Source organism: Vitis vinifera, chromosome 15 (genome assembly GCF_030704535.1).
Source record: "Vitis vinifera cultivar Pinot Noir 40024 chromosome 15, ASM3070453v1".
In the NCBI taxonomy this organism is placed as follows: Eukaryota; Viridiplantae; Streptophyta; class Magnoliopsida; order Vitales; family Vitaceae; genus Vitis; species Vitis vinifera.
In genome coordinates, this window is record NC_081819.1 from 18,722,331 (window position 1) to 18,940,357 (window position 218,027).

The window sequence follows — 218,027 nt, forward strand, 5'->3', positions numbered from 1 at the left end:
ATCATTATATTTTATTTCTTTTCTATGTGATCTTACCTTTTTAGTAGAAGATTAGTTATCACTATTTCCTTTAATTTTAGGTTTTTATTTAAATAAAAGTGGTCTTTTTGAAAGTAATTTAGGAGATGTTTGGAAACTATTCTTAAAACAACAATTTTCAAACTTAAAAAATACTTATAATAAATTTTTTTATTGAAAATGGTATTTTAAAAATTTGTTTTGAAAATAAGGTTTAATAAGGAAAATGCTTTGAGAACTTTTTTTATTATATATTAATGTAACTATTTTAGTATAATTTTATTCTTAAAAATTAGTTTTAAAAATTATTTTAAATAAACATTCTTTAAAAAACTATTCTAAAAAATATTGTCAAAGGGATAATCACGGATAATTATGATCTTAAGTGATTTAAGATTATATTAAGGTGGTGTTTGTTTTTATATTGAACAAAAAAAATCAAAATATTGAATTTTTTTTATTCAATTAAAAGTAGTATATTAATATCAATTAATATAATTAAAATAAATTTGTTATTAATATTTAGTTTATATAAATGGATTACTTTTACTTGAATAAAAAAATTAAAGATTTAAATTTTTTCCATTGACCCAAAAAACAAAGACGACCTAGTTCTTTGAGTCCACTGCCCTCGGAAGTAGGAAATATTTGAGTCCTTTGGAATGGTGGATGGAAAATAATTGTGTAAGGTCTTTTGCCCAATCACAAAAGTCTTGGCTTTCACAATCATCACCTTATCAAAATGGTTTACAATTCAGCCACTGCGCATTCAATCACGATTATTGCCATTGGATAATTGGCCTAGGGCTATACGAAAGGGCCCTTCTTTCCTTTTCCTCACACCTCTCACATCTTGGAGTTAAGTGAAGAAAAGAAGTGTGATGTAGACGGATTGAGAGATCATGCATGCTTTTAGGGTTGAAGAAAAGGCAATAGGGTTTAGCAATTAATACAAATATCATATCTAGAAATAATAAAAAAGAAGCATGAAAATATCGATACACACCATATATATATATATATATATATATATATCGGTAATTAGATTTTACTAAAAATATTATTGTTTATTTTAAAAAAAATATTGATGAGATGAAAATTTATTTAAAATTTATTAAAATATTTGAAAAAGTTTTAAATGATAAAAAAAAAAAAACAAATATTAAAGTTAAAATTATTTTTAAGTATAATTGATGTATATATAATTAAGGATAATATTTATCAATTTTTTTGAAAAAAAATATCTCAAATTCTTTTAATATATTTATATTTATTTATTTTAAAAATTAAAATTTATTTTTATTAAATATGTTTTATTATATTTTAAATAAAAAATTAAAGTCTTTTTAAGATTTATATAAAATATTTTATTTGAAATTTAATTTCTAAAATTTTATTACTTGTGGTAACAACTTTTTGAAGAATAATTTATTTAAATAATTAAAATTAAAAAATTATATTAATAATTTATCTTATCAAATTAATTTTAATTTATAAAATATTATACCTTCATTATTATTTTTAATATATATATATATATATATATATATATATATTAGTAATTTTTTTGAATAAATTTGTATTTTTAATATTTTAAAATAAAAACATTCAAAATTAAAATGATAAATATAAAGAAATTAAAAAATGAAGTGATAGTTTAAAATATGATTAACGAGATAAATGATGATATATTTAATATTAAAACTATAATTTATTTAGTTCAAATGCATTCAACAATGTAAAATAAATGACGATGTATATATTATTTTTTTAATTTTTATATTTAATTATCATATAAATGATATAAAAAAAGACTTGTTAAGAAAATTATAAGAAGGGCTTTTATACTTTTATTAATCAATTAAATAAAATAATTAGAATTAATTAATTTTTTTTAATAATGTTTTTTTAAACATATTTATGTTTATGAACATTTATTAATAAAAGTGGATTTGTAGCGTAAAAATTTAGAATGAGTTGATCGGCGAAAAGGCCGATAAATGCTAATATTTCGAAGATATAATAATTCTCGTTTAATTTGTTTTTAGGAACTCAAACATAAAAAATAATTTTTTGAGCTCATTAATTCTCTATAAAGTAGTACTATATACTTATGCAATAAAAAGTTTTCAAAATATTCTTTATTTTCAATTATTATTCAAAATATTTTACAAAAAAATAACTCGTTCTAAAAATTAACCTTTTCATAACAAATTCTTAAAAAAAAAAAAAGTTTTCTATCAATGGTAAACATGTTTTCTAAATTATAAAATAATTTCTTTATTTTAAAGAATAAAAAAGTGTTTGCAATTTTTTTGTTAAATCATTAAAAAATCTTGAAATATCTTTACACGGTCACGTATCATATAAAAACAATTTTACAATATAGAATTTCATGAAAAATGTGGCATGATTCATTAAAGTAAAATGTTATACGCACAAAGCATTAGATATATTATACTTTGACAGTTGACAAATATAAATTTTATCATAATGATAAAGTGTCTCTTCTTATACCTCTAATCAATCCTTTGATGTTTCATTGTTAGAATAGTTCAATCTCATTATAAAATAATGAAAGGTATAAGACTATAAATATCTTTATAAACAGTTGTAAAAGATAAATAAATAAACTTACAATTAAGTTGGAAAATGACATTTATCTTTATCATTGAGGCACATTAATATATGGAGTCAAAGCTTAAGTTTTGCAACAACAACAATAATAATGAAAGCTTGCAAAACCCATATATAAATGTGATATAACATAAATATGACTAAATTTTGATTGGAATAGTATGTTCTTGTAGGAATGACAACAGGGCAAGTTTAGGATAAGTTGCTCCATCTCAACCTCACATCGTTTATTTAAAATAATTATTATCCCCATTCTATTAAAAAAATTAAATGGGTTAAGTCAAAACGACATGGGTATATGAATTTCCATACTCGTCTCATCTTGTCTTATTTAACTTTTTGTCATAATATTTTAATTTTTTTTAATTACATTAAAATAAATATATTTTATAAATAATTAAAATATTATAATTTTTATAACTTATCTTATTGAAAAGTATTTCATTATTATTATTATTATTATTATATATTAAAAATATGAAAATAAAAATTAAATTAATTTAATTTTATATATAATTGGAACGAGGTAGAGAGGGATAAGACAATATCCAAACCTGTTTTAAACCCATCTCGGGTTTTAAAAAAAATATCAAACTCATTCCATTATGGATAGGGCAGGACGAGTACTCGAAAAAACCCCTCATCCCAATATGCTATGCTTTCTGCAATGTAAACCCAAACTTCTCACTCATGTCTATATCTTTAGGTATCATCGCATCTCCAAGCTCCTAACAAAAGGAACAAAGAAGAGAAGCCAACATCAAATGAATTGTTAACTTAAGTTCTAAGTCAATTTTAGTCCAATAACTTCAACCAATTTCATTATTGGAGTAATTGTTTAAGCAAAAAAGCAGGAAATAATACATAGCTGGTGGGGAAGTTACTAGGGATTGAGGAATAGACGGAGGAAGAAAGAGAGAAATTAAGAGAAGATGAAATCACTCTCTGATTATTAGAAGTCATCTTTTCCTTAAAGCTAATTAGAAGCACACTAGTTCAACTAAATGATTAGGAAATTCAATGTCCCATGGATCACACTGTGCATTGAGATTCATATTCTAGGGACATATAAACAGGTAACAAAATTAGATCATTCCATATTATTTTCCAAACTACTTGACACATGCCATCTCAATTGCCTTGAATTCAGTCATTAAACTTACAATTAATTGTTATCATCGATACAAAAAAAATTGCAAGAAGTCATCTTTTGAACTCCAAAAGTCGGTCCTAACTTTATGAAGTTGGACGGTTTGAAATGCAAAGTTACATGGAATGAAATAGACTTCCCATGGCCCCTAAATTGGAAATCAGTGATTAGTAACTGTCAAGAGAGATTGAGATACGTACCCATTGTGAGATTCAAACGAATCATAGAGAGAAAAAGAAAGGAAAATCTAGGGTTTTTTTTATTATGACCCTACTTAGAAAATAGTTACAACATAAATAGAGTTTAAATAGGTTTACAATTAAAGAAAATAAAGAAAGATAATAATTCTAATATAGTAATAAATAACTCTAACAAATAAATAACACTAAACATCCCCCCACAAACTCACAATGTACCTGGAAGAAGCATTAAGAGTTCACCACCGAAAATTGAAAGCACAAAAGCGGGTGGTAAACAAGTCTGCAATCTGTAAAGAAGAAGGAACAGAAGGCAAGGTAAGAATATCGTGTTGAAGGTGATGGCGAGTAAAATAACAATCAATCTTAACATGTTTCCTCCTTTCATGAAAGACAGACTTGTATGCAATTTGAACAATACTCTTGTTGTCACAATAAACAGGAGTGAGACAAGAAAATGAAACACCCATATATATCAACAAATAACTAACACAACCAAACTATATCTAATTAGTGGTAGATGTCATAGAACGATGTTCCAACTTTTATGGAATATTAAGAAATGATAGACTATTACTTGCTCTTAAAAGAAATAAAAGAATCAACATCATAATATGCACGTAGCTCCAAAAGAGGAAGTGGACAGAAGTAAAAGACATTGAAATAAAATGCCTTGGAGATGTCGTAGAATACACGTAGCTTAATGAATTATAACAAGATAAGCAACAAATTGACTAATAATGTGAACAACATAAGTAATGTTCAAATGTGTGATTGTGAGATAGACCAAGCTACCAACAATGGCACAATGTAAAGTAGGGTCTAGTTAGAGGGTACCACCAAAAAAAAAAAAATATACCGAACATTAACCTTAAAAAGGTTATCAACAATCTTAGTATCAGTAAGGCGAACATGATCAAGAATGTCAACTATGTACTTAGACTACCAAAGAATAAAACTTTTCGGAGAACAAGCTACCTTAATACCTAAAAAGTGTCATGGAGACCTCAAAACTTTCATTTCAAAATGAAAAGCTAATTAGGAATACCTAAATATCTTTATTTCCATCCCTAGACTTCCATGGTACATGTATAACTAACGTAAGGTCCTCTAGATCTATATACAATGAAAGCAATAGTATTTAAAAACTTAGACATATAGATAAGAAGGTCATATTGGTGATCTGAATGTTCACAAATAAACTCCAATTGAAAAAAATGCATCGTAGATCTTGAAAACCAAACAGTCTTCCACCCAATAGCTCTCTTTCTTGGATCTTGGCATGAGAAGACATTGAATCCTTTCTAAAAATGGTGGAGCCTAGGGTTCCTCTTTAGAGTCTGAAAGATTGAAGATCTCCTAAAACCCTAACCTATAAGGGGGTTTATATAATTTTCTCTATAAGCTTAAGTGACTTAAGCCCATTTTAGGCTTTGGTCACTTAATTTAGCCTACTTAACTCCTAATTAATTAATTAGCTCTATTGGGCTCTAATAAATTAATTAGTCCAATTCAAAAAGACCATTCATAATTAGTTTGTGTGCAACCTTATATTTTTACTAAAATGCCCTTATGCATACATATGAATAAAGAACCCAAATACCCCCTTAATAAAAATGTCACTAAGGAATATGAGCTTGATCAAGAATTACTATGACCCATAAAAAAATATTGGCTAATCTAATTCTCAAGTTGACTTGATATCTCACTATAGTAGGTAAACTGCACTATAATATCTTACGAATTAGTGTCTACGATATAAATTTGAGTTTATGACCTATTATATATCCACCGTATACAGACTCCCCATGAATTAGTGTCTACAATCTAATGAAGTAGATTTTATTAACGTCTCAAGATTACCTCTACAATCCTTGAGTCTCATATCCTTATATTATGTAATTAATCGACATAGTCTAGCTTTCTAAGAGTATATGTCAAATTCCAGTAAAACAATTATTATAACCATAGATTTCCAATCATATGTGATTAGGACCATCCAAGGGGACACACGGTCTCAAACCCATGAGATATCATAAATTAAAAGTTCCATTAAAATCTACCTTGTTATGACGGCCCACCCCTCCTTGCAAGCGTCATCCTCGTAAGACAGATTCTCCTCTCTAGTTTAAAGATTGAGATGGAGACACCATCCTACAAAGGGAAATTAACTTGTAATCAAATAAATTATGTCAGAGCAGCATAAAGAAGCATATTGAAGGGACTATGTAATCATTACTTTTCCAAGATACAAAGTTTTGAGTAAATAAAAACTGGCTTTAAGGAGCCGAAAACTTGTACATACCTAAGGAAATGGCTACATCTTAGTAGTATATCCAAAAAAAAAAAAAGCAAAAAGAAAAAGACAACAATGGATATATGCCTTATTATCTATTTTCTGAAACTTGCTCAGTATTTGGTTCTACTAGGTCCTCATCTGAAAATTTTGGGGAACTATAAAATGAGTATAACTGAGTGAATGATCATATAATGCAGGTTTTAGGATGGTCAATCTAAGATAGAAAAAAGTATTTCATCATGCATGTAACACTCAATGTAAATAATATATAGTATAACAATCAAGTAGGCATACAACATCGAACACCCCGATGTATAATCAATCAAACATATGCATAATCCACGATTACGGTACCATTCCAACTCTTGGCACATCCAAATATCATGAAATATAATTGCCACCATTGTCTCTTTCTTTACCGGCGTATATCACATATGTGTCTACAAACGTCATATATCTCATATAACACGGTGTCATATAGACACAATGCCCCTACATCTCTTGGCACACTTTCCATACAAACTGTTCCAGTGCCCCTTAGTCTCTTAGCACAAAAGATTACTAGGTTAATCGGCTACTGTGTGTCCCTCCATCTCTACAATACAATATAAGTCCAAGGCATATTACAACCACATGCATAGTAATAATATAAAGTACAATAACGATAGTGCCAGTGATTTTTAGTGAATAGTACGTACTAGGTAATCTCTCAAGAAAGATTGAAAGGGCTTAAAACTCAGCCTCTTTAGATAGAGCTTCCCTAAACCATATCCATCCATTCATAATCATAGAACCATCTTAAATATATATATATATATATATATATATATATATATATATCAATGATACAGGGAACACATTTAATATAAACACAACATTTGACCAACATATTTTCAAAGCATATCTCATGATATTTCAAAAATAATGAATACATATATCACACTTGAAACATAAGATATATAATTTTAAAACCATATAAAATCATGTATTATAAGATCACTCATCTTTTAGATTGGAATTATTGCACTACATCCATTACGATGACTTAAAGATCCAACTTTTAGAATAACACCACTATAGGAGTTTTTTCATACTTCTTTCCTTTCCTTTCTTAGTAGGTGAATGCCCTATTTATAGGAACCCAAAGTAGGTGAAACACATAGGAGACTCGTCGCTAGATGTCGATCAAAGGGTAGTGATTAGTGTTTCACTTATTACATGGAGACGACACATGGCACATGCTTAATCCTTGCAGGTACTTGATAGGTACAACAACTTGCTGGAGATGACATGTGGCATGTGTTTAATCCTTGTAGCTGCTTGGTAGGTGCAGCAACTTGTTGGAAACAACATGTGACGTGTGCTTAATCCATGCAATTGCTTAGTAAGTGCAACAACTTTTTGGAAATGACATGTGGCACATGCTTAATCCTTGCAGCTACTTGGTAGGTGTAGCAGCTTGCTAGAGATAACACGTGGCACATGTTTAATCCTTGCAACTGCTTGGCAAGAACAACAACTTGTTGAGTCACCATGTCATACTAGTATCAAGCGATGAAGGTGGCTTAGTGTCCTCTAGGTTGCATGCATTTCCACACCTCGTACTTGGTTGCATATGTTGGACACCTCATGTTTGGTTGCATGCCTTGGACACCTCATGTTTGGTTGCATGCCTTGGACACCTCATGTTTGGTTGCATGCCTTGGACACCTCATGCTTGGTTACATGCTTAGACACCTCATGCTTGGTTACATGTTTGGATACCTCGTGCTTGGTTGTATGTCTAGACACCTCATGCTTGGTTGCATGCTTGAACACCTTGTACTTGGTTGCATGCCTAGACACCTTGTGCTTGGTTGGATGCCTTGGATACCTCTTGCTTGATTGCATGCTCTTTGACACCTCATATTTGATTGCATGCCTTGGACACCTCCTGCTTGATTGCATCCTCTTTGACACCTCATACTTGATTGCATGCTTATTGACGCTTAATGCTTGGTTGCATGCCTTGGAGACCTCATCCTTGGTTGCATGCATTAATGTGATACCTTAAGCTTAGTAAAGGATAGATAAGAGGGTGATTCTCTTACTTGCTTAGTAAGAAGGTGGCTAAAAGGAACTTTAGAAGTATTAATATTAAAAACTAGGGATGTTACACTTGCTCTAATACATATATACGAATAAGATTTAAAACAATCAGAGAAAAAAAAATTAAGACATCTTATTATGACCACTTAAAAAATACATAGAACACAAATAAAGTTTAAATAAGTTTAATTACAATTAAAAAATTAAAAAAAAACAAAAAAACAAATCAATTTACCCTTACTTTTAAAAAGAAAGATAATAGTTCTAACATAATAAATAAATATTTCTAACACCCACCAAAACCAAATGAATTACATCACTACAGCTCCACTCATTCCCATTTTCCTTGGTAATTTGAAGGAGGGCATCTGGTAATTGCAACCGTTGATTGATATTACTAAAAACATAACTTTTCATGGTTTGCATCTTGCCATGTGGGTCAATTTATAATCTAAAGGCAGAGAAATAATCTACAATCAGCCCTTCAGCTATCTTTGCCACTAAAATTACTTTTTTAGCGGCATCTCATTAAAAGGTGAAAAAAAAGGTATGTTTGTATGACTTTCATAGATTGATTCACGATGCGGGAAATGAAATATGCAAAATAAATACAAATTCCTACGTGAAATAAGGTATTTGAGTAACCACGATGAAGATGATAACCAAGCATTCGTGTTCGACAACTATACAAATCATCCATGCAAAAAAAAAAAAAACTTGAAAACGGTTGTGTTAACATGAACATGACCTTATTCCAAATCCTAAAGAATATTTTTCAGTTACACATTAAACCAATGGGAACACGACACAAAAAATTATTTAGCTATATATAAAGAGAGGTTCTAGAACTAGGCAAAAAAACACAATGCACCAACAATTGGAGTTATCCGTGGGAATCGACAAAACTTCGAGTTCCTGTTATAAATAAAATAATAATAATAATAATAATAATAAACAATCTAAGCTTTGGTGATGCTAGAGAAGAATATTTGCAATAGCTACCCTCTCTTCTTAAATTGAATCTCATTTCCCAAATCCAAATGAACCAAATCCCTAACCAATAATACATTATTCTCTTAATCCACCCTCATACCTTAAACCCTAACCCTCCATTGTGGCTCATATATGTCTTCAATCCAGAAACTCTAATTCTGCATCTAGGAATCTTCAACGATTCTGAAAACCCTATTTTTATCGGTAAAGAAAGCCATGGATGAAACTCCTTAAGCTCAAGTTGCGTGCGGACAAGATACTCTGAATATGCTCAACTTCATTACAAAGTTTGTCTTCAATCAAGGCAAATGCCTCTAATTCTGGTAGGTCTTACGCGATTGCGCTTTTAACAAACAATAAATTCAAAAAACTCAACAGGGGGTTTTGATTCATACTTCAACAGTAAGAAAGAAGAGATTGATTACATCATGAATTGTCAAATTCGTCCCTTGTGGCTGCACTACTTCTAGAATATGCAAGGTCTTATATATTTTCGTCGTGGAAAACAATGATAGGGATCTAGTCGTTGAGAAATAAGTGACAAGCTTGGTCTCCAGTCTCTTCGCCAACACCATTGGTACATCCAGAGCACATGTGCAACCTTAGGAGAAGGTCTTTATGAGGGATTTAATGTTGAGACGATGGAATATAAGAATATTAGTTTCACTGTTTGGGATGTTGGTGGTCAGGATAAGGTATTTATTTCCTTTCCTTTGTTTCTTTTTCCTTATTTAAATCGTCATATGCCTATTGGTTACTTATCTTGAGGACCACATATGTGATATTCCAACATCATTTTGTTTCCATGATTCATGGATTCTAGCTTTAACATAGATATGTTGGAATTTTTATGTGTGGACTTACATAATCAATTTGATAATATCATAAATCAGTGTTAACTTAATTTTTGCATTGTGGTCCATAATGGGACTGGACACATATTGTTGCTTGATTTTTTATGGGCTCACCCTAATTCACTTGACTAGCCCATTAAGTCAAGTGGTCCAAATAAAGTGTGTAATGTGTAATATATATATGAATTTATATATATATATATATATATATATGTGTGTGTGTGTGTGTGTGTGTGTGTGTGTGTGTGTGCGCGCATTTGGAGAGTTTCCTCTTTTCTTCTCTTGGAGAGCACTGCACGCACACACACTTGCACTTTGGACTGAATTCTTGGGAAGCAAGGGAAGAGCTCATTGATCCCTAATTCTCGCACCATCACGCACCTGGAGCAGCTTATTGGATATCAGAGGAGGAAGAAATGGCTTCCTATGACATAAACCAAGGTAACCAGTTGAATTTTTGCTATTAAATGCATGCTTAAATGTTAACATGTGATCCTATGTTATTTCAATTCTCTTCAATTGGTATCAGAGCTAGCACAGATGACACTTGAGCTGCAATTTTGGTTTAAAATTTGGTTTCTCGTTTTCTTATTATGGAAGCCATTTTTTGGGGGTTTTTTTTTTGTTTGGTGTTAATTCTTGGTTTTCAAGCCCAATTGAGGTTGGAGACTTGTAGAGAATATTGTTTGGAGCAAAACCCATCGATTTTTGTGATTTTTGGAGCTCATTTGATGATATTTCGAAAATTAGGGCTTGTTTGGTTCTTGCTATTATGCGTTTTTTGTGCATTTTTTTTGGGTTTGGATTGAAGGATTGATGTTTGAGGATGGAAATCTAAGTGTTTTTTTCGAAAAAAATGCGCAAAATTTTGGGCGGAATTTTTTTTTTTCTTCTCCATAACCAAGCCGTGTTCAGCTGGAGGAGAAGATGAACAGGGCCTTGCTGACGTCATTAAAAAAAAAAAAAAAATTTTGTTTTTTTGTTTTTTTGTTTTGTTTGCCTTGGTATTCTTGGATTGATTATGCATATGTTAGAATTATTATGCATTTGTTAAAATTGACTTTATTGGGACAATTATTATAATTATTGTTTTTTTTTATGGTATAATTTTTATTTTATAACAATAATGTTGTCCAAGGTCAATTTTGTTAACTATTTAAATTTATTGTGGCAATAAATAACACTTGTGTGATTGCCTATCGCAATTCCAAGTGTGTCAAGTTGCGCAAATTAAATATTTCAGTTTATCATGACAATAGTGAACATATATGTGGTTGGCTATCGTGACCCTATATGTGTCAAATTGTCTTTGCTGAGATAATTTAACTCCCACATTTAGTTGCTTTATTATTGTGATTACTAAGATCCATACGGGTATTGTAATTATCCTATCGATGATAATAATACTTGGTAGGATGCTTAGATTGGTGAAGGAAATTAATTGTATATTATGAACCGTACTAATTTTCTTTGCCCTTTCGGTAATAAAATTAGTACATCTTGATTGTAATATTTAATTAGTTGTCCTTACCGCCGTGGAATTTTCAAAATTCCAAGCTATTGCTAAATTGAGAAATTATGGAAACTAGCAAATGCATGATATTGTAATAACATGCATATTGTTGAATTTTGCTATTTTCCAACTACCAGCAATCTTGGTATTTCTCTACAATTGTCTGCCATCAAACCTCTTACTGGAAATAATTTTGAAGACTGGTTTGAGTCTTTCAACGTGCACATGACTCTGTAAAATCTGAACTTGGCTTTGAATGTTGATGAGCCAAGTAAGCCCACTGATGTGAGCTCTGCAGATGAAAGATTATTTTATGAAAGATGGGAGCACTCCAACAGGAGTTGTTTGATGGTGATGAAATATACTATGGATAAATCTATCAAAGAATGCGTGCCAAAGACGGAAAGGGCCAAAAACATATTGGAATATGTGAAGGCCAATTATACCAAGATTGATAAGGCAGAAATGGCAACTCATTTGAAGCTTCTCACAACTACTGTATATGATAGAGTCAGTGGGGTTAGAGATCATATCATCAAGCTAAAGCACTACTTCAACAAGGCAAATGAGATGAAAGTGGAGTTGGGTGAAAATTTTCTGAAATGGTTGATACTTGAGTCTCTTCCTGTTTCCTTTGATGCAGTGAAGTTGACTTACAATGCCTTGAAGGAAGAATGGACTCTAGAGGAGTTGATGTCCATTGTAGTGTAACATGAAGTCTCACTGAAGAAAAATGAGACTCACTCCCTTACTCTTGTAACTGATAAAGTCAATAATATGAAGAAAAAACCTCCACACAAGAATTTTGGAGGCTTTAAGCAGTTCAAGAAGAAAGGGAATTCAAATCAAGGTACCTCCAATGCATCTGCTTCTTCTAATGCTGCAAAGAGTGAGAAATTCAAGGGGAAGTGCAACTTTTGCCACAATATTGGCCACAAGCAAGCTGATTGCTTCAAATTTAAAAATTGGCTAGAGAAGAAAAAGAAAGGTGAAATTATGGTTGTGGTTAATTTGAATGCAAACATGATTGAGACAAATATTGTTGATGTTCATGCCAATTCTTGGTGGTTAGATACTGGTGCCACTATTCATGTCACTAATTCTTTACAGGAGATGACAAACAAAAGGAGGCCGTCAAAGCATGAAGAATGTGTGTATATGGGTGACGGAAGCAAAGTGAAAGTGGAATTTTTTTGGCATGATAAAGCTAAAGTTGATCATAGAAAGTTTTTTGTTGTTACATAATGTGGCTTTCATACCCTCACTTCGAAGGAATCTGATTTCTGTATCTTCTTTGGATAGACATGGTTATTCTTTTCACTTTAGAGGTGGAAAAGTGGATAGTTTTTGCAACTCAGTCTTAATTGGCAATGGTGTTTTGTTTGGAAATCTTTATAGTCTCAGTTTGCATCATGGTTCATTATGTGATTCATCTTCTGTTAATTCTGTTGTTGGTTGCAAGCGTGCTAGAATGAATTTGAGTTCTTCCATGTTGTGGCACAAACGCCTAGGTCATATTTCTAGGCAAAGATTAGAGATATTGGTTAAAGATGGTGTGCTTTCTAATATTGATTTCTTAGACTTCGAAACTTGTGTTGTTTGCTTAAAGGGGAAGATGACAACAAAGACCAGAAATGAGAAGATTGATAGGTGTGGAAATATTTTAGACTTGATCCACACATATATATGTGGTCCTTTGACACCAATTGCTTTAGGGGGTTATAAATATTTCATCACTTTTATTGATGATTTCTCTAGATTTGGTTATGTTGAACTAATCCATGAGAAATCTGACTCCCTGAATGTGTTTAAAGCCTTTAAGGCTAAGGTGGAGTTGCAATTGGGAAAGCCTATTAAAGCTGTGAAGTCTGATAGAGGTGGTGAGTATTATGGGAGATATGATGAGACTGGACGAAATCCTGGACCATTTGCTAAGTTTCTGTTGGAATGCAGCATTGATGCGAGATATACAATGCCAGACACTCCTCAACAGAATGGGGTTGCAGAAAAGAGGAATCGCACATTGTTAGATATGGTGAGGTGCATGTTGTCTAATTCCTCTTTACCAGAATTTTTGTGGGGTGAAGCCTTAAGGACTGTGGCATATATTTTGAATCAAGTGCCCAGTAAGTCTATGCCTAAGACACCTTATGAGCTATGGTCAGGAAAGAAACCCAACCTTCACCATTTCCATGTTTGGGGATGTAAGACTGAGGTTAGGCCCTATAACCCACAGTTAAAGAAACTTGATCCTAAAACCATTAGTGGTTTCTTTGTTGGCTATTGCATTGGATCAAGGGGTTCCAGATTTTATTGTTCATCTCATACCACCAGGATCATTGAGTCAGACAGGGCTGTATATTTTGAGGATGAAGTTAATGCTGATCCAAATTTTATGCCTCGTGAGATACATTTTGGAGAAGAGCATGTTGTGATTCCTTTTCCTACATCTCATGTTCCAAATGTGGATATTCCTATTGTCCAACAGCCAGCCACTAATCAAGGAGAGCATGGTGATCAAGTGGAATCTGGCCTTCTTGTAGATGATACTGTTGTTAATGAGATTCCTTTGAGAAGATCACAGAGGGTTCGTAGGCCGGCTATTTCAGATGATTATATGGTTTATTTGCAGGAGCATGAGTATGATGGTTATGATGCTTTTGATCCAGTCACTTACCAAGAAGCAATTCATTGTCCTCAATTCACTTCTTGGAAAGAAGCCATGGATGATGAAATGAATTTTATGTATATGAATGGTGTTTGAGACTTGGTTGAATTGCCACATGGTTGTAAACCAGTTGGGTGTAAGTGGGTCTTTAAGACCAAACATGATTCTAGAGGGAAAATAGAGAGATATAAAGTTAGACTTGTGGTTAAAGGTTATAGTCAAAGATAAGGAATTGATTTCAAAGAAACCTTCTCACCTGTGTCAACCAAGGACTCTTTTAGAGTGATTATGGCCATAGTAGCTCATTTTGATTTGGAGCTACATCAGATGGATGTCAAGACAGCTTTCTTGAATGGTGATTTGGATGAGGAGGTGTATATGGAGCAACCTACTGGTTTTGCAAAAGTTGGAAAGGAAGATTTAGTTTGCAAGCTCAATAATTCCATTTATGGTCATAAACAGGCTTCGAGGCAGTGGTATCTGAAGTTTGATAGGATTATCACCCAAAAAGGCTTTAAAGAGAATACAGTTGATAGATGCATATATTTGAGGGTCAGTGGGAGTAGTTACATATTTCTTGTTTTATATGTTGATGATATACTACTCGCATCAAATGATTCTGACTTGTTGATTGAGACAAAGCACATGTTGTCAACCCATTTTGACATGAAGGATCTTGGTGAGGCTTCTTATGTTTTGGGCATAAAGATTCTTCGTGATAGGGCTAATGGAGTGCTTAAATTGTCTCAAAGAGCCTATATTGAAAAGATATTGAAGAGGTTCAACATGCACAACTGTAAATCTACTAAAGCGCCAATTGTGAAGGGTGATAAGTTTTCAAAGGCTCAGTGTCCTCAAAATGATGATGAGAGAGAGGAAATGAGGACCATTCCTTATTCATCTATGGTTGGCAGCCTTATGTATGCTCAAGTATGTACACGCCTTGATATTGCTTTTGTTGTGGGCATGTTGGGAAGGTACTTGAGCAATCCTGGGAGTCAACATTGGAAAGCAGCTAAGAAGGTCCTTAGGTATTTGCAAGGAACTAAGGACTTAATGTTGACATATCAGTGCACCAGCTTACTTGATGTAGTTAGGTTTTGTGATGCTGATTTTGCTGGCTGCATAGATGATAAGAAATCCACTACGGGCTATATTTTTATGCTGGCAAGAGGAGCTGTATCTTGGAAAAGTGTCAAGCAGACACTTACAACATCCTCAACTATGGAGGCAGAGTATGTGGCATGTTATGAGGCTTGTTGTCATGCTATGTGGATGCGGAATTTTATTTCAACTTTGGGAGTTGTTGACTTAATTTCTAGACCGCTGAAATTATTTTGTGATAATTTCGCAGCTGTTGCTTTCTCAAAGAACACTAAGAGTATTTCTCGCTCCAAACATATTGATGTAAAGTTCTATTTTGTTAAGGAAAAAGTGGCAGAGTCTCTTATTGATATTGAACACATGTCCACAAAAAGTATGTTGGCAGATCCATTAACAAAAGGCTTACCCATAATTGCATTTCAGGAACATGTATCTCAAATGGGGTTGTTGGAAGCCTAGGTTGTATTAAGTTAGTGGGAGCCATTTTTTGGTATTGTAATACTATGTTTTTGTTGGAAGGATTGTTATTATTGTACATTTCTCTATGAATCAAGCAATGAAACATATATGATTGCTTTTGATTATTTGTTTTTGATGAGATTCTATGGGACATTAATTTATGATTATGTATATGTTGTGATGTTTGATTATGTAGTCCAAGTGGGAGAATTGTTGAAATTTTTATGTGTGGACTTACATAATCAATTTAATAATATCATAAATTAGTGTTAATTTAATTTTTGCATTGTGGTCCATAATGGGACTGGACACATATTGTTGCTTGATTTTTTATGGGCTCACCCTAACTCACTTGATTAGCCCATTAAGTCAAGTGATCCAAATAAAGTGTGTAATGTGTAATATATATATATATATATATATATATATATATATATATATATATATATATATATATATATATATAGAGAGAGAGAGAGAGAGAGAGAGAGAGAGAGATGTGTGTGCATTTGGAGAGTCTCATCTTTTCTTCTCTTGGAGAGCACTGCACGCACACACACTTGCACTTTGGACTGAATTCTTGGGAAGCAAGGGAAGAGCTCATTGATCCCTAGTTCTCGCACCATCACGCACTTGGAGCAGCTTATTGGATATCAGAGGAGGAAGAAATGGCTTCCCATGGCATAAACCAAGGTAACCGGTTGAATTTTTGCTATTAAATGCATGCTTAAATGTTAACATGTGATCCTATGCTATTTCAATTCTCTTCAAGATAACCATAGCAAAAAATTGGATTTGGCAAGTATTTATTGAGGTAATTTTGAAATCTTACGAAAACATGGACAACAATATGGAGAAACTTTAAGTTTGAATTTAGCACTTGTTGAACATTATAAGAAGAATTCTTTTTGTTATAGAATTTTTTAGAACAATTTAGGAATCATTGATTCACATGGGACAATAGTGGTTTTTTTGTTTACTTGATGGCAGAATTATTAAGAATTTCGAAGATTACCAAAAGTTTATTGTGATTTAGATGGAATTGGATTGTCAATGTGTTTTTTATTTATCAATATGCATTTTGGAACATACATTATTTTTTTGTGTATATCCTCGTATGGAAGAGACAGGGAGCTGTCTTGGTAGTTAAGTTGGGGAATTCAGTTCTTAGCAGATGCACCTTATTGCTTTCTTTCATCTTTACCTTCATATTTTAACTAGTCATTTTTATTGAAAAATCAGTTGGTGGCTTTAAAGTATTTACTCTTGTTTTTTTACATTGTTGATTGATATTTTTGTCATGCATGTAGAAGAAAATTGATAAGATCCCCGTACCTCTCGGGGCGGGGCGGGGTCGGGTGCTGGCCCATGCCGCCGGGACCATCAGTAGCATCTTCCAATTCTGGAACAACTTCAGAATCTCGACGGCCTCCGTCAACACATCGGAGTACTTGATGTTGGTACAGTGGTTGTCGTCGTCCCGAACCACGCGGCTCGGGTGCAAGATCGCCAGCATGAGGACGGTGCCGGTGGACATGAAGCACATGAACCCAATGTAAGTATCATCATTCACGGACGCAACCTCGCTCCGATTGTAGTTCAGAATGAAGGGGATGAGCCCGCCGATGAGGCCCCCCATATTGAAGATGCTCTAGAAAAGCGATATGTATGAACCCTTCCTCCCCGGTGGGGGGTACGACGTCATGATAGCTCCCTGCCCCACCCAGAGCAGTCCTGCTCCGATTCCGAGGATGACGCTAGCGACAATGGCGAAGCCCTGGTGCTGATAGTGGTTGTAGTAAATGAAAGAGCCGACGCAGAGGACGTAGGTTGAGCAACTGACTCTTCATCTTCCCCAAACCTCATTTCTCTTCTTACCCACTAGATTAGATCAAGTTAGAATCAGATTCAAACCCAGAGTCTCTATGTATGTTGGTAATTATAATTTCGGGGCGGGGTGGGGTGGGTAACTACAAACCCATACCCTCCCCGTACCCGATTTGGGTTTCACAAAACTATCCCATACCTGTCCCATACCCAATTAATTTATTCCATACCCGTCCCAATAGGGGCGGGGCGGGGCGGATGACCTGATTGACCCGTGAAATTGACATTCCTATGTAGGGCTTTCTATAATGTAAGTCCAAACTTCTCACTCATGTCCATATCTTCTGGTTTCATACCATCTAAATAAGATCAAAGATTTTAGTGGTTGGATTTAATTACTACTAAATTGGTTTTTACAATAGTGGCTTATTAGTTTAATAAAATTTAGGCTTGACAAAAGATGAGTCTTACACATCAAACAGGCGGTATGCAATTCAAAAGGTGATATGTGGTGAAATTTGGAAGGTTACAAAATTAAGTCTTGCAAAATGAAATCAAATCAAATAATTAGAGTCAAAAGAGAATTAAAAATAAATGTTTTCTTATTGAAATTTTTCGTACACACAGAAAACAAATCTTCTAATTGATGTCAAAAGAGAATTAGAAATAAATATTCTTTTGTTGATAAATTTTCTAAATGAGATAGGCCAATTTCTAAATTAAGGAAACAAATTCTTTGAATTAAGCAATCAAATCTTGTGGGGATTCCAAATTCAATTTCCTAACTTCACCTATAAATAATGGTGACTTCTTTCAATGAGAAGGATTGGACAAAAAGGTTCACATAGGAAAAAAAAAAGCTTCACAAGACATCCCTACAAGTTTGAGAAATCATGGAAGTACTACATGCGCATTCTTCGTCATTTAACAAATTTATTTAGGAACAAGTCACTCCATGCCCTCGATTGATTTTCAACTTCAAGAAAAAACTTTCACTGTAGTCCTTTGAATTGTAATCAAAGTGACTAAATTAAAGAAAAACTGTTATTTTATAAAAAAATATTACCACAAATATTATACCATGCAATTATTATAATACAATTTTTTTGTTCATGTATTTTTCCTATAGTTTTTCTTATTTTGTAAAACTTCCTAAATTTTGTGCATTAAAATATTTGTCAAGCCTGGTGAGACATCTATGTCTCTCATCTCTTTTGCTAAAACAAATATTTGATCAGTACTAAGATGATGGCAACCAAAAAGATTCAAGTTGCATATGTCCACAAGGATTGACACACAACACCTCTACGAGCCTCATAACTCATAGCAAAGTAGAAACAACCATTGCATGTTCAATAAAGCAAGCAAATGAACACACTCATTTATTAAAATTACCAATGGGAACACACAACAATTAGTAACCACTCATCACCTTCGCCTATTTAGAGGCAAAGGGCCAAAGTCCTCGTAGTAGGGAAAAATGTCTTCAACACTAAGGGACTTTGGAGATAAGTTTCCCTACTATGTTGTTGGTGTCAATTTCAACATCGACTCACATTCTGAATCACCGATTGAGAAGTTAAAGGAGGATAACTCCTCAAAATATTCTAACTCCTTCATTTCTTTCTTCTCGATGATTATGCCGGTAATGAAAAAAAAAACAAAAAAAACATTAAATTCATAGAAGAATAATTAGTTGAGATGACTCAAGTGTTAGGAACCCCAAATTACTCCATTCTCATGCCTCGGATTGGGTAAAGTGCATGCAAATCTATCCTAGGCTCTCTAAATCTATCGCAACAGATAAACAGATATTAAAAAACAATAAGAATACCATAGAAAACATAGATCTAGAGACTAAAGCCACATACCTTTGATTTGAATGTTCCCGGATCAATTCCAATTGATGTAAATAACCCTAAAGTCATAATAGATCTCGTAAACACCATGATCTTTTGCCCGATGACTCTTCCTTATGTCTAAGCACTGAAATGGTGGAGATCTCAAGGGTAAAGGCTAGGGTTCTCTCTGAGAATGACAAGACATTGAAACTCTAACCTTAAAGGGGTATTTATAAGCTTCCTACTAGGCTTAAGTGACTTAAGCCCACTATGGGCTTAGGTCACTTAATTTAGCCCAAAAAGGTTGCTAATTGATTAATTAACCATATAAGGCCCTAATTAATCAATTAGCCTAGTCCAAAGATGACACTCACTTATCCCTATGCAACCTTACATAATTACTAAAATGCTCTTATGCACAAAAGTGAACTAATAAAACATTCAACCCTCATAAACCGTGTCATCAAGGAATATGAGCTCAAAACGGAGACCACTAGGACTCATAGGAGTATTGGCTCCTCATAATCAAATTTTAGAATTGACTCAACATCCCACTATAGAAAGTCAATTACACTCCAGTACCCTATGTAAATTACAACGAGACACCAAGTGCTCAGGTCCGTGACCTGGTGTCCATAATCTAACAAGGTAGTACTATCACCTATCAAGATTACCTCTTAAGGTTGAGAGTCCATGCAGTTTAATAACTTGGTGAATCATAACAATTGATAGTCTTATGTCATGATTTACCATAGGTCCTGTCCAATATGCATGACATAAACTAATATACTCACCATAGGAAGCTCATCCTTACAGCCAAGACAAGTCATCCCTTTAATTAGGAGGTGGTGCACTATAGTCTCAACTGGATTGCCCCAATCCATGAACCAACTATGGACAACTTATCTACTAATAGAGAACTCATGACTTGTATTTTTTTATGCAACTCCTAATGCACCCAAGTCATGTACAATGTAAGAGACATGGGCTAAATACTCAAATCAATGTCAATATACCAAGGGAATAGCAATCTAACTTTGTTACATCATGTCTTGCTTTTTGGGGCTCAATCCGAACATCATGTCACTGCCAAACTCACAAGACCATGAATGAGAAATATCTACAAATAGTCTCCCTTATGAACAAAGTTAAAGTATATTTAGGAGCAAAATAGAGTTGATTTGAGTAAAAGACTCACTCACCCTCTAAATGCATCTTAAGGTGATGCACCACATGCATCTAATTCAATACAAGTTGGGAGGCAAACCATAAAATCTACCTTAATGGTGTCACTATCTATGTAATAACTTTAAAACATGTCAACTAATACTCTCAAAGCGTGGTATGATGGACATCACAAAGTACACTATGTACTCTAAACCTCACACCTAGAGGATTGATAACTTACATATGTTTGTGGGTTATCAAACTCCAAAGTTTCATTTATTTGATGGAAATGAAAATCCAAAGCAACACATTACCCACTTCATTGAAACATAAATCGATGCAAGAAAAAAAAGTGACTTCTTGGTTAAACAATTTGTTTGGTCCATCCAAGAGAATGTTTTTTATTGGTACACAAACCTTACGCCTGTGTACATTGACAATTGAGACCAAATGAAGCATGAATTCTTCAATTGCTTCTATAGTACCTAATGAACTATAAGTGTGATGAAGCTTATGAATACTAAGTAATGAAAAGATGAGTCACTTGTTGACTACATCAACCACTAACATTCTTTAAGCTTATAAGGATAAATTATTTAAGGTGTCAAGAGTAGAGATTTGTATACAAGGTATACCCTAGTGGCTTTTATATATCCTTTAAGGCATGAAACTCTACACCTTTGAAGAGTTGGCTACACAAGCACGTGATATAGAACTTGGTATAAAAAACAAATGCAAGTGAAAACATGTCTATTGAAGAAATTAAAGATAATACTATTGGGGGCAAAACCATCAGTGATAAGGATGAAGAGAGTGTGACATCAAATTTCACTACAATTATTTTCAAACCTCAACACTTTATTATGCTCTAAAAATAGAAAAAAGTTTATCCTTCAAGTAAGCAAAAGTAGACAAAATCTACTCATAAGTTGGAGTTCGGTTCATTCAAACAAGAAGTTTCTACAAATATTCAAATGACAAATAAGGTGAAGCCTATGGATATACTTTAACTATCCAATATAACAAAAGATTGAACAATAATGATGTTCTTTAAAGGATAAGCCTAAACTGCATATTGCCCTTAGTCTACCAAAACTTAAACTAAAGTAACAAAAAAAAAAGTCAAAATTATGTTAAAGAAAAAAAATCTTTGTTGGCAAACTTTTTAAACTAAAGGAACAAATTCCTTAAAATTAAAAAAAAATTAAAATAATTAAAAAATTAAAAATTTTAAAATTTTAAAAAATTTAATAAATAAAAAATAAAAGTCAAATTTGGAGATTTGGATTCTTCAACTTCTCCAAATCTTAGTGTCCTTCAGCATGAAGCATTCTAGAAAGGAAGAAGATACAACTCAAAAGGCAAATTCAAAATCAAGCTTCAAAAGATAGGATCAACCTCTAAACATTTTTCAACAAGTCCATGGAAGAGTGTCAAACACAATAGAAAAGTATCATTCATCCACCTTCAATACAAAGAAGAAAAAGTTGGATTCTTCAAAACACTCAAGGAAATTATTTATAAGCTTACTTGAGATCAAGTCATCATTGAATCTCGATTAAACTTTGCTCCATGAACACATGTATTCCACCCTTGGATTGAAATCAAATCTAATCTTGACAATTTTTTCAACAAGATTATGAAATAATATCAAACACAATACAAAAAAATGTCATTCATTGATCTTCAAGGCCAAAAATCAAGATCAAATCAAAGGATTTTTTTTTCTTCAAAATATTTAAGAAAGATCTTCACAAATTTGGTTGAGAAAAAGTCATCTTTGAATTTCAGTGAAACTTTATTTTGAGAACATGCATTTATTGCCCTTAGATTAAAATCAAAACAAGTGATGATCCTTAGAGCCTAAGCCTAAACTGTATATTGCTCCTAACCTGCATGAGCTTAAACTGTATATGGCATAAAAAAAAATCCACTAAGTTAAAAACCTAAAAATGTGACTTAGGCAAAAGTTAGGACATGCTCACAAGATTAAAATCTTTAGTCTTAGCAAAAGTTAGAGAAATTTTTAAAAAAATTACTTTGAATTACATTTGAATTAATCTCGTCTCTATGAAAGTTATGTGGCCAACTTAGGAAACTCCTTGAGTTTAGTCACCACCACCAAAAAAAAAATGATAAATAGGAGAAGAAATAGATAGATATTAAATATAGTTCCAATTTTAAGTAAATGTTAACAAGTTGGATACCTTTATACATCAAAGTCAAGTTCATTCATATGAGTGAAGACTTTAATACTTAAGTTGCATTAGGTGTTAAAAATATAATACTATTCTACGTCAAAGTTATGACTTTTCTATATGGATGTTAAATATAGTTCAAAATTTAATTAAGTGTTAAAAAGTTAAATACCATTATGCATCCAAGCCAAGTTAAGCTAAGACAATTCACATGGGCGAAGACTTTAGCACTTAAGCACCAAAAATACAACATCATTATGTGTTAAGGCAACAACTTATTTACATAAAGGTCAAACTTCATATATTCATTTTTTTGGATATTTAAGTTTGTTAAAAATTTCTATTATAACGTTAAAATTTGGAAGACCATAAAATTAAGTCTTGAAAAATAAAATATTATCAAACAATTAAAGTCAAAAAAGAATTAAGAAAAATATATGTTCTTTCCTAAACAAAGGTAATAAATCTTTCAATTAAAGTTAAAAGAGAATTAAAAATTAATATTTAATTTCTTGCTGGGAAATTTCCTAAATGAATGAGATGAGTTGCTAAAATTAAGGAACCAAATTTTTTGAAGTAACCAATCAAATCTTAGGAATTCCAAATTCAATTCCCTAACTTCACCTATAAATAACAATAACTTTTTTTAATAAAAAGATAAAAAATAAAAATAAAAATAAAAACCTTCATATAGGAAAAAAGGCTTCACAAAGAGAAAAAAGTTTCACAAAACATTCCTACAAGTCCAAAATATCGTAAAAGTATCACACGTATTCTTCGTCATTCAATAAATTCATTCGGAACAAGTTAATCTTCAATTCGAAGAAAACATTTTCATTGTTATCCTTCATATTGTGATCGAAGTGATTAAATAAGAGAAAAAATATTTTTTGTAAAGAATATTATCACACATATTGTACTCCAAAATTATTTTAATACAAATTTTTTATCCGTATATTTTTTTTTATAGTTTTGCTTATTTTGGAAGACTTTTCAAAATTTGTGCATGTGCGTAGACCATCTTCAAGCATGAATGCTCCCAACCAAAGGAGTGAATAAGAGAAGCCTACACCAAGTGTACCATTCGATGAGCTAATGACATTCCAGAACCTATGCTTCTTCAAGAACTAAATGGAATCAGCTCAAAATCTTGGCCTCTAGCATCAATGTCACGCTCTAAAATCCTTTCAGGCACAAACACATTTGGGTGTGACCATAAACTTGGATCTCGGCCAATAGCTTATCCATTTACCAGAATTTGTAGATTTTTTGGTGCTGTGAAGCAAATGTATCATATATATCACTTCAACATCAGCTTGGGCTTTCTAGGGAATTGTTAGTGGGGCTGGTGGGTGCAACTGAAAGGTCTCTTTAACTATGGATTGTAAGGAAGCTTTTGATGTCTGATTCTTGAACTATCCCACCCTTGCCTAGAATTTCTTGGACCTCCTTTTGAGCTTTGCCATTGTTTCCGGGTTGCGTATTAACTCAGCCATTGCCCACTTTACAGTGCTCCAAGTTGTGTTAGTTTCTGCAACAAATATGTCCTGATCATACAAACCAATTAATCTGTGAAGATGCACTTGTTTCATAATGTGAATGGAAAAAATGAGAGAACAAGTGAATGGAACCAGTTATATGTCCTGATCATATAACCTAAAAGACGTGTTTCTGATTCAGATATATCCTGTATCATAATGTGAATGGAGAGGTGAGAGAACTCTAATTTTAAAATGATCCAAGGGAATTTTGGCTGTGTTGTCTGCATATCTCTTAACATAGAACTGAATGCATATTGGCCACTCTATTGTAGCCACAAACTACTACCAGGGCAAGATCAATCGTCTAGAGTATTTATCTTTCCTTTCTTGCAAAAGTCAATTTCATATTATCTTGAAAAATGCTAACCGCATTATGCTTACAATTTTCTTTTGCTTCCAATTAGCCATCTATGATCCTTTCTCTTGCTTTCTCATATATATACTGCAGTTTTATTGTGATTTTCCTTTATTGTATTTGAAATTGATCTCTTAGTTTTATTCTTTCCTTTACTAATTTCCCTTCAAAAAGTGAAAAAGTTCTCTCTAGTTGACCAGAATCAACAATTTATGTGATTGACTTATTGGTAACTGCAAAAATTTCATTTAACGACACTATGCACCTAATGACAAAAATTTCGTGCAATGACACTATTTGCTTAACAACAAATTTCTTTTAACAACACCATTTGACTAAAATTCCCATATTCGTCTTAATGATATCAGCTAAAAGCTTTGAGTCGTCTAATTGACATTGGCTAAAATTCCCTAATTCATCTTAGTGACATCAGCTAAATGCCTTGAGTCATCTAAATGACATCAGCTAAAATTCCTTGATTCATCTTAATGACACATTGCCAAAATGCCTTGATGCGTCTAAATGATATCATTCAACTCAATGACAAACTTGCCTTAATGATAACGTTATGTCTCAATGAGAAAATTTAGTCTCAATTTCATCATTACACCTAAAACTCCATCATACTAAGTGTTACTCAAACCAAATGTCATCAAGCTAAGTGCCATCATGAATAAACATTTGTCTAGATAACATACCCATCAAAGCGAAGTATCATGCTATAAACCAAACAATCATAAATTACAACAACTATAAAAAAAATGATGAGTTTTGTGAACATAAAACATTCATTCAAAACAAAGTAAATCTAACATGTATGCAAAAAGTAATAACGCAAAAATATAAAAGGCAAACCCATATTCTAAATAATATGAACTTAAACAAGCTTTTCGCAGTAAGGGGCAAAGTCTCTTTATTAAATTTTTTGTTCTTTTCTCGCTCAAAAGATCTCTTAATGGCTCCTTTTAAACGAGAAAGTGGGGCAAACGAAGTGAGCACTTGAGTAACCATGATGAAGATGGCAACCAAGCATCTATGTTCGACAGCTACATGAACCATCCATGTAGAAAAGAACTTGAAGACGGTCATGTTAACACGAACATGGCCTCATCCCAAATCCTAGATAATATTTTTCAATTACATATTTAACCAATGGGAACATGACACGTAGAAAGCCGTTTAATTATATATAAGGGGAGGTTCTAGAACAGGGCTAAAAAACAGAGTGCACCAACACTACGTGCTACTTAATTACATGGAACCAAAAAATACAATTAAACCTTGATGGGAATAGCCCGTAGAGGCTGGGCCTTCTGTAATGTAAGCCCAAACTTCTCACTCATGTCCATATTTTCTGGTTTCATACCATCTTCAAGCTTCCAAGCATGGGAATAAAGAAGAGAGGCCAACATCAGGTGCACCATCCTATGAGCTAATGGCATTCCAGGACATATTCTTCTTCCAGCACCAAATGGAATCAACTCAAAATCTCGGCCTTTGACATCAATATCACACTCTAGAAACCTCTCAGGCATGAATGCATTTGGGTTGGGCCAAGTGCTTGGATCTCGACCAATTGCCCACGCATTAACTAGTACTTGTGAATTCTTTGGAATTGTGAAGCCACATATTTCTACGTCTGTTTCAGCTTTATGGGGAACTAGCAGTGGGGCTGGTGGGTGCAACCGAAAGGTTTCTTTAACTATGGATTGTAAGTAAGGGAACTTCGAGATGTCTGATTCTTGAACTATCCCTTCATTCCCAAGGACTCCTCGGATCTCCTTTTGAGCTTTTGCAATTTTTTCCGGGTTGCATAGTAACTCTGCCATTGCCCACTCTACTGTGCTTGAAGTCGTGTCAGTTCCCGCAACAAAGAGATCCTGATCATACAAAGCAATGTTAGAATTAAGGTTTCATTGATCATAATTTGCAATTTGCACTTACCAATGTTTTCTACATGAAATCTCAAGAAAAATGTGTGCAAGAAGAAACTCCAAGGAAGACTGACTTCTAATTCATTGCTTACTTAAATTTTCTAGGTCAATTCAGTTTAATAACTATAACAAATTTCATAAATGCATCAAATTGAATGTGACGTATGTGCATAAAGACAATTAAATGATTTCATTTCCATAGTCATCCGAAAACGCCCTTGTAAAATTTAACAGACAAAAGGAGTACTGATTACTAATAGTGAAGATGTAGTTACCCACCAGAAGCAAATGTTTTATATCACTGCAGCTCCACTCATTGTCATTTTCTTTTGTGAGATTGAGGAGGGCATCTAGTACATCCTTGCTTGCTGATGAAGTTTTTGATTGCAACCTTTGATTTATTATACCATCAAAAATATGAAATAATTTATTAAAATAAATTTTCATGTTCCACCGTATACCTTGTGGATCAATCAATCTAAAGGCCGGGAAATAATCTACAAAGTTGGGTCTTCCAACTCCTTCCATCACACCCCGGGCAATATTCTTGAACTCTTGTGAAAAATTAGAACCATGATGAGCCAAATTAATGGAGAAAATAGTGTTCGATAACAAATTAAGGCTTGCTGTGAAGACTGCTCCATTAATATCGACTGCACAACCCCTACTGCAACATTCTTCCACATGATCCAGCAGTTCCTGTACAATTTTTCTCCGAAGGCCTTGGCTGGCATCGAGCTGCTGCACCGAAAATATTTCCCTGGTGCATATCTTCCTAATCTTTCGCCAATGCACTGATGCTGGAACCCATACCACTGAAGACTCATGATGATTATGCGCTCTGACAGCATCCGGGACTGTTCGGCTGGAGAAAGCTTGATCATTTCTGTGTAGGACCTCTTTTGCAGTTTCTGAAGAGGAAATGACTATGGTAGCAATACTCCCAAGCTTGAGAGACATTACAGGACCATAAGTTTTGGAGAGATTTGCAAGTGATCGATGGGGTTTGTCCCCAAGTTTGAGGATGTTGCCGATGATTGGCAAAGGCCGGGGGCCTGGAGGGAGGCTGGCTGTACCAGGTTTCCGGCCAATCGGACTGAGTTTGAGGAGATGAATGCATGTCCACACAAAGGAAAGCAAAAGCAAAAATGTTATGTAATCCATTGTCTACTTCTTTTCACTCTTTTCCTCTCTTCTCTTGTTTATGAGACACGGGATTCTCCCTATCGTCTCTGGTATCTGTATGGAAACATGTGGACCATGAAATACTAATCAACAAAACAATGGTCTACTTTTTAATTTCTTATTTGGCTTTAGTGTTATTTTCATGAAAAATCAAGGACGGACCACAGCCAACTTAATAAACCCGTGAGTGATTCTGCTACGAAACAACACCAACCATGGAAAACAAAATAATGCTGCAAAACTAACATATAACACTGTTAAAAAAAATCACCATTCACAGACAAAGCCTTTTACCCATACAAATATACACTAAAGGAAAAATATTTATACAATAATCATGTACGCTTGTCTTTATGGGTCTTTACTAATCCTCAAAACTTCTCTTTATAAGTCATATAACCTTTTCTTGGCTTAATGAAGATGAGTTTTCATTCTTCACTTTAATTTTAAAAGTTAATAATCATTTTTAAACAAATTTTAAAATAGAAAACTAACACACCTACAAGCTATCAATTTCTCATTCTTGTTTATCAAACCAACAACATTTATGTTTTACATAGAAAAATCATATATATATATATATATATATATACCAATGTCATTAAAAATATTCTTTTTCTTCTTATTGTTATATATATATATATATATATATATATATATATATACCAAACATAATTTTGTTTTTATTTTTAAAATAAAAATAGAATTAGAATATACAAATTTAATTAAACAATTTTTAGTTTTCTACTTCTAGAAATAGTAAAAAGATCAAGATCGTACATTCCAATAATTTTTACTTATTTATAATCTTTGGTGAAAATAAAAATGAAATAAAGCCTGAAAGATTAGGATGTGATGTCAATATGATCAATACTTGAGTTGTAAGTTGGCATGGGGTTTAATTAAATAAATTATGGTATATAATTAATTAATGGGCTTGGTCTTGTCTTAACGGACGAAACCACTTAGAGGAAGTGTGAATAGGTAAGAATAACTTTCTAACATCGATCTCCCTCCTCGTTAGGATCCAATCAATGAAGTAGGCTACTGCTATATGAACCTGGATGCGATGTGAGGCAGTATAGAATGTACTACACTCAAAAATACCAAATTGTCAAGCTGGTTTGATCACATCAATCAATGGAATACATATGGGTAAGAGACAAGCCTCCTCATAAAAAGCATGAGCAATAGCCGCACACTCAACTCGTAAGAGGGTCAGGATATTAGAAACCATAGGAGGATCAATGCCTTAATATAGACACACATCCCCAAGTCAATTTTTGACAAATCTATCAAGAAGACACAACAAAGTCTAAACCATTTATCAAAACACTAAAATATACTCTAGGAATATACTAATAATGGATGTTATCATAGAACATCCAAGTGCAGTGATTAGGGTATATAGCCATTTGAATAGACATAATAGCCTTCCACCTCTAGTCATAGACAATGTAGGGAATACGAGTACCCAAACTTAGAAAAAATCATATAGCACACTTTGGCTCAACATGTCTCTCAAAGATTATATCATAGAATGCAATCCTATGTTTCATAAAATAGAAATAATGAATGGGAAGGTTATATTGTATAGGATTGATGAATAGGTGTCCTAACATGAGGAGACCTAGAATGAGAAGCAGCCTACTTCTAGACCCACCTCTACCACAAGTCATAGGAAAAATAAGAGAAAATTTTGGGAATAGAAATTAATCTAGGAAAGTGTGCGATCAAAAGTGTCCTAAACATTGAGCTTAGAGGCCCATTAAAGTCAAATATAAAGAGAAATTGCAAGAAAATCTTATGAAGGAAGAGCAACGAATGTTAGAAGAGAAAGGAGATAAAAATGGAGGCATATAGTGAATATCAAGTGTTGGTGCACTTTTAAAATTAAGGACATTCGAATATCTCATAAAGAGTGTGTAGACCCTTAATTTTATTCATATTTATATGATATAAGCTTATTTAGATGTAGTCTTTTGACTTACCATTTCTCTTGACTTTATTTTATTCCATTTTATAATTATTTTTATTTAACTTTTTCACTTTTATTCTCTATTCTTTCTCAGTTCTTCCTTACCTTGCTTTTCTTTCTCTCCACACATCACCATACGTGCACCATGATTACACTTCCATTAATTTCTAAAGAAACAAACAATTTCCTCCATTTGTTTTTTAGAAAGGAATGCGGGTATATCTAAGCCAAACTAGAAGTGGGACTTGTGTTGTTGAGTGATCATTGTACATTCAAATCTAACAATAAGATACTGGAGTCCTCCGCGTTAATTAATTTTCCAGATGATATATTGTTTGTCAACATAATGTTTGGGAAACACCCCAATTTGCCACTTAGTTGGCCAATCTCTACCATCCTACCAAACACATTTCTTTTTCTTTCCTTCACTCACTGTTTTACAAATCTACTTGCAGGGTAACTTTCAACAATGAAGGATGGACCACAGCCAAAAGAACGGATTGTACTATAGCGCATGGAAAACAATAATGCTGGAAACTATCTTTCCTTTTTCTCACTGTTTTTCAAATCTACTTGTTGGGTCGCTTTAAAAAAAATGAAGGATGGACCATAGGCGGAGCTAGAAAATGACCTGAGAGGGGCCAAAATATGAGAACATATTTCAGAGGGACATAAATGATTGAATTTACCTAGTGATGTAGTGGCAATGAAAGATATTTTTATTCTTTTCCTAGGTGGGACAAGCACCATGTGGCTCTGCTCCTGGATGAACCACAACCAAAAGAAAGGACAAACCGACATTGCTTGTACTGTAACACTTAGCATGGAAAACAATAATGCATGTTTTAAAAACTGATCAATCAAAGCCTGGTCCAGTTCGATTCACATGTTGAGCTGAAGCCAAGGAACCTACTGAACAGAGGTTGAGATGGACCAAAAATACCACATACCACAAATCTATAGTATGGGACCATTGATCGAAGATTCAAAGAAATGACTGTGCAACCACTAGATCTAGTGCTAGTTTTGTTATATAACAGTTGCATTATTAGCTAAATTTATCCTACTTATTTATGTAATAATAAATTTGAAAAAATAATATAAGCAAAATAACCTACTATCTTTTAAAACTATAAAATAATCTAATATTTAATATGTAAATAAAGTTAAATAATATTATATATATATATATAATATAAAATATGAAAATGTTAGCTGACTTATTTCATGAGCATTTTTGTTTCAGTCATCTAAAAAAATTAACTCTGTTATTGTTAAACTATGATTCCCTGCAATAAAAACACTACATTAAACCATGATTTCGATTACTCTGATGAGCATATTCCTCCTTAGTTCTTTCATCTATATTGTAGCACAAGACTATTACAACTTCTATCCACCCTTTTAGCTGTTTCTCATGCAAGTGACACAACAGAGAAAAAACAAAGGTCCCACCTATTGTACCTAAATCCTTCTTTATTTATATCATGATTTTATATATTTATACTACCGTTTAGTAATTATATTTTATCAAATATTTTGAAAACCTTGGGTGGGTATTAGGTAATAATAGGGTACATAAACAACATAGAAGTTGCATTCATTAAAACATAAAAATACAATCAAACTTTGATTGGAATAGCCCGTAGAGGCTGGACCTTGTGTAATGTCAACCCCAATTTCTCATTCATGTCCATATCTGCTGGTTTCATACCATCGTCAAGCTTCCAAGCATAGGAATGAAGAAGAGAGGCCAATATCAGGTGCACCATCCTATGAGCTAATGGCAGTCCAAGACATATTCTTCTTCCCGCACCAAATGGAATCAACTCAAAATCCCGGCCTTTGACATCAATATCACACCCCAAAAACCTCTCAGGTACGAATGCATTTGGGTTCGACCAAGTGCTTGGATCTCGACCGATAGCCCATACATTAACTAGTACTTGGGAATTCTTTGGAACTGTGAAGCCGCGTATTTCTACATCAGATTCAGCTTTATGGGGAGCTAGCAGTGGGCCTGGTGGGTGCAACCTAAAGGTCTCTTTGACTATGGCTTGAAAGTAAGGGAGCTTTGAGATGTCTGATTCTTGAACTATCCCATCCTTGCCAAGGACTTCTTGGAGCTCCCTTTGAGCTTTTGCCATTTTTTCCGGGTTGTGTAGTAGCTCTGCCATTGCCCACTCTATTGTGCCTGAAGTGGTGTCAGTTCCCGCAAGAAAGAGATCCTGATCACACAAAGCAGCGTTAGAATTAAGGTTCCATTGATCATCGTTTACAAATATGCAGTTACCAACGTTTCCTACACGAAATCTCAAGAAAAATTGTACAAGAAATAACTACAAGGAAGACTAACTTCTAATTGATTGTTTACTCAAGTGTTTAGGTCAATTTCAGTTTAATAACTTAACCAATTTCACAGTTAAAAGTTAAAAGGAAATGCAATTGCAGGTACATAATATAGATACTTCAGTGGAGAAGTTACCAAGGATTAGATAGAATGATTTATAAATTATTCCAAAAGTCACTAAAGCCATTCTTCATCAAAATTAGGTTGTAGTTCAGCTAAAAGATTGAGAAATTCAATCTTCTCGTGTGTGTATATATAGGTGTTACTATTGAATGAAATCCATATATGCAGGAGGCATTTAAATAAGGAACTTAAATTATTCCATAATATATATGAACTAGATTCTTCAATTCCAACGAAAGAGTAAATCATTACAAATAGTATCATAGTCAACCTCATTGGAGGAGTTTGTTTGGTCTTGCATAAATGTCTTAATTTTGTATAATAACTACAACATGGGAGGAAAGGTGTGGGTCTTATAGTTAAAAGATGACCATACAAATGTATTTTGAAGCAAAGATTGAGATTCAAGAAAGCCATGTCACTTTCTTGAATTCCATAAAATAGTTTTACATCTTTTATGAAGTAAGCTTATACTCTAAAATGCAATGTAATGAATGCAAAAGGTAGTTAATATGATATCTCAAATCAAAGAAAGGAAAAAGTTTTAATGCTATATATGTTTGGATTTTTTTTAATTTTGTGGACGCGTTTTAAAATCGTGAAAAAACAATTGTTATAAATAATATCAACCCCAAGGTAAAGTTTGTTTGGCTATATATGCAAGGGGTGTCTATTTCTTGGCACTATATATATCTTAACTTTGAATAATATCTTCATGGGAAGGAGCAGGGCTCTATCTACTGACACTATATATATGTCTTCACTTTGTATAATATCTACATGGAAGGAAGCAACGAATGTATGAGCTCTTTTTAACCTTGTAAAAAATAATATCTACTTAGCTTGTAGACTACGATATCTACTTGAGAGGTACTAGTACATCGTATCAAATGTATAGTGAAGCAAAGATTGAGATATGGTACTCACCATAAGCAAATGTATAATATCTCTGCAGCTCCACTCTTGGTTATTTTCTTCTGTGAGATTGAGGAAGGCATCTAGTACATCGTTGCTTGCTGATGAAGCTTTTGATTGCAACCTTTGATTGATTATACCTTCAAAAATATGAATCAATTTATCGAGATGAATCTTCATGTTTTGCTGTATACCTTGTGGGTCAATCAATTTAAAGGCCGGGAAATAATCTGCAAAATTGGGTCTTCCAGCGTCTTCCATCACACGCCATACAATATCCTTGAACTCTTGTGAAAAAGTAGAGGCGTGATGAACCAAATTAATGGAGAAAATGGTGTTTGATAACAAATTAAGGCTTGCTGTGAAGGTTGCTGCACCAATATCGACTGCACAACCCCTACCGCAACATTCTTCCGCATGGTCCAGCAGTTCCTGTACTATTTTTCTCCTAAGGCCTTGGCTGGCTTCAAGCCGCTGCACCGAAAACATTTCCCTGGTGCATATCTTCCTAATCTTTCGCCAATAAGCAGATGCCGGACTCCATACTACCGAAGATTCATGATGGTTATGGGCTTTGACGGCATCTAGAACTACTCGGCCAGAGAAGGCTTGATTATTTCTGTGTAGGACCTCTTTGGCAGTTTCAGAAGAGGAAATGACTATGGTGGAAACACTCCCAAGCTTGAGAGACATTACAGGGCCATAAGTTTTGGAGAGATTTGTAAGAGATTGATGAGGTTTGTCCCCAAGTTTGAGGATGTTGCCGATGATTGGAAAGGGGCGGGGGCCTGGAGGGAGGCTGGCTGTACTGGGTTTCCGGCCAGTTGGACTGAGCTTGAGGAGATGAATGCAGGTCCACACAAAGGAAAGCAAAAGCAAAACTGTAATGTAATCCATCGGCTATCCCTTTCAATACTACTCTTCTATTCTTGATGCTCCGATTCTCCCCATCTTCTGTGGTATTTGTATAGAAACATGAGGACCATGAACTGCTTATCAACAAATTAATCACGGTTATTTTGGTATTTGTATCAAATGAATTTAGTTTTTTTTGCCAAATGCATAAATTAGGTTTTGAGGAGGCACTAAGAAATGGATGGCTTTTGGACATTAAAGTGTCCAAAAGTAGGTAAGAAATTAATAAATTATTGAAATCCAAGGGAAAAGTAGGTAAGAAATTATTGAAATCCAAGAGACTTGTAAAATTTGAATTCTAATATCCACACGTGATTTCCGTGTATCCTACTCGACCATGAGACTTGCATGACTTGGACTCAACCATCTAAATGGAAATTGTTTGAGATTTAATTAATAGTAAAATCCTATTTCTTTTTTTTTTATTGACAATACTAAAAATTTTATTCAACATAAAAAAAATTTGTATAAGACAAAATAAAGCTTTGACAAGAAGAACATTTTATTAACTTTCATATTAAGTTTTTAAAAAATCTTAAATAAATTAATTAAGCAGCCATAAAACCTTTTATTGAACTTTAAAAAAGGTTTTTCTCTTCTCATAAATCAAACCAAGACATAAACATTTTATGGAAAAACTTGGAAAAGTAGGTTGATATATTTGATTTGTGAACATAACAAAATTGAATACATAAAGATGAAAAGTTAAGGTTTATTTGGTTTTTCGAGAATAGTATTCAAAAACATTTTCAATCATTTGATATATAGTAATGTTATCGACTTTTTTTCTACATTTTTAAATATTTCGTAAAAATATTTTTGATATATAGTAATTTATTTTCAATCATTCTTCATATTTATATATTTATTTTTACACATGATTCCAAAAAGGCAAAAAATAAGGGAAAATATTTCTTTCAGAAATTAGAATATAAGTGAAAATACCCTCTTTTTAAAAAAAAATTACTAAATTAATGTAGTTTTTGAATTGTAGAGGGGACCAACCAATTCCTTTTCTGATAGGGTTTACCTTTTCAAGCCCTTTTGAATTGTATATTCATTTTTCCAAACATCTTTGTCTCGGCTCATTTATTTCATAAACATTTTTGTTTCAGTCGTCTGAAAATGTCTACTCTGTTATTGTTCCAAGTTCCTACAATCAAGACACTACATTAAACCATGATTTGGATGACCCCGATGACAATATTCATATTTAGTTCTTTCTTCTATATTGTAGAGCAAGACTACTAAAACTTCTATCCACCCTTTTAGCTGTTTCTGATTAAAGTGATACAACAGAGAAAAAAACAAATATTTTGAAAAACTTGGGTGGGTATTAGGTAATGATAGGGTAGATAAACAACATAGAAGTTACATTCATTACAACATAAAAATACAATCAAACTTTGATGGGAATAGCCCGTAGAGGCTGGGCCTTCTGTAATGTAAATCCCAACTTCTCATTCATGTCCATATCTTCTGGTTTCATACCATCGTCAAGCTTCCAAGCATAGGAATGAAGAAGAGAGGCCAATATCAGGTGCACCATCCTATGAGCTAATGGCAGTCCAAGACATATTCTTCTTCCAGCACCAAATGGAATCAACTCAAAATCTCGGCCTTTGACATCAATATCGCACCCCAGAAACCTCTCAGGCACGAATGCATTCGGGTTCGACCAAATGCTTGGATCACGACCGATAGCCCATGCATTAATTAGTACTTGGGAATTCTTTGGAACTGTGAAGCCGCATATTTCTACATCAGTTTCAGCTTTATGGGGAACTAGCAGTGGGGCTGGTGGGTGCAGCCTAAAGGTCTCTTTAACTATGCCTTGTAAGTAAGGGAGCTTTGAGATGTCTGATTCTTGAACTATCCCATCCTTGCCAAGGACTTCTTGGAGCTCCCTTTGAGCTTTTACCATTGTTTCCGGGTTGTGTAGTAGCTCTGCCATTGCCCACTCTATTGTGTCTGAAGTGGTGTCAGTTCCCGCAACAAAGAGATCCTGATTATACAAAGCAGAGTTAGAATTTAGGTTTCATTGATCATAGTTGGCAAATATGCAGTTACCAATGTTTTCTACATGAATGGAAAAGAAAAACTGTACAAGAAATAACTCCAAGGAAGACTAACTTCTAATTGATTGTTTACTTAAGTTTTTAAGTTAATTTCAGTTTTATAACTTAACCAATTTCACAGTTAAAAGTTAAAAGGAAACGCAATTGCAGGTACATAATATAGATACTTCAGTGGAGAAGTCACCAAGGATCAGATATAATGATTTATAAATTATTCCAAAAGTCACTGAAGTCATTCTTCATCAAAATTAGGCTGTAGTTCAGCTAAAATATTGAGAAATTCAATCTTCTCGTGTATATATATAGGTGTTACTATTGAATGAAATCCATATATTCAGGAGGCATTTAAATAAGGAACTTAAATTACTCCATAATATATATGAACTAGAAGTGATATCAAAAAAATAGAATTCAGAAAATAGTTTAACATCTTTTATAAAGTAGGGTTATACTCTAAAATGTAATGCACAGAATGAAAATGATAGTTAATGTGATATCCCACATCGGAAAAAAGAAAAAGTTTCTAACATTGTATATATGGTTTCTCTTAATCTTATAGATGTATTTTAAAGCCGTGAAGAAATAAATTTATTACAAATAGTATGAGCTAGTCGATCTCCAATCCCAATGAGGGGAGTTTGTTTGACCTTACAAAAGATATCATTTGTTTCACCTACAAGGGATCTTAACTTTGTATAATGCCTACATGGGAGGGTGCTATATGTGTGTGGACTTGCTTGTAGATGACAATATCTACTTGGGAGGAAGGAAGTTGGTCCTTATAGAAAGATGATTAATACTAATATATAGTGAAGCAAGGATTGCGATAAGGCACTCACCATAAGCAAATGTATAATATCATTGCAGCTCCACTCTTGGTTATTTTCTTTTGTGAGATTGAGGAAGGCATCTAGTACATCGTTGCTTGCTGATGAAGCTTTTGATTGTACCCTTTGAGTGATTAGACCATCAAAAATATCAATTAATTTACCAAAATGAACCTTCATGTTCCGCTGTATACATTGTGGGTCAATCAATCTGAAGGCCGGGAAATAATCTGCAAAGTTGGGTTTTCCAGCTTCTTCCATCACACCCCATACAATATCCTTGAACTCTTGTGAAAAAGTAGAATCATGATGAGCCAAATTAGTGGAGAAAATAGTGTTCGATAACAAATTAAGGCTTGCTGTGAAGGTTGCTGCACCAATATCGACTGCACAACCCCTACCGCAACATTCTTCCACATGGTCCAGCAGTTCCTGTACAATTTTTTTCCGAAGGCCTTGGCTGGCATTGAGCCGCTGCACCGAAAACATTTCCCTGGTGCATATCTTCCTAATCTTTCGCCAATAAGCAGATGTCGGACTCCATATCACTGAAGATTCATGATGGTTATGGGCTTTGACAGCACCCAGGACTTCTCGGCCGGAGAAGGCTTGATCATTTCTGTGTAGGACCTCTTTGGCGGTTTCGGGAGAGGAAACGACTATGGTGGAAATACTCCCAAGCTTGAGAGACATTACAGGGCCATAAGTCTTGGAGAGATTTGTAAGAGATTGATGGGGTTTGTCCCCAAGTTTGAGGATGTTGCCGATGATTGGAAAGGGGCGGGGGCCTGGAGGGAGGCTGGCTGTACTGGGTTTCCGGCCAATTGGACTGAGCTTGAGGAGATGAATGCATGTCCACACAAAGGAAAGCAAAAGCAAAACTGTTATGTAATCCATGGCGATCCCTTTCTATACTACTCTTCTATTCTTGATGCTCCCTTTCTCCCTATCTTCTGTGGTATTTGTATAGAAACAACACGACCATGAACTGCTTATCAACAAAATCATGGTTATTTTGGTTTCTGCGTCAAAAATATTCAAACTTGAAAAAGAGAGACTTGTAAAATTTGAATTCTAATATTCATACTTGATTTCCAACCATAAGACTTGTAAGACTTGTACACGACCATCTTGAAAATGTGAATCTCAATAATGGACTACACCTAGAGGGGGTTGAATAGGTGTTGTAGAACAATTTAAAAATTCTCCCAACAAATATTACCTAACCTTAGACTATCTTAATGTCAAGAAACTTTTCTTCCAACAACTTTTCAACAAAACATAACATCCACAAGCAAAAATATATGCAACAACACTCTCCCAACAATTTATCAATGTAAAACACATGCAAATGCTTCAACACTCCTCAAAAATAAATCAAAATGTAGAGTGAGAGAAAGAGACAATGAACACCAGATTTTTAACGTGGAAAACCTCCGAAGAGATCAAAAACCACGGGCCTATCATCGATTGAAAAACTCCACTATGAAGAATAAAAACTAAGTACAAGGTTTTACCTAGGGTCAACCAATCCTTCCCGAACTACTTGACTAGTACCTTCATTTTCAGTTTCTCCCTTCTTCTTTCGGAGCACACTTGGAGTCCGCACCAAGCTCAATCCCGGCCTCTTCTTGAATCCACACAAGAAGAAAATGGGTATGTACCCAAACCCAAATAGAATGAGAGATTGAGATGTGAATAAAGGAATGAATCAACCCATTTATTGCTCAAGAAAACCCATTAAAAACTTGTTTGGAAAACATTAAAAGAAGTGGATTTTCTTTGCAATCAAAAACCCCAAATTAGGAAAACAAAATGAGAAAATAAAGAACACAAGGAGTGTGGCTGCTCTCTCCACGTTTTCTGCAACCACAACTCACAAAAATGAGAGAAGATTGCTTTTTAAAGTGTAAAAAAAAACCCTTAATCTAATGGCTGAGATTTGATCAAAAATGAATTAGTTGGATTGATCCACCCTTGCACCTGGATCGATCCAGAAACAAGGGAATGAAAGTTTTGCACCAAAAACCATTTCTCCCAACTTTCTAACACATTTAAAGATTAAAAACCAGGTTGATTCACATCCAATCACCACACACTCGGCTACATACCTTGGTCTCTTAGCAAAGTTTTAGTCTTCAAAGTCAAGTAGTCCGAATAGGAATTTGAAAGCCGAGTTAAGGGATACTTAGGAATTTTGTTCGGAATTGCCAACCTAGCTAAACACTCACACATCTAAATGGAAATTGTTTGAGATTTTATTAGCAGTAACATTCTATTTTTTCTTTATTGACAATACTAAAAATTTTATTCAACGAGAAAAATCTCTTGTATGAGGCAAAATAAAGCTACGACAAAAGTAACATTTTATTAACTTTCATATTAAGTTTTTTTAAAATCTTAAATAAATTAATTAAGTAAACATAAAACCTTTTATTGAACTTTTAAAAAGAAAGTTTTTCTCTTCTTATAAATCAAACCAAGACGTAAGCATTCTATTTGAAAAAGTAGGTTGAAATATTTGATTTGAGAACATAACAAAATTGAAAACATAAAAATGGAAAATTAAGGTTTATTTGGTTTTTTGAGAATAGTATTCAAAAACATTTTTATTGAACTTTCAATGTTCTAAGTTTGAGAACTTGTAATGTTATCAACTTTTTTTCTACAATATTTTTAAATATTTTTTAAAAATAAATTTAGTTTCCATCATTCCTTATATTTATATATTTATTTTTTCAAAAGATTCCAACAAGACAAAAAATATGGGATCATATTTCTTTCAGAAATTAGAAAATAAGTGAAAATACCCTCTCTTTTTTTCAGAAATTACTAAATTAATGTAGTTTTTGAATTGTAAAAGGGACCAACCAATCCCTTTTCTGATTCGGTTTGCCTTATCAAGCCCTTTTGACTTTAAACCGGTGGTAACCGATGAACCGTCCAGTCTGTCGAAGTAGCCCATAGGGTAAATTTGTCAAAGCATTGTATGGGCCATAAATTATGCCTCACTTATTTCCCAGCTTTTATATTCGTTTTTCCAAACATCTTTGTCTCATCTCACTTATTTCATGAATATTTTTGTTTCAATCGTTAAAAACGTTAGCTCTGTTATTGTTCCTACAATAAAGACACTACATTAAACCATGATTTCAATTAATCATTCGATGACTCCGATGAGTATATTCCTCTTTAGTTCTTTCTTCTATATTGTAGATCGAGACTACTAAAAATTCCATCCACCCTTTTAGCTGTTTCTGAGGCAAGTGACACAACAAAGTAAAATCAAATATTTTGAAAACCTTGGGTGGGTTTTAGGTGATGATAGGGTAGCTAGATAAACAACATAGAAGTTACATACATGAAAACCTAAAAATACAATCAAACTTTGATGGGAATAGCCCATAGAGGCTGGGCCTTCTGTAACAGGGTTCAAAATCTCGGTCAATACCGGTACGACTCGACTGAGTCATATCCGCCTCGATCATGGCTAGTACCGGACCAATACCCGAGTTGGATATTTTGTTAGCTTGTGAACAAACTCAGTGGAGTAGAAATAGTGGAGAAGATGAGAGGATCAAAACCCATGAAAATGAAAAATGCAGATTACAGAGAGTTAGAACACTCCATCTTGGAGTCGCCGGCGAGGTCGAAGAAGCACGCTTGCTTGTTCGGATCCCCCAAGTTCCCACCGGAGATGAAACTGAGCGACATGAGGAGAAGGTAGAGTCGTCAGACTCTGGCACCGCTGTTGTCGACGAAGAACGATGGTGAGGTGGCTGATGGAAGTGGGAGAAGAGAGAAAGTTGGCCTACAGAGGAGCTGCCTGAGACTTGTGAGTTTAGAGGAGAAAGGGATGGGTGTTTGACTGCCAGTTGAGGGTTATGGATAAAGATGAGGATTTGAATTTTAAATAGTATGTATTTGTTTTTTTTAAGTACATAATGAATATTTGATGGGGATTTGGACTTTAAATAATTTGATGAAAATTATAATGATAAAAAATGAATAATGAATAATGAATATTAGACTTATATCAAATAAATAGGAAATGAATATTTATATAAAAATTAAAATTAATGAATATATTTTATAAAAAAAAATTATATTTATTTTTTTAAAGATGAATCATGGTTTTATTTTTTTAATAATTAAAAATATATTTTTAAAAAATCAAAATATTTAATTTAAATAATTTTTTATAAAAAAAATTACTTTTTATTATTTTCATCTTCAATAAGAAACATTTATTATCAAGTGATTAAATTAAAATATTTTTAGAGATTTCTAATAGTATTATAAATCATCCCAAAATATGCTTTTATTATAATTTGAATAATTTGAATATAATAGAAGTTTATTTTATTAATTTTTTACTCTACTTATTTGTATTTAACTTTTTAAAAATTTTTAAAATTATTTTGAGCTCTTAAATTAGAATTTTTTGCGTATCACCCAATATCGATTTGAGATATCGAGACCGATGTGCCTCAGGACTTCCCAAGTCAATGACCGATACTGCGACTTTAAACTATGCCTGAGACTTGTGGGTTTAGAGGAGAAAGAGATGGGTGTTTGACTGCCAGTTGAGGGTTATGGGTATAGATGAGGATTTGAATTTTAAATAGTATGTATTTGTTTTTTTTTAAGTACATAATGAGTATTTGGTGGGGATTTGGATTTTAAATAATTTGATGAAAATTATAATGATAAAAAATGAATAATGAATATTAGACTTATATCAAATAAATAGGAAATGAATATTTATATAAAAATTAAAATTAATGAATATATTTTATAAAAAAAATTATATTTATTTTTTTAAAGATGAATCATGGTTTTATTTTTTTAATAATTAAAAATATTTTTTTTAAATCAAAATATTTAATTTAAATAATTTTTTATAATAAAAAATTACTTTTTATTATTTTCATCTTCAATAAGAAACATTTATTATCAAGTGATTAAATTAAAATATTTTTAGAGATTTTTAATATTATTATAAATCATCCAAAAATATGCTTTTATTATAATTTGAATAATTTGAATATAATAGAAGTTTATTTTATTAATTTTTTACTCTACTTATTTGTATTTAACTTTTTAAAAATTTTTAAAATTATTTTGAGCTCTTAAATTAGAATTTTTTGCGTATCACTCGATACCGATAAGAGATACCGAGACCGATGTGCCTCAAGACCTCCCGAGTCAATGACCAATACCGTAACTTTAAACTATGTTCTGTAATGTAAACCCCAACTTCTCATTCATGTCCATATTTTCTGGTTTCATACCATCGTCAAGCTTCCAAGTATAGGAATGAAGAAGAGAGACCAATATCAGGTGCACCATCCTATGAGCTAATGGCAATCCAAGACATATTCTTCTTCCAGCACCAAATGGAATCAACTCAAAATCTCGGCCTTTGACATCAATGTCACACCCTAAAAACCTCTCAAGCACGAATGCATTCGGGTTCAACCAAATGCTTGGATCACGACCAATAGCCCATGCATTAATTAGTACTTGGGAATTCTTTGGAACTGTGAAGCCGCATATTTCTACATCAGTTTCAGCTTTAACAAGAACTAGCAGTGGGGCTGGTGGGTGCAGCCTAAAGGTCTCTTTAACTATGCCTTGTAAGTAAGGGAGCTTTTATGTCATGCCCCAAGACCCACTCCAAGGGCGTGACGGTCATTTCACACTTCAAACTCGAAGGCTTACAGTGTAACCTAACCCAAACAATTATCTTGTAATCGGAAGTTACCAATTACCAAATACCTGTTCAGAGTAGCGGAACAAAATCTAAAATCCTCAAAATTCAATTTCAAAACTAAAACATCCACTATCCAAAATCCATTGTCCAAATATTTGCAAACTTAAACAATTCAAGTACTATAACAAATTTCAAAATCTCCAAAACTCAACTTTGATCTAACATAAAATTTGAAGGATCAATATCCAAATAACTTCCAAATACCAAAAGATCCAAATGAACATAACTAACAGTTGAACAAAATCCAACATAAAATCGTAAGTCAAATCCTAATGATGACCATTCCTCAGCCTAGCCATCACTCCTCACCCAAACTAAGGGTACCTGAAAAGTAGTCAACAAATGGGAATGAGCTCACAGCCCAATAAGGAACATTAATGCAGTCCATGGATTAAATATTTCAAACTCACTTGCAAAATAGGAGATATTGTAATCAATCATTTTCATAAAGCTGAGTAAATTTTTATTTTTATTTTTTTTGCCAATACATTCAAAATTTCTAAATGTATGCATTTATTTCTGATTCAAACAATTTCATATCAAATTCAATCAAAACATTCCAATAATTTATTTACTCTGGTCATCAAACATCAAAGGGTGCCCAATTAGGTGGGACTTTTCAAATGGGTGGTTAGCCTCAAATTGTTCCTTTAAGGTGGATGGAACCAAACACTACTAGTACTAGTAACCTCTAATCGAAACCCCTAGAGGCTGAGGTTCAAATCAATTACATTTCCCACCAAGAAATGTAAAGGCCAACTATTATATCCCATTGACAAGGGCCAAAAATCAACTATAATATCCCGTTGACAAGGGCCAAATAAACCAGATTCAAATATTTATTTCATTTATTCAAATTTACAACATATAATATCTCCACATTTATTTGTCAAAAACATAATATAAAATTCTAACATACTTTTCATGCAAAATAGGTTTGATCCATGCATAAAACGGAATATAACTCAAACGTTTTCAAATAATGTATATATATATATATATATATATATATATATATATATAAAATTGTTTCAAAAAAGAATTTAACAACTGCATTAATTTCCCTTACCTCAAAAGAAGTCCTCAAAAACTTTGGAGAGAAAATAATCCTGAAAATCTACTCTTCACCTAACAAAATATGAGAGGAATAACTATTACTATTTATCTATAATTTAACTAATCTATTCCTTATTGAAATAAATTAATAAATTCCCAATTTGTTTCTAATAACACAAAGCCCTGCCATTATTAAATAATACAGTACTCAGTACTCAAGTACTCATCAAAGTCTAACAATACGGAGTCCTACTACTATTAAATATTACATACCCAAGTATCCATCAAAGCCTAATAATAGAATATGTGAAAATCCACCAACTAGAGTTCAACCATGAAATCCTTACAAAAAAAAGTGGATGCATAGTTCCCACACGCATGCGACCAGTGCACACACGTTTTTTTTTTTGTTAAAAAAAACTTAAGATCTCCCAAATTCCAACAATAAATCAAAACCTTAAATTTTCACTATTTGATATTAAAATGAATTAAAAAAATAAACTAACCCTAATCTAGATTTGGGGTTTTCCAAAAAAATATATCTAATGTGCTCGAAATTAACTAATGAATCTAAAATAATAATCTAGGGGTTAGAATCTTACCTATAGAGGTTTGTTCTTCAAACCTTGAAATCTGACCTCAACTTCACGTTCTCTGGAAACTCTCTGCAAACAGGAACGCGATTCAGAAAAGAACAGGAAGAAGAGAAATTTTCTATTTATACCTAGGGTATTATTAGTAAAATTACCTTTTCACCCCTCTTCCATTTTATTAAATTAATTAATTAATTAATCTAATATCATTATTATGAATTTCCTAAATTACCCTTTAAAAAAAAAACTTGGGCATTACATTTTAGATGTCTAATTCTTGAACTATCCCATCCTTGCCAAGGACTTCTTGGAGCTCCCTTTGAGCTTTTACCATTGTTTCCGGGTTGTGTAGTAGCTCTGCCAGTGCCCACTCTATTATGTCTGAAGTGGTGTCAGTTCCCGCAACAAAGAGATCCTGATCATACAAAGCAGAGTTAGAATTTAGGTTTCATTGATCATAGTTGGCAAATATGCAGTTACCAATGTTTTCTACATGAATGGAAAAGAAAAATTGTACAAGAAATAACTCCAAGGAAGACTAACTTCTAATTGATTGTTTACTTAAGTTTTTAAGTTAATTTCAGTTTTATAACTTAACCAATTTCACAGTTAAAAGTTAAAAGGAAACGCAATTGCAGGTACATAATATAGATACTTCAATGGAGAAGTCACCAAGGATCAGATATAATGATTTATAAATTGTTCCAAAAGTCACTGAAGTCATTCTTCATCAAAATTAGGCTGTAGTTCAGCTAAAATATTGAGAAATTCAATCTTCTTGTGTATATATATATATATATATATATATATATATATATAGGGGTTTAATTAAATAAATTATAGTATATAATTAATTAATAGGTTTGGTCTGGTCTTAACTGACGAAACCACTTAGAGGAAGTGTGAATAGGTAAGAACAACTTTCTAACATCAAGAAAGAACCTCCCGATATCGATCTCCCCTCCTCGTTAAGATCCAATGAAAGAAGTAGCCTACTGCTTTCTAAACCTGGATGCGATGTGAGGCAGTATAGAATGTACTACACTCAAAAATACCAAATAGTCAAGTTGGTTTGATCACATCAATCAAGAGAATATAAATGGGTAAGAGACAAGCTTCCTCATAAAGAGCATGAGCAATAGCCACACACTCAGCTCGTAAGAGAGTCAGAATATTAGAAACCATAGGAGGATCAATGCCTTAATATGGACACACATCCCCAAGTTAATTTTGACAAATCTATACAGAAGATGCAACAAAGTCTAAACCATATATCAAAACACTAAAATATACTCTAGGAATATACAAATAATAGATGTTATCATAGAACATTCAAGTGCAGTGATTAGGGTATATAGCCATTTGAATAGACATAATAGTTGTTAGACAACAACCAGATATAGTTTGTTTTATTTGTATCTATCTTATTGTTGTAACTATCATCCTTTAATCATGTAAGTAGTTAGCTGATTTTATGCTATTTCAAACTCTATAATTCAGCTATATAAAGCTGCTCTTGTATTCATTATTAACACAGCAATATAATACAAACATTCATTCTCATATTATCTTTACATGGTATCAGAGCCCTCATTCTAATTTTCTGATCAATCATGACTTCTTCTCAAATGATTCCTTCAAATTCAATCTCTTCTTCTGCTCATCATACCTTCTCTGTCAAGCTTACTCCAAGAAATTATCTTGCTTGGAAAACTCAATTTAATCCTCTTCTTAATTACCAAAATCTAACTGGGTTTGTTGATGGTTCAACTGTTGCTCCATCGAAAACAATTAAAGATTTTTCTACTCCTCCTACTGAGATTTCAAATCCAGAATATGAAACATGGTATAAAAAGGATCAGATGTTTCATTCTTGGATCCTTTCTTCTCTTTCAGAAGAGATATTTCCTTATGTTATTAGGTTATCTTCATCTTATGAAGTATGGCAGGCTCTCTCTCAAGCTTTTGGTTCAGTTTCTCAAAACCGACAGCTGCAATTGCACATTGAACTCCAAGAATTGAAGAAAAACGATCTCTTTATCTCAACATATTTGTAGCGTGCTAAAGCTCTAGCTTATGAGCTAAATGCGGCAAGTCGTCCTCTTACCCCAGCAGAATTTAATGCAATAATTTATCACAATATTGGCAGTGACTATCATGCCATTATCGCTGCCTTAAATCTTCGTTCTAAACCAGTGTCATTTCATGAACTCCATGGTCAACTTATTGCTCATGAAATTTTACTTAAAGAGTTCTACTGATCTTCCTCAAGCAAACATGGTGACTTGTTAGTCTAATTCTGCTCCATTGCTTCCCACTCCATCTCAGAATAATAATCACAAGAAATCTTCGAATTGGAATGGAAATCGACCCCGTGGTCCTTGCCAAATCTGTGGCTATAGAAACCATACTACTGATCATTGTTGTCGTCGATATTCTCGTTACAACTCTCACAACCAAAATGCAACTCCTCATGTTAATTACTCTTCAGCTGGTCATTCTCAAAATAATTGTGCAAGTTCTCAAGTTCCTGTTGCCAACTACACTCATGGAGGTTCCAATATGCCTTGGCATCCTGACACAGCAGCGAACTATCACATCATCCCTGATTTAGCCAATCTCAACATTACTCATGACTATAACGGACATGACCGGCTCCATGTTGGTAATGGACAAGGTTTGCAAATACCTCATACTAGTATCACATCCCTTCCTTCATCTTCTGGTTCTCTCTCTTTAAAAAATGTTCTCTATGTTCCTTAAATTGTCAAAAACTTACTTTCAGTTCAAAAATTTGCCACTGATAATTCCTGCTTCTTTGAATTTTGGCCCTCTTATTTTCTTGTCAAGGATCAGGTGTCCAAGAAAATCCTCCTGCAGGGCCCAAGTGAAGATGGAGTGTACACTTTTTGCCCTAATGTCAAGCAAGCATTTACAACTAAAGCACCAACTATGGACCAATGGCATGCTGCTTTGGGACATCCTCAACGGCATATCGTGTCTAGTTTAATCAAGCAATTTCATTTACCTTGTTCCAGTAATTCTAGTTCTCTTTGTTCTTCTTGCATTTTGGGCAAACATGCTAGACTATCTTTAGGATCAGTTCAACATAAAAGCACTGCTTCCTTTCAACTTATTTACTCTGATGTTTGGGGCCCTGCTCCTTTGTTGTCCAGTCTTGGCCATCGCTATGCTCTTATTTTCGTTGATGATTATTCCTGTTACACATGGGTTTATTTGATTAAAAATAAAAGTGATGTTTATTATGTCTTTCTTCAATTTGAGCAATTCATTCATCGTCAATTTAATCAGAAAATTTTGGCATTCCATTCGGATTGGGGAGGGGAATATCGAAAACTAAACACCTATTTTAAACAAGTTGGCACTGTTCACGGACTTGCATGTCCTCATACTCATGAACAAAACGGTGTCGCAGAATGAAAAATTCACCATCTTGTTGATACTAGTCTTGCACTTCTTGCTCATGCTAATTTACCACTATGATATTGGAATTATTGATTACTACTCAAAAAGTACTTTTTTATAGCTTGAAACTAACTATTTTAAATACTTTTAAGTAGTAGTTAATACATTTTAACTCAATTGGCACAATAAGGAACCTAGCAAGGGTTACTAATAAGTTTTTGGCAAGTTTTGGTGTTTTTGGTAGCTTTATGATCATTAAAACAAGCCAAAAATGAGGGAGAATTGGGTGAAATCCATGGCAATGCAAATTAAAGTTCAAATACATGAAGAATCCAAGCTTTGGAGCATTTCATAGCTCTTTGCCAAGCCAATCAGAGATGCAAGGAAGAAAACCAGAGAAAGAGATCCAACAACAAGCAATTTCGCATAGTTGTGCGAAATTTCGCACACCATGCGAAACCACTTGAAGCAGCCAAAGAAATTTCGCACACCATGCCAAATTTCTCATGGTATGCGAAATCTTCCTGTGCACCAACTCCGTTAGATTTTTATCTTCAGATATTTTGTGTAACCAACTTAGATATTTTCTTTAATATCTTTTTATATATCTTTTAGGTAGCTTATATATAAGGAGAGAGAGACAGTGGAAAGAGTATGGATGTTTTTCATTAAACACTTGTAAAATTCCCGTAGTAAGAAATATACAGAGCTTTTGCTCTGCCTTTCCTTCTCATTTTTGTTTTCATTTTTCTTTCTAGCCAAACAACCACTGAGGATGATTTCTCAGGGGATGAGTGGCTAGGTTTTACGTTTCTTGGAGTGATGGAAGCTAGGTGAAGGACCTGAATGCAAAGGCGGGAGTTGTCCTTGCTTTAAATGAAAGTAGTTGTTAACCATTAATGGTTTTTATTTTAAGGTTTAGCTTTAAATCCCTTAAAATCACCTTAAATGCCCAATACTTGGTAAGCTTTTCGGATTCCATGGATGCTTATTGCTAGATCCATGGATGTCTATCAGTTATCATTTACGAGCCATTGGAAGGCGGTTCAAGAGGAGAATATTTAGTGTTTGAAGCCATTAATGGGAAGCAACTATCAATTTCCATGAACCCTTGGATCAAATCTTAATTGCTAAATATAAAACCGGTTCGGGAGATAACCATCCTTTATGTTATTGTCCCCAATGCGAGGAAAAGATCTGGAATCTCCCCCTTTGTCTAAGGAACCCGATCCTAGTGACCTAAAGCTCCAAGAGACCTTTTCTTTATAGTTAACTTCACTTATTGTTTTTGCTTAACTTAAAATCAATCTTTGCAACCACAATTCCATTTTCTTTAAAAGCTAATTTTCATAAGAAAAAACACCATTTTATTTCCTTCATTTAAGTCAACTGTACGATGAAAACCCATCCCTATGAACGATCCTAGAGCCATTATACTATGTTAGCTATGCTACCCTAGTGTGATGTGATTTAGGTTTTATAAATTTTGTTGATAACACCCGTCTGAGCTAGAATCAAATGGCATGACTGTAATGGGGACGAATCAATTATGCATTTGAAATGAGCTGTTCTTCTATTAATAATTTGCCCACTCCGGTTCTTAATCATTCTTCCTCATACTTTGTTTTATTTCACAAATATCCTGATTATTCTACTCAAAATCCTTTTGGGTGCATTATTTTTCCTCTATTACGTCCATATAATAACCATAAGTTTGCATTTCGGAGCACTCCTTGTGTCTATCTTGGTCTAAGTCTCTCTCACTCGGGTAGTTGCTGTCTTAATTTATCAAATGATGGGGTCTATATTGCTAGGCATGTTGTTTTTAATCCTAGCCTCTTTTTGTATCGTTCTCATATTGTAGCATCTCAAGCTCCAAAGGACTCTTCAAATTTCCCGTGGCTTCACATTAAAAGTGTACCTCCATCATCCAAGGGTTCTGTTGGAAATTCAGGTCAAACCTCTACTCCCTCTAATATTCCTTTATTTTCTACCACTGATCAATCTTTAAATAATTCCTTATTGTCAGCTCAGTCCCCACCTTTGACCACGCCACTCTCCTCTCACTCTCCTATCCCACAACAATAACCTTCATTAGATTCAACCGTTGATCCTCCATTATCTCTTAATGTTGATCTCAACTATTATCCAGCTCAACTAAATGTTGCGTCTTCTACCTCAACCTCTCCTCCTCGAATTCACCCCATGCAGCTTCGTTCTTCCACCATGCAAAAACGACATGCTTGTCTTTCCACCAAAGCTAAAAATTACCTTATCACAGAACCACAAACCTTCACTCAAGCCAAACCATATGTTGAATGGCATGATGCAATGCAAAGTGAAATTAATGCCTTGTTTTAGAATCACACATGGGTTCTTGTTCCTCAACCTCCAACTGCCAATATCATTGGCAGTAAATGGGTTTATCGAATTAAAAGGAAAGCTAATGGGGAGATAGATCGATTTAAGGCTCGGCTCGTTGCGAAAGGTTACTCACAGCAGCCTGGTATTGACTACACTGATACCTTTAGTCCTGTGGTTAAAGCTACTACAATTCAGACTATTTTATCAATTGTTACTTCTTCACATTGGCCAATCCACCAACTTGATATCTCAAATGCGTTTTTACATGGTTTTATTGATTCAGATATTTATATGGAGCAACCCATTGGCTTTAAAGACTCTTCACATCCAGACTATGTGTGTAAGTTGTCTAAGTTGTTGTATAGTCTCAAACAGGCCCCTCGGGCTTGGTTTCACAGACTCACTTCCTTTCTGTAGGACCTTGGTTTTCAAGCTTTAAAGGTTGATTCTTCTTTGTTTATTCTTCATCAAGGTGCTCTTAAATTCTATGTTCTAATTTATGTGGATGATATCCTCCTTACTTGCTTTGATTCTACAAAACTGGATTGGTTTTTAAGTAAGATCAGATCAACCTTTCCAGTTCGAGACCTTGGATCCCTTCATTTCTTCTTGGGTATTGAGGCATAATTTTCGGCTGATGGTCTTCTCATCACCCAACGAAAGTACATTACTGATCTACTGGCCAATTCTAACATGTCTTACTATAAGCTTTGTCATACACCTATGTCGACCAACCCTCCGCTTTCCAAACTCTTTGGTGATCCTTTATCAAATGCAGAGCAATATCGCCAAGTGGTTGGATCCTTGTACTACATTACTCTGACCAAACTTGATATCTCATTCTCGGTCAATAAATTATCTCAATTTATGCATCAACCCACTCAAGAACATTGGACAGCAGTTAAGAGGCTATTGCGTTATCTTAAGGCTACTGTTGGTTTCGGTTTGTTCTTCTCCAAGCATTCCATTCTTGATTTGCAATGCTTCACTAACAATGATTGGGGTGGTTGCCCCGATGATTGTCGATCAACAAATGGTTATGCAGTCTATCTGGGCAAAAATCTTATTTCATGGACTTCGAAGAAATAGCCAACCATTGCCCCATCTTCCACCGAGAGTGAATATCGTGTTCTTGCTAACTCTACTGCTGAAATTATGTGGCTTCGATCACTTCTCTCTAAACTTGGCTTCTCTTCCTCAAATCCTGCTACATTATGGTGCAATAATGTGGGAGCTATTTATCTATGTTCGAATCCTGTCTCTCATGCCCGAACAAAACATATTGAACTTGACTATCATTTCATTCAAGAACAAGTCCAACAATGCAACATTCAGGTTCGTTTTATTTCTTCAGATGACCAGATTGTTGATATTCTTACCAAACCACTTGGTCAGTGTCTACTTGTTAAGCACCGAGACAAGCTTCGGCTTTGTTCTTCTCCGCCTTCAACTTGACAAGGAGTGTAAGAGCAACAACCAGATATATTTTGTTTTATTTGTGTCTATCTTATTGTTGCAACTATCATCCTTTAATCATGTAAGTAGTTAGCTGATTTTATGCTATTTCAAACTCTGTAATTCAGCTATATAAAGATGCTCTTGTATTCATTATTAACACAGCAATATAATACAAACATTCATTCTCATATTATCTTTACAATAGCCTTCCACCTCCAGTCATAGGAAATGTAGGGAATATGAGTACCCAAACTTAGAAAAAAATCATATAGCACACTTTGCCTCAACATGTCTCTCAAAGAATCTATCATAGAATGCAGTCCTATGTTTCATAAAGTAGAAATAATGAATGGGAAGGTTATATTGTATAGGATTGATGAATAGGTGTCCTAACATGAGGAGACCTAGAATGAGAAGCAGTCAACTTCTAGACCCACCTCTACCATAGGTCATAGGAAAAATAAGAGAAAATTTTGGAAATAGAAATTAATCTAGGAAAGTGTAAGATCAAAAGTGTCCTAAACATTGAGCTTCGAGGCCCATTAAAGTCAATTATAAAGAGAAATTGCAAGAAAATCTTATGAGGGAAGAGCAACGAATGTTAGAAGAGAAAGGAGATAAAAATGGACACATATAGTGAATATCAAGTGTTGGTGCACTTTTAAAATTAAGGACATTTGAACATCTCATAAAGAGTGTGTAAACCCTTAATTTTGTTCTGATTAATATGATATAGGCTTATTTAGATGTAGTCTTTTGACTTACCATTTCTCTCGACTTTATTTTATTCCATTTTATAATTATTTTTATTTATCTTTTTCACTTTTATTCTCTATTCTTTCTCAGTTCTTCCTTACCTTACTTTTTATTCTCTCCACACATCACCATACATGCACCATGATTACACTTCCATTAATTTCAAAAGAAACAAACAATTTCCTCCATTTGTTTTTTAGAAAGGAATGTGGGTATATCTAAGCCAAACTAGAAGTGGGACTTGTGTTGTTGAGTGATCATTGTACATTCAAATCTAACAGTAAGATACTGGAGTCCTCCGCGTTAATTAATTTTCCAGATGATATATTGTTGTCAACATAATGTTTGGGAAACACCCCAATTTGCCACTTAGTTGGCCAATCTCTACCATCCTACCAAACACATTTCTTTTTCTTTCCTTCACTCACTGTTTTACTAATCTACTTGCAGGGTTACTTTCAACAATGAAGGATGGACCACAGCCAAAAGAACGGACATACCTCTTATTAACCTTACACTGATTGTACTATAACACATGGAAAACAATAATGCTGGAAACTATCTTTCCTTTTTCTCACTGTTTTTCAAATCTACTTGTTTGGTCGCTTTAAAAAAAATGAAGGATGGACCATAGGCGGAGCTAGAAAATGACCTGAGAGGGGCCAAAATATGAGAACATGTTTCAGAGGGACATAAATGATTGAATTTACCTAGTGATGTAGCGGCAATGAAAGATATTTTTATTCTTTTCCTAGGAGGCCGGGCACTTGCCCCTCCTGAGCACCATGTGGCTCTGCTCCTGGATGAACCACAACCAAAAGAAAGGACAAACCTCCATTGCTTGTACTGTAACACTCAGCATGGAAAACAAAAATGCATGTTTTAAAAACTGATCAATCAAAGCCTGGTCCAGTTCGATTCACATGTTGAGCCGAAGCCAAGGAACCCACTGAATAGAGGTTGAGATGTGCCAAAAATACCACATACCACAAATCTATAGTATGGGACCATTGATCGAAGATTCGAAGAAATGATAGTGCAACCACTAGATCTAGTGCTAGTTTTGTTATATAACAGTTGCATTTTAGCTAAATTTATCCTACTTATTTATGTAATAGTAAATTTGAAAAAATAATATAAGCAAAATAACCTACTATCTTTTAAAACTATAAAATTATCTAATATTTAATATGTAAATGAAGCTAAATAATATCATTTTCTTACAAATATTAATATATATATATATATATATATAGATATGAAATATCAAATATGAAAATGTTAGCTGACTTATTTCATGAGCATTTTTTGTTTCACTTGTCTAAAAATGTTAGCTCTGTTTTTTTTTTTTAATCTTAAACATTACAACTTCTATCCACCCTTTTAGCCGTTTCTGATGCAAGACTATAAACAAAGGTCCCACCTATTGTACCTAAATCCTTCTTTAGTTATATCATGATTTTATATATTTATACTACCGTTTACTAACTCAATTTTATCAAATATTTTGAAAACCTTGCGTGGGTATTAGGTAATGATAGGGTACATAAACAACATAGAAGTTACATTCATTAAAACATAAAAATACAATCAAACTTTGATTGGAATAGTCCGTAGAGGCTGGACCTTGTGTAATGTCAACCCCAATTTATCATTCATGTCCATCAGGGTTCAAAATCTCAATCGATACCGGTACGACTCGGCCGAGTCGTATCCGCCTCAACCATGACCGATACTAGACCGATACCCGAGTTGGATATTTTGTTGAACAAACTCGGTTGAATTGAAAGAGTGAATCCCATGGAAACGTTGAGACAACTCCAAGATCATGTTGAGACTAAGCTATTTGGGTTATTGGTAATAGAAAAAAAGGTAATATTGGAGTAGAAATGGTGGAGAAGATGAGAGGATCAAAACCCACGAAAATGAAAAATACAGATTACAGAGATGGATTGCATCTTGTAGTCGTCGGTAGGATCCCCCAAGTTCTTGCCGGAGATGGAACTGAGCAACATGAGGAGGAGGCAGAGTCGCCGGACTCCAGCACCGCTGTTATCGACGGAGAACGATGGTGAGGTGGCCGATGGAAGTGGGAGAAGAGAGAAAGTGGGCCTGTGGAAGAGCTGGTTGTGGGGACTGGGGAGAAATGGGTGTTTGACCGGTCAATGGTGGTTATGAGTATTTAACATATGTGGATTTGGGTTTTTTTTTTATAAATAGGTGAGGATTTAGGTTTTAAATAATATGTATTTGTTTTTTAAGTAAATAACGAGTATTTGGTGGGAATTTGAGTTTTAAATAACTTGATGAAAATTATAATGATAAAAAATTAATAATGAATATTAGACTTATATCAAATAAATAGGAAATAAATATTTATATAAAAATTAAAATTAATGAATATATTTTATAAGAAAAATTATATTTATTTTTTTAAAGATGAATCATGGTTTTATTTTTTTAATAGTTAAAAATATTTTTTTTAAAATTCAAAATATTTAATTTAAACAATTTTTTATAAAAAAAATTACTTTTTATTATTTTCATCTTCAACAAGAAATATTATCAAGTGATTAAATTAAAATATTTTTGGAGATTTTTAATATTATTTTAAATCATCCCAAAAGTATGCTTTTATTATAATTTGAATAATTTTAATATAACAGAAGTTTATTTATTAATTTTTCACTCTACTTATTTGTATTTAATTTTTTAAATAATTTTTATAATTTTTTAAAATTATTTTAAGCTCTTAAATTAGAATTTTTTGCATATCACCCGATACCGATCCGAGATACCGAGACAGATGTGCCTCAAGACCTCCCGAGTCAATAACCGATACCGCGACTTTGAACTATGATGTCCATATCTGCTGGTTTCATACCATCGTCAAGCTTCCAAGCATAGGAATGAAGAAGAGAGGCCAATATCAGGTGCACCATCCTATGAGCTAATGGCAGTCCAAGACATATTCTTCTTCCTGCACCAAATGGAATCAACTCAAAATCTCGGCGTTTGACATCAATATCAAACCCCAAAAACCTCTCAGGCACGAATGCATTTGGGTTCAACCAAGTGCTTGGATCTCGACCGATAGCCCATACATTAACTAGTACTTGGGAATTCTTTGGAACTGTGAAGCCGCATATTTCTACATCAGTTTCAGCTTTATGGGGAAGTAGCAGTGGGCCGGGTGGGTGCAACCTAAAGGTCTCTTTAACTATGGCTTGTAAGTAATGGAGCTTTGAGATGTCTGATTCTTGAACTATCCCTTCATTCCCAAGGACTCCTCGGATCTCCTTTTGAGCTTTTGCCATTTTTTCCGGGTTGCATAGTAACTCTGCCATTGCCCACTCTAGTGTGCTTGAAATCGTGTCAGTTCCCGCAATGAAGAGATCTTGATCATACAAAGCAATGTTAGAATTAAGGTTTCATTGACCATAATTTGCAATTTGCACTTACCAATGTTTTCTACATGAAAGCTCAAGAAAAATATGTGCAAGAAGAAACTCCAAGGAAGACTGACGTTCTAATTCATTGTTTACTTAAATAACTATAACAAAATTCATAAATGCATCAAATTGAATGTCACATATATGTATAAAGACGAAGATTTTTTAGCCAAATGTATGCATTTTCCTCCACGCTATCTGGTTACTATAATTGGGTTTGAGGAGTTTCGAAGAAATGAATGAATTTTTGGACATTTAAATAAAGATTAATAAGGTAAAAGATAGAGAGAAGAAACCATGGGAAAACATAAGTTCAACAAGGAATTTGATTGTCAAATGTTTTATTGAATTTGATTGATTAAGAGTGTGTTTAAGAGCATTTTTATTGTTTTTAATTGAATTAATTTTTTAAAACCTTTTTTACGAGAGATAAGGCAATACCTGAACCCGTTCTAAATTTGTCTTGGGTTTAGAAAAAAAAATGTCAAACTCATTTCTAACTTGTTTATTTAAATTCCAAACTCATTCCATTATATGTAGGGTAGGATGCGTACTCGAAAAAACCCTTCATCCCAATATGCTAGGCTTTTTGCAATGTAAGCCCAAACTTCTCACTCATGTCTATATCTTCTGGTGTCATAGCATCTTCAAGCTCCTAATAAAAGGAACGAAGAAGAGAAGCCAACATCAAATTAATTATTAACTTAAGTTCTAAGTCAATTTCAGTCCAATAACTTCAATCAATTTCATTATTGGAGTAACTGTTTAAGCAAAAAAGCAGGAAATAATATATAGTTGGTGGGGAAGTTACTAGGGATTGAGGAATAGACGGAGGAAGAAAGAGAGAAATTAAGAGAAGATGAAATCACTCTCAATGATGATTAGAAGTCATTTTTTCCTTAAAGCTAATTAGAAGCACACTAGTTCAACTAAATGATCAAGAAACTCAAAGTCCCATGGATCCCACTGTGCATTGAGATTCATATTCTGGGGACATATAAACAGGTAACAAAATTAGATCATTCCATATTCTTTTCCAAACTACTTAACGCATGCCATCTCAATCCCCTTGAATTTTTCAGTCATTAAACTTACAATTAATTGTTATCATCAATACAAAAAAAATGCAAGAAGTCATCTTTTGAACTCCAAAATTTGGTTCTAACTTTATGAAGTTGGACAGTTTGAAATGCAAAGTTACATGGAATGGAATAGACTTCCCATGGTCCCTAAATTGAAAATGAGTGATTAGTAATTGTCAAGAGAAATTGAGATACGAACCCATTGTGAGATTCAAACAAATCATAGAGAGAAAAAGAAAGGAAAATCTAGGATTTTTTATTATGACCCCACTTAAAAAATTGCTACAACACAAATAAAGTTCAAATAGGTTTACAATTAAACAAAATAAAGAAAGATAATAATTCTAATATAGTAACAAATAACTCTGATAAATAAAAAACATTAAGCATCCCCCCGCAAACTCACAATGTAACTGCAAGAAGCATTAGGAGTTCACCACCCAAAAACTGAAACCACGAAAGTGAGTGCAGCTTGATAAACAAGTCTGCAATCTGTAAAGAAAAAGAAACAAAAGGCAAAGAAAGAATGTCATGCTGAAGGTGATGATGAGTAAGGTAACAATCAATCTCAAAATGTTTTCTCCTTTCATGAAAGGCAAACTTGTATACAATATGAACAACACTCTTGTTGTCACAATATACAAGAGTGAGACAAGAAAAGGAAACACTCATATATATCAAGTGACTAGCATAACCAAACTATATCTAATTGGTGGTAGATGTCATAGAACGATACTCAGCTTTTGTGGAAGATCGAGAAATGATAGATTGTTACTTGATCTTCAAACAAATAAGAGAATCAACATCATAATATGCACATAGCTCCAAGGAGGAAGTGGACGGAAGTAAAAGACATTGAAATAAAATGTCTTGGAAATGTCATAGAATAAAAAAAGAACAATAGCTTAATGAATTATAATAGGAAAAGTAACAAATTGACTAATAATGTAAACAATATAAATAATGTTCAAACGTGTGATTGTAAGATATACCAAGCTACCAACAATGGCACAATAAAAAATAGGGTCTAGTGGGAGGGCACCACCAAAAGAAAAATACCGAACATTAACCTTAAGAGGGTTATCAACAATCTTAGTATCAGTAAGGCAAGCAGGATCAAGAATATCAACTATGTACTTGAAATACGAAAGAAAATAACCTTTTGGAGAATAAGCTACCTCTATACCTAAAAAGTGTCGTAGAGACCTCAAACCTTTCATTTTTAAATGAAAAGCTTATTAGGAATACCTAAATATCTTCATTTCCATCCCTAGACTGTTATGGTGCATGTATAACTATCTTAAGGTCCTCTAGATCTATAAACAACAAAAGCGATAGTATTTAAAAACTTAGATCTAGAGATAAGAAGATGATACATGTGATCTGAATATTCACAAATCAAATCTAATTGAAAAAGATGCATCATAGATCTCGAAAACCAAATAGTCTTCCACCCAATGACTCTCTTTCCTAGATCTTGGCACGAGATGATGTTGAATCCTTTCTAAAGAGGGTGGAGCCTAGGGTTCTTTTTTGGAGTCTGAAATATTGAAGATCATCTAAAGTCAAAACCCATAAGGGGGTTTATATAAGTTTCTCCTTGAGCTTAAGTGACTTAAGCTCATCTTAGGTTTTGATCACTTAATTTAGTCTAATTAATTAATTAGCTCTATTGAGTTCTAATTAATTAATTAGTCTAATTCAAAAAGACCATTCATTAGCTTGTGTGCAACCTTGTATTTTTACTAAAATGCCTTTATGCATACATATGAATGAAGAACCTAAATACCCCCTAAATAAAAGTGCCACCGAGGAATATGAGCTTAAGCGGGAATCACTATGACCCATAAAAAAATACTGACTAATTCAATTTTCAAGTTTTCTTAACATCTCACTATAGTGGGTAAATTGCACTCTAGTATCCTATGATATTAAAACAAGATATAAACTCGAGTTTGTGACCTATTATCTACCGTATACAAACTCCCCATGAATTAGTGTCTACAATCTAACAAGGTAAATGTTATTAATGCCTCAAGATTACCTTTACAATCCTTGAGTCTCAAACTCTTTTACTGTGTAATCAACTGACATAGTCTAGCTTTCTAAGAACATAGGTCAAATTCCAATAAAACAATTATTATAACCATAGATTTCCTAATCATATTTAATTAGGATCATCCAAGGGGACACACATTGTCAAACCCATGACATATCATAAATTAAAAGTTCCATTAAAATCAACTTTGTTGTGACGGCCCACCCCTTGTAGGCCACATCCTCATAAGACAGTTTCTCCTCTCTAATTTAAAGACTGAGATGGAAACACCATCCTACGAAGGAAAATTAACTTATGATCAAATAGTTTGTGTCAGAGCAGCACAAGGAAGCATATTAAAGGAACTATGTAGTCATTACTCTTCCAAGATACAAAGTTTTGAGCACATAAAAGATGGCCTTAAGGACCCGAAAACTTGCACATACCTAAGGAAATGGCTACATGTCAGTAACCTATTCAAAAAGAAGTACAAAGAAAAGGGCAACAATGGTTATATGCCTCGTTATCCATTCTTTCAAACTTGCTCAGTATCTAGTTCAACTAGGTTCTCATCTAAAAATTTTGGGGAACTATAGGATGAGTATAACTCAATGAATGATCATATAATACAGGTTTTAAGATGGTCAATCCAAGATAGAAAAAGGTGTTTCATCATGCATGTAACACTCAATGTAAATAATATATAGTATAACAATCAAGTAGGCATACAATATCGGACAACCCGATGTATAATCAATCAAACACATGCATAATTGATGGCTACAGTGTCACTCTAACTCTTGGTGCATCCTAATATCATGTAATATAACTGCTACCATTACCCTTTCCTCAATCAACATATATCACGTATGAGTTTACAGACGTTATATATCTCATATAACATGGTGTCATATAAACACAATACCCCTACATTTCTTAGCACTCTTCTCATTTAAACTGCTCTAATGCCCCTAAGGAAATGGCTACATGTCAGTAACCTATTCAAAAAGAAGTACAAAGAAAAGGGCAACAATGGTTATATTCCTCGTTATCCATTCTTTCAAACTTGCTCAGTATCTAGTTCAACTAGGTTCTCATCTAAAAATTTTGGGGAACTATAGGATGAGTATAACTCAATGAATGATCATATAATACAGGTTTTAAGATGGTCAATCCAAGATAGAAAAAGGTGTTTCATCATGCATGTAACACTCAATGTAAATAATATATAGTATAACAATCAAGTAGGCATACAATATCGGACAACCCGATGTATAATCAATCAAACACATGCATAATTGATGGCTACAGTGTCACTCTAACTCTTGGTGCATCCTAATATCATGTAATATAACTGCTACCATTACCCTTTCCTCAATCAACATATATCACGTATGAGTTTACAGACGTTATATATCTCATATAACATGGTGTCATATAAACACAATACCCCTACATTTCTTAGCACTCTTCTCATTTAAACTGCTCTAATGCCCCTTCATATCTCAACACAAAAGATTACTAAGTCAATTGGCTACTATGTGCCCATCCATCTCTATGGCACGATATAAGTCTGGGGCGTATCATATCCATAGCAATATTATAAAGTACAATAATGATAGTGTCAGTGATTTTCAGTGAATAGTATGTACTAGGTAAGCTCTTAGGAAAGACTAGAGGGGTTACCATGGTCCCGCGTAAAACCCAACCTCCTTAGACAGAGTTTCCCTAAACCATACCCATCTCTTCATGATCACAAAACCATCTTAACTATTTATATACAAACATACATACATGCATATATATCAAGGATACAAGGAACACATATTTAATATAAACATAACATTTGACCAACACATTTTCAAAACATATCTCATGATATTTTAAAAATAATGAATACATATATAACACTTGAAACATGAGATATATAATTCTAAAACCATATAAAATCTTGCATTATAAGATCACTCACCTTTTATATTGGAATTATTGCATTACATCTATTACAATGACTCAAAGATCCAACCTTTAGAATAACACTACCATAAGAGCTTTTTCTTACTTCTTTCCTTTCCTTTCTTGGTAGGTGAATGTCCTATTTATAAGAACCCTAAGCAGGTGAAACACATAGGTGACTCATCACTAGGTGTCAATCAAAAGGAAATGATTAGTGTCTTCCTTATTACATGTAGATGACATGTGGCACATGCTTAATCCTTGCAGCTGCTTGGAAAGTGCAACAACTTATTGGAAATGACACGTGGCACGTGCTTAATCCTTGCAGCTACTTAGCAAGTATAGTAGCTTGTTGGACACGACATGTGGCATGTACTTAATCCTTGCAAATGCAACAGCTTGCTGAGACACCATGCGTACTAGTGTTAAGTGATAAAGACAACTAAGTGTCCTCTAGGTTGCACATATTTCAATACCTCATACTTGGTTGCATGTGTTGAACACCTCATACTTGGTTGCATGCCTTGGACACCTCGTGCTTGGTTGCATTCCTAGACACCTTGTGCTTGATTGTATGCTCTTTGACACCTCATACTTGATTGCATGCTTATTAATACTTCATGCTTGGTTGCATGCCTTGGACACCTCATCCTTGGTTGCATGCATTGTGATACCTTAAGCTTAGTAAGAGATAGGTAAGAGGGTGATGTTCTTGCTTGCTTAGTAAGAAGGTGGTTAAGAAGAACTTCAAAAGTATTAATATTAAAAACTAGGGATGTTAAACTTGCTTTAATACTATATATATATATATATATATATATATATATATATAAGATTTAAAAGAATCATAAAGAGAAAAAAAAATTAAAAAATTAAAAATTAAGACATCTTATTATGACCACTGGTGCATCTAAAGCACATGTGCAACCTCGAGAGAAGGTCTCTATGACGGATTTAATGTTGAGATGATGGAATATAAGAACATTAGCTTCGCTATTTGGGATGTTAGTGGTCAGGACAAGGTTTTTATTTTCTTTCCTTTGTTTCTTTTTCCTTCTTTAAATTGGCATATGCCTATTGGTTACTTATCTTGAGGACCACATATTTGATGTTCCAACATCAATTTGTTTTTGTGATTCATGGATTCTAACTTTAACATAGATAACTATAGCAAAAAATTGGATTTGGCAAGTGCTTATTGAGGTAATTTTGAAATCTTACGAAAATAGGAGCAATAATATGGAGAAACTTTAAGTTTGAATTTAGCACTTGTTGAACATTATAAGAAGAATTCTTTTTGTTATAGAATTTTTTAGAACAATTTAGGAATTATTGATTCACATGGACAATAGTGGTTTTTTTCTTTACTTGATGGTAGAATTATTAAGAATTTCGAAGATTACCAAAAGTTTATTATGATTTAGATGGAATTAGATTGCCATTGTGTTTTTTGTTCATCAATATGCATTGAACATACATTATTTTTTGTGTATATCCTCATATGGAAGAGACAAGGAGCTATCTTGGTAGTTAAGTTGGGGAATTCAGTTCTTAGCATATGCACCTTATTACTTTCTTTCATGTTTACCTTCTTATTTTAACTAGTCATTTTTATTGAAAAATCAGTTGGTGGATTTAAAGTATTTACTCTTGTTTTTTTACATTGTTGATTGATATTTTTATCATGCATGTAGAAGAAAATTGATAACAAAACAATAGTTCCTTAGAGGATTCCAATGATAATTTATGCTAATATTACCATTATCCTAAATAGTTTTATGATGATACCAGCATATAGGATGCCAATAGGTTCTGAACCATCATGTTGTAGCAATATCTTAGAAATGCAATTTTTGGTCAATATTGTTGGGCTTTGTGGAGCCTAGTTTTGTTTGATCCAGTTTGACGACCCAACCCGAATAATATTGCATGGTTTTTTAATGGGAGATTTATTGAGGCCTATTGGGCCCGTTTAGCCCATTGTGGAACCACCTTTTGTAATTAGGGTTTTTTATATGGTGGGGTTGTCGTGTTACATATATAGAGAGAATATTGTAACCGCTAGGTTGTACTCTGTATTCTTCTCTGATAATAGTGATATCCCTACAACTCCGTGGACGTAGGCAAATTGTCGAACCACGTAAATACTATCTTGTGCGTGTGATTGTTTTACTTTGGCGTGTGTTTTCTCTAATTTTTTGTTTCTCACAGGTTGGGAATTCGGTTTAATTCCCTACAACTGGTATCAGAGCCTAAGGTTAGCTTTGAGTGGGAGCAATGGCAGAGGAAGCAGGAAAGGCGTCTGGAATAGAAAAGTTTGATAGCACAGACTTTGCGTATTGGAGGATGCAGATTGAAGATTATCTCTATGGGAGGAAATTGCATTTGCCTCTTTTGGGGACAAAACCTGATAGTATGAAGGCTGAGGAATGGGCACTTCTTGACAGACGGGTTCTAGGAGTTATTAGGTTAACTCTGTCTAGGTCTGTTGCACATAATGTTGTAAAGGAGAAGACCACAGTAGATTTGATGAAGGCTTTGTCCGGTATGTATCAAAAGTCGTCCGCAAACAATAAGGTGCATCTGATGAAGAAATTGTTCAATTTGAAGATGGTAGAGAATGCATCAGTAGCACAACATCTGAATGAATTTAATATAATCACAAATCAATTGTCGTCTGTAGAAATTGATTTTGATGATGAGATTCGTGCTCTGATCGTCTTGGCTTCTTTGCCAAATAGTTGGGAGGCAATGAGGATGGTAGTAAGCAATTCGACGGGAAAGGAAAAGCTCAAGTACAATGATATACGAGATTTAATTATGGCTGAGGAGATTCGCCGAATAGATGCAGGTGAAACCTCAGGATCTGGTTCTACCCTAAACCTTGAGACAATAGGCAAAGGTAATGACAGAAATTCAAATTAGGGTAGATCAAATTCCAGAAATTCTAATCGGAACAGAAGCAAATCTAGATCAGGCCAACAAGTACAATGCTAGAATTGTGGGAAAACAGGTCACTTTAAAAGGCAATACAAAATCCCTAAGAATAAGAATGAAAATGATTATTCTAATACTGTAACAGAAGAGGTATAGGATGCATTACTTCTTGCAGTAGACAATCCACTGGATGATTGGGTTTTGGATTCAGGATTTTCATACCACTCCACATCGAGAAATCATACAGAATTATGTTGTAGGTGATTTTGGTAAGGTGTATTTGGCTGATGGTTCAGCCTTGGATGTTGTGGGTCTGGGAGACGTCCGGATATCGTTGCCTAATGGGTCTGTTTGGTTACTGGAGAAGGTTTGACATATTCCTGACCTGAGGAGGAATCTGATTTCTATTGGACAACTTGATGATGAAGGACATGCAATACTATTTGTTGGTGGTACTTGGAAGGTTACAAAGGGAGCTAGGGTATTGGCTCATGGAAAGAAGACTGGCACTTTGTATATGACCTCATGTCCAAGAGACACAATTGCAGTTGCTGATGCAAGTACTGATACAAGCCTATGGCACCGCAAACTTGGTCACATGAGTGAGAAAAAGATGAAGATGTTGCTATCAAAAGGAAAACTACCAGAATTGAAGTCCATTGATTTTGACATGAGTGAAAGTTGCATCTTAGGAAAGCAAAAAAAGGTGAGCTTCTTGAAAACTGGCAGGACACCGAAGGCTGAAAAATTGGAACTAGTACACACTGATTTGTGGGGGCCTTCTCCGGTTGCATCCCTAGGAGGTTCAAGGTACTACATCACTTTTATTGATGACTCAAGTAGAAAGGTATGGGTTTATTTTATGAAAAATAAATCTGATGTATTTGAAACTTTTAAGAAGTGGAAGGCCATGGTTGAGACAGAAACAGGTTTGAAAGTAAAATGTTTGAGGTCAGATAATGGAGAAGAGTACATAGATGGAAGGTTCAGTGAGTATTGTGTTGCACAGGGAATTAGGATGGAGAAGACCATTCCTGGGACACCACAGCAGAATAGTGTGGTTGAGCGCATGAACAGAACTCTCAATGAGCGTGCTAGAAGTATGAGGTTGCATGCTGGACTACCAAAAACTTTTTGGGCTGATGCTGTTAGTACTACAGCTTACCTGATAAACCGAGGACCATCAATTCCCATGGAGTTTAGACTTCCTGAGGAGGTTTGGAGCGGTAAAGAGGTGAAGTTTTCACATTTAAAAGTTTTTGGTTGTGTATCTTATGTTCATATTGATTCTGATGCTCGTAGTAAACTTGATGCAAAGTCAAAAATATGTTTTTTCATTGGCTATGGTGATGAGAAATTTGGCTATAGGTTTTGGGATGAACAAAACAGGAAAATCATCAGAAGTAGAAATGTGATATTTAATGAACAGGTTATGTACAAGGACAGGTCAACTGTAGTGTCAGATGTTACAGAGATAGATCAAAAGAAATCCAAGTTTGTCACTTAGATGAATTGACTGAAAGTACTGTCCAAAAAGGAGGTGAAGAAGATAAAGAGAATGTAAATTCACAAGTAGATTTGAGTACACCTGTAGCTGAAGTTCGCAGATCTTCCAGGAACATTAGACCTCCACAGCTTTATTCACCTGTTTTAAATTATCTCCTGTTGACTGATGGTGGTGAGCCAGAGTGTTATGATGAAGCCTTGCAAGATGAGAATTCAAGCAAGTGGGAGTTAGCCATGAAGGATGAGATGGATTCCCTGTTGGGGAATCAGACATGGGAACTGACTGAATTGCCAGTAGGAAAGAAGGCTTTACACAACAAGTGGGTATACAGAATAAAGAATGAGCATGATGGTAGCAAACGTTACAAGGCCAGATTAGTTGTTAAAGGGTTTCAGCAGAAGGAGGGCATTGACTACACAGAGATATTTTCTCCAATTGTGAAGATATCAACAATTAGACTTGTACTTGAAATGGTGGCTGCAGAAAACTTACATCTTGAGCAGTTAGATGTGAAGACAGCATTCCTTCATGGTGACTTGGAGGAAGACCTTTACATGATTCAGCCAGAAGAGTTCATTGTTCAGGGACAAGAGAATCTAGTTTGCAAATTGAGAAAGAGCTTGTATGGCCTTAAACAAGCTCCTAGACAGTGGTACAAGAAGTTTGACAATTTTATTCATAGAATTGGGTTCAAGAGATGTGAAGCTTATCACTGTTGCTATGTTAAGTCCTTTGACAATTCTTACATCATATTACCGTTGTATGTGGATGATATGCTTATTGCAGGGTCTGACATTGAGAAGATTAATAATCTGAAGAAGCAATTGTCCAAACAGTTTGCAATGAAGGATTTGGGAGCTGCAAAGCAAATCCTTGGTATGAGAATCATTAAAGACAAGGCTAATGGTACATTGAAGCTTTCACAGTTAGAGTATGTGAAGAAAGTTCTCAGCAGGTTCAACATGAATGAAGCTAAACCAGTGAGCACACCCTTGGGTAGTCATTTCAAACTAAGCAAAGAATAGTCACCGAAGACAGAAGAAGAAAGGGACCATATGAGCAAGGTGCCCTATGCCTCAGCTATTGGCAGCTTAATGTATGCTATGGTGTGTACAAGGCCAGACATTGCACATGCAGTGGGAGTTGTGAGAAGATTCATGAGTAGGCCTGGAAAGCAGCATTAGGAGGTAGTCAAGTGGATTTTAAGATATCTGAAGGGCTCATTAGATACATGTCTTTACTTCACAAGTGCAAGTTTGAAACTGCAGGGTTATGTAAATGTTGATTTTGCTGGTAATATTGATAGTAGAAAGAGTACTACTGGGTTTGTTTTTACTCTAAGTGGTACAGCTATATCATGGACTTCAAATCTACAGAAGATTGTTACTTTGTCTATTACAGAAGCTGAGTATGTTGTAGCAACTGAAGCTGGAAAGGAGATGATTTGGCTACATGGTTTCTTAGATGAATTGGGTAAGAAGCAGGAGATGGGCATTCTACACAGTGACAGTCAGAGTGCAATTTTTCTTGCCAAAAATTCAGCTTTTCATTCAAAGTCGAAACATATACAAACAAAATACCACTTTATCTGTTACCTTGTTGAGGATAAACTGGTAATACTTGAGAAGATTTGTGGATCTAAGAACCCAACAGACATGTTGACTAAGGGTGTCACTATTGAGAAGTTGAAGTTGTGCGCAGCTTCAATTGGTCTTCTAGCTTGAGGACAGGAGGATGAGTTGTAGGGATGAGGGATTGTTTCTTGGAGGATAGCGGTTTGATGTTGGTGATTGGACTAGTCTCCAAATGGGAGATTTGTTGGGCTTTGTGGAGCCTAGTTTTGTTTGATCCGGTTTGACGACCCGACCCGAATAATATTGCATGGCTTTTTAATGGGAGATTTATTGAGGCATGTTGGGCCCGTTTAGCCCATTGTGGAACCACCTTTTGTAATTAGGGTTTTTTATATGGTGGGGTTGCCGTGTTATATATAGAGAGAGAATATTGTAGCCGCTAGGTTGTACTCTGTATTCTTCCCTGATAATAGTGATATCCCTGCAACTCTGTGGACGTAGACAAATTGTCGAACCACATAAATACTGTCTTGTGCGTGTGATTTTTTTACTTTGGCGTGTGTTTTCTCTAATATTTTGTTTCTAATGGGTTGGGAATTTAGTTTAATTCCCTACAAGTATAGGTGTTCTTCTTCCACTCATGAAGTCTGAAGCACCCTATAACCTAAAGGACGTGTTTCTCATTCAGATATATCCTGTATTACAATGTGAATGGAAAGGTGAGTGAACTCTAATTTTAAAACGATCCAAGGGCATTCTGGCTCTGTGTTGTCTACATATCTCTTAACATAGGACTGAATGTATATTGGCCACTCTATTGTAGCCACAAACTACTACTAGGGCACGATCAATCATCTAGAGTATTTATCTTTCCTTCCTCGTAAAAGTCAATTTCATATTATCTTGAAAAATACTAACCGCATTATGCTTACAATTTTCTTTTGCTTCTAATTAGCCATCTATGATCCTTCCTCTTGCTTTCTCATATATATACTATAGTTTTATTGTGATTTTCCTTTATTATATTTGAAATTGATCTCTTAGTTTTATTCTTCCCTTTACTGATTTCCCTACAGAAAATGAAAAAGTTCTCTCCAGCTGACCAAAACCAACCATTTATATGACTGACTTATTGGTAATAGCAAAAATTTCATTTAATGAAACTATGCACCTAATGAGAAAATTTTCATTTAACGACACTATTCGTCTAACAGCAAATTTTATCTAATGACACTACGTGCCTAACAACAAAAATTTCATCTAATGACATTATTCGCTTAATAGAAAATTTCATCTAACAACCCCATTTGACTAAAATTCCCTTATTCGTCTTAATGACATCAATTAAAAGCTTTGAGTCATCTATTTGACATTGGCTAAAATTCCCTGATTCATCTAAATGACATCAGCTAAATGCCTTGAGTCATCTAAATGACATTAGCTAAAATTCCTTGATTCATCTTAATGACATCAGCTAAGAGCCTTGATTCATCTAAATGACATCGAAAAAATGCCTTGATGCGTCTAAATGATACCATTAAGCTAAATGACAAACTTACCTTAATGATAACATTATGTCTCAATGACAACATTTAGTCTCAATTACATCATTACACCAAAAACTCCATCATAACACCTAAAACTCCATCATACTAAGTATTATTCAAATCAAATGTCATTAAGCTAGGTGCTCTCATGAATAAACATTTGTCTAGATAACATACCCATCAGAGCGAAGTATCATGCTATAAACCAAACAATCATAAATTACAACAACTATAAAAAATGACAAGTTTTTTTAACATAAAACATTCATTCAAAACAAAGTAAATCTAATTAACATGTAAGCAAAAAGTAATGACGCAAAAATATAAAAGGCAAACCCACATTCTAAACAATATGAACTTAAACAAGTTTTTCGCAGTAGAGGGCAAAGTCTCTTTATTAATTTTTTTTGTTCTTTTCTTGCTCAAAAGATCTCTTAACGGCTCCTTTTAAATGAGAAAATGAGGCAAACGAAGTGGACACTTGAGTAACCATGATGAAGATGGCAACCAAGCATCTATGTTAGGCAGCTACACAAACCATCCATGTAGAAAAGAACTTGAAGACGGTCATGTTAACGCGAACACAGCCTCATCCCAAATCCTAGAGAATATTTTTCAATTACACATTAAACCAGTGGGAACATGACATGTAGAAATCCATTTAATTATATATTAGGGGAGGTTCTAGAACATGGCTAAAAAACACAGTGCACCAACACTACGTGCTACTTAATTACATGGAGCCAAAAGATACAATTAAACGTTGATGGGAATAGCCCGTAGAGGCTGGGCCTTCTGTAATGTAAGCCCAAACTTCTCACTCATGTCCATATTTTCTGGTTTCATACCATCTTCAAGCTTCCAAGCATGGGAATAAAGAAGATAGGTCAACATCAGGTGCACCATCCTATGAGCTAATGGCATGCCAGGACATATTCTTCTTCTAGCACCAAATGGAATCAACTCAAAATCTCGGCCTTTGACATTAATATCACACTCTAGAAACCTCTCAGGCATGAATGCATTTGGGTTGGGCCAAGTGCTTGGTAACCGATGAATCGGCCGGTCTGTCGAAGTAGCCCATAGGGTAAATTTTTCAAAGCATTGTATGGGCCATAAATTATGCCTCACTTATTTCCCAACTTTTATATTCGTTTTTCCAAACATCTTTGTCTCAGCTCACTTATTTCATGAATATTTTTGTTTCAGTCGTCTAAAAATGTCAACTCTATTATTGTTCCTAGTTCCTACAATAAAGACACTACATTAAACCATGATTTCGATGACTCCGATGAGTATATTCCTCTTTAGTTCTTTCTTCTATATTATAGAGCAAGACTACTAAAACTTTTATCCACCCTTTTAGTTGTTTCTGATGCAAGTGACACAACAAAGAAAAAACAAATATTTTGAAAACCTTGGGTGGGTATTAGGTGATGATAGGGTAGCTAGATAAACAACATAGAAGTTACATACATCAAAACCTAAAAATACAATCAAACTTCGATGGGAATAGCCCGTAGAGGCTGGGCCTTCTGTAATGTAAATCCCAACTTCTCATTCATGTCCATATCTTCTGGTTTCATACCATCGTCAAGCTTCCAAGCATAGGAATGAAGAAGAGAGACCAATATCAGGTGCACCATCCTATGAGCTAATGGCAGTGCAAGACATATTCTTCTTCCAGCACCAAATGGAATTAACTCAAAATCCCGGCCTTTGACATCAATATCACACCCCAGAAACCTCTCAGGCATGAATGCATTCGGGTTCGACCAAACGCTTGGATCACAACCGATATCCCATGCATTAATTAGTACTTGGGAATTCTTTGGAACTGTGAAGCCGCATATTTTTACATCAGTTTCAGCTTTATAGGGAACTAGCAGTGGGGCTAGTGGGTGCAACCTAAAGGTCTCTTTAACTATGGCTTGTAAGTAAGGGAGCTTTGAGATGTCTGATTCTTGAACTATCCCATCCTTGCCAAGGACTTCTTGGAGCTCCCTTTGAGCTTTTACCATTTTTTCCGGGTTGTGTAGTAGTTCTGCCATTGCCCACTCTATTGTGTCTGAAGTGGTGTCAGTTCCCGCAAGAAAGAGATCCTGATCATACAAAGCAGTGCTAGAATTAAGGTTTCATTGATCATCGTTTACAAATATGCAGTTATAAATGTTTTCTACATGAAAGATCAAGAAAAATTATACAAGAAATAACTACAAGGAAGACTAACTTCTAATTGATTGTTTACTTAAGTTTTTAGGTTAATTTCAGTTTAATAACTTAACCAATTTCACAATTAAAAGTTGAAAGGAAATGCAATTGCAGGTACATAATATAGACACTTCAGTGGAGAACTTACCAAGGATCAGATATAATGAGTGACAAATTATTCCAAAAATCGATCATTGAAGTCATTCTTCATGAGATTAAACTATAGTTCAGCTAAAAGATTGAGAATTAAATCCTCTTCTGTGTATATATAGCTATTACTCATGATGAATGAAATCCATGTATACATATATTCAGGAGGCATTTAAGTAAGGAATTTAAATTACTCCCGAATATATATGAACTAGAAGTGATATCAAAGAAATAGAATTCCAAAAAATGGTTTAATATCTTTTATGAAGTAGGTTTATACTCTAAAATGTAATTTCCATGATAAAAATGACAGTTAAATGATATCCCATATCGGAGAGACAAAAAAGTTTTTAATGTTATATATATATATATTGTTTTTTTAATCTTATAGGTGCAATTTAGAGTCATGAAGAAGTTGATCCATTAAAAATGATATTAGAGTCGATCTCCTATTAAAATAATTATGGACTCAACATATATTAATAATTGTTTATGATTAAGTTACCTATATATATTCAATTTATATTTATTAAGTATGCGTCACCTTGTGTGTAGAGCTCAAAATCACATGTGTCTTACATAATGGGCCTAAGATACATATAGCCCAACAACCCAATGGGTATGGTCCCTAAACAAGGGTCTCCAAAAAGCTCGCGGCCCGCTTTAGGCGCGGCCCGGCCCGACGGGCTAAAGCCCGGCCCAAGCCCGTTTATGGGCAGGCCGGGCCGCGGGCCTAAATTTAGGCCCGGAGGGCCGGCCTGGCCCGTAGGCCCGCCCCTTTAAAAAAAAAACTACAAAAATAAAAAGTATTAAAAAAAATATTCATTTCAAAATTTTATTCATTGAATGTATAATTACATTTGAAAATGTGGGAAAAGTTTACATCACTACAAAATAAATACATCCCAACTAGGTTGACACCTATTTATTTGTCAATCATCTGTATTTTTCAATCACAAAAAATAAAAATAAAAATATAATATACATTTAGTCATTATTTTCTGATGGTGATGGCGAACTATCATGCATCCATGAAGATCTTGATAATTTTAAAGATTCCATATCGGCAAGCATCTCTGTTTCTTGAATGGAATCGAACATCCTTTTATCTGCTATTTCCCAATCTTTCACACATATCCCTACTTTAATAACATCTGGCGCTAAGTTGCATCGTTTTTTACTAACTACCCTTCCACCTGCACTAAAAGCAGCTTCTGATGCAACTGTACTCACAGGAACTGTTAGTACATCACGAGAAATTATAGAAAGCACAAGATATTTGTGTTGATGTGATTTCCACCATATTAAAATATCAAAATCTTCTTGATCTTCAAATGAAATTATATCAGTATTAAGATATTTATCTAAATCAGATGTATTATTTGGAGAACTATTTGTTGTCTTTTTTCGACTTTTCAACATTTCTAGAGCTCCTTTATAAAAAGATGAGGAGTTTGTAGATGTAGGTGGTAATTTAATACTATTAATATCATTACCATATTTTTCTTTATAATAGTTATATAAATTATATAATAATGAATTTATTTCATTTTTAATTTCTTCAATTTTTATTTGGTCATTAAAATAAATAATTGTTAACCATTCATCCAAAGCTTCAAATTTCAATCTAGGGTCCACAATTAAAGCAATATAAAAAATTAAAGGTATTTCTCCCCAATATTTTTTAAATTTTTCTATCATTGCAAATATTGTATCATTAAATATTTCAAAACTTAAATATTTTTGAAGTACAATAAAAATATTAGTTATTTGCATAATAACTCAATTTGAAGTTGGATAATATACACCACAAAAAATGTTTGTTGAAGTATCAAAAATTTCAAAAAGATCTCTTAAAAGATCCGCAATATGCCAATCATAATCATTTAATGCATAAATATCTGTTTCACAATCATTGTTAATTAATTGTATTTCATATAATTCGATTACTTTTCTATATTTTGTAATATTTTGTAAAAGTTTATATGTGGAATTCCATCTAATGGCCATATCAAAATTTATATTTTTTCTTTTCATATTTAACATTTTGCAACAATCAAAAAATAATTAATGTTTTGCTTGAGAACTATTAATACTATATGCAATGCCTCTAATTTTTTCCAATGTACTATCAACATTTTTTAATCCATCCTTTACAATTAAATTTAAAATATGTGCACAAAAACGCATATGAAATATTTTAGCATGATCTTCTTTTACTTGCCAATATCGTTTTAGTCTATGTATTGCTGCATCATAATTAGCAGCATTATCTAATGTTATTGTCAATATTTTATCACGAATGCCTAAATCTATAATTTCATCATTTATTAAAGATGTTATATTTTTACCACTATGTGGAGCATTTATTAATTTAAATGAAATTATTCTTTTATTTAATTTTCATTCATTATCAATGTAGTGAGCAGTTATACATAAAAAAAACCAGTGTGAGTTAAAGATGTCCAAATATCAGATGTTAAACAAATATTTCCTTCAAAATTTGCAAAAAAAAATTTAAAATTTCTTTTTGTGTATAAAAATTTTTCATAATATCTCTTTTAACTGTATTTTCAGACCAACCTTTAAATTGAGGATTAATACCTCGTTGAATTGTTCCTGCAAAATCATGAGTTTCCATCATGTTGAAAGGTTGTTTTGCTCTTATTATATAATCAATCATTTCTTCACGACAGTTAGATTCATCATAAGAAAATGTTTTTAAATTTCCACTTTCATTTTTACCTAATTGCATATAATTTCTAATATCTACATTATTTTTAGTTTTACAATTTTCATGATGTCTTTTTAAATGACTTGTGCCTGCATTTGAGCCACCAGTAAGAAATTTATTACAAATTTTACATTTTGCTTTTATTTCTTTTTTATTATTTTCTAAAATTATTTCTATTCTATCAAAAAAAATTCATATATTTGAAGTAAATTTTTTGTTTGATGATATTTCGTCACATGGACTAGATGAAGAAGCACTTGTCATATTATAATTATTGATCAAATATTATGCCAAAAATAATAAAGTAATAAATATAAAAAAAAAATGTAACAAAAAAATAAAGTAGTAGGGGTGAAGTATGTTACTCAATTAGAGAACCGATGCAGAAATTCCTAGCAAATTTGAACTCTTGGAGCCACCAATGTTTGTTTTGCACCACCAACAATATTGTATAATTTGAGGGAAAAATAAAAGAATTTGAAATATTGTAGAATGTGAGAGAAATAGAGAGAATTTGATGAAAAAATGAAAAGGAAGAAAATGTATTTATAGGAAGGTTAAAAAAAAAAAAAAATTAGCCATGTGACCGTTGGAGGCTTAGCTCCAACGGTCACATGACTCACATGGGCTAGAGCCTTTAATATTTTTTAAAAAAATAATATACTTTATTTATATATATATATATATATAACTCAATTAATAAGCATAAAAGGAATGTAGTTTAGTTGGTTAGAACCTTGAAATTTAAGCATGAGGAGAGGGGTTCGAATCCCCCCCTCTCCCTTCCCTTTTTTGAAAGCCATTTTGGCTTATTTCAAAAAGTCCGCTAGCCCGGGCCGCGGGCCTAGCATTTTAGCATGGCTCGGCCCTTTGACCAATCAACGGGCCCATAGGCCCGGCCCGATCTGGGCCGCGGGCCTCCTATTTACGGCCCGGCCTGCCCATTGGAGACCCCTATCCCTAAGACATAGAGGAAGTTAATAAAAGGGAAAAAGAAACTAAGGTTTGGTGTCTTTTAGTTTTTTTTTTTTTTTAAATACAAAAAAAAACAATTCTCTCTCCTACCTCCTATCATAAGAGATAAAATAGAAAGGTGGTTTCCTCCTCTATTGCCTTAGAAGAATCATATTTCTTCAAGATCAACAATGGATTCAAGTTTGTCTACATTCTCTAATTTAATCGACATGTTTTCCTTTTTATTTAACATGAGATTTCTCATTTTGGGTTGATAAAATATTTGGTAATCTTTAAAAATTGTTCTACAACATCTCCAATCTCAATTGTGGAGTTTGATTGGCCCGCAAGGGATATACTTTGTTTGGCCCGGATGTCTTGACTTTGTATATTATTTGCATGGAAGGGTGCTATATACGTGAGGACGATTTACTTATAAATGGCAATATCTAGTTGGGAGGGAGGGAGTGGGTCCTTGTAGAAAGATGATTATACTAATATAATATATGGTGAAGCAAGGAATCAGGACCTCTCGGCCGGAGAAGGCTTGATCATTTCTGTGTAGGACCTCTTTGGCGGTTTCGGGAGAGGAAATGACTATGGTGGAAATACTCCCAAGCTTGAGAGACATTACAGGGCCATAAGTCTTGGAGAGATTTGTAAGAGATTGATGGGGTTTGTCACCAAGCATGAGGATGTCTCCACCACTATCTGTTTTCTATAATTAGGTTTGACGTGGCATTGACAAATGCTTGACTTTTGACATTAAGATTTGAAGAAATTCTCGGAGGTTTTATCAGCAATAACATTCTATTTTTTGCTTTAACGGGATAATTTTTTAAAAATATTTTCATATTAAATTAAAAAATAATAATAATAATAAAATTAAGCAATACTAAGCTTAAGAAAAGAGATTTTCTCTCTTCATAAATCAAATCAAACAAGGCATAGGTATTCTATGGAAAAAGAACATGATAAAATTGGAAACATAGAAGTGGAAAATAATGATTTATTGGAAAATGTTTTCGAAAAAAATTCTCAAAAAAAAAAAAAATTGATAATAATTTTTAAACATAATTTTTTGAAATTTTTTAAAACAAAATATGTTTGAAAACTCTTAACACTTTCAATTTGTTTCAATGTTTTCAAATATTTCTTAAAAATAACTTTTAATAAAAAATTATTTAAAAATTTATAAATAGTGTTTTCAACTTACTTTTTTTATGTTTTCAAATATTTTTTAAAAATAGGTTTTATTTATAATATTTTGTTTTCAAACATTTTTTTATATTTATATATTTTATTTTTTAAAAAAATGAAAATACCTGTTATCAGAAATTACTAAATGTATTTTTTGAATTGTAGACCGGACTGACCAATCCCTTCAAAGTAGCCCAAAGGGTTAATTGGCCAAAGCATTGCATGGGCCATTACTCATGCCTCACCCCCCACTCAGCCACCAGCCCACCATCAAAAGGGCTTTCAAAGTGCACTTCTCACTCAGCCACCAGCCCATCATCAAAAGGGCATTCAAAGTGCACTTCGAAGTCTAACAAGTCTTTGGGTACATTTGGCAGTAATTTAAAAAAAAAAATTAATTTTTTTAATACTTGAAAGAAAAAAAAAAAATTAAGTGTTAAAAATACTAAAAACACTTACTAGAATCAATCCTCCTCATATTGTGTTGGAAAATATCTTTAAAAATGATTTTTGAAAATAGTTTTTAAAATTTGTTTTTAAAATATTTTAAACAATAAAAGTTTATTTGGAAACCTAAAAATATCTTTTAATTTTTTTTTATATTTTAAAATAATTTTAATATGTAATATTTTATTTTTAATCATTTTCTATATTTTTATAATCATTTTTTAAAATATTCTTTAAAAAATAAATAAAAACAATTAAAAATATTTAAAAAATATTCTCTAAAAACATTCTCAAAATTAGTTTTTTGCTTTCTAATTGTCAACCATGTTTCCTTTGTGGAATCAACAAAGATCCCAACAATTTGTTTTAAGATAAATCAGTAAAATTCTCTTGCTACATACTTGCGAAGTTGGAAAGACTCGAAATCTATTTATAAAAATCAAGGTAGCCAAAAGAAAGGCAACTTCTAAAGAAACTTTATGGTGATTTTACCTATACAAATAAACATAGACTATAAAGAATAACATTTAATCAATAATAATTCTCAAAAGAAAAGGCTAAGGATCTCTTAGATCACATTTCTTTATACTCTCTTTAGTTTGCATGTCATCTTACCTTTTTAGTAGTGCTGCAAGTAGCAGGTTGATCTGAATCAATCTGATGTTAAAGTAAGTACTCGAATCAGGCTTTGATTAGGTTTTTTCAACCCAAGTTTAATTTGGGTTGGATTCAGACTAATATCTAGGTAATTAGAATTTAACCCAAATTTGATTTAGTATTTTTATAATATATATTATCTTGTATAATAATATTCATTTTTTTATATTTTTAAGAAAAAAAAAATCAAATTTTATTATATTATTTACTTTTTTTCATTTTTTTAGAAAAATATATAAATTTATTTTTATTTTTTTATTGCTACCTTAAAATTTTGTACTATTTACTATTTAAACTTTCATATAAATATAGAAAAAAATTTAAAAATATTATATATGGATTTTGAATTATGATCAACTCAAGTCTTACTCGGTCAACCCAAACTTAGAGAAATAAGATTGGGTTAAACTTGAATTAAGTACCTTTGGATAGAAGTCGGGTTGGGTTGAGTTCAGATTTATGATTTCTTAATTTGAATTCGGTTCAAATTAATCATCAACCCAACCAACTCATCAAAATTGTCATTCTACTTTTAGTTTAATGAAGTTTGGTTTTCCTTTTTTACTTTTATTTTAAAAAATTTTATTTTTTAAATAAAAATATTATTTATTTAAATTAATTTAAAGCATCTTGGGAGTTGTTTTTACAAATAGATAATTTTTTGTTCAATATAGAAAAGGGTTTTCTAATTTAAAATATATATATATATAAAGTTTATTCTACAAAGTAGATTGTTTTTTATAATAATTTCAAGGTATTTTTTATATGATATTCTAATAATATTAGAATTATAAATATGAAGAATAATTTGATTATGTTTGGTTTCCAAAAAAAATGGAGGGAAAATATAAGGAAAAGAAAATAGAAATGAAAAATAAAATGAAATGATAATAAAAAATGGATTTAATGTCAATAAATTATTTTTATATGATATTTCAAACTCATATTACTTATTTTAACTCTTGGACATAAAGATTAAATTGTTTAAAAAATGTATAAATTTCTAACTTGTTTTAATTATACTTGATTTTCTATTGTATTTTTCATATTACAATCAAATATGAAATTTTTTTTTTTTTTTTTATCTTGATACTTTCTAGGAACTAAACATAACCTTTTAAATTTTTTTTCCATCCAACATAAAAGCAAGGGTTTTCAAGAAAAAAATTGTTTTTAAAAAACAACTTATAACTATTTCTAACACCATCCTATAAAACTATTTTTTGGAAAATAGTTTTAAAAATAACAACTTCCTTCTTTTATTAAATTGCTTTTTCCCTTTATAAGGTCCTTAATTTGTACACACAATGAATGTTTCTAGAATAATTGAACTTAAAAAAGTAATTGAATCATAATTTATCGCTAAGAAAGGTGATTTAAAGTGCATTTGATAACAATTCTATAAATCATTTTTAACTTTTTTTTAACACTTGAAAACAAATTTTAAATATTAAAAATATTAAAAACATTTCATAAAATCACTACCAAATAGACTCTTAATTATAGTCGGACCATAATATCAACATGACACAATAAATATATATTTTTATATTATTAAATTTAAAATAATTATAAGAAATCATATATATATATATATTTAATTAAAAACCTAAAAGGAAAATAATAAATTAATATTTTTAATTTTATTGATAAATAAAGTGTAATGTTTATTCGAAAGTGAAATAAAATTTTACTAATTATTAGGGTCCAATAAATTATATTGAAAAAGATGCAGGCGTTTAATAATGTTGAAAAGATCCATGCAGTTTTGAGGTGATCTCCAAGATCCTATATCTTTAAATATGCAGTAATAAAATGAAAAATAGGTGGATATATAGAAAAATTAAATGGATGCATTTAACGACCTTGTTTATTAAAAAAATTGGTATTTATGAAAGATGTTATAAAATAAATATAAAAATTAAAAGAAAGAAAATAGGATGGGAGAATAATTTAGTTGTCGGGCTTTCTTTATTAACTCATAAACCCTTATTTATAAGTTAAAGGTAATATCATTATGGTAATAATATAAACATGCTAATAATGTTGTTATTCACAAACAACTATAAATATTTATTATTATACTCCGTTTTTATGACCATCATTCTTAATATGTCTTATTAAAACCTAGACTAGTAAAGAAAAATAGTACCATATTTATTTTAGACTATTACGTCTCGTTAAAAACCTAATGAGATAAAACTTAGATGAAGGGGAAAAAGAGTAGTGTAGTGTAGTGACATCCTCGTTAATTTGTTTTCCCTCATGTTGGCATGTTTATACTTTCTTTAGTAGCTCAATATCAAATTTTTTAAGTTAGTGCATTCCAAAGTTTTTTAAGTATTGTTGTTGGTAATGTCTTTGTGAATAGAACAATTAAGTTCTTGCTTGACCTTACTTGTTGAACACTGATTTAACAACTCTTCTAGAGCTTATAAGTATAAACGAGCTTGAGCAATATATGCTAAGTTTCATCACCCTTAATGCACCATTCTTTAATCCATGCAATGAATGCAACATTATCTTCATGTAACAATGTCGGATTATCTTTAATGGAATATATTTTATATGATTATTGAATATGTTGGATAACAAATCTCAACCACACATATATTCCACTCGCTTCATAAATTGCGAGTACTTTTGAATGATTTGAAGAACTAGCTACCATTCTCCACTTCAATAGAATCCATTTAGGAAGGTGACAACTTTGTATGCAAACCAATAGCAAACACTTACTCATTTCTCTTTGAATTCAATTTCTTCGAGTTGGTGTAGAATTATATTTTTCTACTAAATTCATAAAAAATGATATATATGATCTTGTATAATTTTCTAAATACATCAATGTATCGATTACACTGAGGTATGGTATTTATACACCAAACAATTTTTCATTATCTTCTTTAATATGAAACACGTCCTTATTCACTTCAAGTGGACGAACAACCATAGGTGATTTAATGGATGTGATTTATCCATATAGAAGAGTTTCAAGACTTTATATATATTGACTAATGGACTAACAATTCTTTTAGAAAGTGGTTAATTTATTGGCTAAGACAAAATTTTGTTTTTCTAAATCTTTGTTTTCAATTTTCATTTTCCGATAGTCAACTATTCTTGTAAGCTCTTTAAGAATTCTAACAAGATTCAAATCATCCATATAAACTATAACAATTGCCTAATTCATACAAGAATTTTTGTAGCTTATTGAATATATGTTATGATATTTCGAATTAATTGCTTAGGTATATAAACTCCTTTAAGGATTTTCATATATATTTGTAAATCCATATAAATATACAATAATAATATCTATGAGACACATATAAAGTCCTTCTAAGACTAATAAATTAATGAAATATTTAAATATAATTGCATTTATCACAAGAGAGTATGTTTCCTTATAGTCAATACTCGATCTTTACAAGAAACCTTAAGCTATGAGTTACACTTTGTATTACATGATTTTATTTTTCTCACTATGTTTTCTTACAAATATGTATTTATATCTAACAAGCTTGATGACTTCATGGGTTTGGATTACATATCCAAATACTTTTCGTTTCTTCAATGAATCTAATTATGTTTGGATAGTTTATTTCCATTTTGATCAATCTTTCTTATGTCGACAACCTTTCATAGTGTGTGGTATAGGGTTAATATTATCATTTCTTATGATGTCAATGGTTACTAGGAAAAAACTATGTTATCCTTGATAAAGGTATTTTCAATTCCATTTGTTGACATTTTATCCTTGATAAGGGTTTGTTGGCTGTAAACTCTTTAACAAGTTTGCTAGTGGATAGATTAACATAAATTTAATCTCAATTAAGAAACAATTAAACCCAACTTGATTTCAAATCCAAGATATTCAATGTAGGCTCAATCCAATCCCATTTTTCTAAAGTTACCCATAATGTTTTTTGAAACTTTATTTTATGTATTTGTCATAGAATTTAAATAATAAATGAGACAAAATTTTAATATAATAAAAAAAATAAAAATAAATATGTATATTTTTATAGAAAATGAAAAGTATATAATTATAATTTGATATTTTTATTAAAAATATAAAAAATAAATAAAATGAATATTATTATACAAAATAATATAAGTTATATAAATAATAAATTGTAAAGGATTTTTTCTTTTTTATTAATTCCTATGGATTGGATTTCTTGAATGAGGTATTTAATTTTGGGAATGAATCCAACAATTATTAATTCCACCTTCTAGTTTTATGAAGATAACAAATCTTTTTATTGAAGGATTAGAAAAAAAAAAGATTCAAATTGTCTGTAGAAATAATTTGGAAGATTCAAAAAAATAAAAAAATAGTGGTATTTTCTAGCAACAATTAATTTACTTAATGATTTAAATCAAATTGGTTTTTACTTTGTTTTTTTTTTACTTTTAAGTCATATCATTAAATTATTTTATCAAATATAATTAATTTATTTAATGACTTAAATTAAATTATTAAGTTGCTTTAAGTTATTGAGTTGGTTTACAAGACACCCACTAAGTTGGGTCAACACTTAAGACTATATTTTAAAAATTATTTATATTTTTATTATTAAAAAATATATGTTTTATTTTCTATTTTTAAAAATAAAAATAATAATGTCATCTATATAAAATTTGATCATTCTTATATAAAGATTACGAACTTATCTTATGTTTTTAAAAATTAATTTAAAAAATTTTAATTATAAAATAATAAATATTTTTTAATGCCTTATTTTTTAAAAATAATTTGCAAATATTAAGGAATTATTATTAGTTTCTATTTTAAAAAAATCACAAACAAGGGATGCATAAAAAAGTTGTCACTTTTTCTAAGATAATTTTTTTAAATAAAAATTAATAAATAAATTTTGTTTAGTTTTATCTAAAATCTTAAACCAAGTTGTTTTAAATTTGAAAAACAAACAAATGACGTCCTAATGGTAAGCACAAAAGTCCATCTTATGGTCCCCACATCCACCTAGGCACAAGCTCTTCTCTGGCAAAGTGCTATTCGGTTGCGTCTATATTTATTGTGCAATCATAACAATTATATTAAAAACAATCATAACCATAAACACCCGACTTTAAGCTAAAAAACTGTTATTCACAAAATTACATTTTAAAGTAGTAAAGACACACATCAAACAAATAAAAAGTCATTAGATATCGAAATTCAAGTATGACTTTTTTTTTTTTTTGAAAGAGGTTGTTAAAAAAGGCCATTTAAGCACACTTTATTGTAGGAACGACTGAAACGTTCATCATTAGCTTGAAGGAAGTTAGTTGAAAAAGACATCATTGGTTGTGTTCCAACCAAGGATGAAAATATCGGTAATTACGGATATATCGGTACTTCGATTTTACGGATATATTGGATATATCAAAGATATATCGGCGGATATTCTGGAAAAAAATATCGATAGGCTTAAAATTGTTAAAAACTTATGGAAATGCAAGGAAAATCTCATAATAATATAATTAGAAGTGTAATAGACATTTTAAAGTTGTTTTATTGAAAAATTTGATATACATATGATATAATTTGCGATATTAGATGTAATTATATCATGTCGATCTATAAGAAATGTTAATTTCGTAGTTGTTCTCATTATAAAGTCACATAAAATACTTCATTTCATTAAATATCAATAATTTGTACACATTATATTGCAATGTCCTTTTAGTATCAAAATGAGGATCGATGTGGTTCAATGGGATTGATAGATGAAGGAACCCCAGCTTGCTGTTGTAGACAATATTGGTACCAACTCAATGAGCCTCGATAATATTGGTTATAAATTCTAACATGTCATGCATATATCTCTTGAGTCCTGCCTACTGCCTCTACATGGATAGGATACTCAAAGTTCACCCATATGTTAACGCCGAATCCTTCTTCCATCTGATATTGAACTTGGTATGGTATTTGTCTGGAAGGGGAATAACGCGACATACCATACTCTTCATCTGTTGAACTTGAAGGTTGACCATAACTCATCACATGAGGAGGGTAGACGTTAGCCTCATTCGAGGAGTCACTAAATTGAGTCCCTATACTCATAGATTCAAAACTCCCTAAAAGTAACTCCTCGTTATATGATTCCATCATTCGTTCTCTTCCTCTATAAGGCTTCCCAATAGCTCCTATGCCTGGACTAGCTCTTCTAGAGCCATGGTCTTCATCCTGTGTGCAGTGTGTGAAATCATTTTCATAAGTAAATTGGCTGATTGGATATTGACTATGTTGACGCTCATCAATATCTCCTCCCCCATTACCACCTCCATCATCAGTTTCACCTCTTGAACCATCGTAACCAGAAGCAGAAGTACCTGTAGCACTAGGTCTACTACTATGGCCAACACTTGTGGAGTCAATCTCTTGGTGGGAATGCAATGCCGCATGAAATGAATCATCAGTATCTTTACTAAAACTTTCAAAGTGAACTTCTTCGGACAACACACGTTCAACATTAACTCCAAATTCTCGAGCATGAGCGGCAATTCGTGGATCAGGATTTCCAACTTCGTCATCCAAGTGTATAGGCCTAACCCACTGGAACAACTGATTATCTTCTTCTTCACCCAACTCGGTTGACATGTCAAGAAGATCAAGGTAATTTTTTTCAGCAACTCGATCATTTTCTACCTCCATATCGCGTAACTTTAGCTTCATATTATATTAACAAAAAACTAATTGCTCCAATCGAGGGTAAGTCAAACGATTTCGTTGCTTTGTGTGGATGAGAGCAAACGTGCTCCAATTTCTCTCACATGCAGAAGATGACGCAGTTTGTGAGAGAACTTTGATGGCTAAATTTCTCAATGTAGGTGTTTGATTTCCATACATAAACCACCATTCATCTACAACGAATTTGATAATCATATAAATACTTATGTGGTGAATTTACAATAATGATAATCAATTTTTTCCTATAAAGACTCATCGGGCACCATGGTTGACCTTGCTGCAATTGTCGCTCGATCATCTAATCCTCTTTTTGCATCTTGAAAAAGTACAAGCTATGTATTCAACATTTAATTTGTTAGTAAACGTTCAAATAAATTGATGAATGAAATTATTGTTTTATTAACAAAAATAACAATTTTTTATTCACCTCATTTCCAAATTGACCAAGCGATTTAGTAGTTGGATCTAATTTTGCAAAAACATCATGAACAGCTTGAAATAGTTCCGGATCACCACCAACTCTACACCTATATTGAAATCTTGGATTCAAGAAGTATGCTACAATAAAATTTAATAGAGTTAGTATTTTTTTTTTAAAGAAACTTAAATACAAAGTAAAAACTTATAAAGATATATAGTACTTAAGTACCTGCTGCATGAAGTAGATGTTTTAGTGTTTTCTCCCAACGATCTTGTATTATTTTGAACATCCAATCTCCAGCTCCTTGACGAATAAGGTTCTCTTTCATCACGTGTATAAGCTCGTACACAAATGGCATTGTGGGAATAACTTCAGAATCCACAAGTCGAAGCACCACGTATAATGGCTCATATAATGAAACTATATTTATCAATCTGTCCCAATACGTATGGTCAAACAATAATTGCTCCAATTCTCATCCAAGTTTTGTTCGACTAAGTTTGTGTTGTGCCCATTCATCACTCATAAACAATTTTTTCAAATTAACCCTTTTTTTGAGAAGACTGTCAAGAGCAATATAATTGGTAGCAAACCTTGTAGCTCCTGGTCGAACAATGTCTTCACCACAATACTTTCTCATTTGTGCTAGTAACCAACCATGATTGTAAATAAAGTTAGTTATCTTACAAGCATTGTTTATCATCTCGATAACACTAGGTCTTTTACCGATGTCTTCAAAGATTAAGTCGATGCAGTGCGCCGCACACGGAGTCCAATATAAGTTATACTTCTTCATCAATTGTTTCCTTGCTTTCATGAATGCCGACCCATTATCTGTGACAATTTGGACCACATTTTCCTTACCGACTTCTTTGATAATAGTCTTCAAAAGCTCATATATATACTTGTGGTCTTTGATATAGTTCGATGCATCGACTGACTTAAGGAACACCATGGTCCCTTTAGAATAAACCATGAAATTAATAATACTTAATTTCGTGGGCTCTGTCCATCCATCTGACATTATTGTGCACCCATATGTCTTCCATTTTTCTCTTTGTTGGTTCACATAAGCTTCCATTTCTTTGTACTTCATTTCCAAGTATTTGTTCTTTATTTCATATGGAGATGGAGGTTCGATTCCCATTCCTACACTTCATATGTAAAACATGTCACAAAATACTATACTTACTAAAAGTATAACACAATATAACATTTGATAAATTAGTAATTACCTGCTTGTTGTGCACCAATAATCATATTCTTGAAGTGATGAGACTTTGCTTTTGCGGGTGCGACACTCTCATAAATGAAGAATTTGCTGATTAAGCGTCCCATCGTTTCTTTAATTGCACCACCCTTGAAAGTATCTTTGATATTTTTTTGTCTTGTTGCAGAAGACTTGTAAAGCGAAGGGGCAATAGGGGGTGAATGATGCGAATGTCGCATACTTTGTGATTTTCGCATCGTCGACAGTATACCAGTAGAAGACTCTTCCGATTTGCGTTTGCTTCCTACAATATTCTCATGTTGTTCACGTTCCCAATTAGATGCTTTCGAGGCACGAACTGCAGATTGATATGCATCCCGCTCATCTGGGTACATATCTGTCGGATACATATACACATCTTCATCCTCAGCATCTTCATCATCATCATCTTTGTTTACCAAATGTGTATGATGAGTCCTCATCGTGCCACGTAATTGACTACGAATGTCTTCAATATCAGCATTTTTCTTTGCTTTTGCTTTTTGTTTGTCATGCACCAACAATCGTATCTCTTCTTTCACTTCGGGCGGCACTCTTGGACACTTTTTGGTGTTGTTATGCGGGTCCTTATACGTCAAATGAGACTTGAATTGCGTGATGCCTCCACTTTTCATTACCAACCCATAGAAATGACAAATTGTTCCATTTCGGTTACCCTCAATTGGTAAACAATACTTTCAAGCCGGATCTCGCCCTGGCATGGCAGAACCACCTTCACTAGCCATGCTAAATCTATTGCAAGAAAAATGCATTTAAATTTAAATCTATGTTAATTAAACTAATTAAATAATTTAGCTAAGTTAATGTTTTAAATGTAAATTTAATTCTATTCTATGATAAATTTACTAAATATAGACATTAATCATAATTGAATATGAAAATAAATAGTGATAATAAAAAAAATTGAGCATATTTAATATTCCATATGTAGTAGTTCATGTTAATTTAACTAATTAAATAATTTAGCTAAGTTAATTTTTTAAATCTAAATGTAATTCTATGATAAATTTACTAAATATTGAAATTAATCATAATTGAATATGAAAATAAATCGCGATAATAAAAAAAATTGAGCATATTTAATATTCCATATATAGTAGTTCATGTTAATTAAATTAATTACATAATTTACCATGTTAATTAAATTAATTAAATAATTTAGCTAAGTTAACTAGTTTAATGTAATTCTAAATGTGAATCTAAATCACAAATAATCATCTAAAATAAATATATCAATTTATAATTAAATAATCAAATTAACCTAAATTAATTCAATAAAAATATACAAATTAATTACAATTGAATGTAAACATACTAATTAATTAAAAATACATGAATTAATTATTGCAAACAAAATTAATTACAATTTCAAACAAACATACCTTAAAATGATTGAATAATTGAGCAACCTTAGAAAAAATTGGAGTAATAAGAGAGCAAATGAAGAATCAAAGCAAAAATGGATGAAATTGATGCAAAATGGGTTATTTATAGACGAAATTTGGGCCAAAATAGCCGTTGGAACCTTAAGTTGCCGTTGAAATTTAATTTTGGTCGTTGGATCACAGTTTGGAAGCAATCTGGCCGTTGGATCTCTTTGTTAACGTTGGGATTCAAATATGGCCGTCGGATTACAATTTGAAAGCCATCTGGCCGTTTGGTTCTCTTTGTTAACGTTGGGATTCAAATCTGGCCGTCAGATCAACACGGGCGTGATCTGGGTTGTCAGATCACGTTGGACAGAGAGGGGCGATTTTTCGCTAAAAATTGCCAAAAAATCGACGATATATCGCCGATAAATCGGCAATAAAAGGGCTTCCCAGGCAACTTTTTGAATAAATCGGCGATTTATCACCAATTGCCGATATATCGCTGATTTTTGGCAAAAAATCGCCCCTCCGACATATCTCCACGAAAAGTCGTTTCACTCGTCTCCGATACGCGATATATCGGCGATATTTCGCGACATTTTCTTCCTTGGTTCCAACACTTTTATAAGCGATTTTTTGTTCTTAGAAAACAAAATATTTTTAAAAACATTTTTTTATTATTTTAGTTATTTTTATTTGTGTTTTTGAGGATTTTAAAAAAAATATATATAAATATAAAAAATAATTAAAAATAAAATAATATAGATACAAAAAAATATTTTAAAAACATATTTAAAAATATAAAAAGTATGTTAATAACATTTCAAATTGTCAAACAAACAACAGGTTAATAATCATTTAAGTTCTCGCATAGATTTTTAATTTATATACAAAATATATTAATTTTTTTTTTCTAAAACAAATTTCTAAAAAAACCTTCCGAACAAAACCAAGCCTCCCACTTTAGCCGGCATTTGTACTAAGATAAGTAAAGACAAGAAATAACCACAGCACCACAGCAACAGCACAGTACAAAGGATTCCTTATTTACCTTTCTTCAATCACAGTACATGGAATTCTCCACCCATTATGCGCATTTAATGATTTACACTCATCAATCTGACCGATATAAATGTGGATATATTAGCCAAGGGGTCCGACCCCACAAAGACAAAGGTAAATTCTGGCTCGATGCCTGTGCAACGACGTCGTTTTACTTTTATTACATACGCCTATACGAGGATATCCGGAGGAGCTGTGTTCTTGGGTTGTGACAAAACGACGTCGTTTTCTGGTTCTGAAGGGAGAATCGTTCGATGCGAAAGAGGGACGACGTCGTTTTGAAGTCTTGCTGGTTGGTTCAAAATCATTTCCCCTACTTCCCATCAAACCTAACTGATAGTCATTGTGACGTTGTACGGGAAATAGCAAAACCGAACCTGGAGATAGCGTTTGCTGTCTCGTTTTTTGACTGGGCAACCTCATAGACCCCCCCCTATTTGTTGCTGTCTCTCGCGCTCGATTCGCCTTCTATCTCTCTGTCTCTCTCTCCAACGACTCCACCATCGGATCCAATTCCCGCAGGTAATATTATCGCCTCCTCCTTTCTGCGCATTAATGGCGATTTCAATCTGATCCGTCCATTTCTCTCATCACTCTTCTGCCTCAATCGTACCCTGATTTTATGTTTTATCCGTTTGGATTGTTTTTAAAATTTAATTTTATTGATTGATTTGAGGCAATGGTTCATCGTTCAAGTAATTTTCCTGAGCTAGATCTGTAATTTTATTGCTCTTTTTAATTAATTCATCTTTTATAACTCTGGATCTGCTTCAGATCAAATTCCTAATCCTTTCTTTGTTTGAATTTTGTGTTTTACATTTGCTTGGATTCTACACGGCTTACTTGAGTGGGCATTTTGCATTTTTTTTTTTCCGGATGTGAAACCTAATTAGATTTGATGAATTCTATTTTCCTCCCCCGCATTTTTATTGGCAATCTAGGAGAGTGTAAATATGGATTTTTTTAATCTTGTTTAAATGGCATTTGAATGAGAAGTCACTGATTTTGATGAATGTGTCAACTTTGTAATGGATAGAGATTAATGTATTATTTATTGCATGTGGTCACTGGTGTTTTTGAATTGATTTTGTTTATTCTAATATTTTTAGGTGGCGTGTAAATAGTCCGAATGAGGGTATACTAGGTCAAAGAAAGCAATACTATAATGGAAGAAGAAGAAGCACAAGAGGTGAGGAAAGTCTCTGGAGGAGGTGGTCTTGTAGAGGTAAGGGTAGGAACATCTGATCAAGAAAATATTAATATTAGCATTAGTGATCAAGCTGAGAGCCAAAATATAGAAGTCTTGGAAGGGGTTAGTTCCTTGCCTTCGGTTGTGGATGAAGATCAGTTTGAACAAGTATGTTTAGGAGACCAAGAGAAGAACACCCGGGAAGAAAATCAGGGTTTTGTGGATTGTAACCGATCTTCAAATTCGGGAAGTATGAGAAATTCAAATAGTGAGATTGAGGATGATTTTGCATCTGCCCATGGGAAACTTGAGGCGGAGGTTGATTCCCCAGTTGATAAGCAACATGAACGACATTATTCGAGTCCGGGTCCTGAGAGATATGAGTCATTTCATGCTATGCGACAAACATTCTCTTCAACTAGTCTTGATTTTGCCCCCGGTTATTTTGGGGATGTTGGGTACTCTCCTGTTGGTTCGCCTCGAAAGCCTAGGCCCAAACCTGTAATGCCGAATGTGTCCCCAGAGCTATTGCATCTAGTGGATTCTGCTATCATGGGGAAGCCTGAAAGCTTAGACAAATTGAAGAATATCGTCAATGGTGCAGAGGTTTTTGGAAATGGCGAAGAAACAGAGAGCATTGCTTTATTAGTAGTTGATTCGCTACTTGCCACAATGGGTGGTGTTGAATCATTTGAAGATGACGGGCTTCACAATCCTCCCAGTGTAATGCTGAACTCCAGAGCTGCTATCGTGGCTGGTGAGCTTATTCCATGGCTTCCATGGGAAAGTGACAGTGAGAGTATCATGTCACCTAGGACAAGGATGGTTAGAGGATTGCTCGCTATACTGCAGGCTTGCACTAGGAACAGAGCAATGTGTTCTATGGCTGGTCTGTTAGGAGTTCTTTTGGGGTCAGCTGAGAGAATTTTTACGGAGGAAGTTGATTCATCTGAGCCGATGAAATGGGATGGAACTCCTTTGTGCTATTGCATCCAATATTTGGCTGGACATTCGCTTAGTGTGATTGATTTGCGCAAGTGGTTTCAAGTAATCAGGAGCACACTTACCACTGTATGGGCAACCCCATTAATGCTTGCAATGGAGAAGGCAATGGTTGGGAAAGAGTCGAGGGGTCCATCATGTACATTTGAGTTTGATGGAGAAAGCTCTGGATTGCTGGGTCCTGGAGAGAGCCGTTGGCCATTCACTAGCGGATATGCATTCGCGACATGGATATATGTCGAATCATTTGCAGACACACTAAATGCAGCAACAGCAGCTGCTGCAATAGCGGTTGCTGCTGCAGCCAAGTCAGGGAAATCATCGGCCATGTCTGCTGCAGCTGCTGCCAGTGCACTTGCTGGTGAGGGAACAGCGCACATGCCTCGGTTGTTCAGTTTCTTATCTGCTGATAACCAGGGGGTGGAGGCATACTTCCATGCTCAGTTTTTGGTGGTTGAAAGTGGTAGTGGAAGGGGAAAGAAGGCTTCCTTGCATTTTACTCATGCATTCAAGCCACAATGCTGGTATTTTATTGGTCTGGAGCATACCTGCAAGCATGGGTTACTTGGGAAAGCAGAGAGTGAGCTGAGATTGTATATTGATGGAGCCTTGTATGAAACTCGGCCTTTTGAGTTTCCTCGGATCTCAAGGCCACTTGCATTTTGCTGCATCGGGACAAACCCTCCTCCTACGATGGCTGGTTTACAGAGACGTCGTCGTCAATGCCCTTTGTTTGCTGAAATGGGGCCTGTTTATATCTTTAAGGAACCGATTGGACCAGAGAAGATGGCACGTTTGGCATCTAGGGGAGGGGATATTTTACCTTCTTTCGGTAATGGTGCAGGTTTACCTTGGCTAGCAACAAATGATCATTTGCAAAGCATGGCAGAAGAAAGTTCACTTCTGGATGCAGAGATTGCAGGATGCATTCACCTACTCTATCATCCCAATTTGCTTAGTGGGCGTTTCTGTCCTGATGCTTCCCCTTCTGGCTCTGCAGGTGTCTCAGTCATCTCCTGCATTTTCTAACAGTACTTAGATTAGAATCATATTGAATTTGGAATTCTTCCCTTTTTCAAATAACATTTTTTAATGTTTTAGGTATACTCAGAAGACCTGCAGAGGTTCTTGGGCAAGTACATGTTGCTACAAGAATGCGCCCGACGGAGGCTCTGTGGGCCTTGTCATATGGAGGGCCCATGTCTTTACTGCCACTGGCAGTATGCAATGTGCATAAAGATACCTTGGAACCTCAACAAGGGAGTCCTCCTTTGTCTGCTGCAACAGCTGCTCTTGCTGCTCCAATATTTAGAATTATATCTGTGGCTATTCAACACCCTAGAAACAATGAAGAATTGTGTTGTACAAGAGGGCCTGAGATTTTGGCACGAATCTTAGACTATCTTTTACAAACATTGTCCTCGCTTGAAATTGGAAAGCGTGAGGGAGTAGGAGATGAGGAACTCGTTGCAGCAATTGTGTCTCTTTGTCAGTCTCAGAAAAGTAACCATACTCTGAAAGTGAAGCTTTTTAGCATGCTTCTATTGGATCTGAAAATTTGGAGCTTATGCAACTATGGACTGCAAAAGAAGCTTCTATCCTCACTTGCAGATATGGTTTTTACAGAGTCATTAGTCATGCGGGATGCTAATGCCATCCAGATGCTTCTTGATGGCTGCAGGAGATGCTACTGGACCATTCGTGAAAAGGATTCTGTGAGTACATTTTCTCTAGATGAGGCAACACGTCCTGTTGGAGAAGTGAATGCTTTGGTTGATGAACTCTTAGTGGTAATCGAACTCCTAGTTCTAGCAGCAGCTCCGTCATTGGCTGTGGAAGATGTTCGCCGATTACTTCGGTTCATGGTTGACTGCCCACAGCCCAATCAGGTAAAATACTTAATAAATTTATCTTTGCTATACATTATTAATTATAGATAACTGCATGCTAATTTATCACATGAATGATTTTAAGTTGAGCATGTGCAGACTAGCATTTTTTTTGTTATTATTAAAATGGTCTTTTTTATATGTAAACTTTTATCTTTTAATGGAATCATTTCTTTGGGATGGTACGCATGAACATTCATTCATAGGTGCTTTTAGATATTTGCTTATATCGTCATAAGAATATATTTCTCACTGCCTTAATTTTCTGAAGATTTTAAAAAATATTTTTAATTCCTTCCTCGTTTAAATGAGTCTCAAGGGCTTCAACAGCTTGATGCAAGATCTTTAGATATTATAGACTATTGAAGTTTATAGAATAAGATATAAAGCTAAAGATGGCCGAAAAGAAGAAAAAATACAAAAAAATCCTTGGCAATTGCACTAAGGTTCTTGGTTGATCACACACAGGTTTTCTTAAATAGTCCCACTTAGGAACAAAACAGTCACACCCTCAAAGGAAGCATAACCAATGTCAAACACTTTTATTAAAATTTTGATTCCCTATTTTAAATACTACATATGTGTTTATAAATTCTTATGACTATTCAAATAGGATGATTTTACTAATTTTTTTTTACAAGAATAGAAAAGATATAGGATAAAAATATTATTTAGAAACCAAAAAGAATAGAAACTTTCCTAACATGTCAAGAGGACTAAAAGAAATGAAAACTTGACAAAAGCAAACCACTAACTAAAATAGAAACTTAATAAAGTAAAATATAAATTTAACAAACCACTCAAGTTATCCTAAACTGTCTATTGAAGTTTCCAAGAGGAACTTAAATCATCATCAGGGTCCTAAATTAAAGCTTAAACATTGGAACTGACCTTTCCCCTTCCTGCGCAAGTCTTTAAAGGATGTTTCTAATGTTATTTCTTGCCACTCTTATATCTTTCTCTTCTTGAAAATTGTACAAGTCTAGCTAGTGCCCAATCATGAGTTATTAACAAGCATTATTCTTGCTGAATTATATTATATAGTTTGAGCTCAAGAGTTTAGGGCTCCCTAGTTCCTTATTAGGAAATAATTATATATTAATTTAATCCTTACACTTAGGCTTTGTTTGAATCGTAAAATGTGAGTGGAAAGGAAATAAAAAATAAAGAAAAATGAAGAAATAAGGGTTTGCATGGGAATGTTTTTGAAAATGGTTCCTAAAAAGTAGTTTTTGAAAATAGTTCTCAAAAAGGCATATGATAATGTCAATTGATATTGAGAAGGTGTATGATCATGTCAATTGGGACTTTTTACTTGCGGTTTTGGAAAAAATGGGTTTTGGCCAGAGGTGGATTAGTTGGTGCATTTCTTCTCCAAGTTTCTCGGTGATAGTGAATGGTACCATTTTGGGGTTTTTACAAAACTCTAGGGGATTAAGGTAGGGGGATCCACTTTCTCCATATTTGTTTGTGCTTGCTATGGAGGCGCTTAGCTGTCTCCTTAGAAGGGCAAGGGAGGGCGACTTTTTAATTGGTTTAAAAGTGAATGGTAGAGGTGGAGAGGGTTTGGAGGTTACTCATTTGTTGTTTGCAGATGATATTTTGGTGTTTTGTGAGGCCTCTCATACCCAATTGACTTGCTTAAGTTAGTTGTTTATGTGGTGTGAAGTTATTTCGGGTTTGAAAATTAATTTAACCAAGAGCGAGCTCATTTCGGTTGGGAGATTAGAGGACTTAAAGGAGTTGGCTCTTGTAATAGGCTGTAAAGTGGGAGTGCTACCGACCATTTATATGGGGCTCCCGCTAGGCGCCCCTCATAATTTGTTGGTGGCTTGGGATGTGGTGGAAGAAAGATTTTATAAAATATTGACATGTGGAAAAGACAATATATTTCCAAAGGGGGGAGACTAACGTTGATTAGAAATACGTTATCTAATTTGCCAATCTACTTTTTATCTCTTTTCTGGATGTCGAGGATTGTGTGGTTAATGTTGGAAAAAATTCAAAAGGACTTCCTCTAGGGGGGTGGGACCTTAGAAAGTGAGTCTTATCTAGTGAAGTGGGTTATCGTTTGCTTTGACAGAAGGAAGGGGGGCTTGGGCGTTAGGCACCTTCACTCACTTAACAAGGCCCTCCTTTGGAAAGTGGAATTGATGTTTTGCTTCAGAAAGGGAGGCCTTTTGGAGACAAATCATTTGTGGTAAATATGGGGAAGTGCAAAGGGGTTGGTGCTCTAAGAAAGCGAGAGACAACTATGGCGTTGGGTTATGGTAGGCCATAAGGAAGTTGTAGGATTTAGTTAGTTATAGATTGTCCTTTTCGGTGGGCAATGGGAAAAGGATAAAGTTTTGGAAAGATAAATGATGAGTCGTTAAATGTTTCTTTTCCCTCCTTATTTGCTCTAACTAGCTCTAAAAAAGCTCAAGTGGCGAAGTTGTGGTAACATTCTATTGAGGGGGGTGTTTAGAATCCTAACTTCCTAAGGCCTCTTAATGATTGGGAAATTGTTATTTTTTTTTTTTTTGATAAGTAAACAAGATTGCATTAAAAAAGGCTAGACGCCACAAAGCATACAGGGAGTATACAAGATGGATACAGCCTCAAAAAAGAAAAGGACCAGAAAGAACTACCTCCCCTCAAGTGGAAGCTATCCACTCCAAAAAGCCTATAAGGGAGAAAGCCTCCTCACCTAAATACACTTTGGCCCAATTCCATAAATTACAAACAAAAGAATTCTTTAACCTCTGAACATTCACCACACCCCCCCTAAAGGCTAACCTATTTCTCTCCTTCCAAACCGTCCAAAAAATACACAACGGAATGGATTTCCATATCCGTTTCCTTTTCTTCCCAACAAAAGAGCCCCTCCAGGAGGTTAAAGCCTCCTTAACCGTTTCTGGGAAAACCCACTTAATATCTAACAACCCAAAAATAATATCCCAAAGTGCTCTAGCCACTATACAATGTAAAAGAATATGATTTACATTCTCTTCTGCACAACCACACAAAAAACAACAGTTTGGAAGTTGCACCCCTCTTATCTGAAGCTTATCCAGAGTGAGCACCTTCCCCCAAGTAGCCTCCCAAGCAAAGAAACTGACTTTCGTTGGAACCCTATCCACCCATATTCCCCTTGCGGGAAACAAGGAGACATTAGATTTATCCAACAATCTGTAGGCTTCTTTGACCCTGAAAGAACCATTCCTTGCCTCCATTTGATTGAGTCATCCTCCAGGGAAGGCCTATGGCCCCTCAAAGTACGGAGCAAATCACCAGCCATATCCAGCTCCCAATCATTGAAATCCCTCTCAAAAATCAGATTCCAATCTCCTTGACCCGAATGATGGTCCCACATCTCCTCAATCGAAGCATCTCTATGCACGGCAAGGACAAAGAGATGGTTGAAACATTGGGACAAAGGAGTATCAGTGCACCATCTGTCTTTCCAAAATTTGATTTTAGAGCCCTTCCCAACCAGAAAAGACAAATTTTCCCAGCACCAATCAGATTCTTTCATAATCTCCTTCCAGACCCTAACTCCAGCCGCCCCACTAACCTTCTTAGCCCTCCACCCATAATCCTCTTGCCCGTATTTGGTAGAGATCACTTGTTTCCAAAGGTTATCCCTTTCACATGCAAACCTCCAAATCCACTTGCCCAACAAGGCTCTATTCAGAGTGGCTATTCTCCTTAATCCTAGCCCTCCATTGCGTTTTTCTGTACAGACCACATCCCATTTTACTAGATGAATTTTACCTCCCAAATTTCCACCCCCCCAAAGGAAATCTCTTTGGATTTTCTCCACTCTTCTAGCAACGGACTTAGGCATACGGAAGATAGACATTTGGTAGATTGGCATACTGGCCAGGGCACTTTTTATGAGAGTGATCCGCCCCCCTTTGGAGATGTACTGTCTTTTCCAAAGCGCAAGTCTCCTCCTGATCCTCTCTTCCACTCCATCCCACATAGAAGAAGCCCTATTTGGTACCCCTAGAGGGAGACCCAAATAATGGGAGGGCAAGGACCCCACCCTACACCCTAACTCAGCAGCTAACTCCTGAATCTCCTCCACTTCTCCAATTGGGATTATTTCGCTTTTGGCTAGATTCATACGAAGACCCGAGGCTGCTTCAAACCAAAAGAGAATCCAGCTAAGATGAGAGACTTGATCTTTGTTTGCCTCACAAAACACAATCGTGTCATCAATAAAAAACAAGTGGGAAATATGCAATGAGGTACTACTACCATCCCGAATGTTGCATCCTGAAAGATACCCCCCCTCCACTGCTCTCCTGATGAGGACGTCCAAAATCTCCATTCCCATAACAAAAAGGTAAGGGGATAGAGGATCTCCTTGACGAAGCCCTCTAGAGCTAGGGAAAAACCCAGCTGGCACTCCATTAACAAGAATAGAGAATTTAGCAGAAGATACACAGCTCCACATCCATCCCACCCACTTGTTCCCAAAGCCCATTTTTTGGAGGACCTTCATTAAATAGTTCCAATTAATGCTATCATAGGCTTTTTCTATGTCCAATTTGCAGATAAGGCCCTTTTCTTTTCTTTTCTGCCACGAATCTATCACCTCATTAGCAATTAGAGACGCGTCCAGAATTTGTCTCCCCATTACAAAGGCATTTTGCGCACTAGAAACCACCTTACCAATCACCCTTTTGAGCCTGTTAGCTAAGACTTTAGCCAAAAGTTTATATAGGCCCCCTAACAGACTGATGGGTCTAAAGTCTCCCAAATCCTCCGCCCCACTTTTCTTAGGAATCAACACCAGAAAAGTATTATTGAGGCTCCTAACAAAGGTACTATGCTCGTGAAATTCCTTAAACATCTCCATGATCTCCTCTGCGTTTTGCCAAAATGCAACAGAAAAACCATCCGGGCCAGGGGCTTTGTCCCCATTCATCTCCATCAACGCCGAGTGAATCTCATTTTCTACAAATGGGACTTCTATACACTCTGCATCTTGCTGGCTGATACACCCCATCTGAATATTACCAATATCTGCCTGCCAAGCCATGTCTTCAGTAAGCAACTGCTGAAACGAGTTCACAATGCCTTCTTTCACCTCCTGTTCCTCTACCAGCCACTCCCCATTAACCTTAATACTGCCCATAGCGTTGTTTCTTCGATGCGCACTTGCCATTCTATGAAAAAACCCCGTATTTTTATCCCCCTCCCTTAGCCAAATCTCTCTAGAATGCTGTCTCCAATGGGCTTCCTCCAACAGGACCCATTTCTTAAAGGATTCCTTGGCTGCCTTTTTTAACTCAGCCTCCTCCACAGTCAAAATTCTTTCACTTTCCACCCGATCCCAAAAGACAACTTGTTCTAGGGCTGTGGCTTTATTGGTTTCCAACCTCCCAAAAACCTCTTTATTCCACACTTTCAACCTTTTCTTAATTTCCTTCATTTTAGTAGCCAATCTGTAGCTAGCGCTGCCTCTGACATCAATCCCCTGCCACCATGCTCTCACAACATCTTGAAACCCCTCAACCTTCAGCCACATATTTTCGAATCTAAACGGTGTTGGACCTCTTCTAATTCCGCCCCCCTCTAAGACGATTGGGAAGTGATCTGAGATTGGCCGAGACAATCTGATCTGAGTGGCACCATTAAACATCTCTAGCCAGGTAGAAGAAACTAAAAATCTGTCTAGTCTCGCCCATACCTGATTGTTGAGCCCCCCATTCCAGGTGAATTCTCCCCCCTGAAGAGGCATATCCACCAACTCTAACTCGTCCACAGTCTCTGCAAATCTCCTCATGGCTGAGGTGATTCTTCTATGACTACTCCTTTCTTGTTGGGACAGGGTAATGTTGAAGTCCCCACCAAGACACCAGGGATCGTCCCAAAGCCCTCTTAACGCCCCCAATTCCTCCCACATACCCTCCCTTTCCATTTTAGTAAAGGGCCCATACACTCCCGTGAAAACCCAAGTAGCCCCATTTTCCATAATCTTGAATCTACAAGACAAAGTAAAATGACCCTCCTCCCACTCCAAGACATCCAAAACCCTCTTATCCCAACATATCAGAATGCCACCCGCAGCCCCTTCCGCATTTAGAGCTCTCCAATCTAAAAATCTCCCAGTGCCCAGGCTTCTCACTATACCCTCCGACATCTCCTGAATCTTGGTCTCCTGAATACACATTAGATCCACCCTTTGGCTCCTTATATAGTTCTTAATAATTTTCCTCTTAGAGCTATCATTAGCTCCCCTCACATTCCAACTTATAATCTTCAGCTTCATTGGACAACTATCAATTGGTTCCCTTTGTCCTGTGAGAGAGCTTTCTGCTTATTCCCCCCCTCATAATTGACAGAACATTCTAGCCTCTTCAGTTCCCTTTCAAACTTGGTCTTCTCCAATAATTCTTTACTGTGAATCTTTTCCCTTCTCTTCCTAATTTTAGTCAGGAAGCTCACTATCTCCTTTTCTATCCCCTCCGTAGAAAATCCCAGGACTTGGCTAAATTTCGCCAAGCTACACTCCTCCCATAATTCCCCTTTCACATTTTCCGAGGCTTGAATCCCTGAGGCACCAACACTCCCCTCATAGACTGTTAGCCAAGTTGATTTGTCCCCCCCTAATTCCTCCTCTAATTCCCCTGAACGATCGAAAGACTCCCTCTCCGGAGCCTGATCAAAATTAGAAGAGAGAAGAAGAGACGTCCCCATAGCTTGATTTCCTTTAGTATAGGAATGCAGGGCGTACCTCTTAGCTTCTTCTTGGAGCGCACAGTCAGTCGTGGAGAGACCATCAACTCTCTGTTCCCTCCTGCTCTCCTCTGGCACCCAGCACGTCAAAACGTCCTCTGGAAAGGGTCTTTTTCTAGAAAGTGAACAGCCCAATAAACCAGCCTTCTCCTGGACATCCTTAGGGCCCTCCCTTTCCAATCCGTCCATCACAGCAGAGGAGAGGCAGCCCATTCCAGAAGCCCAACAAGTAGACGATGGGCCTGCCTCTGGCACAACAGCCATCTTTAACTTATCCTTTAATTTTCGGCCCAAAGAACCATCTCTCTTAGCCAGCCCACCCCCCATCTCCTGTTCTGTCAGGCCCAAAGATGATCCATGTGAAGGCGGCCCATTCAAGAATCCATCCACGCAGGCCCACTCCCGAGACCTCGATCCATGGGTCTGGCTCTTGGACTCTAAGCCCGATCCATGGGAAAACAACTAAGACATGTTTTCAAAAAGAAAAGAAAAATGAAGAAATGAGGGTCTGTTTGGGAACTTTTTTGAAAATAAACAATAGTTTTTTAGAACAATTTTCATAAGAAGTTCACTGATGTTTTCTAGAACAAAAGTCTGTTTGGAAATTTGGAACGTTCTCAACTTGTTTTTGTATTTTTAAATATTTCTTAAAAATAGCTTTTATCTATAATATGTTATTTTCAATCATTCTCCATATTTGTACAATTATATTTTAAAACAATCCCCTATAAAACAAGTGAAAACGGCTAAAATATGTTATAAAAAAATAGTCTGTTTTAAAATCAATTCTTAAAAATCTGTTTTGGGAACAATTGATAACCAAGCGTGTTTTTATGTCTTTTTTGTTTTCAAAAATAAAAAACTGTTTTGAGAACAGACCCAAACACAATCTTAAGAGCTTAATTTTTTTTTTTCTCCAATCACTCCCTAATTCTTTTCCTCTTTGACATAGAGCGTGGAGAGTTTAGAAATCCATAAGGTTTTAAATAATCTTCATTATATCTCATTTCCTTTATATTTTTATATGATAAAGCATAGAAAGGAATTTGAGATTCCTCTCTCTTCTCCTTTCTTTTGTTTAGCTAAATCTAGGAATAAGGGTGCAATTTAGGAATAGGAGTGGTTGGCTGATTCTTCTTACTGCTGGAACAAACAACACTAATTGGCTGAAATTCTTCCCTTTTGCATAAGCTGTTTCCAAAGTAAATATGTTTTCCCAAATTGCTTACCACACAAAGAAACCAACTTTGTGGTAGACATTACCTCAAACCCTTCTATATGGAAACAAATATTACAATTCATATTCAAAATCTTATAGAATAATTTCTCAAATAATTTTCCATCTTTAGCATACTTCTAAGCTAAGTTATCCTCCTTTTCTTCATGCACAATTACATTTGAATACAAGTGAAAGAGGATTCTACTATTTCCAATTGCTAATCACAAACCCCCTGATGAACCTTAAGAGTCCAATGGCTACAACTACCTTCCACATACAAATAATCCGTCACCAGGGTACCTTTGTTTAAAGATGGCAAAAAAGTTTGGAAACAATAGTAAGTGTAAAGTCCTCACACCAAATATTATTCCAAAGCCTAGTTCCAAGGATAAAAAAACATTTCGCATTCAAATAGCTTTGGAAAGACTCGAGGGTATTGACTCTTCCCACCATAGAGCACCAAACACCCATCTTTATCCCCATGCTTCCCCATATGCCCTTCTGCCATAGCTTATTTCTACCCATAGCAAACCTCAAAGTCCACTTACCTAATGAAGCCTTGTTCAAAATTAGTAAATTCCAAATATTCAAACCTTTGTACTCCTTTATAGAGCATACAATTGTCCGTCTAAAAAATGCAAATTCCTCATAACTTTCCTAGTCCCTATAAAAATCTCTTCGAGTCTTTCCTAACCTTGGTTGAGTTGATATTGGCATGACAAAAAGTAGACATGAGATAAATGAGGAGGCTAGAAACAGTACTTTTAATGAGCACGAGTTGTCCTTCCTAGCGAGATTTCTTTTTCCATGAAGCACGTCCTTTTGTGAAGTCACTCCTCAACTGTTTTCCAAACTAATTTAGATATGAAAGATCCTGAAATTGTGAATTCAGTTCCCATTTCCAGCATTCTTTCATTTGTTTGCATATATCAACCTGAAGTTGAGTTCCTATGTCATTGAATGACCCAAAAAATGTGGGATACAAAATTCCAAGTGAGATGGTGAATATCTATTACCCTAACCTGGAATTAGAATTGTAGGGCCTGTTTGGTAATCGCTTTCGAAAGCATTTCTGAAAATCAGTTTTTGAAAACTATTCTTTGATGTTTTATAGAACAAAAGTTTGTATGAAAACCTAAAATGTTTTTAATCTATTTTTAATATTTTTATGTTTAGTGTTTTATTATTAATCATTCTATATGTTTGTATAATTATTTTTAAAAACAACCTTTAGAAAACAAGTGAAAATAACAGAAAACTATTAAAAGATATTATGTGAAAATACTTTAAGAATAAGAAACAAAAAACGGTTTTTAGTTGCCAAACATGTTTTTTTTTTATTTTTTTTTATTTTTATGGAAAACACAAAATTGTTCTCGAAAACAGTTACCAAACAAGCATGTAGTAACTAATAATTACCAACATACCCTTAAAACTTATTTTTAAAATAAATTTTTTTAATTATGTCCCAAATCCAATATCTTGAAGATCGCTTTTCTTTTCCCTTTATTTATTTATTTAATTCCTAGTTTTTTATATGTTGTCATTGAATAAACATTTGAAAATGATTATACATTTAAGAGTTTTTTTTTTAAATAAATATTTTCAAACTTAAAAGCCTTTTAATTATATTTGATGGCTCTAAATAGAGGTAGTTAAAAATTGTAGAGTTAATAAAAAAATTTCAAAATTTAATTGTTTTCTTCTCAAAAATGTGAAATATATTAAATAAAAACTTTTAAAAAATATTTTCTTCTTGAAAATGTGAAAATATTAAATCCCTTGTTCATTATTAAAAATTAATATGATTTAGTTTTATACTAACTAAACATAAAAGTAGCAATAGAACTAACTTTCTAATCAGATTCCTATGGTTTCCAAACATTAGAATGAGATCAATGGGTTCCTGGGGTACCAATTCTTGAAATTTATAACCCCAGGTATTCTATTTCCATTTCCTAGATTTAGTGGGCCTGTTTGCTAGGTGCTATTAATCTATTTGCTGTTTGCCTATTAAAAAAAGGAAATAATTCTGTTTCCTAGATTTTTCAAACCAAGTGGAGTATTGAAGTTTTTGAGAGAAGCTCACTACTATTGTGGAATTCTTCTTCGAGTTATCATCAAAGTTTGGAATCATGTATGACCCACTGCATCGACCACCCACTGATACTTTTATATGGAGTACCATCTATTTCAGTCTTATTTAATATGTTCACCTTTTGTTTTTTCTAAAAAAAAAGCCTTTCATATGTATGTAGAACTAGGTGTTTGACTTTCCTCAGAAATAGGAAGCTTTTAGAAGAGGAGAGGGGCTGGAGTTGTTTCACTTTGTCTTAAGGTTAGGGTTCTGGGGTTGTGGGCTTATTTTGTAATTCCTAAGGGGGCAGAAGGTGGTGGTTTCAGGAAGTGCAAGGAAGAGTGGAAGTGGCAGTAGTGGGTAGATTTGGTTTGTATTTACCCAAGGTTTTGATAAGCCTGGGGTCTCTATGTCTTTCTAGGCTTTTGGGGTGAAGTTTTTTGTATTGGTTTATGGTTTATTGTTTCTCTTTCCTTTTGCTTGTATTTGACTACTACTTGTATACTTCATGTGTACTTTGTGTGCCTTTTCCAAGCGTTTTTAATATATTTGCTATGTTTACCTATCAAAAAAAAAAAAATGTGTTTCTAGAACTAAGTCAAAACTTGGGGTTAAAATAGTAAACCTGTTTGTTCAGGGATGGAAGAAGACTTAACTAGTTGAAAGCCAATAATCCACTTTCTCAAATGCTTATCTTTGAAGTTGTTGGATAAAAGGTCAACATGGCCATGGTAGACTACCACTAAGAAGGATATTCAGAACATAATATCTATTCATCCTTGCATCACATTGCTAATTACCTAAATGGTTTGTCTTTTTAAAACAGCGATATGTTTGGAGATTACCAATTATTGTAGTAAAGAGTGAATACACTAAAGTGTATGTATATATGCATGTTTATTTTTTTTGATAAGTATGCATGTACGCGTTTATATTTGTAGCATGAGCCTTGTTTCTTCTTACTTATAAAAAAAAAATGAGCCTTGTTTCTTCTTAATCATTGTGTTTACATACCTTCTCATCTTGAAATTGGAGAATTCCTAGGCACTTATCTGAGGTCATTGCGGCATGAGTCTATATTCTTCTTAACCATTGTATTTATATACCTTCTCATTTTGAAATTGGAGAATTCCCTGGTACATACTCGAGGTCATTGTATATTGAGCCATAAGTTGGCTATTTTATTATGAGTTCTCTTCATCTGATATCTTCTTCCAGGTTGCCAGGGTGTTGCACCTCATATACAGGTTGGTGGTACAGCCAAATACATCTAGAGCTCACACATTTGCAGACGCATTTATATCAAGTGGTGGGATAGAAACACTTCTTGTCCTGCTGCAACGGGAAGTAAAAGCTGGCGACCGTAGTGTCCCAGAATCTCCAATCAAGAATGCTGAAAGTCCACCAGTTCAGGAATCTGAACTGGATAGTTTTTGCAGGGTTTCAGAAGTAAATCAGGGTGATAATGAAGCTTCTTTAGAGGAAAAGGAACGAGTATCATATGAAATTGATTGCGAACCTGAATCCATCAGTATTGGCGGAGGCAAACTTTTTGTTTCCACAGGCACTCATATTGAAAGGATGGCTTCTCTGTCTGAGAATCCTTTCCTAAAGAACCTGGGTGGTATAAGTTTTTCGATTAGTGCTGATAATGCAAGGAATAATGTCTACAATGTTGACAAGAGTGATGGGATTGTTGTTGGAATCATTGGCCTCTTAGGTGCTTTAGTGTCCTCAGGGCATTTGAAATTTGGTTCAAGTACTCCTGCAGATATGACAAGTAACATTGTGGTTAATGAGTTGCATGAGGGAGGTGGTACCATGTTCAATGATAAAGTTTCCCTTCTACTTTTTGCTTTGCAGAAGGCTTTTCAAGCAGCACCAAATAGGCTTATGACTAGCAATGTATACACAGCTTTATTGGGAGCATCGGTATGTGATACTATTGTTTCTTTTATCACATTTGTTACTGTTGCTTTATTTATCAATGACGTTGGTGGAATATACACATATTATATTGCAAACATTGTTTTCAAGGATTTTGGTGTGGTAAAATATATTTTTTCTGTTATTGGTTTTTTTTATTTTTTTGGTAAAGATAGGTGAAGAACTAATTCATTAAAAAGCAAGAGCACAACAAAGTATATCGGAAGTATACAAAAAGCGCCTAAGAAAACAATAAAAAAGAGCTAAGGAGCAACCAAGGCGGGATTACAAAAAATACCTCCCTCCCTTACTAAGTACCCAACCACTCAAAATCCAATCGAGATATTGAGTCATCACCTACATACATACATCTTTACGCAGAAGAGAAGATTACTAAGAAACATGTTTTTCAAACCTTGGATAGGCATTTCTTCATTCTGAATGACCTTTGATTTCTCTCTTTCCACAAAGTCCAAAATATGCAAAAAGGAGTGATTGTGCTAACCTTCTTCTGTTTTTTACCAATAAAAGAATCGTACCACCATAGCAAAGTCTCACTCACCATGGGCACTTGAACCCAAGAAATCTTGAACAAGGAAAATCACAATTGCCAAAGAACTCTTGCCTTGTGGCAGTAGAGAAGGATATGATCTATTGACTCCTCATCTGATTTACATAAGAAACATCTATTAACCAGTGCTTGCCTCATTTTCTATAGTTGATCAAGAGTTAAGACCTTTCTTCAACAAGCTTCTCATTTGAAGAAACTTGCCTTATAGAGCCCATGGATTCCACATGACCCTTGTTGGAAAAGAAGTTATGCTCCTCATCTCTAAGAGTGCATAAAGCGACTTCGCTGAGAATGTTTCTTTCCTTGAAACTATGTACATTACCCTATCCTCCTCTCCACTCACTGACATGCCTTGCAATTTAGCAAAAAAATGATGCATGTTTTCAAGCTTCTAAACATTAAGATTTCTAGTAAAGCAATGATTCCAACAACACCTGTCCCCTATCTGTTGTTACAAATCTGTCACCCAAGCCTCTTGTAATTAGGCTAAAACAAAAAGAGAAGGGAAGGAGACATACAAATACTCCTCCCCACACCACATGTCCTTTCAAAATGTCATCCTCCTCTCATTTCCCATGATTAAAGATGCTTTGCTATTGGAAGTATCCCAATTCTTCTTGATATCCTTCCGTAACCTAACCCATACCTTTTTCTCTCTTCAAGACCTCCATCCCCCTTCTTCCTCTCCATTTTTTACTTATCACTTGTCTCCAGAACACACCTCTTTTGGTTGCATACCGCCAACTCCATCTACACAACAATGCTTTATTCAGCAATGAGAGTCTTCTTACTCCCTTTTCTTCTCCATATAAAAGACCACTTCACTAATTGGAGCTTTCTTTCCAAAGGCCTGACTTCCCCCAAGAAATCCCTTTGAAGCTTCTTAAGCCTTAATTTAACTTTCCAGGGATAGAAAACAAAGACATGCAGTAGATGGGCACACTAGCAAAGGTATGTGAGTCAAAACAATCCTCCTCCTTTAGAAATTTATCGCCTTTTCCATAAAGAAATCCTCTAACAAAACCACTCTTCCACTAAGAAAACCTTTTAATTCTAATTTTTTTAAGATGATTTCAAATGATGGAACAAAGAAGTTTTTAGTGATACCAAAGTTTTAAAAGGCCTAAGGCACACTTAAGGTGCAAAAGTCTCCTATAGCTTAGGCATAAGGCGCAACACAAGGCACTTGCCTGAGTGAAGCGAAATGTGACCTAAGATACATATCAATTTTATATAATGTGATCCAAAATCTAATCTAATCAATAAAAAATTTACAATTCCAAAAATGTAAAAGAAGCATTCAACAAAAAAGTAATTAAATTATATAAATTTCAATATATAGTTAGAACTTTCAAGAATAAAATTGTTTAAAAAGAAAAAGTAAATTAGATGAGGTGCACCTCTCCAACAAGGCACATGCCTTGGCAAGCAAAGCGCCATAACTAGGGAGTGGTTGCACCTTGGGCCCTTTTAAAACTGAGTGGTTGCACTAGGGAATCTTCTTTTCTCCGTTTTTGGTGTGGCTTGGGCTCTCTCGTGTACAGTGAAGGAAACTCTTCTTGGGTGGCATGGAGCGTTTGTGGGGAAAACTCGTAAAAAGGCTTGACAAATGACCCCCTTATGTATATTTTGGTTTGTTTGGAAGGAAAGAAATTTGTTAGCTTTTGGGAATGAGGAGCTTTTGCTTCAAATACTGAAATATTCTTTTGTATGTAATCTTTGGTCTTGGGTTAGGGTGTCTATAGTTTTGAGCGCCCTTCTTCTCTTGTAAGTTTTTTAGATTTGTTAGGCTCTAAGTAAGGGAAGGTGGTGTGTTTCTCTCCTTTTCCCCTTGGAGTGCGACTTTGGCCGGTTTTTGTATACTCCTTGTATACTTTGAGGGCACTGTTTTTGGTGCTTCCTCTTCTCATTTAATATACATCCTTTTATCTATCAAAAAAAAAAAAAACTTCTGTGAAAGCAAGGAAATAAGATGATAGAGAATTCAAGTGGTTAGCTGAGATGGAGAGTAAATTATTGTAGGCAAAGATGGAGAATGATCAAGCTAGAGAATGGGGATAGAAAATTAAAAATTTTCATCTGTTGGCAAATGTTCATAGAAAAAGCAGTCATATCAAAAAGTTTCAGTTTTGATTTCGGGCCTCTATTTATCATAGAAGCTTATAGGCATATATGTCAATTCATTTGATATCAACAAATTGGAAGTTGGGTGTTTTCTTATTTGATGGGGATTAGGGAGGACTCCCATCTACTATAGATCTCCTCATTTTGGTTGTATTAAACCTAACCTTGATGAAGTCTCTCTTAGCAACCTAGTTATTTGAGCATTTGGGTCTCTTTAAATATTGCAAGGATCAATCGCTACTTTTCAAAATCACAAGGGAGCTTCAATTTAGACTTTTTCTAAGTTGGCTAACAATGGTTGCCCATTGAGATTGAGATGTTAGCACCATTTGATTGGAAGCCTTGGTGTGGGTTTTTTCAAACATCTTTATAGAAGGGTATTTTTCTATCTTTATTGCTTGTACCTCTATATAATTTATTTCTTCATTCTCTCATCTTGTGTTGGATGATTTTCTATGTTCTTTGTATACTTGGGTTTTGCCTCTGGTGTTTTTGAGTGGATTTTATTTTACTTATAAGAAAAGACTGAGGAATAGCTTGGCCCTCCATTGAAAGTGGTGGACCGTGGACGTGTCCTCATTGCATTTGGCGAATCTAAAACCGGTCAGAGATTTTGTTCTTCACCTACAACCAGGAATCTAATTGGGTGTATCATGAAGCCAATAAGTTAGCCAATTAGGGAACCTCCTCTCAAGTGGAGTTATTTGGGACTTATTGGCATCCTGGATAGATGGTGGTTGGAGGTTTTTGTTATAGATATTGGGAGGCGTTTCATTTTTCTCCTGTACTTTCTCTTCTTTATGAAGGAAACCTCTGCTGTCCTTGTACTTTTCTCATTGATGAAAAAACGGCAATGTTTTACTTATTAACAAGGTATGCAGGAGTTGCTCAGAAATTATGAGGTAAAACTCAACAAGGGGGACCTACACTGGGAGGATGGGTTTTCTTAAAATGCAATGGTTTCTGTTGAGAATTGAGGATCTGGATGAGGAGTGGTAAGAGAGGAGGTTTGGGCAGGAGCAGAGGGTGGTGGATGCCTTGAGAATTTAGCAGGGATGATGCTCTGGGTCCTAATATGGTGACAATGGCTTTCCTCTTAGATGGATGTGAGATGGTAAGGAAAGTTATTTGTTCCCTCAGAATGGAGTTTCTGAGAAGAGCTTGAATGCTGCTTCCATCACCCTGGTTCCTAAGAAAAGATGGATACAGAATATCAAGGACTCTAGTCCATTAGTTTAGTGGGTAGTGTGCATGTGGTGTTGGCTGAAATCCTGTTTAGGGATTGAAGAGTGTGGTGGGCAAGCTTGTTTTCAGAAACTCAAAAATGATTTTGGGGATGGAAGGCAGCTATTATATGCAGTGTATCTAGAAAAATTCATGCTGGATTCTAGATTGAAGAATGGCTTTCCAGGGGCTGTATGTAAGTTATATTTATAAAAGGCCTATGAACACATGCCATGGGGTCTATGTGCTATAGAAAACGGTGGGGTCTGGGAAGAGATGGAGGAGTTGGACATAAGTACGCTTTTCCTTGGTCAAATGGCCTCTCAGTCTTGTTCTGCTTGATAGCAATTAAATAGGTCTCTTTATTAGTGAGAGGGGGGCTTCATCAGGGGGATCCTTTTCGTTGTTTTATTAATCTTATTGATGAAAGTGTTTTGCAGGCTGGGTAGGGCTGTAGAGGGAGGCATGAGCCCTTTCATGGAGAGTCTGGGAGTGAGTTGAGATGTATCCTTCGTCTGAGGCCTTTCCAGATCTGAAAGAAAACCAAGAGTGTGGTTCTTGTTCTTAGGTGAGGGGTGGAGGTAGAGTAGTCAGATGCAGAATTCGGTCAAGACCTGGGTTGTATCCTCCCTCCTACCTTTGATAGTTGGATTATTATTGGGTGTGTCCTCCAAATCCAGAGGGGTTTGGCATGTTGCTATCATGATTAGGAAGACAATTATCTACAAAGTAGACTTTTAGGATGTTTTCATATCTTGGTTCCCCATGATGAAAACCAATATGAAAGTTTATTGGTTATGGCATGTAAATTAAAGGGAAAACATAGTCTGAAGCCTTTCAAGGGTAACATGGGAATAAAGTTTAATTGTAATATTTTACTTCCCTTTTACCAAACGAGTAGCATGGTATTAATTTAAAAATGCATTTGTTTCTTTCATCTATAAGCATTTTAAAGTAATGCAAGGGTGGTTTCTTCTTAAAAGTGAGTTCTAAGGCTGAAATCCCACTTGGGCGATCCTTGTTATGCTTGCCTAAAGTACCTCATATAATCGACTGTATCTTTAAAAGGGACAAACATCCTTGAAGATTCACAGTTGAGAGGAATACTGCCAACTCTAGCTAAGCCCTGCTGCTTCACATTGAATGTGAATTCTGAATTGTTTTCCCATTTCTTTTTCCTCTCTTATTGCAGATAAATGCTTCTTCAACAGATGATGGGCTGAATTTTTATGATTCTGGTCATCGCTTTGAGCATTTACAGCTTTTGTTGGTTCTTCTGCGTTCACTTCCTTATGCATCTAGAGCATTGCAAAGTCGAGCAATACAGGTATTATCTTCATGTTTTCGATTGCCCTGATTAAGGCCCTTTGTGGATTTGGTTTTTAGTTTCTGAACTGTTCCTTTCTATATGATTTCAGGATCTTCTGTTTTTGGCTTGCAGTCATCCAGAAAATAGAAGCAGTCTTACTAAAATGGAGGAGTGGCCTGAGTGGATTTTGGAGGTCCTGATTTCCAATTATGAGGTATATTCTCCATGCAATATGGGATGCTTCTCTTGTCATACTTCTTGTTTATTTGCAAAATGCAGGGAAAAACAGGACATATAATTTTATTAGGCTAGAGAAGTTCCATTTTGTACTATTGAAAAACTGTTCTAGCTTGTTTAAATGTATTTTGGGGTTCTTGTTTTCATATTCTAGTTGTATTGCTTGTTCCTGCAGATGGGTTCAAATAAAGATTCAACTTCTGCAAATTTTGGGGACATAGAAGACCTCATACACAATTTCCTGATTATCATTTTAGAGCACTCAATGCGGCAGAAGGACGGCTGGAAGGTTAATTTTCTTCTGTTTTATACACATTTTGGTCTGCCTCTCTCTTTCTCTCTCTCTCTCTCTCTCTCTCTCTCACACACACACACACACACACACTTACACTTAAAAATGCTTGTAGATTTGTTATTAAGTCTGGAAGACCTGGATATTTGTTTTGATTCCTGGTCCTTGATACTCCTCCGTGTGTGTTGATAATCTGTAAACCTATATGTGCTATAGGTGCTTGCATGATTCTTTTGATTCCTCTAGTAGGGTCTTTAAGGATCAAGCTTATCATCCGATTCTAGGCTGGTTTCACTTAAAGGAAATCCTATAATTATTTTGAAATATTGGAATTTTGTGGATAAACATGTCAGCAATATGAAATTCTAAAAACTTAAAAACTTGAATTTTCAAAAAATTCTCAAAATTACAAAAATTTCATTGGAAGTTGAATCTTGGTTGTGTGCATACATGTCTACACATATTTTTCTATTGCCTATGTTTTGGAGTTGATGGTTTTGTTAATAGCATGATATTAGTTGTGGGCAGCGAAGGAGAGCATGATATTAGTTGTGGGTGCTGAAGGAGAGCATGGTATTAGTTGTGGGTGCTGAAGGAGAGCATGGTATACATTGTAGGCTCAAATCCTAGTAACTTAGGGTCTATTTGAAAATGTTTTTGAAAACAATTCTCAAAAAACAGTCTATGAGAACAATTTTCAAAAACAATTCTTTGATTTTTTTGGAACAAAAGTATGTTCAAAACTTGAAATGGTCTGAACAGGTTTTTTATGTTTTCAAATATTTCTTAAAAATAATTTTTATCTGTAATGCTTTGTTTTTAATCATTCTTCATATTTGTACAATTAATTGCTAAAACAACTCTTAGAAAACTAGTGAACACAACAAGTTTTCAGGACAATTAAAATATGTTCTCAGAACTTGAAAGAAGTTCTCAAAAAACTGTTTTCTGTCGAAAAATTACGAAAAGTGTTAAGTTTAGAAAATAGATCCCAAATAAGCTCTCAAGTCTTAGGAAAATTGTTTTTCCAACAATTACAAGTCCTTTTAGTGAAGAATGTTTGTTTGTCTTTCAAATAGCTATATCCATTTCTGATTTATTGATAAGGTTAGGGGGTATTAAGTTTTCTGTATCGTAAATTTTTTATCTTGGTTTGTAGTCTTGTGATGTTTGATGCTATTAGTTTTGATAGATGGTTAACCTGGACTGGAAACTAGGTGGTTGTGAAGTTAGCAATCTGAGCAAATTGTGAACTTAGCTGATTAACATGAGCCACAATCAGATTTCTAGACTAGTTTCACTGCTCAAATGTAAGGTTTTTTAATGGCCATTAACCTATTTAGGTCTCCCTTTGGGGGGATCCCAAAGGCTAGTGTTTTTTGGGATTTGGTGGTAGATAAAATTTCACAGAGATTAGATGGTTAGAAAAAAGCTTTTCTATCTTTACGTGGATGAATTGCCTGAATCCAATCTTTCTTATATCACATTCCTAGTTATTTCTTTTCGTTGTGCAAAATTCCATTAGTAGTGGCAACAAAGATTGAAAAATTCTAAGAAATTTTTTATTGTCTAGGTAGGAGAGGGAAAGAGAGACCATCTGATTGGTTGGAACCTGGTGTGCAAGCCCAAGAAGAAAAGGGGTTTGGGTTAGGGGAAGATTTCTTTAAGGAATAGAGCACTCTTAGGGAACTGGCTTTAGAGGTTTTCTTAGGAAAGTGATGCACTTTTGCTTAAGTTATTTTTAAGCCTCTATGGAACTCATCCAAATGGTTGGGTCACAACATTTTAGTTAGGTGGTCATATCGATGCCCTTGGAAGACCATTGCCTAAGTTTTCCAGGATTTCTCATATCATATTTGTTTTGTGGTAGGGAATGGGCTAAGGATTTGCTTCTGAGTGGTCTTGTGGTGGGGAGATTAACCTCTATGCTCTCAATTCCAAATCTTTTAAGAGTTAGTGACAATTAGAAACTTCTCTATCTCATTTGTTCTTAGAACCTTCTTTCCTTTTTCTTGAAATCTTAGCTTTCATCATAATCTCACTAATGTGGAGATAGAGGATTTGGAAAGATCAATGTCTTCTCTTTATTGTGTGCACTTGATTTTGTCTGTCCCTGACAAGAGAGCTTGGTATTTATATTCTTTAGGTATATTTTCAGTAAAATCCTTCCTTTTGGCCCTGTTCAATTTACCAGCTCCTGTTCATTTCCCTCCAACAAAATTCATATGGCAATCTATAGCCCCACCTAAGGTTAAGGGCTTCGACTGACTAGTGTCCAACAAGAAGGTCGACACTAATGACTTGTTATAGGTAAGAAGACCTCACAAAGCCCTTGGACCTGACTGTTGCACTATGTGTATGATGAGTGGTGAGATGATGGATCATTTTTTTTTTTACACTGTTTGATGCTATGACACTTTGGCATAAATTATTCAACTTGGTCAAGCTGGATTGGGTTCTTCTTAGGAGCATATGCAACATGATGACCATTTCCTTCAAAGGCTTGGGGAGTACATGTGGAGGCAAAACTCTTTGGAAAATTGCTTGCCCCACTTTTGATTTGGATCATATGACGGGAGAGAAATGCAAGGATTTTCAAGGATAAGTGAGAATTATAGAGTTGATATGAGACTTAATTTACTTTTATTCCTCCTTTATTCCTCTTTGATATGAGACTTAATTTACATTTTAGGTCTCAACAACTTTATATTTGAAGGGTACTCTTAGTGTTATTTGGCTCAATTGGAACTTGGTGTGTAAATAAAGGTTTAAAACAATAAATCTTGGATCAAAGCTTCAACCTCCTTTGTAGATGCATTGATTTCTATGGAGAACAGAACTTTGCTTCTTTTGTGTAATTGTATGTGGTGTATAGAAGATGTCTTATACATGAGATCTTTTGATCAGAATTTGTATATTTGGAAATGATTTCTTATCTTTCTCATGTGCCTCTAACTTGGTATTAATTAATTTTTATTTTGGACCAAAAAAAAAAAAAACTTGCTGCTCATACAAAAGTAGTATAATGCTAAAATGTCCAATACATGTGTACAGCAGTAGTAAGAAAACTGCAAGAAAAAAAAAAAAAATTAAGAACAATTAAAATTTCAGGAAAGAGGAATAGGGGAAATTTTAAAAGAATAGGAGCTCTTTAATTTAGTTATGCGCACTTGCTTGGAGCCAATCTATTATCCAAGGCATATATCTGTACTTTTTCTATATCCTTCTACTTTGATGTTGCTTGGACATGCTATCATCTTCAATTTATAGTTTGATGAGTTTCATTTATATTGTTTGGTTATTACTTCCTTCTACAGGATATTGAAGCTACAATTCATTGTGCAGAATGGCTGTCCATGGTGGGGGGCTCTAGCACAGGAGACCAACGCATCAGGTACCACTATATATTTCTGGCAGTTGCTGTAAAGTTTCATTAATGTTTCTTTTGATATGTGCAATTTGTTATCGAGTATCATAGAGTTTGTTTCATGAGTGTCAGCAACATTAGTTAATTCAAAGTTTGATTTCTTTTTATGTTCTGTTCACCGATAGATACTGGTAAATCTCAACTAATAGTTGAATCGTATATCCCTCGTCTTTGTAAATTATTTGAATTTCTAGCTGTAGTATTCTCTGTACATTCTTCAAGTTGAGTTCTGTAGCTCACAACTTGTGTCCCCAGGAACTTGGATTATATGCCAGTACAGAATAAGTTATTGATGACATAGTGGTAAAGTAACTTGAAAATTTTCACGTTCTATTAAATTTCTAATGATACATCAGTTACAGGGTGCACTGAAATATGCTGCAATGTGATGCATTTGTACGATATTCGTTTTGTGATGTGGTTGACACACATTGTTAGCCTGACTATAAACTTTTTTCTTTTTTGAGGTAGAGGGAAATAATGTTCCTCAAGCATGTATTGCAAAAATTAGTCACACTTGTTGATAAAATCCAGTTGTTTTTACTAACATGAGATCCAAAACCATGGATCTTACTAGGCATACTCCCATTAACCTTCCCTTCATCTTTAATTTGACTCTGAAATGAGGTGGAATGGAAGCATGAAATCGATCAATTGAAGTTTAAATATGTAGTCTTATAATGCAGGCTCTAACAGTTTCATGATTCTCTGCATTTGGTAAAAAGGTAATGCTAAATATGTACTTGTATCACCTGAAACTGAGTTCCTTGAGATTGGTTGTTGTTGTTGTTGGCTTTTGTTTTTCTTTTTAAATTATCTGCTACTATTTATTTATCAATGTGTTGAGGCTATGAGCTATTGTTGACAGTTTAGTTCATCGACTACCTGAAAATAACAGGAAAAGTATATATGCACTAGAAGTATATACTATTTCTTTTTTAAATCTTAAACACACTAATTTATTGATATGAGTATGTTAGTACAAATGATGGATGAAGGATGAGAAATCTTCCTAACATTCACAAAAGCAAATGAAGAAGAAAAGGAAGAAAAAAAGAAAAAAGAAAAAAATACTTCTTGAAATATAATTAAAGGATGTAATAGTAACATGTTTAAGTCAAAGAAACTTTGAACAACTGTTGTGGGTGAAAAATTTCCCATGAAAGAAACCCACTGTTTGGCTTCTTTTTTTGTTAACTGATCTTCTATTTTGTTAACTAAGTGCCAAACCTAATAGAGAGCAATCCTTAAGGGCTTGTTTGGGAATGCTTTTGAAAATACTTGTCAAAAGACAGTTTTTAATAACAATTTTCAATTTTTTTTGATGTTTCTAGAATAAAAGTCTGTTTGGGCAACCTGTTTTCTATATTTCAAAGTATTTCTTAAAAATAACTTTTATTTGTAGTGCTTTGTTTTTCATTATTTTTCATATTTGTATAATTATTTTTTAAAATAGCTCCCTGAAGAACAAGTTAAAAGAATTGAAAACAATTAAAATATGCTCTAGAAAACACCCCGTTTCTAGTTCTTGAAAAACCATCTTTTGAAAAAAAATTACCAAAGTGTGGAAACTAGTTCTCAAACAGGCTTACTAGGAACATCTAAAATTTGGCAAAACCAACAATTCAAGTTACTAACAACATTCAAAATCAAAGTCACCCATGATACTTTCCTTCTCTCCTATTTAGACACTCAAAAAATCAGAATAACCAAACCCTCTTCCACCCATAAATTGGATAGGCTCAGAGTTGTATCTTGCAACAGGCCCTCCACAAGTGCAAAAAATTTTGGCGTAATGGCCACCAAGTTCTTTTCAACCATTTTTGAAAAGGCTCTCAACTTCGTACAATAACGATCTTTAATTATACCTCTAATCTCTAGTTGACCTAGGTTACCTAAGGCATACCAACAAAAAATTTAAGTTAACCCACTGAAAGTGAAATTTACACATTCAATAGAAATATATACTGATGTTATTTTATATGAGTTATTGTTAAGCTGATATATATTGTGGGTTCATATTCTAGCATGTTAAAACTTCTAGAAAAATTGGTAGCTTAACGTCATATTAGAGCTAGAGGTCTTGTTCAAGTCTTTCCTACTGTTTATCTTTGTAACCACTACTAATTTGGGCTCACGTGAGGGAGTGTTGGCCTAGTATGCATTGTAGACCCATATCCTAACTTGGTTGGAGGTGAAGAAGGGTGTTAGCTTAGTATAAATCATGGGTCCATATGCATTATGGGCCTATATGGTTTTAGGAAAGTTGGTACCTTAACGATATTCCTTGTGATACATTTAATGGTAGAAATGGAAATGAGATTTCATTTTGTTCTGTTTACATTTCTAGAATGGTGATTGTTCTTACCATTTTTTGTATCTGAACATGTTTGGTAATGATAATGAAACAAGTCATCCAAGTTAGAAAATTGGTGGTATCAATGATCCGATAGTGATGATCATACTAATGCTTTTGGAATTATTGATTTGAAAACTGTGAGAACAACAAGATCAGTGAGAAGCATTTGAAAATAGTTTCCATAGTAATTTACTGTAATGAATATGAATTATGAACAAATGTAATGAATATAAACTATGAACATAGGAATGTATTGATCAACTTTTGTTTACTGATGACACTAGGATTGTTTTTTATGCCAATCATGATCAGTTGAGATATTTGAGTTGAGTTTTTATGTGGCTTGAGGGGATATCATGCTTAAAAATTAATTTGGATAAAAGTGAGACAATTCCTATTAAGGGAGTTGCTATTGGATGATTTAGCCTTGCCGTTGGGTTTTAGAATTGGGCATTGGGCAGTTGCCCTCTACCTATTTGGGTCTCCCTTTGGAAGCCTCCCACAAATCTTTCAAGGTGTTGGATACAGTGGAGGAGAGAATTAGGAAGACAACAACAATGTGGAAATGATAATACCTTTCAAATGGAGGAAGAGTTACCCTGATCAAAAGCACTTGCTAAGGGTGTCATTGGGGAGACGAGAAGAGGATGCTCTAGTTATATCAGGTTTGGGGAGGTGAGTCTAAGGAACTTGCTTGAAAGAGTAGAGGCTTGTTACAAAAAGGAAGAAACAATGGTTTGTAATAAGGTGTGGAGAGAAAATGGAAGGGCTTTTAAGCTTGAGAGGCGTGCTAACGAAGTGGGGAGGCTTATTCTCTGCTCAGTTTGTGATGGGAAGGCAAAAAGATTTAACTTGTTTTTCCCTAAATCACCGAAGGGCTGGTCTACCCTGGCTAACAAGCTCCAATCTTTAGGGGTGAGGCTTTTGCCTTATTCTGAGGGACAGAGCTTTCCTACAATGAGGAGAACATTGGTGTTAGGTAATGAAGTGGATTGTTTGGGGAAAGGCTCCTCTGTTGATGTGGTTTCTAAGTCACAGAGGGTTGTAGGGGGTTAAGTGTGGATTCAGTTAACCAAGGAGAGGGTGAAGGCAATGGAAACTGTTTTGAAGTTCTACTTGGTGGGGAAGTGTGGGGAAGGCTCCAATTTTCACCCTTAGTTACCTGAGTTAAGGAGGTGGATTGATAGAAGTTGGGTAGTTAATGAAGGAGTGAAAGTTTCTTCTCTAGGGGGGGCCTTATGTTGCTTTGAATTTGAAGATGAAACAAATTTGGACGTTGTTCTTACAAGGGGTTCAAGGAAATTTAAAAATGTTTTCTTGGATCTGGTCTGATGGAATCCAAAAGTAGGATGTTTGAGGAGAGGAGGGGTGGTGAGGGAGGTGTGGGTGAGATTGGTAGGACTTCCTTTGCACTTATGGTGTTGGGAGTTGTTTAGGAAACTAGGGGACAACTATAGTGGTTTTTAGTTGTGGATGAAGACACAACCTTCCTTTGTGATAAGGAATGGGCAAGGGTGTTGGTGAGAATAGATGGAAGGAAGAAATGGAATTCAGTTCAAAACATGGTGGACCTTTCATGCTTCATAGTCCAACTTTGGTGGGAGGCCTCTTCATGGCTTTGGTAGGTGATCTAAGGTGAGAGATGCTTTAGTCGAGAGGTTAGGGATGAAGAGGGTGGGGAGACATGCATTGGTGATCGAAGTGGGCATGTTCTATTGCTTGGTCAAAGAGGTAAAGCAAATGGCACAGGGCAGGTGTCGAGTAGTGGAGGATTGAGTCAGGAGGGGACTCAGTCTCTCAAGAGGTGATGGGGGTTGTGGCAGAGAATTGTGCAGAGGGGAAGGGAGGTTTGATTGTTGTCGAAGCTTGTGGGGCTAAACTCAGGGTAGATGTGGGATGTGGAGCTTTGGAGGTTTTAGGCCACTTTTCTTATGGGCTTTCAGAATCCCAATTTAGCAGGCCTAAAGAGCCCTCTTTTTAGGCTTGTTCTGGAGCGGAATGTGGGTTTATTGGTAAAGGTCATTCTGGAATGGGTCTCTTTAGGGCTTAAAGATGATAGCTCAGTCTTGTGCTCTACTAGAGAAGTTAGGGTGATGTCTTTGTGTGCCTCACTCGCCGATGGAGCCCTTCTCGACAAAACTTCAAGGTTTCCAGATGTTGCAGACGATGGCCCCGTTGATGTTGGTGGGGTTCCTTTGCCTTCGTCCTCATCTCTTCGCCTCTTGCTAACTGACAGGGCCCTTGTGGAGAAAGCGACAAGATTTTCAGCAGAACATCTCACTAGTAAGTCTTCAGTTCTAGATGGTTCGATGGGAGGAAAGTCTTTTTCTTTGACTTTTTCTTTGTCTAATGATAAGGGTTGTTCTTTAGGGAGGATTGATAGTTTGATTTCTTGGAGGAAGAAAGACGGAGGTATTTTTGAAGACATTTACAAGCACTTACGTATGTTATCTAGCGATGACGTGGCTATGGAAGCCCCAGAGAACCGTCCCAAGGTTTTCAAGACTGCAACCCTTGAGTAGAGTGTTGAGGAGGGGGCTTCGGGTTTTGAGAACCCTAGTAGGGGCCTGTCGAAAGAAAAGAGCCTCTTTGATCTCTCCTATCAAAAATTCATCTCGTTTAGCAAGTTTATGGGTTTGCTAGTGGATGGGAATGGGTAGGAAATTACGTCCCTGTTGAGAAAATTGGAATCTAGAAAGCGGCCCAGAGTTTCGGTTGTGAAGAGGAGGCCCCCTTCCACATCTTATCTGGTTAAGGAGCTTCGAAATTTGGAGTGCTCGGTTAATTCTGCAATTCAAACAAAAAAGAGAAAAACCGGAGCAGTGGATGGGAGTTGGTTTGTAAGTGACCTTATAGGTTTAGTTGTTAGGGTTGTGTTTGGTGGGTGTAGCTTCTTAGTGTTAGTTTGTCTAGCAAGGAAAAACGGTGGTGTTTCAAGTTGCTGTCACCCAAATGTTGGTTATTTATGGTTTCTTTCCATTTGGGTGTTGGTTTGTTGCCTCTCTTTCCTTTGCTTGTATTTGGCTGCTACTTGTATACTCCATGTGTACTTTGTGCGCCTTTCCAAGCACTTTTAGTATATTTTCTTTGTTTACCTATTTTTTTTTAAAAATGTATGATGTTCTGTCATCTTTGGACTTTTTCCCTTAATTAATAATACCCATTCTGTTTGTTACTAATATATATATATATATATATATCCCTTCAATAAGCTATGCAAGAAAACCTACATATTGCTCAAATCTAATGAAAGGGATTCCTCTTTCTAAAATCAACCACAATATTTCATGGTGAGAAATTGCCTTTCTTGAGTTCTTTTTCTAATTTAAACATGATACTTTATTAGTTGTTTAGAAAAACTTGGGCAAATATTTTTCGTAGACGTTTGTTTATGGAAATATGTTTTACCATAGCTTTCTGTTATGTTGTTGTTTCTTTATCTTAATTTAAGAACTCTTAAGTAAAAGTTACTATAGACTTCATCTTGACATCATACACATCAATTGAGCATTGATTACCTAATTATTTTTATCTTCATATTCTGAAGACGTGAGGAATCATTGCCTATATTCAAAAGAAGGCTCATGGGTGGCTTGCTAGACTTTTCTGCCAGAGAACTGCAGGTTCAGGTAATTTTCTTTTGCTTAAAACTACAGTTTCCTTGTTTTTCAGAAACTTTGCATCAGTTTGTGTCAATATTTTTTATGGTTGATTAATAGTGAAGTGCATACACACCCTTTTGTGATGAATTTATGATATGAATCCCAAATTGTTTTCCCTTGTTGACCAGGGCGGGTTTTTTCCCCCTTTCAATCCCCTGAGGATCAGTTTTTAATTTTGATGTTAAATTGGAGCTTTCCTAACACCCCTTTTTTGTGCTAAAAGATTCTGGCAGTGCTAATTATTTTTGTTTGTTTATCAATTTATGTCTTATTCAATTCTCATAGAAATCAATCTTATGTTACATGTTTTTTTTTTACTATGAAGAAATTACCCAAGTTACTTGTGAATGCTGAATGCAGTACCTATCCATGCACTATTAATTTCTTCAAGCCAAAGTTCTGTCCCCTTTTTATTTTGTTTATTTAGTTTTGTAATTTCAGGATCTTTGAAATTCTTGGTTTTGTGAAACTTCTAGCCATTGCTGTTGATCTCTCTTTCTACCTTTTTAGTTGTTGTTGTGGTTTTTTCCCCCTTATACTCCTGTACTAGAGTTTCAACTAGAGGATTTTAGATCTTCATCCTGCAAGCAAGGAATAAAATGCCTATATTAGTTAGCATGACTAGGTTATGAAAGTATGATTAAGTTATGGACTGAACAATCACATGGAAGAAAAATGGAAATCTTGGATAAAAATATGAATGCTTATGTGGTTATGCCTATTAGAGATACAGATTAGAGAGATTGACATTTCAATAAATATTCAAAAACACACCTTCAAGCTTCAGCTGTACCTTGCCTTTCATGAACTTCATCATTCTCAGATACTACACTGATCATTGATGCTGCCACCAGCTGCTATAGCTATCACCACTGTGTATTCAGGCTTAAATGGGTCAATTACCCCCACCACTATCATCTTCTGGCTTGAAAGATCAGCAAAGTGTGTTTGCTTCAAAACTGCAACAGATCATCACCAAATGCACATCTGCTCATCACAGCTATAGGTTCCTACTACTGATTTCCTGTCTCCACTAAAGTTCCCAACCACCATCAACTTCTTCATTACCTGACTACCATTTTTCAGTAAATCCAACACAACTTCCATCCTGTGATCAATTGCCTTTCCCAACTAGAGTCTCCTTTCCTTGCAACCCTCATTCTCCCACCTCTACCAGTATGGACCAATAAATCCAACTCTATTACCTTCAGCATAATCCTCTCTTAAACCTGCATCTGCATGAAACCATCTCCTTCTCTCAAACCCCCATAAAATAGCCATTGCCTCACCACTGCCTACATTCCTTCATTCTCAGTTGCAAACCACCATCCAAGTCTCACTTCAGCTGGCCAAATGGCTATGTTCGCCCAGCAGAAGTTTCCATGTTCAATCCCCAAACCAATACTGTGGGATCCATCGTCACCAACTAGTATCAACTTCAGTAGCCTTGATGGTGGCTGTCATCCTTAGGAATGGTGTTATCTATGATGGCAGTTTTGACCTCTATTGTACCAATCAACACCTTCCTTTGCCAAGAAATGCTGGTTCCACTCACATTTTGAAAGCTTCTCATATAATTGTCATTGTTTCTTGTTGGATAAAAGGGAAAAACTGCAATAATGTCTACATCCAGATTTTCTTGTTCTACAGACTCAAGTTATTGCTGCAGCAGCTGCTGGTGTTGCAGCAGAGGGTTTGTCACCAAAAGATGCCAAGGCAGAGGCAGAGAATGCTGCTCAGCTCTCTGTGGCTTTGGTAGAGAATTCGATTGTGATTCTAATGCTCGTTGAAGATCATTTACGGCTGCAAAGCAAGCTATCTTGCACTTCACATTCTGTGGATGGTTCTGTATCACCACTGTCACTTGTTTCTCCTCTCAGTAACTACTCAAATTCATTCAAAACAATTGGTGAAGACTCTACAGAAGCTGTTGGCAACCGCAAATCATTATCTGGTGGCTCTGGAGGAGTCCCTCTTGATGTATGTATGCAGTTTTCTTAACACATAAATATTCACAAGCATATGCAATTCATTTTAGCTTTTATCTGGCCATATGGAGTGTTTGTTGTGTACTAGCAGTTTATTTATTTTTTGATAGGAAACGACAAAGAGATATATTGATACAAAAAAGAAATAGAAGAGAAGGATGAGGAATCCTCCCACCAGAGAAAAACTAAACTATACGAATACAAAAACAAGAAAATACAATGTAAAAACAAACAATCTCTCTAGATTAGACCAACCCATTGGAATTACACACTGTTATCCAATCAAGTTGTAACACATTAAGGGGAATCCCCTTAAAATCCTTGGAACAAAAAGCCCAAAGAGAAGCAAGGAAATGAATAGAATCTCAAAGATTCTCTGAATTCCTTGCTTTAATCTCAAATATCCTCGCATTTCTTTCCCGCCACACAACCCAAATTAAAGCAATGCACGCAGCTTGCCACAAAACTATCTCTCTCTTAGATAAACCAAAACCCTCATAATTGATGGACAACATGTCGGAAATGCTCTTGGGGGGAACCCAGTCCATCTTGGCCACTTGAAATAATCTGTGCCATAACCCCATTGTCAAAGAGCAATGTAGGAAAAGATGATTTTCTGATTCTCCATGCTTCATGAACAACTTACAAATGTCAGGACTAAGAGTTTTGTAAGGTCTTCTTAATTGTAGCAAGTCATTAGTATTTACCTTCTTGTGTACTAGCAGTTTATTAGGATGAAGTTTTTGTAGTTGTGCATACCTGAAATCTGTCTTGATCTCTGTTTTCAAAATAAGGTGCTCTTACTTGTTGGCATGCTGACCTGGCTAGTAAGGCTGAGCTTGGGACATCCATTAGTTTAGAGCATGGGACATCCATTAGTTTACATGTGGTTTTCATGTAGATATTTTAAGTATTACCATATTCATTGGGAAAGTTATTAGAAAGAGACTTCCTATGGGGGGGTGGAAACTTGGAAGGAAAGATTCATCTAGTAAAATGGGATGTGGTCTGCACAGAAAAACGCAATGGAGGGCTAGGATTAAGGAGAATAGCCACTCTGAATAGAGCTTTGTTGGGCAAGTGGACTTGGAGGTTTGCGTGTGAAAGGGATAACCTTTGGAAACAAGTGATTTCTACGAAATATGGGCAAGAGGAACATGGGTGGAGGGCTAAGAAGGTTAGTGGGGCGGCTGGAGTTGGGGTCTGGAAGGAGATTATGAAAGAATCTGAATGGTGCTGGGAAAATTTGGCTTTTCTAGTTGGGAAGGGTTCCAAAATTAAATTTTGGAAAGATAGCTGGTGCACTGATACTCCATTGTCCCAATGCTTCAACCATCTTTTTGTCCTTGCTGTGCATAGAGATGCTTCGATTGAGGAGATGTGGGACCATCATTCGGGCCAAGGAGATTGGAATCTTGTTTTTGTGAGGGATTTCAATGATTGGGAACTGGATATGGTTGGTGATTTGCTCCATACTCTGAGGGGTCATAGGCCTTCCTTGGAGGATGACTCAGTTAAATGGAGGCAAGGAAGAAATGGTCTCTTCAGGGTTAAAGAAGCTTATAGGATGTTGGATAAACCTAATGCCACAATGTTTCCCGCAAGGAGAATATGGGTGGATAGGGTACCAACTAAAGTTTGCTTTTTTGCTTGGGAGGCTACATGGGGGAAGGTGCTCACTCTGGATAGGCTTCAGATAAGAGGGGTGCAACTCCCAAATTGTTGTTTTTTGTGTGGTTGTGAAGAAGAGAATGTAAATCATATTCTTTTACACTGTATAGTGACTAGAGCTCTTTGAGATATTATTTTTGGGTTGTTAGATATTAAGTGGGTCCTCCCAGAAACGGTTAAGGAGGCTTTAACCTCCTGGAGGGGTTCTTTTGTTGGGAAGAAAAGGAAACAGTTATGGAAATCCATTCCGCTGTGTATTTTTTGGACGGTCTGGAAGGAGAGGAATAGGTTAGCCTTTAGGAGGGGTGTGGTGAATGTTCAGAGGTTAAAGAATTCTTTTGTTTGTAACTTATGGAATTGGGCCAAAGTGTATTTAGGTGAGGAGGCTTTCTCCCTTATAGGTTTCTTGGAGTGGATAGCTTCCACTTGAGGGGAGGTAGCTCTTTTTGGTCCTTTTTCTTTTTTGAGGCTGTAGCCATCTTGTATACTCCCTGTATGCTCTGTGGCGTTTAGCCTTTTTTAATGCATATCTTGTTTACTTATCAAAAAAAAAAATGTCAAAAATCTTCTTTGTGCCCTAAAAGTTTTGGCAAATGCATGATGACTTCCTCAAATACTTGAATGTTGGGGCATGAAAAATAATGTGTATATGATTATAGGTAGTAGTGTTCAATGGCTTATGCTCTACAACCTCCTCTGTCTTATATGGACTGGGAAATGCTAGAATATTTGAGGAGAGACAGAGCTCTCCTACATAAGGAATTATATTTGTTTCTTGACCTCTTTATTGGTCTCTGTAACTAAGGAGTTTGCTGCCACTCCTGTTGTTTTGATTTTGTTGGGGATCACATTGCTGTTTGCTAGGCTCCTTTGGGATAACTCCTTGGGGGTAGGGGGGAAGGAGAAGTGTCTAGCGATTAGGGGGTGTACAGAAAACTCTTAGATGTATGGTTTGGGAATACCACTCTTTAATTTTCCCTGGGGCATTTCATCTGGAGTATAGAAACAGATAAATTCATCAGTGGGAAGAGTGGTATCCCTCTCTATGCAGTTGACTCTAGGATTTGGAATATGGCTTGGAAACATTGAACCATAACCCCCATCTAGTTGTGGGATACAGATATACTCTTAATCAGAAACCCTAGACCTGAGAGAAATCTGAAATCTGATAGTGGAATACAGGAACTGCTTTTAATTGGAAACCTTGCACCAGTGATCAAAGCCACATCCATTTGCATTTGGCATTACAAAGTCACCCTCCTGACCACCCTCCATTGAGTTGCCTATTAAACACCCATCATTGTTGAACTTAAGCCACTTAATCAGTGTGCATGGGCAGGTGGGGGAAGAGAAAATTTTATCCCAATGACCTAAAGCTGACTTGGGTTTGAAAAGGTTATCTTTGGAGCTGGACTTGTAGATACTGGTGACGTATTTATGTAGGGAGGAGAAAAATCTGAGCCTAAAAGCAGGAATGGTTAGGATGATCCGGGAGCAAATGTGTTGGGAGAAAAATGTAGGGTGGTACTTAGGAAGAAGCTAATACCTGTGTGGATTAACTGGTCAATCAGTCTTTCTTTGGTTGGAGAGTTGGTGGTGATGGATGTCGGTCATCCTGGGCTGGGTTCATTTCTAATGAATGATATTTCTGAGGTTGGTCGACCCAATTTAAAGTCATAGATATTTTGTTTTGGCCACACGTTTCAGGGAGAAGGAAGAATTTTAGTGCTGTGCTTATTTGCATGGCTTTATGCTTTTAGTTGGAAGGGAGTGTTTTATGCTTGATATTTAATTAATGTCATGCAAATGCCTGTCATTGCTGTAGTTCATTTCATGTTTTTCCCAGTTTCTAACTTCATGTTCTGCCTGAGGACATTATTTTAACAATGGAGGTAGTTTTATTTGTCATATCTTACTCTATTTTCTTCTTATGATATTTTTTTCCCATGTGCATCCAGTTCTCCTTCCAACTTACACTATTTAAGATTTCAATCAGGTTCTTGCTTCAATGGCTGATGCAAACGGGCAAATTTCTGCATCAGTGATGGAGCGCCTTACTGCTGCTGCTGCAGCAGAACCTTATGAATCCGTTTCCTGTGCTTTTGTTTCATATGGGAGTTGTGCTATGGATTTAGCTGAGGGTTGGAAATATAGGAGCCGGTTGTGGTATGGAGTTGGGTCTTCAACAACAGCTGTCTTTGGTGGTGGTGGTAGTGGATGGGAATCTTGGAAGTCCACTTTAGAAAAAGATGCAAATGGGCACTGGATTGAACTTCCCTTAGTAAAGAAGTCAGTTACCATGCTCCAAGCATTATTGTTAGACGAGTCTGGACTTGGTGGTGGTCTTGGTATAGGAGGAGGATCAGGTACTGGAATGGGAGGAATGGCAGCACTTTACCAGTTGCTGGACAGTGACCAACCATTCTTATGCATGCTACGTATGGTGCTTGTTTCAATGAGGGAAGAGGATGATGGTGCAGATAGTATGCTTATGAGGAATGTAAGCTTTGAGGATAGAATGTCCGAGGGATTATATCGACAAGCAGGCAACATGATGTCTTTAGATAACAACGCTCGGATGTCAACTAGGAAACCACGATCGGCATTATTGTGGAGGTACTTGATATATTTACCAGAAATTTGATTGAGGCATTTCCTTTGCCTTAGTTTTCTTTAAAACTTAAGGTGGTGTTTAACTGTTTGAAGAGATTAAAACTGCTGCACAATAATTGAATATTCATGTTTTTTATATGTTAGTGGCAAATATGCATAAATTTCCAAAGATTAGTTTCTTCATGAGCTCAAAAGTATATATAGATGCTGTTGGACAACCTTGATCTGTATAATCATGAAGAAAACCTGAAGTATCTGCCATGAATCAGAAGCACAACCTTAACATATGGTCTCAAGTGCTACCTCCTCTTATTTGGGTGAATAATGGAAAATAAACAAAAAACAAGTTTTAAATACCAAGTCTTTGTTACCAGGTTAAACATCAATTTAACTCAAAAGTTTAAACTTTTAAGTAAGGAACCAACCATATATAAATGTAGGCTTATTGTTATAACAGTTCCATGGTATACAATCGGATGGTAGATTGATGTTAGCCCATCCTGTATATATTGACAATAATCTTTCTTGCACCTAATCTATCCCTGGCCTTGCCAATATCCATTTCTCAATTGAGTTACTCTTAGGTTATGAACTGTCCCACTCATAACAGTTTAAAGGACATCTACAAAATGACCCTGACCATCTCTGGCCTTGCTGATATGCATTTCTCAACTGAGTTACTCTCAGGTTTTGAACTGTCCCACTCATAACAGTTTAAAGGACATCTGCAAAATGACCCTAACCAGGGACAACATATTTTTTTAATCAAACTTCTTTTCTCCTCTTCTTATTTCTCTTGTTTGTCATTATTTTATATTTATTCTTTTATGGGTATTACTATTAAATATCTTTGCAGAGCGTTTCATTCTTTTCATTTTGTATTCTAGATTTAATCAGTCAACGGCCCAATTCTACCATATCCTGAAATTCATGTTGTTAAAAAGCATGGATTCATGCTGTGCATCTGATGGCGAAAACATTATATACTTTTTGTTATTAGTATTACTGCATTAGACATTCGTGGAATCTCATGAAGCTTTCCAGGGTAGGTGACATGACTTTGACACTTTTTTCCTCATTATCCAGCCAAAGTTGTATCTTCATTTCAAACTTGAGAGATGACTCAACACATCTCTAACATAGTTTTATTTCCTTCGATTTTCATGTTCTCCCTCTGAAGCATCCAACTTTCTTTAGCCTCATTTAGGTTTGATTATGTTTGTTCAAAATCATGTCAATTGGCAAAATATCATTTTAACATCTCCTACAACTACTAGAGGGTTTTTGCCAATGTAAACATTTTAATATATCTTTCATAGTTCCACAGAACCCCAAAATTTCATATCTCCACTAAAAATTCTCACAATTTTTTCTTAACATGTTGCGTAAAGTATGGCTAGTCCTACTCATCATTGTCTTCTTCTTCTTAATGTGCATTATTAGACAACCCTGAAAATGCATTTCTGTCACCTGCTCAGGCTTAGCCATGTCTTCTAATTTCCCTCATTGTGCAAAATTTAGTTAAGCAGTACAGATACATGTTTTTTTGATAGGTAAAAGAGAAAAGATATTAAAAGCACCTAAAAAGAGATGCACCGATGTACACGGCAGTACAAATGCTGGGCATATCTTGATCCCATAGTCTCTCTCTCTCTCTCTCTCTCTCTTTCTCTTTCTCTTTCTCTTTCTCTCTCTCTCAGACGCACGCACTAAAACAAAGTGTGTGGGCATATAGATTTGACTTGCACACTTCTTTCTCCCCACAGTTACTCAATTTCTGAATTCTACCACTAAGAATAATGCCTACGGCTTACTTCCGTACCTTTCATAAAGCATAACCTAAACATTAAATGATAATAATTGTTTTAAGTAGACCAGCAGCGTGTTCCATACAATATGTTTATTTTGGTGAGAGATTCTCATGTAGTATGAATAAAACAAATTTAGAAAATGGAAATAAAAATAGAAGAACTAATATCAGTTATACACATGAGATTCTCACGAAGTATGAATAAAACAATTTTTTTTTTTAAAAAAAAAGAACTAGAAGAACTAATATCAATTATGCACACACAGAGACAAGTGCACACACGTATTCATAATGGTATGCTTTTGTGTGTGTGGGTATCATTTATTAATTTATTTAAATGGAAGTTATACAGTTTCTAAAATGAATAGTAGCTATCTCTTGTAAAATAATTTTGATCAAATTGTACTTATATTGGCTAGTATTGATTCTTTGGTTGCAAATACAGTTTTGTGCTATATTTAGTATGGATACATTAAGCTAATTTGTAGTTAATGATGCACAGTGTTCTTTCACCTGTTCTAAACATGCCAATTTCAGAGTCCAAGAGACAAAGAGTGTTGGTTGCATCTTGCGTCCTTTACTCTGAGGTTAGTTTCAGATTTTGCTTGCCTGATATATAAATAATTTAACTTTGTTTCATGCTGTTTATTGATGCCATCTCTGTTGAACTCTGAATTTTTCTTGTGAAAATTGAATATTGCTCTCCTTTCACTTGCTCCATGGAAATGGTGCCACACTGCTGGTGTCACCCTTATTGGAGGTAATTGTTTATCTAAGTACATTATTATGACCTATCTGATGCAGGTGTGGCATGCAGTTAGCAGGGACAGAAAGCCACTTCGCAAACAGTACTTAGAAGCTATTTTACCGCCATTTGTTGCCATTTTGAGAAGGTGGCGGCCACTTCTGGCTGGAATTCATGAACTTGCTACTGCAGATGGTCTCAATCCTCTGATTGTCGATGACCGTGCATTGGCAGCAGATGCATTGCCTATAGAGGTTACTGGAATGAACTCTGCTTTTCGTTTTCCCCTTTTTGTTTGTTTGTTTGTTCCTTTTTTTGGAATTTTTTGGTCATTCATTTGCTTCTCTTTTAATTCATGGAACATGCCTCTGCATTTGTTTATTGCACACATGCTTGTGTCAAGCACAAGTTTATTGAAACCATGCATATATTGAGCTCAAATCATCTGTTCTATTTACTTACAATCATTTTTTTGCTTCATGGTTTTAGGCCTTCTAATTAAATTTCTTTCAGGCTGCTCTCGCCATGATCTCTTCAGACTGGGCTGCCGCTTTTGCGTCACCACCAGCTGCAATGGCATTAGCGATGATTGCTGCTGGGGCTGGTGGTGGGGAAACAACAGCACCTGCTAGAACGACATATCTTAGGCGTGACTCCTCAGTACTTGAGCGGAAAACAGTTAGGCTTCATACATTTTCAAGCTTTCAAAAGCCTTTGGAGCTACCTAGCAAATCGCCAGCCACTCCAAAGGACAAAGCTGCGGCAAAAGCTGCTGCCTTGGCTGCTGCTCGTGATCTTGAACGCAATGCAAAGATTGGTTCTGGGAGGGGTCTCAGTGCTGTAGCTATGGCAACATCTGCGCAAAGAAGGAACACAAGCGACATGGAACGTGTGAGGAGATGGAATGTTTCTGATGCGATGGGAACTGCCTGGATGGAATGCTTGCAGTCAGCTGATACAAGATCAGTATACGGAAAAGATTTCAATAATCTATCCTATAAATTTGTTGCAGTCCTTGTTGCAAGTTTTGCTTTAGCAAGAAACATGCAACGGTCAGAGGTACAATTAGTGCTTCTCTGGTGGTTTCAATTGCTTATTAAAGTATACCAGAATTATTGTGATTTTTCTAATTCTTTTACTTTTAGATTGACAGACGCACACAGGTTGTTGTAGTTTCTCGACATCATCTATGCTCTGGAATTCGTGCATGGCGGAAACTCATTCATAATTTGATTGAGATGAAGTGTCTTTTTGGGCCATTTGGGGACCATCTATGCAACCCTGACCGTGTATGTTGCGACATCATTTGCTTTGTAATGCTATGGCATCCTAATGTTGCTATGCTTGCCTGTAAAAAAATGGCATCCTAATTTTCCTAAATTCATGTTCACTCTTCAGCTTTTGAAGGTCTTACACCCTTGAGTTCCACTACTTGTAGGTTTTCTGGAAGCTAGATTTCATGGAAAGTTCTGCAAGGATGCGACAATGTTTAAGGAGGAATTACAAAGGGTCTGATCATTTTGGTGCTGCAGCTAATTTTGAAGATCATATGGATATGAAGCACGATAGGGAAAATGTCATAGATCCATCTAATGCTCCGATTCTTGCAGCAGAAGCAATCTCAATGGGAGGAATAAATGAAGAGGATGAGCAGGCAGATATTGATAATTTGGTAGAGAGTGAGGCAATTGATATGGAGCAGAATGGGAAGAATCAGCCAAAGTCATCTGGAATGGCTGAGCAGCCCCCGCAAGCATCAACAGAATATATAGATACTCCAATTGCTAATAACCAAGATGTGGTCCAAGGTCCATCAGCAGTTGCCCCTGGATATGTTCCAAGTGAACTTGATGAAAGAATTGTTCTTGAGCTTTCTTCATCAATGGTCCGACCATTGAGGGTTGTACGAGGAACCTTTCAAGTAAGTTTTATGTACCCAAACCATTACACCCATTCTTATTTTTTGGACCCAAACTCTGATAGGCTAAGCTTTGTTCTAGCTGGGAGTTTGGCCTTCAATCACCTGACCCAAACTCTGCAGGCCCTGCAAGAATACACTAGCATAACACCAGCAAAAACACTCCAAGGAGAAAGTTACTTTAGTCTTCAAGAAGAGAAGGATTAGGGTTTCTTTTTCTTTTGTTCTTTTGTTTGTGTGTGTGTGCCTCTTGCTTGAAGATGATGACTCTTTTATACCTCTTCTTAATCTCAGTTACTTCACCTGTAGGCAGGTTTAACTGCTTCCAGCTAGTCATGGAACCATTTTATTGATTCGAGGGAAATGGTTGTTTGTAAGTTCTAGAAGATGAGTCAATTTTGGGGTTCTTCTATTCCAGCTTACATGTGTGCTCAAGTATGGGTGTTCCTTGGACTGTTATGATTCTGTTGTCTAAATTTGCTTTGTTAGCTGTAGTCATGGCTGGGTTGTTTTGCCCAAGGCCTTTATCTTGAGTTCCTATCTATCTGGTTTCTGAGTTTCTCATGGTTTAGCCCTTAAATGTTCAGGCTTGGATCTGATGTAATGAAATTTTAGGGTTGTCACTTCATGTCTTGAAATAGACATGGGAGAGCAGAACTAAGGAAATATCTGATTTTCGGATCAAGGGCTTCCAATTTGAAATCTGAGTGCCAACATTTCCAATTATGTTATCAGTAATAGTTGGCCCTTTTGTATCATTAATTCGTCTCAATGAATTTGATTATCTTACAGTACTCATATTTATTTCAAGATACTGAACATGAGAACTAAAATCTTGTGTCAGATAACAACAAGACGAATCAATTTCATAGTTGATAACACTGAGTGCAATGGGGATGGGTTGGATTGCAGTTCAGAAATTAGAGATCAAGAAAAGGATAGAAGCTGGTTGATGTCTTCCCTTCATCAGATATTTAGCAGAAGGTGAGATATCAAGAGATGGTTTATCATGATAAATGTTAGTATTTATGTTCTCTTGTTAATGTTGGAGAAAATGCCAGAGAGGACATTATCAAATAGACCTGAAGCACACATACTACACCCTCAAGAAATAAATGTTAGTATTCATATAATTAGAATATACCTCCAATCAAAAAAATATAATTAGAATATACCTTACTCTCTGTCTTTTCAGTAATTAAATATAGATATTAATTATGAGGTTATAGATTTACCATGAATCTGTCTGTAAGGAAGGGCCCCTTTCTCAACAGTTTACACCACCAGCACATTGAGATGCTTAACCACCAGCCCTTTGTCTGTAACTTGAAGGGTATTGCCTGTTTGAATATTATACTTTCCTGATTCTGATTTATTCTGTTTTGTCTTTGATAATTCTTAACCTTCCTTACTGGTTTATTGTTTTTACAGATATCTCCTGAGAAGAAGCGCACTAGAATTATTTATGATTGACCGGTCAAACTTCTTCTTTGATTTTGGGGTATCTGTTTGAACTGTGCACTTGTCATTTCCTTTGCTTTGTGCTTATTTAAATGCAAACATGCTGATGGTTTCTATCCTCCCTCCAGAGCACTGAAGGAAGGAGAAATGCATATCGAGCTATAGTTCAAGCACGTCCTCTTCAATTGAGCAATATTTATCTAGCAACACAGGTTTGTACCTTGCCATGCCTTAGTTATTTGTTATTAATAGACAGCTTTTGAAGAATATATTCATCCAGGCTGGTTTATCTTAAAGCTGATGACAATAATATCAGCCCTTTTGATTTGTAATGGCACCTCAGAAACTCTTTTATCTATTTATGTACTTGTTTATTTGTTTTTATTCTGTAGAGACCTGAACAGCTTCTGAAGAGAACTCAGCTTATGGAGCGTTGGGCTAGGTGGGAGGTAAGAGAAACTGTCTCATGTATCAAATCTGTGATATTATATTTTCTAAAGCTCCTCTCTCTCTCACACAAGCCACAATTATGACCATTCTGCAGATTAGCAACTTTGAATATCTAATGCAACTCAATACACTGGCTGGACGTAGTTATAATGACATAACTCAGGTGATTTTTCTAGATAACTACCTGTCAATGTCTAACAATTCAATGCACTGGCTGAACTTCTTTGATCGATTTTGTTTTCCTTTTTCAGTATCCTGTTTTCCCATGGATTCTCTCTGATTACAGTTCAAAGTATTTGGATCTTGCTGACCCTTCTTCTTACCGAGATCTTTCAAAGGTTATGTAATTTAAAAATTTATCCTTTACCACCCATATACCCACTCTTTTTTTCTGACATTTTGGCCTTATACATCCTTGCAGCCTGTTGGTGCTTTGAATCCTGATCGGCTGACAAAATTCCAAGAGAGATACTCCAGCTTTGATGATCCTATCATTCCCAAGTTCCACTATGGTTCACATTACTCAAGTGCTGGAACAGTAGGTTTTCCATTAATTTATCTTTGGAAGTGTTTCCTGACAGGGGTCAGAGTCACACATTTTCTGTACTCATTTCATAAGTTTGGTTGGAGTTTGTAGTGTGTTCAAGTTTATGCACTTTTAGATGGCTTCCATGTTTCTGGTCATTATATTGCAAATCAAGTCTCTATTGTCCCCTAAGCATGTTTAAGCATTGGCACCCTAGAATCTCTATGTTCATTGGCTATGACATACCTAAATTTGACCATGTTTGATTTCTCAGTTTGATTTACATGAGGAAGAAGAATGCTGTCTGCTTGATTATAGTTGGGTGACTAATGGTCAAACCTGAAGGATAATGTAATTTCCAGCCTTTTTGTGTGACATATAAATGACACAACTGTCAAGCCAGAGGAGAAATATAATTGGATATCACACACTGGATATGCTCATGGAGCACAAATTCCAAACAAAATATACTAATAACTAGCTGAAATCATGACTCTCAAGAGTAATTCAAGAAAGATGAGATTTGAAATTTGCAAACCAAAGTCAAATTGACTGAAATTTAAGCAACTTGGGACATTCCAACCCAACCTATGGATTAGCATGGATTAATGGTTTTAGATCTTACATTCTTCCTGGGTTCAGAATTCTAAGCTGGCATTGGGTTATGGCCTTTAGTTTAGACATCAGGCAACCAGGTCCTATTGAACCCTGAACCAATTTATGCTGTTAGCATTAGATGCATACTTTTCATAGAATGTGAATATTATAGACAATTTTAATTGAGAGGTCCTAACCTAGTTGGTTTATCAGTTATTTGCTTCATATCATTATTATTTTTTTCTTTTATTTTGTAATTTGATTAATATAATTAATTTTTATTGTCTAATATGACAAGTTTTTTCAATTCTTTAATTGATATTTTCTTTTGTAAGGCATGCCCTAAAGGCACATTTGATGTGATCTATGTAGGAGCCAATCGACTAGCATAGTAATATCACTTGTGACTTGGATCGTTTGGTTAATTAGTGAAGTAGTGTGACTTGTGACTTGGATTGTTCAGTGAAAATCAGGGATGATTTTATGAAAGGAAAGAATAGTATTGAAAAACTTATTTTGATGCACTTTAATTGGGTCTTTTGAGGTTGGGCACAGGTATCAGTTATCCAATAGAGGTTATCCATCAGTGTGTATCATTCCCTCTTTCAATTCTAATATTTTAAGTTTCCTATCTCCATTTCCCTAAGGTCCCCATTGCCTAACACTCCTTGGCTAAAATAAAGCTTATTTGGCCACATTGAGTGAGGCCTTATGTGTGACAAGTATGTTGTTTTCAGGCTTTTGCACTCATATAAGTTTGCTTCATGCTGTGGCCAACATAAAGCTATTTTGGCCACATGGAGTGAGACCTTATGTGTGACAAGTATGTTATTTCATGCTTTTTGCAAACATACAAGTTTGCATGTGATTACTCATTAATGTAATTGATAACAGCTGGCAGTTTTTCAGACCTGCATAATAAATTAAATTTGCCAAATAGTTCATCTAGTGTTGCATTGGGCCCTGGAGGCATTTTTTACTGATGAATTTGAACTAAATGTCTGTCTTAAAACTATTTTATGTTAATATCTACTTTGTTAATTTTCCCAATTGAATACTTCCCCTTCTTATCTGTTGATGTTTATTATTTATATTCTATGTGTGTTTGAATTGAATATAATTTGGTGAATATCTTTTTACTAGGTAGAACTATATTAATTAAATGCTGAGACAGTGGTTTTGTATGATTGATGGTGCTTCTTCTACAGGTGTTGTATTATCTTACTAGAGTGGAACCATTTACTACTCTTTCAATTCAACTACAAGGTGGCAAATTTGATCATGCGGACAGGATGTTTTCAGATATTGGCTCTACTTGGAATGGAGTGCTTGAGGACATGAGTGATGTGAAAGAATTGGTATGTGTTTGTCTGAAATTTTACAGAAGCGCCATTTATTTGTTCATATGCCATATGGTTTGACTTTGAGCTCCTCAAGTGGTTGTCAGTGCTTTTGTCTCTTCTGATATTCTTTTATGTTAATTGCTGAATGTGGTTACTACATCTCCTTTTTTACAAGAGCTAATATATGCCTTTTCATAACCTCTTAGGTTCCTGAGCTGTTCTACCTCCCTGAGATCTTAACCAATGAAAATTCAATTGATTTTGGTACAACACAACTTGGGGGAAAGCTTGGTATGTACTTGTAATTAATTTTTACCAGTCATACCTAAATGATTAAGTTTCTTATCACTCTGAAGTTGAAAATTTTCTATTTTATTCAAATTTATCATTTCAGATTCTGTAAAACTTCCTCCTTGGGCTGAGAACCCAGTTGATTTTATTCATAAGCACCGGATGGCTCTTGAGAGTGAGCATGTCTCTGCACATTTGCATGAATGGATTGATCTCATATTTGGGTAAGTTTTATTATCTTTATTGGACAAAAATTAATTTTCACCTTCATTTCTATTCTTGTGTTTTCATTCTGTGATTTTCCTTCTTTTTGTTGCAACAATGATAGAAGTAAAAAATGATGGTCTTGCTTTAAATCAACTTTTTGTGGAACATTCAGGTACAAGCAGCGAGGAAAAGAGGCCATATTGGCAAATAATGTTTTCTTTTACATTACCTATGAAGGAACCGTTGATGTCGATAAAATAACAGACCCAGTAAGTTCCATGTCTGCACTTATAGTGTTTCTTCAATTTGGATATTTTGCTTACTTTTTCCCATAAATATCATTAAAAGGTACAACAGCGAGCTACACAAGATCAGATTGCTTACTTTGGACAAACCCCATCCCAACTTCTAACTACCCCTCACTTGAAGAAGATGCGGTTAGCAGATGTTCTTCATTTGCAGGTAACTCTTGATTCATCTTGACTGAACCCCTATATTTTGATGTTTGATGTGGCAGTGCATAGATGTGTATCTACATGAGTGTGCAGTTTCTTGTTTTCGTTGTGTAGATTTTGTGTGTAACTGCTAATTAAGCCATCCAGAAAGAAAAGGAAATTAAAAGTGAACTTGGAGTGCGATACAGGAATACAATAAAAATGAAAAATTAAAAATAAAAGTGAGAGTTCAAGGAATTGTAATAAGAAAATAGAATTAGTAGTAACCTTACAAGAAAACATTCTACTAGATGGGAGAAGATTGAGGCAAATTGTTCTATCTGAAAGAATAATTGATAATGAGAATTGATCTTAGAGGGCTCTGGTTTTTGGTGTTTCCTCTTTTCGTTTAATATACTTCTTTTACTTATCAAAAAAAAAAAATTGATAATGAGAATTGATCCATCAATATTGTGAGTACTCAATATGTAGGAGCTTTGGTTCCAAATTCTGTTAGCAGCTGTCCAAATAAGTCTGCATGTTTTGTTCAGTAAAACTAAGTAAAATAGATTGAGGCACCTCAGAGATTTCCCTAAACCATAAAGATAGGAATTTTAAAGGGTGATAATTGTGGCTGGATGGTAAAAAATGGGCAACAAACAGATTTTGAAAGTGCAGGAAGTAGGAGAAGATACGAAGATACCTTAGTTTGGAGAGAGGATAGGAAATGAAACTTCATTGTCAAGTTGTACCACAGTTCTTTGTGTGTTGATTCCAAATATGGGGCTCTCAATCTCCTCTAGATCTCGCTTTTTTCACTTGGGAAGCAATATGGGGGAAGATTTTAACTATAGACATGTTAATGAAGAGGGGGTGATCAATGGGTAATAGATCTAGTTCGCAAAAAGAGAGTGATGAGTCTGTTGACCACTTTCAAATTCACTATAAGAGGACAAAGGAGATATGGATCTTCCTCTTAGGAATCATTGGCTTGAAAGGAGTGTTTCCAGAGTCAATGAGAAATCTGCTCCTTGAATGGAAGTTTAAGGGAGTGGATAAGAAGAGGCACCATGTTTGGTGAAGGACTCCCTTAAGTCTGTTCCAGTGCATTTGGAAAGAGTGTAACCACCAAATCTTTTAAGGGTGAAGAGCTCTCAGAGCAGAGGTTAGAGGAGAACTTCATTACAGCCCTCTTGAATGGTCAAATGCTTTGTTAGAATTGGAAAACTTCATAATTGACTTTTTAAATAGTCTTAGCCGTGGGTAGATTAGCTTTTGAGGTTGTTTTTTGTGGATACCTGTTGGTGTCATTTGTTTGGTTTTTTTGCATCTACTACTTGTATATATAGGGCGCACTCCCCCTTTTCTTCGCACTCTTTTAATAGAATCCTCTGTTTACTTATCAAAAAAAAAAAAAAAAACTTCCAAATTTGTGAATTCTGATGTGTATAATATTGAGAATTGAGAAGCCCCTCAAAAGCACTTGAATTCGACATATTTCTTCTATTTTTTGGTGGAGGCCATAGAATGGACATCAGCTCCTAGAAAATGATGTTAGCAAAGAATCCAAAAGATGTGCTAGATTTCCAAAATGATTGTCCTAAAGCAATGAGAAAGATGATTGATGGGCAATCAAATCAGCTTAAATGGGGCTTTAGAACTTAAAAAATGGTGGTAACGCCTAAGGAGAACTTTGGTACCATGTGATACAGAAGATGAGAGCATAAAATAGATATTTTATTTAGGGCATTGCATAACATGCATACATTTGGGTCTGCAGACTGCATGTCTTTATAAGCATGAAACTATGTTGCATGGGTTTGGTTGCTGGTGTCAGGTTTGGGTATGTGTCTAGGTATCTAATCTTTCACGCCTACAAATTTTAGGATATGAGAACTCTGCTAAAAAGTTTCCTAGTAACAGATATGGACACTTGGATATGATATAATAAAAGGAGTGGGGCAAGGAAACTTTAATTAATAATCAATAAAAGAATAAATATTTTTGATAAGAACACTCCCTATTTCTTTTATTTATATATTTGATAAATTTTTTTTTTTTCTTATCCCTAATATTCTCACTCAAGTTCACTTTCTAGCAAACTGCCTTCTTCAAAAGTAATCATCTTTTAAGGAAGTTGAAATTTTTTAAAAACATAATAATAATAATAATAATATAAATCAAACAAACAACTATATCCAAAGGAAAATGGAAGTACCTGACAAGGATCTCATGCCCACATTCATGTCATGTTATGTTGACATAGGCATTCTGAATGAAGTTAAAGAGTCCAGGTATCATTGGCATAGACTATGCTATAATCTCCTTAATGCATACTGAAGTATGCTGGGTAAAGTTAAACAGTCCATGTATCATAGGCATAGACTATGCTATAATCTCCTTAACAAATACTAAGGCTATTATTATTACTATTTATAAGCAAAGAAATATGTATATGAAAAAGAATGATGTACATCACATTGCACAGGTTGTAAAAAACAGGCACATATTGACAAATCCAGTAAAGAAGGAAAAAAAAAAAAACCACATAGTCTTTCTCAACAAGATCCCAATCAATCTACAAAATCAATCAAAGTATTGAGCTTTCTTTTATATACATTCCAACCCTAGCTAGCAAATTACTTAAAAACAACCATTTCAGGTTATTCTCAGACTGCTTCTCTTCCAAATGTTCTTTGGTTTCTCTTCTAACACAAAGTCCAAAAAATCCATAGTGGAGCTGCTCACCAAACCTTCTATTGTTTTTTACCTACAAAAGGGTCGCGCTAGCTTATAAGAGTTTCTCTTACTGAGGAAAGAAGCATCCAATCTACACCAAACAAAGAGAACAACAATTGCCATAGAACCGTTGGTATGATGCTACAAAGAAGAAATGAAGAATGTGCTTGATTGATTCCCCTTTGATTTTACACAGATAGCATCTGTTCACCAGCGACCATGCTGAAGCTATTATATTTCATTTTAATATTATTTCAGTGATCTTGGTAATGGACTTATCCTTATTTTAAGTAAGGTATTATTCCAGTTTCAGTCCCAATGAAATAACACACTTTTCGCAAATGGATCTGCCTCTTGTCTGAGATCTATGATATTTATTGCTTTAACATATTCTCTTACTAAAGAAATACAATCAACAACACAGACAGATGGTAGACTATCGATAGAGGTTCCCTATATTGGAGAGTGGAAGGGGAAGTCTCTGTTTTCATAACATAAAGGATGGCATCCATACAGGTAGGGAGCAACATAAAACTTGGATGTGCAGAGAGCACTTGAAAGAGCATTGCGATTAAAAATGACTAGCATTAAATAAAATATCTAATTGATAGATTGAAGTATTAAAGGTGTTTCAATAATGTGAAATATATTGATGGCATGTACATAATTGCATTTTTATATACATGCATTTGTCCATTGTTCGTTTCAATAAAGTGTAGTACAAGAAGTTTAGATACTTGTAACTTAAATTTACTGTACTACTTGAAATCACAGCATTGTGATTTAACATATACCTATGGTTTTTGAAAAAAAGATGAGAGAGAGCGAGAGAGTGAGAGAGAGTGCCAGCGGTGAGAGTGTTAGTTGTGCGGAGAACCGGAGAAAACGGAAGATGAGCAGCTTTGGGGTGGAGTCGAAGGTCTTTGAGGTGGAAATGGTGGAGAGGGGAGGAAAATCCCAAGTAATCATAATGGAAAGTAAGAAAGGGGTGTCGTCATGGGTTCGTATGGGGTTGGCTAGTGTAGGGTCTTTCCTGGAAGGTCTGCATCAGTGCATTGAGGACGTGAAGGAAGGAAGATGGGAAAAGGGTTGGAAGGAGATGGGGAGAAGTTTCTCCTTGGTGTGCGAGGCTAATAGGGCGGGTTGTTTCCTGCGATTAGGGGTTGTCGATTCGGAGATGAAGAGATACAGCATATGTATCCTGAAGGGCAGAGGGGATAAGGGGGGTTGGTTGGCGATGGTGGAGGCTCTTCGTAAGCTGGATAATAGTTTTGATAAAAAGGAGCAACAACAAAAAGAGAGGGTATTGGGAAGATCGTTTGCGGATACGGTGAAGGGATCATGGAATAAGGGTTCTAACACCCTTCGAGTGGAGGTGAATTGGGAGGAAATAAATAGAAATCTTAGCAAATTGGAGCATTGTTTGATTGGTAGCTGGATCCCTAGCGATGCAAAAGGGGAGGACTTGGAAAGTTTGGGTTGGGAAATGGCAAAGTCCTGGGGGTTGAAAGGCAAGATGGGTTTGGCAAGCTTGGGAAAAGGACGGGCATTATTGGAGTTAGAGTTCGTGGAAGAAGCAAAGCGGGTCCTCATCTCTGGTAAAAGGGCGGTGGGAGGAGTTTAGTTGGACTTGACATGATGGAGCCCAAGGTCGGGGTGTTTGGAAGAAGGTGAGGCAAGAAAGGAAGTCTGGGTGATGATCTTGGGTCTCCCAATCTCGCTATGGGTCCTGTTTGTGCTGAGAAGGGGGGGGGGGGGGGGGGGGGGGGGATGCATGCGGTGGGTTCCTAGACATCGACCCACAGACGAAGAGTATGGAGGAACTATAGTGGGCTAGGATATTAGTAAAATCGGACGGTGAGAATCTCCCTTGTTCGCTGGAGATAGGGGTTGAGGAGGCGACCTATATCCTAACTTTATGGTGGGAGGCGATGCCATCGCTAAGGCAAGAAGCGGGGAGGAAGCGCGGGTTGTGGAGTCGTCCAAGTGGGGAGATCAGGGGTGATGCGGATGCATGTGCCGGGTCACGAGTGGAAGAGATGGCGTGTGCGGGGTTCGAGGAGCAGCGCCAGTCAGTGGATGGGACTGGACGACTGGCGCAGGAAGTGGGCTCCGATGCGATGGGCTTCCAAGCTCAAGTGGGTCTGCTGCTACGACCCTGCCCGAATGCTGGGCCATCGGCATCAGGCTTGGCTTTGAATTGGGCTGATGGGCTTTCTCTACCCTTAGAGGGTGAAGCCTCAAAGGGTGTTATGTTTGGGCCGTCGCATCCCAGGAGCTCAGGGTGGGCTGCAGGTTCTGGGCTGGCCTCTTCTTATAAGGAGAAGGCTATCCCGTCTCAGGCCCATCACATTGATAGTGGGCTCCTTTTAAAAGCCTGCCCCCCTGTTATCATCGGCCATAGCAAGGGTGGCAACCTGGAGTTAGAGTTCGTCAGACTCAGAGAGGAGGAAATTGGGAGAAGGCAGCAGCCAGACTTACACCACTCAATGGCAGATAGGGTGCTAGAGGAAGAAGCCGCGAGGTATGGGTTGGTTATGAATTTGGGGGGTTTGAGGGCACAAGGGTCTTCCTCTTCTAACTTCTTTTATTTTGGTCGAACTCCGGAGAGGGAGTTTTACGACTATTCTGGGGCGCGAAGGGAGGACATTCAGGAAGGAAGTGGGTTACGAAGATCAAATGCAGAAGAGCACGTCGGGAAAGGGGATGGCTGTTGGGACTTGGTAGAGGTCAACAGTGTCGATCCCTTGGAAAGAAATTCGGGGTGGACTTTAGGCCAGACTGAAGCCCAAGAGGGAAGGAAGGAAAAGCAACTTGATTGGGAGGAGAATAGTCTGGTTAAGTTCAGCCATTTTCCGGGCTTCTCAACCGAAGGGTTGGAGAAGGAAATTTTGAGTTTCTTGGGCAAAATCAGGAAAAGGAGGGAGAAGATACACAGTAAAGGCCTGCTAGAGAATTCAAGATTTGAAAGGGAGCTTAAGAGGGTGGAGTGTTCTATTAATTATGAGGGGGATATCAAGAAGAAAGGCCCTACTCAGGGTAGAGGGAACCAGAGTGCAGTTGCCCAATGAATTTAAAAATATTGAGTTGGAATGTGAGGGGAGTGAATGATAGGTCCAAAAGGAAAGTAATTAAGTCCGTTGTCAGAAAACAAAAGGTGGATTTGTTCTGTATTCAAGAGACAAAGATGCAAGTTATGACTGAAGGGGTGGTGAGAAGCTTAGGTCCGAGGAGATTCCTAGACTGGAGGGTCTTGAATGCTATGGGGCCGGCAGGGGGTGTCTTGATTTGCTGGGACAAAAGATCGCTGGAGATTTTGGATTAGGAAGAGGGCCAATTTTACATCTCCTGTAGATTCAGAAATGTGGGAGATGGAGGGATTTGGGTGTTTACGGGGGTCTATGGCCCTTTCTCCAAAGAAGAAAGGGGGTGCTTGTGGGAGGAGATTGGGGCAATTAGAGGATTGTGGGAGGAGCCTTGGTGTTTAGGGTGCGACTTCAATACGATCTTGTTCCATTCTGAAAGGAGTAGAAATGGGAGGATTACCTTAACTATGAGGAGATTTGCCCAGATCATAGATGATTTAGGCCTAGTTGATTTCCTTTTGCAAGGGGGATCTTTTCCCTGGAGTGGGGGGCTCAACAATCAGTCATGGGCCAGGTTGGATAGATTTCAAGTGACTCCCAGTTGGCTTGACCAGTACAGTAGGGTATCTCAAAGAAGACTTCCCCGCCCAACCTCGGATCACTTCCCGGTTCTTCTTGAGGGGGGAGGGCTAAGAAGAGGTCCTTCCCTTTTCAAATTTGAAAATATGTGGCTCAAAGCTGAGGGGTTCAAAGACCTAATAGGGGGTTGGTGGCAAGGGATTGTGGTTAAAGGTAGCCCTAGCTACAGGTTGGCTGTTAAACTGAAGGGGTTGAAACAAAATCTAAAAATCTGGAATAAGGAGGTGTTCGGAAGCTTGGAGAGAAATAAAGTTGAAGCCCTTCAGCAGGTGGAGTGCTGGGATTTAGTGGAAGGGGAGAGTAGCTTAACAGAGGAGGAATTATGCCGCAAAAAGGAAGCCAAGGCGGATTATGCTAAGTGGGTGTCGCTGGAAGAAATCCACTGGAGGCAGTTATTAAGGGAATTATGGCTAAGGGAAGGGGATGGGAACACAGGGTTTTTCCACCTTATGGCTAATGCCCATAGGAGAGTCAATGCCCTGGATGAAATAAAGATAAACGAGGTGAGGCTTACAGAGGAACAAGAAGTGAGGGAAGGGATTGCAAATGCCTATTAGCAGTTGCTCTCTGATAGCTTGGGTTGGAAGGCGGATATAGGGGGTCTGCTGCTGAAGCAGATTAGTCATTTAGAAGCAGAAGCCCTGGAGCTCCCATTTTATGAGCTAGAGATTCATGCAGCCTTAATGGGGATGAATGGGGACAAAGCCTCGGGTCCAGATGGATTCACGGTGGCTTTTTGGCAAAGCTACTGGGAGACTGTTAAGGAGGATGTTTTGGATATGTTCAAGGAGTTCTATGAGCAGAATTCCTTCATTAAGAGCGTAAATCATACTTTTCTGGTCTTGTTATCGAAGAAAGGAGGGGCGGAGGACCTGGGTGACTATAGGCCTATCAGCTTGCTAGGGGGATTGTACAAATTGTTGGCTAAGGTGCATAGGAAAGGTGGTATCTTCCGATCAGAATGCTTTTATTAAGGGGAGACAGAATCTTGACGCCTCCCTAATTGCAAACGAAGTAATAGATTCTTGGCAAAAAAGGGGAGAGAAAGACCTAATTTGTAAATTGGACATTGAGAAGGCGTATGATAGCATCAATTGGCAATTTTTGTTGAAGGTTATGCAAAAGATGGGATTTGAGCCAAAATGGTTGGGATGGATGTGGAGTTGCATATCCACTACCAAGTTCTCAGTGTTGGTGAACGGTGTGCCAGCTTGGTTCTTCTCAAGTTCGAAGGGGTTACGTCAAGGGGATCCTCTTTCCCCCTATTTGTTCGTCATGGGAATGGAAGTGCTAAGTGTGCTTATCCCGAGGGCCGTTGAAGGGGGCTTTATTTTTGGGTGTAGCATCTGGCGAGGAAGAGGGCAGACTGTCAATATATCTCATTTACTGTTTGCGGATGATACAATAGTTTTTTGTGAGGCAAAGAAAGAATACTTAACATATTTGAGCTGGATTCTTTTTCGGTTTGAAGCAGCTTCAGGGTTAAAGATTAATCTGGACAAAAGTGAGGTCATTCCGGTAGGGGAGGTGGAAGGGGTGAACGAGATGGCTGTTGAAATAGGGTGTAGGGTGGGACAGCTGCCTGCTGTATACTTGGGGTTGCCTTTAGGGGCGTCTAATAAGGCCATTTCCGTGTGGGATGGGGTGGAGGAGAAGGTGAGGAGGAGGCTTGCCGTTTGGAAACGCCAATATATATCCAAAGGAGGGAGAATCACTCTTATAAAGAGTACGCTGTCCAGCATACCCTTGTATCAAATGTCTTTGTTTCGTATGCCAAAATCAGTGGCAAGGAGATTGAAAAGCTACGAAGAGATTTTTTGTGGGGAGGGGCCAATGGGGGGAAAAAGCACACTTAGTCAAGTGGGAGGTGGTGTGCGCGGATAAAGAAAAGGGAGGGTTGGGATTAAGGAAGCTTGCTTGTTTGAACAAAGCCTTACTAGGAAAATGGATATAAAGGTTTGCGCGTGCTAAGGAGGATCTTTGGAAGAAGGTGCTTGAGGCAAAGTATGGACAAGAGGACTTTGGATGAAGGACAAGGAAGGCAAATGGGGTGTTTGGAAGGAGATCTTGAAGGAGTCTGTTTGGTGTTGGGAAAATATGGTCTTCAAGGTGGGAAAAGGTAATAAAATCAGATTTTGGATAGATCCTTGGTGCGGGAATAATGTGCTGTCCCAAGGTTTCCCGAATCTCTTTTCCATGGCTGCCCAAAGGAATGTAACAGAGGAGGAACGTGGGATCAGAATTTTGGTCAAGGAGGGTGGAGCTTAAGGTTCTTAAGGGCCTTTAATGATTGGGAGTTGGATATGGTGGGCAACTTGTTGGTTGAGTTGAGGGAGTATAGAGTTACTTTGGAGGAAGACTCGGTGATTTGGAAGGAAGGAGGAGACGGGCTGTTTAGAGTCAAGAGAGTGTACAGTGTGTTGGCAAGTCCTATTGTCGTTGAGTTCCCTTATAGCAATGTTTGGGTATATAGAGTTCCAACCAAAATTGTTTTTTTTGCATGGGAAGCCGCATGGGGGAAGGTCCTCACTCTTGATAGGCTCCAGAGAAGAGGGTGACAGCTTCCTAACCGTTGTTTCTTGTGTGGGTGTGAAGAGGAAATGATTAATCATATTTTAATTCATTGTACAGTCGTTAGAGTTTTGTGGGATATCATTCTTGGGTTGTGTGGTGTTCAGTGGGTCTTTCTAGAATCTGTAAAGGAGGTTCTATGTAGCTGGAAGGGCTCTTTTGTGGGGAAAAAAAGGAAAAAATTGTGGAAGTCCATTCCGCTGTACATTTTTGGGACAATTTAGGGGGGAGAGGGGGGGGGGGGGGGGTGTTAGCAGTTCAGAAGTTAAAAACTTCGTTTGTGTGTAATATTTGGGGTTGGGCTAAATTGTACATTGGTATGGAGTCAAACTCCCTAATAGGCTTCTTGGAGTGGTTAGCCTCCAATTAGGGGTTAGGGTGTTTTGTTCTTTTTGGTTGGGAGGCCATAGTCGCCTCGTATACTCCCTGTATGCTTTGCGGCTTTTTTGCCTTCTGTTATATATGTGCTTACTTATAAAATAAAAAAAACAAAAAAAAACATGTATCTATGGTTTTGACACCAACTCTATAAATTTACAATGTATTCCATAGAAACTAAAGATATGCACTTGAATTAGATGAACAGGAAGCGTACCATCAATCAATTAGTTGGAATCCTTGGAGTTAAGATTTAATATTGGCTCCTTTTCTCATCATGTACATTGAGTTCAATCTTTAATAAATCATCAAGTATCTATTAACCTCTACATATTTTTAAGAATTCTTCTAAAAAATGGCCTTAGCCAAAACTCTTCAAAAACTCTTGAATTTCAGTATTCCAAGGATGTTTTGTGTCAGTTCAATTGGAAACTGAAAGGTTTCTATTATTATAGCTAAAACAAACCCAGTATTTGTTACTTAGCCACACCCACACTCATTTGCATGTATTGGAAAAAAGACCTAAAGAAACTTCTTGTGTGGGATGTAAACTTGGATAACCTCTTGGTTATAAAAAATGATAACCATGCTGTGCTTCTCATTTATGTAAACCCAAGGGAAAAATTTATAATTGGGTATTTTTGACTTTAAAGCAGTGAATCCATATGGACTGGATGCATTAGCTGAAAATCATATACTAATAGGATTCATGAATTTCATGTGTTAAAATCTCATTTCCAAAACCACAAATGAAATATTATCACATGTGGCCATAGATGTTCCATCCCATATACCTTCACACATGTCTTAAAAGCATGTTAAAGGTCTGTCATTCTATATCCTGGATTGCAAGAAGACATATAATCAATCATAAATTTCATGGGTTTGTCCATGAGATTTCTAGTAGTGATAACTGCACACTGGTGAACAATCTGCTTTGCCTCTGCCATTTGGGTCAATCCATGGTCACTTCTAAATTTTTGTCTGCTTTGAGCTATCCTCTTTTCCATGAATTTCGGGGATGCAATTAAGTATACTTTCCATGTTATCATACTTTTCACACTAGATCAGTCTCACCCATGTAAATTCAGCCAAATTTACATCAAAATGGTTCCAAATGCACCATTTAGCATCAAACTTTAGTTAATGTGCTTGATTAATGTATGTTGTAATTTTTAATGAAATTATGTCTATGCAACCCTTTTAGGGTTGTCAGTTGGGTTGAATAGTGGGGTGTTTGTCTGAAAAGTTGTGCATTATTCCCTGAAATAGAGGCAAGCTCATCATAACATCCAAGATGGCTCCCTCCTGATAGTTCCTCTATACCTTACGTTTTAATTCTATGCAAAGCTTGCAGGATGTTTCTAGTCTTTTTTTATTCAAAGTCCCATTGGGATAAAATTCCAGCTTTCCCTAGTTCAGGGTTTGTTCATGACTATATTAGGATATTCTGTGAAATGTGAAAAAAAAAATGACATCATGATACTGATTGGATTTTGCATGTCAGACCATCTTTCGGAACCCAAAAGAAGTCAAACCATATGCTGTTCCAAACCCTGAGCGTTGCAATCTACCTGCTGCTGCTATGCATGCATCTTCAGATTCTGTTGTAATTGTTGATATAAATGCTCCAGCAGCACATTTAGCACAACACAAGTGGCAGCCAAACACACCTGATGGCCAGGGGATGCCTTTTCTTTTTCATCATGGAAAGGCCATAGGAAGCTCCAGTAGTGGAACATTCATGCGCATGTTCAAAGGTCCAACTGGCTCTAATTCTGATGAGTGGCACTTTCCACGAGCACTAGCTTTTGCAACCTCAGGAATTAGAAGCTCAGCCATTGTTTCCATCACCTGTGACAAAGAAATTATCACAGGTAAGCATTCATCTGATATCTGTCCTTTTCTATTTAGTTTAATGTAATTTATTTTATCAAATTACTTCTTTGCCTATCAACCCTTGGAAAGCTTTAGTGGAGAAAGTAACTGGTTTTTTTTAATTTGAAAAAGGGATACTATGATTTCCTATTAGATTTCAAGGAAGTTGTTGTCTACCATCCTACACCTTTTTGCCTCATTTATTCTCTTGATCTTGAAACAAAACCATGGGGTTTAAAGCCTCTTCCTAGATGCCTATATTCTATACAAAACCCTTAATTCATGACTTTTACTCCTTGTTGGTGGGTCATTGGACCCTTTGGTTATGGGAAAGTACCAAAGAAAGAAAAAAAAAATTGCTAAAGAAAATGATTTTCTTATGTTTGGTTGTTCTATTAAAAATACCAAAGAAAAGCAAACGTAATTAAAATTAATTAGAAATTTATATATTTTCAAATTATTTAATCTTTATACGGAAGAGTTAAAATAAGTGAAATGAGTTTGAAGTAGCATATAAAACAATTTATTGACTTTAAGTCACCCTTGTGATCTGGCTCAAGTAGTAAAGGGATGGGGGAGGGTTTGTGAGAGGTTCCAGGTTCAAGTTTCAATGGAGATAAAAATTTACCTATAAAAATAAAAAAATAAATAAATTATGGACTTTAAATCTATTTTTTATTTTCTTTCAGTTTTTATTTCCTTCCACTTTTCCTCTCTGTTTTCTTTCCTTCACATTTTCCCTCAAGTTTTCCGTAAACCAAACATAGCCTTAGCGTATTTTATTTTGCATTACCACTCACTTAGCTTATTAACTTCATTGTGTCTTATTTTGCATTACCAGTCACTAAACTTAACATTCTCATTCAGGCTACATGTCTTTTTGAACATGTTGTTTCTTGACTGCCCAGCATAACTTTTTGCAGAATGAGGCATGGTGTGTACCCTTCTTTTGAAATTCTCTCCTTAACTTGTTTGATATTCAACAATTACAAGAAACTGGAGAATAATTCTCCTCTTTTTCAGGATGCTTAAAGTCCATGAGCAGGACAGATAGAGATTAGTTGGGAATAAAATGTACAGTCCTGTAGTGATAGAAATTGGAGTATTTCAAAAGAAATGATGCCTGAGCCTTTGAGGATGTCAACAACTATGTTCCACATCGTGCTTCACATTCATTTTCTTTAGCTTTTGTTGGATATAATCCCCTGCCTGCAAAAGGTATTTTTATTTTTTATTTTTTTTATTTGCCAATAATGAGGAATTCACCCTGACAATAAGGCATTTATCCCACCTATCAGAGAAGCAAACTGCAGGTAATATTTGCCCACCCCTCTACCCTACACCGCACATCAGAGAGACTTGAACTCAGTACCCGCTGGTTTATTACTGTGTTTTTTACCGCTGAGCTACATCCTTGAGGGTCCTTGCCCACAAAAAGGAAATTAAATAAATAAATACATGGGCAAATGAGAGTCAGCAACTATCTAGCCATCTATTGATTTATTCAGCACTTCTTTGGTTTGGGTTTTCCAAGAGGGATCCATCTGATGTTACTGGAAGGCCCATATCTTTATTATTCTTTCAGCATAGAAACATACATTCTCAGGATGATAATTTTGCTGTACCTTCAAAATCGTGGCCAATGGTTTCTTCCTCTAATTCTAGGATGCCGCTTTTCTACAGAAATAGTGGACATATCAGGCACATTTGGCTCAAGTCCATAAAAAAATTTCAATATATGGCTTACCAGTATAGTACAATAATAATACATATGCATATCCTCATCAAATAGTGTGACGCATTTCCTAATTTTGTTTTCTAGAGCAAACAGAACCTAAATGAAATCCAATGTTAACTTTTGTTAAGTGGTAGATGTTATAATTCAATCTGGCACTTGATCTGATAACATTATTAGTATCTGGGTTCCTGTGGTGTCAATAAATCATTGTCTCATTTAATGCTTGCATTATGTAACTAGGTGGACATGTGGATAATAGCATAAGGCTAATATCATCAGATGGAGCAAAAGCCTTGGAAACAGCCAGAGGACATTGTGCTCCAGTGACCTGCCTGGCTCTCTCACCTGATAGCAACTACCTTGTGACTGGTTCCCGAGACACAACAGTTTTACTCTGGAGGATACATCGGGCATCCATTTCACATGCAAGCAGCATATCAGAGCCCTCTACTGCCTCAGGCACACCTACTTCAGCCAGCAGTAACACTCTAGCAAATATTTTGGCAGACAAAAGCAGGAGGCGGCGAATTGAGGGCCCCATACACATTCTTCGGGGCCACTTCAAGGAAATAGTCTGTTGTTGTGTTAGTTCAGATCTTGGAATTGTTGTCTCATGCTCTCAATCATCTGATGTTTTGTTGCATTCTGTAAGAAAGGGCCGCTTGATCAGAAGGCTGGTTGGGGTGGAGGCCCATGCCATATGCCTTTCATCTGATGGAATCATAATGACTTGGAACAAAACTTCTCATAATCTCAGTACCTTCACTCTTAACGGGATCCTGATTTCTAGTGCACAAATTCCTTTCTCAAGTAGCATCAGTTGCATGGAGATTTCTGTCAATGGCGAGAGTGCTTTGATCGGAATAAACTCATATACAGAAAATGAGGCAGTCTGCACTAACAGTGGAGACTTGAGGTTCAACAAGCCTGAGAATGAAGATTTTGATGCAGAATCAGATGAAACAAGGAAAAATCACAGATTGGATATATCATCGCCTTCAATTTGCTTCCTGAATCTATATACATTGAAGGTACTAAACTAGTAAAAAAAAAACACTTTTTAACAGTGGATGTCATGCATTAGTTCCATCTTCCTGTTACTTAGAGAGTAGTAATGACACACAGCTGCAATACTCCTGCTCTGTCCGAGTTGTGCATTGGCTCCTGTAATTCGATAACAAAAAACCACTCATTTTTTATTTTCAGGATCTACTTTACCAACATGCCAATTCTTCTCTGCTGCAGGTATTTCATACATTGAAGCTGGGAGAAGGGCAAGATATTACAGCTCTTGCTCTAAACAAGGACAACACAAATCTTTTGGTGTCAACTACAGACAAACAGTTGATAATCTTTACTGATCCAACTGTAAGTTGAACATTTTATTTTGTTACCATTTGGGTTATCTCTTAAGCTGTTAACTATATGGTTTTAGTCACCGATTATAGTTGCAGGGAAGAAATATGCCTGTATCTGTGTTATGGGGAACCTTTTTCAACTTGTGGGGTTTGTTGATTGGAAAAGTAAAATTCATCAAATGTTTAGTGAAATAACCATTTGAATTGTCACAAATGGCTTAGAGCCCAGTTATCATGATAAAACATTTTGTTCATTCTATAGTTTACCAAATCATGATGATTCTGCCGCTTCTTTATTTCTTCAGTTGAGCTTAAAAGTGGTGGATCAGATGCTGAAGCTTGGCTGGGAAGGCGACGGGCTCAGCCCCCTCATAAAATAAAAGCTTGAAGCTATTGAGGTTTGATTTGATTCGATTTGATTTGCCAGAGGAGATTAGAGATTTCCCTAAAGCTATAATATACCAGTCAAATGAATACAAAGAAGGCCAAGTCCATCGCCCCAACTCAGAAATCATGTATGATTCTTCGACTCACAGCTCGCACTCATCTGGCGATTGTAACATATGTGTACCCAGGAAGTGGAAATCGATATATAACACGAGTGCTGGGTTGTCATACATATATTATATGTATGCCCTGCAGGGTTGTTCTGCAGTTTTTGACCTGATTTCAGTTGTAAGTTTATCATCACTGGGATTGATTGGATTGATGAGTTTTAGGTTCTCAGGCTTGAGTTGTTCATTTTTGTCCATTAATTTTTTTTATCATATTTTTTATATATGATGGTATATGATTTTTCTTCCTTTTTTTTCCAGCAATTTTGAAAGTTGAACTGACAAAATAGATTCTCAAGAGGATATTATATTGGCATCCAACCAAATTTCACTTTGCATCCATTGATTCAATGAATTTTTAGGACAAAAATATCCTAGATGAAATAACCAAATTATCCTTAATGAGAAATGGATATTCATCTCTCCGTTTAGAAACACTAAGTTCGAACCATGATGTTTAAGGTCTTGTTTGATAATTGTTTTTAAGAATGATTTTTTATTTTTCATAACAAAAAAAATAAGAAAAAACATTTGACAGCAAAAAAAATGGTTTCAAAAATAGTTTTTTTTAAAAAAAATAATTATATAAATATGTTGAATAATTTAAAATAAAATAATAGATATAAAAATTATTTTTTAAATATTTTTAAAAATATTTAGGTTAAAAATATTTTACATTTCCAAATATATTTTTGTTGTATAAACATTATAAAATAATTTATAAAAATTATTTTTTAAACTATTTTTGAAAATAATTACCCAATATACCTTAATTTTTTTAGGAATAAGCTTTTTTTTTTTTTTTTTTGTTGTTAATCACATTATGAGCGGACATTTGTATGCCTTTTAGCTTTGAACAAGGGTTTTCTTGTTTTTGGTTTTTTTTTTTCTCTCTTACATTTTTTCATGAATTTTCACTTTTAAATTCTTCCTAATTATTTTTTATCTATTTTTTACAATGAGTGTTTGTCAAAATTTACATAAATAATAAACATGAAAAAAAAATTGAGAAAAAATGAAGAAAAATATGGGTGTAAAAGAGGAGAATGGGAAGGTTGTTTTAGGTATATTAGAAATTTATTATTAGTTTTTATTTTGAAAAATTTTAAAAAAATGGAAATGCATCTTTGTTAATATGCTTTTCAAGTATTACTAGTATTCTAAATTTTGTTTTCTAGAATTCCAACAAGACATACTTAACCATTTTTTGATTTTTGATTTTATTTTATTTGAAGGTAAAAAAATATAACTCTCAATTACTTTTTATGATCATTTGAGATAATTTTTTCCTTTTTTTTCTAATAAAAAGTTAAAATTAAAGTCATAATTTTCAAAAGGTAATATTAATATTATAAAAAAAAAAAAGGGAGAATTACCGTTAAGGGTAGGTTGGGGGAAAAAATTACCGTGAAGGGTGGGTATATTTGATAATTATTGTGAAGGGTATGATGAAATTATGATAATTCCTCCAAATGCCTTATTTTGTTTAAATGCAAAGACTACCCTTAATAAGTGAAAAACAATAGCAAAGTGAAAAGTAACAGTAAAGTGAAAAGAGTTTTCTTTAACCTACCTTCAGCTTGTCGATGGTGTTATAGAAGAAAAAAGGGAAAGAGGAAAAAGGTCCAACACTTCAGGTCATGATCTGAAATCGTTTACACAAAGCTTGTTTTTTTTTTTTTTTTGTGAATCTAGTAAGAAATCCATTAAAGGTGAGTTTTTTTTTAAATGCCAAAAAAAAAAAAATCAGTTTATGGAAAAAATAAATAATTAAAAATCAGATTGAAGGAATGAAAAGTTAATAATTTTAACAATGTAGATGTAAGATATTAGATCGGAAATATTGAAAGAGGTTTTGAGAAAGAAATTACATTTTTTGTATAAAATGTTATTAAAATTTATTATTTTGAATTTTTTTATATTATTTTGGTCACATTGAAGATGTGTTTTTATTTTTAATTTATTTTTCGGGTTGTTTGATATGATTATTATTGATTTCCATTGAAAAGGTTTACACTTTAGTTTTGTTGTTGAGACTTGTTTGACATGGCAGAAGAAAAAATTTTCTCAGTTGTTTCTTGGTTGTTTGGAACCACTTTATTTGGGTATTTATGAACATATTTGAATTTTCATTGAAAACTCAAAATTGTAATGAGACATATTTTGTATAATAAAGAATAATATTTGTTGTATATTATACATATATATGCCAAAAAAACCCACAATTGCCCAATTTCATAAGAAATTTGAAATTTTAAAAATTTTATCTTATCGTAATGTATCGTAATGTTATTATATTTATATTGTAATTGTAGTGTATTTTTATTTTATATTTATATATTTATATAAAAAAACCCACAATTGCCCAGTTTCATAAAAAATTTCAAAATTTCAAAATTTTACCTTATCATAATGTATCGTAATGTTATTGTATTTATATTGTAATTATAGTGTATTTTTATTGTACATTTATATTTTTATATAAAAAATTAATTTTATATATTTTTTTATACGTTTGGATTACCATCAACAACTTCATGTATTGAAATTACAATAATATATTTTTATTGTCTTTTTATAATTTTGGCTTGTAAGGATGCTTTATGATAGAAATACAATATGATAGCTTAAAAACGTTAGTTCAGTAAAAAACGAATTCAATATTTTATCATTTTGGTACATTGTAATGTATCGTAATGTTAATATTTTTTCATTGTAAGTATATTGTATTTGTATTATATTTATACTTTATAATTGTCAGGAAAAAAGATGTACTTATCAATTGGTAAATGGACTTGAGAAATTCAGGGTAAATTGATCTAATAAAAATATGAAGTCTTTATAAGAATTATTAAATCTACTCACATTTTTCAGTAATTTTTTTTCCCAGCCTAAAGGTAATTCTCCCTAAAATAAAATTATTAAATATAAAAAATTGGTTAAAGGAGTTGAAAAGGAAGCTAGGGTTTAGCATTGGAGAGAGAGAGAGAGATGGGAGGAAAAGGAAGGAGAAGAAGAGAGAAGAACTACAGAGCTGCACATGGAGGACACGAGAGACTCCCACCCCCACCTGATCTCTCCAAACTCGACGCTTTACCCTCCAAACTTCGCAAGCTCATGGCTTTCACTTCCCCGTCCACTCCACAACGTCCTCAAGGTCTGTTTGCTTCCCGAGAAACCTAAGGAAATTCAAATTACATAATGATTTTGAGTTTCATGCTTTGGTTTGTTTCAGTTTCCCTGAAAAAGAATGGAGGGGGGAATTGAACCAATTTGTATTTGGCTTTTTTAGTGGGTTTTTCTTTATTTATTTATTTTCCTGAAATTCTCTCGACAGCCAAACAAAGGTTTGGTTTTGGTCATTACTTAAAAACAAGAATTAAGGTACTTGATTTATTTTCTTTGAAAATATTTCTTATTTCATACGCTTTCTTTTTGTATGCTTTTAGGGTCTGCTAAGGCTTCGATCGATAAGGAAAAGAAGGGAAAGAGAGGAGATGCTGAGGAAAAAGTGAGGGTTATTCATTTTCTTCTCTTGTTCCCTTTTTCTGAAGTTGGATTTTTTGCATTTGGAAATACATAGACTACAATTTTTCTGTGTGTTTTTTTTTTTTCTCTGGCTTATGGCTTGGTTTAACTGTTATGTTAAGAAATTGTATGGAGTCGTCTTTAAGTTTGATAGGTTTTAAAAATTTATTTTAGAATTTTCTTATCAAATTATATCTTTGTGTTGCAGGGAAAAGAAACTGAGGATTGGAATTCTTATTTTACTTTCCCCCTAAAGAAACAAAAAGAAAATTCAACTTCACAAGGGCTTATAAGATTATTTTGGCTTGTTAGGTTAAGTGTGTGCTGTTTAGGTACTAAACAGTAAGAATTTTAAGCTTTCGAATTTTCCTTTCCAGTGATTTTTGGGCAACTAACAGAGGCTGAGTGGTTTAACCTAGTGATTTGGTTTTTCATTAACATCTCCCTGGATTTTGACGGGATCACTTATCTTATAAAATGAATGACCAGATTAATCTGGTAAAATGTGGGTTTTCATTCAATTTCTACTGTTTAAAAAGCTGCCCTTGACTCTTCACTTTGTATTTGCAATGTCAATTCAACCAGCTGAGCTGTGTTTTGCTCACAAATTCTTGTACTGTATATAGAATCTGTAGTTGTATTGAGGTATCTTTGACTTTGAAGTGCTATAATTTCTTAAGGTATGGTTGAATCATATCAGCTTGGAACGAACTAGCTGGCTGCTGTCTCTATGGCCCTCAAGCATCTGAAAAGAAAAAGGAAAAGGGGTGTTGTATACCATGCATATTTTTACCTGTATGCTTACAAGCCCTGCTGGTTCCCAATAAATTTTTTTGATAATTTTTAACCATCTATTTGACAACTGAATATAGAACTAGCTTTGGTTTGGTTATTTGATTAGAAGCCTTTATAGCTTTTTTAATTTGACTTGTTTATATGACATAGCTCATGAGTGGTCTTCTGATAAGCAGACAGACAAGTTAATATCTATACATACTATTTCATTTGCTTGATTCTTTATTGGGAACAAATGATAGTAGTGTGCTAAATTTATTTGACTCCTATGGCTTCTTTTCTTGGTAATATGGACTTAAGGTGTGACTTATTTTACCAATTTATGAAAGATAAATTAGTTCCTTGTCTATTTTTCATCATCTTAGTTTGTATTTTCTGTGAACTTAAGCTTCATCTCAGCAAGTTTCTGTATGGATGCTGAACTTTTGAGTTGATTACATGTGTGATTGTTTTGCAGAAACTTCATCCGAAGGATGAGCTTAACTATAAAACTACTAAGATTGATGCAGCAGGTGATGGTGACCATTTCATGACATCCCAAGATATGGAAGATAATGATGGAACTGTGCCTAGTAGCACACATGAAAAAGGTAAGAGAAAAAGAAAGAGGAAGCAGGTAAAGGATCTTCGGTTTGAAGCAGAATTGGAGAAAGTAGCTGGTCTTGGTTCAAAGAGACGGGAGCGTAAGAAAAAGTAAGCATTTATTATTTTCATTTCAGGATATGATACCTGATTATTCTGTAACTTTTTTATTTTATGTTGCTGGAGTATTCTCGGTAATGATTTGCATACTTGCAAATTTAATTTCAGATGGGTAGGGAAAAAAAGATGGATGTGTGTGATATTTTCCAAAAATTAAATTCTGTGCTTTAGTTTGTGGATATATAACATATATGACCTTAGCTTTTTGGATCTAATTAATTCTTGCTCTTGTTTTAATCCATAGGATTGATTTTTCTCATTGATTAAAAAAAAAATTGTAATCATGTTCGTATGCTGAGCTGATTTTAAAATTTTTAGGTTATATTTTTGCAGTCAGTGATAATTATACTGTATTTCACATTCTGTTTTCTTATCAAAATTCTGCCATTTGTAATTCTAATTTACCTGAATGCAAATGTTTGATAAAAAAAAAAGAGCAAAATGCAAATATCCTGAGCTTGCCCTCTTAGCTTAATTCAAATCTGCTGCCTGTCTAAAGTTTCATGTTTGTTTTTTTCAAAGATATTTGGAATCAAGAAAAAAGAAACACAAAAAAGCCAAGACAGAGGAGAATTTGGACTTTCCGAGACATGAGAAGATCAAATTTGGAGAAGTAGTTGAAGCTCCACCAAAGCTGGTTGCAGTACCTAAGGTAGCATCTTAAATTTTCTGATGTTTCAAAACCCATTTACTATTTTCTTGGCTGTTTAAACTGGTTGGTTGTTCTGTCTCTTGAAGGCTTTGAAGGCTTTGAAGACTGTCCAAGATGCTTCACAAGAAAGGCTTCGGTTGCAAGCTGTCGATGCCTACAGGAAACGAAAAGGATGGGTTTCAAGGCCAGGGATCCATCTTCCTCCTCCTGTGACCACTACACCGATATAATCGACAACAGCCTAGTTCTTGTTCGACCCATTTTTAATTTTTTCAATGTCTGAGGGCTGGAGCTGTTTCTGCCTATAATCAATGAAAGAGAGAAAGGAAAATAGCAATTCTCCTTTACTGTAGGGAACAGTGTGCCTTAACTCCAGTTTTCTGGAATGGTTTAGGGTCGTAATAGCTGTAAAAGTAGAAGCAGCAAGCCTTATTTACTTGAAAATTTTATGATGAAGGGCAAATTGGCTTGATTCTTTGTGACAATTGTTTGCATTTTATTAGTATTTTGGAATGGGAATACAGTTTTTAAACCATGGCATGCATTTTCTTTCAGAAGTTTCTTTATATGAGTATTAGTCCCATTAAGCCTGAAGTATAGTGAACATGAATTGGAAGGGCCTAGGGCTTGGAAAGAAGCATTTACCCAGGGACTACAAATCTTAATTGTAGGTCGGATGTCTTACAGTACAGGCTTGTTTCATAATGGAAATAAAATGATTTATGAAAGAAAACACACACCATTTTCAGAAATAAAGCTGTTGGACATGTGAAAAGGATTGTGGGTTTTAGGTTGTGTAAAAAATCGATTGAATCGGCGAATTAAATTGGTTTAAACAAAATAATTTAAGAATTTTTATAATAACTTTGACTTTTAAAATATAAATTTGAACTAGACTGGTTTGGGTTATGATTTTTCTATATATATTGTTGGAGTTAGGTTTGGGCATCTAAGTGGGTTGCCCGACCCGATCCAATAAATGAGAACCGACCCAATTCAATAAATGAGAAATAAGGAGAACAATTTCTAAGAGTTTTAAAACTACTTGAAAATTGATACAAAAAATAATGAACACAAATATAAGAATCTTCGCAAAATGGAGCTTCTCATATTAAGCTAGTAATTAATCCATTGCTTCTAATATCATATTAAGCTAATAATTGATTCAAAAATTTAAGTTGCCCATATACATATTTGGGGGGTAATATCCATCAAGCTCACTATCATGGGTTAAGTTTAGAGAGAGAGAGAGAGATAGAGAATCTAGTGCTTCCAATATCATATTAAGCTTAATAATTGATTCAAAAACTCAAGTTGTGCATATAGAGAGAGAGAGAGAGAGAGGGGGGGGGTCGAGGAGAGAGAGAGAGAGAGAGGGAGGGAAGGAGGGAGGGAGGCATGCAACAACCTCAACTTTTATGCATTTTCTAGGCAAAGAAAGTTTGAATTTTCCAGAGTTTCGCATTGTTAGAACTAAGATAATAAAGAGATAAAGAAGTGAGAAAGAGGGAAAGAAAGGGCTCAGATTCAATCTGGAAGAAATCCTTTGTTTTTTGGTTTACAGAGCAAACCTCAATATTTATATTACAGTAGTTTCTTCTCACTAACTAACTTGCTTACACGTGTACAACACTAACAATCTGTTATAGCAATCTAACATCCTCTTAACAGCTAACAAACTAACAGCTTAGCAAACTAATAGTTAACAACTTATTATTTTATAATCCTAACATCCCCCCTCAAACTTAGAGTACTTAAATCAAGAACTTTGAGTTTGCTTCTAAGTAGAGAAAATCTGGAGCTAGGTATAGCTTTGGTAAAAAGATCTGTTGTTTGGTCACTTGAAGGAACATGTCTCACATCAATAAGCTTTTGAATAACTTTCTCACGCACAAAATACAAATCAAGCTTAATATGCTTGGTTCTAGCGTGTAAAATTGGATTTGCAGGTAACAATATTGTGCTCAGATTATCACAACATACTGCTGGAGTTCTTGGTAATATGATCCTCAATTCACTTAGTAGGGTAGTTAACCATGTGATCTCAACAGTTATTCCAGTTAAGCTTCTGTATTCTGCCTCTGTAGATGATCTAGAGACAATATGTTATTTCTTTGAGCACCAAGAAACTAGATTGTTTTCAAGATAGACACAATAACCGGATGTAGATCTTCTATCATCTAGACTTGATGCCCAATCAGCATCACAAAATCCCACCAAATTTAAAGTACTTGAACAGGTCAAATGAAGTCCATATTGAATAGTGTTTTTCAAGCATCTAAGTATCCTTTTTGCTACTTGCCAATGTTCTTCTTGTGGATCCTTCAAATATTGACAAACTTGATTGACACAAAAGGAAATTTCTTGCCTGGTGATAGTGACATATTGAAGTCCATATTAAATAGTGTTTTTCAAGTATTTAAGTATCATTTTTACTACTTGCCAGTGTTCTTCTTGTGGATCCTTCAAATATTGACAAACTCGATTGACACAAAAGGAAATTTCTGGCCTGGTGATAGTGAGATATTGAAGTGCACTTACAACACTCCTAGAGAGTTGAATGTCTTTCACAGTATCACTTCCAGACGTGTAAGTTGTTGACCACTGATCATGGGAGTCTTCATGCCATTTGCATTGTTCATTTTGGCTTTGCATAAGAGATCATGCACATACTTAGTATGAGACAAGTGTAGACCTTCAGTGGTATGTTTCACTTGTATGCCCAAGAAATAGTCTATCTCACCAAGATCTTTAAGAGAAAAACTCTTGTTTAATTGTGAGATTAATTGTTGAATTACACAAGGATTGCTGCCGGTAACCAGTATATCATCAACATATACTAGGAGAAAGGTAGTGTGATCCATAGTGAACCTTGTGAATAAAGACCGATCAAATTTAGCAGATGTAAAACCAAGATCTACAAGTGCTTCGTAGAGTTTCTCAAACCAGGCACGTGGTGCCTATTTGAGTCCATATAGAGATTTGTGGAGCTTGCATACTAAATGAGAAGTGGACTTTTCAATAAAGCCTTTAGGTTGTTCCATATAAACTTCTTCTTGTAGATCTCCATTCAAAAATGCATTATTGATATCAAGTTGTTGAATTTTCCAATTCCTTGATAATGCTATAGTGAGAACCACCCTGATTGTAGTAGGCTTCACAATAGGGCTAAATGTTTCTGTATAATCAAATCCAGCTGTTTGGTGAAACCCCTTTGCAACGAGTCTAGCTTTATATTTGTTAATAGAAGCATCTGGATTTTCTTTAACTCTGAAAATCCACTTGCATCCTATTACTTTTCTACCAGCTAGAAGGTCAACCAAAGACCACGTATTGTGTCTCAAGAGAGTAGAATATTCATCTATCATGGCTATTTTCCAGTTCTCATTTTGCAAGGCTTCATCAGCAGATTGAGGTTCTTTGGTAACACTGTATACTTTTGGTTTAAATATGCCCTTCTTAGATCTAGTGATCATAGAGTGTATATTTCCAACAGTACTTAGGATAGATGATGATACAATGGGAGCATTAGGGTCTTGACAATTTTCCAAGTGAGTGGTTGTGTTGATAGGAGGAATGAGAGCAATGGGAAAGGGTAATGAGGCTGTAGAAATAGAAGAGACATGTTGTTTAGAATAAAGAATTGGTGGTGATTGACGAAATGAGAGAGGTTGAGAAATGGAAGAATGTTGAGGTTGAGAGGAAAGAGATTCTGAAAATGGAAATAGATGTTCATAAAAAATGACATCTCTGGATATGAAAATTTTATCGGAGGGGTTTAAACACTTGTAGCCTTTATGAGTGAGGCTATAACCTAGAAATGTACATTGTACAGACCGAAAGGCAAGTTTATGGCTATTATATGGTCTAGTGTTGGGATAGCAAGCACAACCAAAGAATCTAAGAGCCTTGTAATCAGGAACATGATTAAAAAGAAGCTATAAGGGAGACTTACCATGTGAAACTGGAGAGGGCAACCTATTATGCAAGAATACAACTGTTTTGAATGATTCATCCCAATATTTGAAAGGCATTGAGGCTCTAGCAAGTAAGGTAAGACCATTCTCAACAATATGTCTATGCTTCCTTTCAGCTACACCGTTTTGTTGGTAAGTGTGAGGACAATAAATCCTATGAATAATGCCATTTATAGTAAGGTAATCAGTAAAAGCACAAAATTCACCCCTCCAATCAGATTGTAGGCATTTAATTTTGAACCCTAATTGTAATTTAGCTTGAGCCTTGAAATTCTGAAAGGTTTGAAATGAATTAGATTTGTTTCTTAAGAGGTAGATCCAATTATACCTAGAAAAGGCATCCACAAAACAGACATAGTACTTATAGCCATTGGATGATTGAACAGGTGATGGTCCCCATAAGTCTGAGTACACTAGTTGTAGAGGTTCTTGATATTCAGATATAGAAGTAGGAAATGGGAGCATATGTATTTTGCCAAGACAACAAGCTTTACACACAAAATTAGGTAGAATTTTATTGAATTTGGAAAGTTTACAAAGACTCATAACAGTTTGTACAATCTTGAAAGATGGATGACCAAGTCTGTCATGCCAAATACCAACTGTAGAGCTACCATTCTGAGATTGGAGATCTGAAACATGTATAGACACTTGACAGTTTGCTCTAAGACCAGATTGATGGGAAGTGACACTTTGTGAAAGAGAAACTTGAGATGGAGCAGATTTTTTAAGCTGAATTTGTGATGAATCAAATGCATACAAGCCACCTTTAAGTTTGCCCTCCAGAACCACAATTTTGGAAACTTGATCTTTGACAAGACAAAAATTAGGATGGAATTCAAAGAATACATTGTTGTCTCTAGCAAATTTAGATACACTCAACAAGTTCTTTGTGATTTCAGGAACATGAAGAAGATGATTTAAAGACAAAAGCTGAGAAGTGAAAGGAGAGGAAAACTATGAAAGACCAATATGTTTAATAGAGATTCCCATACCATTGCCAACACGAACTTGCTCATTGCCATAGTATGGTGTGTGTTCAACCAGATTATTGGCATTTGTAGTCACATGGTTTGAGGCACCTGAGTCTGGATACCAATTAGTATCACAAATGTTTTCCGGTGTAGCCATCAAGACTTGCATGTTAGGCTTGTTGCCACCTTGAATTTGTGTTTGAGGTGACTTTTGAAAACTAGGAGTGAAACCAGGGGTATGAGGACCCTGAAAACTAGGATCATATCTATAGTAACACCTATCTGCAGAATGACCAATCTTCATGCACACTTGGCATACTGGTTTTTCAGCATTAGCAGTAGCATTATTATTCCAAGTGTTCCAGGATCTCCAACCACCATTGTTAAAACCACCTCTACCTTGAAAACCATCCCTTCCTCTAGGAGAAAAATTACCTCTGCCAAAATTAGGGTGAAACTGATTGTTACTAGTGAAACCTCTACCTTGAGAAAAATTGCCTCTTCCAAAGTTACCTGGATCTTGTGTAATATTACTAGAAGCAGTTTCAGTAGCCTCTTGTTGTGTTTCTCAATCCTAGCTTCTTGTGCTAATAAAAGAGACTCAATTTCCTCTATTGAATAATCCTCAGTTCGAGAATTAATTGTGAGAAAGAATGTGTCATATTCACTAAGCAATCCATCTGTGATAGCATCAATGTGATCTTTCACGGAGAGATTCACACCAACAAGAGCAAGTAGATCAACAAAACCACGAATTTTAAGCAAATATTCGTTCATACTCAGAGATTCCTTTTTGGTGTTCTGAAGCAAGGTTTTATATTGTGAGATTTTAATACGTGTTTGAGAAGCAAAATATACCTCCAATGTCTTCCAAATTTGAAAAGCAGATTCACAATTTATGCACCTCGAAAGAACTCCTTCAAACATTGATGAAAGAAGCCAAGAAACTAAGAGCTGATCTTGTTGTTCCCAATCAAGAAAATCTTGATTCACTATTCCTTGAGATCGATCTTCTGAACTTCGAAATTTTAACGATGGATCATGAACTCCAATGACAAAGTGCTGAAGATTGTGACCACGAATTGCTGAGAAAATCTGTTTTCTCCATATCAGAAAATTATGATTTTCCAGCTTAACTGAGGTAGAATGATTGAATGAAATAGGGACAAAATGACTAGAGGAAGAAGAAGCTAGGGTTTGTTGAGATTTCTCCATTGCTGAAGTTGAGAGCTCTGATACCATGTTAGAACTAAGATAATAAAGAGATAAAGAAGTGAGAAAGAGGGAAAGAAAGGGCTCAGATTCAATCTGGAAGAAATCCTCTGTTTTTTGGTTTACAGAGCAAACCTCAATATTTATATTACAATAGTTTCTTCTCACTAACTAACTTGCTTACACGTGTACAACACTAACAATCTGTTATAGCAATCTAACATCCTCTTAACAGCTAACAAACTAACAGCTTAGCAAACGAACAGTTAACAGCTTATTATTTTATAATCCTAACACACATGAGTGAGAATTCTCCATCCCCCAGTGAATTTATGCTTGTGGAGATTGAAATGTAGAGGCAGAGGTTGTTGCCAATTTGCTCCACCCAAATGCTTGGCTGGAAAGGAGAGTGCATACTCAGAATCAGAACTAGCGTTGGTGTTACCAGATGCTATTTCCTGTATATTTCTTCTAATTTCACACTTGGGAGGATACAATGAGTAGCCAGCTACATCTCAAGCCTCCAGAATCTTTGTGTCTGGCCTGTGGAAAGCACGAACATGGAGGCCTCCATCAATATGAAGGTTGATCATTGTCCTGTAATTCACAGCTTTCTTATTGTCGCTCAGCTTAAAAACAAAACAACCGGACAGAATGGCTGAAAAGATCTTCATCTGCCTATAAGCAAACTCCTTTCCCAAACAAATTCTCGGGCCTGCCTGTTAACCAAAAGAAACTGATTTTAGCTTTCTTCATGAGCATGAACTTAGTATTATTTCTCATATCCCTTTTTGGACATGGATAGGAGTTGCTAAACTTGAAAAAGGTCTTTTCCTTGATACATTTTCCATGGAGAAGTGTTGAACAGAAGAGTAAACTTATATGGGGTGAAGGTGAGTTTGAAGCATGAAATAATGGAATGTAAAATCTAACCTGAAATGCAGTGAATTTGAAAGGGCTTTCTGGGCAAAAAAGGCCCTTCTCATTAAGCCATCTCTCTGGTCGGAATTCCTCTGCATCATCGCCCCATACGAATCTCATCCTGCCCATTGCATATGGTTGGTAAGACACTATATCTCCTTTCCTCACACTGAACCCATCTGGCAGCGTGTCATCTGAAAAGCAAATCTTTGCATCCTGCAAACCCAGAGTCAGAAAATTTGAGATTTCAGAACTGTTTGGCACAAAATATAATGCAGAAGATGAAAATTTGCTAGGAAGATGTCAAAAAAGGAGAAGAGCAACATATCAATGCTTTAAAATCATTTCCCAGATATATATCAAATAGTTTGATATAGTTGTCCTATGCCTTTCTTGATGAAAAACCAGTTATTGTTGGGAGTTAATTCAAAACCAGGAAAGCTTCAAATCTATGCATATGTATGTGCGAATGACTACAAAATCACAATGCTCATTACCACAGGAACTGCAGGATAGAGTCGTAGAGTCTCAGTTATAGCAGCATGGAGATGCTGCATGTTCTCCAGAGCTTCTTCAGTAACACTGGCTGCAAACTCGGCATAGTTTGTGGCCTCTTTCAGGTTGATCGCTTCCCTCACTTCTTGTGCCACCTTTTCCTGAATGGTGGGATGCTTGCAAAGCATGTAAATGAACCAGGAAAGAGCAGTTGCTGTCGTGTCTTTTCCAGCAATTATAAAATTGAGGATTATATCCCGTAAGTATTTTGGATCAATCTCTATGTCCTTCAACTGCAGAAACCTTGATAAAATATCGTCTTTCTTCATCTGCCATAACACATAATGAAAAAGTGAGATTAATTATGCTCCATATTTTGATGAAAAATACAATTACTAGGTGATTCACTCACTGAAGAATCATTTTGTGAATTCTTCATTAGTTCAGTCTTGCTGTGGATTAGCTTGTACACGAAGTCATCAACCACTTTGATACTCCTCTTTAACGTGGCCTCTGAACCGATATTCAGACTTTTCTTGATTGTCCAGAAGATATCAACATACCGATAAAGGGTCATGGCACTTGCATCATCAAATGCGCTGCCAAACTTGGTGCCTTCTTCATTTGATCCACACATGCTGTCTAGTTCTACCCCAAATGCAACTTTGAATATGGAATCTAAGGTTGCTTTCATAAAAAGATCCTGCATAGAAACTTTGTATTAATCAAGAGACAAGAGGATTGTTCTGTATGTGAATTCGGCATCATGTAAATAACCTTACTTGAATATCCATTGTCTGGTTGGAGCTTGCAGCTTCAGACACTACTATAGCAAGTTTTGCCCCATTTTTTCGGAAAACTACACTGCTGAAGTCCCTCAATACCTTTGTAGAGAATTCATAGCTCGATACCTTTCTCTGTTGCCGCCATTTCTCATCGTCAACTGTGAAAATTCCATCACCAAGTAGATCCCTCAGAATGTTATAGTTATAGGAACCCTGCACAAAGTTTTCAAAGAACCAAAATTTTGAGCTCCAACCTCAGGTTTTGAACTCCATTCCCGATTCAAAAATAATTAAATTAACAAACAAAACCTCCAAATTTGGGGTTCAAAGGATAAACCCTGAAATTAATCATAGTGGAAGATCCCCAATGGCTGGAAAATAATAGGCACTTTCACAACAATTCCATTTTTTCCCAAGGCAAATCAAGATGAGATAGAAAAATCCAAAAATTAGTTGACACTTGATGTAAGAATTGAGCTTTGGCATGAATTGATTATTGTTTCCCCGGTTTTATCCTATGCTGGATGGGTGGAAGATAACTTGAAATTCCCTCCTTCTTTTCCTTTTCCCGATAATTTCCAAAGCTTGATCAAAATCACTTTCCATATTTGTTTCCCCTGTCTATCTATAAATAGGCATACACACAAAAAATAAAAAATAAAAACCAAAGAAAGACCCCTCTTGACAATCAACTTAGTTCTTGATTTCTTATTTCTTCAGTCCATTAAAACCCAAACAGCCAAAACCCTGATATTCCTGCAAATTTCTTCAAGAAACAAGTAATAATAAGAATTGGGTTTTGATTGAGAGCCTTTACCTTGCCATAATTCTCGAAGTTTGTCTTGAGTATATACTCGACATTAGCTGGGTCAGCAGTGTAAATCTCATTCCTAAAGGGGCTGAGCAGCCTGTAAGTCCTGTGCTTCCCAGCAAGATCAGTCATGTAGTGGTGCAACCTGTTGAAGTTGAAGAGCTGGTTGAAGACTGTACCGCCAATAGGGTGATACCTCCTCTTCTTTTCTGTTGATTTTCCCACTAAGATTTTCATGAGAAAAACAAGGGTTAGAGCAGAAATTGCGAAAACCAGGGACATGGGGTTGCAGAAAAAGCCCATGGACACCATCTTGGACGTTGATGAAAGAAGGAGCTGCAAGATATACATGGGTAAAAAAATGGATTGCTTTTGGATCTTGGAAGAGTGGCCGTGCGTTACTTGAACTTCTTTTTGCTCTTATATTATTATATCCATGAGACTGAATCCATAATCAGGCAATTCATTGATTTGAATGAAGTTTTTCTTTTCCAATTTACCTTCTACTCCTCAAAAAGAATAAAAAAAGCTAGAGATATAAATTATTTTCTAAGCATTCAAACTATATATGTTTTTTTTTATAAAAAATATTATACTATATCAAAAGGTATCTTATCAAAGTTTGACATTGTGGGGATTCTCATATTCAATTTTTATCTTATCAAATTATTTAATAATTTCTTTTTATATGTCTATAAACCCTAAATACCAAAATATATCCGTAATTAGTTTCTGCGGAGCACGATGTAATATATGAGAGTAGGACGAACATTGAATGCATGAGTACTGAGTCTTGTCAAGTATCACAAGTCCCCAACTAAGTCTACGAGAGGGTTGGCTCACCTTTCTAGACAGCTATAGAGTTCCTTGCCCCATAAAGGCAGGTAGAAGCATAGAGTTTTGGGTCAAAATGACCCATGTATTAATTATATCAAACCACTTTATCAAACTAACGTTCAAAGTAACCTCCTTGGTATCACATAGGAGTATGTCATAAAAATATATATTTTTTCGAAATTTCAATGAAAGCCGGTAATTGAGATTTCATTTTTGAATTGAAATTATTATTATCAAGTGAGACTTTAATTTTTGAACTAAAGTCGTAATTATCAATTGAGACTTTATTTTTTAACTGAAGTCTTAATTGATAATTGAGGCTTTAGTTTTTCAACTGAGGCTTTAGTTAATTTTTTTTTAAATTTAATTAAAAATTATTAAATTATAATTTATTATTGAAATTAAAAATCTATGCTTTAGTAATAAATTATTCATATTTAAGCTTAAGAATTTAATATTACTTCAACAAACATAAATTGATAAATATAAGATATTATAAATGAATATTCTATTTATTAATAAATTAATAATGTTAAAATAATAAATTTATATAACATATAAATAAAATATACAATTGTATAATTTATTAATTTAAGATATTTAATTTGTTATTTTTTAAGATATTAATTTATTTGTATTATGACAAATTTATCTTTATCGAAATAATAGTATACTCTTAAGCGGTAGTTGTCAACTGAGGCTTCAGTTAATATTTTTTTTTTTTTACTTTCAAATTTAATTAAAAACTATTAAATTACAACTTATTATTGAAATTAAAAATATGTATTTTAATAATAAATTATTTATATTTAAACTTAAAAATCCAGTATTACGTCAATAAACATAAATTGATAAATATAATACAATAAATGAATATTTTATTTATCAATAAATTAGTAATCTTAAAATAATAAAATTATATGACATACAAATAAGATATAAAATTTTATAATATATTAATTTAAGATATTTAATTTGTTGTTTTTAAGATATTAATTTATTTGTATTATGACAAATTTATCTTTATTGAAATAATGGTACACTCTTAAGTTTCTATATATTGATTTTTTTGAAAAAATTAGTTAATGAAATTAGTCAGAAAAAGTCTAATGCAAATAGAACCAATGGCACCAATCATACGTAACACCAATCCACACCACAAATTTGAATTAATTTTTGCTACTGGGGCTGCCTCCACATTTAAGCTTCTAGATTAAATTTTTCAACACCCAATGGATAACAGGTGTTATGACTTATCAGACAAATTATTAACAACTTGACCAAAGCTCCTGACATCACTGGTTTCTCTCAACCCTTTTCAGATGCCTCTTTCGTTATGGACTGGAGCTATGAGAAAAAGGGGGGAGAGTAAGAGCGAAAGAGACATGTAAAAAATGTCCAAGAAAAGCCTGGGTTGATTTTCAGATCAATTTTGACTTAGGGAGTGAGTTAGTTCTAGGGTGGACACAATGGAAAAAGGCCATGAAATCCTAGTGGGGAAGTGAGTTAGTTCTAGGCAGATTTTTGCAGTAGTTTGGAAGGCTGGAAGGCTGTACCGCTAATCGTCCTTGGATTCACCCAATTCTTAACCACTGCTCACTTCTATGCTTTCCCCATCTAAATGATGCCACTGATAAAAGTGACCAAACGCACCATCCCAAGTGAAAAAAAGAACCAAAGATCCAGACATTATTTAATACTCGCCCACTGGCATCATCCTATGCATTATATTGGTGTTGCTGAAACTTGAAAGCTACCCAGCGGCAGCGCTGGAACCTTAATGCAGCTTTGCTGGACTAGTGTGCCAGTTAACTAATCCTACTTTTGAAGAATACAACAGTAATTGCAGAAGTAAGTGCCCTTTCGGCCTTTCCCACCTATTCAATTTAACATGAATCATAGCCATAGGCCAGCAACCACACAGCTAATAAAAGTAAAGGGCGGTAGTCCCCCCCATACGTTTAATAAATTGGACACATTTTGGTCCCGTGGGGCAGCAATCTGGGACTTATTCTCCCTTTCTTGTGTTGTTTGTTGGGTTATCTCTATCAAAGGCTAAGTACAATTCATCAAGCCTAATCAGAACAAATTTGGAAAACAAACAAATCGAAAGCAAATTTTGGTAACCCACTTCATGTACTGAGTAGACATGCCTATCATGAAATATCTAGCAGACTTTTGAGTTTTGGGTCAAAATGCCCCTGTATACACAAATATATTAGATGTAAAAGCTTTATGAAACTTATGTTCAAATTGGCCTATTTGGTGCTACGTAAAGCCATATCATAGAAATATATATATATATTTTTAAATTTTAATTTAAGCCTCAATTGGCAACTGATGCTTCATTTTTGAATTGAAGTTACAGTTGTCAACTAAGATTTCATTTTTTGAACTAAAGTTGTAATTGTCAGTTAAGACTTCATTTTTTAACTGAATCCTCATTTGGCAACTAAGACTTTATTTTTTAACTAAAGCCTCAATTGACAATTGAGGCTTTAGTTAATTTTTTTTTTAACTTTAAAATTTAATTTAAAACTATTAAATTGTCGTTTATTATTGAAATAAAAATATATATTTTAATAATAAATTATTTATATTTAAACTTAAGAATCTAATATTACTTCAACAAATATAAATTGATAAATAGAAGATATTATAAATGAATATTTTATTTATTAATAAATTAATAATCTTAAAATAATTTATATGTATTATGTCAAATTTATCCATAGGTTCTCTCATTGTGGAGGCATATGAGATTATATATGTTTTTTTTTTCTAGCATATAAATGTTTAGTGGGTATTTTTTGTGAGTTTTATAAAACTACTAAAAATTATATTTTGTAGTAGACTTTTTCTAAGTAATTTTGTCAAAAAAATCTATATATGGAAACTTAAGAGTACACTATTATTTCTATAAATATTTATTTGTCATAATGCAAATGAATTAATATATTAAAAAACAACAAATTAAATATCTTAAATTAATATATTATAAAATTTTATATCTTATTTGTATGTCATATAATTTTATTATTTTAAGATTATTAATTTATTGATAAATAAAATATTCATTTATTGTATTATATTTATCAATTTATGTTTATTAAAGTAATACTAGATTTTTAAGTTTAAATATAAATAATTTATTATTAAAGTATGTATTTTTAATTTCAATAATAAGTTGTAATTTAATATTTTTAATTAAATTTGAAAGTTAAAAAAAAAAAAATTAACTAAAGCCTCAATTGGCAACTACGTCTTAGGAGTATACTATTATTTTGATAAAGATAAAATTGTCATAATACAAATAAATTAATATATTAAAAAATAAAAAAAATTAAATATCTTAAATTAATAAATTATATAATTTTATATCTTATTTATATATTATATAAATTTATTATTTTAATATTATTAATTTATTAATAAATAAAATATTCATTTGTAAATAAAATACAATTTTTGTTTTTAATAATTTTAAAATAAGGATAATTTTTCTAACATCTTAATACTATTAATATAATCCATTTTAATATTTTTCTCATATCTATTTTTGTTAATTTGAAAACATTCAAGTATAACAAATTATCAGGTATTTGTCATGAGTACTTTGATTCAAGGTGAAAATTGTTGAATGGTGTCTCAAATTCCTAATTTATTTATTTTTTGTAAAAAGAATAATATATAAAATATTTCATAAGTTTCTATATGGTTGTAATTAGATTCCTTATTTAAAGAAGAAAAAAAAGCCTAAAAGAATATTTTTATAAATATGTTAAGTCGCAAGAGAAAAAAGTTATGTAAGAGATATGAACTTGTGAGAACTATATATGTCGGATAAAGTTGTGAAAAATATTAAGGTGGAAGTACAAAGAGTAAGGAAACATTTGAGACCTACTATTTATATTCATTTTTATCATTTATAATATTTTTTATCATTTAGTGGAATCATGTCTCATCAGTAGTCATAATTGATCAAACCATATTAAAACTTCATGTGTCTTTGCGTGTAGATGGTTTTAATTAATGTTATCCCATTACTTAATATGTTTATGTAAGAAGTAAAAACTTCCACACATATAACAAATGATATCAAAGCTTTTGTTGGGCTGACATGTGTTGCTTCCTATCACAATAAAATCATCAAAATACTCCAATAAGTATATTAGAATTCCTACATGAGAGTAGATAAACAAGGAGGTGTTACCAGATACAATGAGTAGCCAGCTACTCATTGCATGGGTAGAAAAATGGATTGCTTTTGGATCTTGGAAGAGTGGCCGTGTGTTACTTGAACTTCTTTTTGTTCTTATATTATTATATCCATGAGACTGAATCCATAATCAGTCAATTCATTGATTCGAATGAAGTTTTTCTTTTGCAATTTACCTTCTACTCCTCAAAGAGAATAAAAAAACCTATAGATATAAATTATTTTCTAAGCATTCAAACTATATATGTTTTTTTTATAAAAAAAAAATAATTATACTATATCAAAAGGTATCTTATCAAAGTTTGACAATGTGGTCATTCTCATATTTCTAGACATATTAATTTTTATATTCAATTTTTTTCTAAGTATATTGTTATTATATTTTTAAGCATCTTTGAAGCCTACTCTTCCACATCTTTAGGGTTAGAGAACTCTTAATATATTAAAACTCACACCAAGTCATGAAAATATACATTTCCCTTTTCTTCTTTATTTTTCGTCGATATTTTCATAATTCACCGATATTTCGATGATATTGTTGATAAAAAGCTTCCATTCATTTAAAACTTTGAAATTGATATAAGATCGATTGCCAGTATAATTGTGTTGGTCTTAGTTTCATAAGATGTCTCATATATATTAGTTTATAAAATAAAATAAGATTTATTAATATATATTATAAATTAATTAAAATAAAATTATTATAAATAAGTTAAATTTAATTAAAACAATTAAATACAAAAAATATAAATTTATAAATAAAATGATTAACATTTTTAAATAAGAAATACTTTTATATATATAAAGATTTCTTTTATATTCTTTAATATATAAAAAATGTATTATATCCTTCAATATATATCAATTTTTATTAAAATAATTACAATATATATATTATTTTTGAGTTTTTTCTAATATTTTTATAAAAAAATTTATTTAATAATTTCTTTTTATATATCTATAAAACCTAAATACCAAAATATATATCCGTAATTAGTTTCTGTAGAGCACACGATGTAATATATGAGAGTAGGACCAACATTGAATGCATGAGTGAGTCTTTTCAAGTATCACAAGTCCCCAACTAAGTCTACGAGAGGGTTGGCTCACCTTTCTAAACAGCTATAGAGTTCCTTGCCCCATAAAGGAGGTAGAAGTGTAGAGTTTTGGGTCAAAATGCCCATGTATTAAAAAAATTATTATCTAACGTTCAAAGTAGTCTCCTTGGTATCACATAGGAGTATGTCATATAAATATATATTTTTTCAAAATTTCAATGAAAGGAATTGAGATTTCATTTTTGAATTGAAATTATAGTTATCAAGTGATATTTTAATTTTTGAATTAAAGTCGTAATTGTCAATTGAAACTTTATTTTTTAATTGAAGCCTCAATTGATAATTGAGGTTTCATTTTTTAACTAGAACCTTAATAACCAACAGAGGTTTTAGTTAATTTTTTTTTACTTTAAAATTTAATTAAAAACTATTAAATTATAATTTATTATTGAAATTAAAAATCCATGCTTTAGTAATAAATTATTCATATTTAAGCTTAAGAATCTAGCATTACTGCAATAAACATAAATTGATAAATAGAAAATATTATAAATGAATATTCTATTTATTAATAAATTAATAATTTTAAAATAATAAATTTATATAACTTATAAATAAGATATAAAATTGTATAATTTATTAATTTAAGATATTTAATTTGATATTTATTAAGATATTAATTTATTTGTATTATGATAAATTTATCTTTATTGAAATAATAGTATACGCCTAAGTCGTAGTTGCCAACTGAGGCTTCAGTTAATATTTTTTTTTACTTTCAAATTTAATTAAAAACTATTAAATTACAACTTATTATTGAAATTAAAAATATATATTTTAATAATAAATTATTTATATTTAAACTTAAAAATTTAGTATTACTTCAATAAACATAAATTGATAAATATAATACAATAAATGAATATTTTATTTATCAATAAATTAATAATCTTAAAATAATAAAATTATATGACATACAAATAAGATATAAAATTTTATAATATGTTAATTTAAGATATTTAATTTGTTGTTTTTTAATATATTAATTTATTTTTATTATGACAAATTTATCTTTATTGAAATAATGGTATACTCTTAAGTTTCTATATATTGATTTTTTTGACAAAATTGGTTAATGAAATTAGTTAGAAAAAGTCTACTATAAAATATAATTTTTAATAGTTTCATCAAAGTCACAAAAAATACACACTAAACATTATATGTTGGAAATATATATATATATATATATATATATATATATGTAACCTCATATGCCTCCACAAAGAGAGAACTTATGGATAAATTTAACATAATACAAATCTTAAAAAAAACAATAAATTAAATATCTTAAATTAATAAATTATACAATTTTTTATCTTATTTATATGTTATATAAAATTATTATTTTAATATTATTAATAAATAAAATATTAATTTATAATATCTTCTATCTATCAATTTATATTTGTTAAAGTAATACTAGATTCTTAAGCTTAACTATAAATAATTTATTATTAAAATATATTTTTTATTCAATAATAAACTATAATTTAATAGTTTTTAATTAAATTTTAAAGTTAAAAAAAAAGTAATTGAAGTCTCAATTGACAATTGATGGTTTAGTTCAAAAATTGAAGCCTCAGTTGGCAACTGTGGTTCCAGTTCAAAAATGAAGGTTCAATTGCCAATTGAGGCTTCAACTAAAATTTTGAAAAAAAAAAAAATATTTCTATGACATAACTCCTACGTGACTCCAAAGAGACTAGTTTGAACATAAGTTTCATAGAGTAGTTAAATCTTTTTTTTTTTTTTTTTTTTGTATATACGGGCCATTTTGACACAAAACTTCATCATTCAAAGGCTTTGTTACCACGTTAAAATGCCATGTTTTTATCTTTTCTTTTTCTTTCGGCCTTATTATTTCTTCTAATGTTTTTTCAAACTTACATTTTTTTTTATTGGCTTTCAAAATCTTTTGATTTGATTTAATGGTAAAAAAATGTCAAATGGCATGTGGAGAGAAAAAAGTAAAGACTATAATCATATTCTTTTGAATTCTAAGTTTAAAAGTATAACGTACGTGAAGTAAACATGCTCTTGGTTTAAATTTAAAGAGGCGGATCCATCCAAGGGAGGGCAAAGAGTTGGGTGGGCCAATTATTGAAATAAAAAATATATATTTTAATAATAAATTATTTATATTTAAATTTAAGAATCTAATATTACTTCAACAAATATAAATTGATAGATAGAAGATATTATAAATGAATATTTTATTTATTAATAAATTAATAATCTTAAAATAATAAATTTATATAATATATAAATAAGATATAAAATTGTATAATTTATTGATTTAAGATATTTAATTTATTATTTTTTTAAGATATTAATTTTTTATATTATATCAAATTTATCCATAGGTTCTCTCCTTGTGGAGGCATATGAGATTATATATGTGTTTTTTTTCCTAGTATATAAATGTTTAGTGGGTATTTTTTGTGAGTTTTAGAAAACTACTAAAAATTATATTTTGTAGTAAACTTTTTCTAACTAATTTTGTCAAAAAAATCTATATATGGAAACTTAAGAGTACACTATTATTTCGATAAATATTTATTTGTCATAATGCAAATGAATTAATATCTTAAATTAATATATTATAAAATTTTATATTTTATTTGTATGTCATATAATTTTATTATTTTAAGATTATTAATTTATTGATAAATAAAATATTAATTTATTGTATTATATTTATCAATTTATGTTTATTAAAGTAATACTAGATTTTTAAGTTTAAATATAAATAATTTATTGTTAAAGTATATATTTTTAATTTCAATAATAAGTTGTAATTTAATATTTTTAATTAAATTTGAAAGTTAAAAAAATATATATTAACTGAAGCCTCAGTTGGCAACTATGGCTTGAGAGTATTCTATTATTTTGATAAAGAAAAATTTGTCATAATACAAATAAATTAATATCTTAAAAAATAAAAAATTAAATATCTTAAATTAATAAATTATGCAATTTTATATCTTATTTATGTGTTATATAAATTTATTATTTTAAGATTATTAATTTATTAATAAATAAATATTCATTTATAATATCTTCTATTTATCAATTTATATTTGTTGAAGTAATACTAGATTCTTAAGCTTAAATATAAATAATTTATTATTAAAATATATATATTTAGTTTCAATAATAAATTATAATTTAATAGTTTTTAATTAAATTTTAAAGTAAAAAAAACAAAATTAAATGAAACCTCAATTGATAACTACAGTTTTAATTCAAAAACTAAAGGCTTAGTTGGTAATTGCAGCTTCGGTTCAAAAATGAAGGCTCAGTTGCCAATTGAAACTTTAACTAAAATTTTGAAAAAAAAAATTATATTTATATGACATGGCTCCTACGTGGCACCAAAGAGATTAACTTGAACATAAGTTTCATAAAATTGTTAAATCTAAATTTTTTTTATATATATAAATGGGTCATTTTGACCCAAAACTCACAAGTGTAAGATGTCTTGAAAGTGATTAGGCACTCACCATCCTCCTCTTTTCTTTTTCAAAACTTAGATATTTCTTTGGGAAATCATGCTTTAGGGATAGTTAAAACTTAAAAGCATATAATGGACACAAGATGATTATGCTTTAACCACCAGAAACATGAAATAGAAATTAGGAAATGTGAATACACGGTTTTGTTGGCGGCGGCGGCATATCATCATCATCATTTTTATATATTTCAATTTTACTAAAATATTTCTTTAGAAATTGAAATAAAAACATAAAATATTTTGTTTTTAATAATTTTAAAATAAGCATAATTTTTTTAACATCTTAATACTATTAATATAATCCATTTTAATATTTTTCTCATATCTATTTTTGTTAATTTGAAAACATTCAAGTATAACAAATTATCATGTATTTGTCATGAGTTAATGTACTTTGATTCAAGGTGAAAATTGTTGAATGGTGTCTCAAATTCCTAATTTTATTTTTTATTTTTTATTTTTGTAAAAAGAATAATATATAAAATATTTCATAAGTTTCTATATGATTGTAATTAGATTCCTTATTTAAAAAAGAAAAAAAAAACTAAAAGAATATTTCTATAAATATGTTAAGTCATAAAAGAAAAAAGTTATGAGAGAGATATGAACTTGTGAGAACTATATGTGTCGGATAGAGTTGTGAAGAAGATTAAGAGACACCCGATAAAACATGATTTAAGGTGGATGTACAAAGAGAAAGAAAACATTTGAGATCTACTATTTATATTTATTTCTGTCATTTATAATATTTTTTATCATTTAGTGGAATCATGTCTTGTCAGTAGTCATGATTGATCAAACTACATTAAAACCTCATGTGTCATTGACTCTTTGTGTGTAGATGGTTTTATTTTATGTTATCCCATTACTTAATATGTTTATATAAGAAGTAAGAACTTCCACACATATAACAAATGATATCAAAGCTTTTGTTGGGCCGACATGTGTTGCTTCCTATCACAATAAAATCATCAAAATACTCCAATAAGTATATTAGAATTCCTACATGAGAGTAGATAAACAAGGAGGTGTTACCAGATACAATGAGTAGCCAGCTACATCTCAAGCCTCCAGAATCTTTGTGTCTGGCCTGTGGAAAGCACGAACATGGAGGCCTCCATCAATAAGAAGGGTGATCATTGTCCTGTAATTCACAGCTTTCTTATCGTCGCTCAGCTTAAAAACAAAACAACCGGACAGAATGGCTGAGAGGATCTTCATCTGCCTATAAGCAAACTCCTTTCCCAAACAAATTCTCGGGCCTGCCTGTTAACCAACAGAAACTGATTTTAGCTTTCTTCATGAGCATGAACTTAGTAACAAATGATAGGAGTTGCTAAACTTGAAAAAGGTCTTTTCCTTGATACATTTTCCATGGAGAAATGTTGAACAGAAGAGTAAACTTATATGGGGTGAAGGTGAGTTTGATGCATGAAATACTGGAATGTAAAATCTAACCTGAAATGCAGTGAATTTGAAAGGGCTTTCTGGGCAAAAAAGGCCCTTCTCATTAAGCCATCTCTCTGGTCGGAATTCCTCTGCATCATCGCCCCATACGAATCTCATCCTGCCCATTGCATATGGTTGGTAAGACACCATATCTCCTTTCCTCACACTGAACCCATCTGGCAGCGTGTCATCTGAAAAGCAAATCTTTGCATCCTGCAAACCCAGAGTTAGAAACTTTGAGATTTCAGAACTGTTTGGCACAAAATATAATGCAGAAGATGAAAATTTGCTAGGAAGATGTCAAAAAAGGAGAAGAGAAACGTATCAATGCTTTAGAATCATTTCCCAGATATATATCAAATAGTTTGATATAGTTGTCCTATGCCTTTCTTGATGAAAAACCAATTATTGTTGGGACTCAAATTATTGTTGGGACTCAATTCAAAACCAGGAAAGCTTCAAATCTATGTATATGTATGTGTGAATGACTACAAAATCACAATGCTCATTACAAAAGGAACTGCAGGATAGAGTCGTAGAGTCTCAGTTATAGCAGCATGGAGATACTGCATCTTCTCCAGAGCTTCTTCAGTAACACTGGCTGCAAACTCGGCATAGTTTGTCGCCTCTTTCAGGTTGATCGCTTCCCTCACTTCTTGTGCCACCTTTTCCTGAATGGTGGGATGCTTGCAAAGCATGTAAATGAACCAGGAAAGAGCAGTTGCTGTCGTGTCTTTTCCAGCAATTATAAAATTGAGGATTATATCCCGTAAGTATTTTGGATCAATTTCTATGTCCTTCAATTGCAGAAACCTTGATAAAATATCGTCTTTCTTCATCTGCCATAACACATAATGAAAAAGTGAGATTAATTATGCTCCATATTTTGATGAAAAATACAATTACTAGGTGATTCACTCACTGAAGAATCATTTTGTGAATTCTTCATTAGTTCAGTCTTGCTGTGGATTAGCTTGTACACAAAGTCATCAACCACTTTGATACTCCTCTTTAACGTGGCTTCTGAACCGATATTAAGACTTTTCTTGATTGTCCAGAAGATATCAACATACCGATAAAGGGTCATGGCACTCGCATCATCAAATGCGCTGCCAAACTTGGTGCCTTCTTCATTTGATCCACACATGCTGTCTAGCTTTACCCCAAATGCAACTTTGGATATCGAATCTAAGGTTGCTTTCATAAAAAGACCCTGCATAGAATCTTTGTATTAATCAAGAGACAAGAGGATTGTTCTATATGTGAATTCGGCATCATGTAAATAACCTTACTTGAATATCCATTGTCCGGTTGGATCTTGCAGCTTCAGACACTACTTTAGCAAGTTTTGCCCCATTCTTTCGGAAAACTACACTGCTGAAGTCCCTCAATACCTTTGTAGAGAATTCATAGCTCGATACCTTTCTCTGTTGCCGCCATTTCTCATCGTCAACTGTGAAAATTCCATCACCAAGTAGATCCCTCAGAATGTTATAGTTATAGGAGCCCTGCACAAAGTTTTCAAAGAACCAAAATTTTGAGCTCCAACCTCAGGTTTTGAACTCCATTCCCGATTCAAAAATAAATAAATTAACAAACAAAACCTCCAAATTTGGGGTTCAAAGGATAAACCCTGAAATTAATCATAGTGGAAGATCCCCAATGGCTGGAAAATCATAGGCACTTTCACAACAATTCCATTTTTTCCCAAGGCAAATCAAGATGAAATAGAAAAATCCAAAAATTAGCTGACACTTGATGTAAGAATTGAGCTTTGGCATGAATTGATTATTGTTTCCCCGGTTGTATCCTATGCTGGATGGGTGGAAGATAACTTGAAATTCCCTCCTTCTTTTCCTTTTCCTGATAATTTCCAAAGTTTGATCAAAATCACTCTCCATAGTTGTTTCCCCTGTCTATCTATAAATAGGCATACACACAAAAAAAAAAAAAAAACCAAAGAAAGACCCCTCTTGACAATCAACTTAGTTCTTTATTTCTTATTTCTTCAGTCCATTAAAACCCATACAGCCAAAACCCTGATATTCCTGCAAATTTCTTCAAGAAACAAGTAATAATAAGAAATGGGTTTTGATTGAGAGCCTTTACCTTGCCATAATTCTCGAAGTTTGTCTTGAGTATATACTCGACATTAGCTGGGTCAGCAGTGTAAATCTCATTCCTAAAGGGGCTGAGCAGCCTGTAAGTCCTGTGCTTCCCAGCAAGATCAGTCATGTAGTGGTGCAACCTGTTGAAGTTGAAGAGCTGGTTGAAGATTGTACCGCCAATAGGGTGATACCTCCTCTTCTTTTCTGTTGATTTTCCCACTAAGATTTTCACGAGAAAAACAAGGGTTAGAGCAGAAATTGCGAAAACCAGGGACATGGGGTTGCAGAAAAAGTCCATGGACACCATCTTGGACGTTGATGAAAGAAGGAGCTGCAAGATATGCATGGGTAGAAAAATGGATTGCTTTTGGATCTTGGAAGAGTGGCCGTGTGTTACTTGGAACTTCTTTTTGTTCTTTTTGTATTAAAAAAATTATTATATCAAACTAACGTTCAAAGTAGTCTCCTTGGTATCACATAGGAGTATGTCATAAAAATATATATTTTTTCAAAATTTCAATAAAAGCTTCAATTGATAATTGAGATTTCATTTTTGAATTGAAATTATATTTATCAAGTGAAACTTCAATTTTTGAACTAAAATCGTAATTGTCAATTGAAACTTTATTTTTTATCTGAAGCCTCAATTGACTGAGGCTTTAGTTAATTTTTTTTTTCTTTTAAAATTTAATTAAAAACTATTAAATTATAATTTATTATTGACATTAAAAATCTATGTTTTAGTAATAAATTATTCATATTTAAGCTTAAGAATCTAGTATTACTTCAACAAACATAAATTGATAAATAGAATATATTATAAATGAATATTCTATTTATTAATAAATTAATAATTTTAAAATAATAAATTTATATAACATATAAATAAGATATACAATTGTATAATTTATTAATTTAAGATATTTAATTTGTTATTTTTTAAGATATTAATTTATTTGTATTATGATAAATTTATCTTTATCGAAATGATAGTATACTCCTAAACGGTAGTTGTCAACTGAGACTTCAGTTAATATATATATTTTTTTTACTTTCAAATTGAATTAAAAATTATTAAATTACAACTTATTATTGAAATTAAAAATATATACTTTAATAATAAATTATTTATATTTAAACTTAAAAATATAGTATTACTTCAATAAACATAAATTGATAAACATAATACAATAAATGAATATTTTATTTATCAATAAATTAATAATCTTAAAATAATAAAATTATATGACATACAAATAAAATATAAAATTTTATAATATATTAATTTAAGATATTTAATTTGTTGTTTTTTAAGATATTAATTTATTTGTATTATGAAAAATTTATCTTTATTGAAATAGTGGTATACTCTTAAGTTTCTATATATTGATTTTTTTTAACAAAATTAGTTAATGAAAATTAGTTAGAAAAAGTTTACTACAAAATATAATTTTTAGCAGTTTCATCAAAGTCACAAAAAATACACACTAAACATTTATATGTTGGAAAAAAAAAAATACATATACAACCTCATATGCCTCTACAAGAAGAGAACCTATGGATAAATTTGACATAATATAAATAAATTAATATCTTAAAAAAACAATAAATTAAATATCTTAAATTAATAAATTATACAATTTTATATCTTATTTATATGTTATATAAATTTATTATTTTAACATTATTAATTTATTAATAAATAAAATATTAATTTATAATATCTTTTATTTATCTATTTATGTTTGTTAAAGTAATACTAGATTCTTAAGCTTAACTAAAAATAATTTATTATTAAAATATATATTTTTATTTCAATAATAAATTATAATTTAATAGTTTTTAATTGAATTTTAATGTTAAAAAAAAAAACTGAAGTCTCAGTTGACAATTAATGTTTTAGTTCAAAAACTGAAGCCTCAGTTGGTAACTGCGATTTCAATTAAAAAATGAAGCTTCGGTTGCCAATTGAGGTTTTAACTAAAATTTTGACAAAAAAAATATTTTTATGACATGGCACCTACCTGACACCAAAGAGGCTAGTTTGAACATAAGTTTCATAAAATGGTTAGATCTTTTTTTTTTTTTTTTTTTTTTTTTTTGTATACATAGGCCGTTTTGACATCATTCAAAGGCTTTGTTGCCACGTTAAAATATCATATTTTTATCTTATCTTTTTCTTTCAGCCTTATTATTTCTTCTAATGTTTTTTCAAACTTACATTTTTTTTAATTGGCTTTCAAAATCTTTTGATTTGATTTAATGGTCAAAAAATGTCAAATGACATGTGAAGAGAAAAAAGGAAGATTATAATCATATTCTTTTGAATTTCTAAGTTTGAAAGTATAACGTACGTGAAGTAAACATGCTCTTGGTTTAAATTTAAAGAGGCTGTTGTCACCTCGCGTATCAGGTGGACCACGTTGCTGCCAGATGGATGGATACGCGATTCTCAACACATAAAGGGTTCTTGATTCAGCGGTTGTACCTGCAAAAAGGCATCCGGACAGGGTGTCCGGACGCACCCTCCGATGGTTTTGTTAGCCATGGTAAGAGAGAGATATATAAATCAGTTGACCTTTTACTAAATATCAAGAGGTTACCAAAGGGGGGGGCTCTCTTCTTCGTGTGAAGGCATATATATACAGCTTCAGGGGTACTACTCCTTTCATTAATGGTGAGGAGATATTTTATGTTGTGATGATGACAATAGGAGTTAGTAGGAGTATTATCATCCTACGAACGACTGTCAGAAACCATGGTAGGTGATGCGGCTGTCAGAGATCGTGGGCAGTGATTATGTAGAATGATCGTGGGAAGTGACTTGCTGTCACTTCCCCTTGTCTTCTCACTCTGCAGGTGATGGGATGTGGGCCATGGCTGCTTGTTGTGATTGTGTGTAAGACTCGCTTTACTTTAATTGACCATCCAGACGATTTATATCCGGATGGCTCATGCTGATCATCCGGATGTGTTGTGGAGACCATCCGGATGTCTACGCTCTGCCTGCGTCGTTTGCTCTTCCTTGGATAGGGCTTGGCTTTCCTTGAGGTGGTCCGGATAGGATAACTGCACCATGCATACCTTTAGGGGAATCCGGATGATGATGGTCCGGATGATAATATGTGCCACGCGTCACCATGAACTACGTGCCACGTGTTTCTCAAGGGGAGGGGTCCCTACAGAGGCGGATCCATCGAAGGGAGGGCAAAGAGTTGGGTGGGCCAAAGAATGGTCCTGACATTTTGACTAATGCAAATAGAACCAATGGCACCAATCATACGTAACACAAATCCACACCACAAATTTGAATTAATTTTTGCTACTGGGGCTGCCTCCACATTTAAACTTCTAGATTAAATTTTTCAACACCCAATGGATAACAGGTGTTATGACTTATCAGACAAATTATTAACAACTTGACCAAAGCTCCTGACATCACTGGTTTCTCTCAACCCTTTTTAGATGCCTCTTTCGTTATGGACTGGAGCCATGAGAAAAAGGGGGGAGAGCAAGAGCGAAAGAGACATGTAAAAAATGTCCAAGAAAAGCCTGGGTTGATTTTCAGATCAATTTTGACTTAGGGAGTGAGTTAGTTCTAGGGTGGACACAATGGAAAAAGGCCATGAAATCCTAGTGGGGAAGTGAGTTAGTTCTAGGCAGATTTTTGCAGTAGTTTGGAAGGCTGGACCACTAATCGTCCTTGGACTCACCCAATTCTTAACCACTGCTCGCTTCTGCGCTTTCCCCATCTAAATGATGCCACTGATAAAAGTGACCAAACGCACCATCCCAAGTGAGAAAAAGAACCAAAGATCCAGACATTATTTAATACTCGCCCACTGGCATCATACTATGCATTATCTTAGTGTTGCTGAAACTTGAAAGCTACCCAGCGGCAGCGCTGGAACCTTAATGCAGCTTTGCTGGACTAGTGTGCCAGTTAACTAATCCTACTTTTGAAGAATACAACAGTAATTGCAGAATTAAGTGCCCTTTCGGCCTTTCCCACCTATTCAATTTAACATGAATCATAGCCATAGGCCAGCAACCACACAGCTAATAAAAGTGAAGGGGGCGGTAGTCCCCCCCATACTCACGTTTCATAAATTGGACACATTTTGGTCCCGTGGGGCAGCAATCTGGGACTTATTCTACCTTTCTTGGGTTGTTTGTTGGGTTATCTCTATCAAAGGCTAAGTACAATTCATCAAGCCTAATCAAAACAAATTAGAAAAACAAACAAATCGAAAGCAAATTTTGGTAACCCACTTCATGTACTGAGTAGACATGCCTATCATGAAATATCTAGCAGACTTTTGAGTTTTGGGTCAAAATGGCCCCTATATACAAAAATATATTAGATGTAACTGCTTTATGAAACTTATATTCAAATTGACCTATTTGGTGTTATGTAAGAGCCATATCATAGAAATATATATATATATATATATATATATATATATATATATATATATATATATATATATATATATATATATATATATATATATATATATAAATTTTAGTTTAAACCTCAATTGGCAACCGAGACTTCATTTTTGAAATGAAGTTACAATTGTCAACTAAGACTTCATTTTTTGAATTAAAGTCGCAATTGTCAATTGAAACTTCATTTTTTAACCGCAACATCATTTGGTAATTGAGACTTCATTTTTTCGTTTATTATTGAAATAAAAAATATATATTTTAATAATAAATTATTTATATTTAAACTTAAGAATCTAATATTACTTCAACAAATATAAATTGATAGATAGAAGATATTATAAATGAATATTTTATTTATTAATAAATTAATAATATTAAAATAATAAATTTATATAACATATAAATAAGATATAAAATTGTATAATTTATTAATTTAAGATATTTAATTTATTGTTTTTTTAAGATATTAATTTATTTGTATTATGTCAAATTTATCCATAGGTTCTCTCCTTGTGGAGGCATATGAGATTATATATGTTTTTTTTCCTAGCATATAAATGTTTAGTGGGTATTTTTTGTGAGTTTTATAAAACTACTAAAAATTATTATTTGTAGTAGACTTTTTCTAACTAATTTTGTCAAAAAAATCTATATATGGAAACTTAAGAGTACACTATTATTTCGATAAATATTTATTTGTCATAATGTAAATGAATTAATATCTTAAAAAACAACAAATTAAATATCTTAAATTAATATATTATAAAATTTTATATCTTATTTGCATGTCATATAATTTTTTTTATTTTAAGATTATTAATTTATTGATAAATAAAATATTCATTTATTGTATTATATTTATCAATTTATGTTTATTAAAGTAATACTAGATTTTTAAGTTTAAATATAAATAATTTATTGTTAAAGTATATATTCTTAATTTCAATAATAAATTGTAATTTAATATTTTTAATTAAATTTGAAAGTTAAAAAAAAAAAATAATCAAAGCCTCAGTTGGAAACTACGGTTTGGGAGTATACTATTATTTTGATAAAGAAAAATTTGTTATAATACAAATAAATTAATATCTTAAAAAATAAAAAATTAAATATCTTAAATTAATATATTATACAATTTTATATCTTATTTATATGTTATATAAATTTATTATTTTAAGATTATTAATTTATTAATAAATAAATATTCATTTATAATATCTTTTATTTATCAATTTATGTTTGATGAAGTAATACTATATTCTTAAGCTTAAATATAAATAATTTATTATTAAAATATATATTTTTAATTTCAATAATAAATTATAATTTAATAGTTTTTAATTAAATTTTAAAGTAAAAAAAAAAATTAAATGAAGCCTCAATTAACAACTACGGTTTTAATTAAAAAACTGAAAGCTCAATTGCCAATTAAATTATACAATTTTATATCTTATTTATATGTTATATAAATTTATTATTTTAAGATTATTAATTTATTAATAAATAAATATTCATTTATAATATCTTTTATTTATCAATTTATGTTTGATGAAGTAATACTATATTCTTAAGCTTAAATATAAATAATTTATTATTAAAATATATATTTTTAATTTCAATAATAAATTATAATTTAATAGTTTTTAATTAAATTTTAAAGTAAAAAAAAAATTAAATGAAGCCTCAATTAACAACTACGGTTTTAATTAAAAAACTGAAAGCTCAATTGCCAATTAAATTATACAATTTTATATCTTATTTATATGTTATATAAATTTATTATTTTAAGATTATTAATTTATTAATAAATAAATATTCATTTATAATATCTTTTATTTATCAATTTATGTTTGATGAAGTAATACTATATTCTTAAGCTTAAATATAAATAATTTATTATTAAAATATATATTTTAAATTTCAATAATAAATTATAATTTAATAGTTTTTAATTAAATTTTAAAGTAAAAAAAAAATTAAATGAAGCCTCAATTAACAACTACGGTTTTAATTAAAAAACTGAAAGTTCAATTGCCAATTGAAACTTTAACTAAAATTTTAAAAAGTATATATATTTTTATGATATGGCTCCTACGTGGTACCAAAGATATTAACTTGAACATAAGTTTCATAATAATATTTTTTTTATATATAAATGGGTCATTTTGACTCAAAACTCAAAAGTGTAAGATGTCTTGAAAGTGATTAGGCACTTACCATCCTCCTCTTTTCTTTTTCAAAACTTAGATATTTCTTTGGGAAATCATGCTTTAGGGATAATTAAAACTTAAAAGCATATAATGGACATAAGATGATTATGCTTTAACCACGAGAAACATGAAATAGAAATTAGGAAATGTGAATACACGGTTTTGTTGGCGGCGGCGGCATATCATCATCATCATTTTTTTATATTTCTATTTTACTAAAATATTTCTTTAGAAATTGAAAGAAAAACATAAAATAAAAATATTTTTGTCTTTAATAATTTTTAAATAAGCATAATTTTTTTAACATCTTAATACTATTAATATAATCCATTTTAATATTTTTCTCATATCCATTTTTGTTAATTTGAAAACATTCAAGTATAACAAATTATCAGGTATTTGTCACGAGTTAATGTACTTTGATTCATGGTGAAAATTGTTGAATGGTGTCTCAAATTCCTAATTTTTTTTTGTAAAAAGAATAATATATAAAATATTTCATAAGTTTCTATATGGTTGTAATTAGATTCCTTATTTAAAAAAGAAAAAAAAAACCTAAATGAATATTTCTATAAATATGTTAAGTCATAAAAGAAAAAAGTTATGAGAAAGATATGAACTTATGAAAACTATATATGTCGAATAGAGTTGTGAAGAAGATTAAGAGACACCCGATAAAACATGATTTAAGGTGGATGTACAAAGAGTAAAAAAACATTTGAGACCTACTATTTATATTTATTTCTGTTATTTATAATATTTTTTATCATTTAATGGAATCATGTCTCGTCAGTGGTCATGATTGGTCAAGTCACATTAAAACCTCACGTGTCTTTGTGTGTAAATGGTTTTATTTTATGTTATCCCATTCCTTAATATGTTTATATAAGAAGTAAGAACTTCCACACATACAACAAATGATATCAAAGCTTTTGTTGGCCGACATGTGTTGCTTCCTATCACAATAAAATCATCAAAATACTCCAATAAGTATATTAGATCTCCTACATGAGAGTAGATAAACAAGGAGGTGTTACCAGATACAATGAGTAGCCAGCTACATCTCAAGCCTCCAGAATCTTTGTGTCTGGCCTGTGGAAAGCACGAACATGGAGGCCTCCATCAATAAGAAGGGTGATCATTGTCCTGTAAGTCACAGCTTTCTTATCGTCGCTCATCTTAAAAACAAAACAACCGGACAGAATGGCTGAGAGGATCTTCATCTGCCTATAAGCAAACTCCTTTCCCAAACAAATTCTCGGGCCTGCCTGTTAACCAACAGAAACTGATTTTAGCTTTCTTCATGAGCATGAACTTAGTAATATTTCTCATATCTGTTTTTGGACATGGATAGGAGTTGCTAAACTTGAAAAAGGTCTTTTCCTTGATACATTTTCCATGGAGAAATGTTGAACAGAAGAGTAAACTTATATGCCGTGAAGGTGAGTTTGAAGCATGCATGAAATAATGGAATGTAAAATCTAACCTGAAATGCAGTGAATTTGAAAGGGCTTTCTGGGCAAAAAAGGCCCTTCTCATTAAGCCATCTCTCTGGTCGGAATTCCTCTGCATCATCGCCCCATACAAATCTCATCCTGCCCATTGCATATGGTTGGTAAGACACCATATCTCCTTTCCTCACACTGAACCCATCTGGCAGCGTGTCATCTGAAAAGCAAATCTTTGCATCCTGCAAACCCAGAGTTAGAAAATTTGAGATTTCAGAACTGTTTGGCACAAAATATAATGCAGAAGATGAAAATGTGCAAGGAAGATGTCAAAAAAGGAGAAGAGCAACGTATCAATGCTTTAGAATCATTTCCCAGATATATATCAAAGAGTTTGATATAGTTGTCCTATGCCTTTCTTGATGAAAAACCAATTATTGTTGGGACTTAATTCAAAACCAGGAAAGCTTCAAATCTATGTATATGTATGTGTGAATGACTACAAAATCACAATGCTCATTACCACAGGAACTGCAGGATAGAGTCGTAGAGTCTCAGTTATAGCAGCATGGAGATACTGCATCTTCTCCAGAGCTTCTTCAGTAACACTGGCTGCAAACTCGGCATAGTTTGTGGCCTCTTTCAGGTTGATCGCTTCCCTCACTTCTTGTGCCACCTTTTCCTGAATGGTGGGATGCTTGCAAAGCATGTAAATGAACCAGGAAAGAGTAGTTGCTGTCGTGTCTTTTCCAGCAGTTATAAAATTGAGGATTATATCCCGTAAGTATTTTGGATCAATCTCTATGTCCTTCAACTGCAGAAACCTTGATAAAATATCGTCTTTCTTCATCTGCCATAACACATAATGAAAAAGTGAGATTAATTATGCTCCATATTTTGATGAAAAATACAATTACTAGGTGATTCACTCACTGAAGAATCATTTTGTGAATTCTTCATTAGTTCAGTCTTGCTGTGGATTAGCTTGTACACAAAGTCATCAACCACTTTGATACTCCTCTTTAACGTGGCTTCTGAACCGATATTCAGACTTTTCTTGATTGTCCAGAAGATATCAACATACCGATAAAGGGTCATGGCACTCGCATCATCAAATGCGCTGCCAAACTTGGTGCCTTCTTCATTTGATCCACACATGCTGTCTAGCTCTACCCCAAATGCAAATTTGAATATCGAATCTAAGGTTGCTTTCATAAAAAGATCCTGCATAGAAACTTTGTATTAATCAAGAGACAAGAGGATTGTTCTATATGTGAATTCGGCATCATGTAAATAACCTTACTTGAATATCCATTGTCTGGTTGAAGCTTGCAGCTTCAGACACTACTATAGCAAGTTTTGCCCCATTTTTTCGGAAAACTACACTGCTGAAGTCCCTCAATACCTTTGTAGAGAATTCATAGCTCGATACCTTTCTCTGTTGCCGCCATTTCTCATCGTCAACTGTGAAAATTCCATCACCAAGTAGATCCCTCAGAATGTTATAGTTATAGGAGCCCTGCACAAAGTTTTCAAAGAACCAAAATTTTGAGCTCCAACCTCAGGTTTTGAACTCCATTCCCGATTCAAAAATAAATAAATTAACAAACTAAACCTCCAAATTTGGGGTTCAAAGGATAAACCCTGAAATTAATCATAGTGGAAGATCCCCAGTGGTTGGAAAATCATAGGCACTTTCACAACAATTCCATTTTTTCCCAAGGCAAATCAAGATGAAATAGAAAAATCCAAAAATTAGTTGACACTTGATGTAAGAATTGAGCTTTGGCATGAATTGATTATCGTTTCCCCGGTTTTATCCTATGCTGGATGGGTGGAAGATAACTTGAAATTCCCTCCTTTTCCTTTTCCTGATAATTTCCAAAGTTTGATCAAAATCACTCTCAATAGTTGTTTCCCCTGTCTATCTATAAATAGGCATACACAAAAAAAAAAAAAAAAAACCAAAGAAAGAACCCTCTTGAAGTCAACTTAGTTCTTTATTTCTTATTTCTTCAGTCCATTAAAACCCATACAGCCAAAACCCTGATATTCCTGCAAATTTCTTCAAGAAACAAGTAATAATAAGAAATGAGTTTTGATTGAGAACCTTTACCTTGCCATAATTCTCGAAGTTTGTCTTGAGTATATACTCGACATTAGCTGGGTCAGCAGTGAAAATCTCATTCCTAAAGGGGCTGAGTAGCCTGTAAGTCCTGTGCTTCCCAGCAACATCAGTCATGTAGTGGTGCAACCTGTTGAAGTTGAAGAGGTGGTTGAAGATTGTACCGCCAATAGGGTGATACCTCCTCTTCTTTTCTGTTGATTTTCCCACTAAGATTTTCATGAGAAAAACAAGGGTTAGAGCAGAAATTGCGACAACCAGGTACATGGGGTTGCAGAAAAAGTCCATGGACACCATCTTGGACGTTGATGAAAGAAGGAGCTTCAAGATATACATGGGTAGAAAAATGGATTGCTTTTGGATCTTGGAAGAGTGGCCGTGTGTTACTTGAACTTCTTTTTGTTCTTATATTATTATATATCCATGAGACTGAATCCATGATCAGACAATTCATTGATTTGAATGAAGTTTTTCTTTTGCAATTTACCTTCTACTCCTCAAAGAGAATAAAAAAACCTTGAGATATAAATTATTTTCTAAGCATTCAAACTATATATGTTTTTTTTAAAAAAAAATATTATACTATATCAAAAGGAATCTTATCAAAGTTTGACTTTGTGGGATTCTTTTCTAGACATATTAATTTTTATATTCAATTTTTTTCTAAGTATATTGTTATTATATTTTTAAGCATCTTTGAAGTCTACTATTCCACAGAGATTAGGGTTAGAGAACTCTTAATATATTAAAACCCACACCATGTAAATATACATTTCCCTTTTCTTCTTCATTTATCGTCGATATTTTCATAATTCACCGATATTTCGATAATATTGTTGATAAAAAGCTTCCATTTCATTTAAAACTTTGAAATTGATATGGGATCGACTGCCAATAAAATCGTGTTGTTCTTAGTTTGAGAAGATGTCTCATATATATTAGTTTATAAAATAAAATTTATAAATAAAATAAGATTTATTAATATATATTATAAATTAATTAAAATAAAATTATTATAAATAAGTTAAATTTAATTATAACAATTAAATAAAAAAATATAAATTTATAAATAAAATGATTAACATTTTTAAATAAGAAATACTTTTATATATATAAAGATTTCTTTTATATTCTTTAATATATAAAAATGTATTATATCCTTCAATATATATCAATTTTTATTAAAATAATTACATATATATATATATTATTTTTGAGTTTTTTCTAATATTTTTATAAAAAAAAATTATTTAATAATTTCTTTTTATATATCTATAAAATCTAAATACCAAAATTTATCTGTAATTAGTTTCCGTGGAGCACAAGATCAAATATATGAGAGTAGGACTAACATTGAATGCATGAGTGAGTCTTTTCAAGTATCACAAGTCCCCAACTAAGCCTACGAGAAGGTTGGCCCACCTTTCTAGACAGCTATAGAGTTCCTTGCCCCATAAAGGCAGGTAGAAATGTATAGTTTTGGGTCAAAATGCCCATGTATTAAAAAAATTATTATATCAAACCACTTTATGAAAGTTCAAAGTAGCCTCTTCTGTATATAGTAGGAGTATTTCACAAAAATATATTTTTTTTTTAAATTTCAACGAAAGTCTCAATTAGTAACTGAGACTTCATTTTTGAACTAAAGTTATAATTGTCAATTGATGTTTCAATTTTTAAATTAAAACTGCAGTTGTCAATTGAGATTTATTTTTTTAACTGAAACCTCAATTGCCAATTGAGACTTCATTTTTGAACTAAAATCTAAATTACCACCGAGACTTTAGTTAATTTTTTTATTTTAAAATTTAATTAAAAACTACTAAATTATAATTTATTATTAAAATTAAAAATCTATGCTTTAGTAATAAATTATTTATACTTAAGCTTATGAATCTAGTATTACTTCAACAAACATAAATTGATAGATAGAAGATATTATAAATGAATATTTTATTTATTAATAAATTAATAATTTTAAAATACTAAATTTATATAACATATAAATAAGATATAAAATTGTATAATTTATTAATTTAAGATATTTAATTTGTTATTTTTTAAGATATTAATTTATTTGTATTATGACAAATTTATGTTTATCAAAATAATAGTATACTCCTAAGCTATAGTTGCCAACTCAGGCTTCAGTTAATTTTTTTTTTTTTACTTTCAAATTTAATTAAAAAATATTAAATTACAACTTATTATTGAAATTAAAAATATATAATTTAATAATAAATTATTTATATTTAAACTTAAAAATCTAGTATTACTTCAATAAACATAAATTGATAAATATAATACAATAAATGAATATTTTATTTATCAATAATTAATAATCTTAAAATAATAAAATTATATGACATACAAATAAGATATAAAATTTTATAATATGTTAATTTAAGATATTTAATTTGTTGTTTTTTAAGATATTAATTTATTTGTATTATGAAAAATTTATCTTTATTGAAATAATGGTATACTCTTAAGTTTCTATATATTGATTTTTTTGACAAAATTAGTTAATGAAATTAGTTAGAAAAAATCTACTATAAAATGTAACTTTTAGTAGTTTCATCAAAGTCACAAAAAATACACACTGAATATTTATATGTTGAAAAATTATATATATATATATAACCTCACATGCTCCCACAAGAAGAGAACATATGGATAAATTTGACATAATAGAAATAAATTAATATCTTAAAAAAAACAATAAATTAAATATCTTAAATTAATAAATCATACAATTTTATATCTTATTTATATGTTATATAAATTTATTATTTTAATATTATTAATTTATTAATAAATAAAATATTAATTTTTAATATCTTCAATCTATCAATTTATGTTTGTTAAAGTAATACTAGTTTCTTAAGCTTAACTATAAATAATTTATTATTAAAATATATATCTTTTAGTTCAATAATAAACTATAATTTAATAATTTTTAATTAAATTTTAAAGTAAAAAAAAATAACTGAAGTCTCATTGGCAATTGATGCTTTAGTTCAAAAACTGAAGCCTTTGGTAGTTGCGACTTCAAATAAAAAATGAAGACTCAGTTGCCAATTAAGGCTTTAACTAAAATTTTGAAAAAAAATATATATATTTCTATGACATGACTTCTACATGACACAAAAGAGGCTAATTTGAACATAAGTTTCATAAAGTGGTTAGATCTATTTTTTTTTTTTGTATACATGAGTCATTTGGACACAAAACTCCATCATTCAAAGGCTTTGTTGCTACGTTAAAATGCCATGTTTTTATCTTTTCTTTTTCTTTCGACCTTATTATTTCTTCTAATGTTTTTTCAAACTTACATTTTTTTTTTTTTTTTTTGGCTTTCAAAATCTTTTGATTTTATTTAATGGTAAAAAAATGTCAAATGGCATGTGGAGAGAAAAAATGAAGATTATAATCATATTCTTTTGAATTCTAAGTTTGAAAGTATAACGTACGTGAAGTAAACATGCTCTTGGTTTAAATTTAAAGCGTCGGATCCATCGAAAGGAGGGCAAAGAGTTGGGTGGGCTAAAGAATGGTCCCGACATTTTGACTAATGCAAATAGAACCAATGACACCAATCATACGTAACACAAATTTGAATTAATTTTTGCTACTAGGGTTGCTTCCACATTTAAACTTCTAGATTAAATTTTTCAACACCCAATGGATAACAGGTGTTATGACTTATCAGACAAATTATTAACAACTTGACCAAAGCTCCTGACCATTTTGACTTACCATCAGTAGTTTCTCTCGACCCTTTTCAGATGATTCTTTCGTTAGGGACTAGAGCTATGAGAAAAATGGGGGAGAGTAAGAGCGAAAGAGACATGTAAAAAATGTCCAAGAAAAGCCTGAAATCCTAGTGTAAAAAAATGTTTATATTTATATTTATATTTCACTAAAATATTTCTTTAGAAATTGAAATAAAAACATAAAATATTTTGTTTTTAATAATTTTAAAATAACCATAATTTTTTTAACATCTTAATACTATTAATATAATCCATTTTAATATTTTTCTCATATCCTTTTTTTTTTAATTTGAAAACATTCAAGTGTAACAAATTATCAGGTATTTGTCATGAGTTAATGTACTTTGATTCAAGGTGAAAATTGTTGAATGGTGTCTCAAATTCCTAATTTGACTCTTTTTTTTGTAAAAAGAATAATATATAAAATATTTCATAAGTTTATATATGGTTTTAATTAGATTCCTTATTTAAACAAAACAAAACAAAACAAAAAAAAAAAAAAAAAAAAAACCTAAAAGAATATTTCTATAAATATGTTAAGTCATAAGAGAAAAAAAGTTATGGGAGAGATATGAACTTGTGAGAACTATGTTTCGGATAAAGTTGTGAAGAAAATTAAGAGACACCGGATAAAGCATGGTTTAAGGTGGATGTACAAAGAGGAAGGAAACACTTGAGACCTACTATTTATATTTATTTATGTCATTTATAATATTTTTTTATCATTTAGTGGAATCATGTCTCATTAGTAGTCATGATTGATCAAACCTCATGTGTCCTTGTGTGTAAATGGTTTTATTTTATGTTATTCCATTAGTTAATATATTTATGTAAGAAGTAAGAACTTCCACATATATTGGGCCGACATGTGTTGCTTCCTATCACAATAAAATCATCAAAATACTCTAATAAGTATATTAGAATTCCTACACGAGAGTAGATAAACAAGGAGGTGTTTGAATGAGAATTTGAGAAATAAAAGGATGATAAGAAATTCTTGAGTTTAGTGTATCATGCCCTAAGTGTTGGCTTGATTAGTATGTAAAGAGCTTTGTGCAGTTTATAGACATCCTTTGGAGAGGTAGGATCGATGAAACTTGGTGGTTGAAACATGTAGGCCTCCTTAGTGATATGTCATGCATCCACAAGAAAGTGCAAGATAGATAACAACTCTAATTGTCATTGGATTGATGATATGACTAAAAGTGTTTGTATAATCAATTTTAGGGCATTGTTGATATCCTTTTGTAGCACGATGGTCTACAAGGGTAACACAAGCCCTTCTAGGACATACCCTAGAGATGAAAATGCCCTTGGTATATGGGGTCAAATAATTTATATATGTGCTTTACATAAGAAAATACCTAAGAAAGACACAAGGCTTAGTGCGAGGTTTGAGCTTGTTTAGAGTGTATGACTTTAGCCAAGGGTAACACAAGCAACCATAAACACGTAATTTTGTATAATTCGGTGGACGGCCAAACAAGTGAAGTACTTTGATTAGAACAACTCTATACCATATAAGATGATCAAAGAAGGAAAGAGATATGAGCGGCTCCTTACAGGTATTGATTAAGGTACTCTATATATTATGTATGGTAAATACATTGACTCTGGTCCTAATAATACAAGACCTCAGTCAACCATCAAAGATAGGAAAAACTAATTACATTAATTACTACTTTAATTGATAAACTATTTTGGTAATCCTTCCAAAGGATCAACTCAAGGTTGTGTTGATTGTTGAGACTGAGTTGAGAAACGATTGTCTCAAATAAAAACAAAAGAAAACCCACTTTTCTATATGGTATATATCATATTGTAGACCATCCCTTTTGTCCCCTTAGCACATACCTTAGGTGTTCTTGTAGAATTCTGTAGTAGCTTTCTAATGACCTATCACTACTCACACAACTTGTCTTTCTCTTAACCACTTTAAAGACTTTGGTTGAGGGATTTATCTTGTCTCTCATTGTGATCTTAGCGGCCCTTCGAGTTTAGGTTAGGCTTTAGTTGAGTGTGCTGCAGGTTAGATTCCACTTAGTTCGCCCTAGGACACTTAGGCACTTTTAGACTCACTTTTCGCATAGTTGCATAACCTGCATAGTATACCTTCACCCATCTTGTTTTAGAAAATTGCATGGGATTGAATGTTTTATTTTATTTATCTATTTAACTTTGCTTTGTTATATATATATATATATATAACTTAGGCTACCTATCGGTTTCACTAAGGCACATGTACTCAAAGAAGGCAAACAAAATATATTTGGAGGGAAAATGGGATCATCCTGGTTGCATACGTTTGGAAAAAAGAGATTCTACATTTGGCTTGGATCATTCTGGTTGCATACATATGGAAGGAAGAGATTCTACATTAGGGAGAGAGTAAACTTTCCCAAATGCAAAACAAACAAAAAAGAAGGAAAATGGAAGAAATGAAGGGGATTTTCTTTCAACAGATGGTTTCTGGAGGCTGATATAGATACATAAAAAGGAGGATTCTTGAGGCACATGGGAGGAGAACAGGAAGATTTTCATTATTTTCGTGCGAAGAAGGAGAACGGAGGGTTCACTAGTTTTTTGAAGGATTTTGGAGAGAAACGATAGTTGGAAGCCAAGCCATTGCAGTCCAAATTGTCCAGGTATGCTTCTTGCTACTCTCTAGATTCTCACTTATATTCGATTCCTCATTCTAGTTGTTTCTAAAAATTAGATGTCTTCTTAATTGGTGTGGAGGGTAAGGGCCACAAGTTGTTCTGTTGAGATTGGTGGTTTGCCTATTTACTTTGTTTTGGTTTTTATTCTTTTAATGCCCTTGATTTCCATCTAAAATAATTTGTGTATGGACCCATCTTTGAGTTTGTTGCCAAAAAAATCATGCCCTATTTACGTCACAAATCTCATTTTAAATTGTTCCCTTGTTCTGAGCCCATGGATTAACACTTGAAATGAGGCTATTCACGATCGTTAATTGGCCTCTTCTACTCTTTCTTTTCCTGGGTTTTACTATATTTTTACTTACGTTCTCTATCATTTTTCTTACACAAAACTGTCCAATCCTTGTCTGTGTATTTGGGTATACATTGGGGGAATTGTTGATACCTGGTCAATGGAGAATTGATTCCTTCTTCAAAGTGACAGTGAAAACTTCTGTTTAGACGCTAGAATTTGGACTTCCTGCTTCCCTACACACAAATGTCCGAACAGGTTGTCTGGACACACCCTCTGAAGCTTAAGTCAAATTAGAAACCCTTAGAGAGAGAGAGAGAGAGAGTTGGTCAGAGAACTCACCCTCTCTCTTTGTTTTATTGTAATAGGGTTTTTATAATGTTCTACGGTGAAAAAAGGGTTCAGCGGTTCTGAGTTGGCCCTGGTAATGAAGATTGCACAGTAGTGATAAGGCAATCATTACATTTGCAGAGCAGCTGGGGGTTGTGTTAGGCAGCGCATCATGATATAGCTTGCCACCCCTCCAACCTTGCACCTACTGAGGCAGACATAAGGATGGGAAGAGTCCCATCAATCAATCTGGTGTCAGTTGGGCAGGGTATAGCATATTAGAAAAGATTTGAGGCTACCAAAGAGGTGAGGGCTGCTTGGTAGCGCAAATGATCTGGGCAAGATACCCCTGGGTACCTTGAAGGCCATCCGAACAGTGATGAAAGATGTGGCACGTGGCTTAACCAGAAGAATGCCACGTGGACAGACACGTGGAAGTATTCGTGGGTGGACACGTGGGATAAGGCACCTAAAGGAATGACAGAAGTGTTGGTATGACGGATAAGGCGCATGGCAATCACAGTATGTTCAGTCTAATTCTGGTGGTTCTATTTCTATGTCTCCATAAATCCCATTGCAGCTTGTCCAGTCCTTAAGGTTCTATGATAATGGACTAAAGCCCGGATACTAGATGGTTGACTTTAAGATATTGCAGTGGGTTGGTGAGGAAGATTCCAGATTTGCCAAGGCTTTATGAAAATATAAACCTTGTGATCCCTAAAGGCAGCAATAAACTGGGAACCTGCATGAGAGGCAATGGTCAAGACATGATTTGATGTTCAGGAGGACTGCGAATAGCACAACCTTGCGCCTGACGAATCAAATATGTTCATGCCTTCCTCTCAGAACTTGCAGACTGTGCAACAGGATTTGTCTTCTTGTTTTTGCATTTACTGTTCAATCTAATGGTGCCCATGACGAGCAGCTCATGGACAACAGCAGTGCAACAATTTTCCTGTTTAAAGAATTTGGGAGATGCAGAGCTTGTGTCACAGAGACTGCATACAGAAGAAGGATTGTGGGTTTTGTTAAAGGTGCTTGGGTCTACTACTTACATTTTTGCAGACTCTACAGGATCCTAAAACTCTCATGCTATGATTGTCATAAGCGAAATTGTCCTTAATGACTTTACTTGTTTTTCTGCTTTGCATGAATTGGGTCTTCCTGATGCCTTCTATCTTCAATAGTGGCTGGAATACTTCCTTCTTCAAAAGCCTTCGCATATGTTCTTAATGGTCTCTGTGCCATTTGTCTCAAAGGCTTAAAGGAAGTGGAGGAAGCTTCAGCATTGCGGTTCCTTGTGAACAATGAACGAGACTTTTGCTCTCTCGGCTAATGTGGTGGAAAAGCTTTTGTTGTATTCTCATTAAGAAGTACTGGTGTCGACATAATTATTGAAATTGTTGATAGAATTGCTTCAACAGGGGATGGTGACGTGAGGTCATCAGATTTTGGCTGCAGGGGGATTAGTGTGAGCGGTTCATCCAACTTTGCATCTTTCGTGTGATGGTTTTGGTTCACAGAACAGTCAGGGACTGAATTTCTACTGAAGCCTCTGCCACAACTTAATGATGCCCAATCCTCTGAAGGAATGTCTATTGCTTTGCACAGAACTATGGTCTACAAAAGGCCCTGCTCAGCATCACCCAGCTCCACTGGCACGTGCCCTCTGTTCCTCTCTTAGGGATCATTTGAAGAAAGCTTTGACTGATTTCAGTGTTGCTTCGGCTCCTTGTTGGATCCTAGGAATTATTCCTTCACCCTTCCTTGTTGGATTCCTGCTATTTCTTTCTGCCTCCAAAGACAATCATTGGGAAACTGCACTGCTTGCAGAATTCGGAAATGATAGCAAAGATGTTTTGGGAGATATTGGATGTGTACGACATCAAGTCCTACTGTAGATAGCTCTCTTTAAAATTGCCGAGACGGCAAAATTATTGGTTTCATTGATGGCGCTCCTACTGGATAAGCCAGATTCCTATGGTCCTATTCTGGTGAATCGCTTGCATGGACATGGGATGATTCAATCAATTTGACTATACTTGTAGCAACCAGTCAACTGCTTTTTATGGCTGTCAGGGTCCTTGCTTCACCTATAGAGACTAATAACGGGAATTCAAAGCAGGATGGAAAGGATGGAACTGATCACTTGCGGGTTTACAGTCCCCTAGCGAGCTGTGGAAAATTAGCGGGCCATCTGTATGCTCCACAATATATCAAGCAGACTGCTGGAACTGAGGCTGCATCAGCAAAAGAGAATCTGAAATTATCCAGATCAGGGGTCAAATCTCGTCTCTAAACTTGATATCTCTAACACCTATCAGTCTCTATTCCACCAGCTCCTTTGGGTTTCAAAGATGAAGTTTGAAGACACGAATTTCAGATCAGTTTTGTTTTTTGTTTTTTGTTTTTTGTTTTGTTTGTTTGTTTGTGTATATATATTTTATGGCCCAGAATTCAAAGAGCTGATTCCTATAATAATAAATTTGAACTGGGGATTACAGATCCTGATATTACAAGAATTGCAGCGGTGGAAGCACTTTTATACCTGCAAGTTCTAATCTGCAAGAATTGCAGCGGTAGAGCAAAACATGGAGGTCTAAGAACCCATAACTAGGGAATTCGGAGCATCAAGAGGAAAGAGTGATGCAAGCCACAGTTTATCCTGGAGGGATTCCTGAAAATGAAGCAGGCAAAATCGTTTCAAGAAGACTTGAGAAAATCTGTTTTGATCCCCCAGCCAGAAACTAAAACTGTTTATGAAAAGGAGAATGATCATGCGGTGGAACTGACATTGCCCACGATGACGTCGTTGAGTTGGAGCACTCGCCTTGGACCACCAGTATTTCGAGAGAAACGGCTGAACTGAGGTCAGCAGTGGGATAAAACTCGTTCCCTGTAGAGCAGTTTGACGTAATTATATGCATTTCCATCAAACCCGAGGTGCTATATGTCCAGTTCCTGACCAATGCTCTGCTTTATGATGTTTATGAAAGCCAAAATGACCAGTGCCAACTTCTGTGGTTGTTCGTGAAATAGTCGGGATTAAAAATGGTAATAAAGACCCCGCTATCAGTGTTCTTGAAAGAGCTGATTGTGAAGAGTTCCGATGTTACTTATTCCAATTGGTTCAGGCTCTTCGCTTTGAGTACTCTGATAAATTCTACCTTTGCCATTTCCTTAGGTAACAATCATTGCACAATATCGAGTTGGCAAGCTTTCTCCGTTGGTATGTCACTACGGAACTTAATGATCCTGCACATACAAAGTGATTTACTGTACCTATGAGATCCTCGAAGACAGTATGAAGAAAATGTGAGGTGTTTTAAGGAAGAAGACAGAGAGCAGCAACAATAGAAACATGAGGTTATGGGCACTAACTAAAGAAATATTAACAGAGGTGGTGGGTCCTATTTTCATTATCTGTTCCGTTGATTCACATGCATCTAGAATCATTGTCAATGACAGTGAAAATTATTTGAATCTGGCGAATTGGAGTTTATGAGCACCCTAGTTGTGTTTGGGAAGCTAAATTCTTGGAAATTGGGGATTAAAGAGGGCTGCAGAAATGGTAACAAAGCTTGACTTTCTGGTAAAGTTTATGGTCATCTTGCTTTAGATGATAAATCCTCTATGCTAGAACAAATCCAAACAGCTGGGCACGTGGGTGTGGCCTTTCGAAAATGGGGAGTGCAGTTTTTAAATGGAAGGAGACTGTTTTGGGAAAGGAAAACCAGGTTCTTGTGACTGTCAGCTTCCAGGTCATATTTCATATTGCTGATTTGCAACTGATGAGCTCTAAGCCCGCGAAGAAAGTAAAATCTGCAGTCAATGAATGAGTTCGAAACCGAAGACGGGATGATTGGTGATGGAGTAGCAGGAGATCAAAACCATGAGCTTGGACTTACCAAAGAGTTGAAATGACTAGTTTCTGTCCATTGCATTTGTGCTTTTGATGATCTTCTTCAAATCCTGCAGATCCGCTGGAATGGTTTCTGAATTTGCAAAGCTTGGCGCTTACTTCTTATTTTCTAGTATCTCATGTTCACGAAATAATAGAAGGCTCTGACCACACTTAATGGAACCTCCTCAAGGTTCGGAATGCATGCAAATCCAGCAACAGAAGAGGAAACACGCCACATTATGGAGTGTATAGATGCTAAGAGTTTGGTGCTAGACAAAAGTATAAGTGCAGCTGAACTTTTTGGTGCCGCCATCGCTGTGCTCCGAACCTCTGTAACCAAACGGACAACTAACTCCTCAGCTGCTTGGGCAGCAAACGCCACAAAAATGCAAGTCCGCAGGTCACCCTTGGAGCTATACATCCGTGATATAACTGACCAAATGGTGCAAGGACAGATATCGATTGTGGATCTCTGTATCTGCTCAGCCATTGATGTGATGTAGGCAATGGGATCCGTTAAGAGCCTGATTGCGTTGATGATTATGAGAAAGAAGCTTCCCTTTTTGACATGTCATGGTTACTACTAGCAAATGCCACACTTGTGTCTATATTCGGGAGGATTCCTGAAGGCAGTTCTGTTCTGGGTTATTCGGCTGTGTCAACTCTCAGTCAGGCTCAGAAAATGATGAATTAAAAGGCTTAGGATTCAGTCCAGATTTCTTGAAGGATGGTATGTCATTGCAATTGAAATGGAAGACATCAAGGAAGCGAACGAGAATGTACAGATGTACTTAGCTCAACCAATAAGGACACCTATATAGGCCAAGATGATTTTAAAGTTCTACTAACACAAACATTTAGCGACCTCTTTAAAGCTTAGAGGGGTGCTGCATCTTTGAGGTACCTTTCCAATAGATAATTTGATTCCCAAACCTAAACTCGGATTTTTTCAAAGACATGCTTTTTCAAAACTTTGGAGTTACTTTTTAGGGTTTTTTTCTTGTTTTATTTTTTATTTTTAAAATGCAATAAAATAAATGATGACCCCGATTTTTCTAAGACCATTTTTTTACCAATAAAAAACGAGTCTCACCAACAAGTGAGGACACACGTGAAAAACACGGATCCACACATAGATAGATTTCAAGTGCTTTACGCACTACATTAATCCACAATCAATTACGCGTGAAATTCTACTTGGAAGATAAGAAGTTTCTCCTTGGAATTGCCTGCAGATGGAGGCCTCCATTGATGTGGAGTGTGAACATGGTCTTGTACGTAACATTTCTTGTAGCATCCTCTAATTTAAAGCGGAAAAAGTGAAGAAGTGTCATTGCTGATATCTTCATTTGCCTGTAAGCGAAGTCCTTGCCCAAACAAATTCGAGGACCAGCCTGCAACTCAGAATACAAGAAGAAATGTTAGAAATGTAGGATGAAATTATTGTGAAACATGCCATGGTTAAAGATGTTACGGACATGGAATGCTACGAATTTGAATGGGGATTCGGGTTGGAAAACTCCATTGTTGAGCCATCTTTCGGGGCGAAATTCCTTGGCATCTTCTCCCCAAATGTAAGACATCCTGCCCATGGCATAGGACATGTAGTATACCCCATCTCCTTGTTTTAGTTTATGGCCATCAGGAAGAATGTCATCTGCATCTGCACATCTCCCATCCTTAAAACACCGCAAAAGACACCATAGAATCATCATTAGCCCACCTTTAAACATGAAAATATTATCGACAATGCCACAACATGCCACAAAAACAAAAAAGAATAGTGTTTGGAACAGAGGAAACGCTGGAAAAATTTGTAACAACCAAATTTTATTATGATATCCCACAGTCCGATAGTGGAAAATGTTTCAATACTGTATATGCTTAGATTCCTTGTAATCATATAGACGCGTTTTAAAACTATTAAGGTACCTTATACCTAAAATATACCATATCTACATGATTAGGAGAGGGTTGTTACAAATAATATTAAAATCAAACTCCGACATTTTGTTTGGTCCTGAATCAATTCCTGAACCTTTATTTGCCCGCAATCCTATGTGACAAAAGGATTGGACACAAAACTATGGAGACACTGTGAAGCTCACGTATCTACACAGTTGGGAATGATTCATTATAATTAATGTGACCAAAGGCCACTTCAATATCTAGTATCATTTCCTCCATTTTCTTAAACAACTAAAGAAAATCCATTAGGGTTTCAAGAAAATTTTACTATAGGGACAGCAGGGTATAGCCTCAATGTCTCTGTCAATGCTGCATGAAGATACTGCATTTTCTCCAACACACCATCAGTGATTTTTGCCACAAAATCTTCATACCCATGAGCTTTATCATCATCTCCACAGTCCATCACTTCTCTTATCTCTTGCACAACTTTTTCTTGCACCAGAGGGTGCTTGGTAAGCACATAGAAAAACCATGAAAGAGTATTTGCAGTCGAATCTTTACCAGCGATAGTGAAATTCAGAATAATATCCCTAAGATACCGATCATTCATCTGCTCCGGATCCTTCTGGCTCTCCAGCAGAAATCTAGAAAGAATGTCTTCCTTGTCATTCTGGAAATCAACCATGAAAATTAAGCCATGCTGTTACCGTACTATTTCTTGTGATGACTTCCATTTTCTTCATGGGGTTTTGATGAAAGGAGATAATAATACTTACAGTGTATTGTTGGATGGAGAGCTGTTTTCTTTTGGTCCGTATGAGGTTGTATACGAAATCGTCCATGACCTTGATGCTTTTCTTGAGGGAGGCTTCGGAGCCGATGTTGAGAAATCTTTTGAGAGTCCAGAGAGGATCGACGTAGCGCCAGTAGACCAAAGCATTGGAATCATCGAAGGCTTTGATGAATGCATTTCCTTCTTGGTTTGAGCCCTCCAAGCAATTCAATTCCACTCCGAACCCAACTTTGAATATGGAATCCAATCCGCATTTCATTAGTATATCCTACAAAAAAATAAAATAAAAAATAAAAAATAAAAAATAAAATAACGCCTAGTATATGTGAAGCTTTCTCTGAACCCTAACACAACTTATTTTGGGCCCAATCTTGAACCCAAATACCCAACTTTGGAAAAACTTGTACCCGGCACATTTAAAGGTTCATATTTCTTATCATCACTTTATCATACAATATACTTCAATTAAATAAGAGATTCAGAAATCAAATGATTTCCATGGTCACCTGTACATCAAAAACCCGACCCGCATCCGAAAACTCCTTGACTTTCCCGGCAAGTTTGGCGGCGTTGGTTCTAAAGACGGCGCAGCTGAAGTCCCTGAGAACCCTGGTGGAGAACTCAAAGCTCGCAAGCTTCCTCTGGTGCCGCCACGCACCGCCGTCCACAGCGAATATTCCTTCGCCGAAAAGATCCATAAATATATCCCGATTGTGCTGGCCTTTGGAGTAGTTGGCGAAGTTGGTTTTGAGCACGTGCTCAATGTTTCTGGTATCCGTCGTGTATATTTCACTCTGAATGGGAGTGAGAAGCCGGAAAGTGCGATGTTTCTCGGCGACTTCCGCTTGATGGTCGTACAGTTTGTTGAAATAAAGGAGCTGATGGAATACAGTTCCCATGACAGGTGGGTAGTTAGGGTTTTTGATGGATTTGTTGGTGAAGATACGAAGGAGAAGAAAGCAGAAAGCGATGAAGAACAACAGAAATGGCAGTAGCAGGAAAGTGGCTATGATGATGAACAACTCCATGATCTTTGGTGGAGATTGACAGAGGAAGATTGGGTCTTACTATAAGATGTTTTTGATATGGAAGAATCACAAAAAAGAATGATTTTTCATTTCTGAAGGAAGAGGGAGAAAACGTGAAGGAAAGGTGAAGAATAAGAACTGTTCTGAGCTAAATATCGATCAAACAAACCTTATCGCAATCCCTTTCAAAAGAAGAAAATGTTTGGTAGATAATCAGGCCACAGTTGACTTGATTGTAATCAAAGAAAAAAAAGACATAAGAATATGCTTTAGTTAATTAGCGTTACCTTATTAAACTAGGTCATATAAATTAATTAATCTAAGCTGACTTTAATAACATGTTGTAATAGGTTTAATGGTGATAATATTCTTTGAATTTTTGGACGAATTGTTAATGGTTTTCAAAATATATTTTTAATAATTATTTCAATGACAAAATGTTTTTGAAAATATATTTTAATTATTTTCGGTTGTTTTCATTTATTTTCTAAAGATTATTTTAAAAAATAATTGTAATATGGACAATGATTAAAAATAAAACATAATAATTAAAAATAGAAAACCAAGTTAAAAACATTTTAAGTTTTAAAATAAATTTTTATTCTAAAAAAACATTGTATAACTATTTTTTAAAATTAATATTAATTTCTCAAAAACTATTTTAAGGATGTTACTGTTAAAGAGCATGATATGTCTATTGAACCCAAATCATGAAAGGTTAAATTTTTAGAAAATTTAGTAATTCAATATGGCATTAGAACTTGATTTGACGGGAAATCATGAATTTGAGTCATAAAAACGAATTAATAATATTTTTGAGTTTTTCTTTTAGGAATAAGTATTTTGAGAATTATAAGATTAGTTTCCTATAAGAAATTTTCTACAGTGGAATTCTTCTTTGTTTTCACCTCTGGACGTAAGTTTTAGTGTGAAGCATGTAAATTGTTAGGTGTTTTCTATTTTCACAGTTACTAATTCATGTTTGGTAGAAATTAATGAAACAAATCATTAATTAGGAATTTATATAACGAAAACACCCATTGTAAATTATTGATCGGGTTTATTATACTTTACCCCTCTAATCTATAGCATGTTTAGTATATTACCCCCTCAAGTTCAAAATCGAGTAATGTATCTCACATACTTTATAATTGCATGTAATGTGCATTTTTTTAAAGACTACGTTATTTTTTTTGGACATAAAGACACTTGTTCTCCATGTGAAAGGGCAAAAATGTCTTTTTTTCAAGTGAGGGCAAAAGGATGAAGAAGAATAAGTGGAGACATGGTTGTTCAGGAAAAGCAGGGAAAAGGCTTCTCTGCTCATCTTCTCCATGGAATGAACAAACCCTAGAAACTAAATTCTTAAGAATCAAACATACCCCATGTACTTGTACAGAGTATCTTTCAAAGAGCTTCAAGCTACAAACCAAAGGATCCAAAACCCACCTTAAGTCTCCAAAGAAGCAGCTACTTGGAAGCTCCAAAATGAAGAATTATAACACTCCAAAAATTTTCCCAAAAAATGCCTAGATAGCCCATTTGATTTTCCGGCCGAATGCATGACATCGTGAGATACCTCCAAACTAGGGAATTATCAGAAGATAGGAAGCAAGCACACAAACTCCGCATACAAGAGCACGTGTCTTTTCGTCCAAAAAACTAACATTATCTTTTAAATAATAAACATTACATGCAATTATAAATTATAAAGGGTACATTGTTCGATTTTAAACTTGAGAGGACAATGTGTAAAACACGATATAGGTTAGGGGGTAAAGTGTAATAAACCTTTATTAATCATTGTATTGAAAAACACATTTTTATTTAGTAATTGCTCAATTGCATATAAGGAGGGAGCTTGTGCCTTCACATGTTTTTTCTAAAATGGAATTTTTCCTCTAGTTTGGCCCATTTATCATGTCCTTTGTGCAAGAGAAGTACGCCAAACTCCATATATAAGTGGTACCATTTGCAGTCAACCTTATTATTGGTATCATCATTTGTCATTCTTTTGAAAGCAAATATAATTCTTTTAATGTTTTCTTTTGGAAACCAACAATCTAAGCTCTAGATATTTTTTCTTACACTTTGTTTTATTGGTTGTTGGTTTGCATGATGTCACCTAAAACATGTCAAGCAGAATTGTCCAAGAATGGATTTTTTTTTTTTTTTGGTCAATATATGCTAGGGGAAATATTAGTGGTTAGATTTTTCAAGTGAAACAAAAATGGATTAAAATTCATAGAAATAATAAAAATAATTTTTAAAAATCATGCAAATAATAAAATATTTAATATTAAAATATCATATATATATATATATATATAATTATTTTCTTAAAAGTATTTACAATTTATTTAAGAAGAGACTTATTAGAATATTTACATTTTGAATAATCAATTAATTAAATTTAAAAATAAAGTAATTAAAATTAATTTATTTAATGTAAAGCAAAGAAAGGTACATGTTTTGGTAATGTATCATTAAGGGACAGTTGACTTGGTGTCATGATATAATTGTGGACGAGTGACATTTGGAATAAAGTTGTTAATTTATAATGGATATTGATAATTTTAAGAGATATTTAGTTAAAATACTTTAAATACTTTCAAAATATGAAAATCGACTTATCTTCATCATTTTTTTAAAAATTAACTCATTTTAGACATTTTTGCCCTTCTCTGTTTTAACGTAAATGTCATTACTACTAGCTTGTTTTTTCTCTCATTAAGCTATCTTAAAGGATAAAAATAAACTGCAAGAGTTCTTACATCAAGGATAAAGATCAGCTTCAAGAGTTCTTTCATCTTTCTTTCTTCTTCAAATCATGGCGTTCTCCATTTTTGCCATAATTTTTAGTTAGGGTTTTTTGTTGCAGATTTTTGTAGTTATTTTTATTTGTTAGGACTTTCTACCTTTTTATCTTTTTGGTTTTTTGCCCCAATTCTTTGTCAAGGTATTTTATGGTTGGGGTTATTTATAGTTATTTTTTGTTGGAGACTCTTGGTTTTGTTTCTTGTTGGAATTCTAAATGGAGGTTTTTGTTGTTGTTTTTTATTAGAGTTTTTTTTGCAGTTAAGTTTTATTAGGTTTTGAATTTTTGTTAGAGATTTAAGTCAAAGTTTTTTTTTTGTGGTTATTTTATCTTAGGGTTTTTCGCAAGTTGGGTTCTACTGAGTTTTGGATTTTTCATAGAGATTTTTTTTTTCTTTGTTTTCTGTCAACATTTAGGTTGGATTTTTTTGCAACGGAGTTTTGAATATGACATTAAATAGATGATCGTTATAATTCAGAGAAAGTAGTGAAAGAAATTTAACCTTATTTAAGTTATGCGTAAACTAAACTTAATCACAATACAATTCAAGTAATTATAATCAATTTTTTTGTAGATAAAAGAGAAATTTAATCACAATAAAATTCTTTATAAAGGAAACTTAATTACAGTATAGTTTAAATAATTATAATCAAGTTAGATGAAAGGAAAACTTAATTTTAATCTTTATAAATCAAACTTAACTATAATAGAGTTCCCATTAAGAATTTAACCTTATTTAGTTTTTTTAAAACCAAACTTAACTCTCGTGTAGGTCAGGTGAATAAGTCATCCTTATTTTGGGTCCATAACTGAGCAGTGAACATCTTCTGAGGAACTAGTCAAGGGCCTGGATTGCCCTTGTTATCCAACAAAACAAAAGGGGGAGGTTGCAGTGAAGGGAAGGGAGAGACGACGACTTTTCCTCTGGCTCTTCCAGTTTCCAAATACCCGAAGGCTTCAACTACGGCTGTGAACTTGTAAGGACCGGTTGGATCAATGATGGCCTTGAGTTTTCCACTCTCTAAGTATGGCCTAAGCTTCTCCAGACTCTCCCCACAGACAGTCAAGCTTGAATAAACCGCTCTTGGATGGGACGGTGGCCAAGTTATGTCAACAATTGGAGCATCCGCCTTTGCTACAACATGGGAATTCTTGGTGTCACCTGATCAAAATGGATCAGAAACAGATAAACAGAAATTATTATAACCAGAGAAATTAAACATGCATCCCAGATGGATGAACCCAGAAGGAAATTACCAATTGTGTCATAGAGAAAATCGAATTTTTCGGTTATTTCTTCATAGTTAGTTTTTGTGTAGTCCACAACTTTATCAGCGCCCAGACTCTTCACAAACTCCACCTTTGGAGTGCTGGCTGTAGCAACCACTTCAGAAGCTCCATACAAGTGCTTGGCCAGCTGAATGACCAGAGTTCCAACACCGCCTGCTCCGCCAACTATGAATACCGTCTGCCCCCCCTTAAAACCTGCGGTCACAAAGCCTTCAATCGCGGTCTGAATTGCTAAAGGCAAGCTAGCAGCCTCTTCAAATGAAATGTTCTTTGGTTTCAAAGCAACCAAGCTCTCCTCCACGACAATGAATTGCGCCAGTGTCCCCAGCTGCTTTAGCTTCCCCTCAGCATTGAAATCCTGGATGTTGCCGTACACCTCATCGCCTATACCGAATTTTGTTGCACCGTCGCCTCTTGCCACCACGACGCCGGCCATATCACAGCCAGGGACAACCTGGCTATATCAGTAACCATTAGGTGAAGACGCTACCTCTTTGCCACAAAAAAAAAAAATTTCACTTTGACCTTTGGCATAAGGTCCTCATCGCATTTACAAGGTTAAGAGGGGCATGACAATCCCTCGGGTCATTAAAATGCGTTTACAAGATAATAAAAGACTTTCGTCACCTTCGTAGCTTTAAAAAACATCTATAAGATAAAAAGAGGGTCTCACAACCCCTCATATTTAAAAAAAAAAAATATATATATATATATATAAAGTTAAAAAAATACCCTTACAACCCTTTACGACTTTAAAAAATATATACAATGTTAAGAGGAGACCTTTCAATTCCTCTAAAACTTTAAAACACATCTATAAAATTAAAAAGAACATCGATGTAAGATATTAAATACAGACACTTTTTGCAATACAAATTATTGACTCTGATATCATTTGTGATATCATTTATAACAATTCGTTCCTTCTCATATGGATACTATTTGTGCTGAGCATAAAATATTCTCACATCTTTAAAACACATCTACAAGATTAAAAAAAACTTTTATATCTTTTATTCAGCGTGAAATACAAGATAATCACTAGTACTAACCGGAAAATCTGAAGGAAAGATGGCTCGTTGGCGTCTCTTGAAATCAATGGGATTCAAAGCAGCAGCTCTTACTTGGACAAGTATTTGGTTATGGGCCGGAGTTGGAAGGGGAAAGTCCCCCAACTTGAGGACTTCCTTCGGACCATACTCCTCATAGAACCAAGCTTTCTGCGTATTCATATTTTTTTTCATCCAAAAGCCTCTTAAGAACTAAGCCCATGTCCTCTCCTCTTTTATACAGACTTTCCGGTTGGGCAAAGATCTTTAAGGTAGAGCTTAGCATATAAGCTTGACAGAGGGAGAATGATCATGACAAGATTGAAGGGACCCTACCAAGAAAAAAATCAGATTAGAGAAGGAAAAATCTGGAGATTGTATGAGGTTGGGATTGAAGAAGTGGATATGTATTCATCAGGACATCCAATTAATAGATGCAACTACATTTGATAATAGAATTAATTAGTACGAATTGATGTCTTTCCTTTGAGATTGACACTTGTGATTCCACAAGAATGAGCAAAAGAACACGACACTTCTCTCCCTTGGAAGATAAGACAGAATTACGTCCACAATTCAACTGATTTTTTTGTTTTGGAAAATAATTAAGAACTTAAATAAAGTAAATATTTACAAAACACCCATGGTTCTGTTTCTTTTGTATACCTATAGTTATTATTATCAATTCTTTCATTTTAATAGTTTCTTTAATTACATGGATTATACCTATTTGCACAAATACTTCAACGATTCCCACTTGTTAATACATAGAGTCCAATAAGCATATCTTGAGTTGGTAAGGGAATGGGATCCCCAATAGCCGGAGATGAGATTCATATGAGAAAACATAAATAAGTGAGCCTCCGATTGAGCCTCCAAAGATAAAGGTAAATGAACAACTATTTGATCCCTATCAAAATCTGCATTGAATCCCTTACAAACTAATGGATGTAAACAAATAGCACGTCCTTCCACTAAAATAGGTTGGAATGTTTGTATGTTTAATCTATGCAGAGAAATAACGAGAATAGATAACAAGAAAAAAAAAACAGAATAAAAACACACAGATTTATATTAAAAATAAAAACTCTAGACTAGAAAAACCACGAGTAGATCAATCCACTAAGTCAAAAAATTAGTACAACTACTACAGAAGTATAATCATTTTAACCCTAAAAACTATACATCATCGCATATATATATATATATATATATATATATATATAAATGAAGTAGGTCCGCATCATGAGCTTTTCTTCTCCTACTACCACAAACCCCCCCCCCCCCCCCCCAAAAAAAAAAAAATCTCATAATCTTAATTTTACTACATATATTGCATTGGAGGCTTTTCAAGTCTGACCAAATAAAATCTGAATCACCAAACTCTAACAACTCAAAAACTTATTACCAAGAAAACATGTTTTTTAAAAATACATAAATAAATTTGAAGTGTTTTAATTTTTCTTCTTGTATGATATTAGCATATAATAATTGAACATATAGAGAATACTTCGAAAATTTTTGTACTAGCATAAGTGTGTAATACTTTCATAAAGAGCAAGTTAATAGAACTATTTTTTATAGTTGATTTATTACTAATGTTTTTGAAAACTGTTTTTAAAAACAAAAACAAAAACAAAAAAATAAAAACAAAACATCGTAACTTCCATAATGCATAAGTTGGCTTTAACAACTTGCATGCTAGACATTCCTCACCATCACAATGTGGATGTTGCCTTCAACTACTTGCAAATTGCAATATCATATATCCATCTCAGATGATGGGATGGAGAGTGATGGAACAGTAGATGCTTAGGCCTCTTGAGGCGTGTATCCAACTACCAGCCTTTATACCTTGGGAAACCCTAATGGATTCAAAGCTTCAAGACCAAACTAACTGTTGTGAAGGTTATTAGCTGTTGAGTCTACCAATTTGTCTAACAATTTGTCTTTAATAAATCTAAAAAGTTTGGATTCAGCTCAATAAACTCTTGCATGATGTTTTTTTTTTTTAACTTAATATTGAATGCAATTTTCTTTCATATTTTAGATGCTTTAATTGTTTTTAATAATTTTTTTACTTGTTTTAAATTTTTTGACTCAATGAAAAAAACTAAAATATTTGACTTTTTGTTAAATACTAAAAAGAACTTTTTGAAATAATCGAAGTACAATCTCAATATGAGCCTTACCCTATTAATATTTAATACTTAATAGAAACAAAATAATTAAAATAAAACAAACAACTTAATATTTAATATTATTAAGTTGTATTTAGGGTTATGTTAAATTAAATTTTACTTAGATTTAAGTTAAAAATAACTAAAATAAACAAACACTACATAAGCCTATGTTTCATTTCTAACATGTACCCACACCAAAAAAAAATTTGAAAAGATGAAAAAAAAAAAAACATATTTAGGACTTGTTTGGTAACTAATTTTAATTTTTTAGAATTTTTCGTAAAAAAAAATTGTTTTTTAGAATAATATTTTGATTATTTACATTATATATAAATGTATAATATCTTTGTTATGAATAAGCTAATAAAAATATTTTTTTATGTTTTTCCTGAAAATAATTAAAAGCTATTTTTAAAATTATTCAAAAAAAAGTTTTTGAAAATATTGACAAATAAACCCTTAAAGATTTTTCTCACTATTTTTGTAGTGAGTAAAATTCAATTAAAGTTTGTTCATTAACAATTTTATTTTATTTTTCTCAACCTTTTATAAATAACTAGTAGTAGAACACGTGTGATGCACGTGAGCGATGTTTAAGTAATGTTGATTTCATAATTTATTAATCTCTTATTCATATGATACTTGCACATTGTTTTTTATAATTATATAATTTTCTTGTTTTTTCCTAATCAAATTTATATATATATATATATATATATATATATATATATATATATATATATATATATATATATATATATATATATATATATATATATATATATTAAATTTCTATTGAATTTATTATATTGAATACAAGTTGAGACTGAAAATTTATTAAGATTATAGTATGTTAAATTGTAAAAGAAGATTCCAACTTTTTCTTTTTGGTTTCCTTAATGATAATTTTGTAATAAAGATAAATTGTAGAAGAAGATTTCAACTTATAACTTATCATAATTTAAGTTTTCATTCTTAATTTATTCAATAAAAAAGAAATTTAAATAAAAAAATCAAATAAATACAAAAAAAAAAATTGTTTTGAATTAATTTGTTTTTTTGAATCCAGATTTTAGATAGGAATTTTTTTTTAACACGTATTCAATTCCTATGATAATAATATATTGTTGTTTTAAAAAATTAATATTTCAAGATGACATAAGTTTTTCAACGAAAAATTTTAATAAATTATTCATGTATCATGTATTTATTATTATATAAATACAAAGTATTTAAATTGATTTTTTATAACCATTTATTTACTAAAATAAATATTAAGAGTTATTATCTATTTATTTTATAGTTTTCATTAAAAAAAAGTCCATTATTAAAAAAGATGTTTTTTTTTTATATCATTTCATTTCTTACAGTAACTTTTCATACATAACCATTCATACTCATTCATTCCATTTATATGACTTTTCATGCATACCCATTCATATTCATTCATTCTCTTTATTTGCATTTACCCATATGGAGACTTTTTAATTCTTACCATTCATTTCTCATTCAATTCTCTTTCTACTTTATGCAATTATCAATTTATTTTGTATTTCTCAATCAAAAAATAAAAATTTTAAAAACCTTATCCATTCCCTTCATTTTCCATCTATCAATGACAAGGAATCATTATCAATTCAATTTATATTTACTTATCAATCAAAAATATAAAAAACTTAAAAAACCTTATAGCACAAATTTCATAAATTTTTTGTCCTACAAAATTAGCAAAACAAAATAGGAAAATAATGCAAACAAAACATTTATTGAAAGTAAAATATTGTGGGTACAATCTCAAAAATAATATTCTTTTTAAAAAAATATTTTCCCTGTGATTCTTTTGCCTTGATCATACTTTGGAAGACGAAGATGATGTTTTCTTGATTTCGAAGATCAATCGAGGGCCACAAGTGGCTTATTCTCAAATGACCTTGTTGAATGACGAAGAACGTGTCTAGCAATTCTTTTGTCGTTTACCGAACTTACAGGGAGATTTGATGTAACTCTTTCTTTTGTTGTAAAGCCCTTTTTCCCGTACAAAGTTACCTTAGGATTTTCCTTTCAAGATTTTTCTGATTTATGAATTTCTTCTCTCTTCTTGATAGAAGACACCTCTATTTATAAGTGAAGATAGAGAATTTGAATTTCAAATTTCCGAATTTTAGTTGCTTAATTCAAGGGATTTAGTTACTTGATTTTAACAAATTTTCTCTCCCGAGAGGTTTTACCAACAAGATAATAATAATAAGAATAATTTTCTCATTATTATTATCATCCTTTTTATAGTTGGAGATTAGGGAAACTTATCCATAAGAGGAATTTTTTTTTTAATTTATTCATTTTGAAGACCAAATTAGTGGTAATTTAATCCACTAATTTTTTTATGTCTACAAATGCCCCCGCTTCAAGACGCATCATGTACATGCATTGTCATGTGGATGGGGTGAGTCTTGAAGTAATTTTGTTTTTGTTTTTTTTAAAAAAAATATTTTAATAGGAAATTTCCTTCTTTTTGAATTTTTGAATTTTTTTCAAACTCCACTTCGTTTTCCTTCTTGCTTTACACTTTGAATCATCTTCTAATTCGTTTTCCTTCTTATTTTACACTTTCAATCCCTTCCAATTTGTCATCCTTATATACATTTTTTTTTATATAAAGGGAACAATAGTTGTGAAACTTGACTTGAACTTTTTCAGAGAGCTCTTTTGATCTTTGGGTGTTCTTCAACCCAACTTGAGAAACCTGACTTGAATTCACCATGAGAAATCTTCACCTCTTCAAACTTGTAAGTGGTTTTTTTTTTTTTTTTAGTGTCGTACGTAGTTTATGTTCATGCGAGCTAGGAGCGAAGTGTGACTCAAGCACAATAACGCTTAAAGAATTTGCCATTGATAGGGCCAATTCTTAATTCGTCTTTAGCAACGATCTTATAAGCACCATTGGTGTAAACTTCTTACACCACATAAGGTCCATCCCATTTTGATGTAAATTTGCTCTCAGTCTTATATGTGGTGATGATGGGTCTACGAATGGCAAGAACTAGATCACCAACTTGAAAAGACCGAAGGCGAACCTTTTTGTTAAAAGCTCTTAAAAGGCGTGCTTGATAACACTCTAAACATTGTTGGGCTTCGAGTCGTTTTTTGTCTAGTGCTTCTAACTCTTGAAGACGTAACTTGGCATTATCTTCATCAGTTAGTCCTTCATGTATAACAATCTTCAATGAAGGGATCTAACGTTCAAGGGGCAATACAACTTCTACACCATAAACGATGGAATAAGGGGTTGCTTGTGTAAGCATTCGATATGTTGTTCGATATGCCCAAAGTGCTCCTCCTACTTGTTCATGTCAATTCCTTTTTAACTTATCAACAATTTTCTTCAATAAGTTGCAAAGGGTCTTGTTGATTGCTTCTACGAGACCATTGGTCGATGCATTGTACATTGATGAATTGTGTTGTTTGAAACCGAACCTCTCATAGAGTTTGCTCATCAATTTTTTATAAAAAGGTTTCCCATTGTCAATGATTATGTATTGTGACACCCCATACCGATAGATAATATTACTTCGAATGAAGTTCACTACATTTTCTTTCTTCACTTCTTTAAGTGGCATAGCTTCCGCCCATTTAGAAAAATAATCTATTGCTGCTAATATGTAAGCATGCCCAGCAAAGGATTTAGGAGTAATGGGTCTGACCACATCAAGTCCCCATGCATCAAATGACCATGACGCAATTGTAGGATGGAGTGGCTCAGGGGGTTGGTGTATAAAATTTGAGTGGAATTAGCATGATTGACACTTCTTTGCATATTCCATACAATCCTTAACCATAGTTGGCCAAAGTATCCCATCCTTTTGATTTGAAAATGAAGTTTTGGCCCTAATTGGTGAGCCCCACAAATCCCAAAATGAGCTTCTTCAATTGCTTGATTTGCCTCTTCTCCTCCTAGGCATCGAAGAAGTATTCCATCGAATGAGCATCGATAAAGTGTTTCTTTGTAGTAAATGAAGCGTAGAGCTCGACATCGTATTTTTGTTCGATGTCTTAGTTCATCGAGTAACTTCCCATATTCTAAGTAGTCAATTAATGGTTGTCGCCAATCTTCGTTGTCAATAGTGAATACTGATGTAGCGTTTACTTCTTTTTATTGTAATATTGGCAATAGTGGCAGTACCCTTTTATGGCAAAGAGGGACATGTACAATCTCATCCTTAAGTAGTGTCAAACTTGTAGCTAGATTAACTAGAGCATATGCCATTTGGTTTTCTTTTCATGGAATATGAACTAAAGAGATTCACTCAAACTTTTCCATCAGTTGGATAACATATTGGAAGTAAGGAACTAAGTCATCACTTTTAACCTCATACAAGGCTAAAAGTTGATTGATTACCAACTTAGAATTCCCACATATCTCTAAGCTTGTGATTTTCATTTCAATCGTCATTTGTAGCCCGATAATTAATGCTTAGTATTCCGTGACGTTGTTGGAGCATCTCTCACTAAGAATAAATGAATATGGTAGTATCTGTCTATGTGGTGAGACAAATACAACACCTACACCTGTTCCATCGAAGAACATCATCCATGAAGGAAAAATGTCAACATAAAATATCTCCTCATCAGGAAAGTCGTTTGAAATTTCCCATGCTGCAGGGATAGGATGATCTGCTAAGAAGCCTGCAAGTGCTTGTCTTTTGATTGCCTTTTGAGAGATGTAGATTATTTCATACTCAGTAAGTAACAACCCCCATCTTGTTAATTGTCCTAAAAAAATTGGCTTTAATAGCACATACTTAACGGGATCAACGTGTGCTATTAAGTGTACTGTGTATGCCTGCATGTAATGACTTAGCTTTTTTGTCAAGAAGATTAAAGCAAGGCAAGTTTTCTCTATCAGGGAGTAATTTAGTTCCGGTCCTGTTAGAGTTTGACTTAGGTAATATAATGTCATTTCTTTGTTCTATTCATTTTCTTTTTCAAGTAATGTTCCAAGAGAGCATTCTTGTGCGATGATATAGAGTATCAATGGCTTCCCTGCCATAGGAGCACCTAAGATTGGTGGATTAGCTAAATATCTTTTTATGCTCTCAAATGCATTATGACAAGCTTCATCCCAAACAAATGGGACATCTTTCTTTATAAGCCGGTTAAAAGGTTGACATCGTCCTACAAGGTTTGAAATAAACCGTCGAATGAAAGCAAAGCGTCCTTGAAGACTTCTAAGTTCTTGAAGATTTCTCGGCTCTAGCATATCTCGAATGGTTGTGATCTTAGATTGATCCACTTCAATGCCACGGTGTCGCACAATAAACCTTAGAAATTTACTAGAAGTAACACCAAAAGCACATTTGAGCGGGTTCATTTTGAGTTGGTACCTTTTTAACCTGTCAAACACCATACGAAGATCTTGCAGATGGTCTTCTCTCTTCCTAGACTTTACAACCAGGTCATCAACATAGCAGTCAACATTCTTATGGAGCATGTCATCAAAGATTTTATGCATAGCACGTTGATATGTTGCACCTGCATTCTTTAGTCCAAAAGGCATCACTTTGTAACAATAAATACCCTTTGGGTACGAAATACAGTAAGTTTTTCATCCTTTGGCGTCATTCGTATTTGATTATACCCCAATGATCCATCCATGAAGGATAAAGCTTCATGACCAATGGTTGCATCAACCACAAGCTCAATGATTGGTAATGGGAAGACACTGAAATTTTCTATTGTACCATAATACTTAGCCTTTTTAAGTAGTAACTCTAGTCAAGAAAAACTAGAAAAAGAGTCACTACGGCTTTTGTAGTATTCCGGGTATCGTCCTCAAGGACTAACTTATGAAAATTGTCAATACTAAAATAAATGAATTGTTTTTGTTTAAATCCTAAAGTGAAAAACAATATGTGAATATTGCGAAACTAAGTAAAAAAAATTAAATTAATAAAAAAATGAATATTGATTTTAAATTCAATTGATTCAAGTTTGGGGTTTTCCACAATCCAACCTAGGGTATAGAAATTAGAGAAAACAAGGGTCTTTTAAGTAATATGATCTTAGGGTTTTGGGATCTTTGGCCGCTTGCGATCAAGTTGAGTTCTATAACTCAAAATTGCATCTGAAACCTAATTTTTCCTTTTAAACAAATTCCTAAAACCATCAAATGAATGAGATTGATTACCAATTTAAGATTTGGCTTTTTAACCATTCCTACTCTTTATAGATTTGTATAGGGGCAAATAACGGTAGGGAAAACGAGGATAACTAATGATCAAGAATTGCCAAGAATCACTAGTATCAAGTAATAACCTACCGTATCATTCCCTAAATGAACTCACAAGAATAGGATAAAAAAAAATGATAAATTGTCACTCAACCAATAATTAATCTCATTGTTATAATAATTTACCCATTGTCCCTATAGGTTTCCTAGCCCTTGGGTTTTCATGCTTCAAGCCCCAAGTTGGCTCTTAGCCTCTCATGGGGGTGATGTCACATTCACAATCCATAATAGGGTAAAAATCCATAATTTGAATCAAAAGAAACTAAAAATAATATATTTAATAAAGAAGAAAAAGAAAACAAACCAAAGTTCTCGTCTTCTTCCACATTCAATGTCAAAAACTCTGGAAAAAGATCCAAGATCGCTAAAACCAAGAATTAAGAGAGTTTATATAATATCATCAATTACCTAACATATGGCACACTCTCATTGGCCACTTATTATAAAATAATTTCCTAAAAATGATTAAAAAATAATAAAATGGTGATTTATAGTCATGTGGGGTCCACTTAGGGTAGATGAAGTGTCCTAGATGCAATTCCCGAGGTAGAGGAGGCGAAACATCAAAGTAGTAGTGGGTGAATTCGAAATTAGTGTCATTTCGAAGTAGATTTCGAATTCATAAGTTGAATAGATGCAATTCCCGAGGTAGAGGAGGCGGAACATCAAAGTGGTAGTGGGTGAATTCGAAATTAGTGTCATTTCAAAGTGGATTTCGAATTCATAAGTTGAATTTCGAAATCATTTTAAAATGACCATCTAGCTTGGTGCAATTGTTTTCAAATGGTCATAACTTCTTCATTTCAGCTCTGATTTGCACACCATTTGAAGGGTTGGACTCCTAACTTCCCGAGCTTCGAAAAAATATATAGTATGTATATAATGGACTCCAAAAAGTGCTCTAAATTTGTTTTCAAAGTGCCTCATTTCCCATGCTTTCTTGCCTTCTTTCTTACTCCATAATGGTCATTTCTCATCTTCCAAACTCATGATATCCTCGTCTTGCCTTTCCTTACGTTCCATGATTCTTGATTCACTTATTTCCTCATTTAGCCCTTTCTTGATCTTTCAAAATCTAAAATCATTCAATTTGCACCATTTTCTTCCCTTGAACTTGAGATAAGTCTCCAAAGTACAAATTAAACTCATGGTTAGGGCCTTAGCATTGATTTAGGTCAAGTTGGGTGATTTGAATGTCTTTTGGTGCACAAATCATATAGAATATG

The 218,027-nt window shown here is 34.0% G+C and overlaps 12 protein-coding genes and 2 pseudogenes across 14 annotated transcripts; 2 read left to right on the plus strand and 12 right to left on the minus strand.

Annotated features, from left to right (window-relative positions):
- Positions 1-26,070: 26,070 nt before the first annotated feature.
- LOC100266067 (cytochrome P450 76T24) lies at positions 26,071-28,069 on the minus strand. Of its 2 annotated transcripts, XM_002276085.4 has the most exons (3): positions 27,305-28,069; positions 27,123-27,211; positions 26,071-26,789 (listed from the first exon to the last, which is right to left on the minus strand). In XM_002276085.4, the coding sequence occupies exons 1-3, from the start codon at positions 28,005-28,007 to the stop codon at positions 26,184-26,186; spliced, it is 1,398 nt and encodes a 465-aa protein (XP_002276121.1). In that variant the 5' UTR covers positions 28,008-28,069; the 3' UTR covers positions 26,071-26,183. The 2 variants fall into 2 exon arrangements, with proteins under 2 accessions (XP_002276121.1, XP_010661587.1); XM_010663285.3 differs by having other exon boundaries at positions 27,123-28,068.
- Positions 28,070-31,518: 3,449 nt separating this feature from the next.
- On the minus strand, positions 31,519-34,404 carry LOC100248810 (cytochrome P450 76T24). Its single transcript, XM_002276058.5, has 2 exons — positions 33,407-34,404; positions 31,519-32,234 (listed from the first exon to the last, which is right to left on the minus strand). Exons 1-2 carry the CDS (start codon positions 34,289-34,291, stop codon positions 31,629-31,631), a joined length of 1,491 nt encoding a protein of 496 aa, XP_002276094.1. The 5' UTR covers positions 34,292-34,404; the 3' UTR covers positions 31,519-31,628.
- Positions 34,405-35,665: 1,261 nt separating this feature from the next.
- On the minus strand, positions 35,666-38,306 carry LOC100253903 (cytochrome P450 76T24-like). The gene is made up of 2 exons (XM_002276017.4): positions 37,227-38,306; positions 35,666-36,314 (listed from the first exon to the last, which is right to left on the minus strand). The coding sequence occupies exons 1-2, from the start codon at positions 38,109-38,111 to the stop codon at positions 35,709-35,711; spliced, it is 1,491 nt and encodes a 496-aa protein (XP_002276053.1). The 5' UTR covers positions 38,112-38,306; the 3' UTR covers positions 35,666-35,708.
- A 4,137-nt stretch (positions 38,307-42,443) lies between these two features.
- Positions 42,444-47,825, minus strand: LOC104881891 (cytochrome P450 76C4-like; annotated as a pseudogene).
- Positions 47,826-55,471: 7,646 nt separating this feature from the next.
- On the minus strand, positions 55,472-56,023 carry LOC100259121 (cytochrome P450 76T24). The gene has a single exon (XM_010663402.3). The coding sequence runs from the start codon at positions 55,988-55,990 to the stop codon at positions 55,472-55,474; it is 519 nt and encodes a 172-aa protein (XP_010661704.3). The 5' UTR covers positions 55,991-56,023.
- Positions 56,024-70,215: 14,192 nt separating this feature from the next.
- On the minus strand, positions 70,216-83,756 carry LOC100264296 (cytochrome P450 76T24-like). The gene is made up of 4 exons (XM_059743048.1): positions 83,567-83,756; positions 75,281-75,496; positions 74,761-74,791; positions 70,216-70,857 (listed from the first exon to the last, which is right to left on the minus strand). The coding sequence occupies exons 1-4, from the start codon at positions 83,754-83,756 to the stop codon at positions 70,233-70,235; spliced, it is 1,062 nt and encodes a 353-aa protein (XP_059599031.1). The 3' UTR covers positions 70,216-70,232.
- A 4,495-nt stretch (positions 83,757-88,251) lies between these two features.
- LOC100247154 (BEACH domain-containing protein C2) lies at positions 88,252-150,397 on the plus strand. 2 transcript variants are annotated; one of them, XM_002270739.4, is made up of 32 exons: positions 88,252-88,437; positions 89,025-91,106; positions 91,208-91,995; positions 103,242-103,955; positions 109,061-109,195; positions 109,287-109,391; positions 109,590-109,703; positions 113,024-113,100; positions 119,040-119,121; positions 120,805-121,134; positions 124,810-125,429; positions 127,739-127,823; positions 128,041-128,235; positions 128,495-129,040; positions 129,127-129,270; positions 129,420-129,902; positions 130,744-130,883; positions 131,331-131,400; positions 131,489-131,572; positions 131,753-131,809; positions 131,905-131,973; positions 132,062-132,148; positions 132,232-132,348; positions 134,142-134,291; positions 134,483-134,567; positions 134,671-134,791; positions 134,947-135,043; positions 135,123-135,236; positions 146,129-146,498; positions 148,478-149,268; positions 149,483-149,605; positions 149,901-150,397. In XM_002270739.4, the coding sequence occupies exons 2-32, from the start codon at positions 89,081-89,083 to the stop codon at positions 149,973-149,975; spliced, it is 8,994 nt and encodes a 2,997-aa protein (XP_002270775.1). In that variant the 5' UTR covers positions 88,252-88,437; positions 89,025-89,080; the 3' UTR covers positions 149,976-150,397. The 2 variants fall into 2 exon arrangements, with proteins under 2 accessions (XP_002270775.1, XP_019081150.1); XM_019225605.2 differs by lacking the exons at positions 148,478-149,268; positions 149,483-149,605; positions 149,901-150,397 and adding an exon at positions 147,367-147,447.
- Positions 150,398-153,090: 2,693 nt separating this feature from the next.
- On the plus strand, positions 153,091-156,361 carry LOC100252268 (uncharacterized). Its single transcript, XM_002275522.5, has 5 exons — positions 153,091-153,306; positions 153,599-153,660; positions 154,930-155,165; positions 155,697-155,826; positions 155,913-156,361. The coding sequence occupies exons 1-5, from the start codon at positions 153,141-153,143 to the stop codon at positions 156,054-156,056; spliced, it is 738 nt and encodes a 245-aa protein (XP_002275558.3). The 5' UTR covers positions 153,091-153,140; the 3' UTR covers positions 156,057-156,361.
- A 963-nt stretch (positions 156,362-157,324) lies between these two features.
- On the minus strand, positions 157,325-158,211 carry LOC132255210 (secreted RxLR effector protein 161-like; annotated as a pseudogene).
- A 3,840-nt stretch (positions 158,212-162,051) lies between these two features.
- Positions 162,052-165,503, minus strand: LOC100262525 (cytochrome P450 704C1). Its single transcript, XM_002270637.4, has 6 exons — positions 165,008-165,503; positions 164,188-164,403; positions 163,818-164,108; positions 163,408-163,734; positions 162,923-163,126; positions 162,052-162,708 (listed from the first exon to the last, which is right to left on the minus strand). Exons 1-6 carry the CDS (start codon positions 165,350-165,352, stop codon positions 162,505-162,507), a joined length of 1,587 nt encoding a protein of 528 aa, XP_002270673.2. The 5' UTR covers positions 165,353-165,503; the 3' UTR covers positions 162,052-162,504.
- A 10,092-nt stretch (positions 165,504-175,595) lies between these two features.
- On the minus strand, positions 175,596-178,652 carry LOC100267685 (cytochrome P450 704C1). The gene is made up of 6 exons (XM_002270592.5): positions 178,248-178,652; positions 177,431-177,646; positions 177,061-177,351; positions 176,651-176,977; positions 176,148-176,351; positions 175,596-175,955 (listed from the first exon to the last, which is right to left on the minus strand). The coding sequence occupies exons 1-6, from the start codon at positions 178,590-178,592 to the stop codon at positions 175,752-175,754; spliced, it is 1,587 nt and encodes a 528-aa protein (XP_002270628.3). The 5' UTR covers positions 178,593-178,652; the 3' UTR covers positions 175,596-175,751.
- Positions 178,653-185,908: 7,256 nt separating this feature from the next.
- Positions 185,909-188,887, minus strand: LOC100245370 (cytochrome P450 704C1). The gene is made up of 6 exons (XM_002270558.5): positions 188,473-188,887; positions 187,660-187,875; positions 187,290-187,580; positions 186,880-187,206; positions 186,395-186,598; positions 185,909-186,176 (listed from the first exon to the last, which is right to left on the minus strand). Exons 1-6 carry the CDS (start codon positions 188,815-188,817, stop codon positions 185,973-185,975), a joined length of 1,587 nt encoding a protein of 528 aa, XP_002270594.3. The 5' UTR covers positions 188,818-188,887; the 3' UTR covers positions 185,909-185,972.
- Positions 188,888-200,493: 11,606 nt separating this feature from the next.
- LOC100259039 (cytochrome P450 704C1) lies at positions 200,494-203,381 on the minus strand. Its single transcript, XM_002275078.3, has 5 exons — positions 202,654-203,381; positions 202,131-202,415; positions 201,680-202,024; positions 200,922-201,122; positions 200,494-200,837 (listed from the first exon to the last, which is right to left on the minus strand). Exons 1-5 carry the CDS (start codon positions 203,173-203,175, stop codon positions 200,637-200,639), a joined length of 1,554 nt encoding a protein of 517 aa, XP_002275114.1. The 5' UTR covers positions 203,176-203,381; the 3' UTR covers positions 200,494-200,636.
- Positions 203,382-206,652: 3,271 nt separating this feature from the next.
- LOC104881870 (2-methylene-furan-3-one reductase) lies at positions 206,653-208,689 on the minus strand. The gene is made up of 3 exons (XM_010663283.3): positions 208,336-208,689; positions 207,251-207,737; positions 206,653-207,155 (listed from the first exon to the last, which is right to left on the minus strand). The coding sequence occupies exons 1-3, from the start codon at positions 208,525-208,527 to the stop codon at positions 206,833-206,835; spliced, it is 1,002 nt and encodes a 333-aa protein (XP_010661585.1). The 5' UTR covers positions 208,528-208,689; the 3' UTR covers positions 206,653-206,832.
- Between the last annotated feature and the right edge of the window lie 9,338 nt (positions 208,690-218,027).

Excerpts from the sequence above, each read along its gene's own strand:
- LOC100262525 (XM_002270637.4), bottom strand. The coding sequence starts at position 165,352 with ATGTATATCTTGCAGCTCCTTCTTTCATCAACGTCCAAGATGGTGTCC. Across the intron at positions 163,735-163,817 it reads ATTCACAAAATGATTCTTCA|ATGAAGAAAGACGATATTTT; the intron begins GTGAGTGAATCA and ends GTGTTATGGCAG. Across the intron at positions 162,709-162,922 it reads TCAAATTCACTGCATTTCAG|GCAGGCCCGAGAATTTGTTT; the intron begins GTTAGATTTTAC and ends TTTGGTTAACAG.
- LOC100267685 (XM_002270592.5), bottom strand. The coding sequence starts at position 178,592 with ATGCATATCTTGCAGCTCCTTCTTTCATCAACGTCCAAGATGGTGTCC. Across the intron at positions 177,352-177,430 it reads ACCGGACAATGGATATTCAA|GGTCTTTTTATGAAAGCAAC; the intron begins GTAAGGTTATTT and ends GATTCTATGCAG. Across the intron at positions 176,352-176,650 it reads TCTATCCTGCAGTTCCTTTT|GATGCAAAGATTTGCTTTTC; the intron begins GTAATGAGCATT and ends CTGGGTTTGCAG.
- LOC100259121 (XM_010663402.3), bottom strand. The coding sequence starts at position 55,990 with ATGGCAGAGTTACTATGCAACCCGGAAAAAATGGCAAAAGCTCAAAAG.
- LOC100247154 (XM_002270739.4), top strand. The coding sequence starts at position 89,081 with ATGGAAGAAGAAGAAGCACAAGAGGTGAGGAAAGTCTCTGGAGGAGGT. Across the intron at positions 113,101-119,039 it reads ACAGGAGACCAACGCATCAG|ACGTGAGGAATCATTGCCTA; the intron begins GTACCACTATAT and ends CATATTCTGAAG. Across the intron at positions 149,269-149,482 it reads TGAATCTATATACATTGAAG|GTATTTCATACATTGAAGCT; the intron begins GTACTAAACTAG and ends TCTCTGCTGCAG.
- LOC100253903 (XM_002276017.4), bottom strand. The coding sequence starts at position 38,111 with ATGGATTACATAACAGTTTTGCTTTTGCTTTCCTTTGTGTGGACATGC. Across the intron at positions 36,315-37,226 it reads ATATTATACATTTGCTTATG|GATCTCTTTGTTGCGGGAAC; the intron begins GTGAGTGCCTTA and ends TTGTATAATCAG.
- LOC100259039 (XM_002275078.3), bottom strand. The coding sequence starts at position 203,175 with ATGGAGTTGTTCATCATCATAGCCACTTTCCTGCTACTGCCATTTCTG. Across the intron at positions 202,416-202,653 it reads GTCGGGTTTTTGATGTACAG|GATATACTAATGAAATGCGG; the intron begins GTGACCATGGAA and ends ATTTTTTTGTAG. Across the intron at positions 201,123-201,679 it reads TATACCCTGCTGTCCCTATA|GATGGGAGATGTGCAGATGC; the intron begins GTAAAATTTTCT and ends CGGTGTTTTAAG.
- LOC100266067 (XM_010663285.3), bottom strand. The coding sequence starts at position 28,007 with ATGGATTACATAACATTTTTGCTTTTGCTTTCCTTTGTGTGGACATGC. Across the intron at positions 26,790-27,122 it reads ATATAAAACATTTGCTTCTG|GATCTCTTTGTTGCGGGAAC; the intron begins GTGGGTAACTAC and ends TTGTATGATCAG.
- LOC100248810 (XM_002276058.5), bottom strand. The coding sequence starts at position 34,291 with ATGGATTACATTACAGTTTTGCTTTTGCTTTCCTTTGTGTGGACCTGC. Across the intron at positions 32,235-33,406 it reads ATATTATACATTTGCTTATG|GATCTCTTTCTTGCGGGAAC; the intron begins GTGAGTACCATA and ends TTGTGTGATCAG.
- LOC104881870 (XM_010663283.3), bottom strand. The coding sequence starts at position 208,527 with ATGAAAAAAAATATGAATACGCAGAAAGCTTGGTTCTATGAGGAGTAT. Across the intron at positions 207,738-208,335 it reads TCTTTCCTTCAGATTTTCCG|GTTGTCCCTGGCTGTGATAT; the intron begins GTTAGTACTAGT and ends TGATATAGCCAG. Across the intron at positions 207,156-207,250 it reads TTTTCTCTATGACACAATTG|GTGACACCAAGAATTCCCAT; the intron begins GTAATTTCCTTC and ends CATTTTGATCAG.
- LOC100252268 (XM_002275522.5), top strand. The coding sequence starts at position 153,141 with ATGGGAGGAAAAGGAAGGAGAAGAAGAGAGAAGAACTACAGAGCTGCA. Across the intron at positions 155,166-155,696 it reads AGACGGGAGCGTAAGAAAAA|ATATTTGGAATCAAGAAAAA; the intron begins GTAAGCATTTAT and ends TTTTTTTCAAAG. Across the intron at positions 155,827-155,912 it reads AGCTGGTTGCAGTACCTAAG|GCTTTGAAGGCTTTGAAGAC; the intron begins GTAGCATCTTAA and ends TGTCTCTTGAAG.
- LOC100264296 (XM_059743048.1), bottom strand. The coding sequence starts at position 83,756 with ATGGAGGTAGAAAATGATCGAGTTGCTGAAAAAAATTACCTTGATCTT. Across the intron at positions 74,792-75,280 it reads CTTCACCATATATTATATTA|GGATAGGGGTCTCCAATGGG; the intron begins GTATAATCATCT and ends TCTATGTCTTAG. Across the intron at positions 70,858-74,760 it reads TCCAATGGGCAGGCCGGGCC|CACTGCTTTGTATGATCAGG; the intron begins GTAAATAGGAGG and ends CCTTAATTCTAG.
- LOC100245370 (XM_002270558.5), bottom strand. The coding sequence starts at position 188,817 with ATGTATATCTTGAAGCTCCTTCTTTCATCAACGTCCAAGATGGTGTCC. Across the intron at positions 187,876-188,472 it reads ACTTCGAGAATTATGGCAAG|GGCTCCTATAACTATAACAT; the intron begins GTAAAGGTTCTC and ends AACTTTGTGCAG. Across the intron at positions 186,177-186,394 it reads TCAAATTCACTGCATTTCAG|GCAGGCCCGAGAATTTGTTT; the intron begins GTTAGATTTTAC and ends GTTGGTTAACAG.